At 35.0% G+C, this 284,629-nt stretch overlaps 6 protein-coding genes across 12 annotated transcripts in view; 5 read left to right on the forward strand and 1 right to left on the reverse strand.

The window, feature by feature from the left end:
- The window catches only part of LOC122718284 (otoferlin-like), a 14,362-nt gene extending 2,077 nt beyond the window's left edge, over positions 1 to 12,285 (forward strand). The window contains exons 4-19 of the mRNA XM_043943181.1: positions 1 to 236; positions 2,169 to 2,357; positions 3,694 to 3,828; positions 4,038 to 4,199; positions 4,759 to 5,031; positions 5,729 to 5,948; positions 7,264 to 7,421; positions 7,871 to 8,015; positions 8,091 to 8,220; positions 8,576 to 8,904; positions 8,999 to 9,129; positions 9,391 to 9,578; positions 9,664 to 9,899; positions 10,060 to 10,232; positions 10,480 to 10,580; positions 12,105 to 12,285. The exon at positions 1 to 236 is cut by the window's left edge and continues 79 nt beyond it. Of these exons, the coding sequence (XP_043799116.1) occupies positions 1 to 236; positions 2,169 to 2,357; positions 3,694 to 3,828; positions 4,038 to 4,199; positions 4,759 to 5,031; positions 5,729 to 5,948; positions 7,264 to 7,421; positions 7,871 to 8,015; positions 8,091 to 8,220; positions 8,576 to 8,904; positions 8,999 to 9,129; positions 9,391 to 9,578; positions 9,664 to 9,899; positions 10,060 to 10,232; positions 10,480 to 10,580; positions 12,105 to 12,285 (2,987 nt within the window). The remainder of the gene's footprint in view (positions 237 to 2,168; positions 2,358 to 3,693; positions 3,829 to 4,037; positions 4,200 to 4,758; positions 5,032 to 5,728; positions 5,949 to 7,263; positions 7,422 to 7,870; positions 8,016 to 8,090; positions 8,221 to 8,575; positions 8,905 to 8,998; positions 9,130 to 9,390; positions 9,579 to 9,663; positions 9,900 to 10,059; positions 10,233 to 10,479; positions 10,581 to 12,104) is intronic.
- A 7,200-nt stretch (positions 12,286 to 19,485) lies between these two features.
- On the forward strand, positions 19,486 to 242,285 carry LOC122717854 (small conductance calcium-activated potassium channel protein). Its single transcript, XM_043942301.1, has 12 exons — positions 19,486 to 19,720; positions 84,904 to 85,412; positions 92,641 to 92,911; positions 106,425 to 106,646; positions 176,060 to 176,473; positions 206,900 to 206,995; positions 228,417 to 228,838; positions 233,371 to 233,506; positions 235,866 to 235,976; positions 238,032 to 238,159; positions 238,248 to 238,317; positions 239,065 to 242,285. Exons 2-12 carry the CDS (start codon positions 84,949 to 84,951, stop codon positions 239,668 to 239,670), a joined length of 2,940 nt encoding a protein of 979 aa, XP_043798236.1. The 5' UTR covers positions 19,486 to 19,720; positions 84,904 to 84,948; the 3' UTR covers positions 239,671 to 242,285.
- A 10,334-nt stretch (positions 242,286 to 252,619) lies between these two features.
- LOC122717855 (A-kinase anchor protein 17A-like) overlaps positions 252,620 to 284,629 on the reverse strand; it is a 68,714-nt gene continuing 36,704 nt past the window's right edge. The window contains exons 1-7 of one of the 7 annotated variants that reach the window (XM_043942304.1): positions 256,008 to 256,533; positions 255,016 to 255,644; positions 254,789 to 254,937; positions 254,498 to 254,705; positions 254,231 to 254,425; positions 254,015 to 254,141; positions 252,622 to 253,948 (exon numbers count right to left, since the gene is read on the reverse strand). In XM_043942304.1, the coding sequence (XP_043798239.1) occupies positions 253,053 to 253,948; positions 254,015 to 254,141; positions 254,231 to 254,425; positions 254,498 to 254,705; positions 254,789 to 254,937; positions 255,016 to 255,644; positions 256,008 to 256,182 (2,379 nt within the window). In that variant the 5' untranslated portion in view covers positions 256,183 to 256,533 and the 3' untranslated portion in view covers positions 252,622 to 253,052. Of the gene's footprint in view, positions 254,142 to 254,230; positions 254,426 to 254,497; positions 254,706 to 254,788; positions 254,938 to 255,015; positions 255,745 to 256,007; positions 256,534 to 284,629 lie in introns of those variants that run through there. The other 6 variants (XM_043942306.1, XM_043942307.1, XM_043942305.1 and 3 more) reach the window with 6 other exon arrangements.
- Positions 257,693 to 263,007, forward strand: LOC122717856 (G-protein-signaling modulator 2). Its single transcript, XM_043942310.1, has 8 exons — positions 257,693 to 258,039; positions 258,589 to 258,954; positions 259,030 to 259,172; positions 259,263 to 259,502; positions 259,593 to 260,064; positions 260,161 to 260,366; positions 260,443 to 260,587; positions 260,684 to 263,007. Exons 1-8 carry the CDS (start codon positions 257,995 to 257,997, stop codon positions 260,885 to 260,887), a joined length of 1,821 nt encoding a protein of 606 aa, XP_043798245.1. The 5' UTR covers positions 257,693 to 257,994; the 3' UTR covers positions 260,888 to 263,007.
- Positions 263,092 to 268,294, forward strand: LOC122718288 (androglobin-like). The gene is made up of 9 exons (XM_043943186.1): positions 263,092 to 263,215; positions 263,278 to 263,378; positions 263,466 to 263,543; positions 263,830 to 263,980; positions 264,256 to 264,474; positions 264,553 to 264,669; positions 264,743 to 265,017; positions 265,087 to 267,558; positions 267,659 to 268,294. The coding sequence occupies exons 1-9, from the start codon at positions 263,092 to 263,094 to the stop codon at positions 268,292 to 268,294; spliced, it is 4,173 nt and encodes a 1,390-aa protein (XP_043799121.1).
- LOC122717853 (fibrillin-2-like) overlaps positions 273,396 to 284,629 on the forward strand; it is a 27,322-nt gene continuing 16,088 nt past the window's right edge. Inside the window, exons 1-2 of the mRNA XM_043942300.1 lie at positions 273,396 to 273,967; positions 276,126 to 276,525. Coding sequence (XP_043798235.1) covers positions 276,368 to 276,525 — 158 coding nt within the window. The 5' untranslated portion in view covers positions 273,396 to 273,967; positions 276,126 to 276,367. The remainder of the gene's footprint in view (positions 273,968 to 276,125; positions 276,526 to 284,629) is intronic.

A 284,629-nucleotide genomic window follows, 5' to 3' on the forward strand; every position in this document is an offset into this window, starting at 1 on the left:
GTAACTTGAACAACTATTGCCTCCGCTATTTGGATATGTTAGACACTGGACGATACGACCACGAGGGCGGTACCACGAAGCTCGATCGGTATCGCGTGAATTTCTGCCGTAACGAGATCGAGAACATTCTGAAGAGGATCAAGATCAACGGCCAACTTCCAAACAACAATTACATCAGAATCGCTATGGTGCATGGATACCAATATCTCGGCAAACTGAAGAAGCTACGAGAAGATGTGAGTCGTTTTGCTTTACGTTTTCTTACGACGTGCAAACTTTTTATAATTCGAATGAGCGATTGTTTGAAAGAAAAAAAAAAAAAAAAGAAAGTACTTCGATCTTATGGGGATGATAGTCTCTCTTTTCTTTTTTGGTTTAATTTTGAAAGAAACGACATTTGTTTTTTTATAAAGCGATTAAGATTCTAAAAAAGATTTCGATTCAAGAAATTTAATCGATACTTTCTTTCAACCTCGATAATTTTCTGGAATTTTCTCCTCCAATAACAGGATTTTCCGAATTATATAGAAATTCCTTTCAGAGACGTATTAAATTCATTACATTACAAAAAAGGAGAGACTCACAAAAAGGAAGTTTTAAATATTGCAACGAGACAGTCCAAACTTAGCTGCAGCTTTTTTTCCCCTTTTGACAACTAGTTCAATTTCGCGCAAGAAACTGATTCTTGAGGAAAGGGAAGGGGAGGAAAAAAGGAAACAAAATTCGTTCCAAAACTTTTTACCTTTTCTCGCCTCCCCCTCTTCTTTTTCTTCTTATTCCACGGATCTTCCACGGAGAATAGGAGACAACGAAAACGCTGACCTCTTCCTCTTCTTTCCCTTGCAAATCCCGTGAAATATTTAAACGCGCGCGTGTCCTTCCAAGTTTCGTGCACCGTCATGGAAAATTCATCTCACCGCGCGATACAGGATGTGTCGTTTATAAATTCACCAGCCTCAGCACAGTCTCCCGGACGTTTTCATTTGGATGATAACCGGGTCGAAGCGGCGGGTGGCGTACGCCCGATTTCCGGCCGAAAAAATTATTTACTCGGAGGAAGCGGCGGAGAAGGGAACGCTTTGCGGCCGTCGAATGGACGTGTTTCTGAGAAATCCATGGGACAAGGAGGAGGCCGATTATATGGCCTGCAAGCTTGAAATTTTCCTCTGGCTTGGAAACGCTGATTATGTCGGTAAGAGTTAAGAATAAAAAATAGAAGACTTCTGCTCGGTAATTCTATATATATCTATGCGAAAAGCGCTCTTATTTTCTGCCAAAATAAAGAAAATGTAAAATGGCAAATAACGTTCGATAGAGCCTGAAGTCTCAAATTTATGAATTGTACTACGTTAAACTAAACCTTTATTTCGTCACTCGCTTTAACATTGCCTATAGGCTGAAGTGTGCTCATTATACTAATTTTGCTGTTCATAGCTTTGCTCTAAATTAAAGTTTCGAGCCTCGTTCTATTAATTTGCTTATAGTTTTGTTTCTTTCTCAAATTTTCAATCAGACTTTATATAACTTTGTTATCAACATGATTTGAAGAATATTGGTGTAAAACTTCAAATCTCTCTTTTAGTATAATTTTTATTAATTTATATAATTTTTGCTTCAGCAACCATCCATGTCCCAAAATAAGAGATTGAACAGATTGTTAACTTTTGTTTTTCATCATTCTATTAGTTTTGTTATTCATAGTTTTACCCTCTGAATTAAAGTATGTTAATTTGTATGTTGCTTATAGCTTTGTTTCTTTCTCAAATTTTCAATCAGACTTTATATAACTTTGTTATCAACATGATTTGAATAATATTGGTGTAAAACTTCAAATCTCTCTTTTAATATAATTTTTATTAATTTATATAATTTTTGCTTTAGCAACCATTCATGATCCATCCCAAAATAAGAGATTGAATAGATTGTTAACTTTTGTCTTTCATCATTCTATTAGTTTTGTTATTTATTTAATGGGTTTGTTTTGTTTTACCCTCTGAATTAAAGTCTGTATGTTAATTTGTATGTTGTTTATAGCTTTGTTTCTTTCTCAAATTTTCAATCAGACTTTATATAACTTTGTTATCAACATGATTTGAATAATATTGTAAAACTTCAAATCTCTCTTTTGGCACATTAATTTCTATTAATCTATATAGCTTTTGCTTCAGCAACTATCCATATTTCCAAAACAAGAGACTACTGTTGAGACTAATGAGACTAACTTTTGTCTGTTCTTCACCATTGTTCCTATGTTACTTACAGCTGCCTGTTGGTCCTCTATCCCTCCTGGTTACAACGTGAATCACGAGCAAACTATCTACACGTTCCCGAAATATTTGGAGTACACTCATTCAACGGTACGACAATTTCCATTTCAATGGGAAAATTTTTCGATGGGAACAAGGTCAAGCTTGAACGCGCCCCGTATACTGAGGGGGGAGGTTTAATTAATTCAAGAGACGGTTAGATAAAACAACAGCTACGTTTCTTTATTCGCAAAGAGTAGCTCCTTTTTCTTGTTTTTTAACTACATTTAACTACTTCAAATTTAATTACTTTTGAGTTATAAAAAAGCAATATGACACGATCACACGCATCCTTGACAAAAGTAATTATATTATCCTAACGATGCAATCCCATAATTACGTACACACCTTTTTTTGTACGGAACTATTTTTATACCGACTATTATACGTTTAATGCTTGTTCCTTTTTCTATTATAAACTTCTCGATGTCATATCGCTTTATATAATTTTATCGTGTTAACACTAATCTTTTTCTTTCTTTTGCTCGAATAATTCATGAAAATTAGACAAAAAAAAAAAAAGAATAATTAAAAAACGAAGGAAAAGAAGCTCTCTTTAGCTCCTTGAAAAAAATGTAGCTGTTTTATCTCTCGAAAGAGGGGATTAATCGAAACAACATTTTTTTTTTTTTTTTTTTATAACTCTCGTTGACGATGAAATACCCACTTTAGAATTCCACGTCTGTTAGATCGTTGAATGCGAAACGATATTCTTGTTCTTCAAGTTCGATTAAAATTTTAATGACAAAACTTTTTTCAAAACTTGATCGAGCATCGACGAACGTTGAAAATAATCCTTTCAAAGAATTCGAACCCCGCGATCTCGTCGCGTCCCCCCGTAATCCGTCCGCGTAATCGCGATTGTTCAACGAGAAACAAACTTGACGTTGATCCCTCTCGAAACTTTTAGAAACAGTTCAGCCCCAATACCATTGGAAATATTTCGAACGAAACGACAAAGTTAGTTTGCCATTCGGTCGCAGACATTTCAGTTGCGTGCTCACATATTCCAAGGTCGCTTTGATCCCGGTATGGACACATCCGGCTTGTTGGATCCGCTGATACGCGTCTGTTTCCACGGTTACTCCATCTCAACCAGGGTAAGTTTTCAACCCGTGTCGATAATTCACCCGACGAAACTCGTCGTCTCATTATAATTAAGATTTCCTTCCCTTCCTCGTTGGATCGTTACTCGGTAAATGGATATTTCTCTCCACTGACATTTATTCCTCCCGTAAGAAGGAACATTCAAATTTCTTTGGATCCATCGTGTTTTGTGCTGAATTATCGAGCGTTTACGAAAGTCTTGTAGAGTCGCATCGAAAATTCTTCGGTTGGGGCTGGCAACGTGCTCGGGGGGATTGAAAGTAAATTGTAAATTTTTCAGGTTGTCAAGCAGACTCTGGACCCCTTCTGGGATCAAACTTTGATATTGCCGCCGAGAACCGTGCACGGATCGAAAGAGTACATTAAATTAAACCCACCTATAGTTATATTGGAGGTGTACGACTTGGACATATGCGTGAGTGGATTCTTTTTCTTTTTTTTTTTTTTTTAAACGATCGTCTCGCTTGCACTACAGACGATCCGTTCCACGGATTAGATATTTATATAATAATGAATTTGTTGATGAATTTATCGATCGAATTTAATGATCGAAACGATCGACGAATCTGAAACGAGTGAAATTAGTTCCACGGAAATTAGTCGTCACGGAGTCGAAATTCACAGGGCATAAAGGAGTTTTGCGGAAGATGCACGGCGATTCCATTAGTTAAACTAGCGGAGGAAACTTACTCCCCGCCCGATTTCCCTCCGAAACTTGGATGGTACAAATTTAAATCTCAAAGGGATTTCTCTGGGTCGGTGCTCGCCGCCTTCGAGCTCATAGAGGTAAGGGATGCAAACACTCGATCGATATTCGTGTAGCGCACGAGAAAGAGAGGCTATCCGCGCTAATGAACCCCCTTTTCTCGTCCTTTTTGCGTGGATTCATTTTTTCCATTCCATTCTTCGAATCCATTTATAAAATATAAAAATAAAAATACAAATGTTAGGGGATAGCGTATTGTGAAACGATTTGATCAAAATAAAGAATATATAATGAGAAAGGAATAAATTGTGTAATATAGATGTGCCGATGTTTTTGTTTTATTGCGTATGTCGCATAGAACAGCGGTTCAAAAAAAGGGCATCAAATTCATTGACATCAAATTAACAATATAAATATACGAGATATGAGATCGTACATAAACTCAATATTAGAATATAATAAAATATAATATAAAAAATAACGCGAGTACGAATAACGTTTCATGATTGAAATTTGTTTTTTGGCAAGGGAATAAACCTTAAAAGATTTATTAAAGTTACTTGTTATTCTGACAGAGGTTTCTTTTTTTTTTTTTTTTTTTAAAGAAAAGTTGAAGAATGATTTAATTTTGATGAACAGGTAAAGGAAGAGGACGAAGACCTGGACAAACCTATTCATCGCTCGATGTTGGACACCATTTACACTATACCGGAAGATATCAGGCCGAAAATGGCAAGTTACAGGCTCGAAATAATATTTTGGGGAATGAGAGATATGAAGAAACTGTATTACATGCCCGTGATGAATCCTCGGATTATCATAGAGTGCGGCGGTGTTGACATCAAGTCGGAAGTAATGAGAAACGTCAAAAAATTCAGCAACTTCAAGAAACCTCACGTAATCATCGAATTGGTAATGACTTGACATTGACTTACGCCCATCCGTCCCAAGGAAAGTGCTGTCTATTAGACACGTAGTGGAATCGATTATTTCGATATTTTTTTTTTTTTTTTTTTTTTTTTTTTTTTTTATCTCAAAATGGATACGTTGTTACGATGGACAATAAGAATTCGTAACGAATTTTATTAATTAACAATCGTTTCATATTCACGAAAATCAATTGTCTCGATCATCTTTCATGATCAAACGTGAAACGCAACACGATGTCTGCGTTGTCAATATATATTAACGGATGTTGCAGAAATTATCGTCCATCTTTGTCAGGAAACGAACGATGATATTCGATCGTCCATTCAGAGATACAGAATATCGGCGATCATGTTCTAGCGACATCAACTTATGACTCTCTCTCTCTCTCTTTAGACATATCTCGTATGACAGCTCGTACGCATCCTAATATTAATCTATCTTACCACTAATATATCGACGCTCTGAAAGTTGCTATATATATATATATATATATATATACACGACTTGATATTAACGCTTGACTGCACTCGCTTTGGATATCGCAGAGAGAGAAAGAGAAAGAGGGAGAGAGAATCATTCCATCTCTCGTTCCAATTCGTTGCAAAATAAGGTTCTCCGAACCGAACACATCGATGTATGTTTATGTTAGAAACGTATATTGATATAAAAATTCTCGAAGGATATGCCAGAGCTCGAAATCTATTATCCAAGCGTGGTAATAAAAGCGTTCGACTCGCGAGGACTCGGTTGCTTCAAGTATGTTGGAATTTGCATCATACCGAGTATCAACATATTTCTGGAGCAGTTGATAACCGAGGATGATTACGAAGAGCAGATATACGGGACGAAAAAGATCTTCAAACCTGTGAAACATTTAGAGGAAAAACCTGAAACCGTTCGTAAGTCTCTGATAAGTTCGATTCAATTAAAATTCGAGAGATACGAGATTTTTAAAATTTATACGCGTCAACGACGTGGATGGTGGTAAATTTCAAATATGAAATGGAAAAGTGTGTAAAAATGTAATTTTCCGTATCGAATATTTTCTAGAATACTGTCTACTGCTATATTGATATTATTTCTCTCAATATGTAAAATATACAATATTCTCCGAGTTCAATTATATTGACACGGTTGACCGTGTAGTTCATGTTCACACTGTGTTCAACCGCTGTTTTCAGGGGTGTTTCAAGTAGTTATTAAATATTTGAACGCGGTTGGTTTCAACGGTTTAATAACGCCATGGAATATCCGGTCGGCACGCAACAGAAAACTTTGTTAATTAAAGTTGCACAGAATGTTTATACACTGCGAACAAATATTTTTTACCATTCGGGAGGAATTTGTGCCCGTGTTTTCCGGAAATCGGGAAATTAATTTGGGATTGAATTTTTAGTTTAGATTTGTCGTTTATTCGACAATAGTCGTGCTTTCGTTGAAATCCATTGAAAATTCCAAACTTAAAAACTGTGAAAAATATACAAACGTTTTATTTCCTTTCGAGATATACGTTTTAAAATCTTTTACAATCTTGCCTGATAATAAATATACAAGTGAGAAAAATAATAAAGTTATTTATTCATAGAGATGATTCGAGTTTATTGAAATTGTTGAAACGAAAATGAAAGAATAATCAAAAACAAAAAAAAAAAAAAAAAAAGAAACACGAAACTGTAAAACTAATTATATCTCAAATAAATAAGATCAAACGAAGAAATTACTTTGTAAAAATCGTTTTTAATCGTCAACAAATTTGACAAATTGATTGATGATAAAAAATTATTTTCAAGTGCCCCTGCCGATCGATTTCGATCCGAAAAAAGAAGACGAGCACAAGAAATTAATTCCTTACAAGAAGATGGGCGACAGAATCTCGTGGATCAAGAAGATTTTTCGCTGTTTGAAACATTTCTTCGCTCATCTGATCCACGCGAAAAGGAAAAAGGAAAAAAAAGAATTTCTCACGAGCGACGACGACGAGTCGCTAGACTGGTGGACCAAATACTTCGCTTCCCTAGAGGTAAGTGTGGAGGAGCAACGAAATGTCCACCGAATATTTTCCCACCACGTGTAATTGTGAAAATTGTGGTAAGAGGGACGAGACGTTTCCAGGAGGAAAGAAGAAAGGAGCTGAACGGTATTCCACCACCCGAACAGAAGATCACAGCGACGTTCAAGGTATCCTACGCGTTTAGCGAATTTTCACCAGCTCAGGTGTCTCATTGGGCGGGAAACAGGTATACGACGGAGAACTGGAGATGCAGCCGCAATTCTCCGGCTTCCAGGATCGTCTGAGAACGTTCGAGCTGTGGAAGGGGCGCAAAAGCGAGGAACCCGACTACGACAGCGAGAATTACGTTGGAAAATTCAAGGTTTGCCATCCCACCAATCTCAATTTTTCCCCGAGAGTTTTGTTCCTCCTCTAAATATTTTACCCGGCGAGATTCGATGGAAGAGAGGAGAGTTTTGCATCCTTAAACGTTCGATCAAGGAACGTTAAATGTTTGTTCAAACGAGCTATTAATTGGAGGAAAATCAGAAGGAAAAATGTCCGTTTTCTGGTGAATGATTGAAAGATAATTTCCAAAGGCAACTTTCTTTCCCTATTTTCGAAGAAGTAAATTTCGTCTTTTTCCTTTTTCCTTTTTAAATCGTTAATAATAAGAGAACGAACGTGAAATAATAGCAATTGGATTCGCGTCTCGTTCCGAAAATTTCATTTTAAATCGTCTTTTTAAAGATCCCGATTCTTTTCTTCTTTTCGTCCAAGAAAATTTCGTTAATAAAAATGATATATCCATTAATAAAAGTCTATCGACAGGGGCGTATTTGCGTGTATCGCTGGCCGCACCCCAGCAACTTGCCTTGCAAAACGAGAAGCGGGAGAAGCGCGAGTGACGGCCTGTGCGACGATTATCCGCATTCGGAGTCTATCAAACTCGTGGTTAGACTTTACGTGGTGAAAGGTGCGACGATAAACGCGATATATTTGATTCGGGTTCATCGTGTGACGAGCTCACGGGATCGAATCGATTCCACAGGCATCAACTTGCAGCCTCAGGATCCCCTAACCGGAAAGTCTGATCCGTATATCTGTATCCGGCTTGGTAAAACGTATATCAGCGACCAAAAGAATTACATACCGAACCAGCTAAATCCAACTTTTGGACGGTACGTGCTGACCATTGCATTTTAACTTATCCAATTCTTTGGAACTGGACGTTACAAAGAAATCATCTATCCACGAGATATCCTCTGATATATTGCCCCAATTGGGATCCCTTCTACCTCTCTCAAAGTTTATTCTACTCTACAAAGTTTATTCCAACTTTTACTTAGAATTATCACACATACAAAACTATTAATACCAGAATATCGAGATTTCAATTTTTTCATTCTTTTTCTTATTTATTTCAACTTTTTATTTCTGTACACATTCCACCAAGTTTTTTTAATTTATTTTCCAGGAGAAAGGAGCTCCTCCTCCTTAACAAGTTAAAATATACCAATCGCGTATATTTTACAGGTTCTTCGAGATAGAGGCAGTTTTCCCTCGCGATTGCACGATGATCGTACAAGTATGGGATTACGACGCGACCACTACCGACGACCTGATAGGGGAGACGAAAATCGACATCGAGAGTCGATTCTACAGCAAACACCGTGCCACGTGTGGCATATCCAAGATATACGCGACTGAGGGGTACAATCAGTGGAGGGATCGCGAGAAACCGACCCAGATACTCGAACAGCTCTGCAGGAAGAACAATCTTCCGTTGCCCGAGTACAGGAGCCATTACGTGAAAATCGGACGGAAAAGGTTTCCCTTCGACGAAGCCGAGCATCCGGAATCCGGTGCGTTTTAAAATTGAAACGATTCCCCTCCCCGATCAGGGGGGGAGGAGAAGGATGGAAGATTAGAATTACATCGATGGCATTCCCCTTTCAGAATTAAATGAATGCATGGCGTTGAGCGTGCTCCATCAGTGGCAAAATTTCCCCATTTGCGGCTGCTACCTGGTTCCGGAACACGTGGAGAGACGGCCGCTTTTTAATATAGGAAGACCCGGGTTGGAGCAGGTTGTAACGTGTTAGCCACGGCAGAGTCATTCGAGGGATTTTCTTTCGATGAAAAATCGATTGAAAAATGCCAAGATTTCGTTATTTCTCTTTCTCGATTCGGACGAATTCGTTGATTGTGGATGAAACCGGTTTCGATCTGAATCGGTCGAAAGGCAAATTTTGTCACGGCGAATTGCCGCGTTTTGACCGCGTTATTTCGAATGAATTACGCGAATGCCCGTTCTAGAAAATGTGATTTGTCGATTCTCGTGCGATCAGGGTAGATTGGAAATGTGGATCGACATGTTTCAAGTAGGCGAAGTTCCTCTGAAACCGCCGGTCGACATCAGCCCGCCCGTGCCCGAGGAATACGAAATTCGCGTGATCGTATGGAACACGGAAGATATACCTCTCGTTGAAAGTCAATTTCTTACGGGTGAAAAGTGCTCCGACATTTACGTTAAAGGGTAAATTTGTGAATAAGTAGCGATAAGCTCTAACGAGATTTGGCTTATCTTCGTCTCATCTCTGATATTAAGAAATCAATCGCAGTTGGATCACTTACGACGATTACCAAAAGACCGACATCCATTACAATTCTTTAAACGGCGAAGGCAATTTCAATTGGCGATTCGTGTTTCGTGTGATGTATTGCAAGAGCGAGCGCGTTATAATTGTCCCGAAAAAGATATCCATCTTTTCGTTGACCGACACCGAGGAGAAATTGCCGTGCAGGTTATACCTGCAAGTTTGGGACAGCGATCACTTCTCTCCAGACGATTTTCTCGGTAATATTAAATTAATCTATCTGTCTATTTTTATATTCCCTTCATTCTTAAATAAAATATTATAAATATTACCATTAACTTTGCCTCATAACTCTTGTTAAAGGAGTCACGAAGAAGGATGTACGATTTAATGAAAATAAAAAATAATTTATTTATTCAGGAGCACTAACGTTGGATCTGTCCGCAATGCCACGAGGAAGTCCGAATTCGAAAAATTGTACTTTGAAATTACTCAACCCGAATCTGCCCACGATTAATTTGTTTAAAGTAACTCGAGTCAAAGCTTGGTGGCCGTTCGAGCAAAGCGTGAACGCTGGCCAATACATTCAAGCGGTGTGTATATATATATATATATATATGAAAAATATATATATCGTAACGTTGTCTTCGTGGCAGAAACGAAGACAGTTTCGTTAAAAATTGATTCGTCTCTTAAAATTACTCGCTCGAAATATTTGTTATAGATAACGAATATACCCATTTATTTTCGATTTTTTCCGTCTATATTTTTATTTTGTAACGAGTATTCGTAGAGCATCGAAGTGGGCTAATGTGACGTAATGTGTACCATACGATCCAGGGTAAAATCGAAATGGAAATATCAATATTGAAAGCGGAGGAGGCCGACGAGAATCCCGCGGGCAGAGGAAGAGACCCGCCTCAAGAACTTCCACCACCAAAGTATGAAACTTTATTAAAAAAAAAAAAAAAAAATATGGAACTTCACTTCAGTCAGTTGATGAAAAAACTGAAGAAAAAATTTATACAATAATTTCATAATGAAAATATTTGCACTCGAAAATATTTTTCGCAAAAATCACTCGTGAGTGACCATAATAAATTTTTATCCTCGACCCCTCGAATGATAATCGAGGGTGATGCTTTGCAAAAGACTGATGTCGAGTTCCAATGAATTTCCAATAACGTGTTACATCATCGCGTATCAAGAAGTTTTCGTAAAAAGGTATTTCGAGGGATCGATATAAAAGCATCCGCGAAACGAAATATTTAATTATCGACGAGAAATCAATTCGAAATGATGTATCATTTATTCATCGATCGTATGAAATCAGCAATCGCGGCTGGATCGAAATAAAACCGTGATACGACGAACGTATCAAAGTTTAATAACATGCTCAACCACAAATTAAATTAACGTGGATATTGCTCTCCATCAAATTTAAATGGATTAATTTTCGATTTTGATCGTCAATCTGTATAAATGCAAGTAACTAACGAGATTATTAAGTCAACGTAGTTAATTCGGGAACCGGATGACATCGATGTACATATTTCCGACTAATCTTTGAAAGATCAACTATTTAAAGCAATGTCTGTCTGTCTCGGAAAGAAGGTCGAAAGATGTGATCCGTCTGCTATTCCATTGCTATCTACTGTTTCGTAATAAATAAATATTGAACTTATTTATGAGCTTGTATCTAATTAATAATCTGTGACGATACGTTCGTCGAGTTATTAAACAATTTTAATTTCTCGTAATTTCATCTCTACGATTCCGTAAAAATTCCTAGCTTAATGAGCTTTTAAAGCTTATTCGAGGTGTCATGGCAAATATTCAAATTTTCTCTTTAATTAATTGGTTTTTTTTTTATTTAAGAATGTAAGATTCATTTAAACAAAACGAGATATACATTGATGAATGAATTAAATTTAAATGAAACATCGTTGAATTCTACTTGATCTATGTCATTTTTTTAAGAAAGAAATTATTTTTCTATTTAAGTATGATAAATAAGAGATTTCTCTCAACATTTAGAAAAAAGAAAGCTAAAATTAGAAATCTAGATCCTTATTGGATGCATGTAGCTTTTTAATTCCTAATTTCAAATTACAAATTAAAAAAATTGTGGAAATAAAATATCCCAATCTTTAAAAAAAAAAAGAAAAGATATTTTTTGTTTGATCGAGAAACGAAACGATGTATCAAAATTACGATAAAGTTCAAATCTTCGAAACTATTTATTCCAATAAAACGATCGATGAATAACGAGTGTATGTAATTATATTCAATTACATTAAACATGGCCACGATTAAAACAACATTATATAATTAAATGAATATCAGTAATAATAGTGGCCATTAATATCCATCTCTACGTCTGTTAATCCGATCGGAAACATTGATCATTTTTCACCACGAATCAATCATAACCCAGAACGTCCTCTATTTCCTATAATTTACAGCCGGCCGGAGACTTCCTTCTCCTGGTTCCTGAATCCGTGGAAAGCGTTTCGCTACGTGGTATGCCGCTATTATAGATGGAGGATAATATGCTGCATCGTGTGCTTGCTGTTACTGGTGTTGGGCGGTTGCGCGATTTACGCCTTCCCTGGCTACATGGTTAAACGTCTTCTCGGCGCTTGAATCGTCGGCCTACGACGAAAGAAAACGATCAGAAGAGATATCCGGTCGATCCATTGCAGCTGGTCTGTCTCGTAAATCAGGAATTGTGGTGTGGATGAAATATCGATTCTGACTACTCTCGACGACAAAACCAGTTCTATATTTCAACACCAATTAATTGTGAGAGAACACAATGGATTCGCCTATTTAATCCATCATTTTTCTAATTAATTCTTTATAAATTCGAATCGATAGATCATTTCGTTCTCTACACCTTCGAAATAGTAACGTTTAATTAGGATTATTTGTTATTAAATATTAGTTGATATTTTGTGTATCGTAGATTTTATGTAGTTTACGAGTAAAATAATAAAATATATTGTTATATCGATTGAGAATGGGAATTTATTTTCTTCTTTTTTTTATTTAATTTGAAAATATGGAATTTCGCGAATTGGCCGTGTATGACCGTGTTTTGGATGGACAAAAGAAGAGAGATTTCTCTGAGAGAAATAAATGGTTCGTGCAATTTTGCATGTCGAACCTATGGAACCTATGGAAATGAAAATTGAAACGTTCACAGGTCGAATTCACTCGGCCGATCGGTTTTCTGACGGATGCACACAACTATTTGCAAATTCCTTTTTTTCTTTTTTTTCGAACATTCATGTTCGCGTATCTATAAGATATTGAAAAGCCAGTGAACCCATAAAAAATTAAACTAGCGAAATAACATTTATTATAATCTCGTATATTAAATCATACATGCTATTTATTAAACTTTGTGATAAATGAGATATAGTTTTCTAAACTTATTAAAGTTTTTATTAAAATTCGTATATAATAAAAATTGATTTGATTTTCCTTTTCTCCAAATTACTTCTCTTAAGCTTTTCAATAAATTATTTTATTACTTATTTAAAATTCACGTATTCACAACTTAAATTGGATTTATCTTTCTCTAAAGAGAATTAAAAATATCACAATATCAAATTTAAATATTCTCAATTAATATCCACTAAAAAAAAAAGATATTCACAATATTGTTATTACAAATAAATTATTGATTTAATCATAATCATACAATCGTTTTACGATTAATGATTGCTGAATTAATTATAATCTTTAATTATTTCTTCCATTATTTAACATTATTTACTATCTAATATAAATTATCTAGCATAAGTATCTATTTAATAATCACGATTAGTAACATAACTTTACATTAATCATACAATTTTCAACCGTTATATCTTGTTCCAATCGTATCCATTTATTTATCACAACGCGACACGTCGTTTTTCTGCTAAAAATTCCACGCGAAACTGATCGATATGGCGAGAACACGCGAGGAATAAGAATGCAGAAAATCGTGGCGGGTTTCATCGACCGTTCGCTTCTTCTTTCGTGATTCGAGGCACTTTTTAAGGATCATTTGCTCGTCGGTAAATGCGGTGTCTTGGTCTACGCGGTTCGATAGACGAGCTGCCAGGTGGAAAAGAGGTAACGTGACGTAACTGAAAGATCAATAACCCAACCGTTTTGTTCGAAAGTTTATTGAACTCGACTTTTCTTAATGGCCGTTGTCTTGTGACCTGGTCATCAGACGAATCCCTGTGTCTTCTGTGTCTCTTTTACGATATTCCGTGAAACAACGGGTTCGTACGGTTCCTTTGTGCCTTTCATCCCTTTCGTTCTCCCCCCTCTCCTAAACCTCTTTACCGTTCAACTCGAGGGGACGCTTCTAATCTTCCTCTTCGATGCGACTCGAGCTGTGACTTCGCGACACTCTTGGAAAAAAAAAAAAAAAAGGAAAAGAAAAGATAAATCCGACTATTGGATTTATACGCTTTTGTATACATTGTATACAGCTTTTAAAGTAAAAGTGTCGTGAATGGTTATGATATTTGTGTCGAGGCGGGATCAAATAAAATAACGATGAAATTTTTCGTTTCATTCTTTTGAAGAGTACTCTCTGATAAATCGCATATGCTATATTCGATCAAAACGCAACGATATCTGCGCGTGAACTTTGAATTAAATTTTTTTCTTTTTTTTAGATGAAAAGCGATGGAAATTTATAGAAAGTTTTATCGATGTTTCAACGAATCGAGAGATAAAAGCCGTAGGTCTTTGTTGTAAACGTTGTTGAAACGTGAAACTACAAATTTATGTTCGTTTTTCTTTTCTTTGGAATAAAATATTCTTATATAAATATAATATTTCCGCTCGTTATCGGTATTAAGATCCGAGGAAAATTCGAGGAACGTGATGCGAATTCTCGTTGTAATGCAAAACCTATTTTTACTCGGCGGATTCGACGAATCCATCAAGTATGACTGACACACGGATGCGCGAGATGGATGTGTAGGATGTCCACATCCGCTAATGAATATTCCTTTCTCCCTATTTTTATATTTTAGAGACGCATTAATATCCTAATGTTCAAAAATTTCCACGTTATCGTTGCCACGGTGAACGTAATTATCTTACACGTCGAATACTTTTGTCGAAATTTAAATCTATCGAATAAAAATTATGGAATGTAGAATTTAAAAAAAAAGAAAATTCCCTTCGATATAATTTTCAAAATTACGCTGCGAATACAGCAGAAATACGAATGTATTATATCGAAAAAGACGAGGCAAAGTACTTGGAATAAACACGGCCGCGAATCAATGACCGGCGTCAGGCGAAAGGGGTGAACACACGCGAACCTGCATGCGGTCCCGGTGGCGAATCCATAGTTCACGACCGCATTCGCGTTGCATGCTGCCCGTCGAAAAACCAGGTCTCTGGGAAACCGTTAAACAGATTCGAAACAAGCGAGGAGTTTCGCGGGCTGAATGGCCTCGATGCAGCGGGCCGGCCGAGTTTGTCAGGCCAAGTTTTCGGCCCGAACCAACCTAGTAAATTCACTTATTACGGAGGAACACGGAGTCACGCGAATGCATATGGCCAAGTCTCGGTTGTGGTGCATGCACCCGCCGCGCCGCCGGGTAAATTCGGTTTTAATGCATCGCGTGCCCTATCCGGCCAAGTATCTCTCGATTGCTGGGGAGGTGGGAAGGCCAATGACCCCCGATGGAAAGTTTCCGCCAGTTTCGCGATAACGTCCGGATTTTCGCTTAAGACACTGCTGCTGCTCCACCACCGATTACCACTCTTGGATTTTATGATGATGGAATTATCACGATGATTAAACGACGAGATATCTGGCCGGAATTTATGCGTTTTTCGAAGATATTAATTTCTCTCGTCTGTCTCCGCGTTTCGTTAATGCGAAAGTTAGAAAGTTAGTCTGTTAAGTTTGGTATTCAATCTGGTATTCAAAAGTTTTTAAATATTCGATAATACGTATACGTGTATGTACATATATGTACTTCGAAGTCTCAGAGAAATTTGGTTCAAAAAATAAACGCGCAACCCGTGAATCTAATACGAAAATCTGGTTGAACGAGATGTTCGCATGAATGTTTAAATAGGAATTACAAACGATTAAAGACGCTGAATTAAATCCCAGATTTAATATTTTTTTACTATATTTTATAATATAACGCGTGCAACGTTACAGTCTTCGATTAAATTATATCCCCAGAAGACCACGGAGTCATAAATAAGACGGTAAGGTTGTTACCTCTATTCCATCGAGTTATCTCTGGGGCAGTTGCACCGCAAACTAGGAAGAGCAAGTTTCTGACGACTATTTCGAGGGAAAAAAAAAAAAAAAAAAAAATAGAAGAGGCAAAAGAGGTTGGAAATAAGGAACTTGGCCGTTTCCCGGAAGTTTATGAATGGGCTGGGAAAAATTTATTCGTAAGAGGTGAACGAGGAACAAACAAGTTTCGCGATGTCAGCTAAATTTTTTAAAACGTCTGAGAAAAATAACGTTGGTTCGTTAATGGTGGTTGAATATACGGTGGCGAGAGAGACGAGATATTGTTGGCTGATCTTTCACGAGAGTTCTCATTTTCACGTGAAAACCATACTCGACGCGAAAGTAAATATCAAGGTACGCGAAACACGCTGCGAAACAAAACCTGGTTCAATTTTCTTGGGAATTTCGCGGAATTTCGCAATGAAGCAGAGGCGAGTCGATTGTTGGCCGTTGGCCAGTTATCGAATCCCTATTACATCGTGACCATTAATATCGCAATCGTAGACACACGTTCGTGCCTCGAAAATTTAACGCCGCGAGTTTCCTGGAAGGCGGCGGAATAAATTTCGTTACATTATTTAATGACCATAAATCGTCCCTTCTTCCGTGCTACTTCAACGAATGAGGACTTAGAAACGAGGACTTCTGCGTCGCGGCTACCAACTCTTTGCATTTACTTTACAACACCTGGCCTCGTGCTGCACGCCAAATAACTTTATGCAGATCGAGTATATAAAACCAAGATAAATAAATTTTAGTTAGTCAATGTATGATGTGTAATAACCATAACGATGGCAATTATGATACTTTATTGCTAATTATAAAAAATATATTCGAAGAACGTTTGTATTTTCCAATAGTTATATATTTTGCTGATCTGAATTTCACAAACTTTTAAATTTGAATAATTTAACTGTAAAACAACTATGCAAACTAGTCATTAGTATGAGACACTGCGAGAAAACTTATCAAGTCTTTGAAATTCGAGTAAAGAAACATACTTCTATGAAATCTAACATATGGGTCGCGACAGAACTTTGTGAAAAAGTTTCATAAGACAAATTTCCAAGCATTCGCACCCTGTTGTCAGGAAAGAAGTGTCGTGCATACAGGGTTGCAAACGAGGTCGTGCTAAAGTTTCTAAGAAGTTTTATGAACGACAATAAAACTGGTAGATCATATTTTATCGTAATATCGATGAAAGCAAATTAGAGAATTAATAAATATTTTTAATGAAAAGCACGATTTTCTTGTAAAAAATGTGATAAATTATGTATGTTGATATAAACTTGCTGATAGGTCACGTTTTATTTCTATATTTTAGCATTAAGAATCTTTTTTTGAACAAATGAAAGGATAGAATGTAAAGTATAAACGTTAATTTTAATATGCAATTTAACCTATTCTTATAGTTGTTTTACAGTCATTTTATAATCATTATACTTTGAAATTTTTTTTTTATTATCTGAATTATTCTCTACTAAAAATACTCAAACCTTATTCTTTATGTAAATGATAATAAAAAAAAGTCTAAATTATAATTATAAGTTTTATCCTTTATATAGGTAAAATTTTTGATTATCATTGGAGAAACTATTGGAGAAATAAAAATTTCTCATAGTAAATTCATAATCGTGTACTGATGTATTCGTATTCAAGGATATAGTAATTTATAATTTGTTTACAGGCGATTTCATCTAGAGTGCTTTGAGTGCTTTTTACGAGAGCCCCCGCATTCTAACGAGAATGTTGATGTTTCGATGAAACTCAATATGATTTAGAAGGTAAAAGCCTTTCTTCGAGATGACGAGCTTCTATCTTCAATTATACTTGACATCTTGCAATTATTTGCCCTATATTCATTTTTATAATGGAAAAAAACGCAGTTAGTTATTAGATAAAATAATGATTTCAGAATTTCTCGCATAACGATTCTTGCAGTTCTTTTATTTTTATCGTATTGCTTCGATAAAAAATTTAGTTTGAAGCATGATAATTTTATAAACAATTTTACAAAATTCTATTTTTATTAATTTATCTTTTTCAATATATTTATATATATAGATGAAATATTTGGGATTTCAAAAAAATTATTTTGTTACGTATTCATAACCTATAAATTTATAGATCAGAATCTCGATCAAATAAATTACGAGAAAATTCGAAATAACTCAGATTATTATTCTAATGGCAGAACGAACAATATAAATTCAGATACTTTACTTACTACATCGTAATTGAAGATTGTAGAAATGTATGATTTGAGTTTCTTTTGTTGCACAAGAATTCTTCGTTTCTTACAAATATCGTCTTCCATGAATAGCATCGTGGTCGTCTATCGAGAAATCGAATATCGAAAAGATCCTGTTTCATAATACAATATTATTTATGCGACTAATTTACCACAATAAGAATGTTTTATAAGTATAATTTTTTATAATATTTTAAATTCTATAAAAATTTAATAACGAATGAATGGTGATTTTATTAATTTTCGATTCCATTCCAAATTTCTTATTGAATATTAATGTTCAATAAGATCACTCAAAGTATATAAAAATTATACTTTGAATTACGATAATTCATTTCCATAAAGAAAACAAAAACAGAAATAGTAAAAATATGTATACTTATGTATTCCAAACGAATGCTTGCACGATACTTGCATAATGATAGATTTGCAAATTATCAACAATAATCATTAAAAAGTATAGTGACTGACTTATTATACATGTATTGCACTTTTACATTCACAGAAATATCCAATAAAATAATTTTGCGATAGGCAATTGTCATTTAATAATATACTTAACCTCATTCTTGTGATAATAATTGTACGTTTGAAGTATTGCTGCACAATATTTTCACTATTTTATACACTTCTTAATTCAAAACAAAATATCAAGCTTATAATATTATAATGTTTTCATTAAAATCGCGCGAAATCAAAACTCGATACTTTGTACAATGATATCCTTTTATATATATCGTACATTAGGTTAGAAAGAATATGTTCGTAAGAATATAAAGTAGCTATATATATATTCACATAATTCTTCGCTGGTAAGCAATATTTTGCAGTCATTCGTCTCTTTTGACTATCCTTTTTTATCGTGAAGTAAAACAAGTAGAAACGGCTGGCAAACATCGAAGCGAGAGAGAGAAAGTCGCGTCGTTCACCCCTCATACGACCACGTGACCCGAATGGCGCCGACAGCGAGTGCGACGGCCCTGAACGCTGAGCGAGACAGTGGTACGCGAAACGTGCCGATGCCGGCCGACTACGCACGAGGGCGTCGCGAAGGCAACCACGTTTTCTACCCTCATTTTCAGTCTGTCGTGGTGTGTCCTGTCGGCCGGCTGGTGCTTTACTACACGCGCCCTTCTCTCGTTTTCTCCCTCCTCCGTTCGTTTCTCTTTCTCTGATCGGTGTTTTCTTCGTGATTCACTCACTGCGTGATTTTAATTCTCGCGCCAAATTTGTCGTTGTTCCCGTGCAACACTGCGGCGTGGAGGGAGTCATTCGATGGATGTACGGGATCCAGTGAAAAGCCGGCGAACAGTGTTGTGATTTCTTTATTTTTTTTTCATGTGAGAACGACGCGTATTCGTAATCGACTTGGTTTTGCCGCGTGTTTTAATCGAGGACCGGCGTGACAACGATAGTGTGCTAAAGGAATCGTCCACGGCGCGGATTTGATCATAGTGAAAACGGAGCGGACATGCATCAGAAGAAACGCCGTTCCACGGACCGATGAACGTGGCTGGCAATTGACTCGATGGCAGAGGGACGCTGAGGTAAGTGAGTTCAATGTACGCCGACGACGATGTTGGCACGCGAGAATCTTCGCCCAGAAAAATAAACTGTGTCGGTTAAAAATTCGACGGGTATTCGATTCGCCGCGATGTGTTGGTACCCCTTGCCCGCCTATTCTGTTAACCGTTCCCCCTCCCCCCTAGTGGCGTCTCGCGCATACTTCGACCGTCGATCCTTCGTTTTATCGTCGTCTCGTGACATGTTTGAAATACGTTATACTTTGCGCGAAGATTAATTTCCGTACTCTTCGCATGTGTAACGTATCTTGTTATATATGCGATTTCGATGCGTTCGATACCACGTCACGCTCTTATTGTTTTAATTGGCTAAACTGATCGATGAAAAGTACGAACGATTGCTACGGAAAGTTTCAGTTACGAACGTATACGCTTTTTTTCTTTAGGTTATGGCTAGTTCGCGCGTCCTTGTTTAAATTCGTAATCATAGTAAATTACGTCTTATCTAATGTTATGTATATCTTATTCTTAATATCGTCGCATATTCATGTTTGTTATGAATACACAAATATTAGCAGTTTAGTATTGTTTCCACGAAACGGAGTGGAAGCATGTTTTGTTTTGAATTTCGAAGTAACCTTTAGATTCGTTGATATATTAGTGAATCATAGAACATTTAATAATACAATAATCATCGATCACATTGAATATTGTTTCTACACGTCTATAAACCACAAGCTTTATAATGCACTTATGTTAGATTATTTATTTATTCATTGCATAGTACATCCATATTGTAAATTATTTCGCAAGTATATATAAACTTCGTATGTAGGCGTGTACCGCTTCTCTTTAATTCTACTCGTAAATTGTTCCATTTAATTATGCGTGAGAATAGTAAGAAATGCTTGGCAAAAACAAAATGCGATATCTGACACGATAATTTGTCGCTGGAAGATAGAAAGTATGATAAAAATCACTTAACGAATCAATATGTTTGAACGAAACGAATAATTATATAGGAATCTATGAAGGATAATATTTTTTTTTCAACGTGGATTAATGTTTGTAAATTAATAAGATCTATTAAGCGATTTTCTTTCATTTTTTTTTTCTAACTAGATAAATATTTATTGAAACAAAAATTAGTAGTAATAGATATATTTTATATCTGAAAATTTATATTTGTAACTTTATTAATTAATCTATAAATTGAACGTATGCATCCAATTCCAATATGTACACGTTTGTTTCGTAAATTAATTAGAAATTTTTAAGTTGGATGGAATTTAACGACTGTTTCCGGGTTAACGTGCCGTAATAGTGGTCGAGAAAAGAGTTAGAGTTTATTAACAGGAGCCACGAATAGATAAACCATGTGCACCGCGTATGCAACACGCTACGTGTCTTTCTTCTTGCGGCATCGTTGCAAAGGGTGAAAATAGCGCCGGTTGCGTATAATTTATCTGCTTATACGACCGCGATGATAACGTGGTAAAGAGAACAGCGAAGAAAAGACGGTGAAAAGAAGGGAATAGTTAACGTTCGTTTAACAAGATTAGCCAAAGGAAAAGATTAAAATTCACGGAAATTCTTTCGCGTTCCTTGTTATTTTCCATGAAAAAGGTGTGAAATTGTTCTCTAGTTTCGTGTAAAGATTCAAAGATAATGTTTCGTTTGTGAAAGAATAAATGGAACTTGTGTTTCATTTTATTTTTTTACAAAAAATATAAAAATCAGAAACACTATTATTATATTACGGATATACAGGGGTGTAAAAAAGCACGGGTATAAGGATGGATAGATTAAAAGTAATTTCTCCGTTCTGGAAGCAATTTATCGATGTAGAACTAACATAGTAAGGAACAGAAACGATATAATGGAGGACGAGGCGTAATTCAGCATAGAGCAACTTTTATGTGATCGTAACAAGCTTGAGAGGAAGATATATCGATGAAACGAAAGAACTTTTTATTCGATGGATTATAGGCCTCTAAAAGAGAGACGTGATAATGATAAAGCGAATAGAATAGATTTTTTCACGATAATGGTAGGATGTAGAATTCTTTTCAATCCCCCAAGGAATTTCATTCTCGAGGAGGGAGATATATCTTTATATAAAAAAAGAGTTGTCGAATAGAAACAAAGAATTGACAAACAATGAATCATGATTCGCAAGTAGTAATAACGTTTAATTTGAATATAATACTGTCTAACTTTTCGGTCTAAAAAAAAAATCTTGATTTAAGATTACAATTTAAACGGAATAATTAAACTCGTTGTTGATATGCGGAAAATATAAGTAACTTCGAAACGAAATTTTCGCGAAAATTATTTTCCAAGAGTAAGTTGGTCCCTGTGTAAAGCAATCTAATTAAGTACACTAATAATATTTAATAAAGAAAGGGTAATGGGAATAACGAAGTTTCTTCTGTATCATGGGAATTTCGTTCGTTCGGGCATAGAATCTTCAATCTTTTGTTATTTCTCCCGTTCATTGTTCCTCTTTTCCAAGTTGTCCTTCCTCTTTTTCCTCGCTTTACAAAGGATCCTGTAAGAATTGATCAAACTTTAAAAAGTTCGATTCATCCGTTGCTCAAATTTCCGCAAGAGAGATCGTTTCTAATATAAGCGTGGTAAAAAAAAAAGAAAGATTCGTAAATTAATATGTTCTTTCACGACAAAATTGTTATTGAAACGATCTTAATAATTTCCGTTTAAACTTTTCGTTTAAAGAAATTTTTTAAAGAAAACGGAGAAAGATCTTTTTTCTTTTCGGTTGATTTCTATTAGTATTTCTCTTACAGTTTTTATTTTTAATTGAAATTCATTTCGCAATTCATCCAAGACTGCACGCAAATTTCACACGCATATATTTTTCATTTTCTTTATTCTATTTTTGTCTTTTTAATACGTAAATCCACCTAAATTACGTATGATATTTTTCTTATTTCTTTTTTTTTTATTATCAATTATACGTAAATTTCGCATGCGTCTACGCTTCTTATCTTTTTTTCCCCTTTTTTTTACCAACTCAACGTTTAAAGCTTTCAAAAATTGAATGCTCTGTAAACACGATTCGGTGTTTCCACGTTTTCGAGGTGGATCGTGGGTGAAATAATGATGCTGTTAACATGCCCTCCTCGTACGTTGAAAGCTCTGTTTATCTTTTGAAAAGAAGCGAAAGCACATTGCAACTGCTATGCTATGTTAATCGCAATATGGTTGTAATATCATATATATAGATCTGGAACTAAAAATATAACGGAACTAATTTTGAAAAATGTACCGGCGTAGGATTGCTTGGATATTAATAATTGGCAAAAATAGACGGCTAAACAGGGATAAATAAAATTCATTGAAAGGAATGAAACGATAGTAGAGCGAACATTAGCTCGATGTTGTTGGTAATCTCGTTGCGTAATATCGGTATGGTTTATCGGCGAACTACCACTCGTGCGAGGAAAACCATGTTTTATAATTTACTGGTCGAACTGTGAGAGAAGAAGAATTTATTGCATATCGAGCAGGAAAATTTGAAGTACTTTCGAAAAAGCGGTCGTATATTTCTGCCGTTGCTGTTTCTATCGATCATTCGGTTATATGATTATACAGTACGAATCAAAAGTGTTATAGATATTCCTTAATAGGTGTTATAAAATCTCAAATACTCAAAAATTAGATTATCCAATAGAAAAAGTCTTCTTTTGTCGAAGATGCATCGAGTTAAAATTACTGACTTTTTCGAATTTATTAATTTAGAATTAATAAGAAAATTAGAAAGAGGTTATGAAAAACAAAATAATTCAAAGAATTTTTTGCCAATACAGTGTTAGTAGATACACGAATAATAGGATCGAAGTGTAAGTTTATCTTACAAATATGCCAAAAAGATATTAATGATTCGAAAGAAAAATCGAATCGGGTGAGATAATAGAGCGCATTAGAGAAGAGAGATTTCTATCCGATTTCGTATTTCGGAAACGGATGCAATGATTTGTCACGTGGAACGATCTTGAGCCTGCTGCATGATATTTTTCATGCAACCCGACAGACAGAGAATATATCGGATTCGAATCCGATGATTGATGAGTTTCTCGCGTGTATTTGCTGTGAAAGTTATCTTATGCGAAATGGTACGGGTACAAAACTGTTTCTCGAGAAACATTTTAAAGATTATATTCATATTGCGCTATTTTTAAAAATTAAAATCAGTGTTTTCCACGCAAAGAATGTGGAATTCTGTGTCTGGTCTGAAAGTTTGAAATTTAAATTACAAAAAGATGTTGCGTGTAGAGTGTATTTATTAGGATGAAAGTTTTGATTAAAGAGCTCACGATGGAGCAAGAATCTGATAATGAAAAGTAAGGTAGTATGCAAATATGTTGTATGCATTTAAATCGAGTAAAAATCAATTTATAAACGCCGATTGACAATTTCAACGTGATCCTACAAGAGAAGCATAATTGAAAAGACGATAGAAAAATAAAAACATATCTCGTACAACGTTTAAATCGGATTATCGAGATGCTTTGCATTATTATCATATTTATATCGTTGAACGTCGAGTAATTAAACTTTCGATCGAAAAAGTTATTCGTACCCTCTTAATTAATCTGCTCTTCATTGAGCAACATCTCATCACCTCTCAGATCGTAGATAATAATCTACGAGAAAGAGAGGCGACGTGTAAAGTGGATGTGAAAAAAACTTCGTAATTTAATTGTTACAACTTCTTTACCAAGAGCTTTACCATCAGCCGTTGTCTTAGAGTATGAATGTATTCGAGAATAAGACTCTCAAAGAAGTTGCATTTTTTCGCAAGGAAAAACTACTATCTTGAAAAGTGAAAATTTTACTTTCAAATGTATTCATATCCTTGAAATAGGATGAAATTGTTTTATTTTTCTTTTTTAAGAAATCATTCGTAGCAGTTGAAATTACAAATATTTTAACATGAGAATTACAATGATCGTACGAGAGATATTCGCACAGTGAATAAATCGATTTCTCAGAGGAATAGAAGGCAGATGAAAGTTACTTTTTTATGTTCTACCGTGTAAATAATAAAAACAAGCAAGATCTATGGAACTCTATTTATATTACGAGAAAGATGCATAACTTGCGCGATGTTTTGTCAAATAGAAAATATACAAGCGGAATCGTGATCAGGATCTAAAGTAACACGACAAAGAAGATGGATTTCGAATTCAACGGATTCAACGACTCGTGAAATTCCACCACTCGTAAAATACTCCAAGCATCGAACGAAATTACCGAGAAAACAATTGGGCAAATCGACGATAGAAGAACGGCGCCGTAAGAAATCCATCCGATATATCATCGAATATATCGAAATCGATACGAAACCAAAACATCGCGTTTCCGTTTGAAAGATAATAGCGATTCCATCCCCATTTGATCGTTCGCGTGAAAACCTAGGCCGGAACGGACGTTGCACATCGAAGATCGACTGTCGAAGATCAAGTCGATTTCACCCGCCGATTTTTGCTCCTCTCGATGGAAAATTGAAAAAAAAATCCACGGACCCATCCGTTCGACCACCGATTGACTTTCAATCCCCTCTTCTTATCTTCTTAGGCAGCTCGAGTCTAAGAAAAAAAGGGATGAAAAAAAAAAAAAAAGAAAGAAAAAAGGAATACAAAGAGGTGAAGGGAAAGAGATCGACTCTTTTGTGAACCATCTCTTCTCTCGGGACAAATTGAATTTCTTCAGAGTTGGAGGGGGAGGAGCGGGAGAAAGGGTTGCACAGAGAGCGTGCAAGAGTGAAAGAGGCACGACTTATTTTTATCCCGGACGCAGCACCGGAAGGTACGGTTTTTTTGCTCGATGCAGAAGGTCTCGGGTATCGTGGAGGGCTTTCGAGGCGCGGAGAGGAAAGTGAGGCGGAAAGGAGAGGGAGATGGATATCCGAAGGGATGGAAGGAGAGGCGAAAGGCGTCGCGACTCCGGAAGAAAGTTCAAAGTGTTTCTCGACTTATCCTCGAAGAGGAACGGTATACCGACTTGGTGAGTGTGCAGTGTCTGTCTGTTGTTTCGCATTTCGGCCTCCTGAAGATAGGGAATGGCTAGGAACAGGAGCGAACAGACGGCGGATAGACGTTCGTTCTTTGAATTCGTTCGTCGAGCTCACGAGAAATTATTATGTAGGTTTATTATAGAGAGCGCGATCTTTGAAATATATCTTTGATGTTTGGAGAATACGTGTTTTCACTTTTGGACGAGATGAATCGAAACGACGCGGATCAAAACCTTTTTATCCAAGAAATTTTGAAAATCTTTAAAATCCGATTCTGAAATTTGTACATTTCTTCTGTCGAAATATTTTTGAGTTTAATCGCTGTCGATTTACATTTCGAATTTAGAGTATCTTAGAGTATCTTCGTGAAAGGTCTAGAGAACTTTTGACACAAAAATTTACGCGAAATAATATTTTCTCGTATTACATTTTCCATTCTGATCGAACAATGAATAAGATTTCGGGGCTATCTGAGAATTTTTATCCCTTGAGAGTTCTAACGAGGTATAAAGTGATCGATGCCAATCTTTCAGAGTAGTTTGCGAATAGTTAAAAAGCTCTCGAACGAGATAAATTTTTCTTTTTCTTTTTTTTTTTTTTCAAGCAAACAATTCAGTTATCCACTCGATAATCGTTATTCGTAATTTCCCGTGTAAACTTATCTCGCGAAACACGATATTTCAGAGTGGAAAGAAAATATGATTACTGGCTACTCAATTATCGTTTCCACTTTGTTATTGTATCAACGTTAATTTCATCCAAGGGAACAATGTAATTTACGGTGATACGTGTTACACGTCCATATATACTGCGTATATTAAATAACCGTATTTGTTGTCGTTTCATTAAATCCTGTTGATTAACGTTTGCTTTCTACATTAACGTTTCGTTTTACGCTACGTTTTCTTTTTTTTTTTTTTTTTTTTTTTTTAACGCGAGTTTCGCACCTCGAAAGGAATACCAAAGCATTTTAATGAACATTCGAAGCGTTAATCGCAAGCGAAATTTACGACTCGAGGGTGATTAATCGGGGATATTATCGGGCACGGCCCGCCGTGAAATATTAACGTAACACGAGGTAGGCATTGCGCTAACAGTTCTACCCTTGGAAGGATCAAAAAATTTAGGAAAAATCATTGGCAAGTCTGATTCTCATCAGAAGAATATTTCCGCAGTTACTTTCAAGCCAATATAAAAAAGAAAATCCTAAATTCCTGTCATTTTCTACAAGATCTAACTACACCCCCTTTTTGGGGGGAAATTTTCGCAATTTCCAAAGAATCTTTTCAATCTTTTCATCGTTCAAAGGAGAAAGCGTAATCAAAGATCGAGCTGAAAGGATTTTAAAGAGGATTTTAACTGAAATCGGATGATAATGTCGCCGGAGAAAATGAAAATTAAATTTTCGGCCGTGTATGTATATATATGTATATTTTCGAATTAAAATTCTTCGTTTCATCAAGATTATTCAAGAAATATTGAAATTTCTTGAAAAATCATCGCATCGAGTCGTAATTCCCTTAAACCTTAACCCCCCATTTTTGAAGTATGCAAAAATTTTATTCCATCCAGCCCCGAAATCCCGACAAATTAGTTCCTTGCGGTATCATGAATCTTTGGAGCGATTATTTTTGACGTGAATACTCGTAGAATTTAGGTACGCGGAAATAAGCAAACGCAAGGAAAAGGATGGAAACAGGTGGAGCACGGTGGAGAGAGCGAGAAAGATAGAGAGCCGTAATGGATTCCTAGTTTAAAGCAGAGCATGTAAATCGAGCGAAGCTTCGTACAGGGAGAACGAGGTTAGTCGTAATGAAATTAATTTAATAAGTTTTCCAAAGGTCGGTGAAGAAGACGCGCAAATAAATCGTGCAATGTTAACGAGCTATTCTAATTACATAAATACTTTTTTTACCCCTTTCTTCCAACGTAACGAATCCTTCCCACAACGAAGAAGAAATTTCGAATTTTTCTAATTTTTAACTCTTCGCCCCTCGTCGCGAATTTCGAGCAATCGTGTATTCGAATATATTTCTTTTCTTTTTTTTTCTTTTTTTTTCATTAATAATCATTTTATATGATTTCGATTCGTTTCCAAGGGAGAATCGAGAGAACTCAACGAAGGCAGGGGTTGAAATAAGAAAGGAAGGAGAGTGTTCGCGCGACAAAATGAATATTTCACGGGCCGTTATGTTCGCCTACGATTTTCATCGCGTAAATCATTCCATGGTATCGATCGTTCTAATGGCCACGCTACGGTGAAACCTATTAATTTGCAAATTAGATGCAAAATGAATTATTGATCGAGATTCCACGTTCTAAAGGAGATCGCAGTTGATGCGTTTCACGCGCGATCCAAAACGACACAAAACATTCGTACATTCGTACGACGAAATTTTTTTCTTTTTAAAATACACGATCTACAAATTTCTCGTTAATATTATCTCGAAATTTTTCGCATTTTTCGAAAGGGAAAGGAAACGAGAATCGTATTGTTTTTATTCGTATCTCAATTTTATCATTTTCTTGTTAATCGTGGTCGAATCGATTCATTCTGAAAAATACACGAAACGCGTAACTCCGCCCGTGTATTTATTTTACCATTTATTTGCATACGGATTTTCGCAACAAAGCGTCCAGGAAATACGTTTCCAATTAAATCGTTCCGTTATAAATCTTAATATAAAAATCATTCTCGATTACATTCTTCTCTGTAAAATTGTAGCAATTCTCCTCGCCATCGATACTCACCAATTAATTATTAATACATCCTGGAAAATATAAATTCGTAACGAGCTTGATATATCGGTATCCGTTATATTCGTTTATCAATTATTACCGTGACCTGCCGTTACGAGTTTTCGTGCATTCGAGGCAAAACGAATAGTTTTTAAATAGAATTTATCCCCTTGAAAATTTGCGGAACGCATAGAAAATGTGTAGATAAAAATAAAAAATACGACATAAAGTCACAGAACGGACAATTATCGTGTGAAAAAGGATAAAAAGAAAAAGGTAACGAGGAATACATCTTTTTCTCTCTCGTTCGATCATCTTGCCTGTTTAAATCGTGATAGATTTCGTTGCTATCAAAAAATGAATTCTTCCATCCCAATGGATTTTTCTCCCTTATAAAACGAAACACTGGAACCCGTGATCGATAACAAGAAAGAATTTGCATTCCTTGAGCAATTCATCTTTCTTTTGTATCCCGTTATCCCATAGAAGTCGTTCTTCCTCCCCTTTCAAGCCGGAGGCGGTTGCAAATTTCCATCTTCGATTGCTTTTAGTTTTTTTTTTTAGTGTTATCGATGAATTCTCGTGTTTTGGGACACATCGAGATTGGATAAAAGCGAAATAGAAATATTTAGAGAATCGTTTTTTCTACAGATTTTTCCCCCTATATTTTCGTTATTCTATGATCTCTCGGTTGCTGCTTCTCCTTTTTTTTTTCCATTTCGCTTTTCTTAAAAAGCTTTCATTAACTCGATTTTCCTGTGGAAGTAATCAGCTTAGTCTCGGTCTTAGTTTGGTTTCTCACAAATTTTTTCCTTGTCTTGTTCGATTAAAGAGGAGGATATAATCGTATTCAATTTGGAATTGTTCCACGATGGTTTTTTAAGGAGAATATTTTCCTCGATTAGATTTGCGTAACAAGCTACGCCTTGAAATATCGAACTGTCTTTCATCGAAATTGACGTTTCCGCTCGACGCAACACACAGGGAAGGGCTACGTGAGACAGGTGTTTACCCTTGTCTGGACCTGCCCTTACGATTACATTATCCATTAGTCAATCCGTTAACAGATTAATTGGTTCGGCATTTTGAAGGAAAATTGCGGAAAATTGCGAAGTGAAAAAATCGTTTTGGAAATTTCAGGCGAAACAGTTGATAATGATTTCAATTATTTTTTTCGTTAACTTCGAAATAACGACATTTCATTTTTTTTTTTTTTTATATTTTCCTTTTTTCAATTTTGTCTTTGAACCGATCGTTTTTGAATCCATCTCGATCGGCTGCCGTCAATTATTCGAGATGGTATCACTTATGGCAAAACGGAATTTTGACAGTATTTTGACAGACTCGTGACGGAACAGAAATCGAATTTATCGAATATTGAAACGATATCGGAAGTTTCAGTTCTAGCTTTCGAATGGAGAGCTATCGTGAATGCAGCTATCATGATCGTTTCGATTGATCTCAAAGTGATGACATTTTTCATTTCTCCTATATTTCCCCCCTCTCCCCTCTTTTTTTAAATTATATTTCCGACTTCGAATCTCGATTCTCTTCGACGAAAACTGGCGACGAAAGAAAAAAAACGGAGATCGAAACAATATCGACGTTTCCACCCGTTTCATCGATAACACACAAGCGCTTAATAGCTCTTAGTTAACTCCACTTATTATCGAAAGTAGTTTAATGGCCCGTTGTTCGAAAACCATATCGTGGAAAGCTAAGTCGATGCTCGTTTAATATTCACCGATATCGCGATAATTAATGAGCGACACTCGTTAAAGTAATTTGAATTAGATTCGCCCAGTGAACGTTATCATTTAATTAAATCCAATTACGAACGCGCGATAAATCGATAAATAAACAGAGTTCGAAGAGGATTACCCATTTCGCGCAATTTTCCTTTGTCCTTTTAAAAGTAAACGCGCCGAGCGTTTGTTATTAAATATGTGTATATACGCGTATATACGTACGTGTTTTGGTTTTAAATCCAATCGTGGAACAGACGTGGAACTCGATAGACGTGTCGTGGTCGATCCACGATGATTTCACAACGCTGCAAGAATCGTGGCAAAGGGAATTAACGTTAGAGTGACGAACGAAAGGCAGAAATATCCGTGTCGTTTCGGAGGGAATACGTACCGGATCGAAATAGCCCGCGAAGGATTAAAGTGGCGAGAAATATTGGCGAGAAGTTGTCTCGAGATGTTGCATCGAGAGAGAGAGAGAGAGAGAGAGAGAGTTGAGGAAATTATAAATAAACGAACGCTGCCTCCGGCAGGGGAGGCCTTGGAGGTAAAAGTGGATAATACGCGAGATCGATGGATTTAAAATTTCTCGGGGAATTCGAGGCATATATGGAGGATCGTTCGAGTTCAAGTTCATCGGAATCTTCGATGTCACGATTGAATTTCACGAAGGAATGAATCCTTTGAAAATTTCCAAGTAATAAAGAAAATTATGAAACGTCATTCCTATCCCACAATTCCAGAGAATCGATGTCGCTTGATTAAAGATTTGATTGGTTCGAAATTTTGAAGATTTCGAAAGGTGTTCTAAAATTTATATAATTTTGGGGATCGACGTTGCGGAGGATTAAAAATTTCTAAATGAACGATACGAATTCATTGCATCTTTATAATTTCAAAGATCTAATGTTGCGGGGATTGAAAATTTCGAAAGGAATTCTAAGCTCTCGAAATATAAACTTCAGAATTTCAGAGGACGACAACGAATTCGATTGAATTCGAAAATCTATATCCGCGAAATATAATATCGACGGAAAATCGATATGGAATAAAAATTTCGAATCTTGAAATAATATAAATTCGGTAATATAGAAACTTTGAACGATCGATATCATTGAAAAAGTTTTTTGAGTTCGAGTCTCGAGTTGATTTCGAAATTCCTGAAAATTACAATTGGTACATTTATTCGAATTTATTTTTGAGTCGATTCAAAAAAATCTTAGCCCAATAAAACGGTAAAGATCGGTGCACAATTTCTGATGATTTCGCGGAAATATGACATAGCGATGTCCATTTCCGGCGGTTTTACAATCCGCGCATCTGCGAGATGATTTTCGAACGAGCTCGTAAAATTTATCGTTGCTTACCTTTTTGCATGCCATATTATCGGAGAGAACTGCGCAAATTCTCGTTGTCTAAAAACCGTATAGATTATAATTTCTCTCTCTCTCTCTCTCTTATTATTACTTCCTCTTACCGTTCGTAGACGAATAACCAAGCCAATAGCCAATAGCCAAGTTATCAGAGATACGTGGCCATCGAGCACATTATCGTTTCCGTTAATTTAAATTCGATCGAGAATTTACTCGGTGTTTAGTGCGAGTTTTACAACGATCGTAACATCGTGTTTGTGTGTCTTTCTCTTTATTGGACCGATGGATTGTTCTCTCCGTGATGTTACAGCCCGATAAAATTGGTACTATTATCATGCAGGGCTCTCTCTCACTCTATTGTTTGAATTTTGTTTGTACACGCATAGTTTATTTTGAGAGAAAATTCTCGATGTGGATAAACAAACGGGAGAAGAGTGTGGTAACTCGTAATTCACGTGTGTTACGTGAATCGTTAAATTAATCGAGATTTTTGATAAATATAACGTTGTACGTATAAATAAATCTATTTAAATAAGAGGAAATTAATAAGAGGGGAGAAAAAAAGTATATACATCGAACGAATAAATTGAATAAATTTTAGTTATCGTTTCGTGTATTCTGCTGCGGTAACGCGTGTTTTAATAGCATATATCTCAGCTTTCGTGCTCGCTATTCAAACGTTCTTTCGTTCCAATTCGACGATATTTTCATCCAGGCCCAAAAAAATTTGTCTCTTCGAAGGAAAAACTTTTACCTTCACCTTTTGCGTTACTCCCCTTTTTTTACTCTTGTCAGGAATAATAGATAGAACGCGTTGTATGATAAAAATTTGGTTCTAATTATAAAATCTGGAAAATCTTTCGAGTATTTGAAAATTTTTAAACGGATTCGAATTCAGAGGAAACAAGCAGTTTGAAAAATTTACACAATAATATCAAATGCAATTGTGTGCCGATCTTCTAGTTTTCAATTTCTTTTACGAACGTAATTCATTGGAAAACTTAACAACTCGGAATTCGATCATTTTCCAAGATTCTTCCAAGTGTCAAATGTTATAAATTATAAATTTACATCATAGTTTCATTTATTAAAAATCCTCACGATTTTCGAGATTCTTACACATTCTAAATTTTCAATCAAATATCCTCGTACAATTAAATTCCACCAACGATCACTCAAAAAAAGAAAAAAAAAGAAAAAAGAAAAAAAAAAAGAAAAAAGAAAAAAAAAAGAAAGAACGTTTCGTAATGGTTTACCATCTCGATTTTCCTCGCAAAATTCTCTAATCTCTTCGTCAATCAGAATCGTTCGAGTAACGTTCCCTCGATCCCGCGAGAAATACTTTTTCCATGGGTATTTCGTACGTCTACTATCGACATTCTGCCAAGACGCTCACCCGTTAAAAGAGCGTCTCGCTTTGGTCGGCGAAAGAGAAACATTTCCAAGAGTCTTGAGCACGCTTCTTCGTATCCCCGGCTGAGGAACGACCTTATTACCAAGCCTTAATAAGCCGTGTCGGCGAGGTCACGTTCACGTGCACAAGGCCGAGATTCAAGACGCGAACCTTACAATTTATGAGAGAACGATGCGCTCTTGGATGTTGAGTTATTGGCTCGTTACCTTCCACAGGTTTTCGACAAGTATTTGCCAAACCCTACCAAAATCAAATTTCCATATCGATCAACCATCTTAGTTGAAATAATTATCCGAAATGATTATGGTGATTGGTAATCACACAGGTTTGGATGTTCGACTGGATCGATTTAGAACGAGTATTTCGATATTATATTTATTTCGGTATATAATTTAATTTAATTATATGTTTTTTTTTAGGAGGGGAGAATTACGAAATTTTAGAAATTTAATGATATAGTATATTCAGATTTGCATAGATTTTTTTTTTATCATTGCAATAGTAATAATGATATGGATAAGAATGTTTCAAACTTTCAAATGATTATAATCTTTGATTTCCATTGAATTCTTCCTAGAACAAACATTTGTATTTGTACACTTAAGAAAAAGGGATGGAAAAATTTTCAAAAATTACCGATTTAAGATAGGAAGGATCATAAAATAGATTGAATTATTTTTCGTAATTTTTCGAAACGAATCTCGAATGCTCTCGCCTCGAGTGAATATTATTCGAAAAATCGATCTCTTCCAATGAGATTCCTATGTAAATGAGATCGAAATGTAAACAAAGCTCGCCAATATAAGAATATTGGACAGAATATTCCTGGGAAGGAAGACGGCGGATCTCAACGGCAAACAAATTTCGATTGCAAGTGTGGTGTGGTTTTGGACGAGGTTTCGAACGAAAGGGAACAAACAACGGAAAATTGGAAGAATCCGGCGATACGAGACGTTTCCGTTCGAATTTGATTTATCCTCTGAATGAAGGATGGAAACATCAAAACGTATAAAACGAAGAGGCCAGCCTCGAATACGAAACGAGCGAGCAACATTTTCTCCCCCTTTTCCTTGAGAGGTGTCTCGAGTAAAATCTTTAGAAACACACCTCTTTTCACCTTCTCTTCCCTCTTCAATTATGCCACGTGATGAGAATTTGCTCGCGCCTACGCTCGTGGCCGGGAGAACTCTGCCCCATATTCGACAAATGCCTCAAGTTCAAAGAGGAACGAAAGGGAAATCGATTCGTCTCGATTTAAACCGAGAATATAGAAATGGTCGCGCTTAAGATTTTTAATACGATGCAATTATTTTCTCACGGGTTATTTCATCCGTTTCTGCTTCTTCGCTTCGCTCGTTTATTTGGATGAAAATATAACGACTCGCAACGCAAGGTAATACGTTATATTTTCTTAAGATGGATATTTTTGAGATGGCTTTTTTTTTTTTTTTGCGTAATTTTCGTTGAATTTAATCGAGTCTGTGAATTCGTTTTCATAAATGCAGCGGTTCTCGATCTCCCTGTTAAATGCGATATGTGGAATACTTTTAGATGATGAATTAAATTATCTCAAATTTTGGAATTACGTAGATGCAATTTCTTTTAGAACCTCGTTCTTTATAGAATATAAGTCACTTAACTAAATCTACTCCATTTCTTTTTTTTTTTTTTTTTTTTAGAAATTCTTAAGATATAGCATTACTATTTAATTTTTCAAATTGAACGATCGGTTAGACTATCATCAACTCGGTTTCTCATATATTCGATCAAGAATGTTTGCAAATAACTATTGAATAAAAAAAAACTAAAAACTCAATCAGATTTACGAAGAGTACGAAGAAGAGAAAAAAGTAGAGGGGCGATTAATGCATAAATTTAGAAGAAGAAAAAAAAAATTGTCTTAAAGAATTCAAAGAAAATTTATGGTGAATGCGAAACGTTCCACTACTGTTCGACAAAACCTTGACAAATTTCAATCCTCATTGGACGATCGCAATCTCGTTGGATTGGAAAACACCGTGGGACACGTTATCTGATAAAAAAGAAGTGCTCAAAGATCATAGGTGTATGTAGGCCGGCCACTGGAAAGAAAAACTGCGGTCACTTGCACAGGTTGAACAGATTCCTGTGAAATAGCTTTTAACGAACGAACGTGTCTGGCAAAGAATTTTCGAGGTTTGTGTAACGAGAAGTTTCTATAAAAATTTCACGCACCTTGGATCCAGAAAGCTTAAGAAAAACTTTTCCTCCGTAGAATTTTCCTAGGATGTTAGATTCGATCTTGGCGGTCTCGTTTAAATTGCGACGAAATTTCGCAGTTGAGAAACGATTTCTTAAAAACCGACCAACACACTTTTCCTCGCGAGGACGTGACGAAGTGGCTCGCCTCGTTTCTCTAACTGTGTTCCTTCATCCAATCGTATGTCGATGACTTCCTCCTTTTCGAATTGAGAAAGTTTTCTCGAAGATGAAAGCACGACATGCTTTCGCCTACGATACTACGATATTTCAAGATTCTTCTCAAGAGAGAAATCATTGAAAATTATGTACAGATAATTGGTGAATTGTAAGAGTATTGAGATAATTTTTGAATTCCTTGGGAAAGAAAAAACTTTTTTTAAAATTGAATAATTTGGAAATATATTCTTCTCGATTCGTTTCTTCTAAAATTAAAAAATCTCTTTCGAGAGCTTCGAAAAAATACTCTCACACTTGTATATTTTCGTTTGATGAAAAATTATGTAATTGTGAAAGAGAAGCTACACTTCGCAACTTGTCAAATCGCTTCTATCATTAGTTGTAAGAAAGAGAAGAAGAAAAGAAAAAATTGTGCAAGAGTATCCAGATGTCGACTTTCAAAGTAGAAATTTCTATTCTTGAAACTTCTATTTCCAAGATCATCGAATGATTTATAAAATTTTCTCTTTCCATCTTTTCAATTAAATATATCCTGGATGGAAAATTAATAAAGGCGTTTCATTCAGAAATTGAAATTTCCTGTTACCTCGCTAGTTCTCGCAATAGCGATGGATGAAAATTATAATCGGAGTAAACTTCACGCCTCTCGGACGCCAGAAACGCTTAAAATTCTAAAGACGTCGGTTGTCAATCAATGAAAGTTATTTATTCCCCGATGGACCGTTTCCAACTTGTCTATATTCGTACCCCCGATTTGTACAACAAAACGTGACATTCGCCGTGCCTCAAGCTTTCCAATCGGCCGACGAAAACCTCTCGTTTATCCAATTCGAGATCCTTTTCTTCCTGCAATTACAAAACAAATCTCGTTTCCTCGAAACAAAAGGTTCGTTCATTTCGCTTTGACGTGAGAAAATTCAGAGCTTTGAAATTACTTAATAAACTTCCCATCACCAATGTTGTAACCGGTTTGTACAAATGATTGAATTTTATCTATGATTCGATATATTCGATAATCGAATCAACTATTGGGTAAGATTTGTGGAGGAAGATCATCCAATCGATTGGAGAAAAAATATATATATATAATCATAATCGAGTTTCTTTCAGAGAAAAGACCTCACCGGTTATCACGAATCTCGCGTGGTTGATTTATTTCTGGACTTTGCTGCGCGTCTCAACAAATCCCGATATACACTTTGACAGGGCGTAACAACTTGCTGAATACTCACCGCGATAAATATACTGGACGAGTGTACGCCAACGTTAACGTTTGAACTCCGAAACTTCAATGAGACCAATACACAGTTACGCGTATTTGTATAATGCTTCTCTCATAATATCGTGAAATTTCTAAATTAAATCATCGAGTAGTTGAACTAATATTCCGTCTTTAGAAATATAACATTGATCGATTGTTATTTTATTTATTTTTAGGAGGAATGAATTGTCATTTTTTTTTTTCATAAATAAAATAAATGCGATTAGTCTCGAGTCTGAGAATATAAATGACATTATTATTGAAGAACGGCTGTCTCGAGTGTCAAAGTGGCGCGTAACATTTGGTCGATGATAGGTTCTATTTTAGGTGCATTGTCACTCGTCGAGGTCTCGTGAAAGATGGGTGACCACCACCATCAACGCTTTTTCACCGGTGATGTTTTAATTAATTTATTATGATATAATAATATATAATAACTTTGATCTTCTTCTAATCTCTGCTTTAAAAGCTTGCTATATGCATTATCTAATTATTCCTGCAGCTTAAATGCGGTATCTCTGTTGTATGGTCAATTAGTGGTCGTGTTAGTGTGTGGTCACTTTCTCCAAAATTAGTAAGGGATATGTTAACCGCAAGCTGCCATATATGCAGGATGCATTCTAGAGATTCTCTTTCACTTCCAATTATTATTCGTGGATTTTATCATTCTACGAGATTTCTTTCTTCTTTTCAGAATAAAAATTGAAACTTTAAAAGATTTTCGTATCAGAACATATCGATTTAGTTAGTTAGAAAGCGAGTATTTTTTCAGCAAACGAAAACAATAAAAATTTTTAAAATCCCTCAAAAAAGAAAGTAGTAAATAAAAAACGCCAAACGAATTGCAACGATAATGGAATACAAAGAAAAATGTATTACACGGTAATAAAATATATAATTGAAAAAAATATCACGAAAAAAAGATTGATAACGCATCAAAGCACAGGGATAAGCGAAATTTCCACAAGAAAAAAAGATCACAAAGAACGGGTTCCAAAAGAATATTCCATTATAAAAAAAAAAAAAAAAGAAACGAATAAAAAATTGCTTATACGAAAAAGTGACATCGATATATAAAAATTCGCTATATGTGTGCGTATACGGATAACGTTGGAATCGATGTAACGTACATATATTCCGTTTCGCAAATTTTCTATTTCCGTCTGACCACCGAACGCTATTTACAGAGCTTTATTTCGAACGACTTCAAATTTCGTGCTTGAAACAAACGATCTAACTACGTTCCATGGGAATGGAACCCCTACTCTCTTTTAGATATACGTCAGTAATTCAGATTATTCTTTTACTTAAGATCGAACTTCAACTTTTATATCTTCCCGAAAGATTTCCAAACCCAATTGGATATATCATCCGTTATTTGATATATTTATCGTTTTCTTATTATATAGATTTTAAGCTTGCAATTTTATTAATGGAAAACTATCGAAATGGCCGTTGAAAATTTTGATATAATTTTGAATTTGATCGACAATCAATTTCAGATGATTGTGAACTTGATCGTGAACGGTTAAATGATAATCACGTGGAGAATTAGGAAGCCGAATTATTCAGTCAGCTGAGTCATTCGAGTATTCGAATTCCGTGGAATTTCTCTCTCTGATCTTTCATGCGACATCGACATCCGCTCAACGACTCGCTCTTCGAGGAAGCCTATAAATTGTCGGTAGGTGAGTGGCAGCTCTCGCAAAATTATTTAGAAACACGAGTTTGTGAAATCGAGTCGTTCCTGTAAACGAACTATTTTCGACGGGTTTTAAATGCTTAAAATCATGGTGATAGATAAACCTGGTGGTTGGTAACCTCCGAGCTTGCAAGTTTTCCGATCACCGGAAACGATACGAGCCCGCTTCCGGCTTGTTTACGCGTGGCAGAAATCGATACACGAGACTTTTTTTCCTTTTTCCCCTCTCAACTCGTTCATCAACCTCGTCAGATGATCGCGACACGACCGCGGATGTACGGGAATCGTGAAAAATGGATATCGGGGATTTGGATTATTTATGGAGCTTTCGATTTTTTGGGCCACGTTTCGCGGAGGATTATTTTATCTAAATAAAAAATTGGAGGCGTCGATGTTTGCTTCCTTTGAAGAAGGAATTTTTCTATTCAATTAATCAAAATTATTCTTTTCTTTTAAATGAGAGATAGCTTTTTATTATCGTATTTAACAATTTTGTTTAATTTTATTTAAGAGGAGAATTAATTCGATGTCTTGGTTGGAGAAACACGTTACCCGTTATAGTTAGAAATATATGAAATTCCATGGATATTATTTATATTTCGAAGTCACGATCGATTTTTACGACAGAGTTATTTGCCTGCCAAATCGTGTCGAACGAATGTTCGACGTTACATTCGAGAAGCTGTTGCTCTTACCGAGTTCGGTCCCCGGCCAAGTTGCAGATAAATTCGAAGGGTATCGTTCGCTCGATATTTATGATGCACTTGTCGGATTCTGTTCACTTACGTACGAGTGAGAATAAATATACACGTGTGTACATGTCCAAGTTCGAAAATACATCGTGTCAAGTGTATCATCCACGTAGAATTTCATAGCTGTATAAGGCTCTGGTGTATTTTCAGAAGTGATCGACACTCCCGATCTTTGAAGGTTGTCGAACTCGAACTTTTTCTTCTCGAGGTCAATTTTTAAATATACGTATCGCCTCGATTTATTCTTGGTTTTAAACTTCAATGGTGAGGGTGTATTCGCATGAAATTTTGAAATTTCTAATAGCTCTTCTAGTTCTCCTAGTAGAGATAGCGACAAGTTATTTGCCAAAAGAATTTTTTGTATCTTTGGCAAAGATAAATTAGATTCGAAACAAGAAGATTCTCGTATAATGGAATTGTATTTTTACTGCGAGTTTTAATACCGGGGATAAAGCTACTTCATCTAACATGGAAACTCGCTTAATCCACAATAGTGTTGTACCGTATCTTATGCATACAAGTCGTCCTATTCAAAGTTCTATACAGGGTACGAAAAGTTACGGTGCAGTAAAAGTAAGGAAATACTATCCGCGAAATACAATTTTTATTTAAAAAATTTTAGAATTATTCTTTCTTCCTCGCCCCTTAATAATTCGCTTCTCCATCTTTCGAATTGAGATTTCGTCGAATATCGTCAACAATTATTTTAATGTATAACTTTCAGTACACCCTGTATCTCTGTTTTCTTTACATTGCAGTTCCACCTTGCTTCGAATTGTTTCCAATTCAACCAACAATTTTCTAAATAACGTTTCGACTGCGTTTCCATATATTTTCAGGCGACACTAATTTCCCTCCCTGAGAAAGGAGAGTCATCGAATCGGTTACGAAACAAGCCTGGTTGGTTCGTAATTCGCGTCGAACAATCGTTCCAAAATATTTTAAACAAGTTTATTCCCCTTCAGCAACAAGAATGAGAATCTTGTGTTCATAGAATTAGGGCAGGGTGAATAGGGGAAGGAAAGGGATGGATAAATGCGTTAAAAATTCGTCGAGGAGGACGCTCGTTACAGAGGGGGTGAACTCGATTCTGCAGTCTCCCTTTTATCACACCGATGTGAAACAGACGCAAAGCGAAACGAGACGATTTCTCCAGGCGACAAAATTAAATTGAAAATGAAATTAAAAGATGATTCGTGGCTGGATGGAATTGTGGAAAATAATGCAGTTCAATTAGAAGAAGGAAGGGGAGAGAGAGAGAGAGAGAGTTGTTTAAGTCGCGGATACGCCGCTAACGAATTCCAGGAAGATTGCCAATCTTTTAAAATAGAGATGGATGATTAACGTTTGTTTACGTTGTTTCGTTGTGAATTGATTTTGGATTATTTTATTAAGCCGGTGCATATGAAATTTCGTTTCTTTTCAGAGATCGATTTTGGAAGGATAATGTGAACCATCGAGCTTTTTAATTATAATTGTTTTGAGATATATTTAGTGGACGGGAATAAATAAATTTTCTTTTAGAATAATTGGACAGATTTTCTTGTAATCGGTTTAAATTAGAAAAGGAATGGTAAGAGGCATTGGAGAGAATAATAATTTAATATTTGTTTTCCATTAAAAAAAAAAAAATTAGTTTTAAAGAAACTTGAAGAGTTGAGTTCGAAAATTTTTTTTAATAAATAGAATAACGAGATCAGTTGATTAATTGAAAAAATTTTATGCGAATCATATTTTCGAAGAAATCGCGTATAAAGAAATTTCATACGCACCAATATTTAATATCTATTTCATATATTTCGATATTAATTTAATGTTTCCATGTGAGGAGGGTTGAAAAATGCTGCTGGAAATTTTGATCGATCGATTATACTTTTTTCGATCTCTCGCCTTTTGATAATCGCGCATGTAATAAATAAAATTATCAGTCGAACTTAAAGTATCCCGAACAGAAAGTATAGATTTTATAATTGCGTCGATTTAATTATAATTTACTCGTTTTTGTTTCAACGGTTCTCGTTTATATCACATCATCAAATATCGATATTTAATTAAATATTTATCATATAAGCACAAGCTTAAATGAAGCTTATAACTGAAACGTAATAAACTCCCTTTCGATCTTAATTTAGAAAACTTTGGTATTGTGTTGTTCAATATTTTGCAACGTGTTAAATAACAATGGAAAATATGTATATTTATTTCCAATTTACGCTACGGAGTATAAACTATAACAAAATATTGTATCATCGATAAAATTTCAATACCGTTTTCTCGCGAGTTTACGTTTTTTGTTGAAATGATATCGCGTTAAGGAAATTAATTCGAATCGAAAGTTTTATCTCATGGACAACTAGAAGAAGCGAAACGTGAGTTCTTTACACGATGAACATTATCGATAAAAAGAAAAAATGATCCAGCCACTCTCATCGTTATTCAAAATACGATCGAACGTAAAATCACGTTAATCCAACATCGTATCGACGTACGCGCTTATTACACGTTTGCATCGTGGGAAAAAAATTCTGAAGAAAATTTATTTACCTCTACTTTTGACCCTCGAAAGAAAATTATAAAAATTTCATAACTTGTTCACAACAGTTCACGATACGGAGACGAGGATATTTAAATATCCAAAGGTATGGCATTAATAATAATATTCGAGAACGTCAATTTTAATTCTCTGAAAGGTCAAGCGTCGAGAAAAATACGAAGAAAATGCGAAGAAAACAACTAGTTTTTAGTTCAGATTTTTAACATTCGCCATTTGTTATCCGCCTCTCGATTAATTTTCGCTTGTAAAAACTTGGCGAAAGTAAAATGGGACATTAACGGCGTATAGCGTACAAAGCCATTTGTAAATCGGGAAATTCGCTTGATCGCCTTCTACACGTAAGGCTTCGATCGATCTGTAATGATCGTTGAGCGTGTGCTCGGCCATCAGTTCATTAACAAAACCGATTAATGAGGCGCGTCGATCAACGATGGCGTAAAAAATCCGTGTAACGCGATCAACTATCACGACGTCGGCCTCGTTTCGTACACGTTATTATCGTGCCTATATTTCGTTCCACCGTGATGTCGTGTCGATTCGAGTCGTTCGATTCGTGACATACCTTTGTGTCGTTTCGATCTTCCAACTCTATAATACAAACTTGATCTGCATTTCTATATTTTTCATTCTTTCATTTCTATTCCTAAATCATACGGTCTCTCTTGTTATTATCGTGTTGAATATTCATCCGTTTCTGTTGCTTTTTTCAATTTTGTACATTTTGTCCGTGATTTGAAAAAATTTATTTATTCTCCATTTTTATTATTATTTTTTCTTTTATTTTGTTTTTTACGTGCAAATATATTATAAATTATGGGAATTTAAAAAAAGAAACACACGTTTCATATTTGTATTCTAAAAATATAAAACGCCCCACGTTCTTATAACATTTCCAAAATATCCATTTCTATATATTAATTTTAATTTAATCTCGTATCCTTGAACCCTTCTAATTATTCTTCGTTACAATACTTCCTCTTCAACTGAGATTAAAAAAGGAAAAAAAAAAAGATGAACTCATGATATTTTGTCTTGCAGTCTTCACTTATATCCAGTTCACTTTCCAACTTAAGAAAAAAAAAAAAATGGATTTACCACATTTTTCCTTTTCACTTTTCTCCTCTTCATTTCTTCTTCTCTATTTTCTCTTTTCTCCAGAGTTTACATTCTCCCCCTCCTGTTCCTGTTCTTCTCTCTCTCTCTCTCTCTCTCTCTCCACTTTCCTTGTTCGCTTTCTCGCGTCCGATCTCCGTAACCCTTTCAAACTTCGAAACACACTCCCCCTTCTTTTCACCCTTCACATTTTCTTCCCTCCTTTGTGCATCCTCCGCTATTTGTCTTCCTCTCACCCTCAAGACTCGACTGTCTATCCATCGAGCTTCCCCTTCCCTTCGTCTCTCATCCTTGACTTGAACTTTACTCCCGCCACCCTAACCCCATTTGTTATCAGCCCTCGTTAATCTCCCTTCCTCTTAACAATGTCAATCCACAGCCTGTAACTTTGGAATTTCGATAGATTTATCGATTTATCGTGGATTCTCCATCGAAAATTGCCATTGCGTATTTTATTAACCCTCTTCAATCAAGAATCGAAGAAAACGTGCACGTTCTGTCCATCCTTTTCTCTCAAGCTTCTCTCAAGAATAGGATTTGCGATGTACGTTTAGCGTGATTTTCCTTCAATCGATTCTTTGTTAATTCTTTCCTCTTGATTCAGACACCATATTTTAATTGTTGTCACTTTGAGAATTGTAGAGAAGAGAGTTAATATCGTCATTATCGATTTTATTATACAGGAACGATTGAGAACGTTTTTCTTGATATATATTCTCTCCTTGCAATATGTAATTTAGATACTTTCTCGTGGATTAAATTGCACTTATAAAAAGAAATGAAATAGTTTCGAAAGAAATTCAAAATTATATAGGTGATTGGATGTCTCGGATAACTTTTCTGTTATCGTGGTAATTAATGAAGGATGGAACGAATTCGTTCGTCGACACTGATGCTACGATTCCATCGACACGATGATCGTACACGTGTGAATTATTTCCCTTAAGAAAACGATGAACGAACGATGATACAAAATTTTCGAAATTGAGAAGTGTAAAGTGAAAAACGCATTGTATATTTTCATCGTTGAACGATCGTGATTAATATTCAACGGTTCGAAACGTTTCGCCTATATGACGAGAAAAAAAAAAAAATAAGAGCGGAAATAACGTACCACGAAGAAACTGACACGCGAGAAAATTGACTTTTATAATTAACACGAACCGTTTGTAATTCGCGCTCACCTGGTCTAAATAACACGGTGCTGAATGTGTAATTGTTTATTCAAACGTAACCAAGCGTAATTGTAATTTACAGCCCCGGACAACCGGCAGAGAAACCACCACGCGAGTGTGCGGCCTGTTTTGTGCTTGGTTTTTAAACTTCGTCGTGATGCGCATGATTAATTCGTGGAAATCGATACACGATTCGACCGATGAAATATTCACGGTGTCGTGCATCGGAACGGCCGTTCTAAAACGACGGAAAGATCAATTCAATCATCGAAATTCTATCGACGTTCCTCTACTTTTACGTAATCATTCTTATATTTAGGAAAGTAAATATGGTTCTGGTAATAAATACGACCTTGAGAAGGAAAAAATACAATTGCATCGTGTACGAATTAAGAAAAATTAATCAGGCGCGTATCGATATCCCAATATTTTTTGCCACATCTCTACGTTAATCTCTACGAGTAACGAAAAATTTCTCGACGTTCTCGAATTATCAACATTCGAAAACTTGCGAAATTGACGGTACAGGACAAAGTTGACCCAAGATCAACGCGAAATTCCTTCTCAAAGCTCGTGTCTAAAGTGGAAAACCAGACAGTTTAAACTTTACAACGAGAGACAGAGAGAGAGAGAGAGAGAGAAGGAGAGGGAGAGAGAGAGAGGAGTGGAATGGTAACAAAAGCAAAGTCGTCCGAATTTCAGTTTGCCCGCCGCCGAGATCCGTGTGTTTACCTCGCCACTGCAAACATTCCACCGTGTAAATCATCGAACCCTTTCCCTTTCCTCTCTCTCTCTCTCTCTTTCATCCCTTTGGTCTTTTCTTTTTTCTCTTTTTTTTTATTATTCATTACGCGTCGCCGCGTCGCTATCTTTTAACTTTCGAAAAAAAAAAAAAAAAAAAAGGACGACGAGGCGAAGGAATTCCCTCGCGTTCTATCGATTCGCGCTTTTTTATCTCGCTTATCGTGCATTAAGGACGCGTCTTTGCCTGATATTATCCGAGCAAAGTGACGATTACGAATATTGTTATCAATTTTGTATTTGTTAGTTCGTTCGATTGTACGTTCGATGATAGAGGAACGAAATTGTTTAAGTTTTTTTCTCCCTCGACGAACGTATAATTTGTGAATGAGGGCTTATCACACGTTGAATTAAATTTTGAGAAAAGAGTAATTTTTGGAAGATTTATACGTTTATTCAAAATTCTGTCTGAAAGAAGTCTGAGTTTGTATATTTTTTTGAATAGTTTATTTTATTTATTTATTTATTTATTTTGAATGAGAGAGACGATTGGAATAAGAAAAGGAATTTTTCATATTTTTTGATGATGAATTGTGAGGAATAATGATTCGAGTCACATTTCTTGGTATTTTATTTTAATTGATGAAAAACAAGGTTAAAAGAAATGTTTGAAAAAGGAGAATGAATGGAACGAGTGAAAGACATGCAAATTAATGAAAAAAAAAGAACGTTTTGATAAATAATTAACTCTTTAATAAAAAAAAAACGTTCTGGAATATTGTATAGAAAAGAGAGGATGGATTTGAAGTAAATAAATAAAGTAAATAAGTAAAACAATTGCTAATGAGCTACTTATCGCTTATTCAGTTTAATTACGTCTTGAATAGATATTGGTATTTTTAGCATAAAAATATTACAACTTGGAAATTTTATAAACTCGTACTACTTGAAACGTTATTATTTCCAGTATCTGTTTTTCAAATAATTAACACAGAATCCAATCCAAAAAAATTAAATTTATAAAAACTAAATTTTAAAATCAATTTCAAAATTCAATTTCAAAATTTGTTAACACTGTGAGTGCTTTTACTTCGTAAAAAAAGCTTGACATTTCCTCAACATTTTTAACCAGAACATTTACGATTCAACTTTCAATTTTGTACGAGTTTCATTTCTGTCAAACTTTCGTTCGACTGTTATAACAATTTTTTCGAATATTCTTCGCTACCACGAGTCACTTTATAAAATTCTATGAAACAGAGAACAGTTTTCATTCGAAAAACTTTTACCTCGATTTCACGATCAACTCCAAATTCGAGTAAATACGATAATGGAACGGCATTATTTCAACTTGGTTTTAACGCAAAGGCCGTTCAATCACGGCTAACATGGCGCTCGGTCTAATTAGAGAAAGTGGCTTCATTAAAGGAACGACTGCAGTCGGCTCTTGTTTTTGTTTGTTTCAATTACGTCTTCTCTTCTCCTCTCCTCGACTCGTTTTTATTTATTCCAATTTGTAATTTATACGTTTCCGCCTCGTCAATCTGATCAGCGCATATTTCAATCGTTTCGAATATTTAATATCGAATCGAATCGCGCGATTTGTATAACGTATAATAATATCACGAAGAATAAAGTTTCGAGTTTCAATCTGTTGAAAGTTTTAGTAAAATATTCGAATTTTTAAAGTAGAGGAATTGTAATTACACGAAAATGGTATTAATTAATTCGATTAAAAAAAATTAAAAAAAGATTATTAAAATTCTATAAGTATCGTACTTTTGAAAACACTCGTGAAATTAGCATTAATCCATCGAAAAATTCAACTTAAATTTCATTAAATTATATTTTTTTGTAGAAAAGAAAAAAAGATAGCGTAACAAGCTATTAAAAATTTATAAATTTTTTTTTTATAAATTTATAAATTTTTAATCCAAGGTCGGAAAGGTTGACGAGATTGTAGAATAACCCTGGAGCTAAAACAACGTCGAGGGAAAACATTTTAACAAGTGCTTTCTCCTTAGAGAATTCCTGAAAATATAAACGCCCCTCGACGAATGGAACATTAATACTTATAATTGCGTCACGCGTTATTAAAATATTCTTTCTTTCTTTCTTTCTTTCTTTTTTTTTTTTTTTTTTAAATATTCCATTTCCAAGTTAATGCTGCGATGATCGATGAAAAATTATTGGTCGTTTATCGTGTCCTTAACTTATCCGTGTGCATATCCAATTTTCTTTTCAACCATGCATATGCATAGGGAATATCTGGGGGGAAATTGAATAAATTTTTAAGGAAAAATCTTGACGAATATTCATAATGAATTAATCATTTGAAATTCTATTGTTATTCGATCTTTGGTATGAAAAATTTATCAAGGTTATTCCACTTTTAATAATTGAATCAATAATTAAACTTTTCTTCCTTAGATCCTTATTATGCGAGTGGCCAATCGTTTCAACTTTACAATATGCCTCGTGTTTCATTTTATTCATGCAAAACGAACGAAATATTTTTCTCCCATTTCTTGCTTAATTGCGACAACGTCGACGTAAGCACGACGCAAGTATTTTTCTTTGATAATGCGATGAGCTTCAAACGTGATTTCATCGGGCGACGAGGAAAGAAGAAAAATTGGAAAATGGCGTTTTTAATCTAGATCTTTGATGATAATTTTCTCGTGACATTTAAACTTGTGGATGTACGTGGAATATGGAATTCAATTTTCATTCTCTCCCTTTAAGTTAACAATAAGGCGTCCTCCTCCCACGACGAGAAGGTATTGGACGGAGGAAAATTAACTCGAAGGCGAGGAGGAATTTCAACGTGGAAAGCGTACGTTGATCTACGATTAATCTTCTAATTTTAATTATCCCCGCGAAAAAATAAATCGCGTCCTATTTTAATCCCTTCCCTTTATAAACGGCGGATTCTTTTTCTCGATTTCTCGAGACCCAATTTTACGATTTCGTTCCTTTTTCAACCGAGGATACGATTAAAGATACAAAGGTAGGAAAGAAGAAGGCTATTCGATTAAAATCGATCCTTCGATCGGTCATCTTCGAACTTCGATATCGCGGATAAAACTTTGTCATCGATCGACAGTTGCGCAACACGCTCGCCAGAGGCACATGTACTTCCGTCCTGAGATCCACAATAGAACAAACACTCCTCGGACCATCCCTCGGATCGAACCCAATTGAAAACAAAAAATCTCTTCCTCCATCTCCAATTAGAAGTAAAACGAAACAATCGAAGTTTCGATATAGCCTTGATCGCAATTTCAAGTAATTTCGATCGAAGCACGGAACAAACATGGCGATTCGTCGAAAATTTTCAACCGCGTAAGTTTATTACTTGCCAATAAGCTTAATTTCGATGTGTCCAATTTATAGTGATGAACTCAGGATAGAAATGTTTTATCTTCCGTATGAATTCAATTTAAATTCCACATCCGCCATTATTCGTCATTCTGGTCAACTCATTGAACGTTTCGTCCAATTTGATCGAGTTTCGAATCATTTTTATTTACACTTGATCTGATGATTTACGATGATCTGTAGATCATTTATTTTAAAAATTGGAAAACGTTAATAAAACGTTTATAAAAGATAAGCAAGTGTTTTCTTAATGCAGAGACTGAAATCTCTATCGATTCACTGTAATAATAATAGAAAAGTAATAAAGTTAAAAGCTAAGTATGAAATAATTTGGGATAATTTTGGAATCAACCGTGGTTATCGTACTTTATGTTCACGAAATTAACTCTGCATAAAGAAAGAAAAGTAACATAGCCGTTTTTTTCGTTGGTGACAATGTAACGATTTCCAAGAATTTAAAAGAAAAAATTCAGAACAGAAAATAGTAGAATCAACTTGATTCGTCGAAATTAAATTATTCGAAGGGAAAATTCTAATTCTCCCGGTGTACGAACGTATCCGCGAATTTCGCTGGCGCAGCGAACTTACTTTGCATATTTCGTGTTCGGATCCCTTAAGACGTACTCCGCGGATCCGGATTTTCATTGCCTTTGCGATGTTGTATATCAAAAAAATTATTAACATTCGTCTTCATGTTGTAAACCCTCAGACACTGTATGCACTCTATGTACGCGAATTTTTACGAATTTTATTATGAAATTTGGTTTACAAATTGGACAGTTGACAGTTGTAATGAAATTCCGTTTTCACACTTTTACACGGTCCGTGATTTTTGCCATCCAAATTTCTCTCGGTATCATCCGCGTCTGTTGAATGTTTGTGGAACGTGTGTTATTATTACAAGTTAAAAGAGAATTTTCGAAAAAAAAAGTCAATAAGAGAAAATTGGAAAAATTTTTCATCCAAATATATGTATATATGATATATATACGTAGCAGATTAGGATAGAGGGAAGATAGGTATTGTATATCAATGTCAAAAGCAGAAGATGGAAGCTCCAAGTTAGGTCTTCGATTCAACTCCGAAATTCGACTAAGTTTAGCTGTCGAATCGAATCCAAATTATCCAGAATAAATCGCGAGAAGTGGAATGGAATTGTCGGGTCTCGACGTTTCAAATGAGAATTTTTCTTTCTTTCGCGCGTTGAGCAAAGATTACGGACAGAGTTTACGAGCGAAGGAGGAGGAAAATGTTCGATCGGCGTCGAGCATCGCGTGTAATTAGGTCAACCGATAAAAAGGCAACGATTTTGAATTATTTATCCAATCTTCAGACGTCGTAAGCTCTTGTTCGTAGAACGCGAAGCACTCGCGAGAAATTGTCTCGAAAATTCCCGATCGAGATTATCGATCTGCGAAAAGAATTGCTGTACGAAAATCAGAAAGGCAATTTGGGCCGGATCGGGAAATCGATGGGGGGTCGAAATGGTTGGGGTGCAGAATGGGGTGCAAGTTGGGGAAATACAAGTTCCTCATCTTGTCGATCGTGCGCCTCTTTGTGAGAACGTAGAGAAAAGCGATTTAAGAGCGTTTAGATATTCATAAAGGAATGGTAATCCGTGAAATAGCTCGACAAATGGCCGTGATTATATTCAATGGAATCGTGTTCCAAGATTGATTTATTCCTGCTAATATTTCGTGTTGTAGTTGTATCAAGTTGTATTTTGTGATTTACAAAAATGGAATAATTGAATCGAGGATATCTTCGTAAAAATTATCTTTATTGATTCTTCTCTTTTTTTCTTTTTTTTTTTTTTAGAAAGATTGAAAAATATTGTATATTTTTGAGTTTAACTTTTGTTATTTTATTTTATTAGAATTTCGCTCTTTTACGAGCCATTTAATATATAATATTTTTGAAAAAGTGAAATTGGGCAGCAGTCGTTTAATTAGACTTTTTCAAAAAAGTGTCAATTGCATATATTTAAAATTTTATTGCAGATTTATTCGTTTTCTACTCAACTTTTATTTCAAACTTTTATTTTCGAATCGAATCAATATAAAAGCAACCTTCCTTTTTTTTCTCCCCCTTTGAATAGAAACAACATTTTCGAATTAGCAGGGTCAAAAAATAATAAATGAAATTTGATTATCAAATTCGAAACACGCGCACTGCGATTCGATTCGATTATCAAGCTCTCCATAAATCAATATCAGCAACCTGTCGTTCAAGATACCGTGAAATACTCGATCTGTCTCGATGCTTCTATCACGAATATAGAAAATGTCGAAAGAATTAATCGTTATTGACAAATCCCTTCTGAACAAATCGTTCATCCGTAAGTATCATCCAATGGCAAAAAAGGAAAAAAAGAAAGAAACCAATCGTATTAGTCATTTCTCGGCTCGAGGTTTATCGAGCCCAAAAGGAAAACAGACGTCGATCATATATCGTCGAAACTTACGTGTGGCCATTTTTTCAACAGAAATGGAATCGAAAAAATTGTTGACAAACGTAAACGCGTCTCAGACTGATTAGGCTGCTCACACCTGTTTCGATATCGTCCTCGTTCACGCGTTTCTTTACTTCCTCCAATTTTTCTTTTTCGTAGCCCTTGTGCGATTTCATCCCCGTGTTCTCGATTTTTTTTTTCCATTTGCATAATTTATAAGACTTCCTCTCGAGGAACAACTTCTTCTTCGAGTGTCAGGAGTGAGTAAATCGGGGGAGAGATTAAACGAAACGCGTTTCTAGAATCGATATCGTGGAGAGTATAGTCAATCGATGGTGTTTAAAGATTTAAAAGTTCTTCTTCGAAAAAATGTCTTCGAGAAACACCGTGAAAATTATATTGTTCCCAATTTTCGTAATTCATTCTTCTCTGTTATTCAATTAAATTTGTACCTTCTTTTTCCAAAATGATTTTTCAAAAATTCTCAAAATTTTTCAAAACTTCTCAAAATTCTTTAAGTTTATAGTTTTTAATTCTTGAGAAGAGAAGAAAATCGCATAGGTTTAAATTATTATTCGCTCTTAAGAAACTGTCTTGTTGCTGTCTTAAAAAGTCAGATGTGTCATCGAGTTGAAATTTGCGAATTTGGAGAGAATTAGGAGATATACAATTTAAATATTAAAATTATGGCGCAACATTGACAAATCTTCAGACCCAAGGATCTCTCTTTACATTTTAAACGTACTTTCTTTTAAACACAATCCGCGATGATATGGGGAACGACTTCCGGGGTTGACCTACATGAAGCATCGCCCGATTAAAGCTGGAAATCTCTTTTTACGCTGCAGTCAGGGAAACGCTCGCTTATTAGCGCGACAAGAGGCGGATGATGGAGTGGAGGAGCAAGGAGAAGGAGGAGGAGGAGGAGGAGAAGGTGTGCCCTCCTCTTCCGGATTAACGTGACGCAATATCGTTCGAACGAAAATTCCGCGATTCACGCAGCTGGATCATTTCGAGACGTTCTCCCTCATAATGAACGCTTTCAACGCGGATTTTCTTGTTTATCAGACAGGTTAAGCTCCTCCCCTCTCCTCCCCCTTCTTTTTTTAATTTTTTCCCCTTTCCTTTCGCTTCCACCACGATTCCACTTTGTCTCCTTGGTCATTTCTCGTTTTTCATCAGATTCAACCGCTGTTTTAAGCTTCTTCGTCGTTTGTCGACTGTTTTGAAGCTCGATGAGAGATTGCATGCATTCATATTTTTTCTTTTTTTTTTAAATCTTTCAGAAACCTTTTCAAATTTGCGGTAGATCGAGCTTATTTTCGCATATTTTCCAATATTATTTTCTGGAATGCATAACGAATATTGTGGAACGAGTTTCCCATATTTTCAAATATTTATTATTTAGTTGGAAATATCCAAGGCGTTATAAAAATCATTTATTTAGCGTGGATATGTTATGTGCGAAAATATGGAATATTTAACAGTTTATGCAAAAGTCTACGGAATACATATAATATCCAAAAAGCAATAAATAATCCAGAGTGTAATACGCATTATATTTGAGGAATAAAACAACTTTCCACTCAAGCTCCATTTCTTTTAGTCGTAAAAATGTCTAATGATTTATGTATTTTCAGAGACATTATTGAAACTTTTTGCAGATTTTTTTAAACTCAATCCCTTTCAATCTAGATTTCTTTGGATTTTTGTTACAAATGACTCGCAGATACAATTTTTATTCCAAAGGCGAGGAGGAGAGGATTTTCGACTCGAGCTCAAAGGAATTTATGGGGAGAATTTTGAAGGAATAAACCGTTGAAATTTCTGCTTCTTGGTACGGATGCATCTAGAGGAACTAAATTCCTAATTCCACTTCGTGCTTCTTAATATAATCACATCTCGTGCTCTATGTATCTTTCCTGTGCTCACGTTGATAAGTTCGCACACATTGGCGTACGATCAACGAGAGGTGAAATTATCTTCTTCGTCCTCTTCTTCGAACAACAAGAGAATCCAACAAAAGAAAAACTCAAATGGTAAATGGAAAAATCGAATCAGCTCGATTCGATTATCGCGGAATGGGTAATCGATGTGTTGTTAAAATAATCGAAAATTAATTAAATCACTTGAATTATTCATTTTCACGATGTGTTATTATGCTTAGGAAGTAGTAATTATCGAGATCCGGATCAGTATTTCCATAATTAAAACGAGATTCATTTTCAAAATGATATAATTAAAAAACTGTAATTAATTAGAATGGTGATATATATTTTTTCATCCTACAATTTTCAAATAACATATGAATAACGTTATAATTTATCATTCTTGCTGTTACTTTATTATTATTTAATTTCAACTTTAGAATTTTATCGTCAGAAAATTATTGGAATTAAAAATAGATAGATTAGCTTTTATCGCGTTGAAATTCATTTATATTGAATATATAATGACACGTTGCGTATCAGATTACCATTATATTCGTTGTAACAAATATTAAAAAAGTACTTTTCATAGAATATAAAAAAAATAATTTTCCGAATTACGAAGATCGCGTGTGAAAAAACTAGACCAGGTTATTTATTCTAGCAATCTATATATTTACACGTGACATGGTCACGAAATTGCTAGTTTTATCGATATTTTATTCACATTGTTGCAAAATCGAAATGTTCCAACTCATATCGTTGAAACGAAAAAAAAAAAAAAAAATAAACTATATGTCACAGTTGAAAAATATTATCGAACAAACAAATTCATGAATTTTCGTTCGTGTGTTTTACGACGTAGCATTACCACGCCGTGCTTCATTTTATAGTTGCAACTTCTAACACGATTATATTATATCATATTAAGGTAGAGATTAGGCAAGTAGACAAAGGTTAAGAAAAGGTAAAGGGGTTAACTTGCGCTGGTAGCAACTGATTGATTTAATCCTATTGCACTTTGTCTTATTGCGTTGAAAATATCTTCTGATACAAATGTCAAAGATCGATCTTTCTTGAGTATTTTTGCGATTTCATTTTCATCGTTCAGCCAGATGTTGTTAGAATTTGATTTATGATACGTGTATTTAAAAAGTGATTTCGATATTCGAATAATTGATCGATATTCGATAAAGTGTCCAATAACAACGTATCCAATAACAAAGATGATTAATGATATATATATTGATTCCATTTTTTTTTTTAATATCTTCTAATAATTCAAACTTCTGGAAAACGGTTAAAAAATCGTAAATAATATATCTACATGTGAATTCGTAATTGGTAAATTTCAAAATTATTTGAGACGATGATATTACTACGTTCCACAAGAAATAAAATTCCTCTCGAAATTCCCCTCCATAATCTTCGCCATATACTTTCGAAAAACGAAATACAAAACGAAATCAATTCATCATATTCACGATTCGATCCTTCACACGAACGAATCCCTTACATCTCACCGCTCGTTCCACTTTATCCTCCCCTTTATCTTTTCAATTATTCCCTCAATCCTGGAATCGGATACCTACGTTCTTAATCCCGCGATGAAGATATACGTGAAACATTAAACAAGAAAGCGGAAGGGGTGGAGTTGGATTTGATTGCCGAAGAAGAAGGGAAGGTTGGTCGACCTCGGCCTCCTCGCCTTACTTCCCCGCTATAAAAAATTTCGTTGCAGCGGTTGCGGCGGGGCAAACTAGAATATAAATATTAAATACCCTGTCGGTGAAATTTCCACGAGTGGTGGAGGGCTCGTTCAAGCGGCGTGAAAACACGCTTCTTAGCGCGAATTCTCCCCGTCCAAAATGGCCAGCCTCAAAGGGACAAAAGGCGCGCGGAGGGGCTTCGCCAGGAGGCGGCGAAAAGGGGTGTCGCGGACGAAAAAGGGGTTGGCTCGTTTCTCCTTGTCCCTGCGGCTGGTCTTTGTTCGCGCGTACACCTCTCTCTCTCTTTCTCTCTCTCTCTCTCTCTCTCTCTTGAAATTAGGAATAAAAGTTTTTTTGTCGATTCTATAGACTCGACTCTTCGTAGCAGCAGCAGCTCTCTCCATTTCTCGTTCTTTTTCGTACGTTTAGGAGAAAAAGGTTGCTTGCAATTCTTTTCGAATTCTTGTGTGATTTACTTTGCGATATTTATTTTTCTTTCTTTTTTTTTTTTTTTTTTTTTGGAAGTGATATGTGTTTTATTGTTATGGATTCGTGGTAGCTTTTTGTGCCTCAATTTTCGTTTTTTTTAGGAAAGAGTTATTTAGAATTCTTTTCGAGTTTTTGGGGATTTATTTGATAATATTTCTTTTTTTTTTTTTTAAGGATGATTTGTCGCGTATTTTATTACTGGTTGATGCGATGATTCTTCGTCTCGAAAATCTGATTTTTGGGATAACTGTAACGATGTCGTGTTTGTTATTGATAAAGTGAATGATCGATATTATATATTTAATCGTTTGGATTAATTGCGCTTTTCATTTTTAATAAAATAAATTTATTTGTATTCGTATATTTATTGTATCTATTATTAGTAAATTTCCATATCTAAAAAATTCGCAATATTTTCCAATACGCAATTTTTCATCAGCACAGTATATTGTATTGGTATCAACAGTTTATCCTATTATATTTAACAAATATAAATCTTCGGGCAAAAGGCGAAATTGATCAAAAATTTATCCAAATTCATGGGACGCGAAGGTTGAAAATGACATTTCGCTTTAAAACCGGACTTAACAAAGAACGTGTCGATAAATAACTCTTTTGTGTTTTAAATATGCGACAATGATTAAATCATCGCATCAATCACGAGCAGTAATTAGATCTCGTCATAATTGGAAATCCCGGCGAGGTTTTCAAATTGACTTCTTTTTATGCAAATCAATTGCGCGCTATAAAAAAAGCGAAATCAATATATATAACAATCGAAAAAGAGAAATATAATAACGTCTACGATAGAGAAAGAAGAGTGGTTTCGAGCTGTTCCTGGTGGCTGTTCTATTTTCTCCACCGCTTCGACGAATCTATTGGAAAATGTATTTTCAGAAGGCTCTGCGTGAATGGTTTTGAATCGTGCCGCGATTGAAAAGGTTTAATGGATTTTATTACGGCCTTCGTTATAAGACAGAAGATCAGACTAATCGTAAACGGGACGATCTCCGCTATTATGTAATTTCAAATTCTTCGTGATAATTTCTGTCGTATCTTTCCATTAGAGTTTCGTGTTTCGAAAAGTCAATTGTGAGAGTTCGAAAGAAACTTTTTTTATCTTCAATCTTTTCCTCGAATATATTCATTCGGAGAAATATCGATCGCGTTCTGGTTTTCGAAAATATCAAAAAGGGAACTCGACAAGCGAAACACGTCTAAGTCTACGATTGAATTCTCATGTCTCGATATTCGATACTCCGAATTTTCAACGGCCACTGGCCAATTTTTATCGATTTATCGACGTAAGCAGCGTGAATTTAATCACCCTCTGAATATTTTTCAATTCTTCAATTTTTTCTCTCATCGAACGTTTGGTCGTTGCGACATAATACATAAAAGAGAAAAAAATTGCATCGATGATCGATGATTCTTTTGTAAATGATTAATTTATCCTGAATTTTGTCGAAATCATCGAACCGAAACTGAGATTGTATTCGAAACAATTGATACAAACTTTTAATAAATAATGATTCATTTGAGGAAACAATTAAAGTAATATTTTAAAAGTAAGTGTAAATAAAAAAAATAATGTGATGTGAAAAATTGAAGTAAAAATAAAATAAGATTTTACATTAGATAAAGAATTGTCGTGAAATTAAAAAAAAAAAAAATGAATTAGTAAATAATATCTCGATACAATCCACGCGAAACAATTCGTTCTACTTTTACTCGAAGGAAATTCGATCGTCGCGTTTAATCGTGAAAAACCTTGCTTATCGTGGTAAAGAACAAATTTTCAGGAAATTTAAATTAACTTGCCGTCATCTTGGAGCGAATTATGAAGAAAACTGGAATAACCAGTTCTCATTTCCTTCGTGAAATCGTAACGATGCCAACCTGTGTGTAACCGAAATTAAAATTTATTCACCCCGTTTTTGAGAACAAAAAAAAAAAAAAGAAAAAAGAATCCAGAGAATATTCGAATGCTATTATAGAATTATTAAATCTATGATGATAATATTTAATTAATCAGATACTTTGATAGTTGAGAACAATTTCAAAACTATCAGACGCTCTTCGAGTTATTATCTAAAAATAACTTACAAGATAATAACAATTTCTTAAACATCCATCAGATATAATACATTATCAATCACTATAATAATTGGATTTTTCTACTCGATTAATTTCATTGTCTGTTTCCATCGTTCTAGACAGTAACAATCATTCTGTTTGCTCTCATCCATCCTTGATCCCCGAACTTTCGTTTCAAAGTAATTTACCTCAAGATAATAATAAATTCTGAAACGTCCATTATACATACAATCAGCCATTTAAACTAATATACTTTCTATTCACAGAATTTCGAAAATTCGATTCTATTCAATCAATTTCCTCATCTTCGACTAATAATTTTCCAGACTAATAATCATCGATCCCTTCGACCTCCTCCAATTTTTAACCAATTTTTAGAAAATTATTAATCGAATTAATAATAACTCGAGACGTTGACAATCTCTTTCGTCGGATATAATTTCATTATCAGATTATCACAGTCATTAACTAGCAGAATTAGATCATTCTATTCGATCGACTCGATGATTGCCTATTCTCAACAGCATTCATTCTAGACACCGATAATCACCCTCCCACCCCCGTTCACCTTTTCCCCCGATGAACCGACTGACAGAAACGAAGAGAGAGAGAGAGAGAGAGAGAGAGAGAGAGAGAGGGGGGGGGGATAGCCGCTTGATTGGATTTAGTTCTTGGCGATTGAGCCGATCGCTTCATTGCATTAATCTCATAGCGTACGATCGAGCGTACAACTTCTTGAAAAGGTTTATCACTCGATCCTTTCGAGGCACGATCTTATTTATCTGCAAAACAGGATCGAACACGCATGCGTGCGAAAAATTGCTCTCTCGTGACGTGACGGAACGTGGTTGTCTCGCTGTAAAAGGGCAATTTGGATAAGCGATTTCAACGTCTCCGATATTTATACAGTTTACACAGTTCCACGTGTCCGTTTTATCCATTTCCCTTTTTTTTTTTTTTTTTTTTTGTTGAAATAATCGTGAATTGGATAAGAAATGCATATTGCTAGTGATAAATAGATAAGCGGGAGATTATACCCACCAGATTAGACTTTGGAATAGTTTATGAAAATAAGGTTAGATTATAGGAATGCGATTGTATTTTGAGTTAGAGAAAACGTGTTTTAAAACGTGGAAATTAATTAAATTATTCTGCGATAGATATTTTTAAATAGATATTTTTTTTGACTCGATTTTTAAACCTGACCATTATAAAGATTGGCTTGACCATATTATTGTCAATCGATCGAGGGTTGAATTTCAATCGTCACGAATAGATAAAACAAAATCGTACATGCTAACAATTATGGATACGAATCATTCACAATGATAAAGAAGACATTTTCAAAGAATACAAGCTTGAATTAAACATTATACCATTTTTTAAACGATAATACCCAGCCACGATTTCTCAAGTAATCTCTATCATAGTCTGCAACGTGACAATCATGAAGACAGAAACATGCTTCGAAATATATTAATTCTTCTTAAATCGCAATACAATCTTCAATCTTCAAATTTTATTCTCACCTCAAAATTGACTATTCGTTTAAAGAGGAAGATTCTCAATCATCCCAACGATTCGCGCGAGAATTTTCTCTGTGATGTGGGCGAGGAATAGAGCCATCAGCGAGGGGAAGAGGGGAAACAAAGATAATCGATTTAATAGAGAGAGCAGATAAAAGGCCTTTCACGTCACTTTGGATCACTCTACGTGTACCTACATGTATCTATATATATATATATATATATACTGGTCTGTCTGATACGTTTGGACGAGCAACCGGATGGATGGGGGTTGGTCGAATCGTTAATTCGAGTCCGATTGGATGGTGGCACGCGCGCGTTTCATTGGAAAACGATCCTCCCTGAACAGAAACAGCGAAAAGGAGCACATCCCTGTTGTATAATTGTACCATTTTACCCCGGCTGCAAGCTTGTTTCGCGTTTAACGATCACGTTCCAAGAGGAGTGAACTCAAGGAAGAAACGAAATTGTTAATATTTTTTCAACGATCGATGCGCATTCGTCTGGATTTCAGTTCTTCTGGATCTTTTCTTTTCTCCTTATCTTCCTTATTTCATTCGATATTCCGCGAGATATTTTATATTTTTCCATGAAAAGATAATCATTGTGTCGCGGTTTTGATTCATTGGCGAGCGTACGCATGAGATGAAAAAGAGAAAAAAAAAAAAAGAAATAAATGGAATGTGAAAGCGGGGAATAAGAATTTATACCGCGTGGAAACTCGGTTAAAACATTTACATGTAAGCTGGCACGTTCTTGGCGAGAAGTTTCCGCGAAATTTGTGACGGGGAAATTTCATATCGAATTTAAATTCGAACGAAAGGGTTGGAGGTGAATACCGCGGAGGGATCGAGCTGATCCGACACCGTGCAAAAAGCAAGAACGAAGAAGAAGGAAAAGTTTGTTGATCAACTGCGAAACTATCGTTTTTATTTCCTCCCTCTATGGAGGAAACGAGTGACGTGTAAACTTTTAAACCGAAACGTTTTACGTCGTCGTGTTCCGTTTTTATTATTAGAGATCGAAATTTCATTTCCTTAGATCAATTGTTCGAGATAAATTAGAAGAAGGAACGACAAGATGTAGTAAGAGGGAGACGGTTTTTTCCAGAGATTACGATCGCCAATTTTCTGATATTAATTTTATTTACTTTTTGAGCTCAATATATTCTTTTTCCTCTGATCGTGTACAATGCTGCAGCGTCTCGTCTGATCTCCTTATTCCATCAGTTAAATTTCATCCACCTAGATAAACGTTCCGAAATGATGATAAAGTGGACACTGTACTATTTACAATTTAAATTTATTCAAGTATCATTAAGAAACTTTATTAATTCAATTACGATAATCCTAAAAAATTAGCATACAAATTTCCATGAATTTACATTTTATATTTCTTTTTATTCTGATGCTCGACCGACAGAGATAATTCCACGACAACAAAGATCTCCATTTTCTGAAATTAATCAAAGATAAATGATAAATAATAAATTTATACGGCAAATATTTATGTAAGAAATCCGTGCATATATGTTCGAAACTGGTTTTATTTACGCCTTCAGACCGTACACAAGTGTAAATACACCAAGTCACTATACTTCAACTGTCGAATTAGACGATGTCGTTTTAACGTGTCACGAACACAGAGAAAACCCGATATTCAAAATTGGTCGATAGAGAAGACTTTCCTCGATTGAGGAAAACTGAAGAAGAAAAATAAGAGAATCGTAAAAAAAGAGCGGAAAGTGAAAATTCTCGAGAGATTGAGGGTAAAACGGCCTCCTGTTCACGGGATGGAGAATTTCGACTACGTTGAAATTAAAGTCCTCGTCGTTTAAAACCTCCCTGGGCGATATCTCCCGTGTTCTCAACCACTGAAGAAAGAAAGAAAAAAAGAAGGAAAAAAGGAAGAGAAAAAAAAAAAAGGAAACGAAGAGGTGAAAGAAGCCAAGGAAGGAGATCAGAGGAGGAGGTAGACGCGGGGAAAAGGAAGAATTTGACCAATGGATCGTAATTCAGATTTTCACCGACCTAGATTTTCACCCTCCAGAGACATTTTCTTTGATCCATCAAAACCTTCGCGAAAATGTTTAGAATCTTTTATGAAACTTACGAAGATGTTCAAGAAAATCTGTTCAAAATCTTCAGTAACAGAAGTTGGATAGATCAAGAGAGGCCAATCGTTGGAGACGACCTGTCATCATCCTCATTGCTTCTGATTCTTTTTTTTTTCGATTCTAAAGATTATTTATTATTTTTTATTATTAAAAATTATTTCGCCTCGATCAATATACACATATATCGCGAATATGACTACAATTCATACAATTTCGAGAAATCTCGTGAATCCTTAAGAAATTAGAAATTAAAAAAAAAAGTAATCTCTATTATTTCTTCCCTTTGATCAGTGGAGCCATCGTTGACTCAGGTTTCGACTCAGTCCTAGATGCACTCAAGGCGAGAGAAACAAAATGATAAATTTCTTTCACGAATGTGTATATTTGTGTGTGCTCTAAAAAGGCTTGTCCATTAATAAAAATTACGTGGATGAGATATTTGTCTGAAAAGTGGGTTTTCGCGGTATTTATGGGCGAAGAGCTCGTTTACTCGGCTTTCCCTAGTTTCTACTCCAGAACCCTCGGACTTGTCCACGTGACAGATGTTGTTGGATATCCCAGAAGGTGAGACACTCGCCTCGTTTCACCAGGATTGACCTTTTAAACATCGCTCGGGGTGTAAAAAGTTTGTTTTGCATATTAATACAACTTCGAGATTGAGAAATTGAATTATTTTTAGATATTTATCGCTCGTGATGATCGTAAAAGTTGAACGCGAATGAAATTATTATTCAGGGATGGATTTTCTTTTTTTTTATGAATTTTGGTAACAACTTAACCGAATAATATATTTTTATTAATTTAATAACGTCTACTATTTGCACTCAATTTTAATTGGGATATGGAAATTTCGAAGTAATAAAGAAGAAAGGGTGAAACACACGTTTAGAATATTCCTCGATACTCGATGCAAAAGTACATTTCCATGCCACCTGTACAGGGTCATCTATCACACAAATCCTACGTGCTTCCAGAAAAGATTGTTACATTTTCAGAACACATTGTACACGATCACTTTATCCTATATATATATATATATATATATTTGCACGAACTCTTTCCTCCTCACACCTTTCTAACAAAATTTTCATCGTTGAAAAATAAATTTCATCGTTGAAAAATAAATTCATGGTTCATTGAAAAATAAATTTTAATCGACGCATCGATCAAATTACCATCCGGAATAAATAAATAAATATAGAGAAAATAGGGAGGGGGAGAAAAAGAACAAGATTCCAGAGGAGTTGACTTCCGTTTATCAGAGAAATGTTCCGTATCTTGGCAAGAGAATTCGAAACGAGGAAACGCTATATCGGCCGTTCATTCGCAACGACTGCTCTTCCTGTGCGCAATACGTGCACAAATCCGACCACGGTAATGCTATCACACCGCGTAGAAGTGGCGCGCAGCCGACTGAGAGAGAGAGAGAGAGAGAGAGAGAGAGAGAGAGAGAGAGAGAGAGAGAGAGGCGGTCTATTTTTATACGCGAGGCCGGGATCGCGTATGATAAAGCATTCTCAGAAATTTCATCCCTCTCCCCTATTTATAAAAGCCCGGGGAGAAAACGTTCGGGTGTCGTAAAAGCAAATGTTCGGCGAAAGGCTGAGTTAACCGATGGATATTGCACCGCGAACGGATACGTGAGGTAAACAATGCTACTTTATGGCGTTCTCTCGATGAGATTGCACGTAAGCGATCTCTTGTGCCCTGTTCTCGCACAAGAGAATTGTCTTCCTTTTTTCTTGCTACGAATCGAATTTTCGCTTCGATCTTATTATTGCACCGATAATGGATAATATTTTTCTTCTTACTTCGACTTTTTCTCTTCCGAGAGACGATACGATTTTGTATAATCGGCGGAAAATATTTATCTTTTATTTTATCTAATCCATGAATTCTTTGGAATTAGATTGATTCATATATTCGTTTTTTTTTTTTCGATATGAATGGAAGGAATCTTAAAATAATAATAATAATTAGTTAAACGAGTCACTGCAATTTTTATTTTTTATTTTAATTCTCGATCAATGAAACGATTTTATTGGATAATATCGATTCAATTCAGTATCGGTGCAATTTACATATCGGTTATGGGACGGTAGTTTCAAAGTTTCCATTTCTTCTTTCTCTACTCTAAGAATTTTTAGGATATCTGTTGACATTCCAAATTGAAATTTGGAAATTTCTTTCTCCTTTTTTTAATTTTTCTAAATATATAAATGGAATAATCATCGTATTATACATGTATTACATTATGAAATTATCGACACATACATCACTCTAGCGAGACAGCAGTACACGATGGCCGCGTGCAAGGAAATCCTAGACATTAATTAGTCAATAAAGTTGATGTGCGGCTTGCATACGCGGTGTCACGAGTTCCACGATCGATTTCTCCACGAGACGCGTTTAGTCTTGTCCCCCGTCGTATTTCCTACGTCGTTCGTCTCCGACCTTCCAACGAAACGTTTCGAGAACTGGTTGGATCGCCAAGTTCAAGAACCATTATACGACGAATTCGACGATAAATTGTACATTGTATCTATCCTGCACGAAGAAAACGATAAATTCGGGAAAATAATCGGATCGAGGTTGAACTCGAGCCAAAAAAACAAACGGGGTGAACACTTGGAGAATACAATGTTGAGAAATTCGAAGGAATGAATGGCTCGGCCGATTGAACGCCTCTGAAAACCCTCTGTTCGCGTTTTATAAACATTGCAACGATGGAAACTGTATTTTGAATGGAGTTACTGTAATAGCCGCCTATACCGACGAGCCGGGTGACGATGTATTTCGTACGAAGGCGAGTTTATTTTCATATCGTTATTGGCTGAAAATTCGAGCCTCGATATTCTTATATCTTTTCTGGTTTGCGTTAATATTTGATTATTATTATTATCGTAATGTGTTGCTTGTCAAAGAAGTTAGGAAATATAGGAGGGCAGCCTATTAAGGCACTCGAAACGCTCGTTTTATGGTCATTGTGAATCTGGAAGGTTTACGATTTTTAATTTTAACAGCCGTCTTGAAAGCGTTTCAGAGCGATTTTACGAGTCTCGATTACGAGTCTTTGATATTTATTCTTGATTCATTGGATAAAATTGGATAAAATTTTTCAATATTCTTTCGTATTAAGAAAATTTAATTATATTTCTGTGCATAGAGCAAAATGTATTTATGAAAAATTTAATTGTCGAGTCAACGTCTTTCTCTAGATAGTTTAGAACGCGTCTTCGAGACATCGTCGTTAAATTGCTCTATGCGCAGAAATTTGTTACTCTTTAACATTTTCGAAACTCAATGAATAAATTGCCTCCCGTTAAAAACAAACCAGGTGAACATCAATCGTTAACTAGGCAAAGAGATAAGGCTAATAAGATTGAAACAACCGATTGAAACTTCCTCCTTCGCAAACTGAAAGTCTCTATATCGAAACTTTGTCCCCTCTGAACCACGGAGATCTTTAACGAAGATGAGCACTGGAAGCGAAATGGCAACGAAGTTAAAAGTTCACCAATGTATTTCCTTCGAAAATCTTTCATTATTTGTTATCACTCAACTTTCGTCCATCGACTATTATTTAAATACTTCGCTTCTCGATGCATTCTCAAAATATTTTCTCTCCTCTCTACTCGCCTCGAGAGTGTTTTTCCCAAATGAAAATATCAAGAATCCTATATATCCATCTGATAACTCACGTACGAGTTACCAAGAGAGTAAAAATAATCTCGAAAATAAGCGAGAGATCTTCGATCTTGTCGGAATACATTCGTTTCGATACTCGTTTCCATAACAAAATTTTCAAGATCCTTTTTTTCTTTTTTTTCTTTTCTTTTACTTTTCACTTTGCTTTGTTTGAATTCAATTTTATCGGAACGTCGAGGATCACGGTAAACTCATTAAACGATTTTTGAAGATGGTAAATCGAGTACAACTGGTTTCCACGGATGGAAGAATTCCACGTTGGGTATAATCTGTATCGGTGTGTTTGCTTTGTTTCGCCATTGAAACGGCCCTCGAGTTGTTCAATTAATTTTACGTGACGCGTAATGAGATTTCCTGCTGTCTCGGGGATCCATCTTTCAGGGATATGTCTCGTTGGGTTGCCTCGTCTTGCATTAAATTCACGTCTCTGCCTCATGATGTAACGATCTCTGTTATATATATATATATCTAGAGATACGTATTATAGCGTTATAGTAAAGTTACTCGTGTTATAAATTTGTCCCTAGCATCAGACATGTCGTATGGAATTGGAAAATTTTTATTCCGACTTTTTTTACGCGTTTCCAATGATGTTGCATATTTGAGATACTTCTTGCGGTTGAATTATAATGATTGCAAAAATGTATTTGCATATTTTTCCATTTATTTATACGTATTTATCGACTACTATGAAAATAAAAGAAAAAAATATGATGACAAAATGATATATTTCAAAATATAAATTTCGCGAAATCTATATCTCCAGCATTTTTTTTTTTTAAATTATTTGAAAAGAAAACCAAGTTCTTTGCGAACAAAACGACGAATTTTCCTCGTTGAATCGAAATCTTGAAGCGAGATGTTCCACACACGGTGGCAGAGGGAAACATCAAATTTTTAAAACACGGATAATAAAGTGGCGTGTACGATCGTGATCGTTTTCAAGTTGCTTTTCAAATTCCCGGGGGGTATTGGTAGTTTTAATCTAGAAATGGATATCGAGGCTCTGTTGATAACTGATATTGGATTGAAAAAATCGGGAGGGGATCGAACCGGGTCGAGAGGGTCATTAGAATTTCATCGTGGAACACCAGGTTCGATGGATGGAAGGGTATAGGCAAGGTTAAGCTATCCAATATTTTGTTTAACGATGTTATATGTATATATATATACGTGTGTGTATGTGTGTGTATCGGGTTTCTCGCGTGGATAGACGCTCGAGTATCAGTCAGGATCAAGTTGTCCCGACTTTCCACGCGTTGTTCTGGATTCTGATGTTATCGCGTTTCAAAGAGCGGCGGCGTGTCACGATTTCGAAATGCGTGGTTAATTTGCGCGCTAACGAGCTCAGGGTCTCCCATAGACGCCACACGAAAGCAATTTACACTTGGCTGACGACGCTACTCCGATCTCCAATTTCGAAGTGATTTTATTCAAAATTTACGCCGACACGTAATCCCATTTCGAATTTGCATCGCCATTTTCCTCGTTGAACGAGGACAATGTTTCTCGATCGTGATTTGCCATTGATGAAGATGATGAGGTATCGAGGTGTTGATTTGTAAGAAAACGGGCCAGTCATTGGATGGTAACCAGTGGATTATAATATCGTGATTAAATATTCTTTTCTTTGATATATAGTGAAATATTTATGTGGAAAACTAGGAATAATTATTTCATTGCTAACACTCGAGACGATTAATAGATTCGTCTGGATCTATTGGATCTGGATCGATGAAATTTGCATAACAAATTTATTAATCCTGGTTATTTTAAAAGATTGAATGAAAAGTTGAATTTAATCATTAATTTAATGATTGATCCAATTCTTTTATATTTATATTCTGTTTATTTTAATATTAAAAATTATTAACAGAAATTTTTACGAACAAAAAGTTAATAAAAAATACTTATGATCTAATGGAACTATTTGAAAGTTAATAATAAGTAGAATTCCCTGTTGAAATTACTGAAATCAAAGGATCGAACCAATCAAGTGCACCATTGTTCACAACAAAGAGGACCACTAAAACTCTCCAAAGTGGCTACTTTGTAGATGATTCGATTCTTCTGAGGAACTTCAATGCGTCTAGAATCGTAAAGTAAGTCGAATTTATTAATTCAAATCGATTTATCAATCCAGGAATCCACAATTAACTTATAACATTTAAAATTTAAATCTAGGGATCCCTAGATTCCAAAAATCGACGTATCAAATTTCAGGTGTCTTTGTAATTCAAATGTCTTTACAATCCTCTTCCCAATATCAAAAACACGTCATCTCTTTTTCTCTTCTATTATTTTTTCTTTTTTCTTTTTTTTTTTCATTTTTTCTTCTTGACACCCTAGTCGAACAGAAATAAAATTCCGCAACGTCCTGTGGTTACCCCGATCGATTACCAGCGAAGGCAACGTGCTATAAACACTTTATCGATCAGTGAACCGTGTCGAGATAATTTTCATTCGTTTGAAATACGTTCGAAAACAATAGGAAAATAAATTAAATAATTTTATATATATTTGTCAACTAGGATGTATTTTTTACTTACGCGTCAAAAGATTCGTACGCAGCAATAACTTCACAAATATAAACGAGTGGACTGGAGAATGAAAATTTTTTTTGAAATAAAAAAGAAAAGTTTAAAACCAATGCATGTCAAGTTTTTTTTTCAAACTATTATTAAATTTTATTCAAACTATTTGATATTTATGAAAAATTATTCATGCGAAAATCGATGTGTGAGCGCAAGTGGAATACTTAATATATCAAATTCGTTAATAATTTAATGGAAACTCATTATTCTTAATTTCCTCTTCGCAGAGGAGATGTTTCTAGAAAAATAATCGAACTTCCTCGTATCACGTGACTAAAGCTGGGATAATGAAATATCCGGCTTTTTATCCCCAATTCCATCAGTAGATTTCTTTTTCAAATCTTAAAATAATTCTCCGATTACTCGAAAGATATTACATTTCTCATTCTTCGTTATTGCTCGACCAAACGACGTCCAATAATTTTAACAGACGACAATTTGAATCTGAAAAACACAATAATAAAGAAAATCTTTAATTGAAGAAAAAAAAATTAGAAATTAATTATCACTTGGACATCAAGATTTATTTTGATCTCCTGACGCGACGTTGACAGAAAATATACTTTCATTAAAATAAATTCAAGTTACATCATATAATTAATATAAAATGTAAGAATAAATGTAAAGTAAAATCATTTTCAATCGAAATTACACTATGAAAGAATTATGCAATTCATGCAATTTTTCTCACATACTCTCTTACATACATACTGCGAACCACTCTCGACAAAGAATCGATCAGAATATCTTCGATCATCCCCTTCTGCACCAGCTAAGAATCAACCACAGCACTCTGGCTCATAATAAATAAGAATAACATCACAATGCAATTACGTGGGGGGTGTTCGTTGCCCAACAATACGATCAGGGGACCGATACTGGAGACGAAATTGCTAGTTGAAGAAGAGAAAGAGGGATTCCTAGTTGCTCACGACGGGAGTGGCACTCGTCTCGTGTTCCAACCTTCTTTCCTTGCTTCTTCCTCCATTTCCTCCTCTTTTCAACCAGCCTCGACAGGGAGGCTGGCTCGATTTTCTTCAGAAGTACACATTGTAACTCAAAACACGAGTGGTTGGCCGTCTGGCAGGGGTTGGCACGAAGTTTAGAAATCGCGAAATACCCGAATTGGGGGGAAAGGGAATATTTTAGAGTATGTAATTAATAATTCTCTCGTTATTACTCGTAGGTAGAAACAGGAATTTGGATGCAATTGGCGTGGACGATTTGATCCGATTTGTTTGTGAAACATTGATAGATATTGGGTGGGGCGGAAGATCGATTGGGTTAATTCTTGATTATGTTTGTAATATTAATCGGAAGTAAGTGGTCAGAAGCTTCTGAATTTGCCGTTAAAGTTAAACGAAGATCTGTTGTACGATCGAGTTAATATCGAGTTTCAAATACATAGTAATCACTATGTTGAGCCTCTATTACACGAACAATAATAGAGGCTTAGTTTCATTTACATTCAGAAAATGATTATTACGTTATAAAAATTATATACAGTTCACGTTCGATTAAATTTTCTAAAATCTAGCTATATTTTCTTGAACTATTTTTTTTATTTCCTGTCGAGATTTGTATATCGTCGAATAATCTTAGAAATTTTAAATTATGAGAATTAAATCTTAAAACGGTGCCACTTTAAATTATTTCGTGATTTTATTGGAAAATAATCACAACTCCGATCGATCAATTTTTTTAAGAATTTTTAAAAATATCTTTGCTTATCTTGATAAAATATATCTCCACCAAATTAATTACAAAAATTGCATACACATACACACATACATACATATCGTGTCAAGAAGCGACGAATACGACTTACATCCAGTGGAATTTCTCGAAAAGAAACATTATGCAAATTGAAAAACGCACGGCACTCGAAAATTGGTTGTCCCTCGATGACTTCATCTCTCTCCCTTTTTCGTTCAATAATTTTAAGAGAGTCATCGTAGCGAGCGGATCACGGATAAAAGAGAATCGCAAAACACCGCCAGACGTGAATTTCGTCTCGATGTACGATTTCCGGTGTATAATCACGGATGATCGATTCGAGGATCATAGACTCGATTGCATTTTCCCTTCTCGACGGGAGAACAAAGAGGAAATCCTTTCTCCTTTGTGCACGAGGCAAAGGAGTTTTGAAAACAACGATAAACGATGGCCGAACGAATCTTGGCTCGAGATATGTCGATCGAAACGTAACGATATCGTTTCCTGTGAGATCCGTTTTCGAGTAGATGGAATAATAGATTTTTTGAATTCCATCGTCTATCTTCTATCCTTCTTGTTCTATTTTCGTACTTATGCGACATCTGCCGAATTTTTTAACAACTAATAGCAAAGATGGATCGATCCATATAATTATTACAATATTACAATTCACAAATAATTTGTAAAATTTATTTCGTTAATCAAACTAGGAATGCTTTGGAGGATCGATTATACATGTCGTACAATGAAAATTGTTATGCAAATATATTGATTAAGACTTTTCTTTTTTTAAATATACACAATTGAAGCAGAGTGAGACTATTCTATCTTCGTTTCGTTTTACTACGACACAAATTTAAATTGCTATGTAACTAAAAGTCTTGAATCACTTTTAACACTTCAAATATTTAATAAAACAAATCAAAAGGAAATAATTAGTAAATTAGTAAATACTCAATATTTTTCTCCGATCAATTTTTATTTTTACTTTGACGTCTAGAATTAACTCTCCAAAGATATATGTTCCATTATATATATATATATGCTTCACATCTCATTTACCATTTGTAAAAAATCTTCTATCAAAAATAATATATCTCCAAACGTTAAATCTTAAAATTCCTCATCAACGATTATGTTCCATAAAATTTATACGTTTCATTTCCCTATTATCGATAATCGTGGTTAAACAGCTATCGAGCTATTTACACAGTAATGATGTGGACAGGACAAGGAAATTAAGCAAGAAATTTCGAGCATGGAATTCATGAATAACAATAGTTCCCCGGATACGGAGTTTCGACGAAACTCGCCGTATTGAGAGACTCGAACAGTGGACAGACAGGTCGTCATTGTGTTTTCGATTAATTGGAAACGTGTCTGGAATTGAGTCGAGCCGTCGAAAATGATCGGACGCATCATAACCGAAGTCACATTGCATTATGCACATCCGTTTCTTGCCAAATGATCCCACATACCGCTTGACGTTAATTCGATTAAGATCGTTCGACGGCGTGTATTTTAGGCGACATCGACCGATATTGGCGTTATACAAGCCTGGATTATACGCTCGAATATTAAACGAGACGATTCTTAATGAAAATGGACGGGCGGGAGTGGGAAATGGAATTGAAAAATAGAGAAGACGGGAAATTTCGAAATTAACGTTTTCCTCTCGCATGCTTAACGAAATGGCGCTCGAACAGGAATGTTCGAAAATAGAGATATCCCCTGTATGTTGGATAACTGGGGATTATTAATTGAATTTAGATAAAATTGATAAAATAATGTGGATAGTTGAAAAGTTGGAAAATTGGCATAATTGGAAGAAGTGTAAGATTTATTTTAGGATAAGTCTGATTATTATGAGAATGAGCATCAGCTTGTCGACCGAAAATATTATATTTATGAATATAAAGATTGTGGAACCAGCGTTGAGAAATAGAGTAAGAGAATATTTTATTTTGCCTCTCGATTGTTCTTAATGATAATTTTTCAATCGACTGTTACAGATGATACAGAGGGGAACAGATAAACGAGTGTAGGAATTCCAAAATGCTGAATAATCTCTTCATTTTTCTTTATCTTCTAAAAGTAGGAATGAATGATATAGAAAAATATTTTACTTGATTTATGATTTATATATAAAATCATAACGATGAGAAATGAAACAAGAATTAATTCCTTCACTTTTTCATTATAATATTCTTCATTTCGTATACAAATCGAAGAAACGCACAAATATCAACTATATAACACGAAATTTCAAACGTTCTTTTTGAACGCCAAAAAATAAAAATTCAGCAAAAATATCCATCACCAAATTTGCCAAAAGATCTCGAGATTATCATCGACAGAACACCAATTAATCCCTCTACCCTCTACTACTCGTTATTCAGAAATATCATTTTAATTTTTTTATTTTCCTTTCCCCTCTCCTCTTTCCTTCCCTCAAGAAAACAACAAAACAATTTAAGCACAGCCAAGGTTCAACAAGCGTTGATTAACGAATAGATTAGAAAGAAAATTAGAAAAGCGAAATTTACTACTTCGCCATTCCGGTGAATTGTTACGAGGTCGGTTACGAGGAAATGCTCCCTCCCACGATATAAACATCGATTAAACGGAAAGGGGATATGGTGTGAAAAAAGTTGGATGGTCGTTTCCCGTTCGTTCACCGCGAACTTTCGCGCAATTTCTCGGCCAAGTTATCGACACAACCCGAACGAAGGATCGATGAACCTTCGCGGGGGCTAATTTACGACGCAATCCGCTTTGGCTCCCACCCGATGTCGCGAAGCACAGGTGAGAGCCAGCCTTCCTTCCGCCCCCTCCCCATATCGCTTAATTAAGTTAATGGACACTTATTACCGGGGTTGTCCTGCCAACGGATGCTCCTCTCCCACGTCCATCGATCCGCCCTCCCGCCCGTTTCCGCTTCGTTTGAAATTCCTCTATGGAGGGGAGGGGATATTAATTCGAATTAGGAGAAATCTCGGCCGCTTTGATTTTCTTGTTCAATTAACCGGTTGATCAAACAAACGATCGAGAGAGTGTATAATTGCAAGTTTAGTTTTCTGTCGTGGGATATTTGCTCTTTCGGGCTCGAGAGTTTGAAAAACGCGAATAAAAAGTGTTTTTTTTTTTCTTGGAAAATTTCAGATGATCAGAATGTACGGATGTAGAATTTGGTTTTCGAGTGGATGAATTTTTTAAATTAATTAAAGAGTTGGATATTGAGATTCAGGAGATCGGTCTGTGAGGATAAGTGAGGTAATCTGTATAGATTATCAGCTCTGTGTCTTGTGTTTCTCTTGGAAATTAATTTCATGATTATTATTGGAACGAAAATATTGAATATTCGGGGAATTTGTACTCGAATAAATTAATTAATTAGGAAAAATGAAAGAGAAATTCGTCGCGATTCGTAGTCATTGATTTGTGGTATTAGAGCGCATTAATCAGGTTCCTCGCGCTCTCGATACAGATGCTCGTTAATCAAAGCGAATTCCAGCAATCTGCGAGTGCCCATTAACTTCGATAACTCGAAATTCCACGTGGTTATCCACGTAGAAAAATTGTCATCCATGATTTACGAATCCATGCTTTATCTCAACTATCGTGTTATTGTTTATCTTCTGTTCATTTCGATTACTATTATTTATACAAAATTGCAAATAATAGAAGAAAAGTTAAGAAAAATTTATTCAAACTTCGTGTTTCCACGAGCATAAAATACTCGTTCGAAAATTCGTGTCGAGAATTCAATTTTACACGTTTCCACACGAATCCACGATCGAATCTTGAAAAATAAAAAAAGAGCCGCGAAAAGAACATCTTTGAGGCGTGAATATACAATTCCAGGAAATGGAATGTTTCATTAAAACGTGACTTCGTCACGAGTTTTGCCTATATAATACGTTTTTCTTTTTATGTAGACGAACTTCGATATTCCCTTTATTTTATGCTACTTTCGATTTCGATACATGTAATTCGAATAAATCGATTTTTCATCAATTTGAATTTCTTTCATTTTAATCTCACAAGGAGATACAAAATTTCTTGATTGAATTTTACTCCCAGTTGTCTTCCATTCATTTTTGAGGAAAATATAAAACTTTTTAATTTCATTAAAAGACCTCGTCACGAGTTTTGCCTATAGAATATGTTTTTCTTTTTATGTAGACGAACTTCAACCTTCGATATTCCCTTTATTTTATGCTACTTTCGATTTCGATACATGTAATTCGAATAAATCGATTTTTCATCAATTTGAATTTCTTTCATTTTCAATCTTATAAGGAGATTCGATTGAATTTTACTCCCAGTTGTCTTCCATCCATTTTTGAGGAAAATATAAAACTTTTTAATTCGAGTTTGGTTTCAGCATCTTTCCATTATCTGTTTCAACTTCAAGATACAAAATTCTAATTTTATTTCAACATTCCAATATTTTTCACTCTCAAGAGATACTTATTCTTCGAATATTTTTCATAAGATATAATACCGCAAAATTCTGAATCATATTTCGACGCACGTTTCACGAACCGAAACAAAATAAAAACAATCGTCACAAGTTAATTCCTTCCACTATCAACATATGTGGAAAACACAAGCTTCTCGAATCTATTCGCGGTCGTCTGCCGTACGGAAAGGTTGTCGTTACCAAACATTAGTGGTTCTTCGCTCATCGCAAACGCTGCTCAACGAACTTTCTCGTTCGAACGGTCTCGAATATCCATTTAATGCGTGCATTAAATGGACAGACGACGCGTATCCAACGATCGTCGTCGTGCAATATTACGTAAGTCAGAAACGAGTGGTATATCGATCGCGCTATTAGACCCATGTAAACGTGTTTCATCGACGACATTTCCTCGACGTTTATCCGCGGAAAATGGAATGGAGAAAGGAGATGGTTGGACGACGCGTCGACCTTGTGTATCGAGCCTGTGTATCGCGGAGAATATGATTTGAATGAAGCGATGATTAAATTATTAGACGATATTAGACGTGCGTCGACGAGTGGAGAGATTTCCATTTTCCAGGATGTTGTTTCGACGTGCGAAAATATTTGCTCGTCATACCCCTTCTTATTAGAACGTTCGTCTTCGGTTGAGAGACATTGAAAAATATTGAAATTACGCAGCGAGAGCGTGCGATATTGCGTTGGTGCGTTGATATCTGATCTTATGCGTGTCAAAGTTGCGTGTGTATATTGTGATTCGAATATTCGTGATTCTAGTATATTCGTATATATAGTTCTAATATATGTATATTTTTTAATGTTAATTTTTAATATATGTATATTTTAATTTCTACGATTATTGGAGAAGAGTTGTTGTTTCTAGGAAATTTTGGACAATTTATATGTGCGGTATTTCGCTGAATATGGTTATTTATGATATAAAAGTGATAGAAGTTAAAATATACTATACGTTTGGTAGTAGTTGGATTATCAGATCATTCATTGCGTTGTACAATTTTTCGGTAAGCATTCGAAAACATTCTATTTTATCACCGAAATTCCGTGGTCGGAATCGCATTCAACCTCCCGATTCTCGTAAATTGAATTTATTCCTAAACTACTTCCTGTATTACTATCGAAACTTTTGTATTTATACGTACCGAATATTTATTCTCGTAATGTTTCGTTCCTTGTATAAATTAATCTACGTATGAACTTCTAGGTATAGGTGAATGCGAGTTAACTAATAACTTCGTAATTATACGTTCGTTTTTGGATTAAACGTATTAAATATTTCGAAAGGAGAATAGAACAAGAAAGAAATAAATTTTACTCGTACTTTACTTCATTTCATTTTAGATTATATTTTTTAGGTCACCATTTCTGGATCGTTGACCAAAAAGCCACGAGAAGAGATAAATAGGTTGTAAACAGTCGGTTCCACCCTTCTTGGATCTTAATCTTGACAGAATACATCCTAAATCATCCTAAATTCTAAATCCAAACCAACACTTTTGAGAAACCATTGCACAAAAAAAAAAAAGAAAAAAATACGTACAAAATATTTTATTTTCAAAAATTTATTTCCAAAAATCAAGCAGCGGATGAAGTCAAAATCACTATCCTTTAAATTATTCAATCGCCAAATATCATTGTATTCAGAATATCTTAAATGCCAAATTCCTAATCCTTTGACAGAGAATTGCAAATATTATACTTACTCAAAGCAAATCAAATTTTCAAGGGTGCGAGGGTGTAGAGAGGAAAAGGGCTTCGAAACGGAATTCGAAACGTCTGAACCGAATCATTTATAAGGCGATCTTTTATTGGCAAACCGACTGGAGTGGATTTCCAAACAACGTGCAACAACTTCGATCGACCGCGAGCTTTAATTAGAACCGTTCTAATTAATCCTCGGTGATCTCCTCGAGGAACAATCGATGAATCATAACAACCAAATATTCCGGAAACGTGGCTCGCCGCCATATTGTCAGCTCGTTAAGGCCTCGGTCTGTCGACGCGTCACCGACTCATCAAACGTGTAAACACAACGAGAAACTACCGCAAATTGCCGACTAACAACCCTAGCTAAACCTTAGAGAGCGAGAAATGGGCTCGTTTCCTATCTTGACGACCCACGTGTGAGTATCATTCAATGGAATATTTCCATTATATCGATGTAACAAACGGAGGATTATATTTTTTCGAATTCATGGTTCGAGAATTAAAAATCTTTTCTTCGCCTCGAGTTAAGTCGTATTGCAGTGATTGGTTAACTCAGCGGAAATTGATGGAGGAGCGTTCTTCAATCGTTGGAGGAACTGAAAAGAAGAGGGATTCTCATTGAAGGTAGTTGCTATCGTTGATGTGGGTTGTTAGGATTAAGTAGTTGATTAAGTAATTAATTATGATTGATTTTTTGGAGAATGAATAAATCGTGTTTCCTTTTTTTCGGTTTGGTAAAACTAATTGAGAAGCAATATTGAATTATAATATTATCAACACTAAAAGTATCAATAGTTATGTATCCAAATTTTTAACGTAGTTGTTTAATTGATAAATTGTTCCCAAAAGAACGAATAATTTATCATAGTAACTTTCTTTCAACGAATAAATGTTCAAATCGATGATCAAACGAAACTACCACGTTTATTTCGTACTGTAATGCTTTACAGGGTTCGTTTAAATTGCGAACACGCGTACACCAAATTTGCAATTTAATCCAAGCTTGGATTTAAATTCAAAACGGATCGCATAATTCGAAAGAATTTCTCGCGAAGAATTCCCTAGGAAAATCGATCGCGCGTAAATCTAGTAGGCAGATTTCTCGAGATTTTTCTCGCATTTTTTTTCCCCTTTTGACATTTCAATGTATCCGTCTCGTGGAGAATCTCGTTGCATACCGTAGGCTTAGCTCGATTCGATTTCGTTTTCGGAAGCGTTTCGTAGTAATCGAGTGAACGTAGACAGATAGATCCACCGATTATATAGTTGCGCGGCCTTGCGTACACTTCGGATCGAATCTGAATAAAGCATGCGTCCATCATTTATTTTTTTCCGCCGGTACGTTTATAGCCGCTTGGTGGTTGATCCATCGAAGGATATCGATTCACGTCGCGACTCCAATTTTTCATTGCTCTGTTCCTTCAATCGATTTAATCGGGCTGCAAGATAAATTCAGAATTTGAATACGTTGAACTCGTACGTATTAATTTGAAAAAGAAAAAAGGAACGAGCACAATGAAATTTTCCTAATTAGAATTAATCATTTCTAATATCTGATATTCGTTTTTTCGAGTGCTCTGTCTGTTCCTTCAATCGATTTAATCGGGCTGCAAGATAAATGTAGAATACGTTGAATTCGTATCAATTTGAAAAAAAGAGGAATGAACACAATGAAATCTTTCTAATTAGAATTAATCGTTTCTAATATCTGATATTCGTTCGTTTTTTCGAATGCTCTGTCGTGTTCTCTTCAATCGATTTAATCACAAGATAAATGCAGAATTTGAATACATCGAACTCGTATCAATTTGAAAAAAAAAAAAAAAAACGAGCACAATGAAATTCCTTCCTAATTACAATTAATCATTTCTAATATAATATTCGTTCGTTTTTTCGAGTGCATCGGAGACAAGGATAAAGAAAATCGTGTCAAAATTAAAAAAAAAAGAAATGTACAAATTCTGTTTCTTCCAATTCCAAGGATTCGACGGTAACTGAATTATCGAACTCGAAATGGAAAGCAATATATATGCGCGGATATGAACACGAAGAAGAGTACGAATGGAAAATACGAACGTTAGGATTTGATTCGATATTCGTTTCTGTTCCCCTCACTTGTCGATGAACAAGTGAGAGAGACCCAACGATTCTATCTCTAATCGGTAGAAATGTCGTTTCAGATTCGCGAGGACGAAAGGAGGAAGCGGCACGACTGTGTGCGCAAGAAACACGTTATCGGGTGAAATTCCACCGTCTTACATCCGGTTCTTCATCCGAGACTATTAGACACGATCGTATTCCATCGTTATCTACCCTCCTCTGTTCCCAACCAGCAACCCCTCGTCGCGCCCTCGTCTCTTCATTGGCAACCGTACGAAAGGATTTACTCCCCGAGACGTTGAGATTTTCTCGTCTTGAACCACGGGATTTCCTCCCCGTTTCTCAGACCTTTTTGACAAGTCTGACAAGGGTGTACGCTCGATCGGAAATAACTGATAAACTCGATGGAATTAAGAAGTTTCTTCCCTTAGAAAAAAATCGAGCGAGAAATTCGTTGATGGAATATTTTGGAAAATCCAGGGGAAATCCTTCTTTATCGCAAGTTGAACGATCATTGAAATCATTTTTACTTAGGATAATTTGTATATCTGTTCGTGAACAGATCGTTTTTAAATTTTCGTCTTTTCAAAGAAAGGAGGATTTTTATGACTCTGTGTTTTCAATCGAAGATTGAAAATATTTTGTCTCGATTTTTCGTCAACGAGTTTTCTATAATATATACATAGAGAGAGAGAGAGAGAGAGAGAGAGAGAGAGAGAGAGAGAGAGAGAGAGAGAGATTCATATTTTTCTCACCAATATTGACAAATATTGAGTGATACGTTCAAAGAAGACATCTTGTAGCGATATCTTGTAATTAATTTAAAATTATTCAGTATCTTTGTTATCTTCCAGGATGGCGTTAGTAAAACAATTTTTCTTCTCTGTCGCTTCATCGTTCCATCAAAATTAATTAATAATCCGTCGAGCGAGGTTAATCGAATCTCATTGTTCTCTGAAATTGAAATCCGACGGTCATAAGTCGATCGTCACGTAGAGTAATTTCTCTGTATATCAATCTTATCGCGAGCATCGTCTACATTAATAGCGATCTTCGTCATCGTTCACGAAGTTTCCTCGAAGTTTACACGAGTAAGCCCTGTTTAATGTACCTTTCGAACACCAAACTCGCTTCGATTCTCATCCTTAACTAAATAGGGATGCCAAGAGTTGTAGACTCGCCGAGTTATCGAACCTTTATCTTCATCGAAGGCGCAACACGTTTGGGCGGAGTCAATGGTACCTAATTAGAGCAACGAGCAGCAACCGGCTGAAACTCGGTGAAAAGTGCTCATTAACTGCGCACGCGGTTTTTCCTTCTTTTCTTTTTTTTTTTTTTTTTTTACAACCTACACCGATGACAGAATTTTTGCGAATCAGGGTCAAGAAATTTCCACACTTTTTTTTTTATTCGAGAATCCACTATATTTATTGATTTCAAAGTTCAAGTTTTAAAGTTTCTTCATTGTTTGCTTGTCGTGTTTATTAATTACAAATAATTTTTTCAATTTCAAATGAAATTTCTATAATTTCTCTCGATGATTTCATAAATAATATAAAAACGTTTTATATAAATAATTTAATAATCGGTAAAACGATTTCTCCAAGCTTAATAATCGGAGTAATGGCATCGATCAAGGATGAACGTAAGAACAGGCGAGATCTTGGGTTGGGTCGATAAAGCAAGTGTCGATAAATCAACAGCAAAGAAGTAAATCGCGGATCAACGTCTCTCGAAGATCCTCGAAACCTCGAAGGCCGTTCTTTCGCTATTCTAATTAATAGACGAGGCGGGCGAACGAGACGGCTTCAAACACGACATCCAAGTGCGCCGCTGCCGCCTGTCCTTCGCGTTTACATGTCCCAATTCCATAATGCCTCGGAGAAGGACCATCCAAGAATACTTCTGGGCTTCAAGGCGAATTAAATCGACCCGTTTCAGCGATTAATTTCTCACTTCTCTGGCTCATCGGTCGCCAAACACTTTGCCACACGGAAGTACGGAGGGGGCTTTGGGAATGATGCTGGAACTTTAAACGATTATTTGCGCTGTGGGTATAATGATGACAAGGATGATAAAATCGGTGAAGGAGGAGGAGATTTTTACTAACTTGAGTAATATTACTTATAATAATATTTCATATATTTTTTTCAAATTTTAGAATTAATCGAGAATTAGAGAAAGGAAGGAAAAAACTTGGAAAATAGAGCGAATTTCAATTTCTGAATAGTAGATTTAACGTGACCACCTACAGAAACGCGGGATACAAAGTTTAGAAATTTGACAGTCGATCTTCAAATGTTAAACTATTCGATTTGTGTAACTGGGATACAAGCTCCCTAGCTCCCATTGTTCCTCGCTCAGCCAGCGCAACATCCTTTAACGACGAAACCAATATCGAACCCTACCCTTTCCTCTCTCGACCAAAGACCTTTGACCTTCCACCACCCAAATTCATTCCATTCGAAATGTAAAGGGCCGAATCAACGAATCTCTTTCGCTCGAAACGAAGAATATTCTAATCAAATGATCATCTCTTTTCTCAAAGAGCGAAACAAAGATGCCACACGTTGCCAAAAGGTATATACGTATTTTTATTAATTATGATGTTGAATCTTGTCACGAGGTGCGAATGTGTGATAGTAAATTATATGTGATTGTTTTTCGCAGTATGTTAATTCGTTGATCGAATAATGCTTCGACGATGATTTGTATTTACTAAACTACTCGTTCATCCTCTTCGAAGAAATACGCCATGGAATTAATAATAATACACACTTGCGTAAATATACAGAAAGCTATTTTCGCGACTGTGTCGAGGATAAACACGAGAGATCGACACGGTTTCGACGTTGTTCCTAATGCGTACGGCTTCGTATTTGTGATAATATTATAAACAGAGGAACGTTTCCACGGGAACTGTCACCAGTTCTGTCGCTTCTGTGTTCCGGGACAAAAGGCGAAGAAGATCGTCGACGCGAATGCGGGGCTTCTTGTATTTTTTCTCGCGGAGCGATAAGGGAGGTAAGAAAAGGATGTAAAATAAGTTTCAATGGCGAACAACGCGCCTTTCTCTCTTTCCGTTTTTTTCCTGTTTTCCGCGAAAACAGAGAATTTCGAAGGAATTTTTTACTTCTTTTGTCGAGAATGTAGGTGTTCGGTATTTTCGATCGATAAAAAGGGAAAATTTTGAGTTTACGACAAGATTGCTTGGCGTTTTAAGAAGTTTAACTGGACGAGACGATTTTCTTCGATTTTTTCCTTCTCTAGTTACATTGCTAAGTCCAAAGAAAAGTAGAAAATGAAAAATGGTGAAATGAATTTGGTTGTATCACAAATTATTTAAAAAAAGTATACATTTAATTTATTTGTTTACGATTTAACAAAATGTGAGTTATTGATTTTCGAATAAGAGAGAAATAATTTTGAATTTTTCGAAAATTCTCATTAAATTCTCGATATTTTCAATATATTGAAAAATTTGTTACTTAATAATACTTCTATGTAAAATGTATATAATATTTGTTATGAATTATTTATTCCATTTTTTTCATACATTAATAAATAATTTAAAAGTACTTTTCGAGGGACAAAAGCGATGTCTAAGAAGAGATTGATCGTTATTCAAAAAAAAGCCGCGCGTTAATTTATGCAAAATTCTTTTCATAAATTAACACGACGAAATTAGTTCTCCAACAGAATCTCGAATTCGTAGAAGAATTTTTTTCAAATTAACGAGCAATAATCAATCCCATTCCATTGTATGATATTTCATCCTATTGACTTTCGCCGAAACGAATTCCAATTAACAAGTGAAACAAATAACGACAAGTGAAACCTCGTTATAAAGTTTCCACTGTATTTTCGTCGAGATAATATACCGTATTTCGAATGGAGGATGGATTTTCGTGGATTTCTTCCGCGAGCGAGGAAGAAGTTCGAGTAGTAGTAGCTTTACTATCGTTCAAAATCACTTTACATCCCTGGCTGTAAAGGGATTCGAACAATTTTATAGAGGAAGCCTTAAGTCGTTGTTCGCGTGTGCAAGCGCTCGTTGGAGCTCGTGTTTGGTTGTGTAGACATTTATGAGTTGGACCGTATATCTCACGAGTATCATATCAGTTTGATTGGTCGGTCGATCTTTCGTTTCCATTGCTGCGAAGGCATGGATATTGACCGTGTAAAATACATATATCGAGGATTAACTTTAACCCCTTGCGGCGAGTTTTGGTAGAAAGGTAAAAAAAAAAAAAAAAAAAAAAAGGGCGCGTGAGAGTTCGATTTTATTTGCACAGGCGTATCTGTTTTTTTGTTGCGCGTTTGTTGCGGATTTGATTTGATTATTGTGGAAACCGTGGATATACCGTTGCAAAGGAAGAATATCGATTGAAAAAAAAAAAAATTCTTTTCAAAAGTTGAATTCAATCTTTTAGAATGGATTCGGGAAATTTTTTGAATACGTCTCGATCATTGTATATAAATATTATTTATAAAGAAATAATTCAATTTGTTAATTTTTAATTCGAGTCTTTTTGAACTTATTTACTTAGACCCGTAAATTATTCTTCTAATTATAGAAAAATAAACTCTATACGTGTTCGTTTTTAAAAAAAATGGAAATTATTCTGCAGTTATGTCGCTTTCCAAAAAAAACGTGTTTTTCATACACGTTTCTCGTTGTACAAGCACATTCTACCATATTTCCTAATTATTTCGGTGTTCATGTGTCTTTCGGCACTTGTCTAAATTCGTGGATTTCATGGAGGCAATTTCGCACCGTCCACTTTCCTCTCCTCGTCTTTTATTACCTACCGCGTCTCCATTAAATTTTAATTTATTATCCGCGAGGGAGAGGGCTGTATCCGTATTTTAAAGCTATCAAGGGTGAAGGGATTTCGCGTTCATTTGGGAGGATTGAAGACGTTTACTCGTCCATCCTCATCGCGCACTCTTTCATCCAGTGGGAAAATAACTTTCTTCGAGGATGAAATGGAAATGCGTCGGAAAAGGTGCTTACGAACTTACCACGCATTTGCTGTTGCATCATGCAGCTGCAAATACAACGAGGCTTTTTTTTTGTGTCTTTTTTTTTTTTTTTATTTTTTTGCTAAAAGCTTTCTACAAGCTGCTCTCTCTCTCTCTCTATATATAGATATAGATATAAGGTATTCTAATATTTGTTGTGAGTAAAATTTAATGATAAAAATACGCGTGTTAAATTTAAAATGGAATTCATTCTTACAAAATGAAAATACTTTCAAACTTTCAAAATTTATCTTTCTTCTTTAATTTTTTAACACTGAAGAATTATTTTTCTAGAATTGTATAATTTATATCATTTATAAATATACTTTGAGGTGTTCTATACCTCACAAAATTGTATAGAAAGAATACTGAAAGTTTGAATATGAATTTCACCCCCGTCAAAAAGATCCCTTCGTTCGTTACGCTATATAAACTTTCAACGATTAAAAAAATTAATTGAATTTCTCTACAAAATATTTGTTCACGCTAAATACGAGGAATATTGGATTTTTCAGGATAAGTGCGACGATTGTTTAAGGTGAAAAGCTATAGAACTGGCGAAAAGTTCGAAGGTTCAGAGATTCATGACATTTTGAAACTGTACGAAAGCCCGGTTTAATTATTAGATCTATCTGGATCGGTACTAAATAAAACCACCTCCATGGTTGGAACATGGAAACGTTTATTCATTGGTTGCTCGAGGTTTTTGGCGACCGACGTGACGCTATCGGCCAAGATTTGAAACGGTCGTACGTTTTCAGCGCGTCCCGTTAAACACAGAAAATATATAGAAGCGATTTTCGAGATAAGCTGTTCAAATTTCGACGTGATTAATAGGGAGAAGTGATTCAATTGATATCAATATTGGAAAGTATAAATAGAGAAAGTCTTTAATTTATATTTGTATAAAAGAATTTTTATATTTTTAGCAAAATATTCCATTTGTATGAGAATGGAAATTAATATTTTTATGAGTTACATGAGAATAAAAGGTATTAGAATTGGAATACTATGTAAAAGACAAGAAAAATAACTTCAAGATTCTTAAATGGAATGAAGTTTGTTCAAAGTAAGTATTACAAATTATATAGATTTTTTGTGAAAACAATATTTTTCTTTAATGGAAGAAATGTTTTGCAATAGATTAAACGATGGAATTAATATAAATCCATGGAATTAAAAGTGTGGTAAAAAATTTTATTAGCATCTGGAGTTCAATTTATCTTACGAAATTAAATAACACTTTCAAACAAACTTTTGTAATTGAACAATTTTTACAATCAAGAAAATAATTATTTAATTTACGTGGATTCCGTAAATTTTTCACTTTCACTTTCTCATCGATTATGTTGCAGAAACAAAGGCGCAATAATTACAATTTACAAGAATAGTAATTTCACGCCGTATCCCCCTGTATCTGATATTAAAATTAATTCAAGGACGGATTAAACGCGACCCAAGTGTAATATTACACCCAGTTAGCATCCAGGTATTTTATCGAATGATGAAAAATATAATTCTCATTAATATTCCCTGCAAATTCGAGGTAAAGGGAATCGTTCAATTTCATTTTTCTTCAAATCTATCACGTTCGAATTTGCGCGCGGTCAGCAATCGACATCTGTACAAATTGCGGTTGCATCTCTGGTCGGCCATTGCGAAATAGCTCGCAGTTTTTTCAGAGACTGATGGACGAAAAAAAAAAAAAAAAAAGAAAAAAGAACCCAGACTATTCTGGTCCATCCATTATTCCTCATTTACGTTCTCCGAATTGAAGGGAAACCCGAATTTCATTTCCATGATTCGATCTCGGCCCATGCTACATGTTGATGAAATTTTGCTCTTCTTTTCTCCTCGAATACGCTCTGTTACTTTTGCCCAGAATTAGAATTTTCAATTTCGACCGTCGTTCCGGAAGAACAATAGGATATAATTTGGTTTCTTATTTATACTACGTTTTAAAATTAAAAATTTTTGAAAATTTTTAATAATGGGATTTGAAGAAGAAAAAAAGAAAACACGAGACAGAGGATTTTAATAAAATAGAGTTGCGTGAAAACAATATAGGATTCTATCGAGAATTTTAATGAATAAAATTTTTGAACGAAAAACATATGATTCGAGAATAAAAACTTTTACGTTGATACTTAAAAATCTTTTGTTTAATTTAATTAATTCTAAATTTAATTCGAAGGAATTAGACACGAGAACGATACTTTTAAACCGGTGAAAATCTTTTGGAAGAGGGGATTAAAAAATTTTCAATTTTGCGTTGAATGAAAGAATAACTGGATATTATTCGGATATTAACATAAGAGTTAAATAACACGAGGTTTTATTCACGATTGTAATTCCGGTACAGTTACCAGAGTTTAAACCGTCGTATTTAACGAGAAATCGAGTAAGCCAGACTTGTGAGTTTTAACGCGAGGGAACTGGAACGAGAACGAGTGACAGGCGGATAAATCTGCGCGAGCGAGTAAACGAGGGAGCGAAAATGACGAATTTCACGACGAGGCGGTCTCGAAGAGTCAAGGACCGTTTCGTTTGAAGCCAACGACACGTCCAATCGGTTGTCGATACTCGAAGGGTATTTACGTACCTCTGCACAGCGGCTTCGTTCATCCATGTTGAAAATCAATATTCACACGTGGCTTGGAAATTTGGCTGGAAACATTGATCCTTGGATTTCCTCTGAATTTTACAAAGATTTTCAATCCACGTACTTTTCGTAGGACGATTTTTAATGAACAGGAAATCAATGGAGATGAAAACGAATTACTTTGAACCACATTGCGTGCACGTGGCGTGGAAAGTAACGCGATAAATCATTTTAATTTAATCTCGACCCTAGCCAATCTTACAAATTTATCTTTTTCACATATATTCTCCAATCTTTCCTCGATAAATCCTTATTCATTTGCTGTAAAGTAAAATTAGATTGCGAAAATTTGTATATCTCAGCTGCTTAAAACTTTCATTTACAAATACCGATACCTTAACAACATTAAAATTGCGAAATTAGGAATTATCGTGACCAACGTTGCTCGCTTTCAAAGCGATTCCCAAAGCGCGAAGAATGGAGCATTTTAGAACCCGAAGTAAGATAATATCCATCCTAAAACGATTCGCGTTGGTTGTTGCAGGAAATGGCCACGTGACGCGACGACAGAAAGGAAGCCGGGCGCAAGATGAACACGAACGGGAATGTCGGCTCGCAAGAGGGTGGGAACGGTACCGATTACGGCTCGAGCGAGGAGACGGCCGCCCTGCTGAGCAGGGCGCCACCCCCGCCGGTCGTTGTTGCCGCGGCGTCTCAGGGCAAGCCGGTGCTCACGCGACAGGATCGGGCAACCTTTTTGGTTGCCTCGCCACAATTGTCCGTCTCGGGGCTCGGCGGCTCCGAGGAGAGCGGCACCACCGAGGATCCGGCCACGAGATCGGTACCGGACATCGAGCTGTATTGCAGGCTCGACGGCGAGGCGCAGCAACCGCAGCCGCAGCCGCCGCAGCCGCAGCCGCAAGCGCAGCAAACGATCATAGCTACCGTGGGTTACAGGAGCCGGCAGCCTTCCCACCAGCACAGATGTCGCTGCGATCGTAGAGACTCGTTGGCCCCTTCTTCGGCGCTCCATCTGGCGAGGAGCGTGTCAAGGTAAGGGAAATGTTTCTTTCCTTTTTCTTTTCTTTTTTTTATTTTTATCCTCGGTGTTGGCGTAAAGTGAATGATAAATATCTTTATCCGTATGTGTATTTTTATTGCACGAGCGAGAATGATCGTGGGATTGATTGTAGATATATAGGTTAGGTTGATCTAATTTGAATTTAATGAAATTGGTAATTGACTTGCGTGACTGTGAAGTTAGAAAAATAATGGAAACAAACGCGAATTTATAAAAATAATTTTAATTAGTAAAGATGGGTAAAAATTCATGTTAGAAATTCACGTTATATGAATATATATCGATTATGTTAGAACCATTGAATGAATTATAAAATATTATGATTGTGGAGAAATTAGATGATTTCAGTTTTACTTGCTCATTAAAAGCATCCCAATATATTCATTGGCTCATTGTGGTTGATCGAGTCAAAAGTTAAATCCTCAATTCAACTCGATTACGAAACACGGGAATATTGGGTAACCATAACGGGGAAGTTTGAATTTATATGTAACTGGCGAAGTTCAGAAACTTCGCCTTCAAATTCAAGACGAGTTGAAGAAGAGTCGAGACTCGTAATTTCCAGGATATTACACGACTCCCAACGGTTTCAAGTTAACGCCTCATCTAGATTACGAGCTACTGTTTATCAGATCTTTTAATATCCTCTCAAAGTCGTGAACAATGAATTAACGCGGAACGTAATTTGGGCGGATTATCATCCACCCAAGAAAATGATATATTTTCTCTGAAAATTTAGTTACAGGTTCATCCCCTTTCTGTAGTTAGCTATCTCGGCCGCCATAATTCCGAAAAGGGCTTCGCTCGCGAAGGTCTCTGATACAATGTTAAACCCACGACCTCGTTTCAGAATTGGCCACGATCTACTAACCCCTATCACCAGTATTTTATTCTCTAATTGCAAATTCATGGTAAATTCTACTTCTTTTTTTTCTTTTTTTTTTTTTATATATATCTGTTACATAATATGCAATAGAGAGAAAAGAAGCATATCGTGTGTCCGAACTGTATCTGATATTCGTAGAAATTTGTGCAATTTGTGTAATTGGTATAATAGCTGGATTGTATTTATGCGAAGTACAAATCTGATATTCTTCGGATATTTTCTAGCTAGATGTGTACGTCAGAGATTCAATACGAAATAAATTCCATCTATATTTAAGAAACGACTTGTTGAGTAAACTAAAAAAATTATAATTTTTTAATTAAACAATATTTTCTGCTTTCAAGACAAAAAGATCAATCGAAAAATACAAATAATTATAAAATACGATCGCACATTGAAGGATGAATTCACCAATTCTTTCAAAATACATTTTCAAATTAATTGGAAACCAAACTGTGTATAACATCATTGTTCAATATGAAGAACGCACAAAGAACAGAAAAGATCGTAAACTGTATTAATTTTCCCGTTCCATTCGAGGAGCATCGAGGCAACGTCATTTAATCAATAGATAATTTACGATCGACGATAATTTTGTTTATTCACTTGCAACAATTTGCATCAACAATCGAATCATCGACGTAACATCACCTATCTCTATTTCGAGCTGATTATATATCCTTCAACGGCCATTTCACGCCATTTCCAACCGGCTGAAACTCTATTCACGATATGGTATCCTTCTTTTTTTTCATCATTTCTCATTTTTCTCTTTGCGAGAAACGTATCCTTTTGTCGTCGATGAAAATTCGAAAAAAATTCAAGAAAGATCCATCATCCCGTCGATTTTTCCTTCGACCGTTTCACATGACTTTCTGACGATTTCTCGAGCGCAAATAGCGTGAAATTTGTCGATATATCCCGACAATTCCTTTCAAGAATTCGTCTTTATATGTCGTGTCTTATAACTCTTAGATGAAATAATACGTACGTATAAAATAAGTACGTGAAATACTTGAGAAATTTTGGGAAAACTTGAAAAGAATCAGTCTTTACGATAAGATTATTCTTTGTTTTAGATCTTTCTGCGTTTGAAAATCGTAGGTGAGAAAATTCTTTTTCTTTCTTTCGTGACAGAAAAAAATATATAGATGTTTATTATTAAAAAATAATATGTATTTGCGTGCTCGCGTTTTATCATGTTTTTCACGTTTCATTTTCACAGTAATGCTTCCTTCGCCGTGGTTAAAAAAAAGCAAGCTGAAGTAATCTTGTTCTCCATCAAGATACTCGAGGAAGGTGCGATAATTGGCCACTTATTCTTTATATCAGGCCCGGCAATTTAGTTTGAAATCACGCTGTACACCATTCTATCCTTGGCAAAATGTTTCCTCCTTTCTTTTCTTATACTCTTCACAATCATCTTCCGAAAAGTACGAAAACTGGTTCGCAATTTTTTCCCTCGTGACCCGAACTCTGTTGGGCGAAAACGACCTCGCGCGAGTTTCCGCTCTTGAAACCGTCGGCCGAAATCCAATTCCTGAGACAACACGGGATCTCGATTCTTGGAGACAACGAACTTCTTTCATTTTAAGGGGGGGGCCAGGAAATTGGAGTGTGCCTCCTCGAGATAAGAATACGAGATAAGAATACGAGATAAGAATACTTCGGCTATGCTCTCTCGCCCTCTTCGCGTTATCCATCGAGAATCGATCGTCCCGTGTATCGAAAGGATAATCGTTTCTAAAATGAAAATTCTGAGTATCTATTACTGTTATCTACGCGCCACTTTATACCTGGATCTGGCTATGGTTGAAGATCGCGGAACCAATTTTGCTTGGGAAATGGACTCGTTTTCGAGACGAAGATTGAAATATAATTTCCTTGTGAGGAAGTTACGTTGACTTGTTTGCAAGTTTCACGATTCGACAGGAGATTATTCGGATATAAGAATGATTCTTTCGATAGCGAGAGTATGCATCAAGGTATTGAATCTTTTGAAAGTTGAAAAACACATTTTTCCATTTAATAGAATTGAGAGAAAAGAGAGAGAGAGAGAGAGAGAGAGAGAGAGAGAGAGAGAGAGAGAGAGAAATAGAGAAGAAAATTCCGTAATAATTCTAAATATGGAAAGAAAGAAATTTGAATATTGAATCAGAATTTCGATTAAATCGATAATTTTTCCATTTATAATTGTTCAAGACAAAGATAAAGTATAACATAGAATACTTTGTAAACTTTTGTAAACTCTTGACTTTTGATTCAAAGTGTGGAAAAGTCAAGCTTAAGAACGCTATATTCAAAAGGAAACTCTTTAAAGCATCGAGAAACTCTGTTGTGCGGATATATAACGGATAGGACGTATTTTTCAATTTTCAACAGTTCGAATTCGAAAGAAACTTGGAACATATGACAGGTGGCCGTGAATCATTATAAATTAATCCTATTAAACGGAGTCTCTGGTTGTTCGGAGACGGTAGCATTATTCCCAACGACGCACGAAGTTGTCGGGCGGGATGCCATGCTAAAGATTTATGGATAAGGCGTCTGCGAAGGGACCAGTCGAAACCCAGAGAGCATGGAATTTTCATTGGGACAGCATATGGCCTCGAATATAATATCCGAAAGGGGTTAGACGAGAGCTTTCGAGAGCACCACCCAGGTCCAGCAAAGGATAAAGCTGGCTCTTCGTTCCTCTGAAATTCTTCGTAAAGTGCCACTCTTCCTTAGACCACGAGGAAATTGAAATAAATGGCTTGACACTTGCACGTTACACTTTTACACGAAAGATTTTCAAGCTCTAAGGAAATATATGGAATTACTAAAATTATTAATAAAAGAAAAAGAAAAAGAAAAATATATGGAATGTGAAATATATGGAATGAAAGAAAGTTGAAGCTTAATTTTCCAATTACGCACCTACGTATTAGTCAATTGATAAAAAACATTGGAAATACATTGGAAGATTAAAATTACTGCGCATTAGAAATGCCTGTATGTAAACAAAAATTGATCAAAGCTCTCTACAAACGCTTGATCGAACGAATAATTTATTATTTTTTTGGTATCTGAAATATAGCCAAATTATTTTATCATCCTCTACGTGTGATCTAATTTATCTCCTGTAACAAAATAAATATATCCAAGATAATATCAAAAAAGTTACTCAAGAAAGAAAATTCTGAGAGATTCGCCTCTAGAGAAATCAGATCTTCGGTCCGACAAACTCGGACCAAATGTTAAACCACCTACGTTTTCACGTGTATCAAATTCGCCCAAACTTTTTCATGCAAATATATCCACCTCTGCGTTTTCCACACAACAACGAATCTTCCAAATGTCTGCTGTACGATTGAAATTGGTGTAGAACTCGTTCGCAGACTGCGAATTCTGCGAATTGGAATTTCGCGATTCTAATTTCGTTCGGACGATAAAGCGACTCGTGGTCAAAATTGGAGTCGCGTTCATTTCCCGTTTAATGGCGTTCGAGTAAAGTAGCGATTGGCAAGCGTCATAATCGCGTTATTTCGTGTGCATAGGATCTATTGACATCGAATGCTTTGACGTTTCGCTTAGCCAGAGTTAACGATACCTCGAGGCAATTCTCTCTCTTTGCATCGACAACCAGTTCGAACCAGAGACCCCGGTCACGAAGATGGTGGACAAAGGATATTCCAAAGGATTGTCGCGGCATAACTGGAGCACATTCTCAAAATCGAATTAGCTATCTCGGTGAAGCGACGCTCCTTTTTCTTCGTTCTTTTTCCTTTTTCCTCTTCACTCTTGTTACTATTATTACTCACTGTCGTGTACGGTTTGTTATCGGGCATCAAGTTAATGAAATTAGAGCGAGTTAATGTGTATCGTCTTTAATTGGAGATTAAAAAGAAACGATCGTGGTTGTAATTGTGTTAATTGTCGCGGATATAAAAACGAATAGATACTTTTTTTTTTATTTTTAAATTAAATTTCAGAATATTATGCCATTTAGATGTTTGGATGTTGTTGGAGGATCTTTTTGATGAAATTTTCGTCAAAATTTATATATTGGATTTCTTTCAAATGACAAATTTGTTCGAATTATTGATATTTTCATTAAATTTTGATTTACGAAAGAAAGACACTTAAATCGCAAATATTTATTCGCAACGTTCCGTAATTTCAATGTTTCATTGTTAAAGGCGTTTCATTTAATTACTCCAATTAAATTCGAACTTGATACGACGTTTCGTATGCGCCAATTACGTATCTCATTCATCTCTGATTCAACTTAGAACCAGAACTTCTTCTGTCCCTACATTTTCTTATTTGCAAATTGACATTTACATTTACACAGAGAGCTTGGTAAAATAGTAAATAGTACCAATCACGAACGGATTATTGCAAATTAATTTATGAACAATGAAACATTCAAATCTTCATACACTGGTGGAATCAACTAAATAAATCTCTCGATGTTTACCACAAGGAATGGTAAAATTACATGAGGAAATTAGTATAAAGGAATAATAAAGGAAGAATCGTCGCCTATTTCGAACCAACTCAAATGACAGATTTGAATTCTTCTCGATGCAGATGTGACGATTGTGATCGATCCCAATCATGCACCGTGCCGATTGTCAGCTGTACAATATGTCACTGGCATTGCTCAAATTAACACGCATACCCATGTATCTATCTATCTATATATATATATTGAATATATTACGTATATAGACAATGGATTGGAAGTGATATAGTTCCATTGACATCCATGTATTTACCAGTCGCATAAGATAATTAACTTCCAATACCGAAACTGACGATATAGTCCTTTGTCCGCCCAATGAAATTTCATTAATGCAATAACGATTGATATATATATATATATACTGAAATATTTATAATAATATGTTCTTGTGGAATGGCAGCGTGGAGTAATATTATAATGGAATTCGTAATCAAAATGAAAGGATATTTTACTCTTGTAACGAGAACAGATTATGGTGATTATAAATGGGACGTTGAATAATTCGACTCTTAGTAACGAGATATGATGATGATTAGATTTCTGAGAAAGCCTCGGATACGATCTGATAGGATTTAATTTCTGGTAATTATTGAGAGAGAGAGAGAGAGAGAGAGAGAAAGAGAGAGAGAGAGAGAGAGAGAGAGAGAGAGAGAGANAGAGAGAAAGAGAGAGAGAGAGAGAGAATTCTTTTTTTTTAAGAATAAGGTATTGGAAGGATAGTAAAGTTTTAACAAGAATTTTAACAAGAAAAAGTTTTTGATTGGTTCCAACGTGTGAATTGAGAATTAAGGAATATTTTTTAGATTGTATCTAGTATATTTTTTCTTATTTATTATCGTTTCTCTTTTTTATTTGCAAATAATATAGGATGTTAGTATTGTATAGATTTTCTTATTGATTGATTATCACGTTTCAGAGGGAAACTTGAAAATCTAATCTCAAAACTTACAAACTCGATATCCTATCTATTTCTCAATTAAATTTTTATTGTTAATTAACATCGGAAAATAAATTCGGAGAGAAAATTCTAGGAAGATCAGGCTATTCTAATAGTTATACTATTTGTTGTTACACTTCCAGAAATAATTTTTGTTTAATTTGTAAAAATATGTAAGAACGAGTTGTGTCTACCGGTTTGAGGGCAACACACTCTAAGATATTTTAGGTTTACGACTTCTGGTAAACGACAGAAGAAAAGGAAAAGCCAAAAATATATAACCCGTGTCGAAATGTCTTAACCTTCCGCGAAATCTCTAAGTCGAGGTCATCCTATTATTATCCTAGGTTTGCTCTTATCTTAAACGTTTCATTTCTTTTTTCACATCTCTTCCACAAATCCACGATCTAGTGCCAAAGTAATTTTTCTATAAAAGAGGAAAAAATATAAGAAAATTCTATATAAGAATTTAAGAATAATAGAATTTCAATATCGTAGATTTCAACACATATAATTTTCGAAAATATTCAGAAAAAAATGGAATTTCAAAATCTTATCGAATTCTCAGATTATCTAATCTCGATCAAATGTAATAAAACTATATATAATCTTCAAAAGATAAAAAGAATAATAATAATAATATTTCAATCGCTGTTATTTCAAAGTATAACACAATTAAAGAGTATTCGGTAAAAAATAAAATATAAAAATTTTCCACACGAAAAACACGATCTGTTTCCAAAGATCTACTTTTACTGGGAAAATTGCTGCATGAGATTGTCACCGATTTGATTTCAACCGGATGTTAGATCGATCCAGGATTAATCGAGCTCAATCGATAACACATGCGACACCTGTGTGTTCCAGGGAGAGCGTGAAGAGCGGCCACCACTGTTGCCCTTGCCAGGCGCCTCCGCCTCCGGTTCTGGTCACAACGTCCCCCAGCGCGCGCATAATACGGCAGAGCTCGCAACCGGAAGCGTCAGCGTGCTGTTGTTCCGGATGTTGTTGCCCGTTGCACACGGCCACGGCGCCGAGTGCTGCCTCCTTGCGGCAGCTGCGCGAGCCAGGCGACGGAATTGCCGGCATCGCGGCCGACTCGTTGCGGATCAATGGAGGGATTCGACAATTCCGGCAGGTAAGCGGGGCATCTCCCCCCTCCGATCTATTACGAATTAGAACCGATCGAACGAAAAAAAGAAAAAAAAGGCTTTTTTCGTTCAAGTGTTTGGCACATCATCACATTTTGCACGTGCACCGTGTCAGCGCGTCCCATGGTCAGTCAGTTCAGTACATACATTATTATTATAGATCCATCCACTTGGATTGCACACCCTCTCTCCTCCCTCCCCTCGCGTTCATCCCTTTGTGTACACGTTTATCATGCTTTCTCATGAAGGGGCGAGAAGGAAATCCGGATGCCTAATTCCACTTTCGAGATTGTTTTAAAGCGGGTATTATGGGGTTGGTGCGTGGGGGATATTATGAATCTTATGGATGGGCTGGAAGGAAAGGATAACGGGAGTTTAAGACAGATTTATGGAGGGCGGTGTGCAGGAGGGAGTCTCGTTCCATCGGACTCGTATCGGTAGATTGGTTAAAGTGATTTATTTTTGGTAATGGTAGATTAATCGAACTTACGATGGATCGTTTTAAGGAAGGATCTTTAAAAAGGGGATGACGATATTTGGTCTTTTCAAGTAAGGTTTCTATGTCGTCCTCTGTTTTTTACGTATAATATCGTGCTTCTTTTTAATTAATTAGCGTATAAATTTTTTTGTTCTTGCAATTATTGAAAATTATCGTGCAAGTACTCTCGACGAAATTATTATTAATTTTTATGAAAGAAAGAAGCATAAATATATATGTAACATTCGTGGGTAAATTGTACTGTTAATTGATAAATATTAGGAAATATAAGAAAACTCAAAATCTTTTTCAAAATTTAAACGAACTGCGCAACTTTCAATTTCATTAAACGTGATATTTGAAGAAATGCAAACTGAATTTCGAAAAATAGGCATCCAAGTTTCCTTCCGCACGATCGTTCGTGATGCCTCGTGCCATCCGCGCGATTGATACCAGAGAAAAAGACAAAATGGAGAGACGTTCTGTTGTTAGGTGTCGCTGTGTCGTTGTTCATGCTGCTTGTATCGTTGATGATCCGTCTGATTGGTGTGTTCCAAATTATTCAAAGCACGTTGTCGTGTTTGTAACTGCGTCCACTCACTTTGGTTTCCACCCCCTCGTGCTCATCGTGATTTCGATTCTTCCTGTTGCGTCTTCTTTCGAAGAAATCCGAGTTTTTTCGCTTCGCACTCGAGCTGTATTTTCCTTGTTTTTCCTTTCTTTACTCTTGAATCCCTTTTTTTAGACTTGCCGACGAAAGATTAAAACTAAAGAATTACTCGTTGAGCTAGGATTCAATCTTAGAGATGGTTGAAATAATTTATTATTAAAGATTCGAGAAAATTTTCTTAATTTTCGATTCGATTTGAAATTGGAACAGGGATGTATATTATTCATTAAAACATTTTTTTTAATTCCATTATAATCTTTGGATCTCTATTTTTCCTTTCTCTCAAGAAACAAGAAGAATATTTCGATTATTTCGACAATGATTAAACGAAAATCACAATGATGAAATATCATAGACTTGAAAAAAAATCATTTTAAAGAAAAAGCAGAACAACAAGAAAGAATATTTTTCTTTAGTCAAACGTTATAAGCACAACGTTCCAAAGAGACGAAGCCACATCATATTCAAATTTTTTCCCGGGAATAATCCTTTTTACCGGTCAATCGCGTGTGCTGCCATCTAACAGAGGGTTGAAGCATCGACTGGAAAACAACCCTAAGCAACAATGTTCGATACCGACGGACGTGGCGAGGAAAGCGAGAATCGATACTTGATAAGGAGTTTGTCGAGGGATGACGAAACGTTCGGTAACGTTGCTGATCGTAGATGGCACTGCGTGCAGAGAATGATTCGTTTTCGAAAGCGTGGACACCACTCGGATACGTACCACTCGAAGAATTGGTAAAGAAGCTCGACTAGTTGGACAGAGAATTGTCATCGATTGCTTGGAAATACATGGAACAACTCGTTCGATGGAATAATAGGCGGAATATCAATACGTCGATACGTTCGAAATAATTGATGAGATTTATAAACAGAAACGAAACAAGACATTATTTTTGATGGATTGATTCGAAACGTGGATTTTTCGTTTCATTTGAAATTGATTTACATAAACGAAGGAAAGTTATGAGAGAGATGGAATTTTTAAAGGATTTGAACGGAAAGCATAAAAAAGGGGGTGAAAAATATTTGATTTGGATTGAATAACGATTCGAAGGAAGATTGTTTGGAAAAGTTTTAATGGGATGGAAGATTTTAGATATTGGTCAGTCTTATAGCGATGTCTCCTAAATATTTTCTTGATAGGATGAATAGAGAAAAAGAGGAGGAGTAAGAAGGCAAGGACGAATGGTTGTCTTTTGACGAAAATTTTTTCAACATTAACATTAATTTTATCGTTTATTAAAATTCGAAAAGATAATTATTTTGAGAAGAATAAAAATATACATAATTATACACGTTTGTTAAAAAATTTTAGAGCTTTACATGTTCGTTACAAACATGAATGAATTTAATTCCATTTATTCTTATCAAATCATAAAATCATAATCAATTATTAATTAACAAATTTATTTATTATAAAATATATAATATTCCAAAAGCGTGTAAATTTAATATTACAACGGAATAATCGGAATATTTGAAACAATTAGAAGATCTCCAATATTACAAACGAATAATTACATCGACAATAATTATTAATAATAAAACGGACGAGCGCGATCCAAAAACAATCGAGATCCTGCTTACGTGATGAAATTTTCATCCCTTCACATATACATATACATAATCGCAGAAAGATGTACACTTCCAAAGAGGAAGGTAATTTGTTTATTCCCAAGAGTCGTCCCTCGACGAGCGACGAAATGAATCTTCCGTCGTCATTAAAAGAGATTCTTGCAAAGAAAAAAAAGAAGCAAAAAGAAAAAAAATAACAAGAAAGAAAGAAAAAAGAGAGAGAGAGAGTTAGACTAGAGAGGAAGAGGAAGAAGCGAGCGAGATCACGACATTGTTAGTTTAATTATCTCTCCTCGAGGACGAAACACCTCGTATCATACTTAGAACACTTAGGACAACCGGGAATGGAAGGAGCGGAAAAGAAGGGCTTTGTATGCGATTCTGGCCGGAAGCCAACGGATTATAATCATGCTTCTGCATGTCGCGCACCAAGGTTCCCGATACATAGTACATACGAGAGATAATTGAGACTTTTTCTTTTTTTTTTTTTTCCATCATTTTTTTTCTTGTTTCATTTTTCAGTTACGTTTCTTTTCACGATGTGTACAAGTATATTTTTTGATTGACATTTTTTGATCAAAAAAAAAAAAAAAAAAGAAAGGAAATTCGAAGAGAAGAGCACGGGTTAATGAGTAGTACGAGGATGGGGTTGTGTTCGGTCTATTTTCGAGGGATGAATCGGGTGAGACTGTTTAGAAAAATGATCCGCAAGGATGAATTATTCATGACGTTTTTGTGGCGTATAATATTCCAAGATCGATGCCCTTTTTTTGTTCTTATCGCGGTGATTTTTTGTTTGGCTTTTTGCCGGTCCAACTTATGGCTGACCTGTTCCACTGCGCCCAGTTCGAATTATCGTATAATCCTATCTTTTTGTCTGATGGTATACGGACGTACATCACAGTTCTTTGTCTTCTAAGTGTTGACGATAACTTAGAAATTTATCAAACTGCATATTCTTTTTTTTTTTTTAAATCTTTATTCATTTAAACATCGAAACGAAGAATAATTAACGTTTGACTAATGACAAAAGAAAAATGATTGCGGATGTGTAAATTTTTAGAAATTGTAATATTGAAAATTTCTAAAGAAAGACTTCGCTCTCCTCCCCCCCTTCCCTTTCTTTTTATTTTCAAGCCAAGTGCTGATTAAAATCTCGATAATTTTCATTTTTTTGTGCCAATTTCGTACGTTCTATATTTTTCTTGGGGGAGTACGTCAATATAGAGTCGTCGAAGGGAAGAAAAATCCCAAGTTTCGTGCCGCGCCGCTATAATGACGTTGTAAATCTGAAACGGTACACGTGTTTCACGTCGGTGTAACTGCATCCTGGGAAATGAAGCGGATGGGATCCGGGATTTTAAAAGCAAGGACAGCGGTTTTTATGTTTTTATCGCGTGCAGACGATCTTAAGCACGCCCCGCTTTGGGGAGTTCTTTTTCATGTTCGTGCAAAATCTATCGGGATGCACTTAAAATGATTCCTGCATCCCCACTACCGATAAATTTCGTCCATCTCGAAGAGTGCTAGAAACAGAGGGAAAAGGGGAAGAGAAAAAAAAGAAAGAAAGAAAAAGTATAAAATATTTGAAAAAATATTTCAGATATCTTAATAAATGTGTCTTTTTTTTTAGTGTACATATGTATTATATATTTATTAATATATATATATTTTTATTAAAGATATCATCAAGAGGAATTTTAAAATTTCGAGAAAGTTTCATTGTACAAAATTTTCCACTTTGATTTTCTTTCTGTAACGACACTAACTTGTACACTTTGAAACACATTTAATCGGTTGTTCCAAAGTTTTCCAAGGAAAAGTTCTGTAAAAACACGCTTGCATCCATTATTTTACCGATTGCGATAACATTTCGCTGTTTTCCTCGTGTTTAATATTTTAATCCAATACTTTCCTCGTTTTCTTTCTTTTTTTTTTTTTTTTTTTTTCTTATGAACGTATCCCTTATTCAGGTTGTGCACACAATTAATTAACGTAGCGTCAGAATATTCTGTTACAAATTTATATTTATATTTGCCACCTTTCGATACATGGAACTACATTTTACATTTTACATTTACACCGTATAATTACAATATATAATATTTAACTCGCATCAAACTGTAAGTAGTATATAAAATCGTTTTTGCTTGAGAAACTTTATCCATCCTTGATTATAATTAATCACTATATATTAAACCAAAATATTCCCTTGAAATGTACGCTTTAATAACTCAATTTTTTATTACACAGTATCCTACAAGAAATATCCATCGTTATTGAACAAAAATTTACTCAAATTACGTACATGTCAAAACCAGTACTCATCGAATCGTTGAAATTTCAAACTTCACTCTCCCAAGTTCAAAGAGATCGAAACAACAATTCTTCGATTATATTCGATCGATAATCAATCATGAATGAATTGTTGCTTCTCTTACAATTTTGCTCGCTGTAAATGTTCACGGACGACGAGGAGAGCGAGGATCAAACACTCTTGGATTTCAATCAATTTCAATCAATCGTCGCCCCTTGATCCTTGGATCGAGCAATCGAAGGACCATCGAGCCAAGCCTCCTTTCTTAGCTCCGTTTTCCGGGGATAATGATCGAGGATTGACGCGAGATTCGTACGTGCGGAACGTATACATTCACGTGGCGAATTCTCGTGTCTTTTTTCTTAGAATACCGAACGATTCTGGCAAGTGGAGTATCGCGCCACCCCTTTCGAAGTGAAATCATCTGTTAAATTTAATATTGCATCGTTGAGAGGAACTTGGGCTTTGAGGTATGCAATTTTTGTGGGAGAAGAATTTGACATATTAGAAATTCGTTTAATGTTGATAATATTGCATTGAAATTTAATAATAATAATAATAATACAATTGGAGAAAGGGAGCAGAGAATTTTTTATTTTGAAAATTTGTTTCTTATTAATTTTCGGTGGAATATCTTTGATTAAATTTGAATTTCGAAATGAAAATTCGAAATGGAATTGAATGTGGTTATTGGACGTGGAGAATTACTTTTCATCTTGGATACCATTCCGGCATGCGAAACTTTTATGAAGAATATAGAGGAAACGGATTAAATCTAGCGCTTTATCTTAAAAAAAAAAAAAAAAAGGAAAAAAAAACTAACGTTTTTAATTATAGGCTGAAAAATTCCTTCCATCTAGATTATTTTCGACGTGAGTAGAAAAAATACCGATACTATAACGTCGATACGCTTCAATTTGAATTCCAATATATATTTCTCCAGGAAAGGAATGTGGAATTCGAAGATCTATAATACACTCGAATTTTGTAGTTAATATACAAAAAAAAAAAAAAAAGAAAAGAAATCACTTACAATCTATTATTTAAACTATCCAAAAAATTTGGAAATTAAACGTACAACATAACTTTCATAAAAATTTATCGTATCATCCTTCGATCTGACTTTTGATATTAAAAAAAAAAAAAAAAATTTACGAAGCAAAATTTGTAGAACGTATTCTACAAAATGGTAGAAACCGCATTGTTCTCTTCAATTTCTGATGGCTCTGAGTTTCTCCGGTTACTTAATTTGAATGCATCGTCACGCAGAGAGAAAAGAATTTTCGACACGTGGTAACCTGATAACAAGGAACTCTGTTGTGGAATCTCTGTTCCGCCCGTAATGGCTCGTAAATGGTGGATCGTTTTGTCGCGCGTTTCACGAGGGCCATGTAGACGGGAAATGGTTGATCGAAATTGACAGGATGGATCGTGAGGAATCGAATTGAAACGAGTTTCAGACTTCTGCCCGCCTCCTTTCCTTTCGCGAATTTACCCTTTGATCGATATTTCCTTGCCACCAGCATCGTGGAAATTCGTCTTTCCAAAAGGATGTACCCTTTCCAATTTTTTTCTCCCCCCTCCCATTTTTTTTCTTCGCGGTGTTTGTGCGCGAAATTTTTAAAAATTGTTTGATCTCTTACTGTTTACTTTCTTTCATTTTCTCTCGTAAAATGTTCTTTCCTTTTTGAAGAGAATGGCTTCGATTTTTACCAGGGTTCAAATCCAAGAAGAAATTGATCATAATAATTATAGTATAGAATTCTGTAAAGGTGTTATATTATATTATACAGGGTAAAAAATGATAGAAAACCGATTCAGATATTTACAAATTTAACCACATCGATTTACTAATCGCCCAATTAAATCTCGAAGCGAAAAGAATTTTCGAACGATTCACACGAGTGATTTGTTGCGACGAACCACTTGGCCCGATTAGTAATTCATCGATTTCAATTGAATCACCAATTCAAGCGAGATGATATCAAAATATAATACGACACGCTGCGACAACATTGTTAAATAATCTCCATCCGCCCTTGTAACATCACGTGGATGACCAAAGGGAATAATGAACGAGAATTGGCAATTTGCAGAGCCGAGTCTGTTCGAAGGTCGATATCAATTTCCCTTTCTTCCGTTGAAAGCCCCTCGTTAAAAGGGATTGGATAAAAACCATTGGTGAATTTACCGCCTACGTTCCTCTTTTTTCCTCTTTCTTTTTCTTTTTTTTTTTTTTTTTTTGCATTCCCTCCTCTCTTCCTCCCCCCTTTATGCGTAATTGGGGGAAGAGAATCGAACAGGTCATCATCAACGTTTAATCGTCGATAGATAGTGCTTCGATGAAGAGAACGATCACTTTCACTTTTCATTGTTGGGAATTGAATGAGCTTGGAATTTTTTTTTTTTTTTTAGATGTTTTTTTTTCGATCGTTTTCCTTTGATAGAGATTTTATCGCCATTGAATGGCATGCGACGCGATTTGTTTGTTTGTTTTTTATTTATTTATTTATTTATTTATTTATTTGAAGCAAGCTTGAGGACTGAATTGATCGGGGAATGTTGATCCTGTGGGAATGTGCTTCTTCTGGGAACATTCTTTAGATGTTTTAGTCGCTTTCGCAAGCATTTTTTGGAATGTACATTTTCTTCGATTCGTAAATTTTCACGAGATATCCGAAAGGAAATTTTGCAAACTTCTTTTCGAGATATTTATTTAAAATATTATCAGAGGAAAATGTATGCCTGTTTCGAAAATGTCGATTTTTAACGATGATGATTAAAGTTTCATTTCTGTTTCGAAATGTAACAATTTCAATCAAATCCAAGTCCAACTTCGAAACTTTTCATCTATCTATATAAAAATCAGAAAACGTACAATTTTCTGCTCGTCGTTTAAATTACAAAAAGGAAAAAAAGAAAGGTAAACAAAACTTTTTCATTCGAATAATATATAAAACAGTGTAAACAGTGTAATACTTTTAAAATTTAATGGAAGAGAAAGATAACGGTTGGAGAAATCCCTTGAGCCCTTTCACGACCAGGTGACGAGTGTTCTGGTAATAAATTTCATCGCGGAAATCATGGACAAACGTCGCGGTGGCGGTATAACTTCCGATTCCTGGTCGGTGCATTACACTTTCGGAAGCAGACGAGTCACTCAGTTTTGAAATATTTAGGATCCGGCGCCGCCAGACGACCCGGTTCCAATATCCATCCAAACAATGGAACCGAAAACTTTCACCAACAAGACACATCCAACTTGTTGTTCCAGGAAATACTCGTTCGAGGGTGTAAAACGCTCGAGTCACGCCTGATTCAATGGATCGTCTTGGTTTAGAAACGTTCAATGCTCGAGATCGCTATCTTTATTAACGCCAGATTTATTTCCACCTGAATATTATTCTCGTGGAAATTTGCGCGCAGTTCGCGTGATTATTATGGTCGTGTTATCTTTTCGAATAGCTCGGTGATACACACGTTCATATTTTCCGTGAGATATATATATTAAAAGAATCTGATAAAAGTTTGAGAAAAAAATGTTAAAACTAACTTAATTACGAATAAAAATTATCGTTTGATTTAATAATAAAATCATAGAGTTTTAAAATTTACGGAACAGAAATTAGATCCAAAAGATTATTTGAAGTTGAAAAAAAGAAAATTAGAAAGATTTGATGAAATTTATCGGATTTATCGTGGGAAAAATATTCCTTTCGAGGAAAGGGAAGAAGGGTCTCAAAGGGTCATAGCTTCGTTAAGGACACATTTTCTATTTCTTCTACTGGTCGCAAACTCGTTGTCTCGGATCGTTAACCCTCTACTACCCTCGTAGCCTCGATTATAAGCAAAAAAGTCAACTAATCGTATCTCGAATCTCCTTTGAAGGACCCTTGTAAGATAGTCTAAGCCACGAAAAAAACTAAAATTTCGTAGCTTCTTTATCTCGTAAGAGATGATCCTTATAGACGATCGAGTCGGATTTTATTCATCTTGACGTCTTCGTCACTTGCCAAGTCACTCGTTTCCATGAATGCGAAACAGCAAAATAGCTCGATCCTCTTATATAGGGAAATTTTTAGATGGCCTCTTGATCTTATTGAAATTGGCAAATTCTTTTTTTCATCGGAAATATTTTTACTCTTGTTTCGTCGTATATAATTAATTCCTATCGCCTATCCTAATTTTGATTAATTAATTTTCAACACAATGTAGAAAAATAAGTAGAAGAAAAAAACAAATGTTAATCGCTCTTCGTAAATATATCAATATAATCAAGTTTGACGAATAATATCAATAAGGAATATTCGACGATTCCATTTCACTCAATTTCCTTCGCTTTTCAATTTCGATTCTTCCCCTCTTCTTCCTTCCAATTTTCCAAACAGTCTATCAAAAAAAAAAAAAAAATCTCTGATTGAAAAAAAATCGAACGCTCCAATCCTCCAAACTTTCCTTCCAAAGTCTGTTACCCCCCTCTCGAACCGAGAAAGAAACCCTTTCCCACCCCTCGGCGCGGCCGCATCGAGCCAACCACGGGCTTCGAACCTTTCACCCCCGATGAAGCCAACTCGATAACGTGGATCCAAAGTGACTCGACCGCATTTGAATAGATCCCTTCCTTTGGGTCGCTCCAAGCAGTGTTCCGCGACGGAGTCGCCCCCGTAACCAGCCACTCCCAAGTCTGCAGTTTTGCGGATTTCAGCGGAGTAGCCGCGCTATTATTGGACTGCCGGATTTTCGCGGAATCAGCGTAATCTCGGGCCCGAACGCTCTCGAACCGAATATATTTTCCGCCTTTGCTCCACCCCTCGTGATCGCCTATCCCGTTAAACGGTGTAATTTATATAACCAAGATATAATATAATCTCCTTTCCTCACCTATACTTTCTGTTCCGCGTTTCTTTCTGGCTGCGTGCAAATTGGAAAGCGATTATTTTCCGCGGATGGTCGAATGGAAGGGGGAAGGGAGGGAGAGGGATAGTTTTTCGATCAAGTTTTTGGAAATTTGTGTGTTATGGAGGATAATCGAAATGTCGTTGATTCTTTGGACTCGAGAAGTTGTGTTTTTTCTTTTCTTTTTTTTACCTTGGAATGGAATATCGATGCGCATACAAGAGATTGATACCCGTGATTCGAGTTTGTACAACGAAACGATTCAACGAGCGTGTTGAGTGATGTTCAAGCGTTGGTAGAAAAATCCGAGCCAATCACTCGCAACGGAATGGGGCTTGAAGAACAAATGCCGATCTTCGAAGATCAATTCGAAGATCAATTCGAAGATCGTCGCTCAATTTATCGCCTTGACTTAACGTTAACCCTTTTCATCGCAAACAATAGTCTGAACACATTCGATACAAGATGTTTACTCGACTCGCGAATTATTCGCCTCGTTGGTTGGCGATCAAAGGGGGTTAAATCGAGCTCGAAGAAATCAGTTGAGAGAGAGAGATTACGTCTCTCGACGTCGTGCGAATCCGGTGCATAATTTGCACAAACTCGAAAATTATCCTTCGAACCTTTTCAGTAGACGAAGCCTCTCCTCCCTCCTCCCCCGTAAAGCCAAAGCTTCCTCGTGGCTAGTAGCGCACAAGTAAATAATTAATCGATTTCACGCAGCGTGAATCGATCATTAGGCTTGGCTGAAGAATCGGCTTTCTAAGTTTCCAGGAGGAATCCCCGACAAGCCGCAAGATGAGAGGTTAGAGCGAAGTGTAGAGGATCCATGGTGAAATTTCACCAACGATACAAATGTCCACACAGTAGCGACACAGTAGCCCTCTGTTGAGCAGCATCTGGTATCTTCGTTCGTTCGATCATCGAACAACATCGTGTTCTCCCCTCTCCCCACCAAAGCCTCTCTCGCCCCGCACTCTCACCATCGCTAGAGCATACGTGTACGCAGGCATATTGGTATGCGAGTCACCACGCGAGCAACGTAGATAGATAGCAAGTAGCAGTTTGGCAGACCTTTAAGTAGAACGCGATAAGAATAACATCATCAATCTGCCGCAGCGGCGCGCCATCTGCTCGTATCATCATCCATTAGCAGTTCTTTTGCACCGTTAGACCCTGATGAGTCTGATTTCACGCCTGGGAAAATAATTTCTGGATACCTTCGTGCTTCTCATTCGATTGTTCGCCACGATTTAGACGACTATCTCATGAACTATTGCTATTTTGAGGATCGTGCGTAGTTCGAGTTGATGAAGACCTTGTTCACCTTCCAATCCAGTGCAGCGCTGTTCACCGATTGTTAATATGGGCAGTGATAATGGGATAGGAATCTGAAGTTTTAATTTTTTCATTTTGTTAGTATCTCTGCTGGTAGGTTTGACCTACGAATTTTCTGTAAGAGTCGATTTAAAAAAGTCTCGAGTTCTCATTCCGCCCATAGTTTCATTCCGTGAACAGCATTGTCCTAAATTAAGAAATCTCGAATTTCATTAGCTTCGCTCCCCTCCCTATAGTTTTTGGACACCGTCCATGGACTAGAACAATTCAAAGATTCCTCATCTGGTAGTTGCCTTCAACGATATTTTCTACGAGCCTAGAACAGTAGTAGAACAGTAAAGTTTCAGTAAACCTCCATTCTCCATTCTAGTTTTTACGCTGAAACGGACATGCACAGATATCCATGTATGCCATGTAAAAGCTGGACAGCACTACGTAGCCCCTTGCCACCCGTAATAGCTTCGCCATTACTGCCGAAACGGCAAGCTGAACCCTGTTAATCTAATACCAGTAGCTTTCAAGTGTAGAACAAAAGAAAAAAAAAGAGAAAAAAATAGCGATCAATTTAAATAACGTAGAGAATCATCCGCTTGTCGAATTATTCGTTCACTTGCTGCCTTCACCCCCTTCTGCCCCCATTAGGTAGCACATCCCTTTCTTCGCGATGGAAGAGTAAAGAAAGACAGGCCCAGAGAAGGATTGAGAATTGAAGATATTTCCAACACTAATGTTGCTTTTTGTCTGTGATCTATTTAATTCCATGATTCCACCTATGTCTCTATGTCCTCTCTCTCTCTCTCCCTCTCTCTGGCTTTCGCACGATGCACCGGGTGATTTCGAGCTGTTTGTCGTGGTTTCAAATGGCCATGCGTGTCATCATGCTCTGCGAAACTTTACGACATTCAAGGTACATTCAGGAGGAGGAAGACAAGAGCAGAAAAAAAAAAAAAAGAACGACAAGTTTGGCGAAAGTTCCACGATCTCGCAAGTCACGTGGGGTCGAGTAACTTTTATCGGAATTTATTATTATATTATATTATATTATATATTATATATTATTATATTATATTATATTATATTATATATTATTATATATTATTATATATTATTTATATTATTATTATTATTATATATTATATATATTATTATATTATATTTATTATATTATATTTATCATCTTGTCATTCCTGAACTGGGGTACTTTGTATGATGAAGTTTGGCGGGAAAGTGTGTTGGCCGCACGGCAAACAGTGGGATGAATCACCCTGTACATGGATGATTTAAAAGGGAAAATCGATGCCTGGGTAAACGGTGTATCCATCATCCGGACAGATCAGCCACGTGTCTCTCTGATTCGGAATAAAGTCGGTGAAAAATTTTCAAGATTGGAAAAAGAAGAAAATAATTTTGCTTTCGATTTGCTTCAGAGTTTCAGGGATTATGGATACTCCTTTGATCTCAAACACTCTCTCCGCCCGGATTTTGATGAATTCGTTATTCGGTTAAAGGTGATGTCTTTGATTGAATAATAAATAAATCGTGTGGGACGATGAATTTTGCGAAAGAAGGGGGAGAAGAAGGTTTTGTCTTCATGATTATTCAGGACGTGGGATGATTCATAAGTACGTATGTCCGTATTTCAAGAGCGAATCTATTCAAAATAATCATGCGAATATATATTCTGCGTACTTCGCTCGAAGTTCACAAACGAAGTTACAAAACTCGTATAAACTTCGCAGAGACCTACTACTTTATTCGTTCTGATAAGATTAAAAAAAAAAAAACAAAGTGTAACGAGATTTCAAATTTTTCAATGTACATTCCAAATTATTCTATTAAAAACACTTATTAACTCGTTACAATATGCAGATTTAAACTCTTCAAATTCGAACATGCATTTACGAATCATCTCATTAGAAAAAAAAAATTCTGCTCTTTTTTTTATAACAAAGCATCAATCTTTCCCTTTAAATGATCCCGTGTGTTGTCTCTTCTCGTGTGTTCCATATAGAGTCCACTACAACCTACAAGTCATTCGTTCAACCACTTGCACCTGTAATAATAAACCACTTTCTCTCTCTCTCTCTCTCTCTCTCTCTCTTTCTCTCTCTTTCTCTCTCTCTATCTATCTGTCTATCTATCTCTATCTCTCTCCACTGTGTCTAAGCATTACTGTAAGAGTGCTGTAGTGGAATAACAAGGTGATAAAAACACGCCCAGTTCCCCTGGTGGTGCAAATCGTCGTCGACGACAATGCCGACGACGCCTCCGCCTCCAATGGCCACGGTGCCCGGCCCAGGCTCCGGTTCTGCCTCTGGTTCCGGTTCACAGGGCGCCCAGGGCGTCTTACTCTGCCCACGTACGCTGTCTCAGGTCCGACGATCACGGCTACGAAGGGCCCTCACCGAGGCGACCGCCGAGACCGTCAACTACGTCAAGACGGTGGGCACGACTACTTAAGACTAAGCCTGATATAAATATATATATATATATACATATCTTAAACCACTCTACACGATTTAGCGCAATTTTTCCTATAGCAATTCGTACACACGCACTGACGCACGGTGTTCTTACTGTGTTCTTTTGGAACTCTTTTTCTTTTCTTTCTTTTCCTTCCTTTCTTCCTTTAAGAATATTACATTACAGGTTTCTTGGATTTTTTTTTTATCTATAAGTGGGATGTGGTTAATTATTTTTTTTTCTTTTCTGGAATTATTTTGTTCAATCAAATCGATCGAGAAGGTAAGAAAGATTGTTAGATTATAGAATAGGTATTATGGAAACGTAAGAGGGATATTAATTGCAATGGTAAACTTGCTCCAAAAGAACGCAGAGAAGGGAAGGGAAACGACGAGTCTGATCTAATTTCCTCGTTACGATCTTTCGTTTCGATGACAAATCCGGATTTCGGGCATAAAAGATCGAAACGATTCGATTCCACGTCGTTAGCGTTCTCGCGAGAGGGGACGAATAATAAAAGGCTCGACTCACACAAGGAACGTAAATACACGTGTCTATCGATCGATCGATGGAATTTATGACGAGTGACGAGAGACCAAGATTAGTACGAAAAAAATTGAAATTTCGTCGAAGAGACGAAATTATTATTGTTTTTCTTTTTTTTTTTTTATTACGTGTGCTGTCGCATTGCGTTGTGCGCACATCAACGACCAATTTTCCAGACGATACCTGACTACTTCCATTAGCGGCCCACGTGAGTATCACACATGCAATATTAATTCTTTGACAAGTATTCCTTCCAAACGTATTATTGCAGATCGATAGAATTATAAATCAATCTCTTGTAAATTAAAGATCTAGGGAATTGAATAATTGTGTTATTGTTAACTTGATTTAATTTAATTATTCGAAGCAAAAGGGATTAATTCGTGTGAGTTAAGCCTTGTCGTGACACGTGTGTGCCCGCGATATTAATGCATTTTTGCCGTGCGTACGTGCGGTTATGCGAGCACAGTAGTTTAGTCACTGACTCTTTAATAGATCCACCACGCCTCTCACCATTGTTCACCGCTGTGAAGTATTGCCACCAACTTAGCCTGTGTCTCGCACCAACCGTCACCTGTATTCTCCAACATATCGGGGGAAACGTCGAATCAACGCCGTTTCGTTCTTTTTGTCAAACGTTTATTGAACGGGATAACGCGTCACGATAAGATGGTTCAACAAAGAGGCCCCTTTTTTCTTCGCTCTGCCAATTTATCTCTTGCAGCAGATCGATTAGTTTGCGAACTAGAGTTTAATTAATCGAGATATCGAGAAGATTGGACGTATAAATTTTTTTACGATTTTATCACGAAATAAGAAGTTTGGCGAGTTCGAGTTGCATCGTGGAGTTTCGACGCACAGTCGAAACTGTGTTCGATTAATATACGTATATACGTTTCCATGGAGGAAGTATATTAAGTAGAGTAGAGCGTGTGGATCGATCGATTATTTCGAATGGAATTGAAAGAAGGTGGAAGAGAAAAGAAGGAAGAAAACGTAGAGAGAGGAAGAGGGAGAGTAAATAAAGGAAAAGATGAAATAAAGAGAGATGAAATGAAAACATTATGTGATAGAGCGAAAACAGACGGAAAGAGGAGATCAAAGAAGGAAAAGTAAAAAGGAAAGTAAGAAGGAAAAGTAAAAAGGAAATTAAAAGTAATATTTTCCTTCTTCTTCTTCTTCTTCTTCTTGTTTCAACTAAGTGGTTCAAAGTATGAACATCTGTTTTCTCATCATCTTAAGTAAAGACTTTTAACAGTGAAAACCGTTTTTAAATCCCAACTAATAATAAATAGGCTTATAATACATCGCGAAAAATATTAAAATTTCTGGATCACATCACATGGAATCTCACGACAACACGTATCTTATTCTTCTTTTTCTTTCCTTAATTCGCAGAAAAATCGCGACGACGACAGATTTAATACCATGCTTATCGCAACACGTGCACTAACACTCTTTTTTTTTTCAACACTTCGAGAAAAGATTTCTCCGCGTACGTGCGGATTTACGATCGAAAATTTTTTACCTCGCAAAAGGAGGTAACCTCGTAAAATTTCCAAGCATAAAAAAGTCGCGTATCACGGAAATTCGGCTTCATTTTCTTTCTTCCCGTCATCTATTTTCCATCTTTTTCTTATCAAATTAAACGATTGAATTGTGCAAGGCTTATTATATCGATCGCCATATTTTAAAATATAAATTACAGATGGGTTATACAGCGAAGGAGTGACAGTGATCGAACTGACTCGCCTTTGCATATAAATTCGGTTCTTTCGGTTTCTTCGAGAAGAGCGCATATGGTTGATTTGCTTGACATATCGTGTTAAAGGGAGCAGTATGGAGAAATGTTTTATTGAAAAATCAAAGAGACATCTCTGAAAAAGAAAAAAAAAAAATACTTATTCACTTCTTAAGATTGGAGCTTTATATTTAAGGGATTGGGAAATCTTTTCTCAACGAAGACGCGTAATCTAATAAAATAATAATTAATAAATAGAGAAAATAAATTGCTATTATAATATACACGTAATTTCGCGTTATCAAGAAATTCTCTTTTAAAAAAGAGAAATCTTCTGTCGCAAGTTAAAACTAAATTCGAAAAATGTGAAAAATTCGATATCTCGATTTTTCTTTTCTTTTTTTAAAAAAAAAAAGGTGATTTAGAGCGAAAGTGCAAGAACAACGCGTGGATCCATTCGGTCGCTGGTTGTCATCGACAACGATCAAAATTCAGCCGTGGACGCATTATCGGTCCACGAGCGTAACAAACGACGACAATTTGGCTCGTTTGCCCGTGCGTTCCACCGTCTACCGGTCGGAAACAGTGGCTCGAACAAATGCTTTTGCTTTTGGAAATGGGCCTCGAAACATGCCCTCGGTAAATTACAACGATTCCGGAAGACCGAGTCTCGAAACTTGGTCTCGACGAGCAGACAGCGTTAAATTTATCTCGAGAGAATTTATCCTGGTGGACACGCCTCGTCTTTTTCCTCTTCCTCTTCGTCTTCGAATTAATAGCGCGAAGACCGAGTTCGTCGATCATTTCTTGAATTTATCGATTTGATCGAATGCAAAAATAAGCGATAAGTTCTTTTTGTGGAAAATTTTGAAATTTTATCTGATCTCAATGAATATGATATTTTATGGAAAAATACGTATAGATATAAGTATAATTTTTCTGTCCACAGATTAAGTTACTTTTTGTAGGAAATTTTTTATAATTTTCTCTGATTATATGATATATATAATCATAATATATATTCGTCGAGCAACGAAATATGGAAAGGAAGGTGATTCGTGAATAAATCAAAAAATGTAGGATAGAATTTTTCCACGCGACGCTCCCTATTTTATCTTCAGAGAACATATAGTGCATACCCGCCTCGCCTTTTCCAGCTTCCATGCGTGGATTAATCCCATGGAACGTCGATTCTTTTGGGAAATTCTCGAATTTTTTGTATGACCTCGATATTTGAGGAATACAGGGAGCGTTTCGTAAAATCGTGACACGAAGATGGAAAGTACGCGCAGAGTCGAGAATAAATAAGATAAAAATCTTCCATTTCTTAGAATTTCTAAGAAGATTCAATTTAAAAGTTCGCTCGCCGATTCAAAGTTCTTCAAAATAAAAAAAAAAAAAAAAAAAACGATAATCTAACGATAAGATAGTCGAAAATTCCTGTTCGATCTATCCTTCAAAAAAATTTAAGATTTAACTTGAGAAACAGATTCAAAGAGACGAGTTTAATCAACGTACCTATTGAAAGTAAATCTAAAATTTAATTTGGACGTTTCTGGATTTCGAAGTATCAGTTCCCACAGAGGGACTTAATCACAGTTCATGAAGCGCATCGAGATCGAGGCGAAACAGCTTTCGCGATATTATCATACGAAAGTAAAATGAAATTACTAATCTGTGCTTCTGCCACAGCTTCTGCTGTATAACGGTGACACAATCACCGCGATATCGTTGCGATACAAGCCGATCCACGTTGTTATTAAGCGAGCCTCTGGCATTTAGACCGTGTCTTGGATAATTGAACAGGTTATGAACGTGGTGGCTTCACGTTTCCAATTCTATATTCCACGCGAACGAGGGATCGTTAAATTTATAAAATCGTCGAAAATACGGTAATCGAAATCGGCCGCAGAATCCCCTCGTTCTGTTCGTCGATCTAATTTATTCGTAAGTCGTTCCGAAGGGGGGATGATAATTATATTTTTTAATTAAAATTTCAATCGTTGGTTGAAAAGTTTCCGCGTGATAATTTCGCATTTTCTTTAGAATTTTTTTTGAAATCTGTCAATAATTCAATGAAAATTGGAAAGCGAAAAGAAAAATTGTTAGTGGAAATTTCTTTGCAATTACGTTTATCTTTTCGATAAACGTAAGAGAAATTTTAAATTCCCTTCAGATTACAAAAAGATAATTAGAAGAAACTTCTCTCTAAAAGTTATAAAAAGAAAAAAAAGTCCAATAATAAAATTCAAAACAGTGTTGCATCGATTTAAAAATTCGTTCATACCAAAGCATAACAGAATATTCTCTACGCGTAAATAAACAGGGAATCGCTATTTATCTACTATTTCACCTCTTCCATACACAATCTTCTATACAACGTGACAAAATTTACGGTTACGTTGGATCGGCTCGATGGCTCGATTCATAAACAAGAGTCGATTACGCGTGTAAAGCTTACAAAGGCATCAAATAATGTCCCGGGCGTTAAATCTTCGAAACAGATTGATTCACAGCATCGTGTCCTCTCCTAACGCTTCTAATTAATATTCCCCCCTCCTATTTGATTCCCTCGCTGCCATCGATCCCCGCGTTCTTCACGGATCAATTACAATTTCGTACGCCTTTTTTAACGATAATGAAAAGCGCGATCGAATCCAGATCGAGCGAGATCGTCAGAAAGATCGCTTTCTAAAAACCGTCCAATGTTATCCAATTAACACTTGGATCCAGAGATTTGCCAACAGGGCGGCGGCAAGGTTTAATGGAGCAGTTAATTTTGAGTAACGATCTGGCCGTGTGTTTCGAAGATCCGGCAAACCGCAGGTGAGAGTCGAGGAGACTCTGTATTGGGACCAAGGTTTTGGTTTTATTGGGGGAGGTTTGGTGTCGTTGAGGTCTATTGCGCGGAAGATAGCCGATAAAGGATCTGTAAATTTATAAATTTGGAACGTTCGTACTCGAGGGGAATCGGAACACGAGCGGATCGATAATAAAGTTTTTGGGTGAGATTAACGCGTGTGGAAAGTTGAGACGCGCGTATACAGTATGAAAGAGGAGTGCGTAGTATGATGTAATTTCGAGTTACGATTATTGTGATTAATATGATAAAGATATTTCGAATAGATTTTTCGTGTGTGTTCCGAAGGAAATTGGAGCATTGTGTGAAATTGATCGTTGCCATTTTGCCTCGATTTTCGGTCGATTATGTTCTGATTAATTTTGTAATCGCGAACAGGTAGTGGATACAGGAGTTAATAAGGATACGGGGAGATCGAAATTAATGATTAAAGACTTTGGTCGAGTTTGTGTATCCGAGGAATAATGAAAGAGGCGATCATCGGTATATCGGAGGATATACGACGTTAATTTAATTAGAGGATGCAGTTAATTTTATAAAGGAATAATTAGGCCATGAAAATTGTGGTTGATCTGCGGGGAACGTGTTTGGGAGCAATATATATACGGAAATATAAATTTTATTCGCTTCGAGTGGAAGAAATTTATAGGTTTATTAATTTAAATTTACGAAAAAATCGTGTTATGTTCGTTTCATTAATATCGAAATCAAATTCGATTCTTTTTCCGCGCTACGCTATCGCGTTTTGGCAAAGGTATTAATTAAACGGAATACGTACACATCGATTATCAGAAGGGGGATCATGGAATCGCCATTTAAACTAATCGCCAGAACCATCCGAATTGTAATTAATCGATTCGTTAATCGTTGTTTCGATAAGCTAACGTGATGAATTTCGATCGATCGATGATCAAATTATCAAATAAATAAATAATGGTGAAACGTAAAAAATACGTTGAAAAATAAATGGCTGATTAACGTGGCGACGATTCTATTATTTTTGGAAAAAATTTGCGAGAATGATTTATTCGGTCACCCGCTGTCTTTTATCTCGTTTCACTCTTTATTTGCTTGGAAAACAAACGTTTCAATCATCGCCCCGCTCCACGTTTAAGCGAAATAACAAGCTGGCGTACAATATATATATATATATATATATATAACTCGAATTTACACGAGTGGAGAGAAATGAAACCAGGGAATCGCGACGAACGTTGAAACTTAGGGATGATAGGGAAGTTTGGGTGTTAATCACGCGATTCGTGGCCAAATTCTAAGTGCGTGCCAAACTATATATAACGACGATCTTCCAACTAATTCTGTCCTGTGTACAAGTTGACGATCTTCACTGAAATAAAGATTAATAATCGATTAGCATAATCTTTCTATCGCGCAATTTTAATATTGTGATTCAAAATGATTCACGGTGGATCAAATAAGTAAATCGATCTTATCACGCGAAATTTCCAAAATATAATAAAATCCAAAATATTATCTATTAAGACCTTTTTTTGTTCTTCTTCTTCTTCTTCTTCTTCTTCTATTATTATTATTAAGAAGAACGATACCGATGAATGTTAACGTTTATTAAAACCTCTCTCTCATGAATTTTTGAAAAGAGATTAATTATTAATTACGATAGAAAGATTATGCTAACGATAAATCGTTTCTCACGTACAGAATTCGCGTGGAGAATTTATATATATCGGGAAATTTCACGATAATCCTTGCTCGGCGCACGACCGCCGAGTGCAAACCGAATCCTCCAAGCTTTCCATGAATCGACGAGTGAACGATAAAAATCTTGGAGAATCCACTCCGCGAGTTTCTCTACGTGTTCCTCTCCAACGTTCGTAATACCGATCGAGGATGGTAAATCTGATGACTCTTGGGCGAAGGGGAGCTATCGATTCCGGTTCGATCTTCCTCCCACTCCTCGACGGCTATCCATCCGATCCGACTGCGGTCGGATGCGGGCAGATTTTCGAAAGAGAAGTTTTATCTGGAAATTATAAGTTCGAAGATCAACGTTATCGTAAGAGAAATTATTAGAGAGTATCGCAGAGAGTGTAATAAATGTCGTTGAACGTGATGCGTTTATGGATAATAAAAATATACTCGTTTTATTATTTCATTATTTAAGAGGGACGAATTAATATTTAGTGTGCCTCTCTCTTCTTGTTAAACAAAATTCTCGAATTTATCTTCCGTCTTTTCTCGTACTCTTCCAGTTTCGTTATGCGATCACGATGGATACGAAACTGCTTATATTTGGCAAGCTATTTTCAACAGTTGGTTTTCATTATTCGAGTGTAAATGAGACATTTGCACAGAGAAGAATATGAAAAATATTTTACGTGGAATTTATTGTATTTTCGGAACAATATTTTATGATGAATTTTATATGAATTTCCTTTTGAAATTTTTTTTTTTTTTTTTTTTCGTTTTTCAGATAGAATTATTTTATCCTCTTAACGCGATATTTTATACATGTGTAAGATTAATATAATGGTTTAAACGGGAAATATAATAATATAATTACTGCAAAATGATCGATTCCATTTATCCATGTTTATTATTGTACATTCTGATTTCAGATATTGATAAATTTGTTTTATCACGATACATGCCCAGTACAATATAAAATAAATAAATTCGATTTGTACACATAATATATAAAATAATCAATTTAACAAATCCAATTTTTGATTTCATCACTTCGCAAAATTAAAAATTGAATAGTATCGAAAATATTCGTTGAAATTTCAACTCGAAACACCTCGTAAATAATCGTGATTAATAATCGGCTCACGAACTTAGACTTAGTTCAATCCCGTGTCCGGGAAAATATCTAAAAAAAGAAATGTCTCTCGAAAGATTTTCATGGATTCACAAAAAAGAAAAAAGAAGAAAAAAAAAGGAAAGCTTCGAAATATAGAGAAGAGATGAAACGAAGAATACAATAAAACGATCTCTCCACTCCTCGAAAAATCCACTGTTGCGGTTAAATAGAGTAAAAGACTTTTCAAACGCGGATGCAAGAGAAAGGAGATACGTTTTACAGATATGTTTTATAGAAATTTGTTTGAAACGAATATACATTTCTATTATCGACCGTTTTCGGCCAGTTTCGGATAATATAGTCGAGTATAGTCGAAATTCTTCGTATATGTGTATACCTGTTTTGATTTTGATTAAATTTTTGATCCTTTGATGCCTCCTTTTGATGCCTCCTTTGATGCAGTTCGTATCGTTTAATATTTGGTTTAGAATTTGATGAAACCCGGCCTTGGTTGTGGAAAACGACAAGCTCCAATTTTTAAAAGGAGATTTGGCTCGAATGGAAATCGATTTCGATAGCGTGCTGCGGTTGACTGGCTATAAGTCTTCCTCTGCGTTTTTCGAACGAAGAAGACGTTTTCAAGGGATCGTTACATGTCCGTTCCTTAAACCTGTCGTCATCCGTGTTATTCAAGAAACTGTCGGATATTTCATCAAGAATGAGGAATATTCATCGAATTACTTTTTTCATCTTTCATGAGACAACTCGTTACCTCGGCCACCTCGCGAAATGGAAGAATCGAAAGATGGGATGAAAAATTCAGGGCAACTAAAAGGAAAAGCGACTGTTCAACTTTTAAAAGCGAACCATTAACCGTATCATCATATTGTTCTTTAAAACTTAACAGCTTCTAATATTTTCTTTTCGTTTCAATGAAAATAAAAAAAACAAATGCCACTTTTGTTTTTTTAATAATTAAAGAAATTACGTACAACGTATCGTAACGTTAACGCATATGACGTATCTCTTCCATTTTTACTTCTTATAAAATTAGAAAATCATCCATTTAACAAAAATCTCATAATTCTCACAGGATGGTTGATAAACAAGTTATAAATATATATACGCTATTTCTTAAAATTAATAATTAATAAAAAAATTTAAATTTGATCTCCAGATATAATAATGAGATATCAAATGGCCATTGAAATTCAAATCCGCGAAAATATCCACTCATTTTAATTTAATTATTAATTGACTAAAGAAATTAAAGGAATAATAAAAAGTGACAAAGTGTATTAAAAAAAAAATAAAGATTAAAAATAATGGAACAAACTTTATTTGGCACGACGATCTCTTTCTGCCTCGTATGGGCCCCGTAATCGGACTGTTTCTCAGTCGAGGACCATCTTCATTCTTTCGTCGCGTCGGTGCAGTTCCTTCCACGATTATTATCTCGCAGAACGACGCCGCGACGACAAAAGATTTGTGGAAACGGTCTCTCTCTCTCTCTCTCTCTCTCTCTCTCTCTCTCTCTCTCTCTCTCTCTCGAGGCATCGCCCTGGCGGAAACCACTTTATCGAGGACAAAGCGACTTCGAGTGGCCTCAAGTCCGCACAGGCCTCGATCCTCTCCATCGTCTGGCTTTTTCCTTCTTTTTTTTTTTTTTTTCGGCCGAAAACCCGACCAAAACCCCGACGTTGAATCAATCGACTCTTTCGCTGTCGCGCTGCTCTCCGATTTATCGCGTGATTAATCTTTCGGCACGGATTTATCTCGTTGAAAATATTTGCAACGCGCGTGCGTCATTATTCAACGAGTTGATCGCAGGAAACGGAAGAGGGGGAGATATTTTTTTTAATACGGCGATCCTTCGATTCGAATATTGAATCTCGATCTCTGACTCTTTCACCCTCTCAATCTTTGATTTATCGAAGCGCGATTAATCCATCGAAAGAATTCATCTCGTCGCAAAAAATATTTGCAACGCGCGTAGTTTAACGTTTATGTTGCAGGAAACGTAAGAGATTTTTTATCGCTGTGTTAACAATTGTGTTAATTAATTGATGTAACGTGTGATGGATCGAGTTGAACATAGAAGATCTTTTTATTTTTCTCAAATAATTCGTACGTGAAACGTAAGAGAAGAGTGACGACAACAGGTTTTAATCCTGTCTCTTTCAAAGGTGATTCATTTTTAAAATTATAATGAATCCAAATCCGTGTCAAAGGAACCGTGACGTGATATTGAAATTGATAATTGAAAGCGTACAACGGATTTTAAGAAAGCTTGTTTATTTTTTCCCTATCGATGAAATATCGACGCGCGTTCGTTACGATATATTTGCGTAATGACACACGAACGAATACGTCAGGTTGATCCAAGTCACTCAGTAAACAGAAATAAAACGTGATTCTATCCACGTTCAAGCAATTATATATATACGTTCATTTGCCAAAAACGATATCACGATATTACGCTCGCATAGATTATAAAATCCAGGAAATTTTCGTGTTCACGAATCGCGATTTAAACGGAATTCAATAAATAGCATCCAATATTTACAATACCAATAACAAAGAAGAGAACATTTAATATTCACAAATACTGGAAACAAATAACGAGAAGTATCGAAAGGTTTACAAACGTATGGAAAAATTATCGAACAATTTGTCGCTCGAGCGCGCGACACGTTTAATAATTCAAGTTGAAAACGAAAGCATTTACGAATGAAGAACTCGTCAAACGAAAATGGAGAAGTTTGTTACTTCGCTGTTACCCTTTTAATCGAACAAATTGCAAGTGACAAAAGGAAGATGTTCGCGAGTTGGAAACACGTTAAGCGATAATGTTGGAGTTGTTGATGAATGATAGGGAGGTAGTGCATTCGAGACTGGATTACGAGCTGTTCCGTGTCGTTGTTCGCGCCAGTGATGCAAAACTGGCCTGTGCCTGACGCGTTGACTACTCATGTACTACTGTCTGAGCTAAAAAGCGCCTCGTCTACTTGCGTCGTCTACGCCAATGCAAATCGTCCATTTATTTTCATCGAATCATCGATCGCGTGTGTTTCAAATAATAGGATTCTTTCTCTTTTTTCTTTTTAAATCAGAAAGAATGATTTGAACGATTCGAATTATATATTTGTATATTGTATATTTTTGCGTGGAAATTGCGAGGCTGCTTTTTTTTTCTTTGAAGCAATAAAAGAATCGTTCCAGCTTCGTCATATTATCTTGATGATATCGCACAAAGACATATTTACGTGTCGTTTTTTATTATTCTCGAACCCCGCGTTGTTTTCCTTGGATAAAGGATCTTTCCCCCTCCGAGCTCTTCGAACAATAAACGATCGTTTTGCTTTACTGCAGCCAGTTTACCCAGTTGCCTCCAATAAAGATTAATCGAGATTGTTATTTGCTTAATAATCCCGTTTCGGGAAGCAAATGCAACGCGAATATTTGCCGAATACCTGCCTTATTGGCGACCGTTTTCGAAACAACCGTTCGTTTCGAATAAATTTCCGCGTCCAGATATCGCGCGAATGCGCGTTAATACGATCCAATACGTTTCTCGCGATCCTCGAAATTGGGATTGGAAATACCAGAGAAGGAAAATCTCTTCACTTTGTGCTTTTCGATAAATTTAACGACTCGCTTGAGTCGAAACGAACCGAGAGAAAAATGTCTCCGTGTCGAAACACTCTTTCGAAAAATTGCTATCATCGGCCGAGTGATTGGCAAAGATAAATAAAAAAATAAAAAAAGATATCCGATCAAAAATTACAACAGGTTGGGCCAACAATTTTTAAAGCGTAAACGTGTTGTTTGGAAGTGTGTTAGGGTAGGGTTTTATAGGGAGATACACGGACAAGGGTGCATAGCGTTCCATTACATGCAAAATACTTGGACCAGCTGCATTCCGAGGAGTACGTGACACTTCTAGTTAAACGTTAGAACGGCGCGCATAAATCGAATAAATCCAGCGTGTTCTCGCTGGAGCGAAGCACGCGCAATACCGGCGTATTTAACGGGGAATTTAACATTCTTAGTTTACGATCGATGTTTAGCCGGATGTTCGTTGCGCATATTTTGGATTTTTCAAACTGTTTTTCTGCTTTCCTAACCTTCGAACCTTCGAATTTCTCCTTTTTTTTTTTTTTTTTTTTTGCGTTTGCATTCGTTAATTTTTTAAAAATTGGCTCCAAAAGATGAAATTTAATTAGGAGAATAATACAAGGTATTTTGGATTAAAAAAAAGAAGATGTCACGGTTGATAGGAAGAGAAAGGATATCGAGGAAGAAACATGTGGGATTAAGAATTGAAGAGGAACGTTCATAATTTACCACTTCGTAAATCGGAACATTTGCTCTTTTCAGAGACCTCTACGGCCACCTTGTCACTGTCTGACCAAACTCTGATTTATCCACACCGTCCACTCTATATCTTTTATATTGAAAATTACATTTCTCTTCGTTGAATCGCAACGCGCAATGAAAATCTATGGACGTGTGAAGCGTACATTTCACATTATATACAACATCCATCAAATTTAAGGAATCCACGCGTCACAGTTTGGCCAAAAACCGAGGATAAATCGAATAGGATCATGATTATTATAGCTACATTTTATCAACGCTTCGAAGATCCAAAAGTTTTTAGTATTTAATTGGATCAAGATCAAGTTTTCTTGAATTAATTAATTTTTCCCTGGAATATTTCCCGATTCTTTGAATCACAACGACCTTGCGCGCCGAAAGAATATTTTCCGTTCTAACTATAGCTGTCCGAGTTGAAGCGTAGAAGCTGTCCAATCGTGTCGCGAAAGACTGGAATTCTGAATTATTAAACATGCTGCTTAAAGTCGTGTCCCGTGTTTCCTTAAAATACCAAGCATACCATGCGAATTGATCGATGAGAATTGAAGAAAGTGGCCGATATATACCAGTGGCCGTGAAATATTCAACGATGGAATCGTAATTCCATCAAGTTCACCAGCCTGGATGGAGCATACACACGTGACCGTTTGCCTGGAAATTATTCAGGATGATTGATCCTGGTTGCATACCTTCGAGATAATTACGCGAATCTAACCTTCTTCATGATGGCGGAAGAATCCGTACAAATTGATGATATGAACGAAAAACCAAAAGTTTGAGATTTCGAGATTTCGAGAAGTCTTGATTCTACTTACTGCACAGTCTAATTAGCATCCTATTTGTAGCGATATCGGCAATTTTAGAAAGCATGAAACCACTTGAGAGTAGATAACATTTATAAAATTGTGACGTTATAAAATTCTATTGATTATAATTTGATAAATTCATCCTCGTTTACGCGAATTTTCAAATCCGAAATCGTCGAATCGAATCGGATCGTACATTATCGCGTGACGAACAATGAAACGTGATACGTATAATATATTACAACATATCGAAACCTAATAATTTTATCGAAAGCATCCAAGATAATATTCCACTTCTCGACAATCCTCTCACCTCGAATATCGAAAAAGAGTCGGAATTAAATTATATCGAACGTTTATATTCGCGCAACAAAAGTGAAAAGTTTTCCATCAGGAGCGATTCCACGGCGGTGCACCCCTTCCCTTCTGAAAGAGAGGAGGGGGGTGGAAGTTTCTGAAACGTCTTCACGTGTCTTTATAATCACCGACAACCGACCCGATCCCTCCTTTTCTACACGGGATCGACACCGGGCCAAGTTACTCCATTAAAAAAGTTTCCCCATTGGCGAAAGGCCCGCAGACCTTTTCCAGCAAACCAATTTCTTTTCGTTGACTAAGTGGCCCCGTTGAAAATGACATCAAAGTTCCCGAACGAGGCAACTTATCGCCGATAAAAACCCCCTCCCCGTCTCCCCTTCCTTTCTCGCGTAATTAATATTTGCGAAACCAAGTTTCCAAGTTTTCGCGATACTTCACGCAATCCTCGATATTTTAATTGCGCGATTCGTGAGTGAAATTGTTTGTAGTGGAAGTATCGAAAGATACTTTCCAGTTTTTTTCTTTTTTTCACTCGTACAGCTGTTGCCGCTTTCGAATGGAAATGAGTGATAAATAATTCAAGTTTCATTCAAGTGTCGTATCTTTGATTTGGAGTTTCGAGTTGCGTATTATGTTTTATTCGAATCCACGAATTTCAATATTTTAATATTGAGAATATGCACGAATGATTTTTGTAAGATAAGTTTTATGAGAAACTATTGAAATTGAATTTTGTGATAATTGATTCAAATCTGTTATTTTTTTTTTTTTTTCTTTTTTCTTAAGTGTAATAGGAAAGATTGTTTCGAAACTCGTTGCTGTGTTTGTCAGAAGTTTAATATTCATAAGAAAAATGTGAGTTGCAACTTGAATTTGTTTGACGTCGTTGATTAATACGTTGATATTAATATAATATTAGATTAAGAAGGAAAGAATTCACAAATAATTCGAACTCTTGTTTGTCAACTCTTATGATTACGATACTGCATCATAAATACAAAAAAAAAAAAGAATGCTTGACTAATAAGATCTGATGCAAATTGAAGGAAAATTTGCAAATTTACAAATTTAGAGTTGAACTCCGTTTCAAGCAACTTTCCATAATATTCTATTCCCAAATTCACAACGAATCATTAATCTCAAACACCGTGAACACTTCTCTCCTTCCACAAAAAAAAAAAAAAAAAACAAAAAGGCAACTATTACGTGCTATGATAAAGCAGAATTTCTGTATGAAATCGCGCAAAAAAGAAGCGATCCAAGATAAATTAGCCGCATCACTCGGCGCCATCTCGTTTCATCGCGACTCACCAAGATGGCCGAAAGGAAAATGGCGTGACGTTCATTAATTCTTTTCAAATGTAACGCAGCGTGGAATCGTTACATTGACGAGCGCTGTCACATAACGTGGACGAATGATATATCGGCCGGGATGCAAACGTCGTTCCAAACGTTTCGAATATCTGTGCGCGTCTATCAAACCGGAAGCTCGATCGATCGATCGATCGTACGATCGATCGGGACCTAATAAACCACGGCCTCGAGAAGAGAATAATTCGCCCCTCGGCGAACGAACTTTACCTCGATGTTTTCTTTTCCTGTTACGAGACCGCAGGCTTCGTTTCCCGCGGCTTCCAACGTGTACCTTGTTCTTGTTTTTCGCCCGCCTTTTCTTCCCCCAGGAAACGGAAGAAACCTGGCGGTGGGAATTGAAGTTGAGGAATCGTTCGCTGGAGGAGTCGGCCGGTCCCTTTGGACTCGTTGAACTTGCACGACACTTTCTTGTTACGTTTTTTCCTTTTTGGTATACTTTGTTGAGTATCTCAATGGTTTTTATCTCTTTAGATAACTCTACGTAACTCTTCTTTAGTTATTTGAAATAAATAATTCTGAATTTAATATAAATAAATAAATAAATGACGAGATAAATATTTTAACAGTGTTACATCAGCAATCATTGGTACAAAAGTATATCTTAATTATATGCACAAGAGAAGAAAGTCATCAGCTTTAAAGAGGTCTCAACAAAAATATCTTTCAATTGATTTCTAAAAATTTAAAAGTTAATCTTAATCTCGTCTCATCTTGAATTGTTTAATATATTGAAATTCAAAAGATAAACATTCGTGCGCGATAAATCACGACGAAAGGACCGCGATAAATTAATCGCAAGATTTAATTCGATTAAAACGGAATACACGTTGCACGCGAGCAAAAGTAACGCGTTTTGTGAACCGATTAAAAAGACTTTTTCGTGGTGAGATTTAATTAAGCGGGACGACAATCGTTAATTTTCCGCGGCTTTTTTTTTTCACCGGTGGAAAGGCAGCGGTGTTTCGACTCCGCGATAACCGTATCAATAATTCATGAACGAATCCGACGTATTCGACGCTATATACGTTCGTACAAACTGGATTGTCGCGGGGGCCGAAATCTATATCGGGTCGAGGGTTCGTGGAGTATTCGTATTCGATGTCGCGTTCATCGATTTGCATAAGAGACGGAAGATGGACGAATCGATAACGAAGACAGGTGAGGATATTTCGGAATATTGTGAGACGTTATCCGGATGATGTTGCAATAACGTGTCGACTGGCGATGAAAGAATCGACAATTTCGTGTAAATATCGTAGGATATTATCCGATGTTGAAATATCGCGTCAACTGGCGATGAAAGAATTCCAATTTTATGTAAATTTTTCGTTGAATTTAGAATATTTATGACTCGACCACGTATAATTTTATTTGGATGATATTGGTATAATCCATCGACCGAAAAAAAATGTGGTTTACGTAAATAATGTTGTAGAGATCGAATATTCATTTCGTAGAATATTTCATTCATTACTCGAATGATGTTGAAATAATGTTGAATGAATTTAAATTTTATACGAATATCGTAGAATTTTTAATATTTATTATGACACGTGGAATGTTATTTGAACGATGTTATAATGTTGATGATGAAAGAAAAAAAAAATATCAATTTTATGATGTAATTAACATTGCAGAATTTGAATATTCATTATATAATTAATCGAAAAATCGAATTAATTGAAAAATATACGTTATAAATATTCTTAAAATGGAAATTTAATCTCACTCTCTCACTCTCTCACGAAAACGTCATCATTCGTTTAAAATACCATCGTTTAAAATAAATTTGAAACGAGGTGTCTACCTATTGGGAGATTAAATTTGAAATTAAGCTTTAAAACATTTTTTTCGCGCGACGTTTCATCCTATCCAATTTTACTCGGACGATAGATATAAATTTTTATAAATCAGCTGGATGGATACGTGTATAAAAAGTTAAATGAAGTTTTCATCCGATATATTCTTCTATGATCCAATCTTAAAGGAGCAGAAAAATTCATCCGGACCATACGTTATCGATATTTGTCGATTATACCAAACTTTGACACCCTAATATTAAAGTATCTCACCGTGAAAGTGCAAATGGAATTTTATTCCCGATAAGTTCTCGAAGTTTGGCAAATGGGATCTCGCCGTGATATGTGGCCAATACGCTTTTATTCGACGTGTTACACGTACGAAGCTTGTACTATCGCGATAAATTTGTAAATGCATTCCTATTAATCACGCATTGGTTAATATTAACAGGCCAATCATAATTACACGGAAGATCCATATTTCACGCAATTGTTCTCTCCCTATATATATATATATACCCTGTAGTTCATACATGTTCCGCTTTATAGACATGATTCGAATAAACGCTCGATCATCGGTTTCCTGAGAATCTTAAATAGGTTAATATTTCAGATAATAATTTTATTAGACGAAAATTATAATAGACACAATTTAAATAGATGAAATTTTTATTTTTATTTATTTAAAAAGCTATGTTGGAACAAATTTTATTCCCAATGTTTCGCACGTTATTAATATAAAAAGTTACAAAACACGATTTCCTTAAACAGTTAATGCTTTTTATTTGAAAAATCGTATCATTATATATTTTCTACAATTTATTGTTAATATAAAAATACTATCAGAAATGATTTAATTCAATTGTCCTGATCTACTTCTTTTTTATTTTATTAAAACCGAAAGAACGAGTCTTTCAGATTAATACGAGTCTCCTATAATATTTTCTTTTTTCTAAAATTTAATATTTCGAAATCTCGAAATGGAACAATTATATTCTATTGGCCGCGTCGAAAAGATAATGTTTTACCACAAAGAGATTCAGCAACGGTGTTTCTTCCCTTTTTTTCATCCCTTCCAAGCTTGCTGAAGGGATTAAAAGGGAAGAGAGGGGGATCTGCCTTCGAATTTTCCCTACGATTTTCCAGCTATCGTTCTACTTGCCAACAGCCGATCGGAACCCGTTTCTTGCACGCGATCCACAAGAAAAACAGAGAACTTTATGGAGTGGAGTTCCGCGTTCCATCGTTGCAGATATTCGTCCCTTCCTCCTTCCCCTACTTCTTATAGTTTCTTGCCCAGTTTCTTTTCTCGTGTTTGCCGCCGATACGATCTACTCCCGAACGATCGAGTTTCTTTTATCCACGTGGACCATTACTCGTGCTTCTGGGAATAATTTATTTCCTTTTGCAACTTTTTCACGCGCGAATTCATCGTGTGCTGCGATCCTCTCGAAGATTGAATCGCAATAATTGCAAAATGAGAAATATTTCTTTGTTTCTTGACTCGATAATTAAGCGAGTATAAAAGGAAAATAAAGAAAAAAACAGACGTAGACGTTTTCAGGATGGCAACAAAACATAAATAAATTCTTTTTCGAACATCTTTCACAAATCGTTGCATACAATATTCAATATTCAAATTACAAAATTGAATTACGTAAAATTTTTATTAAGCTCGAATCGAAGGACGAGAAGTTAAAAAAGATGAATCAACGAGTCATCGTGGTATATTGGATCGACATTCGTTTCCCGATTCCTCAAATTGAATATATATATATATATATAAAACTATTCATCAAATTGAGTGATACGAGATAAGAGAGGGTGGACGACAACAGGATGGAATTTTCATTTAGACGCTACCCATCCAATATCTTGGCAGGGGCCGCGTAGGATAAACAAGCGAGTTAACGAAGGATGATGGTCAACTACGAGCGTCTCGATCGAGCTTCGATCGAGTTTCGATCCTGTTGCAACGCGTCACGCAGCGGGTAACTAACGAAACGCGTTTAAACGAGGCGAACGAGGTTATCGAGAAACAGTGTAACGGCAATTCCCTGGCAAAACTCCCCATTGAGCCACGATGAATACAGGCAGAATCGGGCGTTTGTTGCCCGAGTTTCGGTCAGATATTTCGTGCTTCCGCCGGATTACACCGCGAATCAATGCGATACTATGGCGAGCCGGCCGGTATCCCATTTAATGGCGTATCGCGTTCCGATATTGGCCGAAAGTTTTCTCGAAACTGTCTGTGCTCGAGAGCCATCCCCTCCCTCGTTTTATATTCCCTGGCGTGGATCATTCGCGTGGATCGTCGTCGTTGTACGATTGTAGCTTTTGAATAATCGTAAATTTTTATATGCACGACCTTTTTTTCCTGTCTTTTCTCTAAAGTTTCATGAAAAAAGAAGAAAAAAGGAAAAGTTGTACAAAGGATAATGAAAACCATCGAAAAGTCATGGGAGAGGATCGATGAAGATTAGTCGAGGATCGATTTAAAAATCAAAATTCGTCCAAAATAATACTCCTTTGAAACTAGATTCAAGAAAAAAGGAAAAGTTATACGAAGGATAATGAAAACCATCGAAAAGTCATGAGAGAGGATCGATGAAGATTAATCGAGAATTGTTCCTTGAGATCGATTTAAAAATCAAAATTCGTCCAAAATAACACTCCTTTGAAACTAGATTCAATTTTAATCGATTCAATGATTGCTTCGATTAACTGAACCATTCTCTCGTATTCTCATCAATCTTTACGAAAACTACGTATAGATTAAACGGACAACAAGTTTCGTTTCGCTTATCTTACGAACAATAACGTCTTAATCATTTTTCGTAATTGAATTTCCACATTATCTCGGGCCACCAATTCCGTCCATTTATATCCATCGAATTGGGACGAGAAATCTGGCCACGACCGATTATCATTTCGTGCCAACCCCCGCGAAAATTTCTCCACCCCCGCGTTATCTAGTCGAGATGTTAATCTGGCCCCGACAACGATATTTTACCCCGTTTCCCGACGACAAAAGTCACGGGCACGAGTCACGCGAACCGCGTGTTAAACGGAGTCGTGGAATAAATCGTGGAGAATTCGAAAGTTTCCTCGTAAAATTGAAAAACAGGTCCGAAACTCGCGCCCACCATCCTCGATTTAATTAACTCTCGTCTCGAGTTCACGAACGGAGAGCAGACGTTTGCGCGTTATTACGTGGTTTATTACGCGTGTGACGATACCGGCCACCCTCTTTCGAGACTAATTAAAAGCGGAAGAAGAAGTTGAATCGTCGTTCAAAATTTTTGCTCGTCGAGATAAATCCACGGAGGGCAGAGTTACGAGTGATTTTTTTCTTTTTCTTTATCGAGAAGGAAGAATTTACAAGGATATTTTATTTTCAAGATTGTTGATCGACGTTCTTGAAGAATTATATCGTTTTTCTTTCCCTTTTTTTTCTTTTTATTCGCGAAGTAAGAGATGAAATTTTTGATTTGTTCCACGAGGGTTCGTTCCACCATAGTCGAGGTGAAAAACAAGGGAATCATGGCTGTCGTGGGAATTGGTATTTACGACCTTCGGTGGACGGAAGAAAGTGTTTTATAAAAATGACTGTATTAAAGTGTTCAGAGCGTGGTTCTCTCGGAGAAATAAATATATTACGCTTTCTTGGTGATGCTAGGTATTTTATGAACGTTTTTCTTTTCTTTTTTTTTTTTTTTTTTAGTTTCTTCTTGGTCTGGTACTTCATACGTCTTTTGATTTAACTCCTTTTATACAAGCGCTCGAGGCAAGCGCTCGCTAGATGGGGTTACCGATGACTCTATAAACAGACATAGATCCAAACCCTCTCTTTTTCTTTTCTTTTCTTTTCTCCTCTCTCGTCTTTAGTACTGTGCGATATATTATTCCTTGAATTATCGCAGAGTTTCTGGGCAATTTAGAAGAAATACGACGAGAAATGGGCGAAAGGGAACATTCATCTCGTGATAGATGTAAAAGTTCAGATTATCGAGTCTCGAATAAATATCGAGATAGATTTAAGAACGAGAGAATTACGAAAATACACAAGTAAATTTATCTAATTTCACTTGGCGTAGTCGATGAGACGAGATCATCAGACGAGAATCATACGATGAAATCTCACCAACGAAATTTCCGCCATTTTCCAAACTCCTCGTAGATGTCCAGCCCACGATACCAGAACTGCTCTCGACAGTTGAACGACTATTTATAATACGGCCTATTAAAACAGCCCTTCGTCGGACCGTGTTCCTAAGTTTCTCGCGGTCATTATTAAAGTTTACACATTCTCAAAGGGAATTACCATTATCCATTCCATCTGTTCTAACGACCATTTTCTAAATCCGCACACATTCTAATGACACGTATTCTAGTGTCATTAAGGTATAGAACAAAATTAAAATTGAAAAAAAGAAAGAAGGGAGTGACGGTCCCCTCTGTTTGACATTGCAAGGAATATTTTTATATTTCGAATTTCTCAAGATTCTTTTCTATTGTGTTCTTTTAATTAAGAATGACACTAATTGGCCAAGGACTCGCCATTGCGTCTAATTAAGTCGAGAATAGATTTGTCCTCCTATGGGTCAAGTGGTATATAGAATATATATATATATATATTTTTCTACGTAATACGTTTGATTTTGCGAAGATATTTGGTTGCATCAAATAAAAAATCAATAATATTAAAAGTCGAAAACGAAGTCTTAAAGTTTCGATGCTTTTTTTTGTTTTTTCTTTTTTTTAACTTTATAAAATCCTACAAGATATAGCGAAACATGGAATATAAAAATTTAAAAAAAATCTATCTTCCAGTAATTTTCTATTTTTCTTAGAACAATTCGTTGAAATGTTTCTGCAACGGAAAGTATCAATTGAAATAAGAATTTTTCAACGAATCGTTCCTATTTTCAAAGCATCCAGAATATACAGAAATTTTCATTGAAACAAGAATTAAATAAATTTCCCTCGACAAGATATTGTTCGAATACATGTTTGTGCGGCCAATCAGAGCCTGTTTATCCGAAGCAAAGGTATTCCAATTGAAAGGTAAACTAATTTGCATCAAACACTCGGTCGAGAGAATCCTATTAAATCTGACAGCACGTTTAATCTGAATTTAATTCGAAACCAGGTATCCAGGTTAGGAGAGAGGGAGTTTCGTAACTGGATGGAAAAATGCACTATATAATCCCTTCTCCAACTTTTTTTTTTTTTTTTTTTTTTTTTTTTTTTTTAGATCGTTCATTTCACGCACGCGCGATTTAATACCCTTTGAATGCTTCCCAAAACAATCTTCTCGAAACGTGAAACTCACGGATTACGAGGGTGGAGGGGGAGGGTTGAACAGCTTTTCGAGCAATTCCGCATCGGCCGCATAATTTCCGCGATTTCCCGCGGAAAAAGTCGGATGAAATTAATCTCACGCGTACCCGGAATTTCTTTTCTTCTTCTTTGTGTCGGCGATTAATTACCCTCGAATCCGTATACGAGAATTTTAACACAATTGCTGCATTTCTGCACGAAAAACCGTGGAAAATTATTCCGTTATTCGCTCGGAATATTTGTCCGCCTGTCGACCGGATAGCATTCGTTTTTTTCCTGTTTTTTTTTTTTTTTTTTCGAATTTCGTCGTCGTTGGATCGTTGGAAAATCGTTCGATCGCTTTTTCAGAAGGATTATTTTCGAACAAGTAAGATGATTTTTATCTCATTTTTTTTTTTTTTTTTTTTAAGGAATTATCAATGAAAATACGTTTATATTGATTTTCGTTTTGACCAACGACTCTGATTTTTCGATCAGAGAAAAAGTGGTCGAGCCATATTTGTTGTTGACGAGGGAACGAATTATGCAAATTGCTCGTGCGATGCGTACAACGTTGACAGCCGGTGTTTATGCATTTATGAGAAGTTTAATTGTAGATACGAAAGTCCGCAGGACATGTGCAAACACGTGTACGTAAAATATTTAAAGTAAAAATATTATATACGATATTATAATGCGTGATATTATTATATATAATCTATAATCGATAAAAATACAAATTTGAATAAATAGATTACTGTCTGGGGTAAAACAAAAAATAGAAATCTCATAAGTCACAAGTAACGCTAGATTTTCCATTCAAAATTCCATTTATATTCATTCAGAGAGGATTTCATCGTGAAACGCTACGCAATATAAATTTTGCGCAATTATCATCCGCGATACAATTAACAGAGGCCATCGTTCAGACAGAGATGATTTGAATGAAAAGTCGCACGAACGAAACCGAAAGAAACGAAGAAAAGCATATACGAAATTTCTAAGATCAAAAGTCGAATAATAAATAAAATCGAGAAAATATGAATGGAGAAAATAGGAGGAGAGACGATTTTTTTCGAATTTTTTTCCGAATCGAAATTATTAAGCCGTGTCACGAGAAGCAGATAGGCAATTATCTTAACGACGCGGCCGAGCAGAATCGTTGCTCGTCAAAGGCTGAAAGACACGACATTTTCCAATTTATTTTACGAAATTGTAACGGTGGACGAATTGTACAAGCCTTGACCCTCGGCTACATTTGTTACTTTGCTCATCTTCGTTTCGCGTAACAAATTGATAAAATCGTTGATCCGATCTCGATACTTTATTTTTCAAAATTTTCGAAACCGTACTCTTTTCCTCTGAATTAGAGAAATTTAATTTTTTTTTTTTTAAAAAAAATATTCGCCTCGAATATCGAAATTTTGTTTTTTAATATTCAATATCGGGAACAAATTTAATTCCGTGTCAATTTTAAATCAAAATTTTAAATCGAAACATGAATTTAATAAAAATTGTATAGATTTATAAAATATTATTTTGTAACATTTAATTTCTAGTGTATTATATTTTCATCGAGTGTATATTTAAATACAGAATATTTATGATGCTTCCTTTTTCATTTTCGTGATAAGATAAGCAAATAATTTTTACTCCATTTGTGAAAAAAATAATAGACAAATATTTATGAATGTTACATAATTTTCAATCTTCTCATAAATATTGCACTATTATTTTTATGAAACAAAATATTTCACGTCTCGTAACAATTTAAATGCTGATGAACCTAAAATCCTTAACAAAGAAAAATCCTATCATAAATGTTACATTTTCCACTATCTTATCTTACTTCTAATTTTCATAATCAATAACAGGATCAATATCAGAATCCATCCTTTAACGAGGATTATCAAAATTTTTCTCCAAATTATAAGCATCATATTTTGCATTTATATCCCATGTAACAACTAACGAAACAACTTTAATCCAACCTTCATCGACGAGACAGCGAGTTGACAAACCTGCCAACCCCCATATCCATTAACATCGTTCCTCCAACTGTCCATCGCAGCCTCAATTGCAATTTATCCCTTATGTCACGGCGCGTTATCAACAACCGCGTACGTACATTACCCCTGCGTTTCCTTATCAATCGAAGAACCCTTATCGTCAATCTCCGCACATCCGGATATCCAAACTTTCCGCCCAGATTTATAGATCATCGCCGAATTTCCTTTGTTCGGTCCGCTCGTCTTGTATCCATTCTCGAGCAATTTCTGCCGAGATATCGAGAAAATGCGACCAATCCTCCCCATTCTCGATCCAATATTTGCCCACGGAAACCGTGAATCGTCGATAAAGAGGGTAAAGGGGAAAGTGTGAATCGAGATAACCGCCAATTTCCAGAGGAAGGATCCGAAGAAATCTGTATGGAGACGAGGGGAGGAGAATAGAGATTGGTTGGGAAATAGAAAGAAATATCATATCGGCCCGAAATTTTCTCCCCCTCCCCCTTTGTATAAATTTCCTTCTCGATAACGAGCGATAGGAGACAATCGGATTTGTGCACAGCGTTTCGTGTAATTGGGCGAAATAGAAATAAAAGTCCCCTCGAAGATTCCAGTTTATCTGCGATCCTCCGTTCTTTTTTTTTTCTTTTTGGGCTTTCGAGAGATTGAGAGGAGGGGGAGGGGGGGGGGGGGGAATTCGATACCGATTTTGAATTTATCACGAAATTTTTGAACCGAGGTTAAAAGCTCTTTTACAAGAGCGTGCTCGAGGGTTAATGGAGAAAATGAGAGGGAAAGGGAGGGATAATTGTGTGATTACGTTTAATTTCAGTGGCTAATTGCCGAGGTTGAATTTTTATGGGAAAAGTGCGAAATGGAGTTTCCAAGTTTGAAGTGGAAGGGTTGAACTTGTTATTATATCAGTTATTATAACACGATTAAAGTATTTCTAGTGAGTTGGAATAAAAGGATTAACGTGACTCGATGTTAGAAAAATAAGTAATTATATTCCGTTCTTTTTTTTTTTTTTTTTTTTCTGTCATAACTGCACACCATTTTCGAATTATCGCACTCTGTTCGAAAAAAATTTTACTTATTCTCATTAAAACATCTTCCTGTTCTTGTTCCTGTTCTTGAAAATTGTTTACGAGATTCTATTTCCACAAACGACATTCTAAAATTTTTTAATAGAACGTATTTTTTATCAATTTTAAAGTACTATCCTATGCTTCCAAGAAAAAAGAATATTCAAAAATTTCACGATATTATTATTATTATTATTTTTAGTATATATATATATTTTTTATGATTTTTTAATGAATCATTCCATTTTTTAAACCCATTTCCTTAATTTGATGTTCAATTTTTTAATAAAACAATCCGATATCTAAACAAAAAAAACATTTTACAATTTTTTCACAAAATGGTAATAGCAAACAATATTTCAAAATTTTGTAATAAAAAACTATTGTACAAATATATATATATATTAAATATCAATATTTCGTGATATAATATAATATAATATAATATAATATTACGTGTTAAATATCGAAACATTGAATCGCTTTCCAATCGACTTAATACGTAAATAGAAATTCGAACGAAAGGAGAAATAAATATATTACGCGTATTACGCGTCTCCTCTCTCAAGGAGAGAATCGTTTGTGTGTATATATTATACACAAACGCGTTATGCTCAGTTCGCGGTCGAACGTTGCGCGATCAACACGTGAGAGGTGGATTGCTCAATGATCGTAGCTCGCTCGTGCGATAAAAAGGAACGTGATAAACGTGATGGGGCCGAATAATACGAGAGCTTAGAATTTGTGGAAGGTGGATGCTGCGAATAAGTAATCCATTGTCGAGTGATCGATGCCCCACGATCCTCTTCCCCTCGGATAATTCTTCGAATTTCGTTCGGAAAACATGACCTCGTATGCACAACCGAGAATCTTGTTAAAAATGATTTATAACGCGAATGATAAGGAAGGATGTAAAGGGACAAGAAGGAAGAATTTTTTTCGAGATAAAACTCACCTTTAAATAAAAAGGCCTTTTTGAAAAAGAATTCGTTCGTTCGTCATAAATAAAAATATTCGTTTCAACGAAGACACGAATACGATGATATTTCATATACCAGCGATTCGTCGTCGAAATTTTTTAACGATACTTTGTCCATCGCAAAATATTATAAATTATTTAAAATAATTTCTACTGATAATCACGAATAATTTACGAAGCGGTTCATCAAAATGATACGAATGACGATTCTGACACTCTGAAACTCGTCGAAATTTCTAATACGAGAATTCATTTAAATTATATATTTAAATGCGATTAATTGATAACGATTCGTGAATGATTAAAAAGACATGGACACGGAATACAAATCAAATCAATTGATTTTCATCAAATTGGGAAGAATCATTAAGGGAGAAATTAAGATCAGCAACAAAGATGTTACGTGCAATTGTTAAAAAAAGAATATGACGAGTGTAAAAAATATAAAATATTTTGATAACGGATGATTTATACGTATCGATAAATGGGCAGATGGACAGAGACGAGGAAAGGATGAAAGCTGTGATTCGATCGCGAAATCTTTTTTTTTTCCCCCCCGATTTGTTCGCGTGACGTTACTTTGAAACTACGAATTACCATTTCACGCGAGAAACCGGAGTGAAAGATCGATGGAAGAACGGTAACTCGAAACTTCAACAAGAAATTCCTGACGTTTCGTTGCGTGACTCCTCACTGTCATAAATTGTCATTGCTCAACATCTTTTTAATCCTCGTTTAATCATCGATTCATAGAAAAGTCGATCGTTTTTAAATTTCTTTTTTTTTTTTCTTTTCTTTTCTTTTCAATCTTGAGTAAGATTCTTAATGAATCTCGTTAATTACGTTTTTAATCGCCGTGATTCAAACTAATAGAAAGAGAATTAGAAGAACTATTCTTGGAGGATATTTTTAATTATTATCGTATCATCTTATCTCTTGATTATGTTTGAAAAATTAAAATTAAAATTCTTGTTGGAAAATTTCATTTGGTTGGAAATTTAAAAATAGTTTTTAAAAAGAGGGAAGGGCGAAAGGATTTTTAAGTTTTTCTTTTCTCTTCAATGAACTTCAACTGATGTAATTTCGTTCGATTGTATAATTACAATTCTTCTGTCGAAGCAATTTCACTTAAGACGAATACAATATTTCTTCTTAAGAAAAGAAAAGAAAAAAGGGGAAGGAAACAAACAAACAGAAGAGATTAGCATAAATAGAATCTCTTACAAAAGTAAACTCGAAATCGATGCATTTTCCTAAGATGTATATATATACATCCGCTATTTTTGTGATTTGATCGTCAATTTTTTTTAAACAAACGATTTGCTGTAATCATCGAAAATAACAGAGGCAATTGTTATTCCTCGTCATAATCTTCCACTTTTCAATTTCATTCCGATAACAATTTCGCCCCGACTTCCACGCTTCGTTCGTTCCTGTCGTTCATTTCCTCGCTCACGATCGTTTCTTACACGTGTGCGAGCGTAAAAAGAAAAGAGATTAAAATATTGTCCATTAAAATTTCCACTAATAAATTATATTACGAATATTCTATTTCTATATAGTGAAAAATTGTTGAAAAATAGTGGAAAAAGTTGAAAAAATTTTAAATATCGATTCGTCCATATGTTTTAAGAAATGTATTTTTGTACATTGAGATCGTTACACATTTAATCGTCGTTCCATTTCTTTCTCTCATTCGTTTCAAAAGGATAAAAAAAGGAAAATATATCGACTCGAGTCACCGGACGAAATTTCACTTAAAACATTAGGAAATACTGAGAGTTTGAAGGATTGATATCATCTTTCGAATTGGAGATATTTTTATACACAACCTTTCATCGAAATCGATCAAAATTATCAAGTTTAGTTGAATTTCTCCGCAATAAAAGTTTTTCAAATACTGTCACGAGGTATCACTGGTCGGGAACGAGAAACGAGATTCTTCGCAAATGGAAACATCAACCGAGCCAAAAAATATTTACAAAATTTCTCGAAGAATACGATATCGATGATAATCGACGAGAAAGCGCAACGAATCTGTCCTCTATCTCCCTTCCCGTGAAATATCGCCGCGAAAATCCGCCGCGTGGAACTCTTTTATCGCCGCACGAGCTCTTTTTATTCGGCGGATGTGATAAACGTTGCGCCAAAACTCAGCCCAGAGTTCCATCGACGAGGAAAGTTTGCGACAACGGATTGGGCGCACGCGTTGCATCGTCGATTGTGTGTCGATCTCGTTTCAACCTTTTTTCCTTTCTTTCTTTTCTTTTCTTTTTTTTTTTTTTTTTTTTTTTTCAAAGTTGCTCCGCGATAAAAGAATCTACTCGCGATGAAATTGTCATTTCGTGGATCGTTATGGGAGAAATTTGTTTTTCCGTCACAGAACAGATTTCAAATAATGACATTGGTTTTTAACTGGTTTTTTTATGTGAGTGAAATTTGTTCTTTATTTAAATAGTTTTTTATCGGGCGAAATTTTTTTAAATTATCGGACGTTTATTGTTATGAGATTGTTAAATTCGATAACGGTGTCTGTTAATTGATAAGCGAGAAGAATTATAGGATTATAAAAAGATTAATTCGAGAATTTATTCGAAGAAAAATATTCGGTGATAAATTCGTTCAGCGTTAAATTTCTTCGAAATTAATTAAAAAGAGAAATTATCGATACACCGAACAAATCTGCGAATCAATTCAATGCAATTTTCATCTTCGTTAAGAAATCTAATTTAGCCGGTCAGATCGCGATGAATAAGAATTATTCCAAAACGTAATAACAACATCTATATAACTCGACTCGAACTCGAGTCATATTCGCGATTTTTCTCAAAAATTTTCCAAAGAAAAATTGTCCTCGACGAAAAGCCAACAGCTCGTGACGTAACGAGTTTAAACGCATGGGTGTTGCAACGAAAATCTCAAGTGACATTCGAACAGATTGCAATCCGGATCGCAACGTCTCTCTGAAACTTGTAAAAATTTTTCGAACAGCAATTTTGCTAGAAAAAAAAAAAAATCCCGCTCGATTAGAAAACTTCCCCCTCCCCTCCAATTTTCTCTCCTAAAAGTGTCTCTCGTTGTCGACATATCGCCGATAAGATCGATCGATCAGCCACATAAAGGGCTCGACTCGTTGCCCGTCGAAATGAGATATCGATATACAGGATGACGATCGACAGGATAGTGCCTTATAGCAAATTCTCATGATCCTCGATTACCGACAATCTCTTGTAATATCGATCAGCTGTTGTACACGCGATATGTAGCGAGTTTTGGTACACACGGTGGTGAGTAGTTGTGCAGGGAAGGGCGTAGTGCTTTTCTCGATAAGCAAACTATACGAAACTGAGACATGTAATAGACAAACAGTGCGGAATTACGTGGAAACACGGCCTCCCCGTATATGTGCGTTTCGAGAGACGGGTCATGTGTGTTTTGGATTGAAAAGCACTCGAAACAATGGCGTCCGAAGAGTTCGCATGGGTGAAACGAGTTTATCAAATAAAGAATAGCAGCGAGAGAAGAATGTTGGTAATTTTTGAAAGAAGATTGATACCATGTATAACGAATAACAAATGTGAAAAACACGTGGATTAAGAGGATATGGTTATCCTAATTGAACTATGCACGCGTATTGATAAAATTAATAGGATAAATAATTTTTACTTGATACATTTAATCGATTTATCAAAGATGGTGCGTATATACCTTCATCAAAGAGAATTAATGATCCAATAGTTTGATCAAAGTTCGGATAAACAAGGTTTGCCAAAATCTGGGCGAGCCTTGGCCAAGCTATCGTGAACATGTATTAAGGAATAATTACACGTAATTTATTTCAAGATTATTTGCCTATAAATAAATAGGCAAAAACGTGATATATATTATTAACTAAAAAAAAAATCCGAGGAATCTTGATTAAAATGGAGAAGGGTTTATAATAAGGACAAAGTTTTATCCCTTCTTTTTAATCTAAAGTAAAATCATCCTCAACGACAATAATATTCACGACGGGGTTGTAAATTTCACGGGCGTATCGATCGTTTAAATAGAATTATCAAGCGTTTTAATTCCGTTTATCCCGCGTGTCGACGAACACAGGGTTAAATGGGAGGAGGGAGGAGGGATTAAAGGAAGGATCCTGATTAGTATGTCGATTCCGTTGGACGATCGATGTTCGTCCATACACGAGATATACACCTGAAAAGTTTTGGGCCATCGCGCGGATTAATTTATAGCAGGGGCGTGGGATCGAATAGGGGATGACTTTGGAAAGTAGGGGAAGACGAATGACACTGATAACTTGCCCCTCGTCGAGGGAGAAGGAATCAGGTGTCGAGGAATCGCGGAGGGACACACCGATACCGTGTAATAATTTCGACTTCTCGCTCGTCGCGAGCGTTGGAAAAGCCGTTGTGAAGAATTTCATCCGTGCAACGGAAGAATTAATTCGATATATCAAGAGCGGTGGACGAAGAAGCTGGAAAATGCTCCGAGTGGTGGAAATTAAAGCGAATAACGAAGTATGCGTGCTGCTGAAAAATTCTTGCCGGGTAGAATTTTAATATAAATAGAATATAAACGCGTGAAGAGGTACGCTCGTGCATTCGATGATAGATGGGGATTGTGCCATTAACGATTCGGCAGTTTTCCATAATCACGATCGTTAATTTTTAAAGAATCTGAAGCGTGCGATAAAAGAAGTTGAAAATAATTTTTAAGAATTACGAAATATCTGAATTCTGGATAGCGATTAATAATCAGAACGTCGTAATTATTGCACGATTTAAAAATCAATTTCCTCTCTTCGAATTCTTCTCATTACGAATCCACTTATCGATAATTATCCGATTAAACTACCATCTTCTTTGCAAAATAACAAATCTTGAAAAATCTTCCCTCCCATCCCGATAAATTCGAAGTCGAAATAACTTTAATCGTATACCAATTTTTCATTATCAATTTCCATGGAATTGAGAACAAGGCATTTTTCGAACGAATTGTGGAAAAGCAGCGAGCAAATTTACACCGGATTGTAGGCAAATCCAACGATAAACCCGTGATCCCCATCCGATATACAATTCCAATCATCTGCATCCCTCTCGAGCGCGAGGAACAACCTCCATTTTCCACTTCCTCGGAGAGGGCGGCGAAAGAAGACGGGGAAGGGGGTCGGCTCATTAACAAGGGCGCCTCCCCCTTCTTAATTCCAATAATCGAGCTACCCCGTGGCGGAGACAGCGCCTCCACCCCCGCTTGTAACATACTCCACGTTTCTCTGGTTCCACGTGGTGGCACACTGCGAAAGGAAAAAGTAAAGAGGCAATTTCAGAGATGTTTATTAGGCCATTCTCGATTCCAATAATCGAGGTACCTCGTGGCTGGGAACGTTTTCATCCGTGGAATCGTTACATCGTTCTGTACCACGTTTTCTCCGTTCGACGGGACGGTTACTGGATAAGATAGAGAAGAAAAGAAAAGAAAAAGGAGGAAGAATTTTACAATATTTTGTATTTTTAATTCCAATAATCGAAATATTTTTGCGATGACGTTCTCATTCCTGGAACTATCGTTCTTAACGATAAGGAAATAAAAGGATAAGGAAATAAAAAAAAGGAGGCATTAATTCTAAAGGCATCTGTCAATCCATTAATTTCAATAATCGAAATATGACGTTTCCATTCCCAAGAATTACATCATTCTACGATAAACTCTCCCGTTCAACACGATGACTGATGTATATATACAACATTTATTAATTTATTAACTTATTTCTAATTCCATTAATCGCAAAGGAAAATCTTTTCATCCCTCAGAATCATTTATTATTAATCAATTTTTAATTCCAATTACCTATAAGATATCTCATAAGCAGGCTCCATTCCTTCAACTAACACCACACCCTCCTCTCCTTCCTCCACTTCTAACTACCGTACACACATACACACACACACGCGACACCCAGGAAACGGGGGGAAAAAGCAAGGGTGCAATTGGAGAGAGGGGGCATTCATTAGCCCATTAACCGACCGTTTGCCCAACCTTTAACCGGCCACTCAGACCGATAAGGAAAATTAACCAGGCACGCAGACGTGTTTACACGCGGTTCGCGAGGAATCCCGTATAGAGAGGGGAGCATCCCTCGATGAAAGGAGTGGGGACAGAGTGGGAAACAGACGGAAAATCGTCGTTTTTCACGGTTGAAAGGAGGAAGAAAAAGCGACGACAAAACGGATAGACAAGCTGTGGAGGGTAAGACAAGGGAAGAGAAGCATAGAAGACGAAACAGAGACGAGGGGAGGGGGAGTGTGTGCGCGATACACAGAGGGGAGAGGAAACACAAAGAGGGGTGAAAGGCGGAGGGCGCGCGGTAGCGAGGGCAAAGCGGCGAGGAGGGGGTGGTGGTTGTGCGAGGGTGGCTTGCTCGGTAGGCGGTGGTGTGGATCAGGAGGGGAGGGGGGGTGGAAGGGAGAGGAGGAATAAATGGGGACCGACGCAGTCCTGTCGGGAGCGTCACAGCGGGCGGACGCTCACCACCGACGCTTCTCTCGCTCGCCTCGCCTCGCCTCGCTCATTCTCTCTCCTTCCCTTACCCCCCTTCAGCTCTCTCTCAAGCCCACCACCGTCTCTCTCGTCATCTCCATCCCGCAGCAACACAGAGCCGAGCCGCGCGAGACGGACCATCAGCCTCACCCTGTCGGTCGCTCGGGATACGTGTGTACCCCTGTTCCGCCTGTCAAACGCGCAATCCCTCGCCCTCGTGCGCGCACTTCTCCATTTCCGTTACGAATTCTCCCCATTTTCTTCCCATTGTTCCCCACGTTTCTTCCTCTTTCTCTCTTAGTCTCTTTCTCGATTAGGTTCCTCATTTTCTTCTTCTTCTTCTTCTTCTTCTTCTTCTTCTTCTTCGATCCTTCCCCAGTGATATACATATATATTTATATATATATATATATATATAGAGAGAGATATATTTCGATTTTCTTTCCGATATTTTTTGATTTCGTTTCCACCATTCTCACTTGTGATTACGAGGCGAAGGAGCCGAAATGCGCGCTCGAAACCGCTTCCGCGACCCCGCACGGAGGTTACAAGTGAACTTGTTGTGTTATCACGGACCAATAGTGCACGCATAGAGAGAGAGAGAGAGAGAGATCCTTGATCCTTTCCTTGATGAGGATAAGGGGTCGTCGAGGATCCCCTTGGACGCTGGCTGTCGACCGGTGATCAAGAGAAATAAAATTATCCACGTTTCTTGTCAATGTGGTGTTGTTCCCTCCGGATTCCAGGACCTGGATTCATGAAGCGTCGTCCACGAACTGAGTGGCCGCGATCCGCAACCGGATATCGTCGATCACTGCCTTGGTGCGCGATAGAGAGGTAGATAGATAAAGAGAGAGAGAGAGAGAGAGAGAGAAAGAGAGAAATGGACGGGCAGGATCGAGGGAAGGCACTGAAACTACCGTATAACCTGATACACCTGAGTTGAGTGTGCGCATCGCCGTCACGCGAAAATATATCTTGCGAAGCGTCGTGATTCCACGAAAGGAAAGGGAATTTTTTTTAACAGTGCGACGATGTTTGACACGACACGTAGATCTGTGAGACGTTTCTCGACGCCCTTCGACGTTCCCTCGATGACGTGACTCGAGTACCGAGAGTTGCCCCGCACACACAGGACGGATGATCTCGAAGTGCACGTCAGAGAGGAGTTATGATTTCACCCCCGCTTGGATCCCCTTCTTGCGATCGCGGAACTAGCGAAGGTAATATAATGGAAATCATCAATTGGGGAAGAGGGGTTTTTTGTGGTTTTTTGTGGTTTGGATTAGTGGTGATGGATTATCGGTTGTTCGAATCGTGGAAATTGTTAAGATTAAAATCATAAAAGATAAAGGCGGAAAAAGGAAAGGAAAGGGGAGGGGAAGATCGTTTCGACTATGGTTTAATCTCGAGTCGAACTCTTTCAGCTTGACGATTGATTGATGAAATTCGATGTTTTCGCGGTATTTTAAGTAACACGAAGCGTTTGGTAGACTCGCAAAAGTTTTAAAGTTGGAATTGCAATAAGTAAGCTTAGGAGTTAAGATTTATGATAAATTGAATAGGAAATAGAAATAATTACTAGTTTAATCAATGATTAAACTAAATAACCATCGTTCCTTTCGCGTATTATTTCATCGTCGCGTATTATCCTTTCGTGTATACAAGTACATTTTTTATTTTTATTTTTTTTTATTTACACGGTAAATAATCTCAAGTAGTTGATCCAACCTTCCACAAATAATCGCAATAAAATTGACAATCCAATCTCTAATAGTAAAAATGATAAAAGTAGCCTCTGCCAGTAATTAAAGACGCGATCAAAGAAATTGTTGGCCAGGCATGTATCAATTATTCGCAAGGACACAAGACATTTTCTGCTGGTCTCGATTGAAACCTTGAAACGACACTGTGTGTCCGCCTCGTTGGTATTAATAAACCGAAAGAAACTTTATTTCTGGAAGTGACGAGGAAAGTCAAGATCAGTCCTCGTTCCGTTGAATAATTTCTAAGAATCCCCTCCCCCTTCGATGAATAAGTAACAGTCTTCAATTAGCTGGCATTTCACTGTCACAACGAACCTGTTGTTATAAAAACCTGACGTGGAATAACAATGTTCCTTGTATATCGAATAAAATAAACGATGTCGATTGTTTGTTGTCCCTCTTGCAGAATATTTTGCTCTTTCTCTAATTGCTAAAACGGACAAATCCGATCAATCGGCAGAATTCTCCCTTTCGCTTCGATTCGATCCCTCGATGGTTAACCTTTTCACTTGAACTTGTCGTTATGATTTAACGAATGGCGAGAGATCAAAGTAGTTTCTATCCGTATTATAATGTTGCCTCGATACCTTTCTACGAGAATTGTCTTTGATCCAAACGAAACATTTCGTATCGAGTATCGTTTACAATCGAGATTCCGATCTCTAGTGATACGATTATCATTGCTAAACAAGCTAAATTATTATCGATTTTTAACGTTATTACTCGTAGAATTCGTAAGTTGTTGCAATTCCTTTCGTGCCGAAAAAAATAGTGAAAAGAAAGAAAAATCGTATCGACCAATATTGTGATCGTATTACCATCTTCTCTCAACTTATAAGAGCATCAATTTCACATCGACAACGAACAGGTACAATACATCGTACCCATCCTTGTCCACGATTTTAACAAAATAATTTGCATATTCGCCCACCTTCTAACTTGTAAAATATCCTTCAAAAATAAAAAAAAAAAAAATCAACTCGAATCGAATCGAATCGTGGAAATTTTTTCTCTCGAGATTTAAAACTCACCAACTACTACTCACCATTAACCCAACCATTATTTCTCTCTCCTCGCCACGGATGAGATGCGACCCCCGTCTCCCGATTGTTTTTTCGCCTCTCGAGAATCGATCCCTCGTTGCCGGGCGTAGGGAATAGGCGCGTATATATTATTTTGTACCGTGAATCGAAATCTCTTTCTGAAGAAAAGAATGGGAATGGCAGAACGTTCGCCGTTCGCACCGGTTCCAATTGATTTAAAGCGGAATCAAGGTCGACCGCCCGTTTAAATTCAGCCTCTGGACGACGTCCGCCGCTCTAAATAAAGTCCGCCTCGGATCGCGATTTACGGGGAATCGACGAGGAGGAGCCGCGTCATTGCATTACATAACTTAATTGCAGTACCGTAGCCGGCCTTCGGCGAAATTGCACCACCGTCTACTCGCGTCTTTCCATATTCGCGTGTGTATGGATGTGTGTGGTGTACGTTGTGCGCGAAGCGTGTGTGTTTATCCAACGTGGACCTGGTACAGATTTTAGTAAAATTACCGTCATTGCTAATGGCCCGTCGATTTCCATCCCCTACGTCTCCACGACGTATCGATGTATCGGGGGTGCATTAACATTAATGAACCCGAGAGACAGGGGTATTATATGGTAGATTTAAACTGCTCGCGTGACGTGTAACGTTTTGCAACGATCTGTTTGGAAACGACGCGAGGAAACTTTACTTTTTGCCCTGTTTCATCGTCGGAAATTGTGTCTAATTCACTCGTATCATCGTATTTTGTGTTAGTTGAAAGTAGTAGGAAGGATGTTTCTCGTGGGTATGTTATTTTGTTTTGTTAAAATTTTTCTTTTTTTTTTAATCGTGTTATATTGAAAGATTGAAAGAAATTGATAAGATAATTAATTGTTTGATAATTATTTGTTAAAGAGGATTTCATCTTTTTGAGAAATTATAATACTTAAGGTATAAGCAAAGTAGGATAGGTATCATCCTACTTTTTGTTATAGAGTTTATTGTAAAACAAAAGATCATGGCTATCTCGTGTAAAAGTAAAATATATCATTTTGAACGATATTTTTATCGAGATAGCTAAATTAATTCGGCGCGTTTTAAATAGGTAATAAAGTTTTATTTATGAATATTGAATTAATCGCTGATAAAAGAGACATCATTGTTCCGGTTAAGCAACGAGGCGCCCTATCAAAATTTCTACGAGCAAAGAAAATATTATGACTTGAAATAGAAGCTGTTAAATCTAATAAATCTAAAGATATATATTAAAATAACTTTCGCACCTAAGTTGTTTGAGAAATAAAGCTTAATCGATATTCTTGTTTTCAGAAAGTTATATTTCGAAATCTTTAATTTAAGATTCGTGACAAAGATGTTAGAAATAAGATTGCATTTCAATCGAGATTAAATTATCTCATTAACGAGATCGATCTTTCATATCTCATTTAAATAATTATTTCTTCCAGCTACAGAGATAATTATTTAAATTATACTCTAGCGTTCTGATTCGTGTTAGACTTGTCTGAAAATAAAATCGCTTTGTGAAGCTACTTTTTACACAGCGTGATGAAATTCTTCGTTTTCAAACTTTTCACGTATGTGTTATAATTCGTAATATTTCTATTCTTGATATTTCGTACATTTTTTCCAGTACGGAAGAATACAAAATTTCTTCTTCAAAAAAAAAAAAAAAATATTGTACATTTTACATCGTACAACAGAAAATTTTAAATTTTTTATATGGTGTTTAAGGTTTTTCCAGTCTAGTCTTTTTTTAAACGGATTCTATGACGAGAATCATGAAAGTATTCTAATCAGTGACCTAATTTTTTAAAGACAGTTCCAAGATGTCTGGACTACTCTGTCCATTAGTCGCGATGTTTCTATTAGGACGGTGGTTTTTCTTCCATTTCTTAACTGGATTATCGTGGAACACAGCTATTACGTTTTTCTTTTTGGTTAAAGTTGAAATTCTCAGTTAGATTTCAATCTCCTTTCTAAAAAAAAGTATTGAAACGCGTTATTTCCAATCTAATTAAGAATTTAGAGAAATTTAGAGCGAAGAAAGGAAAAAAAAGCGCGGGGATTTATTAGCTTAATTAGTAACGTTTTCGAGTGAAAAAAAAAAAAAAGAAAAAAAAGCAAGCGCTAAAACTAGGAGTCACTATATCTTTGAATTTCCATTTTTCCTGGATTTTTTTTAACACTAGAACAATTGACCTGTGCATTAGCAAGAAGTCGACGTTAATTCTACCAAAAGTAGGTACGTCTTTTTAGTAATTGCGGAAAAATAGAAAATTGAAAACCACACCTCATTTTAATAAGTTTGATGCTACAAATAAATGAATTATTCATTTTCTATTTTATAATCTTATCGTAGACCTACGATAAGATTATTAAAATAAATATTTATTGCAGAATTAAAAAACCTGGAGGTGGTTCATGGAAATTTGCATTTTTGTAATAAAATCAATTAAAGTTATCTCGCATATTTTTGTATATTATATATATTTCTTGATAAGTGATATTTAATTATTAAATATAATTCATAATAAATTCCAGATTATAGTTCTTAAATCGTTACTTTAATGATTTAAGAAAAATATGAAAAAAAAAAGAAAGAATGAAATAAAATGAATTTATCACTGAAGTAAAAAAAAAAAAAAAAAAAGAAACGCCATGAATCTAGAAAGAGATACACTATTGAAAGAGAGAAAAATTTTAATTTCGTGTAACATTTTGAGCGTAATAATAAAACCAAGATACAAAGAAGAAGACGTGGATTCGTTCTAAAAATAATTCGTTCTAAAATAATAATACAGGATATTGGTACGCCATTGATACCCGAAGATTCCAAGAAAGGGACACGAGAGCTCTCTCCTCGTCCCCATTAGGATAAAAACGAGTGGTCGTGTCTCGGGAAATCCTGTCGGCATCTCCCTCCCTCCCCCACGAGCATTTACGTTTCATCAAATAAAACGTTCGTTTCGAGACGATTATATCGATTCCCCTTATCGATTCTTAACACAACATGGAAAAAGGTGACAAATTATTATTAATCTGAATTCACGAGAACAACGGCATAAGCACGAAAAAAAAAAAGGATAATTTCTAAAAAGACGAAAGGGATGAAATAATTTCTATCTTTTTTATTTTCGAAATATTTTTGATCTACGCAAATTTCGAAAAAATTCCAATATTGTTTAAACAATGCATTAAACTTCGATTCTTTTTTTTTTTTTTTTAATTTCAAAGACAACGCGTATAATTATAAAATAATAATTTCAAATGTCAAAAGAATCGGTCGTCATCGAGACCGATGACACTTTGCTAATCGGCAATTTCATCCCCCCTCCTCGTCACTAACCTTATTTTCATCGGTAAAATACACAATGGATAAAATAACGTGACCGATGAACAATGTAATTCGTTCATCCGCGCTCCGTGGAAAACGATGCATTACGCAAAAAAAAAAAAAGAAAAAAAGAAGAAGAGAAAAAGTAAAAAAAGTTTCCCTACACCAGTGTGCACACACGGAGAGGGAAAGTGCACCCTCGTCGTTGAACTCTGACTTTTCCACGAGTGCTTCCCTCTTCGATCAGCGGCAAAGAAGCTCGTGTTTCTTAAACACCGTTAAGGGATGCGTTTGAAACATAGAAAGGAAATCCATAACGCGTACCCTCTTGTTTGCTAAAACTACTACTCAGGCTTTGAAAGCTTTTTTTAACGATCCTTACACACACACCCCTCCCGCGAAATCGATAAACTCGTTATTCTCGGTTTTATTTCCGGAGCCGGGGGAGGGGGTGGATGGGTCTTTTCCAGCGAAATAGGGAGGGAGAGAGAGAGAGTGAAAAATGGCTGAGGAAGAAAAGGAAGCGTGGTTGGAAGGGATTGCAGATATCGTTTCGTTGCGACACGAGACGAATTTACGACTGGAACGAAACGACATCGAAGAGGGGGTTGATTCGCGAAAAAAATAAAATGAGACAAAATTCGAGTGATCAAATATTTATAAAGATATGCTTGTTTTTCCTTCTTTTTACGATCGATTCATTATCGATAGCCCGCTGCGGGTGACGAGGGGAAAAAATTGATCGATCCAGATGTCATCCACGTCGTGGCAAGATTTCGTCATGGTGATGAAATATAGTGTTGATATCGAAAAAACGTCTAGGATTTAATCAACAGACTATTTTTCCTTCCAAGAAGGAAAGAATGAGAAGGAGGGGTGAGAGAGAGAGAGAGAAAGATGGATCGTTGCAAACGCGTTAATCGATAGGAGATTGGTGGTGAAAAAGTTTGTCGCCCTTCCTTTCTTCTCTATCTATCTTCTTTTCATCGACGCACACGTTTCCGACTGTGATTTATCGCTCGTCGATTTTTACCGATATATTTCCGCGATTCATCTTCCGGCTGTGTTTTTGGTAATTATTGGATCGTGTTTCAAAGATTTTAATATGTATTGCGTTAAAATTGATAGATAATCGATCGTCAGTATTTTCTTGCATAAACAAAATAAATCGACAAGTTTTACGTTATAAATTATATTAGGAATAAAATAACCAGATGACGCGTCCTTCGAACGATTAAAAACATTATTTATTCAATAATTGAATTCATTCTAATTTGTAAAATTAGAAACTTTGAATCGGTTGAATTCAATTTTATACAGCAAAAATTTCAAATTCTTTGCAATACGTTTCACAATACCAACCATCTTGGCTCTTTTTCATTTGTTGACCATTTGTCACGGCTTCGACTTATCTTAATCCCGACGTATCATATTTACTCTCTCCCCCCTCGTATTTCTATTTATAAAAACAAAAGTCGAGCATTCAAACGATCAAGAGAAGAAGAATAATTACATTCGAGTTTTCAAGCTTCGAGTGTCAACAACTCTGTTATCGTGTTCTCGAAAATTCTCATCGTTTTCGCGTTGAAAATGGATCTCTCGCAGAGACACCGGCCAAACCGCCAAAAAAGAATATTTTATTATCCTCTCTCGAGCGAAAAAACCACCGAAACATGGGACGAAGTTCCCCATCCCAGAGCTGGCGAAGTTATTTTCGGAGGAAACCGTCTCTGCCGCAAAAGAAAATTCACACGATTTAAATTTTTCATTCGTCCATCGACCGTCCATATTAAAAGCGATTTTCGAGTTAATCCTCCGAGATCTTTCTCGTAATACAACGTTTATTATACGTACGTACGTATGGTTGTGAACGTATGTTGGATGGAAAGAGAGGGGGCGGCCGATTCGACACGGAAGAGAGAGGAGGACAAAGGATGAAAAAGGCAATTTATGTCCGGATCACGCAATTTTCCGTTCGACCATTAATACGGTAAAAAATAGCCGCACCGGAAGAGAAACGTTGTTTTGTGACGTGGAGAAACGCAAACAACTTGAACGCTCTATCGATCTGTTGAAAACATCTCGATTCGATTCGTGTCCCGATCATCATACTTCGTGGTAATCTTTTAAGTTTCTTAAGTTCTTCTTAAGTTTAAGATCTTTTTTGGGGGGGCATGGGATGATTATTTTGGCGTGTTACCGTTTCGAAATGTTTAGAAGAATTTTGATAGAAATGATATAGTTTAGAAGCGATAAATTTTGTTTCGCATTTTGCATCAGGTAATCGGTAATTATTTCTATTTCGCATCGAATTGCTCCGATTTTAAAATTAATGTTAACCTAATGCAATTTGTAACATGTCAATTCAATGATATCATTAATTAGTGAATATAATTTATTAATAAATTATTCTGCGATCCATTTAATAGTATTACAGTGATAATATAATGCTTTCGCGGTATATATTCATTTGTTCCTTTATTATATTTATGATTGAAATACTTGTTTAGTTTTTTTAATAATTCTCACTGTTTTTAAAATTACTCGTCAATATAGTATGATCTGTGACGATTGGAAAATATTTAAACAAAAGTCGGAATAGTATCAAGTGTCTTTTCGTTGTAATATTGTATTCTACTATTAACGACGAACGAAATATAATCAAAAGATTAATATAATTAACGTGATGATCACGTGGATCGTACGATTATTAACACTTTTTCCTTATATACCTATTTTAACATACTTTTATTTTCAACAACGAAAATTCAAAATACAGTGTCAATCAATATATATATATATAGAATGTTAATCCAATTTATCTGTCAATATCCCTCCACGAATAGGACGAATCTAAACATGCATCCATCACATCCGCTGTTCGCGTATTAAAACTCGCCAAGTAAATCTCATCCATCTTGACGAGACAAAGGGTCGAGCTGCGACACAAGCTACAACGCAAACCCCCTTATAAACCACGAGGCTGCCGCGAGTTCAACCGTGAGCACAATCCTCTCGAACAAGTTTCCAACGACAATCGTGGCGTCAAACATCGTCAAGTTTTAAGCGCACTGTTTCCAAGGCCGTCTCCAAACCTTCCCTCTTCTCCCGTGAGAACTTCCGCGACTCCATCCCTCGAGCTCGATCTCGATCTCGATCTCGATCTCGATCTCGATCTCGCAAAAAATTTCTTGGAAAAATATTTTCGAGACGAAAGACGGAAGATCGTCCTTTCCGTTCATTGTGGAGGAACGGTAATTTCATGGGACGGATCATCCCCATTTAGGGTGACCCAAGAGGGAAGAAAAGTTCGAAAGGCAACGCGCCTCGTTCGCGTGTGAATCTTCGTGGACGATCCTGTCGACGACCCGTTCGACGATACGACGATACCAGTATCGGTCGATAAAATTGTAAAATATTAATCGAGGCGGATCGAAGGGAGCAGCGTTGGCGTTGGGAGGAAGATAAGGAAGCGGAAAGGAGGGAGAACACGGATAAATCGATATCGCTTCGAGCGTGGAGAGGGAGAGGAAGCTCGATGAAAGTTGATAGGGACGGAAGCGATCGAAAGCGGAAGAGGGTGGAAAGTTGCCGAGAGGGGTGTAGAAATTTTCGAAGCGGCTCGTGAGGGAGGAGATGCGAGTCGGTGGGGTCGTTCGAGATCGGATCGATCCTCGAAGAAGGGGGAGGGGAGGGGGGATGCGATGATAATCTTGGCTCGGGTCGCGGGCCCTCGCGATTTTGGGCCGTGTGCGATTTAATCCCTCGAACGATGCACGTATCGTTGGTGATTTCTGACGGACGATCAGGATCAGGTGAAGCCGCGATGCAGAGATCGATGGGACGCGGTACGTTCAGTGAAGTGCATCATTGCGATAAAGAAACAGAGTTGCCGCGCGCAAGTGCCAGCTGCTGCTGCTGCTGCTGTTACATCCGGGCCTCGACGGATCTGACTTGAGGAGGAAAGGACGAGTAAATGTCACTGAGAAGGTTGGTAATTGTCAGATCTGTTCTACCATTCCCTCTAACAGTGGATTTAAAAAAAAAAAAAAAAAGAAGCACAATCGTGTTTTCGCGAAGGGATCGATATCTGTTGTCATCGATCGATCGATGACGATGGATACAGGTGGAAATTAATGGATATTTTTGTAACTTGCCGCGTTGCGAAACATTATTATTTGAATTATCGGTATTTTTGAATCCACTGGTGAGAGAATCAAAGCGACGAGGACGGAGCAAAAAGACACGAATTTGAATTTCTTTTAACAAATAAAAGTCTTTGGATCCAAATCTCGAATAATTTAATATTTTCTTTGTTAGATACACACTGCTTTCGAATTCATTGGCGAAAGAATTAGTCTATAGAAGGGAGAAGTGATGAGAAGGACGAAGCAACGAAGAACACTTTGAATTATTGATCGAGTCTTTAGATCCCATTCTCGAGTAGGTCTAATATTCCTCTTCACTTTTGCAAGTTGCTGAGTCTTGAGACGCATAGAACCAATCAATTTCCTCATTTTTACGAAAGAAGTACGAATGGAGGTACAAATGGTTCGTGTGTGTGTGTGTGTGTGTATATATATAGGGTGGTTCGTATGTTCGTTTATTAGTCGCGATTTGTTCTTGAAAAGATGTAGGTCAGAGGATTCTTCGTTTTTAGGAAATAGGGACGTCCAGAGATTGATTTATGGCCGGTATTTGTTGGTAGATTTTGAAACTGGGCGACGAAAGGGAGAATCTTGTCGAGAATTCCGATATTTTACTCTTGGAATACGATGGTTTGGTTTCAAAATCAAAACTCTGACTTGAAAAGCAAGATAGCTCGAGTTCGAGAAAGTATAGTTCTGGATCTCTTAATACGAAAAATTTGTAGTAAAGTGCATATCGATTTCTTATGGAGTAAATGAGACGAAGAAATTTATGATCGATATGATTGTTCCATTTGTCTTGACCTTGTACTTGAGATTTCTTTTTTTATAGCGAGTATTTTATACCAGGAGAAATAACGTTTCGTGGAATTTGATCCTTGAATACTACTTTACTAATTACGAGCTTTCGAGAAATGAGAGGACTCGTGGAATTAAAAACTGAAACGAATTCATAATAAAATTAACGATATCGATATTCGCGTTTCGTTAAATGAAATTTTTTCGGGAAAAATGTCTCCAAAAAAAAAAAAACAAAACAATATTCTTTTTTTACAATAATTGCGTCTAATAATTTTTGAAAAGTTATTCGTGGCGTGACTCGTGGCTGGATAAAAGTTCCAATCCTTGTATCCTTTTTTTTTTTTTTTTTTTTTGTTTAACTTGAAACACCAAAAAGGTTTCATTAAAAAGGATCCAATGTCCATAGAAAAAAGAAAAAAAAAAGGGGAGAGAGGTTCAAAATTGCCAGTGTTTGTACGTCTCTCCGTTTTCGCCAGGCCGTTTCGTGTTTACCTAACTTTTCCACTTTTAATTCGAGGACTGTCCCGCCCCTATCGGCTCTTGTGTTCATTCAAAACTTGAAAATCCCACTATCCCCTTTTGGTCAGGCGTCAGGGTAATTTTCCCAACTCGTTTATTACCGAAATTCGACGAGAAGAAACGTATATAAATTATAAGCTTTAAAATTTACAATCCGGATATAAATATAAATATAAATTTTCGTCGAGAGAGGCTCGATTTGCATAAATATCTAATCCTCGAATATTACTCAATTATGAGTTTCTTAGGTGAGAGTATTCGTTAATAACGAAACATATTCTTGAAAAAACATCTCACGATCAAGAAACAAAAATAATCAAGTCGTATCGTATTCTTCTTCCTCTTTGCAACAATTCTATCCAATAATTTTTGTATCCGTTACTCCAATAATTAATAAATTTACATCTCTACGAATTATAAAATCTAAAATAGAGAAAGAGAGAGAGAGAGAATGAAAATCGATGAACACTGCATAAACGAGGGGCAACGACGAAAATAATTCCACCCAGAAACGCGATATACGAATCCTTTACATAACCGTCTATTATCGATTGTCAACCACTTCGCTCGTAGACGCTCGTCGATCTATCCTCCTCGATGGAACAACAACAACAACAAATACCAAACGAAAGAAAAAGAAAAAAAGAAAGAGAAAGAATCTCAACGAATCTCGTCCCTCGCCTGTTACGATTATTTGGCGCACGTGCTCCCTTTCCACTTTCCGTGGACAGGCGACAATCAAGGGAACGATTCGAAATTTCACCCACGTTCGCCGCGGCTGCAAGGCCGCCCGAGGAGAGGAGGCGAATTATTGGCTCGCGGATCGGCCAACGAGATCGGTCGCGTTGCCAAGCGCTTTTCGGTAATTTGCCTCCGAATGGGTCCGCGGGCTCGTCCGTATCCGGAGTCAGGGCACGTCCAGGTTTCGTTCCGTGAAACGAAGGAGGAGGAAGTTTGATGCGAGCCAGGGCGGGCCGGGACTGCAACTGGGACGTTTTATCATTTCGCTGCGACACCGAGATGCGAACCGGGTCGCGGAAAACAATGTCCGCGTTTATCGGCGAGCATCTCGCTCACGGGATAGTTGGGGAGAAGTTCACAGCCTCCCTTCCTCCGCTTCCTTTCTCTCGGTTGGCGGCGGAGAGGAAAGGTCGAGAAAGAACGGGCGAGTGGATCTTGGAATATTATCTATCGCATTTTTTTTTTTTTTCGTGTATATCGCAGGCATAGTCGATCGAGAAGGATTTTTGGCAAAGGGTGGATTGGGGAGGATTGGGGAAGAGTAAGTTTCGTACACTGTACGAAGGAATTTATTATTTTCAATTTATCTATAATTCGCCTTGTCTTTTGGGATTCCTCGTGGTTGAGAATTGAGTTATTTCTCTAAGAAGAGTAGTTTATAGAGTTAGTTTTTCAAGGGATTTATGTGTTGTCGAGGATGGTGGAGATTTTGTTACCCTTCTCACAATTTCTCGAAATTTTTCGGAAATTTCAAAATTTTCTATATTTGTTGAGAAGATCCCCGGAATCCGTATACATATCGCCATAGATATCGACGATTTTGTCGTGTCTTGGTCGTTGTCGAACCCGATCGAGCACTTGGAGGAATTAGAAGGGGGCAATATCGAAACTTTCTTTATGAGAAAACTTTTGGTCCTCGGTGATATCGAGGAACGTAGAGGAGAGCATCCTTCCCCCCCGAGGAACCATTCTCGTCAACGTCATCTTTAATTATCCAGGGCGATTAAATAATAATAATCCCTTAACCAACCTGAGTCAAGAATCAATAATGTTGGGGAACGAGATAAAAATCTTGAAACGTTCTCGCCATTATTACAATCAACGATCCTTAAAAACCACTTCTCGAAAGGACATCTCTCTTAAATGACAAAGAAGTGCGCTTAGAAGTGTGCGATATCTTGCAGGCTGGCCAAATATCACAAATATCTAGGGATCAAGAATACTTGTGGAAGTAATTCATGAACGAAAAGCCACCCCTCGTTAACGACGATTATCATATTATCATCGTCTTGTTCGACGAAAACAATTCTCAATTTCGATAGAAATAATTGTTCTTCGCATACATTTAAAATATCTTACGGAAATTAACATCACAATTTTTAACGTTGAGAGGATATTAAAACTGTATTAGAACTTTTCGAGGAACTGAGAGTATCAATTCTCACACTTTTAACCAGAAGATCGTCCATGATTCATCTTGCACACACCGGTGTTGAAGGTGCACGTGCACACGGCTATGTACGTACAGAACGTGTGCTAACTCTTCTTATTTATCTTTTTCGCGAGAGTTGCTTTCGAGGCTAACGGATTTCATTCGTATGCAAATTAGAGGGCGCGCGCCGGCACTCGCACAATATCCGCGCACAATGGCGAGGGTTGGCCTTTTTTTGCGCGGTCGGCCGGGAAAAAGTCGACGGTGGAAAAGAACGGGCAGAGAAATGGCGATTCCTATTCCACACGCGAGCAAAGAGAAGAATTCTGCGCTCTCAAAAATACGAGGCCGTGAATTATTTCGAAGGCGAGTTGCGCCTTCGACTTTTGGGATGCCCTCGTTGCCTTAATGCCTTGGCTCGGACTTATCAGGGGGATGGAGAAAGGAGGATGCTTTTGGAAGAGGATTTGAGGGATGATATTTTTCGATATTTTATTTTTCTTAACTTTTATATTTGTCTTAACTTTTTTTGAAGTTTATATTTTTTGAAGTTGTGATGCGTTCAATTATCGGGGATAGAAGAAGAGAGACCGAGGGATTTTGTATCGAGGGGTCGTTTTTTTTTTTTACATTAAAATTTTCAGAATGTTATTTTTCCTTCCAATAAATTTTAAATATTGTTGTTATTATTATTGGATGGCCGTGCACTCATAACTTCAAATACACGTCCCGATTTTTCACGCGTGCAACGCTGTTCATTCGCACGTTTGTCGTTCAACTTGAAGTATATTTGGTTTTAATAAAAATCCTTTATATTCCACAACATGATAGAGTTGAGAGAATAAAAAGTATATGTTGGAGATTTCGTGCAATTTTCTTTGATTCGAGGGAAGATGAATATAGTAAGAACGTTTGATAAGATTTCACGATTTTTTTGTCGTTGATTTTAAATTGATTGAAAAAATTAGTGTACGAATGGCTCCTCCTGCTGTTTAATGAGAAGAAATGGCTGAGATTTAATGAAAAGAAAGAGAGAAAGAGGGAAGAGGTTAATAATAAGAGAGAATTCTCGTTAATCATAACCAATTTCATCTTACATGAAATTCTAACTCTCTCTCTCTTTCTTTTTTACGCTTAAAATCGAATTAAAAGTGATAACTTTCCTCGTACACGATGAAAATGAATTACACATCTTCGTTAATCAAATCCGTATTAAACATAATTTTGAATTATTATGTATGAAAAATGAAAATTAATCGCCATTGTTGGTATCGTTGGCAAGTAGATTACTTAAGCTTGTTAAAATATTTATCACTGCAATGTTGTTAACAGACTTATGAAAAAAATGAACGCAATAATTCTCGTACCTTTTAATAATCCTCTCGAAATATATATTCTGATATTTCATTCTTCTTTATCATCGTTAAAAAAATCACTGTTTCTTATCTGTTAATTTAAATTTAACTTGTAAAAATTTAACATTATTTAAAATTGCACGAAAACTTCAATTTCTGGAATTGAAAAAAAAAACTGAAAAAATTTTCTTCCAAATTAAAGTCGAGTCACGATCGAAGAAGCGTCTTCTGTTCCAAGAAAAAAAAAATTTGGTCCTTGATCCAAAAATACGAGTTGACGCGTTAAGATTGTTAAGATCCTCGGCACAGGTTTCCGCTAGTTCATCGTGAGTGTGAAATTTAATTAACGTTAAGATAGGACACGTTGAAATAAGCTACGAATGTTAGTGATAAAGTTTATTTTCCAAAGATGGAAAAAATGTTGCCCCTCTTAACGAGCGGCTGCAGCTGAAAACAATCGACTCGATATTACGATAATTAAATTTCTCCCTTTGTAAAACGTGGAAAGGATATCTCTCCCTTTAGACAGAAACTCGAGTCGAAAGTTCGAATCGAACTTCTTCGATCCTTTTAATTCGAGGCAAACTTTAACACTTTGTCATCGAAATAAGCAAGTTTGTTCCTTCGAACTCTTTAGATTCGTTTTCTTCCTCGTTTGAGCCCTTTTTCGATTCGATTAATTCGATTATTCGTTGCTGACAACAATATCCTCGCTTTTCCTATATTTTGCAATTCTAAATGATGAGAAAGATCAAATATTTTAATAAACGGAATCACTGTGTTTCTTTGATAAATAAAATTTCATTCAAATGTTTCATTTAAACAAACGTAAAAATTAAATATATGTATGCGTAATGTATAATTTCGTACGTAACAAGATTCTAATTGTAGGTGAAAGAAAACAAGATTTTTAGAGAAAAATATCGAGTTTCAAAATGGAGTCTCGTGTTTAAACGATAAATTCGAAGATATTTTTTTTGAATTGCACGAATTATCGGAACGTGATTGGAAAGATTTGTACAGAGAAAAGGAAGGTGGAATTTTCGAGTAACTTTTTTTTAATTATTTTTAGTTAGGAATGTAGATATTATTACAACGAATCAACAGAAAAATAAAATGAATCCATCCTCGAGTTTCGATATCCCACTTTGTTCTTTGGGAAGAGGTGGGAAACAAAAGCCACTCAAAAATCCACTTCGAAGCTTTACCAGTAAAAGCAATAGCCATTCCTTCACAAAGACACCCTTTGTATTTTCTTGCCAGTCCCCTTTCTTTATCCTCTATTTGAACGCCAAACACTCGTAACACCCCATGTTCGAGGATCCACGCTGTTTCTGATGAAACTTTATATATTGACGGACACGTAAGAAAACTATTCTTATATCTGTTGTTTATAAAAATTACATTCAATACATCCAAGCAAAATATTTTCTTCGTCAAACTTCGTAATTCAGAAAACAAAAAATATATTTAATAGCGATAGAATTAAAAAAGAAGAATTAAATTTAAAATTTGAAATTTTACTGGATGTATTAAATAATGTGTTAGATAATGTATATATGTTTATATAAAAATTGTAAGAATTTTTATTTCCATTAAATTTTCTTTCTTTTTATTATTTTTTTTTTTTCAGTACGTCATGAATAGGAAGGAAATAAACGAAGGGATCGTACAATATAACAATTAAATGTAACAATATCGATAATTTCACTTATAAATTTATTCAGAAATAGGAGATTGAATATTTTATATTTATGTCCATTTTCATTAAATATTAATATTTTAACTATTAACATTAAGTATTGCGTTACAGTGATGGTTATCTGGACCCTTTCGCATAATAATCGACCAACCAACAAAAACGAAACGTAAAAGGAACGAAAGTGAAAATTGATCAGGAAATTTCCAATAGAAAAACGGATCATAAAGTAGAAAAAACAATATTTCAATAATAACAAAAGTGTTATTATTATAACAGATGACATATCAAGTCATACGTATTTGTATGAAGAAGATTATTAAAGAGCCTCGATATTAACTCTTTGCCAACCTTTTGCACGATATTCATTACATTCACAATATCTACATGGAAGATATACACACATCTCGATCGAATATCTCCTCTTGGATAACCGTTCTGTTATTTCCTCTCGATTGCCTTTCTCATTTGCCATGTTCTCGAAGAATTTTTCATTCGTGTACTTTCTAATTAGAAAATGTGGAACTGGAAGAAAAAGCTTTGTTGAACGAGCTTATTTTTTTCTCGACATTTTTCTATTCTTTTTCTTTCAGTTCGATAAAGCACGACAATAGAAATATAAATAGAAACTTCAAGGAGGAGGAAATCGAATTCTCTCGAAGATTTTGAATCATTAGAAACTCTAAGCAACAGACCGGCGGATCCCTGGGGCTCTCTCGAGTTTAATTAGCCGCGGCTAGTTATTAAGATGATTTCCTGGGTTCGTGGATTACCTCGCCGCGCTGTATAAACTTAATTAAGTGGTTGACGACTCGTCGGTTTGCCTTTTCCAAGAGAGGGAGACGTCTGATCGAATAATCTCTTCTGGAGAAAGAGAATTAAAAATCTTCACTTCACAGCTTGATGCAACTTTCGTGACATCCACCCTCCGTCCATCATATAATTTCATAAATAATAATTGCAATATCATAATTATTCCACGTTCGAATCGTTCAATTCAAGATTTTTCATCCTTTCAAAATGACAATAATTCCAAAATCTTTTGCAAAAATCCACACGTTACTTTAATATTGTTCCCTCGTTATTAAAGGGACATAACAAATCGTCGGCAATCATAAGCATAAATGTGGTCAATTATCGTAATTTTTCTTCCCTTTGGAATCATAATTTCCCTCGAATGATTCATGGCGAAGCATCGAAAATCCCTTGAAACTTTTCTTTCTAAATTATCGAAACTTGATCGAGGAACGAAGTTCACACAAAACCGGCATCGCTATAAATCCGGATTCGGGGGAGAACCGTATTTACTCCTCGAGCCGAGGACATTAAGATGGCTAATCTATTCTGAGGTGTAATTTAAGAATCGAGGAAATTGAATAAATTCGAACACAAGGATTGAGATAACACGACCCGAGCTTCCGGCCAGAATTTCAATGGCGACGATATCGATCGGGGGCAAACGAGGAATAAACGAAATATCGATGAAACCTGGCCGGGAATCGTATCCCATTTTCCTTCCAATTTGAATACGAAGCAGCCATTTCGATCGAGCGCTCCTCTCTTCGAGCAATATTCGATCTTGGGGATATTCAATCAACGCACGATTTTTGAAATTACATAAAATTACATTTTATATATCATACATAAAACATTATGTAATAATACTGTATAACGTTCTATAATATAACACACGTGTATATACAATTGTATATACAATATAAAATTTTATAAATAATTGTAACCAAAATATAACTACATATTATTATGACACAATATTTTAAGATAGTAATATACAAGAGAGTTACACGTATCACATCATGTAAAATTTGAAGAAGAAGATTTATTTCTCGTTTAAAATGGCCGAGAAGAGGAAAAATCTTCGAGACCAAATTATTCAGGAAATGATTTTCATCTTGTGTCCATTTAAGAACCCATTATGGAACGTGATATTCAATGATCCACCAGAGAAAAAGGGATCACCGAGAGGATGAATCAGTCGGAGAACCGCGTGTTCGTGTTCATTGTCGCGATCATTTTCTCGGCGATCACCGCGTGACAATAACGTTTCCCCGTTGAATGTTTTTCTCCTCCTGCTTGGAGGGACGTAAAGCAATAACAGGCGAAACAATGGCGAGCAAATACGCAGGGACTTGTATTCGAAACGGAAAAGGAAGTCGAGCTGAAAATTAGCTCTCGTCTCGTTCGAACGATGGATAAAAACGTTCGTTGATTTGATCCTTGTTTTCTTCTCCCTTGTTCCTTCTCTTTATTTTTGATTTGATCCTCCCTTTTCCTCGCCAACAATGGTGAATATTACGCGCGCGAGATCGAGCGTGAAGATTAAATTCGTGTTGATTCGTCGGGAAATAAAATACGAGTTGAAAACGATAACTTTCATGTCATATCGAAATGTTAAAATTCTGTTTCCGTGAAACGTTTCTCATGGAAACGATTCAACATCTACGAGGGATTATTTAATCGTTCGATGATCGTAATTCGTTGGTCGATTTAAATCGAATCGAACTATTTCGATAATTTCAAAGGATACGAATGTTCGTATGAACGAAATAAATAGAATAATAGATAAGAATTTAAAGAAAGGAAAATTTTATTGGAGAAATTGGATTTATTAGTTGAAATTACTCACGCGTTAAATTGGTCTTGAACCATCTCGATGGTGCACACCAATTCCGGGACTGTAAGCGAGGTCATATTAAACGTATTAGAAACTACTTTAACGAAGATGAAACGGATCAGTGTCAAAAGATGGCACCAGAGTTTGCTGGAAAATGCAATATAAGGGAGAATGTAATATCCAGAGGAGAAGTTGAATAAATATTGCGAAAGAACTCGAAATTTATAAATTATTTTAAATTCCAATTATTAGAAAACGTTTCCATAAAATATCTTGTTCTCAAATTACTTAATTCCTTTTCTCTCTACTTTAGTTCCTCTACTTTATCCTAATTACCGCTCTCAAAATCAATTCTTGAGAGTTCTGAAGGAAAAATACATCTCGCTGGAAGTAATCATCTCACGGTGCAAAGATTGGAAAAATAATTTTTCAAGAGAAACAAAGAAAAAAAAGAGAATAACATAATCGTGAACAAAAGACTTTACTTCTTTTTTTCTTACAGATCTTCAAACAGAACTTTAAACGCAAAATTCGCAGACGTTTTAATTCGATTCACACGCATTTGGTCCAAGGAAAATCGTCTCTCGACAGTGAGAGGTATACGCGAAAGTGATTCGTGGTTCGTGTTCCTCTACACCACGAGAAAAAGGAGAAAACGAATCGCAAAAAGGAAGATAGATGGAAAAAGGTGGCTCGGTGATTGCGTCGTCCTGTTCTTGGTTCGTAAGCAATATCTCACGATTCCATTCGGTGACCTAAATTCTGATAACAGGAAGAGAAAGAAGGCGGAAAAAGTGGACAAAACGTGTTACTCGGCTCGACGAACTGACCAATCCGGCTGGAATAGATGTTATTCGATCACGATCGTTTCGCGAATCTTTTTTCAATCGTCATTTTTCACTCTCCTCTATGAATTTTTCTTCAGAATATTTTGTACAGAATTGGAGTGCGTGTGTATTCCGGATCGAAGCGTGGATTTATTTATTTTCGAGTTATTAGTTTGCCGAATTTTTATTTCGTTAATAAATTAGAGGAAAGATTTGATATCGTGCGCAAAATTGAATAAAAATAGTAGAGGTCTCTTTTTCCGGCGATCCTTAGATCTCCTTTGCTCGTGAATTTATGAAAAATTTAAATCGTATAAATACGTATGGAATGAATGGAGAAATATTTACAAGATAAAACAAATCTCTATTTAAGTTCTATTTCCTGATATATTCATAAGACAATGCGCATTTGCATACATATAGTCAATTTAATGACAAGTGTCGAAGGAATAGGGATCTAGAGATTCACCCTCCCCCTCTCCTCTCCATCTCCCAAATATCATAGCGAATCTTCTATTTTGCATATCGTACGCATATCCAGTATATCTTTGCGCGTTTAAATTATCCATAAATACATAAAGACTGGCAATTTACTTATGGACAACTCTTTTATGAAATGGAGATTAAGTCAGATGAGAACAATCGAGGTCACGGTTTCAGGATTCATTCCATGATATGAAAGGTTAGAGGAATTCTGTGTTGATGTAGACGTTTCTGCATATCTGGCATATGCTAATTCGTTTTCTAAAATATCGTATATATCACTCTGAGCTACGCAAGATCTGCTGACAACGGTTGGTGGTACACGGTTGGCTGACCATAAAGCATTTATACTACTCGGGGACGTAAGATCTTGCGATAAAATTAAAAGGGAATTATGGAAATTTTTTTTTTTTTTTTTCTTTGCGGAATATAATCAATGTTGTTATAACGCTTACTTGAAGTAAAAAAATATCGTATAATTATAAAATATTTTCGCGAAATAATTAAAATAAGAGCAATAAAAAATTTCATGAAATTTCATGAAATTCTTTCGTTCCGCAAAATGAAATTTTTATTATGAAAATTTAGACGGAATATGTATATATATTTTTGAGGTAAAAATCATTCGTTTTATAATATTTTATTGGAAATGGGCACGAGTTTTATATGTATAAACATTAATTTGATCCCAATTAAATATTTTATCAATTATTTATATCAATTATTTATCTTTACGAACAAGTTCGTATCTTTGTTTTCTCTTTTTTCAATGTTTTAATTTCTACTGTATTAATAATTATACAATGTTTGTACACTTTGATTATTAATCCGAATCACAACCCGTATTTTGAGGAAAATATTTTCCAACTAATTGGTAAGTGATAAATGTACGTATTTTGTGAAGATAAAAGGACATTCTGAAAAAGAGATTCACTTTTTTTTTTCAGGAAACGAAATATTGCGGATAATTGACGATAATTGACGATTATTTATACTCGAAAGAGATAGAATGAAAATATAAATAGAAGCGAAAAACAACGAATTTTTCAATTAGAAAGTAAATCGATTACTCTCGTGATTGGGATTCGCATTAAATTTAACCGTGTTTTAAAATGTGTTATTTTTATTTCATTACATTCGATACATTTCGTCACTCCGTTTATATAATAAACTGAAAGTTTGAATGTCCATTTGCAATTCAAAAATTTATAAAAGAAAATAAATAAATAAATAAATATAGATTTCGCTATTTCAGAAAGTTTATTCGCATAAATTTCAAAATAAATCAAAATACTAAATCGATTCTTACTATCAATAATTTCGAATATCGAAATTGGAAATGATATTTTTAACTATGTTTGATAGTATGAATATATGTGAAATTTATTCTTCATCTTTTCGATATTCGATAACAAATTTTTATTAAAGAATAATATCATTTCACGATAATGTGCAAAGTTAATAAACGATGGGAAAGGAGGAGGGAGGTGATGTCATTCGAAAAGTTGGTTTAAAAGGGTGTCAAAATTCAATGAACGGGAAATATTCTCGGCGTTAAAATGCAAAGAGGCCCATTGAATTATGGAATATATACATAAAATTAGACGAAGAATTCTCTCTTAATCTTGGAGAAGATATTCCAAAGAGGAATCTTCGCCAAATGCTTTCGCTTATTGACTTCGACCTCGGGAATAAGAATCGAGATTTAAAAATTTTTCTCGAATCGGAGAGAAAATTGAAGTTTCCGCTTCATCCTCGATACACTTTCCTCCATAATAATTATCTTTCTAAGAAAAGATTAAGAAGATATTGTTCCTTTTCTTTTCTTCTTCTTTTTTTGAACACGAAAGAATATAATATCGAGTGAAGAAATCGAATTATCGGTCATCCTCGATACACTTTCGTCCATCCCTCCATTGTCTCGTCACGAGTCATGACGAGTTTCTGAAACTCCACGTTCCATTAGCGAGATTATCTTGTCCAAGGGTGGCAAGTGAAAGATGGAACAAAGTCGAAGATCATCTATCTGTTTCTATTCGTTTCTCTAAATCTGCTTGAAATAGCGTTTCAACCCTTAATATCGCAGGTCTTCGAACGAATTATTTTTAGAGAAGGTACGATGTGGGACAAGGAACGAAATGTTGCCACGATTGACTTCGATTCTGAAAGGTTAAAAAGAAAATTCATATTTCACGTTGTTTTTTTGAATGATACACGCAGAGAGAAAATATATTGGAATATTTTCGAGTCAAGGTAAATCCATGAATTTTCACCACGGTTGTTGGATGGCGCGTTTAACGAGAAAGTGATTTGGAACACGATGTTTTCAACGCGTGATTCATTCCAGAAATGAGAACAGTTTTGAATGGATGTATCGTCGATTCGCGTGAAATTTCATACAATGGAGAACTATGATTATCATCTATTTCTCAAATTGCTTTGTATCAAACAATTGAATTTCAGATCATATTTCATACTAAGATAGTCGAATTCCCGTTTAATCGATCCTTTGATCGATCCAGATTATGACTTTCTTAATAAAATTAAATTTTATATAGAATTATTTATAACAATGTTATTTATCAACTGATCTATTATTAAATTTAAATATTCTTCTACATTGACAACGTATTCGTTATTATAGTGATTCGTTGAATCACTATAATAATTAATCATTATCAATTTTGGTTTTAATTTTCTCCCGATTTTAATTTCTTCTGCGGCCAGAGAAATTCAAACGAAACAAAAAAATTCTAATTCTCCTTTTCTCTCTCTTCTTTTCTCTCTTTTCAAGGACTCAAATTACTCCTTCCTCTGAAAAGAAAGAGAAAAACATGATCCACGCAATTCCTCCAAGATTAATCCTCGAATTTCCCTGTTAATGAATTATCGTCCACCTTCTCCACCAATAACGTAACGCGATAAATTCTCCCGCCGCAGATGGTCGTAACAATAAAATACCATAAATTCCATTCCACCTATTATCTTTCTCGATGCGAAGTTAAAGAGAATCTACGATAAGAGAATTGCCGAACAATCGGTGAGATTAATTAATTCGAACGAAAATAACGATATTATAACCGTGGTAATTCTGGATTCTGGCGAATTTCTCCGGAAATCGAGATGCGTTTTCGTCCTCGACCACGAAACCGCTCACCGAATTCATGCAAAGTGCGTAATTAACGGAATCCAACGAACCGCGAAACGATTGGACCGGACGAGTTTGGACCCTGGATTCCAGAATCGTGTGTCGTCCAGCGATAAAATTAAACTTACCCTTCCCCGTCGTTGATTTCGGTAGCTGGTTTTGTCCGAATATTTGTATCGCGGACGAGAAGAGTGGATAACGAGTGGATCAATTCGAATGTAATTCATACGTTCTACAAAAGACAAAGACAATATATCGTGGCACGGTATAAAATTATTATTAATATAAATTTGATAATTAATTCGAGATTTTTCTGGTAATTGAAATTAATTGGTATTGATTTAGAATATTTGTATCTATTTATATTAATCAATTTGCGAATTTTTTTTAATATTAGATATTAGTTGATTTTTTAAAATTAGAATTACAATATTTTTTATTTCGATTCTTCGAGATTCAGAAGAAAACTGTAAACGTCGCCGCGAAATTGCTCGCAAAGCTCACGTTCGTATGAAACGAGTCAATTCACGTAGACGGTAAATCAATCGTTAATAAAGTTCCATCGAAGGCGAATCGAATCCCTCCTACGATCGATGTCGCAGCGAAAACATAAACCGAAACGAAGGAATCGCTGCATTTCCGGAACAAACGGATAATTTAATATTCTCGTTCGTTTGTCGCCGCTGCTGTGTTTATAACCCCCCCCCCTCTCAGATTTCGTCCATTTTATTGCCTGTATAAGGCAAAAGTGGAGCGAAGATTTCGGTCAGAAGAAGCCGCGAATCTAACAGTGGCCAGGGTCGATAAATGGTCGGCATATTTGTAGTCGCAGTTCACTTAAATGTCGTCCACGCGATTAAATTTACGATCCTCCGCTTCCTTCGATCAAGCTTCGCAAATTTTGAAGACACTTTGTAACTTTGTTGGAAAATTGTTAAAAATGACAAAAAGAAAAAAAATTATTTTTTACATTTCCTTCTCGATATCTCGAAATTCGGATTAATCGAGATTCGATTCCAAATACGATTTAAATATACACAGATTCGAGATTACTCGTATGTAACTCACGAGTTCAGATATATATATATATATACATTCGATTACTACTTTCAAGCCAGAATTCGGATCGTAATTACTCATGTTTGACCGTTAAATTCCCACGCATCTAGGTCGATCCAGTCGTCTCGCGCTTTTTTCACCCATACTCGCACGATCTAAATTGTGAAACGCCCATAAGGATACACAAATATATACAAATCAATAGCAATTACGAGAAAATTATCTCCTATCCGAGTTAATTAATCGATCACGGATTTTGTAAACGATACGTGTACACATCCAAGCGCGAGATTTCGTTTAACAAATGTTCAACAATCACAACATTCGAAAGAGGATCGAAATCGAAATCGAGATCGTGCGCGAAACGTCTGTTTGATCGATCGAACAGAACGTTGGATAGGCACAGGGGGAAGGATTCCGTTTCGACACGAGTTACATCACGAGTGGCGGCGTCTGAAAGCGTCAAGGTGGACGTTTACAAAGGACAGGTGCTGCGAGGAGGAGACTTGAGCAGCCGAGGGGGAGAGGGAGTACGTTCGAACGACATCCGAGTGTCGGCATTGTTCCCTGCACGAGAGAACGATCCTCTCCGAGTTCGAGAAAGGAAACTGACTCCATTGAGGATCGTAAGGCGTGAAGAAGGAGGGTCAACGATAAAATGTTAAAAAGGAAGACGGTTTGAAGGCCCGCCCGAGACTTTTCGCTCGTCCACGTAATTTTAAACGAATCCTTCCCCTGTGGAACAAAGCGGCAATCTTTCTTCGAAAAGAGAAAAGGAGGAAGGGAGAAAGTGGTATGGAGTGTAGATCGGTCGATGGAAATAAACGGTTTAATAACGTTCTTCGGAACGAAGATGGTGCACTAAGAAAGTAAAATCGTATTTAATCGAAAGGATCCTGTGTATATTGCGTATAACGATCCTGTGTATAACGAATTCGAAACTGACAGAAACTTGAATGTATGGAACGTTCATCTTTTATTTCTTTTTTTTTAATACTGAGAAATACAGATACAAAAAGGATACAAATAGATACAATAAGTAGATAGATAAGGACGAGAAAAAATTTCATCATTTTACGCGCAATCATATCTCCACCATTGTGCATATGAAACAGAATTCAAAGAACGTATTGGACGTATTATCATCAGCCATTCGACGTAAAAATTCAGCATTTGTTTCATGTACGTTTTGCATCGAAAAAAAAGAAATCCTGAAAACGTGGACGATCGAATCGATCCACCCTTTTCTTTCCACCCTCTCTCGGTTCTTTATCCTCGCTCGGAACGGAAGAGAGCTCGATGAAAGGGGACGAGGATCGTGGGAATCGTCTCGATAAGCTTGGCCAACTAATTACTAACGGGCGCGAAATTTAAGCGATTAAAATCAGCCTCGGTTGAAATTTAATTAAGCTCTCGCGGCGAGTAATCGGCGATCGATCTGCCCATCCGTGAAATCGCGAGCCCTTACACGCCTCGGTGATCCTTTCACACATATTCTCTCTCCTCGGTATCAAGTTATTTCGAATTAGGTTTATACGATTAAGTGCGTCCCGCTCGATGAGATTAGACGATTAATCGGGACTCGACGATCGACGCTATTGGCAAAAACTGTTGAGGATTTATTTAAGTAAATAAATTTACACTCAACTTACTCGATACGGTGTTTATTTTCAGAGTCGCTGAAATTTTCTCCAGAGATCTGTTTTGACCAAGAGAAAGAGAAAGATGCTTAGATAAAAATGAAAATCTACGAAGCATTAATTAAAAATATATTTGACGACAGTGTATTCACTTGATGAAGTTTTTCGTCTCATCTTTGTTTAAAATTAAAATTTCAATTTTAAACAAAGACAGAAAGGAAAATCAAATCGTCGATTTGATGAGTATTACTAAGTGAAAAAGTTCATGTGAAGAAGAAAGGGTACGTATGTATTGCACGATTTGGTGAATAATTGCATTTAATCTTGAGTAATTAATAATCTTTCTAAAAAGTTGAAAATACCAGAGATCGATTGCAATTCGGATTTTAATCGAATCGATTCGAAATAGTAATATATATTCGGAATGATCTGGCCTGGATTTTCCTTAAAACATAATTTCTGCGGATCTGAGACGATAATCTGAGACGAGGCAAAATTCTCCTTACCAAGGCAAAATGGCGACAATTGTAACTTGCAAGCATTGTTCCAACCCCGAATTCCATCTCTCGGGTCAATGATAATCTTCAGAAATCTCTAATAATATCGAACTTGCCTAAACGATATACTTTGGGAGTGTTATAACTTGCGAGCGCAAAAAGGAATGTTTCCAAAAATACGGACATCGAGGAAATAATCGAGGAAATCCAATTTTTTCCTCAGAGCTGGTATACTTGTTCTGGAAAAAAAAAGAAAAGATCAGGGGAAGCGGTGGCAATCTCGACAACGGCTCAATCTCTTCGCAGGAACTCGCGAAAAACTCGATATTTACTCGACAAGCCGAAACTTGGACCAAGTACAACAAGGTTTCTTGCAAACTTTACGAAATTCCAAGAAATTTCTGCCCTCACAATGCCACTTTCGAGTCACGTAACGTTAAATATTGTAACAAACTTCGATCCCTAAGGAGATATCATACTAAGCCTCGCGATCCATATGGTCTTAAAGCGAGTTTAAGCTTTACAATTTGAATGTCGGATCACGGATTCGTATCCATATCCATGAAAAAGGAATTCGAAGTGAACTATATAATTTCCAATAGTTGAATCCAGTTCTCAGAATTAATTTTCAAAATAGTAATAATCATCTGTTTCGAATGAAATCTGAATATATTTATGTATTTTTTTTTTTATGAAATATGCCATTTAGAAATGGAATCAAAACCGTGAAATTATTATCTAGAATAATTATTGATTGGTGTTTGCTTCGAACGATACCAGATTCTAGGTAAGCTGCTTATACAGTTAGACTCTTGGACTCTCATTATCGTCTACGAGACATGTCTTGAGTGAAGTTTCATCGCGATGGTACTTTAGACTTGTCACTGCTACTTCACCGTGAATGGACCACTCGTGCAATTCATCAAAAGTAGAAACTAGTTCATTTAGCGGTTATCTTGGATAAAATGTAGAATAATCTTACACCTTTTTACGTACAATTTGTACTGGTGATAATAGTATAATATAATCAACATAGATTATAAAAATATACGAGATTCATATCATACCATAAAATATCAAAAATAATAATCACATTACATGTCTTAATTAGGATTAAATTCTTGGTTGCACTTCTTCCCCGATCGTTTTCCACGATTTTCATGAAAGTCGATGATCGAAAAATGATCGAAACTACGTTTCAAGGTGCGAATTTGGCCGAAAAGTAGATGGGTTTAAGAATACCGTGGACCAATCAAGAGTCGGATTAAGGAAGACGTAGTCTCTCGAGATCGGTTTCCATGACTACCAACCCCATTTCTGTATTCTCCTTTCTGTCCTCTCCCAATAACACGACCCTTCTTGCCCCATAGCTGCCGCGAGGAAAGGTCACGAGGTCGGTTGTGTCGCGTGATTCTTCGACTGGTGTTCCACGATCGTGACATGTATAATTATCCTCATCCTGATCGTGTAACTCATCTGCTTCCCGATCGTCGTGGAGGAAAAATGAAAAAGAAAAAATTGCTTGGAAGATCCTTTGGCAACATAGTACAATTAGAGTTATGATACTAGCTCTAAAAAAAATCCATATTTTCGAGAACTCTCAATATAGAGTTCTATAACAGTTCATAGATGAAAATTCCACAGAGGCGGAAGTAATTTTTAAAATTCCCAATAATCGATCGGAACTGATAAGCATGAGGAATAACATTCATCTTCACATTTACGATTTTGTTCTTTGAAACAACGAAAGGACTGGCCTCTGGCATCCTAGAGGAGAAATCTGGAAAATTCGATCGAAGAGACACGCTCGAATTTTCTATTTTCTTGCTCGATAAACGTCCCAGGATGGAGAATTCAATCTCGTTCGAATATATCTGCTCGCGAGTGTGATAAAATTGCCGTATCTCCGGGAGAGAAACTTTGGCATTCCGCGACTGGAACACGAGAAACGCGGCGAGCGTGGGCGGTATGCTTGATTTAATAACCGAGGGTAGCGTTTCCAGCAACTATTTTAATTATCCCCTGGTAAACCTCTGGATCACTGGCGGATACGGATGCTCGCGGTTTATCTTTGTTGTCTAGGGAACGAATTGGGAGGGAATTTCGAGGCGCCGCTCGAAGATTCGACTAAATTTCGACGGTAGAAATTACTCGGGGATAGAAATTAACCTAACGGTACGGTAATGGAGAATTAGCCTGGTGTAATAATTAGATAGGTGAAGGTAATAATTAGTAGTTTTGGAACAAAGAGAAACGAGATAGTGGATGTTCGTTATATGGTGAATTGGAAAAAATTGAATGGATGATTGTGATTTATCGTATAAATATTGTGACGAGTATCTTAATTTGAATATTGTTTATATTTCCGTATATCTCTGCATATTTGAATTTTCTATGAATGCATAAATATTGAAAGTCTATTTATCGGTATGTTATTCGATATCTGAAAAAGAAAAAAATGATTGCGATTTTATTCTAGGAATATTGAATTGCATACGAATGTTTATTTTTATTTTTATTTTTCTCTCTATGCAAATATTTTCGAAATATCAATCTTCGATCTTCTTAAGGACGTTTATTTAATGTAATCTCAGTTGTACAAACGTAATAATTTCTCTCTGAAAACATGGATAATCTCTCGCGAAATGATATCTATATATAATTTCAGTCTATCATCGCAACGAGCTCGACAATTCTCGAGTGTAATTGAAACCGAGAGCGGGATCGAAAGAGACAGCTTGATATTCTCGAGATTTTGAAATGAAGTTGTATCTCGGTCCAATTGCAGCTGTATCTGCCTGCTCATTAGCGAGAAAGGAACGAAAGGATTGTAGGTGAGGAGGAATAGTGGGAGAAGAAACGTTTAAGCACTTCTGCTGTACCGGTTTTGGAATGAAAATTCATCACTGAGAATTAAGTTTTTAGCTCCGTGAGCTATGCGTTTAATTCGAATTACGAGCCACCAGAAGTGCCATTGTGCACGCTCAACAATTACTACGCGATTTTCGTGCATTTCACGTTCATTTTCACATTTCACGTTATAATACGTATCCACGTAGGATGGATTACGTATAATATAACGTCCATTTTTGATTTTTATCGTTATCGTTAATGAACAAATCAAATTTTTCTTTTCACAAAAAGAACATTTACTTTCTCTAAAAAATATTAATCATTTCACGAACGAAGGAAATCAATCCAATCAATTAAAAAGAATAATCATAATTATGCAATCGCATATTAGACATAATATTTCTGATATATTGCTGAATCCTTTATTTTTTTTTTCTTTCTTTCTTTTTTCTCATTGTAATCCTCTTCGTTTTATCATCACGAGAAGAATTTTTCTTCTACATCGTTAGATTTTATTATTCACATGAACAATTTTTGTTATAATCCTACACGATATTTTATCCGTAGAAGAAGAATTCCAATTTGTTTCTTTGTCCCCCCTTATGCACATTTTGTGCTCTTTACTTTTTATCGAACATTTCGCTTTTTCAATCGTCTCTCCCTCTTTCACGCGTTCCTCCTTTATCTGTACATCTCTCCCCATATACGTCCCTTTATCTCTCCACGAATATCATTCTTTTATGGTATTATATTATATCTTCTTTTTATTTCCACTTAATCCCATCCAGACTGAACGTGAGGCTGCATTTTGCTTTTATCCCTTTTTGTCATACGTGTATATATATGTATATATACGTCCATAGAGATCCACAGAAATCCCACTAAAAAACAATTCCACCCCTATCTCCTTGGTATCCCATTAACGAAAAATATGTTTTTTATCCCGGAGAATGCGTATTATAAACCCTGGCGCGCTATTATTTTCCTCCATCCTCCATCTTCTAATACAATATTGTTCATTTTAGAGTCCAGTCGGTTTATCCGGGCGCGTGACTTCCACGAATACGTCCGAACGAAAGAAAAAAGGATTAGCGTTAAATTTTGATAGTTTATTTAATCCGCGTCATGGTTTAATCTAATTTCCAGAAATGAATATGAGATAGCGTCGAAAGCTAATAAAACGGGCGAAAGTTTGTGGATGTTAAACCGCTATGTGTTTCGTTGTGCCAAAAACTCATTTCGAGACTGTATTTTTCAAAAATATTATTAGAGGGGGCGATATCGAAAACGGTAAAATGGAGACACTGGTCTCCATTTAGACTGTTTAATCAAAAATTTTTCCAGAATTGGCGAAAATAATCACGTTGAAAAGGATTGGAATTATTCTAAATTCCAAATATTTTCTATTTCCTAAAAACTCGAGGAAGATGATACAAGACGCTATATCTGGACATATATCTCAAACTCACTTCAAAGTTTCCAAAGTTTAAAAAATTGAAGTTGGCTACTATTACGTTCGCTCCAAAATTCTATTTTTCAAAAATTGATAAAATTAAAACTCTGAACGTTAAGTCTAATATTATATTTAGACATATCCCGCTATAATAAATTGGCCAAAAAATTCATGAGAAACGAGCCACCTTTAGGCAATAATGTAAGGTGGCAGTGGAACACCCTAAGCTCCCAAGGAAGCAGTATTAAGTACCTGCTTTCCTAAGAAACATCTTCAGGACACGTTGCAAGCTTCATCTTCCATTTATCGTGCATGCGCTATTCGTATCTCCAAATCCCTCTATTCTCCTTGTTCTATCTTTATTTTCACACAATATGAATTTTTTTCTTATTCTTCTTCTTTCTTCTTTTTTTTTTTTTCTCGTCGTACATTTCCTATATTGCGCGTGGCGGCGTGCCACGCCAGATTGTATTTCTATTTCCGCCTCGAGTTTCCGCCTTCCCTCGCGGCAAAATCACCATCAACCATTTTCCCAAATTTTATCCGCCTTGCGGCCATACTCACCCTCGCTCGCCATTTTCTCGCCCCTTTTTCTGCGATAAAAAGTCGATTCGAAGCGGGCGAGGATGTGTGTAACGATTCAAGGTGCGTGGTTCAGCTCCTTCGAATTTTGTAGAAAAAAACTCGTGTCGATTATGATTACGAATCTGACACGTGATTTTGTGTTAGAAATGGAATTATAATAGAAAATGTAATAATAATTTAAAAAGGAAATATTCGCTCGATTATGAGACGCGAGTAGAGGAAATAGGAATCTGAAAAATTCCGACTGTCACTTTTGAAATTGGCGAAATTGTGAGAATTTGGAAGAAGCGTCGTTGAATTGTAGAGCAGAGGTCAAAGATCGATCTTGGCGAGTTGTACAAGTATAATAAAATCAAAGGAAAGTTAGAGTAGCTTTGATTGTGAAAAAGTAAAAGAATATTCGTACATCCTTATCGTATATATCCTTTATATCCCTCGTTAAAATCCCAAAATAAATTACTCGTATATCGTATTAGTTTCGATAAAATTAATATTCTCCCGTAATTTTGTATTAAAAGTTTGCCGATATATTAAAAGAATTCAACCAGTTTAATATAAAAATTTTCACGCAAGAATGTTGCCAATACGACACGTTCGATAGCAAAGGACTCAAACAAAAGCAGAGACTCCGCCCCTTTCTTCGAGCTCTAAACCTCTACGATCTAATTACAATTTTTATTGCCGCAAACAACGTGAACCGAATATTTCGTTTCCACTCCGCTCCCGTGGAGTATCGATCATCCGCCATAAATTCAATTTTCTCGCGAGGTCTCGCGTAATTTCAAGCACGATGAATAAACCACCCCTTTATGGGTTCCATTCGGTGTCAGTCTTAACGTCGACCCGTAATTGTTTCATCGGTATTTCCAGCGTGCATCGATGCAATTTAATACGCGCTCTTGTCTGGTCTGATTTTCGTTGTCTGATTTCGGCCTACGCCGCCATTGTTCTTCTCCTTTGACACGAGCTCTGTCGCGCGCTATTAAAAGCGCAACGATAACTTTTCCACTCACGTAGGAATTTTCGTGCATTTCATCGCGGTGTTTCGCGATTAATGAGACGATTAAACGTTGTCAAACGTTTCTCGAGTTTTAAGATGAGTTTGGGATAATTTTGGGAACGGTATTCCGTTGAAATGAAAATTGAATCAGTTTTTTCGTGTACGAGCACCGTGGTGATGACCTCATTTGTACTTCGTATTACAAAGGAAATTCGTGTTGGTTGAATTAAAGTTATACGGGTTAATTGTTAATTTTATATTTAGCAGGAATGATCTAGTTTTATTTTATTCATTGAATGTTTCGTAGTAAATTTTTAAATCTTATACCAGAGATTATATCATTTGGACTAATACATTTAGATTGTCCTTTGATAAAATATATTTTTCATTGATACTCGTAACAATTTCTTATATATATTCTCGAAAATATTACTTTAGTTTTTTCTATATTATTTTATAGAGATGTCTCTATATACTTTAGATAACAAAGAAATTTCCAGCTTTCATATAAGAAACGTTGGAAGAAACAAAGAATTTTATCGTGAAAATACACTCATAAAATAGAAGAAACTATAATGTTTCATCTCGATATTATAATCGGTTATCGGAGATATAAACGTTAAAAATTTCCATAATTAAGACAGTGCAAAGATTATGAATGTGGCTGTGATCTACTGACCTATATCTTTTCTTGGAAATACGTATTATATAGTATTTATACGTATTTCTAGGAATCGAGTATTACAGCTCTTCCAAGAATCATGTTTGACATTTGTTTGGAGTTTGGGATAAGTCAGTGAGACGAGGTGTGAGCAAAAGGTTCAAGCGACGAGTATAATAAACGATCAAAAATGACACGATGATATCTCGGGAACCGGAAATCGTATCGAGATAAATCAAGAAGCGTCTTAAAGGGCAAGATTCCATGCTTCTAATGATCGTTGATTCATCGACCGGAAGTCGTTATTTTCGAAATTGTAGCGATACAAAATTTTTCTAATTTTAATACGATTGAATGGGTTTGAGATAAATGATTAAAAGTTACACTTCTCCTTACACGACGATATCACAGCAACTAAAAATTGTGTCGAGATAAATCGTTTTAAAGGATAAACTTCAGTGGTTCTAATGGCCCTTCGTTGATTGACTGAAAGTCATTATCTTCGAAGTTATTATAGCGGTTCAAAGTTTCCTAATTTTAATAGAGTTTAATCGAGTTTTAAGGTAAATTACGCGATTAATGTGTTTATTTTTGGAAATAAGTATCGCATACGACAATCTTAATTACGATGCATTGAAGATATTTTCATTAAAATTTTCGAACGAAATTTCATATATCGGAACAGGATAAATCCTCTTTTTTTTTTTTTTTTTTTTTTTTTTTGTTTTATATCTTAATGTAATATCGTCGTTATATTGCATTTTCGTAGAATTTTATTTTCCACTTATTTTTCGCATTTTTCAGATACTCGAAGCGTAGAGAATAAACCTATTTTCCGATCGAACTCGTTTGATTTCCGCCTCGAACGTCGCTATCCATTCCCCGCCTCGTACTAAACACAATCGATCTCCGCCAATCGAGATTCCAAGGCGACGCCGATCGCCTCCTTGACCGGATTTCCCCGCGATCCGAATCGACGAGCACTCGTAAACGACGCAACTTGTCGTCGTTCCGAATTCCACGGTTTTCGACGTTTCCATCCGTTTATTTCAACGATATATATATATACATGTATATCGACATCCACTTCGATTTCGCAAATGTCCACCTCTTATAAACTTTACCACCGAGATCTTATTTCATTTCTAAACTGGAACAAAGGTTTCGTGCGACTTGCGCTCGATACCTCATTGCCTTTGTCTCGTATTTTTATACTCGCGTTTCAGCTTTTCAGATAAAAATGAAACGATAATGATGGCGAGATTTAGTTCATATTTTACCGATATTTGGTGCAGATTTTTTTATTTTAGTAGGTATTTATTATATATTAGAACTTAAAATTAGCAAAACGATTTATTTGATTCTCTTTCTATCTTATTTCTAGATAATAAATTTATTAAAAAATAGTTAAATTAAATATAACGAAATAAATTAAGTTAAAGTAAGGTTTAACTTGACATTTCTACGATTTCCCAAGATCCATCTTCTTATATTTTCTTCCGTTTCGTTTTAAATACATTTTACGAGAAAGATTCCCGCCACAGTGAACGATCCACTCTTCTTCCCACCACCATCCAATCATCGAAATCGGCACAATCCTGCATCAATTTCCTTAATCATCCTAACCAACAACTCTTCCAATTCTATGGAAGTGATCGACACCCTTGATTTTCCAATAATTTTTATTTTTATCTCTATTCCATCCACTCTTCTTTCCATCACCTTAATCCAATCATTAATACAAAATTATTATTATTCATCAATAATTCTTTCAATTACGAAAGTACGACACACTTTTCCAATTCTAATCAACAACTCTTCCAATTCCACGAAAAAAATAATCGACACCCTTCACTTTCCAATAATTTTTATTTTCACTTTTACATTCTTCTTTCCATCGCTTTAATCCAATCATTAATACAAAATTATTATTGTTCATCAATAATTTTTGCAATTACGAAAATAATTGACACATTTTTTTTCCAAATAATCGACTCTCTCGATTCCAATAATTTTTATTTTCATTTTTACTCCGCCCACTCTTCTTTCCACCGCCATAATCCAATCAAATTAATACAAAATTATCATTATTCATCAATAATTCTTGCAATAACAAAAGTAATCGACTTTTCCAATTCCAACCAACAACTCTTCCAATTCTACGAAAGTAATCGATGCATCCCTCGATTCCAATAATTTCATTTTCACATTTACTCCTTCCACTCTTCTTTCCATCGCCATAATCCAATCAAATTAATACAAAATTATCATTATTCATCAATAATTCTTGCAATAACAAAAGTAATCGACTTTTCCAATTCCAACCAACAATTCTTTCAATTCTACGAAAGTAATCAATGGATCCCTCGATTCCAATAATTTTATTTTCATTTTTATTCCGTCCACTCTTTTTTCCATCGCCATAATCCAATCAAATTAATACAAAATTATCATTATTCATCAGTAATTTTTGCAATTACGAAAGTAATCGACTTTTCCAATTCCAACCAACAACTCTTCCAATTCTACGAAAATAATCGATGGATCCTTCGATTCCAATAATTTCATTTTCACATTTACTCCTCCCACTCTTCTTTCCATCGCCATAATCCAATCAAATTAATACAAAATTATCATTATTCATCAGTAATTTTTGCAATTACGAAAGTAATCGACTTTTCCAATTCCAACCAACAACTCTTCCAATTCTACGAAAATAATCGATGGATCCTTCGATTCCAATAATTTTATTTTCATTTTTACTCCATCCATTCTTGTTTCCACCGCCATAATCCAATCAAATTTACATTATACAATACAAAATTATCATTATTCATCAATAATTCTTGCAGTAACAAAAGTAATCGACTTTTCCAATTCCAACCAACAACTCTTCCAATTCTACAAAAGTAATCGACGGATCCCTCGATTCCAATAATTTTATTTTCAATTTTACTCCGTCCATTCTTCTTTCCACCTCCATAATCCAATCAAATTAATACAAAATTATCATTTATCGTATTCCATCAATAATTCTTCCAACTACAAAAGTGATGGACACGCTTTTTCCCCATCCTTCCATCCAATCCTTCCATCCAAATCTTCCCCCCCTCCCCCTCCCCCAAAAAAATCCTTACTCAACTAACTCGCCGATCGAAATTGTTCCAGCTACGGAAGCCAGTGTCGACACTCTCGATCCCGGGGGCGATGAAGAACAGCGGCGGCGTGGGCGGCGGGGGCGGCGTGGGGGGCGCCGGGGGTGGCGGCGGTGCTGGTTGCGGTAGCGGCGGCGCTACCGGGACCGGCGAGGAGGCCGGTATCGCCCTTGTCGGCATCCACTCGGAGTACCCCCGCTACGTGGACGAGCGTGTCCTGGCCGGGGGCGGGCAGGTGAAGGGCCCCTCGGGCAGCATCGGGCCGGGCTCGAAGCACAAACCGAACGTCGGCTACCGGCTCGGCAGGCGGAAGGCCCTTTTCGAGAAGCGGAAACGCATCAGCGACTACGCCCTCGTCATGGGGATGTTCGGCATCATCGTGATGGTCATCGAGAACGAACTGTCCAGCGCCGGTGTCTACACCAAGGTGAGTACGTTGTTGTTTAATCGATGCTTATTTATTGATGCTTTCTTTCATCGTGTTGGGGTTGTTCGTTGTTCGTTCGAATTTGGGTTAATAATAGCGGCAGGTTTTCTTTGTTCTCTTTTAGTAGGGGGTAATATTTTCTTAATCGATACTCTTGCGAGTGATTTTTCTAAAATATGCAGGAAAATTCATGGTATCGAGATTTGGATGAAAAATATTTGATTTCGAAGGTTTTCTGAGGAGGAAGATAGTTGCATTATAAATAATAGATCAACGTGTGATTTCATTTTTAACGGAGGATGATACAAAATTTTTTGAACAGGGAAAGAAATTTCGTTGAAAAGGATTCCTGATTGCCGAATTCCTTAAATCTTCGATTGCCAGAATGTTATAAACAGACAGTATTAACTCGTTCAGATGAAAAAATTAGTTAAGTTTCTCTTAACTCTCATTTCATAAATATCGAGCTTCTAATAAATTTAGTTGAAAACAAAGTTTGCGAAATAACGAAAATACTCTTAATCGAAGAGCGATCGTTTGCATAATCAACGGGGAAACGAGTTTTTTCTCGAGAATCTTAAAAAACGTCTAATTCCTTTGAACGTTCGTTTTAATCCCACCATCGCAAAAAACAAATTTCGCTAACAGCAGCCTGGAATTTCTACTAATAAGAATACAAGAGAGGAGCACGGCACTTTCTTGGCAACTTTTTAATAGATTCAACCGGCCTACTTCGCGATCAGTTTGTCTCGTTCACTCGATCCTTGAAACCTGACGGCGTTTCTCATCCAGATCTGGCCTTTTCAAACTCGCAAGCTCTCGCGACAGAATTAACAAGAGTACATTCATTATAATTTAGCATGATAAGAAAATTTAACCACGTCCATTTATGACGCTATCCTCCTTTCCTCCAGTTTAAATTTTAAACGATTTTTCTCCTGTTAACGCGTTACATTCGTCCGATATTTTCAACAGTTGGATTGTTCTGAAATTATTATGGGTGGTAGGATCGCGTAAAAAAAGTGGTTAATGTATTTTATTTATTCAGGAATGGTTGACTGTTCTTCGTAAAGAGGCGGAAGAATGAAACCGAATTGCGGCGATCCAAGTTGTATGCTAATGGCGGTGCTTGATGTATTTTCTATGATAATTTGAGAGCAAGAGAGGAACATTAGGATGCATATTGAGAAGAATACTAAAAGATAAAATTGCGCGGAACCCATTGGGTTTAGAATATGTGTCGAGAATAATGTTTTATTTCATAGAAATATGATGCTTCTTCCTCCCTACAATTTGAACGAACGATACGTTGATAAAAAAAAAATATTTATTCGTTGAATTGAATTTCCTTTCCTTTTCGAAGTTTAAAAAATTTGAGACATCAACAATTGTCTCAATATCGAAGAATTCCTTGAAATGACTTTCTTGAAATGACTTTCTTGAAATGAGTATCACCATGTCGATGATCTTCAAATTGTATTGATTAAATGATATTGATGATTTTCTGTGATATTTAATCAATATTAAGTCAACGATTTCTTTGATTTTTAATTAATATATGGAATATATTATGGAATATAATAATGGAATAATTTCAACGATTCCTCGTGTTTTACAAGTTACAAGTTTGAATGATAATGATAATGAATTCGATAATTTGAGCGATATTAAAAGAATGTGGCACCTTTTCGTGCAATTTTTCTATTGATAATCGAATTTGTTGAAAGACAAGAGATAAGCTCGAAAAGCTTTTACGTTTCCTCGTTACGAAATTGTTAGATGTACGTGACGATGAATTTTAATCTTACTTCTGAGTGTGCCTTCCATTACCTCTTTCAAGCGATGATCACGCGTTCTTTTTCACGGCGAAACAACACGCTGGATCACACGTGCCGTGCTAGTAAATTTAAAAATATTCCTCTATTAGAGGTATTCGTCGAAAAGCGTGCAGGGAATTAATTTTTGGAGAAGAAAAAAAATTAGATTAAACAATTTCGATCGAAAGTATCACAACTTTTCTCAACTTTCTAACTTATTATTATACAAAAATATAAAGGAAAGAAGATAAAGCAAAAATCACTCGAATTAAAATTCAACGATCGAAGAAATTTCATTATTTCTTTCATCAAAAACTAGATTTATTTCTCGTCTTCGAGATCTTATCTTTAAATAGTTCAATTCGAAACTCGTTATTTGCCCATTAATTCAAAGGTTTCTCGCGTCTCGTTCAATTAAACTACTATTGACGGCCTACGATTCAATCAATCGAATGTCTCTGCTTTGAAAGCATCTCTTCTTGCGAAAGTAATGAAGTGCGTCGTCTCCCTAATTAGATAGCAAACTGATATGTTAATTAACCGTCTACTCCGTGATCAATTGGCAATTCTGGAAAGAGAAATTTCTTGTTTCCTCGTAGATAGATAATGAAATATATCTGAAGAATAGATCCTTTTTGTGGTATAGAAAGTAAACTAATTTCTTGCAACTCTTTCATTTTGTAAATTTATATAGAAAAGAAAAGGAAAGGCGAGAGGAGAAAGATCTCGTGTTTCGATAAATGAAAGAAACGAATGATATCAAAGAAAATAAGATGATTTTTCGCGTGATTCGAGAAATTTGTCGCAGAAATAAATTGAAAATGTTGGAAATGAAACACGGAAATTCTAGATGCAGAAAATTGGGAAATAAAGCACGAAAGTTTCATTTATTTATTCTATCATTTTATCTTGATGTCTCGCGTCGATCAGACGCTCCCCCGATATATCTCATTCGGGAACGATATGAAATTGATGCATACGAAAGAATTCAACCGGTCAACCGTGACGCTTCCTGTTTCTCATGAAAATATTTGCCTCGATTGCTTATATATCTCATTCGCTTTCAAACGTGATTCCATTTATTTCCCTGAGGAATAATCCTCAAGAATCAAAGATCAAAGTAACCTTATTAAAGAATAATAATATCCTCCATCCTTCGTATTTCAATTTCTCATTTGGCAATTTCAAATTTCGAACACGAATTTTTCCAACAGTATATCAAAAGATATTTTCTACGAGCATGGTCAAAAATAATATATCTACACGCCAGAAACACAGATAATTTAAGATATTTCCACATCGTATCTCACAAACACGACCACATCAAAGACCATATTTTCCACCGAAAAAGAAAAAACGATGCGAAAATTCGATTCCAATCACTTGTTCCGATCGTTCTTTCACCCCCTTATTTGCTTGAATTAAAGTCTCTGCCCGATAAATCACCTGTTCACAGCGATCGAATAAATAGGATAATGGGAGGAAGTCGGTGCTCGACACGCGAATCCAAACGCGAATTTATCGTCCTGTTTATTTTCCCAATTCTTTCGCTCGTTGAGCGAACCGTGGTAACGATCTGTATTTCCATTCCGCCTATTTCCCACCCATTCCATTCCTAATCATCGCTCGTCGATTTTGGTTAAATCTAGCGTGAGGAAAGGCAAGCACGGTTGACGACTGAATTACGCTGTTGACCGTGGCAACAGCGTGGCTGAACCGGCGCCAAGTACCGACGAATAGATTAACAATATCGGTAATGGGTTGGAGGGAGGGAAATGGTGGTTGTGCGTCTGGTGAGAAGGGAAGGGAAAAGAAGGCCAGGAGGTTGCATTCGATCGCTTCTTTTCTTTCTGCCCGGATTCCGGGCCAAATCGTACGTTTCTGGGAATGTCCGATCTGGCGGGAATCTCTTATATATATAGGGTGTTCTGTGAGTTTTAAAGGTGGAAGCTCTGTTGATGAGGGCTGTGAAAAGATAATTTGGAATCTAATTGTGGTGGTGGAGAAGTGAAAGAGAGAAGGAAAATTTTATAATTAAAGGGAAGGGTGCAACGTTGAAATTTGATTATTCTTTTATCTCTTTTAAAGTCTTTTATAGATTTTTAAGTTTGGTAGAAATGTCATGTTGGCTGTGAAAAAGATAGTTTGGAATGTAGTTGAAAGAAGAAAGGAAAAATGTTTGATTATTTATTAAATAATTAGAAGAGGAATTCGTGTTTGTAATATTATTATTAATTGATAATAGAGAGCCCATTTTTGATTGTGAAAAGATGAAAATGGAATTATTTTATTGTTGTTCTTCATGAAAGGATAATTTCTGAAAAAAAATTTTTGATTAAAGCAGAATTTTCTAAACTTCCTTTCAAAATATTAATATTTTCAACGTATAAATTTTTATCAAAAATCGAAGAATTAAAATTTAATATTACAGCTAAATAACGCGATTATTTTCAGCTTTATTGATAATTCAAATCAAAAAGTGTAAAAAGAGAAAAAAAATCTATATTATCATATAACACACTTCCTCCTCCAAGAAATTCACAGAAATATTTACGTTTGTTTGTTCCTTGATTATCGTTTGTCGTTTCACGCGAAAATTTCTCGAAAATTTGCATTGGCGCATAGAATTGCAAATATCTCAAGATAGAATCTTTCAGAAAGGAAATTTGGAAAATCGAACGATCAGTAGGAGCACGGTTAGTCTCATTTTTTATGCATTGCCTTTCTTACATTCGTGCATTCAAATCACATTCGCGTTTCGCATAAAAAGAAATAGTGAGAATGATATCAATTTTTCTGCCAAGTTTTCGTTCATTTTTTATTTATTCGTTTTTTCACCTATACGTAGAAGAATTCTAATTCGAAAATGAATTCGAATTGAATTTGAAATTTGAAAAAAATTGGTTAAGAACTTCAAGTCAGGAATACATCAAGAGGATTCTTATTTTCGCGTGAAAGGGAAGATTTCGTTCCAATGTTAAAATTGTAGTTTTAATAATAAAGAAATTCTCGGCGGTTCTTTGTGAAACTAGATTCTTTGTGAAAAACGAACAGAGGTTGTATTTTGTATTCTTTTTTGGAACAAAAAAAAAATACAAGAGTGAAAGCTCCAACGATGCCAATCCGTAGTTTTATAATGCGAAACAATCTTCCATTGTTACAAAGAAAACAAAAACTTCTGGGAGAAAATTGATATATTTTGAATACAATTTGTACCAAATATCCTTAAGCATCGAATTATTCTTCTTAATATTTCTACCTTTAAACAAGAGACACTAAAATTACCGAACCTATTAAGTTTTCAAATTTCTTTTTTATTTTTGTAATTTACAATTTATATTACTTCGCGATAATAAATCATTTTTTTCAAAAATCATTTTAAAGTTTCTTTTGAACAATATGTTCAAAGAATTATTTTCAACTGGAGGCTGGAGTTATAAATGCATTTGAATTTTAAGTAGAGTACATTTCAGTAAGATAAACGAATTGAATAGGAGACAAAGAAACAGTAATATATCATCTTTCTTGTTGGAAAGTCTAACGTCTAGAACTTCGATTGCATACTGTTGTTCGCCGATATTCCATGCTAACTCAACTTTTTTTTTTTTTTTTTTTCTCCAAACGAATATCGGAATCCGTCTCTTTTAGAACTTCCTCATCCCTTCCACGAATAATAAATTATGAACACATACACGTGTAAAATCTGGAAATATCTCGCCTCTGAACTGAAGAAGAAGAAAAATAGACGAGTCTCTCTTATTATTATTCAAAATTTTATCAAAATCTAAATTTAAAATTGAAAAATCATGAAAATTTTATATATGTATAAAAATTTGGAAAAAAGGAATATTTCGTCTCTGAAAAAAAGAAGAATGCGAATGAGTTTCTGTTGTCGTAAATTATCTTATTAAAACAAAATTTACTTATGTAAATTTCATTCATTAATCATTATCAAATTAAAATTTATTTTCAATAGTATTGCTATCCGAGTTTTAAAAAAATAATTATTCACATTATATATCGTGATATAAACATATCGTGAAATAAATGAAATCTGTCAAATTACTTACGTTTGATTACTCTTTTCAAATGAAAAATGAGTGGAAACTTGATTGCATACTGTAATGGTTTCCATGAAACTTGGATATCGGTATATGGCATGTTCAAAGGTGCAGACTTGTATAATTAAATTCAGGAACTCGATACAAACGTTTCACTCGGCTCGATATACCGATACTTGCTAGACGAAAACGTCGAATTCAAATGTTGCAATTAATATCGGCCCTCCTTCCTCATCGAGACGAAATTAACGAGTTCGAAGAGAACGAATCGAGCCATTAAACATATCAATTGCACCTCTTTCTTTTTTTTTAAAAATGTTATCAATTTTACGGAGAGTTGTTTCAATTTCTATTATCGGAAAATTTATCGTTTTATCATTTATGAATTTCAAAATTTCTAAAGAATATACTTGAAAAAATTATCACGTCGACGTTCTCAGATGTCGAATTTACTTTGTCATTCCACTCAAATTCGTGATAATAATAATATTTTTAGGCAAAAAAACATGAAAACATTTCGCTATGGATCTTTTTAGAATCAATATTCATTCAAACGTTGTTAAATCATCCGTCGTTCATAAACTTTTCATAAGAAATGTAAAAGTGATAAAAAAAAATTTTCCACATATTTGATTCTTCAGGCATTCCTTTTTTCGACGTTTTACAATTATTTTTTTTATGTTTATCAAAATACTATGCATACAAATCTTTCACATCCCCTTTCGATTTTTAATAACTACATTGAATGCGAATAAATTAAATTAGATAAATATTATAAGAATAAAAGTACGCCTTTTACTTCGAAGCCTCTTCCTCTAATTCTTCAAACTCGAAGACCTTTCGTCTGACTCCTTAACTCGTTTAACATTTCACAATTGTGACAGGTGACTAATGTTATTACGAAGCTAGAGACTCGGGTCATTTTAAAAGAAGCCTCACGAGATCGAATATTCTATGTAATAGATTAGAATATCGTAACCTCGTATTCTATTAAATAAACGAGTTTCGTATCGTCTTTCCAATCTAAGACGATGAAATTTATTCAAATTAAATTTGAACGTATGATAAATTCGATGGAGAAATTGCCGGGTCGGTCAATTCTCTAATACGTGATGTGTACTCGGTTTCCACGAGTATTTCAACATTTCCTCTGTTTATTCTTCAAGAATTAATTGAAGATTGGAAACACAAATAGCTGCATGTGCCAAATTCTAGATTGGGCAAACAATTTTTTTCCCCAAGGATTTTATTTATTTATTTAACTTTTCAGCTCATCATTCGAATATATATTATTCGTATAAAAAGGCTCGAAAAAAATATTCTGAATCATTTCGAAAGTTTATTGCTCGAGCTTAAACATATATAAAAAGCGTAATACGTAAATCAAAACGTGTCGAAGATTAATATAATCATTTTGAATTCTTCCTTCAATTTGCGCTATCTAGTCCCCTCTTTTTACATTAAACACAAAATTAAACGAAGAAGGACAAAACAGACGAACGTAATGAACACTTTTCGTAAGGAAGACGAAAAGTAGTTAATTGTTGAAAAGTAATCCAACTTTGGAAGTGGTCTTTTCTTATGCATTTTTCGCGAGCGTTGCGCGTATATATACAATATATACATCCATGAACAAACAGGCACGCCAATTAACAAAGTCAAACAGTTTAAACGTCTCGCGAAACGAAAATTAATGTTTCACGCAGTTCAAACTCAAACCCTTCCCCCTTCTCCATATAACATCCACGTGCTAGTTATTCGCGCCAACAGTTGAAAGTTTCTACTCTTGCGATACAATTCCTTAACAATCAAAATATAGCGAGATATATATTCTCCAATAATTTTATTATTATCGTACACAAAGGTAATCTCGTCGATAAATATAAAAATAACAAAATTTACCAATTCAATGGAGCAAAAAAAAATACAGAAGAATATTTTATTTTTTTACTGTAACGTAATACGTTTCACACGGAATTCACAGAAATATCGTAAAAAAATCTCGTGTATAACGATTCACGATCGATCGAAAATTGGTCTCCTTGTTTCTTCTTTTTCCCGCGCGGAAAGAAGCGGGAAATTCGAATATCCAATAAGCTCCGCGAGAGGGAGTCGGAGTATCGGTTTATGGAGTACGCCTGTGTAAACCGTTCGCGATACGAACGGAATACACGGAGGATTATTTGTTTGCCGTATCGCGAACAGTTTAGGCGGCGTTCCATTTCTTGGCGTAGCCGAGGCGGGGGCGAAATGAAGCGAAGTCAATATTCGCCAACGATAAATCCCTGGCGCCTGTTTATGCGGCCTGACTTCTCCAACCGGGTATTATGAATCCAGCCCCTTTTGGGAAAGGAGCGCGACGCGCTGCGAGCAACGTTCCATATAAAAAACCGGTATTAAGGTTTTCCGCGAACAATGCGCAAACGGGGAATATACGATTATTTACGAGAATACAGTGCGTGTACCATTTAAGAAAATAGCCGGAGTTGGACAGCGAACACGTTACGGATAAGCGAGTAGTTGAGATGTTTCGAATATTACTTTAATAGTAATAACCTTATTTGAAATACTTGAATGTTCGGCAGTTTGGCGCTGCGGGTTTATTCACATATGCTTGAAAAAATTATTAAAGTAACTTTATTCCCCGGCGCTTTAAAATTTTGGCCATCTCTGGAGATAGAATGAAATTAAGAATAAATTTGAGACTTCGTTTTTTTAGTTATTGAATAATTTAAAAAATGGTGAAAAACTGGTATCCAGGAATATTTTCACTGTGATTTTTAATTTTTTATTCTTAATTCTTGTTTCATTTTAACTCGAAAAATTACCTTTTGAATTTTCGGGCATATGAATTCTGAATATTTAATAAAGTTATAAAATTGTGATGGACTTTGTGATTAAACGTGATCAAAAGTGTTTTTTTTTTTTTTACATGTAATTTTAAAAGGAAATAGAGGATATTGTGTAATTCGTGATTTATATTCATGATATAAAGTTATAAAGCTAATAATGTTTAAAATAGAGAATTTTCATTTTCAGAATGTACTTAAAAGTTAACGAAATACACGTATACCCGCTTATTTCCAATTGGATGATAAATAATCGATTCTAAATGTTTTAAAATAAGTAAATAATAATAATAATTTTTTTATTTCCAGGAAAAATTATATTCCATTTGGAATCCAATTCCAATATTCGCTCGAAATTATCAACGAATTTCATCACATGATAATGATACACAAATATCGAATTGAAAATAATTATTTATAAAAGAATCATAACTAATAACATAACGACTAATAACATAACACGCGAAATATAAAAATACAAGGAACAAAAAAATATTTGGAATAATATTAAACGATCCAACATTCCAACAATATTTGACAAATCATCGAACGTTCCTTTCTCCGTTATATATCCGACCAAAATTCAGTTTCGGGGCGGAAAGTTCCCAATAAGATATATTATTATACCAAGATTCCGCGGTAGATGTGCGGCGGCCACACGCGGCACGTATCATTGGCCGGCAGCCAATGACGGACGGGGTGGAGATAGATTTAAGTAACTAGTTCATGTTCGTTGGCGTTGCATCCCCCTCGAAAACCACCCTCTGGCGCCAGGATCGCGCTCAGCTGGCTCGATCCTCGTTTTTCTATTAATTTCTATCGAGAATTCCGGTGGCGATCTTTCAGTAAAGGGAACATACAACTATTCAACTATGCAACAATTCAATCCCTTCGCCGTTTATTCTTGATTGAAAACGTTCGCTTGTCCCCTTCTTGCGGATAAGAGATCCTAATCTTCATTGTCGCGTTTAATTAAAGGTATCCTTTTGCAGATATTCTCATTCTTTTTTTAATCTTGTTTCATTTTAATCGAGGGTTTACGAGGATGGACAATGGGCGTGTTGATCATATTAGTGTTTTCGAATTCGTACTATTCGTTTCCATTCGAAACGGACATGAGGCGATTTTTACGTGCGTTCTGGGAGAGTAATGGATTTTCAATTTATACGGGAGCAGCGTGATAATTCGAAAATTTGGGAAGATAATGCGTTTTGGGTGATCGATGAAAATGGAATTATTGGCCACGGTATCGTTAATTGGATAAAATTGAAATAATTATATTTTGCAGGGTTGCGATGTAAATAAAATTTATATACGCATGTGTGCGATTCAAAGTTTGAATTATTTAATTCGTTGATCTATTAATTTCAATTTAGACGGATTATACGTGTGTCCCATGTGAATTGGTCAACGAATGGGTCAAAAATAACATTGTTTCATTCGTTGGAACGAAAACGTATTCGTAATTATTAATTTTAGCGCGATAATTAGAACGTGAATCAGATTAATTTCGCCTGCCTCTGTCGTAAAATTTTTTATCACGCATCTTCTCTGAAACTGAAATGGTAACAAAGATACGTGTCTATGAGAAAAATAAACGAAGAAGGAAATAAAATTTGATAAAAATTCTATCTGTATCTGTTCTACAATTTTTAAACGTATAAAGAAAATATACTCGCAACAAACAAAAGAGAAAAAGAAAAATTTCTTAAATAGACATGGAAAAAATTTTCTTTTCTCCAAAAAGATTCCAGAAAAATTCCAACAAAAAAATTCCAAATTCCCTTCGATTCTCGACCCATAGAGAAAAGAGGAAACAGTTAATCCAAGTCTTTATACGTCGGATGGTGGCAGTGACAGTCTCAAAGACGAGAGTTCCATTTCCTCTGTCGTGGCGTCTCTCCGTAAAATTCAATCAAAACCGCAAACCATGACCCGCCAAGTAACAGAATGCATTACCTTTGATCCCGAATTCTGGATCCTTCCTCGTTGAATCCTCCTCTCCTCGCCGATAGACAACCGGTAAACAACCATAAGATGCTAATGCTAAAACTGGGGACGGGGGATTATTCAGTCAGGCGGATCCTCGTAACCGCCACTGTTAGTTTCTCCTCTCGAACGATGTTGTTAATCACAATTAGACGGTGCTAATTTCCCGTAAGGGAGAATTTTGTGAGTGATTTATCGCGATGTTGCAAAGTCACGGGGAATGGCAAGTGTAATTCCATCCGTGGACGTGAGAAATGAACAGTTATTGTGGGTGTGCAACGATGAACGATACGTTGAACGTTGTTACACAATACCCTGGGATGGATTATCATGGATACTAATATACTTGCTGTTTATGCACATAATAATAATACTAATAATAATAATGGTTGATGAAAAGATTATTAATGGAAATAATGTAATTTTGTTGTTGGATTGAGGATTGGATGAAAATTGGAATAGAAATAAAATTTAAAAGATTTGGAGGATCTTCAGGCTATTACTATTGTTATATGTTACAGATGAAAATTGCAATATATTTGTTGATATAAAAATATGAAAGGAAATAAAAAAGTGAGTAAAAATGGAAATCTTTGTAAGGGATGGAACTTTTTTTCTTTTTATATTATTGTATTCGATGATCTCGGAAAAATCATATAACCTCGTTCGTTAAATAAAGTGGGAAAAGCTGAACGAAGCGTGAACTCGGTAAAAAGGATGAATCTATCAAATCGAATGTTTTCAGGTCAATTGTTTTTATGCCTGACGCTTATCATTAAATTCCTGATATTCTTTGCCTTTTATTATCTCGTCATCCCTTCTGAATTCTGATCCCAAACAATAAAAAAATCGTGTTTGGAATTCGAATCGAAGAATAAAAAAATAATTTTAACAGCGGGCAAATAAACGTGCCTCGATTTTATTCACGTGTTTTAATTAACGATAACGTGATCATTTATGCATAATTATTTATTACTCATGAGCGTATTATTTTTATTAACCAACGAGACGAAACCATTTTAAAGATTTTAAGATTAAAAAAATAAATAAACGGTTTGATACTTCGATCCATTGATGATTCAATTTACTTTGAAAAACTAATTTCCAACTCTGTGCAATATTTCTTATAAAGAAAATTGTTTTCGATAAAAGAAAATATTTAAAGTTCGCTCGAAAAGATGATCCTGCATTTTTTTCCAAAACATAATTAACCATTCAATGTGGGAAGGATTAAGGATTCAATAAGCGAAGAATTTTTCCTTGATAAAGTCGCAAAAAAAAAAAAAAAAGGAAGAAAGAAAAAAAGATAAAAGCAACGTTGTACAGGCTCTGTTCCTTAATCCTTATCACGAGGCCAGGATAAAAGCATTCTGACCCATTTTTATCAGGGCTACAACCACGAATGTGGTATCTGGCGATCCTAATCCTTGCATAACGTGCAAACTCTATACTCTATACCATCGTGAAGGGGGAAAAGCTCGTGGCGTTCTGAAAGCCTGTATCGGAAACCAAAGTATCCGACGTGAGAACGGAATAAGAAGGTTTCTGATTCTTCTCCTCGTTATGGATCGTGACGAAAATATATATAAAGAAGGATTCGAGGCGAAAAAAAGTTTCTTTAACTATCCAGAGAGAGAGAGAGAGAGAGAGAGAGAGAGAGAGAGAGAGAGAGAGAGAGAGGAGGGGACTTAAATAGTTTCTGAAGAAATATATATATTTTTAAGTGGAAAAGAACTCTTGTGTCAACAGGATAATGGATTTTATTTCATATCTCGGTTACGGGAAGATCAACCGAAAGTCAGTCGGTAAAGTGAAAAGTCTGCAAACACGGTCCCCATTAACACTGCACTCTCCCTTCGAAGTTAAGTCCTAAGAAAATTTAAAAAGTATACTAGGGTGAAAATATGAGAGAGAGTAGGAGATTTGTAAGAGTTATGTGATTAAGATAATAGAGAAATTAATGATTTGTATCTTTGGATATTTAAGAAAAATTGCTTTGGATCAATGGTGCGATTCGATTTTTGATCTGAATAATATTTTGAAAATTCGTATATAAATTTATCGTCTGGTAAGGAAATTTTGATCAATGAATTGAAAAAGCGAAAAAATATTAATAATAAAATCGAACGTGAAATTAATTTTTAAAAATCGGAAACAATTTGAAAATTTCTGTTGGATTAATTCTTTTTTCCCAACGACATTTCGAAAAAAATTAATTACAAAAAACTGTATTCCATCCACGCAACGGCAAATAGCACAGAAAGATATCGTAGGATGTAAATGGAAAGCAATTTTCATTCTCTGAATGCGTAATATCCATAAAATTTCAGCATCATTTTGCTTTTTTCGAAAGCAACCAGACTAACAGAGCTAAAAATCGAATCAACTACTCCTGGATCCATTGTTTCTTGTCGTTGTTCCAACGGAAGAAAATGAAGTTTCAGAATTACGATTGTCATTTTTGCTTGGATGAAACGATTGCTGGTGAATCGTTTAACGTTTACTAATGGGTATAATGAATAAAAGTTGAAACGAGAATATTTCCGAATTTCCGAAAGATGCAAAAAGCGACCCCACAAAGGGATTAGAAAATGGAGCAAAACTTGGATGAAATTCGATATTTTTACGAAGATTCGCTTTTAATTCCTTTCTATCGATCATCCTTTGTTCAAATCTTGTTACAAAGCAATTCGGAGAATAAAGAAGTAGATATCGATTGTGGAATATTTTGATCTCTAAATGTAATTTCTATAATCTCTGTAAATGATGAAGATTTTAAAAATTATCTTCGTATATTTTTTTAAGTAAATATTTCGTAAATTATGCAAGATAATTGAAATTAAATATACAATGATCCAATTATAATAACAAGATTGTGTTATTCCATTATTTTTAAATTCACGTGTATTGCCAATGTTATAAAAATTCGTGTATAAACCGTATATTTTTCAAAAAGAACCAAGACTTATCGATGTTAATAAAATAAGAACAAAGAATAAAATTTTAAAAATCAATCCAATCAATATTCGATAGTATCTCTCTCTCGTCACCAGAGAAAGAAGAGACTATTATATAAAGAAAATTTACCGATAAAAAAAACTCCAAGGATTAAAAATTCGACAATGCAATAAAAATTTTATTTTCATCGCGAAACAACTCGGAAAAAATGGTAAAAAAAAAAAGAAGAAGAGAAAAAAAAGATATTGAAATTATTTCATCCTAAAAAAAAAAAAAAAAGAAAGAACGTTGCAAAAAAGAAAGAGAGAAAGAGAAAAGGAGAGAAGAAAAACATTCGATGAAGTTGGAATTCCTATTTCATCCTCTTCTTTCGATGCTACCCTTTGGCCCGTGGGAATTCGCCTCGATCTCCAAGCATTCGAAACGGTTCAACGCGTACGTGTTCGAGTATGATCGATCGTTTACTTACTTCCTTTTGCCATTGAAAACGCAGCGAGCACTTGCAGAACCATGAACAATTTATGATTTTGTACGCGTAATGTTCGTTTCCTTTGACACGGAAAGAAGAGGAAAGGAAATCTGAACTGGATCCTTTGATGAACGACGCATATTTTCATTTGAGAAATTCAGAGAAGAAGTCAACTTTCATTTTGGATTGGACCATTTAGATAATTCAGATCTTAATTTTTCATCAAAAATTCGCGTGGATCGTGATTTTTCAGAATGGATCGATTTGGAGGATTTCTGGAAGAAGAAAGTCGCTAATTTTTAGGATTTTTAGGAAAGTTTTTAAGAAAAGAGAATGTTGTACTTCTTTTTATTTTGTTGTCGTAATAATGTTAGATTGTCGGTGGTCACTTTGTCTGTCCAAAATCCGGTTACTATAATAATTAATTACTAGTTACTATAATAATAATTAAGTTTAAATTTGGAAAATGGCATCTAATGTCCCCAAGAAATAGCTGCACATCAATGGAATTTAAAATGAAACTCGTTGACCTCTCGGACATCATCTTAATTGAAACCATTGTGATCTTAATACGATCTCGTTTTCTCGAAATTATTCCTCTAAAAATACGTGAAAATGTGAGGGGTGCGCATTTTATTTAATGTCATTTACGAATTATTAAAAAATAATATAAAAAAAATATTTATTGTTCAACTTAAAATAATATTATTATCCACTTTTGAAGATCTTTGACCATCTTATCGAGTTTCCAATCGAACTCGAACCGATAAAACTCGAACCTTATTCTCACGTCGCGTTACGAGTTTATAAGAGTTTCCATGGGTCGAAATAACGTTTCACGAATCGTCTCTTCCTCACGAGGAAACTGTGTAAAGATCCTCCAGGGAATCGACTGGGAGCATTTTCTTATCGCGTACTGACGCGTCGGTTGATGTGTTTTTCGGTATAAAAGGATTAAAACTTCCTCGAATAATATATATATTTGTACGATAACAAAAATTTGTCATAAAGTTTTATTTAGAATTAATTGTATTTATAAAGGTATATATAATATATGTATGGAAATTGAGAAAGATGATGTTAAAAAGTTCTTCAAAAGTTTAATTGTAACATAAATTGTAACTTTTATAAAAAATTCTAATTATATTATCTTTAATTTCGTCTATTTTTTTTTTCTTGTGTGTATTCTTATTCGAAATTATTATTTCATTCGTATTATTATTTCGAGAAAACGAAGTTACTTAATAATTTATTGCATACTTCTGTCTTCACGTTCAACGTCAAAGAAAATAAGAGTGAGACCAGTTTCCTTTTTTTTTTCTCCCCACAATCTTTCAAGAGCTGTGCATGTTTTTATTTGCATACATCTTCTTCGAAGCAAATTCTATTTTTTTCTCACCTTTCCCGGAATTGTTCCCTTATATTGTTGCATCGAGTGTATATCGAACTACTGCATTCTTCGCATGATAATTATATTGTAAAAAAATATATGAAACAGAACATATTCTGTTAGATTCGAAATAATTCGTATATTTTAGAGAATGCTTGGACTTTTTCAATATTTGGAATCTTCTCGATTTACTTGTATCGAGTCTTTAGGAATAGAGTATTTAGAACGAGTTATTGAAGCTTTCTATAAAATTTAATTATTGGAAATTTCTAAATTGAATCATTTTTAAAACCTTTCAAAAAGTAAAAGATAGAGCTCTTTAGGATTCCTTTTGAAACTTTGCAAATTTTTTAACGTTCTTTTATCATTCGATATTTCAAGCTTTGTAAATTCTATTATTTCAAATCTTGCAGAATCGATTTCTGAAACTTTGTAAAAACCAAAGCATTCAAATCGATTTTTATTAATCGTCGTTACATTAACGTGAATCATTACTTTTCATTTAATTCACACTTAAAATTGCATACAATTATCCAACAATCATTAATTCACGTCACAGGAAACTTGAGAATCATTTTCACCCCCGCTTCGAATAACTTTAACGAGAAATTCGAAAAGCGAGGCGCGATAAAATACAAGCTTGTCACTTTTGATTCGAATCGAATTCCCCTCGGGAAATTATTTAAATATAACGAGAAATATCTTCCTCCCTCTATTGCTTCACAATATCTTCTTATAACAAACATTTCGCGAGCCGGTTCCATTAATCTTCCAGGATACACGCGGTGCCTTTCTACAATTAATTTCACGAGTATGGACGCGCGAGGGTGTCAATTACGTATCGTGAACATTTTCCACGGGGATGCGAGATTACAGATCCAACTAGTTTTCAGAAAATTTCCATCTGTTACTCACTTGTGGTCGGCCAACGTGAAATAATATTGACGTTACACGATGATAAATAATGTTAAAATTATGCATTGGGAATGAGGAGGGTGGTGGAGATTTATATTTGCAGTGAAATATTACTTCTACTCGGTTAAAGCGGAAGCAGGATATGCAGAGTGGAATTATCTTTTAGCTCGAACCCCTCGTCGCACTGGCTCTACATTTCCAAAATATGCGTATCGGATTTTCAACGTTTCGTCGTAAATCACGATTTTTTTTTCTCTCTCTAATGCAATTATTTGCGTTCAAAACAGGAGAGTATACAAAAACACAAAAAAAAGGGATTAATATTTGTTCAACAATAGCTGAATCCACAAGATTTAAATTGATTGAAAAATAAATTAGTTTATATATATATAATACAACGAACTTTATTATTGTTATTGATTAAATTTTATCGATCAAAATTGTTGATTCAAATTTTCAGTGAAAAATTGCATAATCCTTCCTCCGATCTTCCATTCGATTCGACATCGATATAAAAATTCAAAAACATATACGTATAAAAGTATCTACAAATAGGTAGGCGCAATCGATATTAAACAACGCGAATTTCATTTACCACAATTTCACATCGAGAATAAATCCTCTATCTAAAAAAAGAAAAAAAAGAAAAAAAAAAATTCTAAAAAAAAACTCGATGGAGATAGGCGCGTTTCCGGTTACAAAACTATTCGCGGCGTTTCCACGTGCGATCATATTTCATCCGATTGGTTGTCGCAATCGCGGGATAAAAAGGCCGCGAACATGTCATATTTCCGCAGGCTTATTTTTTCCGTGTACTCGTAAGTTGCGATAACCTCGGCGAAATGTTGGAAACCGATGGATCGATTCCCAGTTTTTTTACAATATTTCAGAGTGATCAATCCGATATCCGAGTAATTAAAGTTTGACATAGCGGGAGGGGGGATTTTTATCGCGACCGATCGTCATTCGTTTCACGGTTGTAAACACGGTTTTTGTGGAATCGTTTTGTGGATAAAAATTGAGAATGACGAAACATCGAAATGATACGAAACGGAAACTAATATCGTTGTTTTATCACATTTTGCGAAGGCTTTTTGAGAAATAGTAAACCAATGAAAAATAATATCGTTGTTTTACATATTTTGAGAAAATTTTTAGAATTTTTTAGAATTTAACAATATTTTCGCATTTGTGAAAATTCGAAAGTTGGATTGAACTTCCATTAGCTTCGTCCAATTATTAGATCACGAATTATTAATCAAGCAGAAAGACAGATAAATCGATCGAATTAATTATCGTGGCATCGAGGCCCAAAAGCTTATTAAATTAAATTGGACTATTAAATTAATGCTAAAGGATCGAATAAAAAATAAATGATAATTGAGAGAGAGAGAAAAAAGTCAGGAAAACTTCACGAAATATATATTTTTCGTCTTCGAATCAAAATAAAAATCCTATTATTAATCGAATGACACGATGGAATTTTATCTTTAATTTTTCGATATCGATAAATTACAAATCTTGAATTACTTGATCCAGTGACGCCGCCAATTTTGAATTCTTCGGAAAAGAGTACTTTTGTATCGGATTCGATTCAGATTTGATAACTGCATATTGAACATGATCCACCACGTATCCCACTAATTTCCAAGGGCGTAACCACCATTTCTCCTCTCGTAGCGAAACCGACATGCGCATAGACAGATCATATCGTCGCCATAGAAACGTTTGTGAGTCTTAAGGCTTGCAACCCCCCTCGGAGCCCGTCAAATGCCTTTATTTATAACGTCCGTGACACGTGCGCGCCGTTATCAGCCCCGATCAATCTCTTTCCCACAAATTGCTGCCCACCGTCGAATGTTTTTGGGATCAAGGTTGAGAACCTGTTCGTGATCTGGAAATTCGATCTCGATCCATTTTCCTCCCTCTCTCTCTCTCTCTCTCTCTCTCTCTCTCTCTCTCTCTCTCTCTCTCTCTCTCTCTCTCTCTCTCTATCTTCGTATCTGTCTTTCTCTTGATTTAGAGAAATGGATTCTCTCTCTCTCTCTCTTTCTCCGTTTCTTTTTCCATATTTTTCTGTCTCTCTGTCTCTTTTTCTCCTCGTTTCTTGATCCAGGATTAAGAAAAAAGTGATTGATATGCAAGTGGATAGAGGAAATTCTATTTTCTGTTTGCTATGGGGGGAGATTTTTACGAGGTTAGGATACAGCAACGGGATTATAATGGGGTGATTAGGATAAAAGTATGATCGCGTGGGCAGGTTCGAAAGATGTGGTCGCTGTAAAATCTTGGTGATTATGTTGCTCACGTGGGTGTAATGCGATGTCTTTATTTCTATTGCTCTTTCTCTTTTTTTACGGTTTAGGTTGGTCGATGTATTCGGATTATTGAATCAATGTTGTTAGAAGAATTTTACGACTCGTGAATCGCGAGATTCGCCAATTTTCAACAAATTTTTTTTTCTTTGCAACCGAAGGAAGCGATATTTTTTAATTTATTCTTTGCAATAATAGAAAAAAAATTGCATCGATATGAATTTGTTAATATTATTACGTAACAACGGTAATTCTAAGGTGTTGTTTGTTTTTCTTGATTCTATGATTGACATAACACAGATTTTAGTATCCCGTACGATTGGTCTAACTATGACCTGCCTTTTCTATTTCGAGAACCTTTCGTTTACGACTCTTTCATCATCTCCCTATATCGTATGAAAATCCTATAAATTATACGATCAAACGAGGAACTCGATAATTCTCGTGAATCTACAAATAAGATGCTATCGAACACAAACAAAATCATAGTGAGGAACAAACAAGGAACAAATTAACTGTAGACAATTTGTAAGATAGCAAAAAAGACTAAATAAAGAAAATTCTCCAAATCTTCCTTTCTTGAAAATAAAAGGATTAAGGAGAAATGAATGAAAAGAAATTTTTTCCTTCATTCCAAAAAAAAGAGAAACGAAATTTCTACATGTTCGGATAGATCATTCATCGCTTACATTCAAATTCCACCATATAAGAACATTTTCGAACAAAGGAAATGAACTCGAACAAGTTCGAAATAAAATCACGAGTGGCCGATACATCGAGACAGATTCGAAATCGCGCCACTTCCGCCGCAAACTGATCACGGAAAATTAACTATTACTCGATTTCGAGGTTTCGCTCACGGCTGCGTTAGTGCCGCCAGTAAAAACGTGTCTATCTTCCGCCGAATCGCAGGCAAATGACCGCGAATGGAATTCAATTTCGTCGATGGTATCGCGTGGAACAATGGCGAATTCCAACGAATCGATATCAGCCATCGTGTTTCCATGCAATTTTTCTTCCACGCAACGTGTTAACCGTGCTTCAGACTTTAATCAGGGATAGAAGGGTGGTGTATGGAAGGGCGGGAATGGTCGATGGACTCGTTGTAAACAGACACTCGTGCTGTGTAACAAGTTGTGTCGAAATTGGGAAAGTTTCCTGCTTTAAACACGGTCAGATTCGAATTAGAAGAACGATTTCTCATATGTGCCTTTTTTTTTTTTTTTGTTGATAATAAAGTTGTCGAGTCAATAAGATTAAACTGCACGTGGCATACAAAAGTCAATACAAATATAAAGTATCCAATAATAGGCATTATTATATTTATATAACAAATCTTTATTTCTTTATTCTTTGTTCGTAAAAATTTCATTCTGTAAAATCCGATTAGTTAAGAAAAAGTAAGGAAAAGGTATTAATTTTATACATTTTTTTTTTTTAATATTTTTCAAGAAACCATATCCTATCTCGTGAAATTATGATGTTCGATCTTTAAATTTGTAAAAGTTAACAAAAGGGTTATACGATTTAATGGAAGTGAATGGAATAAATTATAAAATATAAGGTTGATTAATATTTGTTTGGTCGGAATAATGGGGAGAATTCGTTCGAACAATAGTAGGATTGGGGTGTAATGATGAAACATAAGGGTTGGAACGATGATAAACGAGGAATTTGTTGGGATAATTGTTTTGGGTGTTTGAGGGTTGTCCTGGGCTTTGAACGAACGAAATCTTCATGATAAATCTTATGAATGTGATCCCTCGCATATACGAGAAGAAGAAGAAGACTTAGATTTTAATCCTATCTTAATGACAATGAAATCTCGAAACTGGAAATTAATTGTATCGAGTCTTTGAGAATTGTTAGAGGAACGCTTTGAAGCGCGTTAGCAGATTAACACTTAAGTGATAAAATTTACGAGATTTTCATACATAATTTCGAAGAAGGCTTAAGAGATCAGTAATCAAATTCTGAAGGTATTCTCTTTGATTGTACGATTATTTAACGTGAATATTTTGACAGATTACTTTTTTCTTTTTATATCTCTGAAATTAAATCTCTTTTATTAAGAAAGCAAAAGATCCTCTAATTTAAAACGAGTTCAAAACAACGTGATTCCACGAGCAAATCACAATGACGCCGCGTGACTAGTTCATTAATAATGTTAACGAGTAGATAATTACCTGGAAACAGTTCAACTTCGAAGCCCCAACGAGGCCATGGCTCTCGACTCTGGCTTCCCTAATTTTTATTAAATCCCTATCTTTAGTGCATCGTTCGTGTTTCCAAGTTTCCAAATCCCGAACCTTTGAAAATAATCTACTGCATGAATATGGACACTGAATCTTTCGACTTTGACTTTCTTAATTTAAGTTTGAAAATATTATCCATCGTGGAAATATCGACAGTGATTGCATTGGCTGACGCATCTAACTTTCCTAATTTTTATTAAATCTTTTACCTTTGGCGTTCGTGTTTTCCAAGATTTCTGAATTTTGAAAATTTAAAAATATTATCCATCGCGTGAATATCGATATTTAGCTTCCCTAATCTTTAAATCTCTACGTGTGTGCATCGTTCGTGTCTTCAAGATTTCACGATTCAAATCTTGGAAATATCGATTGAGGTATACGACGAATTTTTCCTCGAGGTCTAATTAATTCAATGTTTGCGTATCATCTCAGCCTCGGAATCGAATAAAATTCTTCTGAAATATATGTATATATATTTCTGTCTGTATTAAACACGTGCTGTAAAATTTTCATAGCAAACAAAAGGAATATCATGTTTTTTTTAAAATGAAAATCGAATATTTCTTTCCAGTTTACTACTTGCGAATTGTTTCGATTGTTTTATACGAAATTGTGAAACGGAAAATAGATAATAAGATATTTACTTTTGTTTAATATTTAGATGATATACTTTAAATTATTTTTTATTTACTTTAATTTATTTTTTAACGGGATTGAAAAACTAATTGAACGAATTGAATTATAAAAATTTATGCATCATTAATTGATAATTTACATTTAATTAAAGAGACGACGAAAATATGAATAAAATGAAACGTTGAAGAGAAATTAATTAAATTTTGAATTATCCGCTTCATTTTCACATATTTCCATCTCAATTTATTTAACAAACAATTGAAAGATCGAAATATTAATAGCACCCAAAATTTGGAGTAACCAATAACTAGTTAAATGTTTCAACAGGTATTAATCGACTAATTATTACGTATATACGTAATTACTTAGTTTAAACAGTTAATTAAACCAAACACGTTTGTTATGATACACACACATATACACACATATATTTTCAAACAATACAAATTGAAATAATATTCAATTTTTTATCATATATCTATCTATTATCGAATATCTTATGAAATATTATTTTCTAAAAAATTCCATGTAAAGATATAATATATTTCTTCAAGAATTTTACGTACGATTTTCGTACGAAATCCATACACGATTATCCATCGTAATCACGATATCGAAATGAGATTATTAGGATGGAACAAAGATAATGATAATCAACCCGAAATACACGGTTCAATTGGCAAAATCCATAAATCCCTCGCTATATATCGACTCGTATATATGTATAGAAGTAGAGGCTTGAAATTGCGAAAAATCGTGTACCGTGTTCTTTGTCGAAACCTTCGAACATTCTTCTTGTTTTCATTGCGAATATCGACAACGTGATGAAAAGGGAAAAAGAAAAAGTAAAAAGTGTGACCGAAAGCGGGAAATACTTTGCAAAGCGAAATTCTTTCGCGAATTCTTTGCTTTGCCTTGTATTTAATATGAAAATTTTTTCGCGGATACAATAGGATGAATAGAAAAAATTCTACAAGCCCTACTACTGATTAATGCAAAGCATTAAAAATATTTTTTTACAATTATTTTTTAGAAATGGAAAAAAATTTCATTTCTACTTCTTTTCCCGACACAAAACAAAAAATATACTTAACTTATATAAGTTTTTCTCTTTCTATTTTTGTTCTCATCAAAGTTTGTTGCGTAATTCTGGTTCTGAATCTTCAACTTTTCGTTCCTGATATTGAAATCAATCGGTATATGATCATATGTGTTAATACCTCATCGATTGGCAATACGTTGCTGAATAATTACGCAATTATTAACTTGTATTTCATTATTGAAACAGGATAGTAATTAAGCGAGCTTTGTCGGGCATACGTAATGGGATAAATAAAGCGTGGACCAATCAAGCGTTATTGTAACTACGATAAATTTTATTTGTCATTCGTCATGTCCTTCCGTCCGATATATTTTATTTAATCCAAAACATTTGTATCTCTCTATTTTATTAATTGATTGCACAACTTGTTCGAAATAAGAATTTATATAAAGATCGTGCGTGGGGAAAATTATATTAATTATCAAAATGTCAATATCGGTAAATGGATCAGTTTTAAATTTAAATTATAATATTTTTTCTTTCTTTTTTCAAATTTTTCAATTTGTTCGCAATAGTTCGCTATTACTTAGAACTAACGAACAAAATAACAATTCCAAAGTTTCAGATATCATTTTGAAACGATATTTCTACTTAAATGCAATACTAATCTCAATTAAGGAATTCATAATCCGAGGAATCCATACAGAATTGTCAATTAGAAGTTGAAAGAAGCGAGTTACGCGAGGCGTGCAAACAGGCGGAGAGGAAAAGCAACCCGCAGCCTGTGTTCTCGCACGATATGCGCGCAAGCAGCGTGAAGTGCGGGTACGTACGAGTATGTACATCGCAAGCGTTTCCGCCTGCAGGCAACCCTTCTATTAAAATGACTGTAAATTGGTGCTCGAGGATTGTGGATTTAACCCGTGTTCACTAGACGTTTTATCCCAACGTTTTCGCCTACGCACAGGTTAATTTCCTCTGGGGGTATCGATCGACACATCGATATATTGCCTGTGCAATATTAATCCATTTGTACATCACGAGTTTGCCCAACTTGGACGAATAATTCAATGCGATCAACAGGTTATTATTATCCATTAAAAATGTTAATGGATTACGTTACGATATAGGAATGTTTTGCTTCGTTAATTAATTTCGGTGGAAATAATGGAAATATGTTTTAACAGAGAACGAATTTAAGTTTACTTTCGATTTTACATTTAAATTTTAACTCTATTCTCTATATTTTCTTATATATATATATATATATAGAATTTCTTTTGGGACACGAATTTTCATCTAATTTTAATTGATTATTATTCGGGTTGAATGATTATTTATTAAAAATTTTCGGATATAGAGTATTATAAGAATATTGGAATATCGATGATCCATGAAGAATGGACAGAAGAGAATACGCATGAGTTGATTCGAAAAGGATGGAAGGCGTCATCGATTGAACGTGTATGGAATTAGAATTGATTTACACGTGGGATACCGCGGTGTCATGATCGCAGTTAGATTAAATGCTGGAATCGAATATCTGCAAACGAATTTGATGCCCGTGTCGTGATTAGTCGCCGAGCATGATTTTACCGATTCGAATCATTGTATCTGAGAGATTTAGATTAGGGGGGGAGAAGGGGGATGATTCACGCAAAACTGGTCGTTTATCAAGGCTTTAGAGGAAATTAGCGACCGTATTTGATTGCTTTGCCCCCGATTATTTGACACGTCTCTTCACATCCCCGTAATTTAATTCAGGATCATCAAATCTAATCGAATTTAGCACAGTTACAGTTACAGTGTAAAGTAAAAAAAAAGAAAAATAATAATAAATTAACCGAATAACAAAACTTTGAAGACTTGAATAAAATTTAAATTAAACGTATTAAAAATTTCTCCTAAACGAGCAAATTGATTCTAAATATTTGTTAAATAAAATTTATCTTATCGTTTTTCGCTTCCTCTTCGTTTCTTGAAAATTTTTTCCATAATATAAATTTCAATTAAGAAATAAAACGAACTCGGCCTCGATGAAAGAACTTCCACAAAAGAAATCTTCAATCTCCACGCTACCTTACAACTGCTTCTTATAATAACTAGGTCGAATATTCTTCGATCCTCAATCTGCCCAGAAAATTTTCTTCAAAGACTGAAGAAAATTTCCCCTTTCCATCTCTTTCCTTCCGCTCAAGTATTGCGAATCTCGTACATCATACATACTTTCGTCGAACAATCGATATTATATCGTTTAACAAAAAAATAATCTTTTTTCTGAAATTACGTTTCACGAGCAATCCATAATCCTCCTTTGCGATTCCACTCTCGAAGAAACTGCATCATGACGGATTTCATGCTCGTTATCGGTGGAAAAGAAACATTGGAAAAGCTATCGTTTGGTCGTCGTCCAAAAAAATAGAGTTCTTCCCTCTGTGCGCTACCTATCGTGTAACACGACGAACGAGCGATTCCTCGTGGATGAATTGGGAGATTCACCGTGGATGGGTGTTTCCACGAGGAACACCTGGAACATCGACAATAATCGTTCGTCGAATGGCGTATCGGCCAAGCGATTCTCTGATAAATTGGACCGTTAGCGGGAGGATGCTGATCGTGTGCATCAATCGTTGAAACGCGATTTCATAGAGGAGTTGGTAACTCGATTTTCGGTTAGTCTGTGGCCTTTGCTTCGCGTGCTCCTCTCTATCAGTTTTTTATACGTTTGTTGGAACAGTTCGAAAACAAATACGAAACGTTTCACGAGAATATTTTATTCGGAAATATTATTTAGTTTCGAATGTAAATAAAGAGATTCGAGTTTTCTCAATCTAGTGTAACATTGATCATAAAATTCGTATCATTTTAGTCATTTATCTCTTACGTTTTAACCTTAGAATGATTAAATATTCGGTCGAATAAAAGATGCGATTAAAAGCATTAAGTATTAAACATTAAGGAAATAAATTATATTGGAAAATATAGAATGGAATGTAGAAATATAGAAATATGAAATAATAGAATATTGAAAAATTACATTGCAAAATAGAAGATATAGACACGCTCGTTACATCATTTTTACTTTTGTTACGGTTTATTCACCGAGGCGAGACAGGGCCGAGACGATTTGCCGTGAACGTGCAATATCGATGATCCAATCGAGGATTATCACCTCCTAAAGACAATTGACCCTTCGCCCAACGTCGAGCAATTTCGATCGACAACCATAGACGATAGTGATAACGGCTTCGGCTCCATTCGTACCCGACGAATTTATTGGAATGGCGTTCTCTTGGTTTTCCAACGATATTGGCGAACTCGTTCACCAGTGAAAAACCAGCGAACGAAATACATTTTACACATCTTCTATTTTTAAAAATGTTTCATAATTAAATATATGTCTTCATACAATTTTAAATCATTGCAATTATGCAAAATCATAATGAAACTTGAATATTTTCAGGTAAAAATCGTGAGAAAAAAATTACAAATTTTGTCGTTAAAATACATTCAGAAAATAGAGAATACAATGCCATTGAAGTCAGTTTTTGATTTATCCCGATATCTCAATCGGTTGCCGAGATATAAAGATTTAAAGTTTCCATAATTTTTTAAACAGCGCAGCGATATATTATGAATGGACCCTGACCTACGTTTCTTCTTGGAAATGCGTATTACGTTTTTCCAGGAATCGCGTCTGTCGCTTGTCTGGACTTTGGGATAGGTAAGTAAGACGAAGTGCGAGTAAGAGGTCCGAATAAGTGACAAGGACGGGGATAGTAAACGATTAAAAATTACCTTTTTCTTTACACGATGATATCTCGGGAACCGGAAGTCGTATCGAAATAAATAAAAAAACGTTTTAAAGGGGAAGATTCAGCGCTTCTAATGATTCTTCGTTGATTGATCGGAAATCATTATCTTCGAAGTTATAGCGGTTCAAAATTTTCCTAATTTTAATAGAGTTAATCGGATTTAAGATAAATGATTAAAAATTACTTTTTCTTTACACGACGATATCTCGGAAACCGGAAGTCGTATCGGAATAAATAAAAAAATGTTTTAAAGAGGAAGGTTCAGCGCTTCTAACGATTCTTTACTGATTGACCGGAAATCATTATCTTCGGAGTTATAGCGGTTCAAAGTTTTCTTAATTTTAATAAGATTAATCGGTTTTCTTCAACTAAATTATATGTTTGATATATTCATTTCTGAAGAAGTATTGTTCATAACGATCTTACTAACAATAGACGATATTATATTAATAAAAATACAAAGTAAAAAATGAACGAGATTAAATTATAACGAAGATAACAATTTCACTCAATTCTTCCTTCTAATTATGCTTCATTAATTAAATGCCTTGTTTTTCGTTCATTTCAATATCAATACATCATCAGGTAAATGAGAGACGTCTCCCTTGAATTTGTATAATGGAATCATATTTACGGAAACGCGTGCTTCGCACTCCTCTGTGGCTAATTTATATTCCTCTTACGCGTAACTAACTAATTAACCGACTGCCTACCATTATGGAAACCACAGATTCACTGCTGCAAAACCAGAATCTAGCCACTGAACAGCGACGCTTCCTGAACCGATTAAATTGATATATTCATATAAATTTCCATTTTTTTCGCCTCGTTAACTTTCCCAATTCTCGAGAATTCTTTTAAAAATCAGTTTAAAAGTTTTACGTATATAATTGTCGTTTGTTTCTTCTTCCTCATTCTTATCTGTGTATTTGTAGCAGTAAAATTTCTATTTCTATCTATATTTATAATTGTAACACTAAATCGAAATATTATTCGGAGAAATTTTCGCGTATAGGAAATATCGTATGTTATCGACCATACGTTTCTCTGTCATTTACATTTGTGTCTTCTATTTGGAAAATTTGCATAGATTCGATGGTATATGAAATTTCGTTTAAATTGTACGATTTGAAAATAAAAAAAGGAACAAATATGTATAATTTTTGTAAAGAAATGTGTTTACTATAATATAAAAATATAAAATCATTATTTTAAAAAGATTTATTATCGTCGATTTGTAATTTGTAAAATTTCATTAATAATATTGATTTAATTGAATGAAGTTTTCTTGACAAGAGAAAATATTGAACATTAAATAAAAGTTAAGCTAAAAGAATTATCCGATCAAGAGCGAAACAAGCTCAAAGACAAAGCTTAACCTTCGTTCTATATTCGTTCACTTTCGTTCTCAATTATTGGATTATTTATCACGTTTAACAAACTTCGATCGCTTCAACTTTTATTTTATTCCTCTTCAAACTCTTATTACGTAATTGTTGTGCACAGAAAAATAAAGAGAATAAATTTTATAAAAAATATAATTTATTCACACATTTATACTTTTCGACAATTTTCCCATTAAGCACGAATAAATTCTTCTCGTCTTAACTTCTCGAGAAAACAGTTTCTCGTTTCAGAAGATATGAATATTAATTAATCTACATTAATCTAATATCATTTAATCTACAGAATTCATAAGAATAGACCGAAACGTTATTGTTTCTCATCGCATTATTATTTCTTGTTAACTCCTCGCCATATCGATTCCACGTGGCTTTATCCAACTGTTAAAACGCGTCTCCCAGTTTTTTCGGCGAATACAGAGATCAGTCCCGGTTCGACTTGACATTTTCGATTTAATTAACAGAGAGAATACTCGGGTTGAAGTGCTTCGAGTGATTCGAGGGTTCTTCATTCGAGACTTAACAATCCTCGTCGTATTAAGATTTTCCGCGTCCTTGGATTTTCATTGTCAATCGTGGGTTACAAATGGCTCATTTTGCATCGCTGAATAGCGGTGAGATCAAAGGGAAAGTTCTAACGAAGCTTGACAGAGTATCATTACGTGCAATTAATAGACTTATACGATTTAAATAATTAGAAATATAATATATGTATATGGATAATATTTTAGACGTAATGTCTAAGAGAGATATTTATAGAGAGTATAGATTAAGATAGATGATTAATAAATAATAATGAAATGTATACGTATTTTATATTACTTTAATTTAAAAAAATTAAATAACAAAAAATATAAAATTCGATTACGCATCTCGCTTCTAAATAATTGCGCAATTACGCGAAGTTAAAACAAATATTGTGAATTAAAAGGGACATAAAAATATTTGTTTCGACCGATTAAATGTACGAAATGTGAAAAATATTCTCGTTATTTGAAGAAAAATTGGTCAACTTGTGTAATCGAGAATTTCGATAATGAATGGGCAAATTTGTTTAAATTTTATTTTAATTGTCAAACGCAATTTTGGTACTAAAAACTTCATACGCGTTTATCACACTTCACGCAATTTGTATTAATTTGTTTTTCAAATTAAAGAATAAATATTATTACGCGATAAAAAAAATATTTAAAATGTCGTACACCGAAAAATTTCAATAAATAATTATTATTCGAAGTTCGCGTTTAAGGATACGATAAACTTTAATTTTCGCCTCGAAATATAATTTTCTTCTTCGACAAATTGAATCGATGATTTCCTCCTCCTAACAAGTAACAAATTATTCGCGGAATTGGTATGCTGAGTTTGCATGTCTCCTTTCATATTATCCACCACCAGACATGGCACTCGTGGACATTTGAAAGACGAGATCCGTGGATACGAATTTTTTTTTTCCCCTCCAGTGTGCCAGACGCTTTTTATGAGGCTGGAAAATGCAGTCGGAAAAGTTGAACGTCACCTTTAAAAAAGAGCACGGCTCGCGTTTGACTTTTTACGAGTAATAAGTAAGTTTACGCAGACGTTTCAATATTTTATTTTCCTTTGTTCCTTTCCACTCGAACGGGAAGCGACAGGGATTGTAATTAATTCCTCGTGAAAAAATTCTTTCATTCAAAGTTATTCATTGGAGAGGATAAGGAATTTGGGCCGATTGATCGAAATAAAAATATTACAATCGTGCGAAAAATATATTCGAAGAAAATATTATTTTGTTTATGGATATTCCAAATTTCAATATTTAATATCGATCAATTATATTTTTAATTGATAAATATTGATAAATATTATATAATCTCGAAATTTTTAAATTGATTTTTATTTGCAGGATAGATATGTAGAGAAAAGTAAAAATTTATAGGGAACGTTAAAAGAAGTCGAGAATATAGATCGGTGCTATCTCTTTGATCGCTATCTCATCGACGATATGAATCACACGATGATTTTACTCCTTTGAAATATTATTCTTGCGTAATATTTTTACGAATCGTTGACGAAAGCGATTAATCGTGTCGTGTGCGATATTTAAAAATTCCTTTTTAAATATCAAGCATTTTCTTTCCGATTAAAATTTTCCTATGTAAATTGTTTAATCAATTAAATTCACTGGTATAATTTATACCAATTTATCTGTATAAATTGAATAATAGTTTGATACATATATTTGAATAATTCTCGTCCAAAAAAAAAGAATACAGAAATAGAAACAATTATCATTCTTCAAAAGGAAAATTAAATTTTTCACTAATTAATTTCGATGCACAAATCAATTCAAAATTCTTCCAGGATAATATTAATTTCTCCCCCCAAAAAATAGAATTTTTACAAATCACAACCCCTTCGAGCAAATTTTCCAGAGACGAAATAAAAATATAAATTTAGAGACAAGAATAAAGGCGAGGTATCGTCTGAATCGCAGAACTGGGATTTACGAGGACGACGTTTTATGTTGCAGGCCTCGTTTTACTCGACAGCACTGAAAACCCTGATCTCTGTGTCTACTGTGATACTGCTTGGCCTCATATTTGCTTACCATGCCTTAGAAGTTCAGGTGCGTATGAAAAAAAAAAAAATAAATAAAATAAAATAGAAAAGAAAAAAAGAAAAAAATCCAATAGGCTCGATGTTACTCTACGTTTTTGTAGCGTGCATGTAAACAATTTACCGTGGACGTTACCGCATCCGCGAAACGAGGGTGGGGACAAAAAAGAAAAAAAAAAAAAAAAGAAAGGACGAATATAAAAAGCTCCGCCGTTTGCACACATCTGTGAGGTTTCATTTCACGGAAACGGAACACGGGTAGACCATCTTCCACGATGGAAGAAATATCTCGATCCTCGTGCCGCTCTGAATTATGCAATTCCGCTTTTACTACACTTTTAGCCACCGTTCCCTGTGTCACTGATAAATTTCTTAAATAAACTCGGCGAAATTTTTATTTCCCACTTAGTCAACTGAAATTTGCATGCATGAAAGACGAGATTACTCGTCGAGATTCGTCGCGATTATTTTATCTTTCGTAAAATATCGACGATTTTGTCTTATCAATTTATTATTTGTTTACGGATGCAGGTCCTTCGATAAATAAAAAATGAGATGGCACAGAATGAAATTGCATTACGCGAATATCGTGATAATTATTATCAATTATATTAAATTATAATTAAACTATACAAATTATGATTAAATTATTATAACTATTAGAGATAGATAGATTAATAATTACTTCATTAATAATATATCGTTATTATTCGCCATTTAATGCAATTGAGTTTATCCGAAAAAAAAATCCAATATGATTCGATGACGATATTATAGAGATCGTTATGGAATAATTTATATTCTCAAATTTCTCTCGCAGTCTGTTTATCATCTTTATCCCTTCTTCTTATTATCTCGAAATTCTAACGGAACGAGTTCCAAAAGTGATCATTAATCAACTTAAAAGAGACGCTTACGAGCATCGATCGCGCCAATTAGAATGTTTCCAAAGGCGTTTCCGACTGGATTGCTTGTACGGTTTCTAATTGGCTGTAGACAGAAGGTGTTGGAGCGAATTGTAATCACATATGCAAAGGTTCCACTGTCGACAAGATCATCGTGACTCGCCTCTTTACTTTTACTTTTTCTCCCTCTCTTCTCTAAATTCTTACATTTATTATACTCATTCGCTTGGACAGTTAAAAGTTAAAAAAATGAAATTGATCAATTTGATTTTATTGACGGCAAAAAGAATCATAATTCATATGATTCTTGCTAAAATTTCGTTGGAAATATAATAGACATTACTACGATTAAATGTACATTTCATTTCAATACATTTATCTTCTTATTTATATTTTTCGCCATACTTTCTTTCCACTTGAACGGATAATCTAATCGGACTAACTTTTTCTAAAGCAATCAAAAGAAGTCGAGGATCTCACACGCGTAGAAAATCGACATGTCTATCGAGCACGTACGTTATCCTCCTAATCTCTCCAATGATTAATCGAGCAATTGATACAAAATTAATTTTCTCGGTTTCCGGCTACTTTCTCTTGATTAAATCTGATTAATGGCCGTGAAATTCCACCGGCACAAAAGTGATATCGAGGGGTGGGTCGACGCGCAGTGAATAATGAACTGTTAGCGGGGTGGCAAGAGAGAACTTTCAATGACTGGCTATCGAATCGAATTCTTCATCAACTTTTCAACCCTCTTTCAACCGTAAAGTATCAATGTTATTTTGCAACTATATTAATCTCTATAGTTACAGAAAAATTAATTACTGTGCGCTAACTAGAGATTAAGAATTTGTTCGCTTTAATTATTCATCTCTTCAAATTGTTTCTTATTAAAAAGGGAATTGAAATAAATGTTTATATTATATACCTAACTTTCATTATATATACCAATTTATATATAATTAGTTATTTCTTTACATTATAAAAGAAATTTAATTATTACCTGTGATTTATTTAGAATGAGAAGAAGGATTGAGATAAAGTATAATTCTTTCGAGATTAAGATCATAATTCTTTCAAATCTGAAGACATTTTTTAACACAATTTCCAATCATCCACTTCAATATTGTATTCAAATCAGATCCGATTAAAATATCCTTATCGAACGAAACACGTTGGATTTTATGCCCGAATCAATCACTCGTGAACCAACATTAGCCGACCATTCGAGCATAACCGAAACACAGGTGAATCGCGCGTTTATTGCAAATCCATATCCAAATGACAATAGGAGGGAGTAACTCGTTAAAATTCTCCAGCCACGTCGATCGCGTCGGGTGCCATGAATTTTCATGAAGGGCCATTTTATATCCATCCTCCTCTACCCAGACTCTACTGTAACCGACGATTTTATGGTCCTTCGAATCGTTGGCGACACATTTCCTCGTTATTAACGCGAACCGTGATTATTTCCACCGGATTTTCCGTTCCTCTGTTCCGAATCTGCAAAATAGAAGTCCGGTACAATAGTGGTATACATCCAATGGCATTGGCTTTTATAGTATTAAAGCAAATCGCCTTGCTGCATTGTTGAACCAGTGTCCACTCGATAAAAATTCGACTGTCATCGCGTGTCGTGTCGTTTTTACTGCTTTTGATTTTTGAAAATGGAAATACAGATTTGCTTTATGCTTTAATAAAAAGAGATACTGGTTTCGATAGCATTTAGATAGAATTTGGATTGGTGAAAGCGTTTGGATATGTAAGATTTTGATATTGAATGTTGTAATGATTGTTTATAAAATAGTTTATAAAATAGGTTTCAAATGGTAGAGAAAAAATTGTTTTTTTAATAGAATTATTGAAAAGAAGTATCTTCATTTTTTTTCTTTTTTTAACTTATTTCTTAGAATGAAGTGATTTTCGAGAAAATTTAATTTAAAAATATATCAGTAGAGGATTTAAAAGAACTTTATGAAGATTATTATATTTTTATAAAATTACAAAGCAGTTCAAAAGTTTATAATCAACATTCTATGTCCATATCTTTATTTGATTTTTTCCATAAGTTTCAATTAGTATTTTTGTCGATTCATTTTTACGTACAATAAAAAAATTTGACACTTATCTATAAAATTAAAATCTTTAAAGTTTTATTTTTTCATTCGAAATCAAAAACTTCCAATTTTTTGCTCCATGCATTTTCTATTATACCATTCTTCCATCATAATTGCCATAAATAATCGTAAATTTACAATTCCATGAAATCCAAAAAATGATATTTTATAGCTGGACTTTCCAAATTGTGACCATTTTTCACATCCTCCATTCTAGCTATTCTTCCACAACGTTTCTAAATTTATTTCCAACCAACGAAAATCCAATACACACGTTTCTTTCGATCGATTTTTTTATCCACTAAAACATTTATTGAAATGTTATAACTTTTTAACTAAAAAATAATCGCACGATAATCTTCTAATAGAGTCATTTTAAATCCTCTATTTTTACATCTTTAAATTGAATTCTCTCGAAGATCATTTCACGCTAGAAAAAAATAAAAAAATAAATAAATAAAGATACTTTTTTTCCAAAAATCCTGTTGAAAAGAGAAGTCTCGCGAGTTATGCAGGGATGGCGGTATTACGGTGGAGGGGGAGGAAATGCGCAGCGGCGCGCGATAACGCAATTAACGCGTGGGTGCGTTCGTCATCGCGAATAATTCGCAATTTTCTCACAGGCAGTAGTGGCAATCGAGTTGACCGCGATTCTCTATAACGTGATAGAAATTCAACCGCGTGAAACGCAGCTGTTACCATATTTACGCATCGTAATCGAGGTACGGACCAGCTATCGACCTGGTTACACCGATTATTAAACGAAATTATAGGGGCCTAGCGAAATATCACGAGCTTTCCACCCCAGTTCCAATCGCGGCTATGATGCGTGCACGTAAAAAAAAGTACAGGAAATACATTTCTTCGGGACAACTCGAAGAAGTTTTGTGACGATTAATTATCGAGTAATTTGTAAGTAAAAAATTTGAGAACAGACTGAATTTTAATCTGTAAATGTAAAAAATTGGCCCAGATCGAATAATTTTGAAAGAAATTTAATTAAATTATATATAATCATACGTATGTTTCTTTTTTTTAAATAAAAGTATATATTGGTTATCTAGATGCAATATAATTTAAAAAAAAATATTAAAGTTCTTACGTCGACGTTATTAGTTTAGCAGATATTTTAATCTGTATTTTATAAAACTTATTATATAAAGTAAGTAAGAAGAAAGTGATATTGAAATTTTTAATTAAGTTTAATAAATTAAATTTATAATACTTAAATTTTCATAAAAATTTATTTATACAAAGAGCTTATGTCACTTTCGTATAATCTCTACAAAAGTTCAAACACAAATTTATTAAATTACTCACTTCCGAATTTGTTCAATTTTTTTTCCAATTTCTTTTTTTTACCAATGATTTACGAATAACATTTACATTTATTTAGCTTAAAATTAGAACACCGTTTGACTTACTTTAATCCGTTCACTGCTTCATTTATTGCTCCTTCGATTTAATTCAATTCATATCCATTTACAGATTATTGAATTAAATATCCCGTACAAAGTGGGGTATATATATAAAGTTCTCCCTCTCGTTTCGTTATATATCCGATCATTCCCTCCCCTTATCGTAAGCCTGATGAATCCTCGCCGACTAATCGGCGATAGGGGCCGCCAGCCGAAAACAGAATTCATCCGTAAGTGGTATAAGCCGTCATAAGTCAGACACGGGGATCCGTGGCGAGCGCGATAACAGGCCGAATTTCTTCGAATCCCGATCGTGCTTAATCTCTGGGCCGTATATCAAGCAGAATGAATTGCATTATCCCCGATGGTCGCTCGTTTAACATGGAACAGGTCGAGTATCTCGGCCGGCAATGGTCAAACGATACGCGGGCTTTGGCTCGAGATCTGCGATTTCGATTGCGGTCGAATTGCAGGCATCTGAGAGGGACGTGAGTATCGAGGGGATAGATCGAGGGGAAGGGGAATAGTAGTGGTTTCGAGGCGGATCATTGAATTTAAGTAAGTGGCACGAATTGTGGAAAGAAGCGTGGCGATTAATTTAATATTGGAATTCGATCGGTGAATCAGTGATCAGTGGTGTTGGTAAAATTCCGATGAAACTTCTTTTATTCTACGTGAAATATTCGATAATATTTATGTAGAATAATAATGTAAATATAAAGGGATAGGATATAATGTATTGTATGTGCATAGATATGAAATAAGATATGATTGTAAAATAATAATAATAATGTAATAGGAGAGAAAATAGAATTTATCGTTAAATTTAAAAAAAAAAAGAAAGAAAAAGGTTCGGAGATATGAAATATAACGCGTGTAAAATATTCAAAATCTCCGGTATCTCATTTGCCTTTGAAATAAGATAAGTACATCCTAATGGATAATTCACCTTAATTTCCTTAATATAAACTAGTTAAGGAGTTCATAACTCTTAACTCGAAAGTTTATGCATCCATACCAGTGCATTCACTCAATTCTTTTCTTTTGCTTATAATTTAAAAATCTCATTTTCCACGCGGCAATGATTGCAAATAATAATACTTTTTTAATACCAAACTTGATCCATTTCGTGTTTAATAAAAAAATTTAAATCTCGAGGGATTTTTAGAAAAGAAAATCCTTCCGAATCGGATATCTTTTCTCACCATCGCTGTTTAACGTCGATTCTTAATTTTCAAGCTAAAAATAAATGATCGATGTAACATATTTACGTTTATTTAAAAATTTATCACAAATATCTGTTAAGAGAGCAGTAAGCATATTTTTTTAAGATTTAAGATAAATTTCACAATACGATATTTAATACAAGAATTTATTGATTTAACCTTTTTAATAATTAAAATATAATATTTCATTTCGAAAAATTCATTAATTGGATTTAAAAAAAAAAAAGTGTGATAATTAGCTTGGAAAAGAATCCACGCGTGTTAACGACGTTTATTCCGCTTGCTCGACGAGCGAAATTAAATCTGCCACGAGGATCAATCGTTATGACGTTCTGGCAGATAGACAATCGGTTTATCTGACAAAAATAAAAAAAAAAAAAGAAAGATCCGATTCACGGTTGTTTCCTGTTTGCTTTAGTTGGGGAATAATAATCACGAGAATCGCGTTACAGGATAAACCGTTTAACTTTGCCACGGATTAATACCAATTAACGATGGCCGACGTCATTTTCCATCCCATTAAACAAACTTTGTCAAACAAAAGGGAATAACAACACATTCTTTAATCCCTTTTTAACTTTTTAACTCGTGACAATGGAGACACATTGGACTCTGGCAATAATTTAATGTTTCGAATCAAAAAAGAAAAAGAAATCAAAAGAGAAAAATTTTAATTGGTAACTCGTCACATGTGATATTCATAAGAGATTATCATGGTAATTATTATTTTTCCTTCATTTCGCAAGTTTTGATAATTAACGATTCATGAATTATCTGAAATTATTTTAAATATTTCGTGTTAGGAATATATTGAATTATTTAAATGTAATGAAGTAAGAAACTTTTCACGATATTATTTTATCGTGTTAAATTTGTTAAATATTTGTTATTTTATTATCAGCTAAGCTGTGAAAGAAGAAACTTTTTTATCATTTCCCATTTAATTGTTCAAAATTTTAAATCTCTTTTTTTTAACCAAAAATTCCTTTTTTTAACCAAAAATTCTGTATGAGGAATACACATTGGGATACATATTAGAGATCAAGATTAAAATTTCAAGATTAAAACTTCAAACAATATTATTTTCATTATTCACGAGTACTAAGCTTTTGAATTTTTTTTTTTTTTTTTTCTAATAACATATGAGTTTCAAGCTTTCTAGAGATAAGCAAACGTTGTCACGATTCGAATCACACGGAATGACACGGACAAAGAATCGATAAACTTTATTATATACTTCTCTGTTCATCCTTTGAAACACAGCAGATGTAATAACGCGCATGACAGCCGCTCTCTCGACCAATCGACCATCTTCACGCCTGTCCATGCGTCGCGTTAAATCGACGAAGAGTGCATGTGGGTGATACGCAGCTCGAATCGACAGGATTTTTATCGTCTTTCACGAACCCCTTTTACGCCTCGAACCGAATCGAGGAAAGCAAACTTACGTTTCCAAGAAAATTTGCTTGGAAAACTTTCCGATCATATCACGTTACTTTATCAATTTATTTGATATTCTTAAATTTTTTTAACTTCGCGATTGTTGGAAGATGTGGTAACAAGGAAGGAAGGAAAGTCGAAGAAAAGTCCAAGAAATTGATAAAATTGATAAAATTAAATTGATAAAATTCTCAGTGTTTTTAATCATAACGATATTAGTTTGATCAGTATATAATCAGCATGGTAATTTGTTACAATTGTCCAGATTGCATGTTTATGGAAATATTAATATTTTCATATAGATATGAAACTTAAAGAAATTTGCTACATTCAATAAATTATTTTGCATATTTATATTTTTCAATATTTAAATTTTCCAATAATGCATAAAATTTAAATTCGTGGATTGATAAATGACATATATCATTTTTCATTCAATCTCATGACGAAATTATTTTATTCATCACTCATGATGTTTCATATCTTTCTAAAATTAAAAAAAAAAAATACATATTTGATAATCGTTAAAAAATTATTTCTCTCTCTCTTTCTCTCTCTCTCTTTCTTCTAAATTATTATTTCATTTCTAAGAAAGGTGGAAAAAATCAAGAAAACGAAAAAATACGTTTGCCGCGAATTAATCCCGACGGGATACGATACAAGGCCGATTCTTCTTCACAGCCGTGTAAGTCCCTCGAGTTCTCGTTTCTTGGCAAGCTCATGTTTCTTCGCGAAACTAAGTAACATTCCTTTTAAAAGCAACGAATTCCTACCTTTAAATCCATTTTAAGAAAATTCACGAGCCAGTGCTGCATTATTAAAAATCCACAATCCAGCAGTGGCGCAATTTTGCGCAATCTCTCCTCCGTGTTGTTTCGAAGGATGTAATCAAGAGAGAAATATACTTTGTTTAATCGAATTATTCTAAATTCCTTGCTTTTAATAAAGCGGATAGGGTAATTGAATGTTGAAAGTTCTATCATAATCTCGAGAATACAAATCAATTTTCGTTCCCATAAATCGAAAAAGTGTGGGAGATGATATGGGAGTAAGGAATTGGAATTTGAAGTGATTTTAAAAGTAAGTTAGGGGAAAAAAAGAAAAGATTGCATTTAACATAATTTCTTTTTATTAATACAAAAATGTAAATTTTGTAAAATACATTTTTTAAAATTTATCCAATTTAAGAAATTGGTAATTCACTTTCCTCGATGCAAATAGCTTATCTTCGTCAGATTGCGTTCCTTTTTGAATCACTCAATCGTTTAAGGCTTTTTTAATATTCATCCTATATATTAGAACGTGGATTTAAAAAAAAGATTGGCGGGTAATGCAACCGAATCTCCACAAAAAATACGATTTCGTTTATCTGTAGGAAAGAGAAAGTGGAAGGGGTTGCGTCGTGTTCCCCGTTTCATTTAATCTCGTTGTAACGGACGTGACTTTGTGAAAAAGTTTACAGACACTCCAGCACTGGTATTCAGACCTTGAAATTCACATCAGAAAATCCAAAACTTTTTGGAAAGAACACTTTTTCAACGAGATATTTCTTCTTGCTGGTATTCTTGCTTGAATTTAACTCATTAGTTAAAAGTTTGATGGTAAAGATTTTTGGAAAAATTGAGAAATTTTGGATATCGATTTCTTGAAACTTATTTTCGTAAAGGAATTTAAATATTTAATAAGTTCAAAAGATATTAGAATGTTTAGCGATTTTAATTTTGTTTTAAAATTAATAATTTTTAATTTTAATAAAATGAAAATACAGAATAGAATATATTTAGATGTATGTAATAAATGGAAGTAGAAACTTGATATATAAGAATAGAAGAAGTTCTTAACGTATTAAATAAAGAGTAAGAAATAATATATCATTCTTGGCAAAGTAAGTAAGTAAGTTAAGTACTTTAAATCGAAGATCTTTTATAAATTTCTCGAGTTCGAATTTTCGTAAATCAAAAAATTCTTTCATTTCATTCTTCATAAATTTTCTCAAATCAGAATTGATTATTATCGTTATTTCAAGTAATTTAATATCTCAACGTGATTATTAAAAAAAAATGAATATAATTTAAAATTATAAGAAATTTTCAAATCATTGAATTTAAAGAATTGCTAATAAAATCAAATCTGATTTTAGATAAAAATTTTGACGACGAAAAAAATATCATTTAATATAAATTGAATCGATTTAATATAAATTGAAACGATGTAACCTCGAAAATAACATCCAGTACACGATATGTTACTTCTCGCCAATCAGAAATCAATCGACACTCGTTAAATTTCAAATTCGAAATCTCGATTGAAGGTAAAAACGGAATTAAAGCTTCGTGAATTTTGATTGATCAATACACAATTGATAACGACGTTGTCAATTTTCTCTATCATGATTCCTTTTAATGAAAGACCATCGATCATACGTTGAATTTCAAAATATTCCAATTAAAAATGTTTCGAGGCCCTTCTCTAATCGCTACGATTGAAACGAAATTGATTTCAGGAGAGAAGCAATTCGAATTTCACAAGTTAACGAGGAATTAATCTTTCTCAAATCTCCTGAAATAATACTTCGAACATCCAGAGACAAATAATCAACGAAGTAGCGCTTTATTACGAGCTTTAAGAGTGCTTTTTCATTCAATTTGTCTCGAGGATTATAAGAAATTTCAGATAAGAATCGTCGACACGAATTGCTGCTGCTAGAATATTTATGTTCAGTGACGGTTTTACCTAAGGTGAGAAGTAAAAAAGTTAGTTTCATTCCAATGTTGTGTGTGAACGCCAAATAGAATCTTTTTTCCAACAAATCGGTTTCGTGATTCACATCTTCTTTTCGATTACATCTTTTACGAGTTATCGCTGAACGATCGATAGAGAATTTTCTCGCCTGTCATTTACAATTGTATAGATAAATATTCCATTGATTCAAATGAATATTCCAAGATTCCATTAATAGTTTATTTACATCTATTGTTAAACAATTCATTAAATATTTTTCGTTTTAATTCAGTGTTTTCCAATCTTTTTTAATATTATTTTTACAATATTCAAATATTTTTTGGAACTTCTTTCTTCATAGAAGACAATTGAAATGCGATATTTCTTTTTTTATTAGAGAGAATCATCACAATAGGCATTATCTAAAAAAAATACTTTGCAATCCTTAAGTTAGGAATTAACTACAATCAACTTTTATTGTCATCCTAATACCAGAAATCATTAATTAGAAATAACTCTTTAAGAATTGATATATTGATTGCAATTATAATAAATTTTATCGAACCGTTGAAATACCAAAATAATAATTAAATAAAAATTTTAAATACTAATGATTTTTTAAAAACTGTTTAAATAATTCTTATAATAAGTTCAAAAAAATCACTAATCTATTAATTAATATCAAAGGTTATCAATTAAAATAATAAAATAATAAAAATAAATAACTATCTCTCAAAAAGAACACTTAAAGATATCACTATTTAAAAATATCACTGGAATATTTAAAAAGTTCCTCACATGAATAATTCAGAATAAGAGAATGAAAAAATGTAATCAATGACCGAAGTCAATTATAAATAATCCTTATCGAGCGATTCAAAAAGGTGGAAACAATATTAACCACAATTTCTTTTCGATTCATTTTCCTCCTATCCAACATTAAGTCTTACCGTGTAATCGATGGAAATTCGTCCCAGTTCCTGACCATATGGTTCGCGATTTTTTTTCTCGTCGAGCTCTCGAGTGCACTCCTTAACTTTGTAATAACCACGCCGAAATGGGCCGTGCACTCTTACGCCACTTTATCCAAAGTACTTCGTAAATTGCGAAGGTGTTTTTGTGCTTCAATCTGTTAAAATCTTTCCGTCCATTTATCTTTTTTTCTTATCTTTTCTTTTCTTTATTCTCTCCGACAATAAATGGGGAAATTATTAATAAAAATTATCCAAAAATCATTATTACATTAATAATATAAAAAAGTATCTTCATATCAAATATTTTTCACTGTACCTTTTATCAATTCCTTCCGGCATTTATATTTATACCGCTTCCTCCATTTCATCAATGTTCCTTCAACGCTTATTTATGAAATTCGCGTCCTTTATTTCAGCAATATGCTTTCTCCTTTCTAATGCCTTCTTCTTCACTCGTTTCCGAATCCCACTATACTATTACAGTTACATCTCTTCCATATATTCATTTATTACTTCTAAACAATATTTCTCTTAAATCTCATTTCATCTCCTAATCAAAAATCGAAATCATAGCCAGAAATTGACTTACTAACACCTCTACGAAAAATTCCGTGCCACCTCTTGTAGAATAATATTCCCCTAATCAAAAATCGAAATCCTAGCCAGAAATTGACTTACTAATAACTCTACGAAAAACTACGCATGCCATGTCCTTTAGAATTATATTCCCCTAATCAAAAATCGAAATTTTAGCCAGAAAATGACTTACTAACACCTCTACGAAAAACTCCGCGTGCCACCTCTTCTAGAATTATATTCTCCTAATCAAAGATCGAAATCTTAATCGAAATTTTTGTCCATATTTTCGATTTTGTATTAGGAGAATGTAATTAGGCTGTAGGTGGCTCATCTAATTTTTCCATAATTTTCAATATAGATTTTTTTTTTATTTTTCTATTTTGTTTAATTTTGAATTAGGAGAATATAATTCCTGTAGAGGTTGTACTTACCTAATACTTACCTTATACTTACCTTTTTATTCTGCCGTGTTATTAATTATTATTAATTATTTTTTGACATTTTACTTATTTCTAAATATTATATTTAACATACTTACCATTCTTTCTTAACATACTTTTTGCGTACTTACCTTTTTTTAATTTCTACTTTCAGGTAGTCTAAAACATAATAAAATTTTTAAATGAGGTATAAATGATATATCGATATATTTCTTAAAAAACAATATGAATTTAATTATACCTATTATGTTGAGACATGGTTCATGTGTGTACGGAATTCTGTACTTGTAATAACAAATGTAATTGTTTGTCGTTTTAGGGTCCCGAATTTAATAAATTTTCTGCGTGCAATTAGATTTACGTTTTCCACAATCCAATTTCAAAAATGTTAATAATCATAGATATTAATCGCTAGCCTCTTACCATTCGATGTTAAAACGACAGTTTGAAAATGGGAGAAATCAAAATGAGAGCATCAAATATTCCTAATTATTTGCTCTTGTCAGTCTTAAGCAACAATTTCTTCGCTTGTTTGTTCCCTTTAAATAAGTAATACGTATAATGGCGATATTAATTAATTACTAGATAATGGAATAATAGATATATTTCTTTCTATGAAATAGTTTTCAAATTTTAATACTTAAATCTGATAATCTTGATTAAACATTATGATGATACAAAATTTTAAAAAGTGTTAAGAAATATTCATTGCATATAGTTCTTAACTTTTCCGTTTTTTTTTTTTACAATAAAAATAACAAGAGAATATATTTCTATTATAAATGATCAATGAAAAAAATATTTTTTTTATCTTTAAAAGAATGTACTTGTCAAATAGTAAACATCGTATAGGATTTTTAAGATCCTGTGATTTTAATATATCCGACGAGGAATATATCATTCTTTTTCACATATTTATTATTTGTCATCAGATTATTTGTTTTTCCTCTTTGACTTATTTCCTTTGCGTTCGTATATTGCATGGGACTTAAAAAGCGATTTATGAACAGATTTGATCGTTTTGTATGTTCGTAAAATCGTATGCCATCAATTATATCAATAATTCGGAAAAAATTGTAAATGTTGTAAACGCGAATGAATAAACAATAAGTCGAAAATCTATCTTCAGGTTATTTTTTACGAAAGTAGTAGGAATAACGCTCTGAATTTTCGATATGGAAGAAATTTTTTAAATAGAAATTCTTGAACATGTCGAAGATTCATGGATTAGTGACACGAGAAGTTACGTGTAGTTTTGTACGATAACATTTAGGAGAGATTTCGTTGAGATTTAACATTCATATTTCTGGTATCGTTTCAATCACAAAAATATAAAAATTATAGATATACTTTGTTGGAATATTTAAGAAAAATGGAGAAATTGTTTTTAGCGATAGTTTAACAAATTTAATCAATATTTAGTATTTTCATTTACTTATTTTTTTATTTAATTAGAAAAATGATACAAAAATGTCCTTAAAATTAAGGGTGTTGAATTTTAAAATATTTATATTCTTCTTTTAAATTATTGCTTTTTTCAATGTTTTCAATGTCCAACGAATCACGAATATAAAACGAATAAAAATCTTAAGGAAAATTCAATGTTAAATTTTTTTTGATCGTTAAACATTCAATACTATGAATTTCTATAAATTATTGCACTTTTTTTTAACGCGTCAAAGATCTTTCTTACATATCGATTAAAATCTACAAATAAAAAAATGAAGATAAAAAGATTCAGAAAATTCCAATATATAAAATGCAAATCTTTTATCGATGTTTGATAACACGAATTAACTTTGCACATCAAACTGTGCATTTTGCTTACTAAATTTACATAAGATTCAATCGTATACTGATTCAGAATTGACTACGAAACCGATTCACGAGTTCCTTCCGCAAAGGATACGACTAATCCTACAGAAGCTCATGTTGTAAACTCTAAATGATCCCTAGCATTGGAAATTTCAATGGATATATGACATGCGATTCTTTGAGATCATGATAATTTCTAATGGTTCAACCGAGATATTCCTGTGAAATTTGAATTTAATTTCTCAAAACTCGAATACTTTAATAATATACTTATAATGATATATTTAATAATTTTTCAATTTCTAAAAAAGATAGACTTTCGAAAATTACTTTCGAAAAATGCATTCTTTTGATGCAATCTTTTAAAATATCGAAATAATTTAAATATAAGTATTTTCGATTTGATTTAGAGAATATGATAAGGAAACACATTAGAATTTTATTATTCGAAATTTTTTAAATTTCTTTTTTTTAAAATAGGATAGGATACTTTGATTAATAAATATTTTATAAAATTATGATTTAATGGAATTAAATATTTTTCATTAAAATTCCATTATTATAGACAATTCATTCTTTACTAATGATATTTAAATTTTTAAAAAATATTCAATTTTTTTGTGAAATACTGGATAAGTTTCTTGCTTTGTTTATTGAAGAAATGCAAATCGATATAAAGAGTTCATCTGTTATATTTCATATAATGGTTTAGAGTATTTCATTTTATCATTACTTTTTATTTACGAATATCGTAATAAATTAATTTTGAATTTTAATAAAATTAAGAGAATTCTAGGAAAATAAATGACATTTATTGCAAAAGCTTTTTTGTTTTTTTATTCGAAAGTATATTTCTTTTTTAATAAAAGCGCGAGTGAAACAAAGAGCGAGTTAACAGTCCTCATTTTTCACAATGTTAAATCACGTGAAATATTTTAAAAGTGTGAAAAATTGTGCTTTGTTTCTGCAACGTGAAATTAATGATACATAATAACAACTTCTCGTTAATGTATGAAGAAAAATTTGCGAAAAAAATAATTTTACTTTAGCAAACGATATTTCGAATATATCTAAAAATATGTTTAAAATGTGTAAAATTTCATAATAAATAATTTTCGTTAATTATTTCATTTGTTTTAATCCGTCGATATTTGATAGATTCAAATAGATATAGGAGATAATCCATGCGTGAATTAATACACAAACAAGCTCTTCAATATTCTAAAATCGCACAAAAATATCAATTAAACGAAGAGAAAGGAAATATACATCAATTTTTAAATAAAACCAAAAGGAAAATTAAAATACTTTTACGTCCATTTTTTAATTTTCAACAATTCTACGTAATTTAAAAATTTATATACTCAACATTTCATCATCAAATTATTTAATAATTACCAAACAATACAATTTTAAATTCTAAATCTATCTTTTTAATCTCTATCCTTTTATCCTCACGATTAAAAAATTATTTCTCATCTTCCTTTAATATTAAAATGCTCTTTAATTAATAACAATTAAATATAATTAAAAAATATACATTAACTAGAATATTAAATTTTATAAAAATCCCCTGCTCTTGCAGAATTAATCGTTGACACAATTATTCAGTTCAAATCTCGCAATAATAAATGACATTCCACAATTTGACAACATTCTACATTTAAATACTATTAAAAATCTAAAAAAAAAAAAAGAAACGATTTAAAAAAAAAAATAAATACCTTCATCCCCTTTATTTTTTTAAAATAAATCCACGGATGGAAAAGCAAGGTCAGCATACCATTATTCATAGGTCGGTCAAGAGTGTCCACTCCATCGACACCCGCCACGAGGTTAAACCTGCTGACCCCAAAGGTATCATGTTTAACCGTTTAATTAAGCGTAATACTCGTGGGCGTTCGGATTTACGCCGGTAATCCTCGTTGAAAGATGGCGGAATGTCGACGAGACGCGCGCACGAAAGCCGATTTGCTCGTGGTCGCCGCATGAACGGACATCCCTAGTTGTCCAACCGCCCTTGTGTATTCACGAATGAGGATGTTCAGCCTGAAACGCTGTCTCCACGATTACGAACCTACCATCCGCTTCTAATTTCGCTTTTAAGATCTCGATGGTGTTTGCAGGTTCACCCGGTTGGTTTCAAAGAGACAACGGAGATGCGTTGTTTTCGACTTGGTTTGTCTTTGTCTTCGTTTCTCGTTAATCGGGAGAAAACGTTGCAGGTTTGCCGAATTTCGAAGGTCGAGAAGTTGCTTTCAAGTTGCTTGAAATTTGCATGGTTTCATTGCTTGTTAAGTTTGGAAGGGGTGAATTCGTGGAGAATCGTGCTTGGTGGAAATATTTGGGCTTATACTAATGAAATATCGTTGCGCGATTGGGGGTAGTTTGCGGGATGGATGATGATGGAGAATTTTTTATGAATGTTTGAGGTATAATGAATTTTTTTATGGGTGATTTCGGAGGATGGTTTGCGAATTACGAGAAAGATAATAATAGAAAAATTTTGTAGATGATGTAAAGGATATTTATCATGTATAAATGTGGCATAGATTATGTAAGGTTGTTGCGTGATCGGGGGTGGTTTACGAATTCATCACGGTTTCATTTATTTCATGATTCTCTTCTAGATTCTTTAATAATATTAAACGATCGATAAACGAGAGTAAGTAAAAGTAGTAAGATTGATAAGAGAGTAGTAAGATTGATTTTATTATATCTTTAATCCTTATTCATTTTTTGAGTCAATTGTTGGGATGAATATAAAAATACCTATTCCTTATTTGAGAATATTTGATTGAAATTTCATTTCCCTATTTTCGATTTAAAAAAATTGAATCGAAAAAAAAAGATCAACGAAGTAAAATGATCCACATAAATTGTTAATAATAATTTTCGACAAGATTTCTCTCCCAAACATTCCAAAAACAACTTCCAAAAATTTACCATTCAAATTTCATTCGCAAAACTGCGCAACAATTCCACTGGAAGTTTGCAAAGTATCATTAAATCCTCAACGGATTCCTTTTCGTCCGTCATGTAGCTCGAGCTCAACTAGTTCAGAGGTAAATGTTGTACATTATAATGATATAAACCTGGCTAGTGGGATAGCCAAAAGCAAGCACGGAAACCGCAATATTTCCTCAAGCATCCGGTTAGCTGATCCAACAATATGGATATCATCAAAGATAAAGAGAACAAATTGTTATAATATCGTCGATCAAATTTTTTGAATGGTGATACAATCTTGACGAAACGATCTTCTTGCTCTATTATATATCGAAGAAAAGAAGGGAAGAAACAATGTTGCCATCGGTTACCCGATATCTCGTACGAAAGCTCGTCGACTTGTCCCCGATATTTTCGTTGGAAATTCGAAACGAAGCCTCGTGACACGGCTGTGTATCGGGGAACGTTGGCTTCGAATGACAGACAGCGTAAGCCGAAAGGAAAGTTTCGGAGAGACGGGAGAGACAATCTCGAAGACCGAATTTTCTGACGTTTAATATTCGAAACGATCCATTCTTGACCGATGATCTAATGCAAAATTTATTTTAAGATGTGATCCTTTATTTCACGAGCCTGTAATTTAAATATTCTATCGATTTTCCATATTTTTTTTTCTTTAAAATTGTAATTAAAAAATTAAACCATGATCTGGTAAAAATCATAATTTATAAGAGAATTAATTTTATCTGATTGCTATTTAATTTTTTTAGAAACTTTTAAAATGAAGTTGATCCATTTTTTTCTTCTATGCGAAATATAATAGGAAAATAATATTTATACGGAATGTTGAGCAAATGAAAGAAGAATGGTCTCAATGAAGAGGCAAGAATGGAATCAACCAAAAATCAAATTCAAGAAAAAAAAAGGAAATTCAAATGAGAATCGCATCACATTATTATCAATATCCAATTACTCTGCCAATTACTCTTCATCGACAAACAATCCTCTTCGAACAAAGAATCCCTTTAATACTTGCAAAGCTCACAAACCAGTTGGCAAACATGAGTAACACCCATTCTATCAACACGAGTGTTGAAACTATTGACAGACGCAAGTCACGTATGGTGTGTTTCCCGTCAGTTCTCAATGAACGTTTTCACAGAGAGAGAGAGAGAGAGAGAGAGAGAGAGAGAGAGAGAGAGAGAGAGAGATACCGCGACAAATAGAGAATAAGGGCGAGAAGGTCTAATTTTAAGCGAGAGAAAACATGCACAGAGATCCTCCTGTAAACGAATGAGAACAAGATCCGCGTATTCGTAGCGGCGAATGGTTGGATTCGAGCCTAACAGCCCGTTGACCTTTCAGCACCTGTTGATTGTCGTTTATCAACGATTTGCATGCGCAGATTTGCCGGGATCACCTGACTGCTCGGCGAAACGAAAGGATTGTCCTCGAGGGGCGCGTTGATCGACGTAGCAATCCCTCGAGAATCGTGATGCATCGTTGTCCCGTGGCGTAGCGCCGCTCGAATTTATTGATTTTCGATTCGCGGCCACCACTTCCCGTCTCATCCCTTTGTCTCAGTTTTTGCGTTTCCCTGTTTCGCTCTTTGCATGCTGCGAACGACGAATTGAATTTTTCCGTAATTCGGGATGTAATTAAAACGAAAATTTTAAGAAGAGATTAAAATAAGACAAATTCATGAAAAAATTATTGTCAAATAATTTCAATTGAGGTGAGGGAGTTCGAATTATTATTTGTATTTCGAACGATGGCTTTGGCGATAGTCTTAAAAATTTGATTAGTGTAGAATAATGTTTGAGCGAATATTGGAAGATATTATGATCTAAACTATGGTTTTGAATTGCATATAACTGGGTTAACTGGCGAGAGATGTTAACTGGCGACAAGTGTTCATCGTTTGACTAACGAATGGGGGGATAACAATAGAACGAAGAGAGAAGTTGAGGACGATTAATAGATTCGTTCGGTTGGATACGGAGGGAGATTAATCTCTTTCCTTTGAACGATGGTCCCAATGGTACGGAATTCACTCATGCGATGATGATTTCTCAATGATAAAGATGGATCGGTACAAAGATTAGTTCTATTTTTTTCCTTTGAGATCTGGATTTTAATTATATTTTAAAAAGAATATTTCATTTCGTGTATCGAAATTCGGAAGCCGACAAAGTTTTTAAATTACTCGATCGAAATTATTCTCGAAATTATTCGAGAAGTTTGATATTAATTATCGAAAGCAATAAAATCGTAAAGATGTCTGCTCGAATATTTCAATCGCGTAATTAGAATGATCGTAAAATCATATGCAAATAGAGAAAAAATTTATTTTTTGTGGAGAAGATTGATAAATTGTGGATTTACTGAATTATTTCAAACTCTAGACAAGTGACAAACGCGATTCCTGGGACATAATACACATTTCCAGAAAAAAATGTAGATCAAATCGTGCATCCATTCATAATTTTTACTCTATCTTAAATATTATGCTAAATTTGAGTCCTTATATCTCGATTGAGATACTGGGATGAATCGAAAAGTAATTTCAATGGCATAATTTTCTCTATCTTTTGAATGAATTTCATAAAATTTTAATTTCTTCTCAACAAAAAGTTAAAGTTTTATATTTAATATAAATATTGTATGTACAAATTTAAATTTATTTAATTTCATATTGAAGCAGCATGCAATTAGTTCGCTTATATTAAATTTGATGTTCAATAATTAAATTAAAAAAAATTAAAAAAATTATCTTATGATTTTATCTTTCTGACAAAGGCAGGGATAATTAACGAATAAATTGTTCCCTTTGTTTATCATCGTTTTATGTTTTTACGGACATCAACGCAATAAACTGCAACTGTTTGTACCATTTGGTGGTACAAAACAGTAGAGTGGCAAAGGCTTGAAGCATTCTACGCGATGATACTAAACCAGTATCGTGCCACAAATTGACCGTAAAATGCAGAACACACTCCCAGTGCCAAGAGTTGAATCCAACCGCAAAAAGAGTTGAAATACTCGTCTTCCATCATCGGTCCAACCTTGCTACAATCTCTTCCACAACCGTCGTAATTCGTTTTATCGATACAAACCAGAAACCAGGTAGCTGCGGGATTTCTGGATCCCATAAACGAATTACCTCGTAAAACATAAGAGTCGATGTAAAAAACATTATCAACGATATTTCCCAGACTTTACGACGGTTGTTTCATCGCAACAACCCTTTTGCTCTCCAATGAAATCTGTTTTTTTAGTTTGCTAGATCGAGGGAAAATTCTTTTTTCTTTTTTCTTTTTTTTTTCTATTTTATGAATCTTCTTTTTAAATTATTCTTGTATCAACAATTGATATTGATTTTAAACGGTATTAATCTTTGATGATAGAAATAGTAAGAGAGAAAATTATAACGAGAATATTGTGCGTTACAATAAATTGATTCTTCTGTTAAAAGTCATATTCATATTGTGTTATCTTTAATAATTGGGAAGATTTATAATAAACGAGAGAGAGATGAGAAATTCAATTATATCAAGAATAGATAGATACAAATATTTTATCTCGTTGATTTATATTCGATAAATTTATAATCGCAGGAATTATTCACAATTCGAGTGCATAATTGCAATTGATTAATTAACAAATTTATTTAGATAATGAAACAGATGTATCATCAGTATATATCTCTGATTCTTTCTCATCGATTCTTTTTTAAAAAGAGCATTGAAAAAAATTTTTGAAGTCGAAAGAAATAAAAAAATATTAAAAGCACAAAGTATTAACGCTCAGAGTGGAGAGTAATCTATTTTTCACTTAAAAAAAAAAAAAAAAAAAAAAAAAAAGAACAAAAGAATTGTCTTTTATTTTGTATAAAACAATAATTCAATTTTACTCCTTTAATATATCCTTTTACACATAATACAGTTTTAAATGTTTAAAAGCGGAAATCTCATCTTCGACGACAAAAAGCTGCAAAAAAGTAATTCCCACTCCGACAATGAACCATTTTTATGCATATTTCACCGCGTTCCGCTCTCTTAAAAGTACACTTTCGATCTTTGCGACGCGCTTAACCTTGACGATGAAATATCGTTTGCAAAACGATTCGCAAAACGCCATTTACCCATTTACCCACAAATTCCCCACCCTCGGAGAAGAATAGAAAAATAACGACAGGGTTAAATTATTTATTCTATCGAGCGGTTGTTCGACATGCCGAGTGATATCGTACAATCGTGAAAGGATACAAGGTTAACCGCGGTTTGAAACCAATTGAAACGAAAAGCACGATACCAGGGAGTCGTGTAAATAAATGCAACTTATCTATGCTTCCCCATGCATTTTTGTATCGCAGCATTAAATAAACCCACATCAAAGTGTGTCAAAGTGGCATCTCATCGACGCGGGAATAAGATGTCGAGATGATTTATTGGTATCGTGGTTACGCGTAATAAATTTAACATTTTTTTTCATCCTTTTTCCATTTTTTTTCTCTTTTCTTTTTCCTTTTCCCCCAACGTTTAAAATGTTTGACGAAAATTTTGTAACTTTGATGCGAAAGATTAAATATAATTTTAATCTTTTCAATTAAAATTTCTAACTTTATTTGTCATGATTGAACTTTCCAATTTTTATATTTATATTTTGAAACCATTATCGTATTTGTATTGTATTTGTATTTGAAATTTTATTCTTCTAATTTCTTGGAAAATCGTAAAGAAGCATTTCTGAAATTTGAAAACTCTTAAGATCTAGTCAAGAGATTTAATTTCGATGGAAAATTATCTTCTTCACGAATAATCGATTAAGGAATTTTCTGTCAACAGTTGTTCATGATCGATAACTGCGCGGACGATTGGCGGATCGCGATGACCTGGCAGAGGATCGCGCAGATTTCGCTCGAGTTGTTAATCTGTGCGATCCACCCTATCCCAGGGGAGTACTACTTCCTGTGGACGACCAAGCTGGCGAACAAGGGCGGTGACTTCGGCTCGACGTGGGTGCCGTACGACGTCACCCTCTCGCTGCCGATGTTCTTCAGACTCTACCTCATCTGTCGCGTTATGCTGCTCCACTCGAAGCTGTTCACCGACGCGTCGTCGCGCAGCATAGGGGCCTTGAATCGTATTAACTTCAACACCAGATTCGTCCTTAAGACACTGATGACCATCTGCCCGGGCACCGTGTTGCTAGTCTTCATGGTCTCGTTATGGATCATCGCCTCGTGGACGTTACGCCAGTGCGAGAGGTAAGAAATACCTCGATTTACGAAATTAATAAATATTTATGATCAATTTCTACAAAGATTATTATTTTTGCGAATTTTAATGCAATATAAATGACAAAGTATTTTAAACTCGTTAAGTTAAATAATTGGCTTAATAGATATTGAAATGGTAAATTAGTCAAAGAAGAATGACTTTAAATTGTTAATTATGGAACATAAAAAAAGATTTATAGTAAATGAAACAAGTTAATTAATATTGAAAAAAAATCAACATTCCAATATGAATTAAATAAATTCAATAGAACATCTATATCAAATATTTACATAACTTGTTAATAAATAATTTATAATACTCTAAAACTCTAAAACTCTTTACAAAACATTTCTCAAAATGAATTCCAAATATTCAATGAAATAACAAACAAAAGAACCGAATCGAATCATTTTAATCGTTGAAATTAATCCACCAAATAACATAATTAATCATCAAACACGTTGATAAACATTCATCGATGAATTGGCGATACCTGGAAAAGTTATAAGACAAAGCATTTTAACTACACTACGTTAACCATTAATCCATTAAACGAGAGTCAATAACAAGTGCACGAGTTAATTAATTAATAAACAGATCCACTGCACAGTTCAACCATCTATAAATAATGCACGAACATCCCTCGATCTCGTGCGATAAACACGGGGGAAACACGTAGATCCTTGTGGCGAGATCAATGTTCGAAGAGCCGAAGAGAATGGAACGTGGGGGCGGTTGTTAAAACGACAATGAAGGATTTACTGCGGGCGTCGAGATTGCCGGCCCTCCTATAATTAAATTCTCTTGTAAATAGCGGAGCCGATTTAGGGAATCGTAAAGGCCATCGAAACGATCAATCTTCGGGGCCAATATAAGATTCCCGGCCCATCTTTCGCGCGGCCAAGCGCGAAGCCTGCACATTTTTCCCTTTTTCTCCCTCCTTTGCTCCCGACAAAAGCTCTCGTCCGTCTCTCCCTCTTTTTCTCCCTCGCCGATGAATAGACCCCTTCCGCTCCTCCGCCATTAAATAAGATCACCATTCTTTTCTCTTTCTCTCTCTATCTCGGTGTCCATGCGTTAGACGAAAAGAAGGAGTAGGTTTTGCCCACGTATGTATTGTCGAAGCTCTTTTCGAAGTCCACGCCATAAGAGAGAGAGAGAGAGAGAGAGAGAGAGAGAGAGAGAGAGAGAGAGAGAGAGAGAGAGAGAGAGAGACTCTTCCTAATTATCCTTTAGATTAGGATATTTTGAGGATTTATAGCAGTGTGTAAGAGGAAAATTTGTGTGATCGAGAAACTTATCAACAAGTTAAGTTAGATTGGGTTAAAATCTGTTGGAAAAGTCAATTATGAATTTGATTTGTTTAAAGCGAGAATTATATTGAATAAAACTTTCTATTTAAGTTAAATTGAATTTTTCTTAAAAAAAACAATTGAAATTGGAAAATGTTATGATCCCAAGGAAATACGATAGATTATGTATATTTATATTTATTAAGTTTTTCTTAGAAGAGAAATTAAACAACATTTTCTAACCATCGCTATCATTCGACTACTTATTCCTTCATTTCCGCTTGTTCCGTTTCCCCAAAGCCCCAGTTTCTCTCGAAATTAGAATTTTAGACACGAGTTCGAACGTGCGCTCTCTCGAGGGAAAGGAATGCTTCCCTCGAGAGCAAGCGATTCGCGTGTGAAGAGAACTCAATCGGAAACTCCCGGCACCTCCTTATTTCCGTGCATGGAGAATAGCGATATATTCGCATTCGTATTTTATCAAGAACGATTTGTAAAATTTCCAAGAACATCGGAGGAAGACACGAACGATTAGATTCGAAATTGATATTCAAATTTTTCAAAATTAAATTATTATTTGATTTCTGTGAAACAAATAAAAGGAATTTTTCTTTGAAATTTCCTTAAAATTATGATAATTAGATATCGTTCTCACTATTTTCGCACATTAAAGATAGAGGGATTGGAACGATTACAATTCTTCAAACGGAAGGTAGATTTTCGAATCTCAAACTACAATATTATCATTTCTTTCCCAGGGTAATCCTTCGTTTCCTCCACCTCGTTTTACGGTATCAACTGTCTTATCTTTACCACCTTTAACGCCCTTCTGCTTTTAACGATGTGAGACGTTACGGCCAATAGCCCACCACCTCTGATTCACCTTTTTCAAGCCTTCGAGGATTATCCCTTTATTTTTTTTTAAGCCGCTAGATTACACGCCTTTATCGTCGTGTTTTTATGGATGATTCTTGACTTTCTCAAATGATATATTATTCCTCGAATAATTTTTATTTTATGAACGAGGTGGCAAGGGGATTTAATATTGTTGGGGGCATTTGATAGCGATATGAAACCGTTAATGCCGAGATATACAAGCAAAAAAGAAATAAAAGGAGTTATCAAAAGTGTCTTTTTCCCTCGAGATTGAAAAAAAAGGAAAAGAAACGTGATAAGATTTAATATTCTGGTATGAAGATTAATGCCAATCAAAAATGTGATTAAGAAAGATTGATTCGTACTCATTTGCATTACAATTCGTTTCACAATTTACAATTGCATTTTATCTTAATAGAGATTCGATTCACGTCCTTAACTTTTTTTGGTAGAAAGTTTCAGAAAGAAGTTTCAACCGTTCAAATTCATTTCCTTTCTCGATTTATCGAGAAGGAAAACTTGGGTCATTTTCGAAAATTCCGACCAGAGTTCCGCCATTTTTCGTGCGATCGTTTCAATTATTTCGAGAGGAAACCGCACTTTCAGCGGAAACACCGCGCGACGTAACTGAATTACAAGCCTTAATACCGACAGCTAATTGAAAAAGGTTGCGCCAATTGATAAAACGAAACGGCCGGAATTACTTTTAATGGCGTTTAAACTCGTTACGTCGAGTAATCTGAAAAAATCGTGGCAGCGAGAATTTGAAAAATTGGAGAAGAAAGAAAAGACATTTGATCCGTTAAACGGAACGGATAGGCTATTACACAGATTGAAAATATATTAGGCTATTGCACATAAAATATCTGTAAGTAAGATAAAATTCAATTGCGAAAATGTGATACGATCGGAACGTTCTCCCTAAACAGATTGAAATTATTAAACTCGACGTTAATTGAATCTTTATTGATTAAATCTTGATTAAGTTTATCCGCATTTCATAAAGACGAACTTAATAATATGATAACTTAATATGATAACACAATTTAATAAAAGCACAATATCTTCTTGTAAACTTTTCCTCCAGCTTTCTACCGTACATAATTATTATTTACTCCTAACAGTAAAAAAACCTGCTTTTATTATTCTCCAATGAAAATGATCCAACGAACAAATTAACGACGATGTACGATAGGACGAACGAACGAAAGGACGAAATTAAAATGCAACGAACTGTGATATATCAAACAGAATCGAGGTATCGAATATCGAGGGCCCGGGAGAATTCGATTCGGACAAAATCAACAGGATCGAGGTTTCTGACGAACTGTAAAAGAGATCTCTCGCCCTAAAAGGAACCTCCTGTAACACTATCAGTACTATGGCGGCTCGATTTAACGAGCAGGATTATTAGTCTGCGCGAGTGTTATTTCAATGTTTCGGCTGGTTTAACGATTTCCGATAATGAATTTCGCGGGCCAGACGTGAAAGAAAGAGTTATTATTCCACGCATTTATTACGAATCCAACGGAATTCAAAGTGAGACAACAACTCGTGGACTCGTTATCGACTTTGCAAATATTCTGTGTGCAAGTTGTGATGTGATTTTGTGCGATCATTTTTTAATCGAAATTTTTGCTCTTGTGATGCAAATTAAACATTGTCTGGATGTAGTTGGATTAAACAATTAACTTGGATTAATTTTATCAATCATTATTCACCGTGTACGAAAATATCGAGGGTATTGATGTTTCTACGAATTATTTAAATGTATCTTGAAATGTGTACAACAAGACAATAAGAGAATATTGCAGAGAGGTTTACAATTTATCAAGCAACTGGAAGAAAGAGATGTAAGAGAAAGTAGATTAAGACCATCTGTGGTCAGACGCTCCTCGCAGTTGTTCTCTTGAGAGACTTTAATAATTATTTTCACGGCTATTATGTTTCTCCTTGTATACAATCTACATTAATTCAACACTTTACACAAGTTGAAAAATATGTTTTTAAAACATCAACTGTCCGTCCATTAACAAAACTTAAAAAATTATTCAAATTCGTTTACTTCTTGTTTAATGAATGAGTTCCAGGACAAATAATTTTCGTTTCTCAGTAAAATTCAAATAAATTGTCATTTAATTATCTTGTCCAAATAAATTCTTATTTAAAGAATTATTAAACGAGTTTTCTCAAAGATTCTTTAATCAAACGCAGGAAGTATTCTGCTCACACTCGGTTAATTACTTTTTAATAAAATCTTGTTAAGAAATTTATAGGCTTACCTATATCTCGATAATAGCCTGTTGGATATCAACTAATATTTTATCCTGTTTTCCGTTGTGCGACGGCAGGTTTCACGACGAGGAGCACGCGAATCTCCTTAATGCTATGTGGCTCATTGCTATCACGTTTCTGAGCGTCGGTTTCGGTGACATCGTGCCCAACACGTATTGCGGTCGAGGTATAGCCGTTTCCACTGGAATAATGGTAAGGTTAAGATGCAACGTTTAATACAGAAATTCTCGCCTGACTTGCATGCACCTTTCGTATTCCTTGGATACGTTCGAAAAGAAAATATTTATTATACATTTTTGTTCCCAAAATCTTTCGCCATTTTATTTTTGAACAATGAAATTAATACGTAGAAATTTTCACTCGATCATTGAGAATATAAATCTTACATCATCGAAAATTCGGAATATTTGGATATCCTGATAATTTTTTGACGTTTCACGATTTTTTGTGTAAATTTGTATTCCTTTGCCAATTTTACCGTATATCGAAAATATCGATATTATTTTTACAAAAACTCGATCCTTCGAATTTAATAGAATTAAAATTTAATTTTGAATCTTTCATGACAATTATGATAGGAAGATAAATCAGTAAATCCTTTCTCCAAATAGATCCGATAGAAAATTCAGTAGGTTTCGACGATACAGAGGGAAAACACGGTATTATTGATCCCAGCATCGCGCCAAGTGTAGTTACGATGCATTCGAAACGACACTTCGTGACAATAAACGCGACACCGGGTCTAATCTCTCCATTGGGAATGCGACTGGTTCCTTATTGTTACTGCACTCCGTGTCCAATACTAATTCACCTATTTCGAAGCCTCGTAACCTGCGAATCGTTAATCAATTTGATCGTTATGGTCAATTTTCCATGAAATTTCCTGTGACAAACGTATCCGTCCGCCAGATAATCCAGAAATGCTTGCATTTATCGCTTTGATTCTCGTAATGGATGATTCTTCCGAATTAATCTGGTCCAAAGACAATTATACAGTTAATCTCTATTCATAGAAAGCAGTATAGCGTTTGGAAAATAATTATCACAATTGATTTTATATGAAATTTAGAAATTTTGATTTCTGATCGGTGACTCTTAAGTGGGTGATGATTTTTAATTGACAATTTTTTAACAAGATTTTGCAATTTTTATTCTGTTTACTATGATTACTATGGTTCCAATATTAACACTGATGGATGTAATCCCTTGATTATTTCAAAAAAGGAATTGCGATTTGAAAAAATTGATTCAGAAGAATTATTTTTTATGAGAATCGACTAAACTTCGATTCTATTTCTATTTCATGACTAATCTTATTCGTATCACATCTGCATTCTCCTGATGCCAAGAAAAATATTAGATTAATCTAATAAAAGTTATATAATATCGTCAATCAGATATAATTCCAAACTGTAAAAAAAAAAATAAATTTAATAAAAATAAAAAAATCTTATTCATGTTTTGAATATCTTATTGAGAAAAACAATTTGGCAAAAATTTTTATCAGAGTACAGAGAGATGAAGATCTCCTTTCGTGACGTAAAATAAACTTGGAAAGTAGCTTCGAACGTGAGACACGTGACATCCGATGAGTCGTGAAATTTCATCCACTTACGTGTGTAAAATCTGTTTCACGAAGAGGTTTTCCTTGGCTCGAGAATCAGTCACTTTGGAAACTTTCTATTGGATAAAAAAAAAAATCTATCGAATGTTACTATTGGCTTTAGTTAGCGAATGGTGACGAAATGCCCGAGGGAAAGACTTTAAAACTTATTTTGAACCTTTTTTTGCACCCGATGAAATTCCGCGATGAAAATACGTCGCCAATTCCGAATAATTTTCTGAGAGTAGTTTTTTTTAATATTGAATATATAGCACTATGAAATTGTCCTGAAAGAAAGAATATAAAAAATTAATATATAATATTTGGAAATTAATTACGGTGAAAGAATAAAGGAAATATAATAATTGGAATTTAATTACGGTGAAAGAATAAAGGAATATATTTAGAAGATTTATATTGGCAAATGATGGAGTAGCATGTTAATTTTCTGAAAAAAATTAATTATCGATGTGAAATAATTATTTATATAATTATACAAATATTTCAAATGACAATTTGTGTAATTTAATTATTATTAAAATAATAAATCGAAAAATAATTATTGAAGCTATCCTTCCAATCTATTTGACACATTCTTACATTTAAATGTTATCAAAAATTTTATTTTACAATAATATTAGAAAGAAAAAACAAATATTCTTCTTCGTCCATTCTTCAGATATTTTAATTTTAATATTTTAATTGATTCATAACAATAATAATAATAAAAATCGATAAAATAGTAATTTAAACAAATTTAAAAGAGGAGGAAAAACATGCATATGTATATATTCTGCTTTTCCTTACCTTATCCCCTATTATTTTTCCTTGAATAGAGGGTACGAAGATTTAGTTAAATTAATTTATAATCATTAGGGATGCTAGTTTCGCAATTAAACGTAGAATGAATAGTTTCCAGTTCACAGGTACGTTTGACGGTGTTTTTAGGGCGCCGGATGCACGGCCTTGCTTGTGGCGGTTGTTTCCCGGAAGCTCGAACTCACCAGGGCGGAGAAGCACGTTCACAACTTTATGATGGATACGCAATTAACGAAAAGGGTAAGACGCAATCTGCTCGTACATCTTGCGTGGGATTGTTCTCCTAGACGTTAAATACGTGTCTCGGTGCTTTCTCCAACGTTGAATAATAATCCGGAAACAAGTCAAGAATGTGTTGGCCGTTATTATCGTTGGCAAGATACAATTGATGTTGTGGCTTCTGTGCCATCGAGCTCGTATTTAACGAAGAAATTAACGTTGAAATTTTATTCGTTATTTGATCGTTTATCTTTTATATTAATTATCCATTCGTTCGTTTATTATTTATTCAATTTAAATTTTTCACTCGTTAAATCTAATTTAATTCATTATTAATTATGAATTATATTGTGATTGTTCGAAGATTTGAAAGAATCCTTTCTGGTACAATAAAATATTCTCCAATGACAATTAATTTCATCTTATCTTATCTTCTGTAGATGATGAACAAGCGACTAGAACAAACGACTCTTGACATTTTCTTCATTAACACTGATCTTAATCGAACTAATATCGTCCGTTATGTTTACTCCATCCTTGTGATGGAAAATTTCGAATAAAAAATGAAAGAATAAGAAATAAATTTGACTTACGATAAAACTGATTACCCTGTATATCATCAATACATCAAATTTATTCTTTTTTATCTTCTTATCCCTTATTCGAAATTCAACGCTAGAATACGATTCGTCGACCAACGATACGAATGCCAACAAGAGAGGCTCGTGTTTCCTACTTGGACGCGAAACGAGCAGCTCGCCTAATGTGTCATTGTCATTTCTGTCCATTCTTGATGGTCAGAACATCACGATCGATCGGCACGCCATACGATGTTCCTCGTACAGGAAATCGCATCTTAAAAGGCAAAGACTGCATTCGACCTTGCTTGCCAGCCATTCGAGAAGATAGACGTGAAAAATGAAGAAGAGAAAGAAAAATGACGGAGGTCAGAAACCAGACCTCTTTTTCGAATAACCTGTATGATCGATCCGCTTTTCTTGAATGGAAGAAGAGGACATTTCGCTTCGTCCATGTCAATATAATCGATGGATTGAACGTTTTCGAGTTTTTGGGGGAGATTTTGAGACCTCTACGAGTTAATATCCCGTTTATGAAGTATTCAATTTCGTTGCAATTAAGAAACAGACGTGTGAACGACAGACGTCAGTGTTTGGCTCTGGATCGAAAATTTTACCGCGATCAATGAATTACAACTAACTTGGCAATAAGGATGGTTACGTGTGTTATGTCTGTCAATTCAGCTGAAAGGAAAATTCACGATTTAAACGAAATTCGTGTTCCAAGTATACGTGGAACCATTGTTTTCACGATAATTCGTTCCTAGATTCGCCATTAGTTGAGATAAATAACTTCTTCAAAACGTTCAAACGATTATTGGACGTTCGAAATTGCCAACCTATTTTATCGCGAATTCGAGAAATTGGAATTCTTGTCCAATTAACGGCGAGTGAAATTGGTTGCAGAAAGTGTACAATGTTTTTTTTACGAGCCTCTATTTTTTTAATTTCGACAGAGATAAAATATATCGGCGGCAACTAAAAATTTAATGAATCTTAATTTCATTCGAATTCCATGATCATTTGAAGCTTCGAAATTGTGTGATATACTATGCGAACGATTAAAAGAATTATGATGTATTAGCTCGTTGTAGTTGCATAAGTAGTACAAGTCAATTGTGGTCGAACATTTAATATAGGTTAAAACCAGTAATTCGACCAATGCTAAAATAAAATTAGAATAAGAGTATAAGAATTAAAATCATTTTTTTCTTTTCTATATTAATTTATGAATTATCAAAATATTTTTGTAGCAATAATTTCCATTCCGTTCATCGATATCTATCGATCTTTCGATAAAAATTTCACAATAAGTATTCACATTGATTCAATTAGGCAATAAAATGAAATGAATGATTATCATTTACGAAATTGAATGGAAATTATTTTGAAAAATGAATATATTTCCCATCTATCATAATCTATCAAAATCGAACACCAAGGCATTAAAGTCATACCTATTCGTCAAACACGAGTAACGAGATCTGTTCTGTTCCAGTTGAAGAACGCTGCAGCGAACGTGTTACGCGAGACGTGGCTAATTTACAAGCACACTCGGCTGGTGAAGCGTGTCAATCCGGGACGTGTTCGAACGCATCAGCGGAAATTTCTATTGGCTATATACGCGTAAGTCGATGTACACGCGACATATTTTGATTGACATTCCCTACATAACAGGGAACGATTATAATCCTCGCGTGCACCAACTTTTCAGGCTGAGGAAAGTCAAAATGGATCAGCGAAAATTAATGGACAATGCCAACACCATCACGGATATGGCCAAGGTATCAGCACGCAAGTAACTTAGAATTCAATTAAACTTCCTTGGACCCGCTTTCGTCGATGAATTCTATCGGTTGCCGGTCTATCACCTTTTGTGCCAACAAATCGAACAAACTCTTCCTTTTCACGATCTCTATCCTCCACTGTGAAAAACATGTTGTTTCCCTCGTAACGATACAATCTATTCCAGCTTGTTGTTCGTTAATCCTCCATTCATGCAACTTTTCAATTGTTCGCTATATCGCGAGTCCTGCGAGTGCCTGTTACTGTGATTCTGATCGCTCAACGTCGTTGAACTCGTTTTTCTCTATTGCATAGACTCGTCGCAAAGCCAATATTTTCGATGCTAAACTTAAAAAGAACAAAAGTTATCTTTTCCATAACATTCGATCGATATTGCTTCATAATTTTAAAATCGATTCACGGATAATGCAATATGAAAAGTTCGCTGATGGAAATCATTTCTAAAATTCGCGAGAAATTAATATTCACCTTAGATTAATTAAAAACAAAATATTATCGACGAATCTATTCTCCTGCGATCTTCAACAATACCAAAATCTCAGAATAATCTTACAATCTAAAAACTTAATAATCATTCCCCAAATAAACACAAAACGTAAATCGTATCAAACACAATCTTCATTATCATAGATCTAGCCTCCTGCATTTTCATATTCAATCCATATATATATATATATTTCTATAACTACGACACAAACTTACTCGCTTAATCGTTCCCCGAACAGACGCAGAACACGGTGTACGAGATCGTGTCAGACATGAGCACGCGTCAGGACGCACTGGAGGAACGTCTGGGGGGCATGGAGGATCGGCTGATGAACTTGGAAGAGAAACTGACCGGGCTGCAGGCTCAGCTCGAGCTGCTGCCCGAGGAGTTGACCAGGTGTCTGGCCCAACACGCCGAGCGTATGGAGCAGAGGCGGAACTTCCTTCACCCCGACACCGCTGTCGCGATGTCGTCGACGGGCGGCGGAGGCGGCGGCGGCGGCGGTGGTGGTGGCGGTGCATCAACCGGGAACAGCCTGACGATGGGCATCTCCGTTTCCGCCCATCACCCTCTGGCCAATCTGTCGAACTCGCTGCCACACTCGAGGAGCGTGCCAAGCGCGCCCAGCACCACGTCCCTTCACCCTTGGCCGGCCAATTCGATCCTGCCGCCAGTCTCGAGTCGTACGCCACACTTGGTGCCCGAAACCGGAAGGCATCACAGTCTGGCACATTCCACGGTGGCCACGACCACGACCTCGCAGTCGGCCACCAGGCTCACCTCGCAATCTGGAATGGGAGGGCTGGGCAACAGTCAGGGGTCGGACACGTCTCCACACAGCTGAGTCTCGTCTTTGCAGCCGCAGCACTCGTATTAAAAAGGGACACGGGACACGTGAACGGTCGTGTCTTTGTGTCCTGAACGACGCTCGCGTACCATCGAGTCCCTTTCGCCGCGATAATTGGTTCTCTAAGTTCTCTCTTTTTGTCTTTCTCTTTCTATATCTCTATCTTTATTTCTGTTTCATTTTCTTTCTCCGTATCAGTGAATCTCTGTCTATCTCTGTCCGATAAACGATAAACTCTCTCGGGGATAGGAAGCTTCTTCGGGTTCATATTCGGGTTCACACCGAATTCGTTGACCAGTGTTCGCGAACTAGTTTAGGTCTCGCATCCGGTTGATGGTAGTTTTAAGGTCGGCCTGGCTGTGATGGTTACGACGTGCATAATTGTTAAATATCTCGTATAATGATATTCATTTTGGTTATCTATTTATAATATGCGCTAAGAGACCTATTTTCGAGAATCCCTTTGTTCAAGTTTCGCGATTTTAACGGCTGATTGTAGCGAGTATAGTATAGACCAGCGGAGAGACCCAGCGGAGAAATTAACGAGTTGTTCCCCAACTCGCAGACTGCCTAAAGCTCAAGAAACGACACCGTGTACGATGTATTAAAACGTTTCGATGTCTGGATCTCTCGTAGCGAATTTAAACAACGATTCTTTTCGAGCGATTTTCACCGAGCCAAATAATCAAGCCTCCCAGCCATCGCCGACCGAATCGACTCGCCTACTTTTATAGCCGCGGATAAAATGAAAGTTTTGCTGTAGCATCAACAACGGGTCCAATCCTCTTCCCGATTGACTGTGTCTTCTTACCGAGTAAAAAAAAAAGAAACAATTAGTAAAAAGGGGAACTCTATGTACACGCGAACAATATATTCAAACACTTATACATACACGCAAACACACACACACACATACATACATAGACACGCACACGTACACATACAGAAGGGAGATCGATCCAATGTTTCCGTGGTGATTAAAAAAAAAAAAAAAAAGAGCGAATACACAATGAACGAACGAGAGGGAGGGACTCACGGACGCGAGCGTCCTCTTCCAAATCGCTGCGAGCTGCTCCCCTGCCCAACTTGCGTGCCTGAAAACTTTTTTCTTAATATTTAAATATATATTCGACACACACACACACACGAACTCCATCTTATCTCTGTATACCTCGTGAATTAAGAAAAAAAAAAAGAAAAAAAAAAAAGAAAAAAAGAGAAAAAATACGAAAGGGAAAAAACAGGTGGAAGAAAGAAGAAGAAAAAAGAAGAAGAAAAGGTATAAGGTGTGTTTTATACGTTACGAGGGAAACGTGCGTGTGGAGAACGTCTCCCCTCGACGAGGACAACAAGAGTGGCTCTTGAGCTGGACGAGCGCACAGAAAAAAAAAAAAAACGTTTTCGAACGCGTTTATAAGGAGATTAAAATATTAATGTTATTAGGAAGAGAGATAATACGCGGCACACTGTGTTCGTTACGCGAATTTTCGTTTCCGCTTCGGATCGCGTGCGAGGGGATGGAAGAGATAGCGTGGAAAATATTTTACGAATATTTTAGAAAACGATATCGACACATTATATCGAATAGATTTTCAAACAACAAATTTTTTTAATCGTACGAGAAATCGTTCCGAACACACACGCTGCTCCACTTATCTCGCTATCTTCTCCTAATCCGCGAACTGATTCTTACTTCGTTTCCTGCTGATAGAGGGAAAAAACATATTTACTATTTTCGGAGCTGTGATTATAATAACGTCGCAAGTTTATTAAGTACAATCACGTGGTGGCGTATCATGGCGTGAAGTTATAATTAATTCATCAACCCTCGTAGAAAATGTATTTATACCCCAAGGGAAAAAACTCTTAAAGAGATATTCTTCATAATGAATTGTTTTATTTCGAGGGAAATATGTTTTCTTGAAATTGGCCATTTATCCCTTCCGATTCACTTCCCTCCCATCCTTATTGTATTATTAATATTAAGTAGATCGCGTATACCATCTCGTGATTGTACCTGGCGATATATAACTTTCTAAAAGACAAGTGAACACGAGAAGGAAAGAGAAAAAAAACTAGGTCGATCAAGTGGATGAAGTTATTCGAGGACAAAGAATTTCACCGCACCCCCCCGAATTACGCTGGACGAGCTTGAGGGGCCATCAACAGAGACCACGAAGCAAACGTCCGGATGGTCTGCATGGAAGGAGAACGCAAAGTGATCTTATCTGCTTTAACGTCCGTAGGTTACATAAGATTATTATATTGTTAGCGTATATCAAGTGTATGGGGTACAAAGGTCGTACCTACGAGAGAGGGAGAAAAAAATTTTTTTTTTTTATAAAACGGTCTACGCACGATGGTGAACACGTGTACGTGTGTATGTGTATGTGTGTGAGTGTGAGCGTACGATGGTCTAATAACCATGGTAAATATTGATTTTATCGAAAATTATTGCCGACGAAAATGATGCAGCTCAAAGGGGATGCGACCCTGTAACTTCGTCTTGTTTCGAAGGGATGTTGTACAGGGAAGTAGTCTTTCTTAAATGAGAGGGAATTTATTTTTCACGATAAAAAAAAGACACGAGAAATATTTGATAAAAAAATTCGACCGTGAAACGATCTTGATCTAACGTAACATCGTACACAAATGAGTTTTTTTTGGTGTAGTTCTCTCTTTTTTTTTTTTTTAAACATTTCTTTTTTTTTTCTTCTTAAACTTTTAAAAACATTGGCGTCAGAAAAATTGTATCAGATGTGTTCAGAAATTTTTCGAAGTGTTCCGGAAAGTATCCAGAAAGTGTTCCATCATCTCTTTTTCGATCGAGAAGAAGATATTAGCAATTTTTCTCGTTAGAGACGAAATAAATTTTTACGAGAAAACGCCAATAATCATGGCGATAAATGTTTTAAAACGTAGATCGAATAACGAAATTAAAATTTTAAATACGTTATTGAAAATTTTTGATTATGGAAATAAATATGTTTCCTTTGAATTGTATTATTTTCGATTCAATATTTTAGAAAATTGATATTTGTAAGATCGTATAATTGGGCTATTCATGCACCCAATGGAAACCATCGCCAGACAGGATTATTTGAACAAAAGTACGACTTGAGAACGAAATTTGTAACGAGACTGAATGAAAAGACACTTGAAACAGGAAGTCGTAAGTTATCTTACAGAAAACCTTCAACATTTCTGTATACTCCATTCCCAAACTTCCGTTTCTCAACCTTTATGCTACGACGTTTTATTATGATTGAACGCATGCATATCCATTCACTGCGAAATTCAATTTAATCCTCGTGCCATTAAAATTTAATGTTCTTCACTGGAAGGATCAACAATGCTATATTTATTATATATATATACGCCATAAGTAACATAAAAAATATAAAATGAAGAATAAAAAATTCTTTTTTCTAAATTAGAAAAAAATGACTACGCAGCATAAAGGATAAAGCACCATAGTGTTCCTTGAAATATTTAAAATTAGAAATACCAAAATATTCTTCAATAATTTATAAAAATTCATAGACAAAAAAATATCCACTTAGCCACTAATTCATTCCTCGGCTAAAATTTCTTATAAAATTGAAGCTCCTGAAACATAATAAAAAAAAAAAAAAAAAAAAAAATGAATTACACGAATATAATAAAGTTAAAAACACCATAGTGTTCCTCGAAATATTTTATATTAAAGTATCTAAATAACCATCACTCCTATAAAACTTATAAAAAAGATCTAATCCTCTTCTCAACTAATGCATACGAGTCATTTAGAGTAAGGATGAACTCAACAAAAATATATTTATAAAAAAAAACAATTTTTCTTTCCCAATAAACTCTTAATTTATATTAAAAAAAAAAAAAAAGACACAACAAAATTTATAATGGATATAGCAACGTAGTGTAAAATAAAAAATTGTTGACAAAACGTTGAATTCACTCTTAATACTTCCCTTAATACTATCCTCGCGCATCCTACATTCTAATTTACCACTTCCTGTTCAAGTGACAATTTTCACCGATACCGAAAGGCGCAGACGCCCTTCTTCGCGTGTATTCATTGCGCGTGACCGTGAAAATTATGCGAGAATCGAACGGAAATTCACGCCATCTCGATCTCCATCGCGGTCAATCCATCGAGGGATGGCCGAATTTCCGATCGCGTGACGTTCGATCAAGTCGGTTAAGTTTGCGAATGCGATCACACCGATATCTCTCGATAACGAAACGCTCGGTAACGGACGCATTGCGTTCGCGAATCGAGTTAATTACGTTAATTAAGGCTAAACGTTGACGTTGAGCACGTGATCGGGGGGTTAAAAAAACGAGGGAAAACATGTTAACGAGCTGCGTCGTCGAAATTAATCGCGTCACGCGATTTGTGGCCGATTCATTTCTTCGATTTTTATCAGCTGTACATTATTATATGTGTAATATACACATGAACATGTATACAGAGGAACGGTAACATCATCGATCGTAGCGATGGAATCGGAATATTTAATACAAAAATATTTAGTATAACAATATAACAGATATAAGAAATTTGTTACTCTTAATCCTCTTACTCTTAAAGCCTTTAAATATATCATACTGATATATTTTCTAAGTCTTGTTTGACAATTTGTACAGTTTCCCTTTAATTAATATAGTTTACGTTTCTCACTCCAGAACATTGATCAAAATTTGTTTCGAGAGAGCGTTATTTCTTCACTACTTTTATTATTGAAAAATTATTCCATCGCTATGTATCGTACGAAGACACGCAGAAACAAGAATATGAATATACCTATAAAAAAAAAAAAATATAAAACACGTGTCGTTATTATTATATTATGAATATTCCGCGACGCATTGTTTCGTAATATATTGTTGATTTCGTGTAATTATCGGCGATGCTATTACGTTATCCGAGGCACTCTGTGTCCAGAGATCCGTTCTATCCAATGTGATCAATCCCGAAGATGTTCATACCTTCGAGAAACGAGTGTGAAAAGGATAAAGGAGAAGAAGACTAAAATAGCGATAAGATCAATCGATTCGCAGGGGGAAAGAATTACAGGATGGAATTTTGAAGATCGAGATTTTTTTGGGGGCGGATCAACGAACTGGAAAGAAAGAAGGAGGAAAGAAAAGGATCATTTGGCTAGTCTTGGCCGTTCCAAGAAGAAGAAGAAGAAGAAAAAAAAAACGCGCACACATTCATTTCACATTCGCATAAAGAACAAAAGATTGTTTGTTAATACGAGGGAGGAAAAGGAAGGCTCGTTTCTCTGCCCTCAGAAGTAATCGAGCATTCATTTCCGCTGAAACATTGGGACCTGGTATGTCTTATCCGTGTCATTGTTTCATTTCGAAAGCGTTGTTTCGCGGCCACTCCGAAACGCGAAACGGGACCAAAGAAACAAAAAAAAAAAAAAAAAAAAAGAAGAAAAAAAAGACACAAAACAAAACATTCTCATTCCCCTTCCGTCTTCTATCCTCTTTTCTGGCCGCCTCCACGAAGAATTTCTCTTTCTTTTTTTCTAACCGATACGTTCCTATCTTCTTCTTAGACCTAAGATCCTATGTTACCTTACGTAATCCTCCACTTCCTTTTTCTCCATTCTTCTATTTTATCCTCTGTTCTCCTATTCATGCCTATCTTTTTTCCTATTTCTGTCTCTCTTTTTCTACTTCTCTGTCGCGGCTCAACGATATTTTCCTGGACACGACGACTCCACACGATATTTTTATATAGATTTCTTAAAAGTGCATTATAGTGCCAGAAAGACCACGCCAAGTTTAAGAGGAAAAAATATATATAAAAACGAAAAAAAATTAAGAATACACATGCAGTCTCAATATTATTGATGCATTAGACAGATAGGAGACCGAGATTCTATTAAGTATTATAATGTATGAAACACGGGCTCTTGTATGGATGGGTGATCATCGAGATCGACGAGACGGCGCATTGGTCATGGGGTACACGTATGAGACAGGTTCAATGGAATGGAATGATCGAAGAATTAATATCGATACTTATTCAAAGATTGAAGATCGAGATACATTACTCCATTCCAAGAAACTTGCGTGAGAATCGAGAATTTTCAATTGAGAATTCTCGAGAGATTGTTTCGCGCTGTGTCGTTCGCTGACAAAATCAAGAGTATCGAATTAAAATTAGACCGGCGAGCATAGGATTGTAAATCGTGAAGTAGCCTCCTACTAGTAGACACATCGAGCAGAGCAGATAAAGAATCGTGAAGACGAGGGTTCAATCCATAGTATCTTTGAAATGATATTCTTTAAACAATGCCGTTTTTTTTTCAAGCTGCCACAGAGAAAAAGGAAGAAAATGTTATTACATGTTGCTTCGTCCAATCATTCGTAATCGTTAACATCCTTTTTTGAAAACTATATTGCACATTACCGAGGAGAATATGGGATACAAGATCCTTCCACGATTTTGTTTCAACGAGAAATACCTCTCCAAAAATCGAACGACCTAACGTCTGAAATATAACAATAATCGAGTTAACAAAAGGATAATAAAGAGGGAACAGAGGAAGGGTACAAAAGAATCAAAGAAATGAATTTCTTGCGAGAAGCAGGTAGACATATCCTCATAACAAAGGTTCGTTTTCGTAAGAAGAGTGGATAGAAAAAAAGAAGAAGAAGAAAAAAAGTGGAAACATAAAGAAGAATCGTCCCAGCGTGATAATCAATGAAAAGGACCTTAAATCGGCGATCTATATATTGCCCGAGTGAAATTGTTTCATTCGATGACTCTTCTTCATACGTTCATACACACAAATAACTATACCGCGTGTGCATATAGGACGAATTCACTTTTGTCGTCATCCGAAATATTTTCGTTATTTTGAACAATATTGACGAAAATAGCTTAGCCTGACGAGTACTGTTTAAAAAAAAAAATGAAACGATCGACAAGGATCCTAGTCTTTCTTTTTCTCTAAAATAGAAAATTTTTTAATCGCTTTAATACTTTTAATCGAGGGATTAATCGTTCGAACGACTATTTCGATCGTATTGGTCAGAGTAACACGAAATATTTTCAAAGTGCTGACAAAGTGCTCCTACCCCGTCGCAAATATGCCGAGATTGATTTGTATGTTTATACCTGTAAATATGTGTATACTATATTGTGTAATATACACGATATTATAGTATATAGTGTATATATATACATATATATATATATATCGAAACGTGTATTATGGCCTTTGTTTCATGCAGAGTTTATATACGTACGTTTTAAGGAAACGAGGAGGGCGCTTTTGTGTTCAGGGGCGCGCAAGTCTCCGACATACACGAACGTGTAAAAAAAAAAAAAAAAAAAAAAAGGATCGTCGTCAAATTTTGCGCCCGTAAAGAGTGTCTCGTGAATGTTTAAATGTTGTGTACTTTACATGTGTACATATGTATTTTGTACGTTCGATGAGCTCGAGAATAATTGGGCGCAAAGTGTGATCGAATCCCCTGCGAGAAGATTTTTGAGGGTGGTTCTCCCCTGTTGTGCGACGTTGATGATAATTCCTTGCGTGTCGAAATTTTTGGATATTGATCGAGTGGAATAATGCAAACGAAAAATATATTTTATATTCGTTGAAGATGATAGAAAGGAGTAAAAATATATATATATATATATTGCATTTCTCTTCTTTATTGAAACCTTTGAACAACATTGAAACTATTCCACGAGTCAAATTTTAAATAATATAACTCGTATTGAAAAATATTCCCCATCTAAATTAAATCTTTGGAAAAGGAACGATGCAAAGAAAATATTTTTAAATTCGAATTGAATATCGATAAAATAAGTTTTCAAAGAAAAAAAAAAAAGGAAAAAAAACGCTTGCGTTATTCCAACCGATCGACGTTTCGAGCCTGTGCTACAGAAAAAAATAAAAATCGCGCTATGTTCAACGCTGCGCACCGTATAACACAATGGAGCGCGTTCTCGTGTACCTCGGAAAATATGAGAATAACCGATTGCATTCGGTTGCGATGTACTGCGCAATATGCACGGGGAGTGCGTAACTGCCGCCTTCATTCCGTGAAATCGTTCGTGCCCGTCAACGCTGACAGTCGTGAAAACGCGTCGTGATTCGAAAAAATGAAAAAAAAAAAACAAAAACAAAAAAAAAGAAGAAAAAAATAAATAAAAGAGGAACAAGAAAAAAAACGCGCACATGAACACCGGAATCTACCCATGAAACATACACACACACATACACACACACACACACATACACACACACACACAAATCGCGCTGTGAAAGAAAAAAAAAAAAGAAAAAGGTCAGGCGTAATCGGAACATAGGCTAAATCGGACTATATCTTTGTACATAAACGTAGTTGAACAGAGACAGAGTTGTTTCCACGTTGACCCTCGTATTACTTTCTTCCTTCCTGTTACGATTAATTAGCGAAACTTTCGATCGATGGGCCGACGGATCGACAATGCACTCGAAGATGGAGGGGAGGGGGAGGGAGGATGGAGAAACAAATTCTCGATCACGGGATTGGAAGGCGTAGGATATTAACGCTTGACACGCGTAAGACAATGTGAAAAAGCGCGGATATCCGCACGAAAATCGCAAAATGATTGCGATCGATCATCTTGTACGGAAAATAAATGAGAGGGGGAGGAGGGAAATAGAAGGGGGAAGGTGGGAAGAGGGGTAAAAGAGAAAGACGATAAATGACGAAGAAAACATAAATCGGAGAAATCGGTTTCTCCGTTCGATTTATACGAGAATTACCACGTTATTAATACATATTGGTCATTTATTATTGTTGTTATTATTACGGATGATTATTATGATTATTACGGATTATTATGATTATTATGATGAATAATAACGGTAGCGTTTAAACGGTTTTAACTCTCAAACACTTTATTAAGATCTTTACCAAATATTAACTAGCGGGCTGTCGCCATCTAATTGTTACATAAAATGACCAACAAATTACTAAGTAACGTAATACCTATTAATCTATATAGGATGATCTAGCGACCACGAGTTAAAGGGAAACAGTCTTTTTTAATGAGCTCTCTATCCATCTATCTAATCTATCTATCTATCTATCTATCTCTTTCTCCCTATTTCTCTATTTCTCTTATACTATTTATATATCGTTGACAGGGGACACAAAAGATGAAGCAATATGAAAATGTGCTAAATACTTTTTGTTTCACGAAAATTGTTCACGATTTTAAAATCATCATTCACTAATGATTATCATACTCATTGTATACTCATGCATACTTGTATTGTATACTCATCGTCACATCATTTGTTGAATTCAAACAAAAAACATTTGTGTCTGATTTGAAAATAATATTTCGGTAATCACTTCGTCATAATTGATAAATGCAGTTTTATTTAGACTAAACGATCTTCAATTCATTGATCGATATTAGGCTCTAATAATCGAAAACTATCGATAGTTGGTATATTGAACGGATGGTGCATTGAAAGAGATTTATACTATCGCTCAATTGTTTACAACGAATCAGTTTTATGAATTTTTAACTTCATATACCTCATCGTTTCTAATCGTTATCATCAAAAATTCATTATTAACATATAATAAAGAAAAATAAAAAAACAGCAAATTAACAAGTAAAATAAAATTAAAAAAGTAAAATTGAACAAATTCAAAATACCTGAAAATTTCTTTCTAAACGTTTCTTTTTATATATATATATTATATATATATATATAATAAAATAATAAATAAAATAATATTAATATTATTAAAAAATTGCATTTACTCAAATTGATTGAACTTTATAACATGATTTATAATATTTTCTTTCCACGTACCACGTTATCGACGTTTTCAAAAAATATCCAAGACAATTTGCTTCCACAATAGCTGCGTCAATGTTTTAATCAACTAGTCGACGAACAGTATTTTTATTCACAATACGATTCGATTGCTTTCACGTAAATCTAATGCGAGTGTCGTTGACGTTGCAATTGTATAAGCTGATTACGTAAGTTCACGAAGACTTTTCTTCGCAGACAGTCTCTGCATGGAATATGGAAAATCGCTGAAACAAAACGAAAAAAATCTCTATAATTTCGCGACGGTTGTTCAAATTCAATTGAATGGAAAACACATAAAACTACTTCATCAAATTTTATTTTCGGAATAATATATGTACTTGAATTTACATTTATTATGTAGAATCGAACGAACTTATTCACGTTCAAAAAAAAATAATTCTATAAAACTAAAAGTATTTTCAAACCTTATTTATTTATTCAAGAGGAAACTTAGTCATTGTAAAAATTAGAAAAAAGTTTAAATTCATATTTTTCATAAAATGAATAAAAATTTTATTTATTCAATAGTGAATTAAATAATAGTAGAGAATAAAAAATAGTAGTGAATTATAATAATAGTAGAGAATAAAAAATATTTTTAAATTTATTTATCATTAATCATTGTAAAGAAATCATAAAATTCTTTTCTGACTAAAAAATTTAGCATGACGAATAAATTTAACATCTACGTACATTTTTCACGAGAAAAATAAAAATTTCTTCACTCAATCTCTTATTCAATCGTTCTTTTCGAATTGGATAACACTCGAAAGAAAAGATACTCGGCATCACTTTTACAATTTCGTGAATGTGAAGTTTTCCAAAATAGAACTCTCAATACGAGACTACATCTTATGTGTGTCCTTTCAATGTAACAGCCCATCGGAAAAGTTCTATATAGATAACGAAAGAGAAGTAACCCACAGGGTGTCGCGTTAGCACTTGTACATTATTGGACGATGGCTGGTGATGAAAAAGCATGTAATGCTTGCTCAACTGCGAAACAAAAAAAAAAAATTGTAAATCTTTGGGTCGTTCATTTCCCAAATGTTCGGTGCGTCCACCGTAATTTAGAGAAGCCGAGAAGAAATCTATATATTTCTTGCTAATTTTCTATCGAAAAACTTGTTCAAAATACCGTTGTTACACGAGATACCGATTGTAAAAAAAAAAAAGAAAAAAAAAAAAAAGAAAAATAAAATAAATAAACGAACAATCGCGACGGGAGAATAAAGTGAGAGCTAGATAGAAAAACTTTTTAGAAAAGAATATAACTTAGCGACGCGATAATTGAAAGGGCCAGCGATTTTGTAGCCAAATATATAATAACGAAATTTATCGAGTGAATGAGAAAAATAAAAAAAAATAAATAAATAAAAATAAAAAAAAAATTTTAAACAGACGATCGCACCGCCTGTATTCCAAAAAACAAAAAAAAACTCTAGGCTTTTGTTTCGAATTTGTTTTTCCACGAGTTCGATTTTCCATTGTGTTTCATAGGATTCTTTGTACCTAGTATTATATGACTGAGTAAATTTTAGAAGCTTCACCATTGGAAAATGGACGATTCACATATAGAATGTAACATCGTGGTGAATGGAACGAGATCGATTGAACGAATAAAAAAAAAATGGTACCTCTGTTGTACTCTGTTACGGCGTGAAACGTGCAATGATGCAGAGTAATTTCTTGAAAAATTTCAAAGAAAAATTGCATCGGTGATACGAAGGGCAAATTGCAAAAGTTTTTTTTTTTTTCTGAAAAATCGAAATATCTGAATTTGATTTAGCAGTATCGAATATTTAAAAAAAATTTTTTATGTTATAACTTTATAACTGAAATATAAAATTAAATAATATTTATCACCATTTTCTATCTAATTATTTTTATATATAGATTATTTTACTTTATTGATTATAAATTTGCGATAATTTCATTTTTTATTTATATAATTCCATTTTTATATTTCATTCCCTTAATCACCGATTCAATTAACGCGGATGATAGCGCTCGTTCTATAGAAGAGATCATAAATGAGGATGGAATTTATAATTTTATCAAATTCGCGAGTTTTATAAAATGTAAAAATGTGAAAATGTGAAAATGGGCGAACGCTATCGTCGCGCGATAAATAAATTTAAAAACAATTCCCACGCAACGAATCTTGAAAGTAGTCAATATCTAATCAATTCCGAAGATATCGTAGCGGTAGATGATTTAAGAAAACAAAAAAAAAACGAAAAAAAAATGGTGAAAAAAAAGAAAAACCAGTGTAAACGAGTAATGCCAATAATGTTGAATAAAGAATGGAAAAAGACAGAAAACATTTATAAAGTGAACGATGTTCAAACGAATGATGAAGAATCTTCCATTAGATTGAATATCATTATGGAGCATCGAGATTGTAATACTAAAAAAAAGAAAAAAAATGAATAGAACAAACTGGTGTTGTTATTCCGAAACATACGAGTAACGATTAAAACGATGCGAGGTGTATATATATATACGTATTATTATATAATTAAATATAGCGATGAGAAGACAAAGAAACAAATAAAAAAATGTAGCACATATTTTTAAAGAGGAAAAATTAAAAAAAAAAGAAAAGAAACGAATACCGTGTTTAACGAAACGAGTCATGTTTGAATCGAGCGGACTTATGCATGAGGTGCTAATCACGGCGCTAATAAGTTAAAGAAAGAGAAAGAATAAACCTTATTAATCATAGGCGAATTATTTAATATCAAGCGAAGCACCAGTCGATAAAACTTTAATCGTAGCGTGTATTTTCGAGGAACGCTGCTAAGGAAGAAAAAAAAAAACGATCTTCGATCCTTTACGAAGGGATAGAAGTATAATGACTAATAATGTTTATGAACCAATGCATTTTCATGCCGAAAAACAAATAAAATTTGCAAGTCGAATCTTATTGTTTTTTACTTCGATACATCCTGTACCTTTCCTGAAGAAAAATAAAAAAGGTTAAAACTAATTTATATAATATTTCATTATATATATTTGGATCAATAAATAATTTACCAAAATAAATGTCGGTGTACTACTATATGCAGTATTTTGGGGATGATTCAATACATATTTAATATGTTAATGTTATATATTTATTCTTAATCTTGAGATAAAAATGCAGCATTCTTATCTATTATTATTTTTTGATCATTCATAACAATATATACAATACACATTCAGAATTCAAATATCCACAGGATTCGAACATTAGCAATATTTTGCGCGTGTATAAGTGATTCACTTACATATTTTCATTCCTATAGATTATACTATAAGAAATCATCTAAAATCAGGAAGAGCCAGTCTGAGAATAAAAATATATATCTCCTTTTATCAAAGAATTACTACGAATATACACAATTACGAGTACATAATTACGGATTCATACAGATTTCATACAGATTTTGTACAAAGCGTTAATAAATACGCTTCATTTACGTAAAAGTATTAAAGAAATAAAATGGAAGATCTAGATCTTATCTTCGGTTCTTATCAATCGGAAGTTATATTCTCCAAATGAGAAGCTTGTGATAATTCTTTGTTTGCAATATTTTGCTCCATTGCACATATCGATTTATCGGCATCCGTTTTATTGCTAGTGATATCCGCATTTTTTGACCAGGAGCAACTTCTTCTACCGGGAGATTTAGGCATAGACCATGTACTACTACGAGATCTTCTCTTAGGAGATCCACTGCGAGATTTAGCTCTTGTAACCTTTACCTTTGATACTGATCTTTCGCGCCTACGTCTATAGCGATGTTTGCTATTGTTCCAAGAATTAGAACGACTTCTTGAACGAGTTCTTTTCTTTGATCTTGATCGTCGTGATCGAGATCTCATTCTTGTTACAGATTTCGATCTTGATTTTGATCTTCCTCGTCGTTTTTTCGAACGTGATCTACTTTTGCTTCTACTTCGTCTTCTACTTCGAGATCTCGATCTAGTTTTTAATTTCGATCTTGATCGTGATTTCGATCTCGATTTGTCCCGTGATTTAGATCTTGATTTCGAACGAGACCTTGATCTTGTGGATTTCGATCGTGATTTTGATCTAGATCTCGATCTTGATCTTGATCTTGACCTACTACGACTTCGTGACCGTGAACTTCTATAATCGAAAGCACGATAATCCTGACCTACTAAATGAGCAAAGTACTTGTAATACTGCTCGTTATACAAATGAGGGTTAAACGTATGTAATGTACGATGATTTGCAGCATTACGCCATGAAAATCCTCTACCTCTTCCTCGTAAGAAACGACCACTCCTAGGCATACCTCTTGGCAAACTAGGGTAAATCATAGGTAAAGTAGCATCGTAATACCATGGTTGTGGAAAACGTGGATAAAGCGGTGGATAAGAAAGGGGTTCTAGAGGTGCAGGTGCTGAAAGAGATAAAATAATATAAATATATTTAATGATTCGTATAAATTTTTTCAACTTATACTCACCTGTTGATGATGATGGATATGTAATATTTTGTTTTAAAACACTTTTTAATTTTTTTGTTTGCTCCTCACCTGATTCTTCACTTTGACTTACAGAATTTTCAGAATTTTTTCCCTTTTTTCGTTTCTTCTATAAAAAAGAAAAAAAAAGAAAATGAAACTGTTCAATATAAATAAATAAATAAATAAAAATTAGAAAAGAATATAATAAATAGATACTTTTTTCTTCTTTTCTTTTTTAGATTTTTTCTTCTTTAATTTTTTAATTTTCTTATCTTTTTTTCCATCTTTTGAATCTTCTTCTGAACTTAATATTTCGATTGTACCATCTACTTTATTATTCTTTTTCTCTTCCTTTTTTGTATCTATGTTTGTTACTTCATCTATATTAATTTCATTATTCTCCACTTTTATCTTAATACAAAAAATGAATTTTAGTCAAGTTTATTATTATAAAAAAATGATAAAACTTTCGTTAATATTTACCTTTATTCTATCAAATAATTCATCTAAAAGACGAATGCTTTCGAGCTGTCTTTGTGCTTTTATTAATTTTTGTCCTTCTCTGGCAATTTTCATAGATACTTTATCTTCTTCCTTCTTTCGAAATATAGTTATAGCTTTACGCTTTCGTTTCTCTTCTCGTTTTTTTCGTCTATTTTCTTTAGCTATTGCTTCAGCCTCTTCTTTTTTCCTAATAAAAATGATACCAAATATGTCAAACTATTATATATATTTGAAATTATATTTATGATGATAAATATTATTGCTAATTACTTTAGTTCTTCACGACGTTTCTCTTCAGCTTCTTCTTTCCTACGTAGTCGTTCTGCTGCTAATGTATCCTGTGCTATTAGGCGTTTTCTTTCAAATTCTCTATGTGCTACAGTACTATCACTCATATGTTTTGTTTTATCAAACGTAATCTGCATAATATAATTAAAATTTTTTAATTTAATATTAAAACAATAAATTATAAATTAAAATTCTTATCGAAATCGTACCTTAATAGCGGCCGTAAATGCTTTATCTCCTTCTTTTTTGAGAAGTTTCATGCCACGCAATGCATCCATAGCCCTAACAAAATCCATATATTCAACATATTGAATGTAAGCATCAAAAAATATGCCATCTTCATAACTAAATTTATTTATATTTGTGCCCAGACGCATTCTAGATCTATAGGGATCAGCAGCAGGTACATCTATTCTTCTGAGTATTCCCCATTTTCTAAATATTTTGTTAATCAAGGATTCACTAGGCATTGTTGCTCCATCCTCAATGAACCATTTAACAGGCAAACCTGTTACATGTATAGTATCTGGCCTTTCTCCAGGTTTTAATTCATTCATATGTTTAGCATCTCTGAAATATGAATCCCAGCTATGCCTTGTAGGAAAATCATCCTTTGCTTCTGCTGCACGGACTTTTAACACATTGGGAAATCCAGATAAATTTAAACGTTGAGAGTCTAATCTTGCAAGTACACGCTGCAGTCTGCATCTGTCTTGCAAGTCTCCTTCCAATCTGATAAATTCCAATGTACTCTTGGCTACCTTCAGAGATGCAAACTCGTCTGGTAGTATAAAGGCACGTATCTTCTCCATTACTTCCCATGTTGATATTGTTTTTCCTGTTTATATCGCAGTTAATTTTCTGTAAAAACCTACTATGCTAAAAATATTGTGTATAATTATAGATTTGCGCACAATTTAAAACAATAATGATGTTTCCTGTCACAGAAATCAATATTATTAATAAATGCATTTGCCATTAACCTAAAAGAATCATGAGGTTAAAATATGCAAATGTGATTTCGAAAAATAATTCATATATAAAAAAAAAATTATAAATATGAAGTATATATAGATGAAAGATTTTGACGAAAATTCAGTCAAGAATTATAAACAAATTTAGATGCAAATGTAAATATAACTTTTATATTAAATAAAAATGCAAATGAAAATAGAATATGTATCATTTTTAACCATTTTACCTGGAACTTTCAGTTGAGGAAGATTAACAGAAACATTTATCTTTGCAACTGGCTTTAAGTAAAGTGCTCGTGGTGTATATAGAGGTACGATGTCACTAAGATCCCTACAGCTTCGAAATAGGTTAACAACCTCACTACTGGAATTTTCACCTACCTTCTTACCATCACTCATCATTAATCTAATGTACTTTCGTTATAGTAGAAGAAGAAATATAAAATTGTGTGATACAAAGAAAAGTTACAATTGTTAAATATCTATCTTACGACAAAGTAAACCCAGTAAGATGAAAACCATTCAGTAGAGAGGTTGTATATCCATTCGAAATGACTAAAAATCTTTCTCAGATCTGAAAGATTCCCCTTCTTCACTTCACCGTTTAATATCGTTTCATTTATCGCGATTCAAATCACTTTTGCCGAATAACTTTTCGTTTACCGATTAAATTTCATTCACGAGAACGGTTTTAATCCATCGTTTAGGTTCTGTCAAGCTCAACCGATTGAACACTGTAAATATAAAGAGAAGTACAAAATACACACAAAGCGTCATGATAGTACATTGAGTCCAAAATCGTTATGTATTGCATGTACGTAGAGAACGCCATCTATGGAATTTTGGTTAATCATCAAACGAAATTTATTTATTATTATCATTAATTTTTCGTTTCAAAAAATTAAATTATTTAGAAATTTGCAGAATTAAAATAAAGTAATTTAATTAAAATATATTGTAAAAAATAACATTCATTTAACATTCCATAATATTTTCGTCTGTGGTCACGCATCTAGCTAGAGAAGGAAAGAAAATAATGGAATAAAGATAGAGATAAATTAAAAATTGTGAAATCAACGCCATCTCGTGAGTGCTGCAAATGAAACAAATATAGACAAGAAGAGCAAATAATAAGAGAAAGATAGAAACAGATAAGGAATTAACTTTCACCGCCATCTCTCGAATATTAGAAATATCATAATAATATTTTAAAATAAACTTATTCAAGAGATGGCGCTAATAGTCAAATCTTATCTTTATCTTGTAAGCAAATATACTTTGAAAAAATAGGTCTAGTATTTAAGAGATGGCGATGAAAGTCAATTCTTATTCTGTCCTTTTTTAATTATGTACTTTTCTTTCTTTATAAGTTTCATTTGCGGCACTCTGAAGATGGCGTTGATTTCAATATTTTTACTCTTTCTCTATCCTTTTCTCTTTATCTATACTTTATGAAATTTATGCAGAAGAAACGGCATCGATATCTAATTATGTTTATTTTCTTTTTCTTTTCTTTCTTTGTCTTCTTTATCTATCTTGTATTGATCAAAATATTTTTACACAGATATTCTTATTTTCATTGTAATAAAAAATACACGTATAATTTTTAATTCATAAATAATTCATTTGATACATGATCCATCTATTATTTGTAACAATCAAATGTCTATGAATACAATACATATAATGCACAATATATAATGCACAATAATATTTATGAAAGAATATATTAAAGAAATTATTTTTCAATTTTTATTTCTTCATTTTTTTATGTTTGAATTAAATATAATTCCAACATTTCTTTTATTTTTCGCGCAATCGGTATTTCAGAATATAGGATACAAAGTTTCATAAGATGATAGATCTATTTTGTATTTCATCCATGGTTTTATTAGCTACATCGAGCGCCATTTGTTTGGACGCTTAATTTTTGGCCAATTGCATTGTGAAAGTGCCGCGAATAGTTATATATCATATAGAGAAAAGTAACGCGCTTTTTATTCGCAGAAATATGCGGATGTGGTTATGCAAAAAGAATAAATCGTAATAGAAAAATAGCAGGACCACAATGCGTGAAAAATTGTACACGCCAAATTATTATCATAATCCGATTAATTCTTTACAATTTATGTAAAATTCGCGTTATTTTACAGTCGAAAAATTTAGAGGATTGATTATTAATTTACGAAGAAAGCAAAAACAAAAAGAAGCACAATGTCTTTGAGCGCGAGTGCAGAAAATTTATCATCGGAAGGGCAAGTAAGTGAACCATATTAAATGCTATGCTTTTCTATGCATGACTCATACTATTCTATCATTACAATTATTGTACGATTAATTTATTTTTATTTATTTTACTTTTTATTATTTATCGATATATAATTTTATAAAGATTTTTATAAACAGTTAACATATATTGAGAAAAAAGAAAATATTAGACATACAATGAATGTTTTTTATTATATGTACTTATTAATTGTAATTAATGCATTAATTAATCATTTTTAAGATTTTTTATTTATTTTAATTTATTATTCATTTGAAATTATTAATAAATTTAAATTATTAGTATAAACTTTGTCTATAATCAATTTATTATAGTTGCATGTTCAGCCACTCCCATAATCATTCCATATTCTTTTCACATTTTTTTTTAAAAGAAAGCATATTGTAATTATATATTAAACATTTTATAATTCTGTTTTTCTTGTTGAATTGAAATATAATTCTAATATATTTTTATTATTTATTCATAATTTCATTACATAATAAATAATTATTTTAAATGAAATTTCTTATATTTGACAGAATAATGAAAGGTGGAACATGTGCCTTGAATTGGCGCTTGAGGGTGAGCGTCTGTGTAAGGCTGGAGATTGCAAATCTGGAGTTGCATTTTTTCAAGCTGCAATTCAAGCAGGCACAGATGACTTAAGAATCTTAAGTGCAATTTACAGCCAATTAGGAAATGCTTATTTTTATCTTGGAGATTATGTGAAAGCAATGCAATATCATAAATTAGATTTGACACTTGCACGTAATATGGGAGATAAGTTAGGGGAAGCTAAATCCAGTGGAAATTTGGGCAATACTTTAAAAGTTATGGGAAAATTTGATGAAGCTATGATTTGTTGCAAAAGACACTTGGAAATTTCAAGAGAAATTGGAGATAAGGTGTGTCTCATAGAATCATTTCTTATAAATTTACACAATGTTGTTTAAATATTAAACAAAAAATTTCTTTTATAGCTTAGTGAAGGAAGAGCTTTATACAATTTAGGAAATGTTTATCATGCCAAAGGTAAGCAAGCTGGTAGAGTAGGTCATCAAGATCCCGGGGAATTTTCTGAAGATGTTAGACAATGCTTACAACAAGCGGTACACTATTATGAGTAAGAAAATATAAATATAAATATTGTTAAAGATAAAGAGAAAATATAAAATATATATATTGATATAAATCATATGAATGCCTTTTATAGAGAAAATTTAGAATTAATGAAAGAATTAGAAGATTCTGCTGCTCAAGGTAGAGCCTGTGGAAATTTAGGGAATACATTTTATCTTCTTGGTGATTTTCAACAAGCAATTTATTATCATAATGAAAGATTAAAAATTGCTAGAGAATTTGGTGATAAAGCTGCTGAAAGAAGAGCAAATAGTAATTTAGGAAATTCTCATATATTTCTTGGCGAATTTGAGAAAGCTGCACAACATTATAAGTATGTATTTATATTAAATGTATTTATATTCTTTTTTTCGTCAATATTTAAAAAAATATATATTATAACATATATTATTATATATTATAGGAGAACCCTAGTCCTTGCACAAGAATTAGGAGATAGAGAAGTAGAAGCACAAGCATGTTATTCTTTAGGAAATACATATACTTTACTCAGAGATTATCCAACTGCAATAGAATATCATTTATGGCATCTTGAAATAGCACAACAGCTTAAAGATCGAGTAGGTGAAGGTCGTGCCTGCTGGTCTTTAGGCAATGCATATGCAGCAATGGGTAACCATGAGAAAGCATTACACTATGCTAATTTACATTTAAATATCTCCAAAGAATTGGAAGATCCGATGGGACAAGCTACTGCACAAATGAATGTTGATGATTTGCAAAAAATTTTGGGCTTGGAAAAAGGACAACAAGAGAATAATAAAGAAAATATTGCACAAAAATTATTGACCAATACAGGATCAAATATTAATATATCATCACCATGTAGATACAGACTTAGACGACAAAGTATGGATAATTTAGATCTCATTAAGGTAATTTAATTATTTAATATAATTTTGTGCCTTCCATATCTTGAATTTTCAATTATTTATGAAATTATAAATCCTTCACGAAAATCATTTATTTAGCTTACACCAGATGCAAAATTAAAAGAGCAAGCTGAATCTCAAATAGATAAAAGTAATAACGCGACACCGCAAATTACTCAAAAAGAAGAAGATAATTTCTTTGATCTTCTTTCTCGTTTTCAATCTGGTAGAATGGATGATCAACGCTGTGCATTAAACATAAATCGCAATCAGAAGTTTAAAACTATAACACCTGAAGACGATAAGTATGTAATTTTACAAAAAAGTACTTTTTTTTTTTTAATAATAACATATATTAAAATAAATTATTTTTATTTTTAGAGATGGAGAAGATTTATTAGAGCTCATTGCTGGCATGCAGAGTAAAAGAATGGATGAACAACGAGTGACATTGCCTTATTTACCTGGCCTAAATAGTAATCAAGATTCTGATGATTCCTTTATCGAAATGCTAGTTAAATGCCAAGTATGTATTATTATATTATTATGTATTATTAAGCATGTATCTATTTTTTGCTTTAATTTTATTTTATTACACATTAAATAAATTGCACATGTATAGGGTTCACGTTTAGAGGACCAGCGAAGTCCTTTACCAGCAGCATCAACGGTGCACGATGCTGAAGAGGAACACAACCAAAGATCTAACGGGACTACTCAAGCAGGATCGACAGTTCCTGAGGAAGATCTTTTTGCTTTAATACAAAGACTTCAGGCCGGACGAATGGAAGATCAAAGAGCTTCTGGTCCTGGCAAGACTTGTTAAAGCATTAATATGTAATTGAGAAAAATTTTATGATAATTAACTTGCTTGAAATTCTACAACTCGTTCCACACAATTTCTCTTTGTCTTTTTCTGTGACAAGGTTCAGTGCTTAATTTGTGCATTCCACTCACAGCCTATGAAATCATTATATGATTCAGACTTTAGAAAACTGCAAGGTACTATTATACCGTCCACTGACATTTGTTCTCCATCTTATATTTATAACAATATAACAATATTGCATTGTTGCAAGCATAACATACTTTACATATTTTATTAAACTTAAAAATTTTCTCTCTTTTAACTAATAATCCATGACATGGTGCCAAAATCTGTACATACAAACGTATGTTATTCGTGCAATCAATCAGAAAGTATTGCACGATATTAAAGATAGAAAATAATTTTATATTCTTAAAGTAGAAAATTATTTGTTTTATAGTGGAAATTAGAAAATGATTAAATAATTCAAGACAAAAAACAATTTATGACATTGTAAACACTGCCAGGTTGAGGATATGAGTCATACAAATATATTTCAGAAGAAAATGTTACATTATAAACACGGAAGATTTATCAATCCTGGCATTATATATATATATATATTTTTTTTAATAAGTTCGATAATATATAATCTATTTATTTGCTGATTATTTCCGTGAATTGTGAAGGTAGATAAGTAATGAGTTGGTGCCAAACATAATTGATTTGTTGAGATCTAAATATAGAATGTAAAAAACGAAAGAAGAAATTGTTAGTCCTTGTTGTTTGTCTATTTTTCTGCATTTATATTTTCTCTATTATATGTTGATAGACATACGTGAATTGTAACATGTATAATAATTTTAAATCAACGTTACCCTTTATCTTACGATATAATTACGATATCAGTTTCCGTCGTTCATGTATATTTTACATATTCCAAATAGACGGAGTGTAAATTAATGTATCTGTGGATATAGACTGGATCAATCATGATCATCCTTAATTTCAATAGTACCTAACTAAAAATTCTATATTGATATTATTCCAAAGGGCTAAAATTCTCAAAGGATCTTAATTATATATATATATGAGAGAATTCGATTTATAGGAATTCTCAAACTTAATAATTTGATACAATACGCTGTATCATATGATCTCCGTGTGTTCTACAAATCTTGAAAAGATAAGTAGTTGGATAACATGTTCAAAAGTGGAACGTATTCAACATTCCATTACATAATCCATTGTATTTATAATCGTTAAAATATCTTACCGATAAATAATTTAAATTAATGCAAATCTTATACATTGTTTATCTCTGGATACGATGAGAAGACGCTTTGGTAAAGAATTTTTAAATGACAAAAATAAGAAAAAATGAAACAATGCCTTAGTAAATTTATGCAATTCTATCGACCTACATATATGCATATATATACGTGTATGTGCATTTCGAGGCTAAAACGTTTCACGCCTACATATTATACTTATGTACTAAAATCTAAAACTAATTGTAATATTGACTATAAAATTAAACCGAGCCTGTCAAATGACTATAAAGCCATATTTGAGTATTGTTAGTAGGAAGATATTATTGATATCTTGGAAAAAGAAAAAACGAGGAATTAATTGTAATTCGTGTATGTACGAATCGTAGTATTATTTTTCTTGTTGTTAAGAAAATTGTGTAACTATGTAAATCTAAAATGAAAAGTTTGTTAAAAAAAAAAAAAAAAAAAANAAAAAAAAAAAAAAAAAAAAAGAAAGAAAAAAAAAGATAAATAATACTTCGTTCTAATGGCTTAAATGTACAAGCTCATCTAGTTAATCATTGAAAAGGATCGAAATAAATATTGATTCATTATTCAGTTTTATATAACTAAAGATAATACTATTTTTTTGTAAACGTTAAATTTGTACCACATTCTATATCTTTAATATGTATTTAGTTTCATAAGGTTCGCGATAGCGTCGTAGCGAACTAGATACTAATGAGATAATATAGTTTCTTTAAACTGTAATATTTTTTATGGAGTCTGTTTACCGTAGATTCGCAACTCGTCTTCATATAGCTAATGTATAATACAGAGATTCAATAAATATATATATATATATATATATACTTTTTCCAGAAATTCTAATATTTAATTATTTCCCATGAACATTTTTATCTTTTTTTCACGTAAGAACGATCGTCTTTTACTGAAGAATTTTCAAATATGTCTGAGATGTCCAGAAAAGTTTCAGAAAACGTATTCGACGTCCCACCTACGGATGATTCTACGTTATGGTCAGAATGGAACGACGTAGTATTAAATAAGGAAAATTGGGCGTTTCCAAAAAGTAATTAATATAGGAAACTTTTTTCCTTCATATGACTCCATCCTTCATATAATTTCTTCTAGATGGACCGGATGGTTTGTTTCTCGACACACAAGTCGTGCAATTACCTTTAACTTTGACGTGTCATGAATGGATCAGAGCGAAGAATTTAGACAATTTGACTGTACGTTCAACGTTAAAAATTAATTTTACATTATAAATTTATATTATAAATACAATTCTACAATGTGAAGGTGTAACTTGAATTTAGGAACCATTGACAGTAGTTGTCAACAATTTAAAGTACTCAGACTTCATCATTAACAACAGACACTTATTGCACAGCCAGGTAATCTAAATAATCTGAAATTGTAACTCTTTCGAAAATTAGAAAAAAAATATTCCATTTTTTGTCGCAAAAAGAACAAAATTATCGAAAAAAAAAAAAAATGGGATATACATTGAGAATAAATCAAAGTACGATTCATGATCGTTGAAAAATCGGGGTGACAAATTGATCCATTCGCAATAGAATGGATCAAGAAATTTCAATTATATTGAAATTGAACTCGATTCAATTAAGGAACGACTTTCAGTTCATGCGATGGTTTATTTCCGCGCTAATAAATCTCCAGTACTGCGGCAGAAATGGATTGGAAATAAGTGGCGAGAGCAACAATTTCATTTGGATTGGGCGGAACCAACCTTGGCAGGGTTGGATGAATGTGTATTCGATGAACAAAGCTGGAAAGGGGGTACAACATCGCCCTGTCATAAATCCAAATGGTACGTTCTGTTTTATTAATCATGCCCCTCTCTTTTTTTCTATTTCTTTCCTTTTCTTCATTGGATTAAATCAAATTATTCGTGTTATTTCGATCCTTTCGAGAAGCGTATTCTTTATTTGTTCGAAGAAAGAAAATCTCTCTCTTTCTCTCTCTCTCTCTCTCTCTCTCTCTCTCTCTCTCTCTCTCTCTCTCTCTCTCTCTCTCTTTCTCTATTTTTATTACGTTTATAATGATTATATGAATAAATTGTCTGTTTTTTTTATTCTATCCAAGGCAAATACATCGTAAGATTGTATTTTCTGGGAGCTTGGCGGCGAATAGTGGTGGATGATATGATACCAGTGAATAAAGAAAAATTGCCACTTTTACCCCGTACTAATAATAATTTCGAATTATGGCCCATGATTCTTTCGAAGGCTTTATTAAAACTTAGCTCCCTCACTTCGAATAGCTGTGAAATCATAGATTTCCATCCCGTTGCGTGTTTAACCGGTAAAGAAAGAAATCTGAATTTAATGTTAAGATGTGTAATTTATTCCATTTCTTTGTTTTTTCTTTCTTCGAACGTAGGATGGGTTTGTTTGAAATTCAAGATGCATTATCAATCGCCGCAAGACAAGTGGGATTTCTTGAGAAAATACGCGGATCATTTCGAATGGGAGAAAGAAGACGAGCAAGAAAGTCAGGGTTAGTCACGTGTTTTTTGTCGAGTTTATCGTCCCCATGATCTGTTTATAGTGTTTATAGTCTTCGCAAACAGAGGTGAGATCCAAGAGGATTAAAGAAGTGAAAAAATCTAAGGAAACGATGAGAACGAGGAAGTCCAAGGATACCGATCGTACGGGGAAGACCGACGACACGAGAAAATCGAAGCTCGACGATCCAAAGATTAAAGCGTTGATTAAACCACAACCAGTTTCCCTGTTTCTAGATTTAAGAGATATAAAAAACGAAAATGTCCCGGAATTGTCACCGTGTTGGAGCCACTTCATTTACGTAGATCAGTCGCGTGATATTCCCCTAGACCCTAAAGACGTAGGTTGAACAATCAATTGAATCTAATCTTAAGTAAAATATAAACGTTAAGGTTAATTGAAAACGCAGGTGAAGCCTCCTCTAGCAAAATGGAAGTTTTATCGATGGTTAAAATGGGCGATCAGCGAGAATATAATCAATCCAATCGAATATTTCGTACCGATCCGATCGTTGAAAGTTGTCAGCCCTTTGAAGAAATGCGAGGAGAGTGTGATCAATAAATACAATAAGATGATGAAGAACGTTGTTGACAAGGATATGTTCAGAGCGATGGAAGAAAATAAAATTAATGAAAGATCAAAGAATCCCCAGAAAGACGAGACGTTAGACGATATCTGTTTCTGGGCGGACTTCAACAAAATAGAACCCTACATAAAAGAAGTTGATTTCTTCTATAAATTAGATTATTTTCAATACACTATGAAATTGTCGGATCGTTTTGCAATGAAACCGAGCGATGAGAAATCCGAGACGAAGAAAGACAGTAAGAAGGAGAGCAAAAAGAGTTCTCCGTCCAGACAAACCAAAGATCCCGAATTCATCGACACGTATCTATGGCCCCAAAAAATGTTAAAATCCAGGAACGATCCATTGTACATTTTCACCGATTCCGTGGAGGAAAAATTCTTCTTGATCAACTTCTCGACGTTTCAAGTTACAGGGGAAATCGTGAAAAACGAGAGGGACGAAGGGACAAATCCTAGAACTCTGTTGAAAGCGCACAAGGGTTATCTGGCCGTGGAAAAGAATCATTGGTTTCGAAAATTGGAGAAACCCGACTACTTGATTTTCATTCTAACTGCTGGGACGAAAGCGACTATACTCGAAATAAATCCCGGAAGACATATCTTGCAAATCTATTGTCATTCAGACTCGAATTGTTACGTGAGCATTTCCTCGGACACGATTTTCCACGTGGGTGATAGAAGAAAGATGTATCAATTGATGTGCACGGAGTCCGAAATGGTCGATAGGATGGCGAAGCACATAAGCAACTCCATAAGTAATGCCTTTCAATCGTTTGGCACCGAAAGATATTCGAAAGCGTTGAAGCTTTATTACGGTAGCTACTTACCGTTCTCTCTGGAGAAAAAGAAAAGAAAAAAAATATTTTTTCAAAAGGTGCACGAATACTTTATCAAAGAACTGATAAACTCTATTACAAAGATTATAGCCGAGAACGAGTTACCGAACACGTTGAGAGCATTGAGAGTATTTTTTCTGAATCATAAGATCGGTATGCAATGCTACGACGAGATCTCGGTAATTTTGAGGACTTTAAGATATAGGAGCATACACGGAGAAGATCCACCTTTAGAGTCCAGATTTAATTTTGTTTCTCGAAAGGATGAAGCTGCTAGCATTATTCAATCATTTTTCAAGATGATTATTCTGAAAAAGTATCTGAAGATGCATAAGCCTCAACACGAAAAGCACAATGAGATTTCGCAAAATTTACTTAAGATCACGGAATTGTTTAATTACAACAAACAAGAATCATTGGCTAATAGTATATTGAGAAATATTGTCAGGTATCATGATAAATTCTACGATATTTTCTATTGCTCTAAAGATTTTGAGTACATCTTGCAATCGGTAGAGTTCAAAGGGACGTTGACCAATCTGAAGCCAAATCAATGGTTTCCTATTATAAGAATTATAATAAATCCTCGAGTCGGTGAGGTGGTTCTCGCCAATATAAATCTATTCATTAATCTACCGAGATACGATGTGCGCGTGTTCGACAACCTGTTGGACAAAGAGATATTAAAAGTAGTGAATAACGTGGTGCCAACTCGTTACGAGCACACGAAACTTGGTTACACCCTTTTCTGTTATGGATGGACCGATAGCGATACAAATCAGACGAAAGAGTTACCCTGGACTTTAAATATAATCACCATGAAAGGACAGCCCGAGTTTCAATTTTTGATCAATGAAACCAGCTATACCATGATCACACCTCCCACCTTGATCATAGAAGAGTTGTGCAACACTTATATCCCCAATTCGAGAAATTTCATTTCAAAATGGACTATTCGAGTGATGCAGTCTAGTATAATGTCGTTCAGATTACGAGTATCGTACAGTAATGCGAAAATAAGGCTGAGAGTAAAGGACGAGCATGGCAATTTGATATCGAGAAATAGAGGTTTCGCAGTAGTCATCTTGCCAGTCGTGTATTTGAAGTTTAAGAAAAGATTTGATTTCGATGAGAAGATGCGCGAATATAAGGAGGAAATCGATATCAAAAAAAATGATAAGTATAACGTGGTACCTTACACGACTTATTATTTGGAAGGATCGGTTCTCGGTAAAACCTGGCCACTTACGAGGGCAGAATGGAGTATCGTGTCGGAATTTAAAGTGAAACCAAGTGGATCTATAGTTAGAACGAAATTACCATCTAATAATGTGATAAGAAAGAATGACACATCGAGATCAAAGAAAAGTATCAAGCAATCCAACGAAAATGTTCAAACTCTCGAGTCTCCTTATTGGATTCTTCAAGTGATCACGGATTCTGGAAGTAAAATAGAGGTATACATTTCTCGTTTTTTTTTCTTTTTTTTTTTTACATAAATAAAATTGCAAAGATAACAATATAAAATACCAATGATACCAATTTTACGTTCGACAGATATTCGAAGACAGGACGAAGGAGTTGGAAATAGCCGAGATGAAGGAAACCTGGGCACAAGACAATCCCGACAGTTTGGAACGTGGGAGAGAAATCCGTAAAGCTTTCATAAAGAAACACGCGGTCAAACAGCCGATAGAATGTTTGGAAAAGAAAGTTTCGAATCAGTCTGAAAAATCGTTGATAAAAAAAGACAACGAGCGATCCTTGATGGACGCGCCAGATATATCGCATTGTATGGAGGAGAGGACTTTGAGTCCGCCTCCTTCGCTTCGTAGACTTCCACCCTTGGATCTGTCGGTATACGAGGTCAAAGAGGATGAAGAGATATTGAAGACCGAATCGAAAGAAGAAATGCTGAGTGTGCTGCGCAAATTGGATGTTACGTGCGCTCAACAGGATTACGAGCAATTTCTCGAAGAATTGGAGAATTTAAACAAATTGCAGAAATTGGAGCACGATATACTGTATCGGATCAAATACATGGAAGCATTTCGCGAGAGGAAAGCTTTAATGGAGAATTTATACGAGGTTCGAAAAAATTACATTGCCATGAAATCTCTGGCACCGAGCGTTAAGTCTACTAAAAAGAGTCCTATAAGCTCTAAAAAAAGCAAGAAAAATAAAAAAACTTAGGCTAATTAAAATTTAAGAAATAGAATAATTTAGCGATAAGAAAATTAATTCGATTATAAATGTCGGATAAAATGGCCGTTTACAACAAACAGTAATAATAATCAAACAAAAATTTCTATCTATAATATTTGTCACTTTCTAAACTATAAATTGGATAGAGAAACATTTATCTATCGCCATTTAATTCAGTGGATATACGCGCTTAAATCACACGCTTAATTCCACTATATTACCGGTATCCCAGTAATCCCCTCTCTTTACGAATAATTTAAGAAGCCAGTATCACCCCTCGATTAATCTATTATACAACTGTGGATACATACTTGTCAGAGATAGTGTACATAACTTTACCTTGCACCATTAAAAAAAAAAAAACTGGAGAAATATCTACCATCTCCAATATGCATTACCATCTACATATTCACGACTCCAATTCGTAAAAAAGTATCTCTAATTACCGCTTGAACCTTGTCCTTACTAATCGTTGGAACCGCGGCCAACATGCATAATCCGGTGCAACGACATTCCTCGCTCGGATTCCACAATCCTCGCCAAGTCCTCCTCGATCAAAATATACGATCCATTATCATACGTTCTAAAAGATAGCGATCGATGATTCAGGATCCACTTAAACGGACACGATTTTTCATCGCCAATTATCTAGAACGCATATTCCCAAATACGTTATGCATTAAATTTAAACTACTATTATAATTAATAAATAATTAGATCTACGTTACTCGTTCATACTCGAATAAAGATTAATAATTAATAGTTTCAAAACCATGACCATGTATGCATTTTTAATAATTATAAAAAAAAAAAAAGAAATCTAATAAACTTCGTCGCAAGAAAATTTTCTTCAATTCCTTCTCTACAAAAGTTTCTTCTTCGTCATCGAATACTTTCCTCAACGAATTCTGGAAAGGATATTTTGTATGCAACGAGATTCAAAAATTATTATTCAAAAAGAAAGAAAAAAATATACAAATTCATATAAATTGACGCGATAAAACCAGGGCACACCGATTAAAAACAAAAATCGCCGATCCAGACTCGGTCAGGGACAGGAGAGTTCATCGATACACAAATCGCGGTTATCGCGAGGAACTCAAACAGAAGTCGATGTTTGCATACTGGTAGGCTGCGGTGCATCACGGAGGAGGAGAGGACCGTCGGCGGGGCACCTTTTAATGACGCGGTTCCCCGCTCGGCTGTGGAAAAGAAAAGTACGCTGATCCGTTCCGACCATTTTTCATCCGGGACCAGTCCCCGTCGTCTAGCAAGATTATTACAAAACTGCTTGGGGAAGAGGTCTAGGTTAAGCGCAAGAACAGGTACAGCGCAGCCGAGAAGCGTATAGAGTTGTGTCGGGATTTTATCCAACGTGTGGTTAATGTGCGCTTCTTCCTTCTTGTTCCTTTTTCTTTTTCTTTTCTTTTTTTTTTTTTCCTCCTCCTTTTTTTATTCTTTCTTCTTTTTCCATCACAGCGAGTCGGTTTTGCACGATCGGTCTGGTTTTACCGGAGAAATTGATTGAGAGAAGTAGATATACGCGACGAAGAAAGGCGAGTTGAAGGTGTTTCGCTTTGGTCGGTTGTATGTGGAGCAAGTTTTTGTTGGTGATGAGGTAGAAAAAGGTGGTGGATGATGAATCTTAGCGTGTACGTATATACACTTTGGTTACGACTTTTTATCGAGTTCACCGGTTTCATGCCCGTGTACATCCAATAATGATAAAGTTTTTCGCGTTTTGTGGAAATTATTATGGTTTAACGAGGTAAGCATTGAAATCCATTAAATAAGTTTTTATTTCATCGCAATGAAATAAAGATGTTACGATTAAATTGAACAAATAATTATTATACGCGAAATCGTAAAATTCTAATTCAAATATCACATAGAAGATATGTATTTAACTATTCGTTAAACTGATCTCACGAGGTAAATTTTTCTATTAATACGTTTTTATAAAATATACATGCTGATGAAACATGCATACGCTGATCGCAGGTGCATCCAACGTTGCAGGCTCGTTCACTGCAGGGCAGAGCGTTGGCAATCGCGTCGATCATTTTTGTTGCCCGTTGTCGGATGTCATCGAACGAATTAACAAATGTCGGCGGTGACACGACGTTGGTTTTCACGAACTACGTCGATTTACGTTTGCTACGAATTCATGTGTTATAACTCGCGTTACAAGAAGAAAGCTGAATAAGAAGAAAGCGTTAAATAAGATTGAGACCTTTAATAAAATTCATTTAATCGAAACATCAATGATTGAAATTAAGATTCAAAGAATCTTAGTAGAATTTATCTTTTCAATTGAATGTGTGCATACGCGCGTGAAGGAATAAAGTGAAGATTGAGTCGAGGAACACGTCATCGTGACTTTTAGTTTAAGATCTTCTTGTCATTCGCGAGCTTCGACAGTTCCTCGGGTGTCTAAGAATTTCTACACCCGACCAAACCCAACAAAATAATATCGATGAAATACTTCTCCCCCCCCCCCCCCAAAAAGAAAGAAAGCAAATAAATATTTCTCTCGAACTTAAAAATTCCACGCCTCCGAAAAAGAAAGGGAAAATAATAATAATAATAATAAAACGATTTCCCATAGAAATTACATTGAACTTATTTTTGTTTTTTTTTTTTTTCTTTTCTTTCAAATCTTTGTCAATGAATTCCATTTCAAACTTGCAAGGCTACTAGAACACTATCAACCATAAAACGCAGCATGGCGACGCTTGGTTTAACGCTTTCGCGGTAAATGAAGCGGCCTCACAATCACAGTAAAGCTTCCCTATGCTCGTGCGATAGCTCGTTTCTCGTTTTACGGCCGTTAAACGGGCCACTGGCGAGTAGGAAAGGGAAAACAAGGGGGGAGAGGGAGGAGAGAGAGAGAGAGAGAGAGAGAGAGAGAGAGAGAGAGAGAGAGAGAGAGAGGAAAAAAAGAAAAAGAATGGAAAAGAACGAACACGGTCGTCGTTAATCATCGTTGATCTCGTTGGAGAGTCACGACTTGCATTAGGGACGGCCGACAATTTTCATCGTCGTCGCTCAAAATCGTGGCCGTCGATCGGAAAATCGCTCTTTACGAGCGGCTGTTATCGGAAATTTCTCGCTGGTAGAAGCCGCAAAGGCACGACACGGGATTTATGCGTCCCCGTTAGCTCTCTGTGTCATCTTTCGCCTATTCTTTCCCTCCGTGAACGAGCGTTAAGCCTCGTACACGCTGATAATTTGCGAGTATCGGAGTATAATTTATTAACGTTAACAGCATGAAATTTTAATAGATTTAAAACGACGTGATAAAATCTTAAATGTAAAAGTCGAAATTTCTTATTGTTATAATTTAATTTAATTTAACTCGTGATTCGTAAATTATTTATTTTTTGAAATTTCCCTTCCCTCGTTTTCTTTTGTTTCTCCTTTCTCGATGCATTTAAAACGTGCTGTATTAAAAACGTGCTACCAATCGCGAGTTTACAAATGGAGAATGTCGTAACGAGTAAAATAAGGAAGCTATGTTTCATCTTCTTGAGGTTAACTTTTAACCTCAGTGTCAAGGAAAACATGCATCTCATTGTTATTGCCGCCACCCGCATATAATTCTAAAAAGAATTACGTAACGACAATAAAATGAACGATACGTCTTCGAGAACGACTATGTTTGAAATATTGGATTTTTTTCTTATTTTTTTTATTTTTTATTTTTTATATTTATTAGAGAAGAAAAAGAAAAAAGAGATATATCGATAATTATGCAGATGTAATGGATTTTTTAAACGTTTTAAGATAAAAATAAACTTTGCTTCATTTTATTTGATTTTTTTTTTTTTTTCCCTGATTTGAATATCACGAACGAGTGGTCGACTGACAATGGTTGTTTTTAATCGAAGTGACCGGAAACGATGGCTTCTTAATATGCTTATTGGTTCAGAACGCAGAGGCCAATGTCGTTCGCGTTTCTCAATCGAAGCCCGAACTTGATAACGTTCATACATACTTCATTGCGAAAGTTTTCTTTAATTAAAATACTCTTAACCTTTTAAATGTACATATTACATTCATTAAAAATTTGTTATATCTTTAAACCAACTTGTTTTATCTTCGTTACGATGATTAAATTTTAAAATCTACATCTTTCTCCTTCTTCTTTTTTTTTTTTAAGACAAATAAATTTTTTAAGAAAAAAAAACTTTTAAATTCCTCATATTATTCTTTCTAAAAGCAAGAAAAATATTAAAATCCAAAGATCATTAAACTCTTCCCTTAAAGAAATCAAATTCAAGACACTTCTCTATATATTATTTCTTCAAAAACAAAATTATATTAAAATAATTATCTTTAACAAAATCCTCTCCCTCTTTAATTTTCTTTTCTTCTTTTCGTCTAAGAAATTCAATTTCGAAACATCACTTCCCCAAGCAAAAAAAAAAAAAAAAAGAAAAAAGAAAAAAAACGTTTAACTTCCGTGTCTCAAAAGACCATATACCCAAAGCCGACGACTTCCTTCCAAAATCCAATTGATGGCATCCATGTAAGCTCGTCATCCAATTCCAAAAATAAAAGCCATTCCATTCTCCATTTAATCCCCTTTTTTTATGTCCAACCAAAAAAACCTAAATCCCCTTTTAAATTCAAAACTTTGAATATCTCTCAATTGCAAATATCTTCAATTGCGAATTAAAATTATAATCTATCATTTTTTTCTTTTTCTTTTGCGACAGTTTTAAATGCTTAATTCCGCCGCTTCCCACGCTTCGAGAAAAGTGACACTTTCAAATGGAAGAATCGACGGTCGACGTGTATTTCCAAATATGGAAAGTGGCACGTGTGAAGCGCGAAATATTTGAGTATTCGAAGCGTGTATGACGAGTGTGTGTAAGTATTTACAAAATTTAAAAGAAAATGTAAAAGAAAAAAAAAAAAAAAAAAAAGAAGAAAAAAAAAAAAGAACGGAGGAAAAAAAGAGGAGACAGGGTGGGACCGAACTCATCTCGGTGTTCTTCTGTTGGGCCGTCAGCTGGACGCGGCCGCTGGAGCAGGGCGAGGAGGGAAAGGACTCGTGGAGGGAAGGAGAGACGAGAAGACGAGGGAAGAGAGCCTCTTCTCTCCGGATGAGCCTTCTCTCGCCGCGGCTCGTTCACAATCTGCTGCTCCAGTCTCGCGTCGAGTCCCGTCGCCGCATCTTTTCGGGGCTCCTTTCCTCTCGTTCGGCCTCTCCATCGACGACTTCAAATCCGCGAAAACGGCGTGCAACAATCAGCGATAAAAAGTGCATTCGAACTTTTTTCATTCTTATTAAAAGCGAAAAAAATTTTCTTCCGAGTGGCATTCGTTTCGTCTCCCGCCCCGAGAATATTTGAAATATTCACAATATTGAAAATCGTGATCGTTCGAGTATTCTCCCATTTTTATATTTAACGAGTATTCGGATTCGAGTATTTGGTTTTTGGACGAAGGGTGAATTGACAGGGGCAGGGTTAAATTGACATTTTTTTTTTTTTTTTTTTTTTTTGAGAATTTTGAAGAAAAAGTGAAAGGTGATTCAGAATTGGTGATTCAATATTGATTAAAGAGATCGCACGAAGGCACATGGATGAGACTGGAATCGAAGTTTTATGGTCAATTTCGTTGGTGAAGTAATGTTGATGGTTTCGTTGACAGGTATGGGCGATAAGATGAGATTAATTAGAGAGCTCGCGATCAAGGTGTTAGAATGGTACGGTTATTGGAAGTTTCTTGGATTATGGTCTACTTTATGACACTGTTTCGCGTTTACGTATTCGTATTGTTATCTTCAGGTTACTAATTGGAGAAGAATTCTAGCATCAAACTGCTTTTAACATCGAAGTTGTTAAAAAACGCTACGTTGTACGTAATTTAAAAATTTTTCTCGATAATATAGATTCGATAGAGAAGAAAAATCTCGATATAAAATTCACGTACATAAAATCTTTTAATAATAAATCTTCGTTAAAAAAGTTTCGCTTATAATACTCGTCTCGTATCGATAACGATTTACCCAATTTATCAAAAGATAGAAATCTTAAAATCTCGCGCGAATTGATCACCGAATAATAATAATAATAATTCACAATAGATCGTTCGCTAAGACTAAGAATAATGACTAATTGATTAAATGAGAATTGATCGAAATAGAAATTGTGCGCGTATTCCTTATTTCTCGTGGAAATAAACGATTAATTAGACGCGTTTATCAATCCGTAGCCCTGCTCGTAATAGAACGTGCGAACCAGACTGATCTCTTTTTACACGAGTTTTGCACGAGCATACCAGCCTTTATGGAACTTTAATGATAGCCTCTGCTCGGTCCGCTTTTACGTTATGATAACGAGTGAAAGCGGGAGTGTGTGTATCTCTATCTTGGCGAATTTCCGAGGAACGTGTGGCGTTGATTCCACTTTTCTTTCCCTCCCTCCCCTCTTTTTTTTCCACCCGAGGAAAGGGCGACTCGAGACGGATAGAACGAGAGATCTCGATTAAATAAATGGATGGCGGACGCCGCGTGGAATTCTAGTTGGAAATTTTCTAGTTGCCTTCTGGCCAACTAACGATGATAAATCGTGCTAAATCGTTAACTCGAATTTTTCTCCGTACACTGGTGAACTGGTTTCCTTAGAAAATGGAGTTTTAATTCGAACGTGCATTTGAAACTGGTTCCCTTGGGAAATAAAAATTGGAAAAATTCGATATTGGATATTGAATCGGTGACGATTGGTTTTGTTTCAATGATCTTTTTTCCAACTTACCCCCGCTTTCGTTTATATATAGACTTAATATAGTCGAGACGCGACCAACGGCGTCATCCCTTCCAAGGGGTATTTCTAACTCTTCGATTATTAATTTCAACGGATTCTCCCGATCCGTGCAACGATGAATGGGCTGGAAACTTCATAGTTCCAGTCTTTTCGTTCCAACGAGGGAACAGCTATTGTGAATATTTATATCAAAAGATAGTTGCATCTATCTCATCGTACTAATTTGGTGCTTCCGGAAAGGCGTCATAGCCAGCTCGGAATCGCGACAATTATCGCTCATTGTCTCTTCCCTCGGTTTACGTGGCGTGATTTTCGCTCTTCTCGCGAAACGGGCAACTCGTAAACTAAACATAATTTCCATAAACGTGACTGTTCTTTAATCTCACGCGTTACTTAACGATAAATTCTACGCGGTAATATTTTTACCATTTAAGGAACTTCCAACGTGCCTTCAAGTTTTTTATTTAAAATCCACGCATACCACGATACTTGTCGAATTATTATTTGCAGATAAAATAACAATTACCGACAATTTCAATGATTCGTTCAACTTGAAAAGAAGACCTTCAATTTAAAAATAAAAAAGGATTTATGATCCATATATATTTATATTAAGAAATTTGCATGCACAATTCAATCATTGACGATTACAAAGATTAGTTCATTTTCCATAATTGCTTTTTGTTTTTATTTGTAACCATTCCCTCGAGAATACGAACAAATTTGCAAAGAAAATTTAAAAAGATTTCACGACTACTACACGTGTCCACACCTATGATAATAACATTTGTAAATAGAATCATTGATAATACCAAAGATTCGTTTATTTTCCATCCATATTTGCAAATAATAATTCCCTAATTCCATAATGATTCGTCGATCTTCCAATAACTCTTGACATTTCCTACACACATACATACAAATTAAAAAAAAAAAAGGACGAGGAGGAGGATCTCACGCAAGAGATCATTTTCACCCCAAAGATCCCCGACGAATCGAGTTCAGAGAATCTCTCCTCTGGAACGGAGACGCTTCTATTACAGAATCCCGTGCGCGTCAGATTACCGAGCATCCAGTCGATCGAGAACCATGATCGTGGAACCGATCGTGGTATCGATCGCTATCCGGCGTTGAAATCGTTCGGGACAGAGAGAGAGAGAGAGAGAGAGAGAGAGACTTCGTTTATGCGCGTGTGATCGTCGATTGATCATGAGACGAGCGTACGAGTAACACGCGACGGAACCCCGCTGCTGGACAGTTTTCTCGTTCGACGAGACGTGAATCGATGATGCCGGCCGCCAAAATGACGAACGAAATGGCGTTCATCCTTGCCATCTGGCTCCTGACCACGATTGCCAGAGGTGTGACGAGCACGGGACAACGATACACTACCAGCCCGGCACAGGATCTGGATAATACTCTGCAATCGGTCCCGCCTCTTGGGTGAGTATCGAGTCGGGTAATTAATATTTCTGCCCCCCTCTCTTCATGTTGATTCAACAGAAATTGTCCCTCGATATGTGAAATATAATATCAATTGATATTTCTCTTTGAATTTATCAATATAGTTCACTGTAACCTGTGTCTGATCTATCTTAGATTAATAAAAGTTTGGATTCAATTTTTCTTTATTCAGGAAGAATTGATTGGTTTTCGATGACAGGCGTTAAGAAATCGAAGTTAAATAATTGGAAGAAACAATTTTTCTTTTTCGAGCGAATTTTACATCTTGCGCGTCCTTATGAATTTCAAATTATTCGAGGTCGTTTCCTTTAAAAAAATTGAGTTATAAAAAATATCAGGGAAAATTACGTAAATAATAATATGAGGAGCGGCGTAACTAACTATCCTGTTGCAGACTATTCCTGAAACGCGAACCGGCCAATCTGCGGGGCATTTTTCGACCCGAGATATCGTTCGATCTTTTGATCGCGATCGATCGCGGGACAGTAATTTTAGAGGGATGAAGCGAGGTGTGATTACCGCGAGTATGCGCCCCGCGTTTTCCTTGAAATTTTAGGACATTCGATATTTTTACTTTCCTTTTCTTTTTTATTTCTTTTTTTTTCTCTCTCTCTTTGATCGTTCGCTTCGTTGCGAACGAACAATTTCCGTGTTCCATTCCATCGAAGATCGTTGAATGTAAATTAAAGAAAATAATTAAAAAGTATATTTACGATTATTATAATTAAGAATAAAATTTTTGATTAATTTGTACAAACGAATTCGCTTTGTACATATTCATATGAATTGAATAGAATTAAAAGAAATATATAATTTATCCAGTGAAAAAAATATTGAAAGTATCGAGGAATATGATGTCATGGATTGTTGAAGTAATGGAGCAGATTAGTGATCGAATTCTCTCTCACGCGGCAAGTGGTAGATGTTTGACAGGTCCTCGAGTTCCAGACGTGGGAATACCAGTGATAAAGCTGTTTTCAGCTCGTTTCTATTTTTACTTGCCGGGGGCAGGAGAGGGGGAGGAGGGGGGGGGGGGAGAGGAACGTGTAATGAAATCGTTCCAGCAAGGAACTTTCTGCTCTAGTTTCTTTTTTCATTCGAATTACGTAATGTCGCGCCTCTTAGTTCGAACGTAATGTTTATCACGTTCTCCCATGTCTCGTTCTATTCACTCGGAACATGTACCCATTGAAAAACATTCCATAGATTTCGCTATAAAATATTTAATTCTTCATTCTTGTATCTTGTAAAGTAAATTATTCGATGAATTATTCATAGATTCATTTAAATTAATTTCTATTCTATGGATATTTAAATCTATTTTGCAAATTTGCGGAATGGTAATGCGCGCGATGAGGATAGTTCAGTAATGATTTTTTTTTTCTTTTTTTTTAAATTGAAAATATCACCCTGAGATCAAGGAAAGTGCAAAGATCACAGTCGCTTCTTCGTAGAGGGGGATCGAAACTTAGAAAATGTACGTATAGTGTGATAAAGGTCACACTGCGACTCGTTATCAATCGATGCAACGGTCAATCTTGATGCAATCCCGAAATAAAATGTGGCAAGCGTGCAATGTAATTGCGCAACTGAACGCTCGAAATATGGTTGTTGACCTCGTCGACTAATTGCTCTGAACAAAAAAAAAAAAAAAAAAAGATCACCTAAAAAATGATTGAAATTAATCACTTTGAATTTTCTATCTAAATTAGAAAAAAATATTCTATGAAATTTAATCTATGAAAGAAAGTTTCTTGACTTTTCAACGATAATTATAAATTAAAAAAAAAAAAGATAATAAATATTAAAAAAAATAAATAAAAATTTTCATATGGAAATTGAGAATTGCAAAATTTAAATGAACCTCTTCGCTTTTCCAATTTAATTGTAAATGAAAAAGAAATACACGTAATATAAGAGTAAAAATACAAGGAAAAAAAAAGATTCTAATTTAAAGCCTTACGTTCCGTTTAACTTTACACTTCTCAAACTTAATTATACACCAAAAAGAAAAAAAAAAAAAAAAGAAAGAAAGAAAGAAAAAAAGAAAAAAAATTGTCACCTCCTCGATTTATTTAACAAATGTGAACGATCCCCAAGCGCAAAGCGGATTAAAGTGGATCTACCAGTCTATAAGAACGATAAAAAATATAGTCTCAGACATAAACGACCAAGGCCTAAAATTTATTATTCGACTCCAGAGTTCCAGACTTAATTCGAAGCCTCTTTTTCACTCTCGAAACGACTCCACGCGTCTGGATCGTAAAATATATCCGAGCAACGATATCGGCAAAAATTGGATTCTGTAAAAAAAAATTTTTTCCTTCCGAATTACTCGCCTCCTTCCGACTGATTAATTAAATTTAATCAAAATTATCAAAAATTGTCGTTCCATCTCGAGATTCTTAAGTCTTAAGTCGTCCGGTGACGTGAGACGCGTTCCCAGGCGTATCCGTGAAAAATGTTTCCGCCTTGAAATGGTCCTCCATGGTCAATTGGGCCTAATGGATGGATAATAATAATGGTCCATCATCTATTTGGATTCGGTTTGAATTGCCGCGGAACGCGAGAAATCGGTCGAGCGCACGAAACCTTGCCTACACACGATGGTGCGAGGAAGAGGGTTGGGGGAAAAAAGGAGATGAAAAATGGGGATTGAACCGCGAATGCGTAACGTAACGCGTAGATAACCTAATTAGAGGAGTTATCGCCGGCGTTTCGTCGCGACGCTGCGCTCCTCTGGATCTGACAAAATCTGCGATTTCGCAAAATTCGTCGATATAACCAGTGAATCGTTCTGATTATTTTTCTTTCCTTTTTTTTCCTTTTTATTTTTATTTTCATTTTTTTTTTTTTTTTTTTTTTTTAATTTATACAGAGCGTCGAATTGAACGAATTCCTTCGAATTTTCTTCGAACTTGATAAAATTACAATCCATCCACGGAAAAAGAAATTCCTGAAGAAGTTTTATCTATTTTATCTACAATATTTAAAAGAATAAAATAAAATTGAATCGATGTGAAGTAACTCGAGACAAGATAGAAAATTTTATTATTGCGCGAGTGAAACCATAGTTGATTAACGTACGAACACGTGCAATAATTTCATCGACAAAATTCTTTCCCTGCAAACAAGAATATCTTACAATTCTTATTGAAAAATGGGACGTCTTCCTGATTCCTGATCGATACGCGATCCTGCCTAGAAGAAACGGGAGGCAAACGAAAAAAGGAAGCATATCGATCATTTGATCGGAATGCTGGCGCAAATGAAGAGAGGAGATGGTGACGGTTTATTATACAAAAGCCTCCACGAGTGACGGTATTAGCCAGGCCCCTGCGGAAAAGTATTGGACATTAGCGAGGGTATCGTATAGCGCTGGGAGCAGAGGAACTAGTTTGTTACGGTAAAAGATTCTTGGCAGCTCGTTGCACGCGATAGTGGCACCGCACGGGATCTCTGCCGGCGTCGCAGCCGGTGGATCTTCTCTCGGATGCGGGGAAATAAGTAAAATCGGAATAAACGGACGAGTCTCGTGATTTCACTTAATACGGGACATTAGCCAAGGCGATAACGTCAATCCACATCGGTGGTTTCACGATGAATGATGTTGTTTCCGTTCCGTCAACGCGAGGAAAAAATTTCCCCGATATTGTCACGTCACATTGACGCGAATTTCCCGCCGATTTTCAGATCGACGACTACTTGGAATTACAATAAATTTTCGAGGGACGATTTAGAATAGAATTATACCGGAATTTATATTGAATTTTATCACACACCACCAAGAATCGATTCGTATAGTATAATTATAATTTTGGCGAAATAATCGTAAAAAGAAAAATTTGATACGATCGATTGAGATTTGTTGCAACGAAAATTATATTATTTCGCTTGCAGAGACTCGAACGATCGGTCCACGGAACGATTCGAATCATCCGGTTCGAATCAACGAGCGAGCGAATTCGCGTGGTTGGACGTTGATCGCCGGATGATCGACCTTGAGAGGGAAGGCCGCCGAAAATCGAGCGAATCGTCGGCCTTTCCAAGCGTCACGCTTGGTCAACTTTTTCATTAATAAAGACGCATTAGCCGGTATCCTGTCACGGCCAATTAGAGCCACGTTTCGCGTACCTCCGCTTAACCATCGACGCTCAACTGCGTCATTAATACCGTCGCATCGATTATCATTCCACGGAACTGAAGTGCATCTCGAAGCGGTCAATTAGAGAAGAATAAAGAAAGAAGGCCGATCGGATGATGATGATAATACGCTGAACTTGCATTCGACTTTGATTCGATCCCCCTGTTTTAATCATCGATCGTACGATTTATCTATCTATCCGTCGTATTGAATCGTACGAGTTTCCACGATAATGATTATTCTTTTATATTTCCACGATTCGAAAATAGTTTATCGGCGAGAAGTAAGAACGATATTTTTTTTTTTTTTTTCTTTTCTTTTTTTCTTTTTTTTCTTTTATTCTCGACGGCGAGGCTCGTTGCAACAGTGCGCGATGATTCTTCCACCGCTCGATAGAAAAATCACGATGGGTACAGAAAGAGAAGGATGCCTGGTTGGAGGCGTGCGTAATCGGGCGGATAGATAACTCGTGCCCTACAATCGATGAACTTTGTTATTTATCGGTTGTACTTCTTCAAACGAGACGATAACAATGTTCTGGAGCGAATTAATAAAGCCGACCGAGTTACGCGTGACGTTTCGACAAACTGTTTAAAGCTTGACCCGGTTCCCGCCCCTTTTAATCTGCGTTCAATAGATTCGAAGACGATGCTTCGATGTTAATAGACTGTGACGGATTGCGCGAAATTCGTAATTGAATATCGGGAATTTGCGGGCATTTGATGACGCGTCAACGACGAGATTTGACCCTTTTCTGCCCTGGCTCTTTTTATCGATGCACCGATACAAAGCGGTTTTTTTTTTCTTTTTTTTCTTTTCTTTTCTTTATTGTAGAGCGATTAAAATTAAAAGTAACGCGCTCATCAATCTAACCGAGAAAGTTTTTAAACGGTACTTCTTTTTCTCTTCGTAATTCGAAACAGGATTGATTCGAACTTGATTCGCGCGCGCTGAAAGTGGAATTGGCCAAGGCGAGAAGAAAACGATTCAGCTCCCTTTCTTATCGTCTCTCTGCCCACCATGTGGATTTAACAACATTCCTCAGTGACGGATTCATTACTTCATTATTTCAACATTATTTCCTGTACAGCCTTCAATGAATATTATTACCGACTTACTTTCGTCTTTATTAAATAATTTCGTTGAAGAACTTCGCAAGAAATTTACCGACTCGCGAAAATGAATGATAATAAAAATTTGAAATATTAGATACGTTGTTATGTAAATTTTCCAAAAAAAAAAAAAAAAAANAAAAAAAAAAAAAACAAATCAATCGATAAAATATCTTTTCCTCTTATAATGAAATTTCTTGGCCATAATCTACAATAATTCTTTTCAATTATTCTTGAATTGAAGAGAAAAAAAAATAAACATACGTGTCAATATTTTCTCTTCAAATCACTACAAAATTATTTTCGAAATATTTTTGAGCTACGCAAATTTCGAAAAAATTCCAATATTATTTAAACAATGCATTAAACTTCGATTCTTTTTTTTTTTTTTAATTTCAAAGACAACGCGTATAATTATAAAATAATAATTATGTCAAAAGAATCGGTCGTCATCGAGACCGATGACACTTTGCTAATCGGCAATGTAGAATCAACTTTCAAATTTACTTTCATACTTTATTATTATTATTATTATTATTATTATTATTATTATTATTATTATTAATAATAATATCCGAGGAAACCGATTCTCGCCATTCTCAAGCGCGTCATCCGGAGCAACTTTCCAACTGACATCACGGGCCTGACACATGGTCGAATTGCGATTTCGTCGAATCCGTGTTACGTCCGACCCCATTCCACGAATCGATCCTAATTGGCGGACAAATTCGCCAATTCGCCGGAGATTTTAACTTAAACGCGTCGGTATGCGGCAAACCAAGATTTCAGCCAACTTTTCCTCCCTCCAACACGGTTCTTCCTCTTTCACTTCCTCCCGCGTCGAGTTACGTAAAGGCCCCTACTCACTCCGTATTCCGCGCCAATCGGCTAACCCATATGAATAATAAGTGTGATGATCCCATTCCATCCCCTCGAAACAGGCCCTATAATAATCCTATATTTGACTCAAGTCCCACCCCTTGGTCCTCTTCAAACTTTCAACTCGTTACCCGCTTATTGTAACTCTCGTTTATCGTGAGAGACGAGAGGAGCGAATTACGCACCGTCTTCTCGAGTGGGAACGGTTTATGAGAAGAAGGAAAAAGGAAGAAAGTTTGCGGCACGACGAATGTTACGTTACGTGGCGAATATAGAATTTTTAATCGAAATTAACGTGATATAATAATTTAGAAAATTTTCAGAACTGACATTTTCAACGAACGTTCGAATAGCCCGGGATTCTCCTTTCGAATAGCCCGAGAGAAATGTCAATTGCCACAATTGGGTGGCCCCCAACGTAACGAGAGAGGTCGGCTAATTCCTTCGTCTGGAAGGAACGTTTCGTTCCCCTCCCCCTCCCTCTAATTATCACATAGGCAGAGGATAATAGGCGAGACGATAAATTTCTATCATAACCCGTTGATATTATCCCATATTGGTTTCGTAATACCACGACTCTGGCCTCGATAAGCTCCTTTAATCTCCCGTTTGTTGTTTAAAAAGATCGTAAATAATGCCTCCCCTCCTTGTTTCACCTAATTCCTAAAGCGTCCACGACTTTTTCCTTTTTTCCTTTTTGTTTTTTTTTTTTTTTTTTTTACTCCAACCATACTCCTCGACCATTGTTCCTACTCTCTCTCTCTCTCTCTCTCTCTCTCTCTCCTCGTATTCTGTCGCGATGCGCGCAGGGAAAACCTTAAAGGCGCGCGCACGACCTTAAAACGGAGCGCGTTTTGATCGCGTTTAATTCCATCGTAATCCGCCATCCCGTTCCAACGATCGTTTCATATCCATTAAACTGCACTTTCCAATTGAACTTTTAAACCCACACCCACCGCGCACACAGCGCCTGTTTAGACACGCATCAGGGTTTGTGCAGTTAGTTTATTGGATTACTGGCTGCGCGAGCACGCGAACGAGCGCATCAGTTACCGCGAAACCATTTTACGAATTAAAGCGATGCCGTGGACGCTTGTTGGAAGGTTAGGTTCCACAACGAGGCGAATACTTTTTCTCTCGTTTTATTCCTACGCACGTTTTGTTCCGTTGATTGGAACGATTCAATCGAAGCTTGTACTTCTGATGAAGTTGATCGTTGTTTTACGAGCGATTCATGGTATTGCGGGGTTGTTTTACATTTAAAAATTGCGCGGGAAAAAGAAAAGAGAGCGTTGAGTTCGTTCCTTTATTCATGGGAAATTATTACTTTGATATTATTCGATTAGAACGAGGGGATGTCTCATAGTTAGGAAAGAAATCGAGCGGGCAAAATTTGAATTATAAATCCTCTAAAGGACATCGTCCCTTTAGAAAACGAAACATTTTACTTTAAATTAAATTTAAACGAACGAACGCCACGACTATCTAGGAAATAACTTTATCATTCATCTTGCACGATCTTGTACCTATTTTTCACCTTTTTTAAAATTTTTAAATTCGAAACAACGACGAACAATCCAATTAACTCAATCCTTTATATATCGGTATAAAAAAGGAAAAGCAACGAAACCGGGACTCTCGATGATCGATCTTTATCGTCTCGGTTAATTGGAAGATTACATATTATCGAAACTCGTTGGTCAGGCGAGAATTACACGATGGATGAGAATGTTACAGCTAAAAGGGATGTTTCGGGTAATCTTCGGGTATACGGATCATCGACCCTATCATAAATTGACTCGTTAAAACCAAATTAAAAATTATCTCCTCGTTTTAAACGCGAATCGAGAATATTGATCTTCGTTTACTTCTAAGATATAACAGATATACAAAAACGCGAATTTGCATGGACTATCATCGAATTGTCCAAAAATTAAAAAAAAAAAAA

This window comes from Apis laboriosa, unplaced genomic scaffold, assembly GCF_014066325.1.
Source record: "Apis laboriosa isolate Shangri-la unplaced genomic scaffold, ASM1406632v1 scaffold5_cov152, whole genome shotgun sequence".
In the NCBI taxonomy this organism is placed as follows: Eukaryota; Metazoa; Arthropoda; class Insecta; order Hymenoptera; family Apidae; genus Apis; species Apis laboriosa.

What these genes read in the sequence shown, in the direction of transcription:
- LOC122718288 (XM_043943186.1), top strand. Translation starts at nt 263,092, where the DNA reads ATGTCTGAGATGTCCAGAAAAGTTTCAGAAAACGTATTCGACGTCCCA. An exon ending in CCCTGTCATAAATCCAAATG is followed by an intron (nt 263,981 to 264,255) that starts GTACGTTCTGTT and finishes ATTCTATCCAAG; the next exon opens with GCAAATACATCGTAAGATTG. An exon ending in ATTCTGGAAGTAAAATAGAG is followed by an intron (nt 267,559 to 267,658) that starts GTATACATTTCT and finishes TACGTTCGACAG; the next exon opens with ATATTCGAAGACAGGACGAA.
- LOC122717854 (XM_043942301.1), top strand. Translation starts at nt 84,949, where the DNA reads ATGAACACGAACGGGAATGTCGGCTCGCAAGAGGGTGGGAACGGTACC. An exon ending in GGATTCGACAATTCCGGCAG is followed by an intron (nt 92,912 to 106,424) that starts GTAAGCGGGGCA and finishes AAACACGCCCAG; the next exon opens with TTCCCCTGGTGGTGCAAATC. An exon ending in ACCATGCCTTAGAAGTTCAG is followed by an intron (nt 206,996 to 228,416) that starts GTGCGTATGAAA and finishes TTCTGTCAACAG; the next exon opens with TTGTTCATGATCGATAACTG.
- LOC122717856 (XM_043942310.1), top strand. Translation starts at nt 257,995, where the DNA reads ATGTCTTTGAGCGCGAGTGCAGAAAATTTATCATCGGAAGGGCAA. An exon ending in CAAGCGGTACACTATTATGA is followed by an intron (nt 259,173 to 259,262) that starts GTAAGAAAATAT and finishes TGCCTTTTATAG; the next exon opens with AGAAAATTTAGAATTAATGA. An exon ending in AAAGCTGCACAACATTATAA is followed by an intron (nt 259,503 to 259,592) that starts GTATGTATTTAT and finishes TATATATTATAG; the next exon opens with GAGAACCCTAGTCCTTGCAC.